At 48.2% G+C, this 286,133-nt stretch overlaps 6 protein-coding genes, 1 long non-coding RNA gene and 1 pseudogene across 17 annotated transcripts in view; 4 read left to right on the top strand and 4 right to left on the bottom strand.

Annotated features, from left to right (window-relative positions):
* Positions 1 to 88,225, top strand: part of NOL4L (nucleolar protein 4 like) — a 128,954-nt gene extending 40,729 nt beyond the window's left edge. The window contains exons 2-12 of one of the 7 annotated variants that reach the window (XR_004034031.3): positions 10,532 to 10,687; positions 16,632 to 16,743; positions 25,470 to 25,579; positions 58,965 to 59,106; positions 75,049 to 75,317; positions 77,685 to 77,870; positions 77,950 to 78,141; positions 78,345 to 78,467; positions 78,906 to 79,107; positions 83,610 to 84,174; positions 84,279 to 88,225. Coding sequence is in view for 6 of the 7 variants with exons in the window: in XM_030830927.3 (XP_030686787.1) it covers positions 10,532 to 10,687; positions 16,632 to 16,743; positions 25,470 to 25,579; positions 58,965 to 59,106; positions 75,049 to 75,317; positions 77,685 to 77,870; positions 77,950 to 78,141; positions 78,345 to 78,467; positions 78,906 to 79,107; positions 83,610 to 83,830 (1,713 nt within the window). In the remaining variant the exon portion in view is untranslated. Of the gene's footprint in view, positions 1 to 10,531; positions 10,688 to 16,631; positions 16,744 to 25,469; positions 25,580 to 50,508; positions 50,635 to 55,099; positions 55,145 to 58,296; positions 58,415 to 58,542; positions 58,672 to 58,964; positions 59,107 to 75,048; positions 75,318 to 77,684; positions 77,871 to 77,949; positions 78,142 to 78,344; positions 78,468 to 78,905; positions 79,108 to 83,609 lie in introns of those variants that run through there. The other 6 variants (XM_030830928.3, XM_030830927.3, XM_030830929.2 and 3 more) reach the window with 6 other exon arrangements.
* On the bottom strand, positions 32,696 to 33,165 carry LOC115839343 (large ribosomal subunit protein uL23 pseudogene; annotated as a pseudogene).
* Positions 88,226 to 93,008: 4,783 nt separating the features above from the next.
* ASXL1 (ASXL transcriptional regulator 1) lies at positions 93,009 to 159,315 on the bottom strand. Of its 2 annotated transcripts, XM_030830932.2 has the most exons (12): positions 159,200 to 159,315; positions 153,278 to 153,360; positions 150,844 to 150,952; positions 103,256 to 103,376; positions 103,082 to 103,179; positions 102,414 to 102,507; positions 101,803 to 101,955; positions 100,427 to 100,590; positions 100,235 to 100,331; positions 98,623 to 98,728; positions 97,704 to 98,337; positions 93,009 to 96,965 (listed from the first exon to the last, which is right to left on the bottom strand). In XM_030830932.2, exons 1-12 carry the CDS (start codon positions 159,254 to 159,256, stop codon positions 94,047 to 94,049), a joined length of 4,635 nt encoding a protein of 1,544 aa, XP_030686792.1. In that variant the 5' UTR covers positions 159,257 to 159,315; the 3' UTR covers positions 93,009 to 94,046. The 2 variants fall into 2 exon arrangements, with proteins under 2 accessions (XP_030686792.1, XP_060140793.1); XM_060284810.1 differs by lacking the exon at positions 101,803 to 101,955.
* A 570-nt stretch (positions 159,316 to 159,885) lies between these two features.
* On the top strand, positions 159,886 to 176,177 carry LOC115839345 (uncharacterized). The gene is made up of 4 exons (XR_011376750.1): positions 159,886 to 159,962; positions 165,091 to 165,154; positions 171,118 to 171,216; positions 172,901 to 176,177. It is a non-coding gene; the product is annotated as an uncharacterized lncRNA (long non-coding RNA).
* A 1,571-nt stretch (positions 176,178 to 177,748) lies between these two features.
* Positions 177,749 to 215,678, bottom strand: KIF3B (kinesin family member 3B). Of its 3 annotated transcripts, none has more exons than XM_030830937.2 (9): positions 215,546 to 215,678; positions 193,332 to 194,801; positions 190,053 to 190,154; positions 189,707 to 189,829; positions 189,480 to 189,598; positions 185,111 to 185,224; positions 184,315 to 184,420; positions 181,825 to 182,003; positions 177,749 to 181,264 (listed from the first exon to the last, which is right to left on the bottom strand). In XM_030830937.2, exons 2-9 carry the CDS (start codon positions 194,733 to 194,735, stop codon positions 181,168 to 181,170), a joined length of 2,244 nt encoding a protein of 747 aa, XP_030686797.1. In that variant the 5' UTR covers positions 194,736 to 194,801; positions 215,546 to 215,678; the 3' UTR covers positions 177,749 to 181,167. The 3 variants fall into 3 exon arrangements, with proteins under 3 accessions (XP_030686797.1, XP_060140667.1, XP_060140668.1); XM_060284684.2 differs by lacking the exon at positions 215,546 to 215,678 and adding an exon at positions 214,502 to 214,628; XM_060284685.2 differs by lacking the exon at positions 215,546 to 215,678 and adding an exon at positions 214,225 to 214,335.
* A 24,411-nt stretch (positions 215,679 to 240,089) lies between these two features.
* On the bottom strand, positions 240,090 to 265,069 carry POFUT1 (protein O-fucosyltransferase 1). The gene is made up of 7 exons (XM_030830942.2): positions 264,870 to 265,069; positions 263,094 to 263,215; positions 259,479 to 259,661; positions 258,208 to 258,320; positions 248,834 to 249,026; positions 247,137 to 247,379; positions 240,090 to 244,348 (listed from the first exon to the last, which is right to left on the bottom strand). The coding sequence occupies exons 1-7, from the start codon at positions 265,000 to 265,002 to the stop codon at positions 244,160 to 244,162; spliced, it is 1,176 nt and encodes a 391-aa protein (XP_030686802.1). The 5' UTR covers positions 265,003 to 265,069; the 3' UTR covers positions 240,090 to 244,159.
* Positions 265,070 to 265,207: 138 nt separating this feature from the next.
* Positions 265,208 to 279,217, top strand: PLAGL2 (PLAG1 like zinc finger 2). Of its 2 annotated transcripts, XM_030830939.2 has the most exons (3): positions 265,208 to 265,303; positions 270,540 to 270,912; positions 274,063 to 279,217. In XM_030830939.2, exons 2-3 carry the CDS (start codon positions 270,653 to 270,655, stop codon positions 275,291 to 275,293), a joined length of 1,491 nt encoding a protein of 496 aa, XP_030686799.1. In that variant the 5' UTR covers positions 265,208 to 265,303; positions 270,540 to 270,652; the 3' UTR covers positions 275,294 to 279,217. The 2 variants fall into 2 exon arrangements, with proteins under 2 accessions (XP_030686799.1, XP_030686800.1); XM_030830940.2 differs by lacking the exon at positions 270,540 to 270,912 and having other exon boundaries at positions 265,237 to 265,303.
* Positions 279,218 to 281,102: 1,885 nt separating this feature from the next.
* LOC115839349 (putative testis-specific Y-encoded-like protein 3) lies at positions 281,103 to 285,584 on the top strand. Its single transcript, XM_060285095.1, has one exon. The coding sequence runs from the start codon at positions 281,388 to 281,390 to the stop codon at positions 282,450 to 282,452; it is 1,065 nt and encodes a 354-aa protein (XP_060141078.1). The 5' UTR covers positions 281,103 to 281,387; the 3' UTR covers positions 282,453 to 285,584.
* The last annotated feature ends 549 nt before the right edge of the window (positions 285,585 to 286,133 follow it).

The raw sequence follows: 286,133 nt of genomic DNA, 5'->3' as shown, positions 1-286,133 counted from the left end.
TTGGTTTGCATGTCGTTTGCACATTACTCAGTTCACGTCAGAAGGTACGAACATCTCCCTTTCCCGGAGAGGGCTGCTGGGCCCCCCTGCCCTCCTCCAGACAGCAAAAATGCCAGCCGGCTAGACAGGGAGCTGCGCCCTGGCCTCTGACAGCACCCGCCTGCTGCCACCTCCCCCATTCCCTCCTGGAGCCAAATTTAGGCAGCTCTGCTACTGAGAGATGCGGAGAGCGGAGGCAGGAAATGGTGAGGTTGGAGACAGCCCGGCCTTGGCCCAGGCAGGGTGGGGCAACCCCAGGGGTGCCCCGTCCCTAAAGCCCTTGGCCCAATGCCCCCCCCACTCCTCCTCCCACAGGAATGTGGGCCTGGTTGGGGAACGCTGGGTTCTCAGCTGCAGCCCAGGGTGCTGGCTCCCCTGGCCATGAGGGAGGAGGGAGAGATGGAGGGAGGGAGGAGGTCATGGCCGGGGCAGTGGGGAAGGGATCAGATAGCCTCCTCCTGCCCCAGACACCCGCCGCCACTGGGGACGGGAGCCCGCTCTGCTTCTCAGCACTTCCTGCCCCTCCTTGGCGTGCCCCCCCAGACCTGACTGTGGGGTGGGGGGCAGGAGCCATAGCTGGGCCTGCGGGGACTGAACTCCCCGCCAAAGGCTCCACGAGGCCATCTCCTCCTTGGGCTAGCCTTTCACCTTGGTGGTCTTGGTTCCCCTACCTGGGAAATGGGGAGGCTGGCCTACAATGATTTCTGAGTGGCTACCCTCACTGAGAGCCACGGTTTCTGGGAGGTCTGGCAGAAATTAGGGACGTGGCAGTGGCTTTAGGCCTAGGAACTTCTATTTCTCAGGTATGGCTAAGAGAGGCAGCTCCTTACTGATGCTGGGACAGGATGTGGGTGGGCTGAAGGGTGAAAGGAGAGGGCCTGGGCTGGAATACAGACACCAGGAACCTGGGGGTGGAGTTAATAGTGCCGGTAGCTGACAGCATGGATCCTGGGGTCTGAGTGCCTGGGTTTGAATCCAGCTCTTCCACTCTGTTCTCCATGCCTGTGGACAAGTCCCTTCCATTTTCTGTGCCTCAGTTTCCTCATCTATAAGATGGGGGTAATAATTCTCCCAGGGCTGCTGGGAAAGTGAAATGAGGCAGTGAATGCTTGGCACACATTAAGTGCACCACGATGCCAGCCACCAGCGTGATTGTTTTGTCTCCCTGGGCGGTTGGGAGGCCCCTGGAGCTATAACGGATGTGGACGCGATGGGGAGGTGCTGCAGCTTGGTGGTTAAATGGGCATCGGGATGGGAGTTCAAGTCTGCGTGACCCTGGGCAAATGGCCACACCCCGCTGCGCCCTGGGCGGGGAACAGCAGAGGCGCCTACCGCAGAGGGTCTGTGAGGATTACACAGATCAGGCTTGGCACGGCGCCTGGCACATAGCGGGCGCTCCCTGAAGGAGAGCTGGGCAGATCGAATGGTACCGCCCCGCACAAAGGACAGGTGGGCAGCGTCCCAGGAGGGCGGGGAGCGGAGCAGGTGCGCGGAGAGTGGGGAGGCGGGGTCGAAAAAGGGGGAACGCAGGGGCCGGCGGGCGGGCGCGCGCGCGCAGCAGGTGCGTGTCGAGTGGGCGGGGCCCCGCGCAGGCGGGGTCTCCAGGTGAGCGGGAGCGCGCCTCGAGGCCGGAGACTGGGGGAGGCGCGCCGCCCCGGCCCACCCGCCGGAAAGCGTCCCTGTGTCTTTAACGTCCTCCTCCCCGCGTTCCTCCCGCCCCCCCCCGCCCCCTTTGTGCGCCCCCCCAGCCGGGCTGCAGCCGCGGAGCCGTCCCCCCTGCACTGACAGCTGGTATCTAATTACTGTGTGAGAATGGAAAGTCAGGCTGTCCCAGCTCCGGGGAGAGGGGATTAACGTCTCCTGCAGAATACACTTCCTCTGGTGGGTTGCCATGGTTACTCTCATTACCTGCCTGCCCGCGAGGAGCCCGCGCGAGCCGCTCCAGCAGGCCCTCCGAACCCGGGCCTAGCGCGCGCGCTCCTCCCGGCCCCTCCTCGCCGAGGCGCACGCGCGTGCGCCGTGGGGGGAGCGCGAGCAGCCTCAACCCCGTCCCCCAGCTCCCCGCCGGAGCAGCTGTCAGTGGCGCGCGCGGCTCGGCCAGTCCCAGCGCGCGCTGTCAACAGTCATTAGCGCGGGCCTTTCCCCTCCCCCTCCAGCCCCTCCTCCTCCCTCCAAGTCTAGGGTGGGGCCCGCACCTGGGGCCCCGCTCGTTAGCGCGCCCCGGCCGCCCGCCGCGGCCCCGAAGGGACCCGCCCGCTGGGTCTGCTTGGCTCAGGGCCGCCCCCTTCCGCCTCACCCCCACCTCAGCGACCCCACTCCCCTGCCCTTGGCCGCGGCGCTCGAGGGAGGCGGGTGCCCAGAATCCTGGAGCGCGCCCCTCCATAGTAGCGGTGACCGCGGTTATTTATGGATATCTCGCCCAGGGTGGGGGCTATTTGTGCATCCTTTGGGTTCCCACAACCTTCCTGTGAGGTGGCGAAAGGCACTGCGCGTATCGTGTCATCTCTGCACAGGAGGAAACTGAGGCCCAGGGTCAGGGCTCATTGTCCTCAGGCCTGTGACTTAACCTTAGAGCACCTGCGCCCTCCTGGCACGCCCAGGCCAGAATTCCTATCCTCCAGGCCCTACCCTATCCTGCTTGAGAGTGCCTTAGCTACTCCCTCCCTCCATCCCTTAAACCAGGGTCATTGCGCCAAGAGGGGGACACGTTGGCCCGCTACACCCCTTTCTCTTCCCACTCCTTCCCCGTTCACCCTTTCCAGACATCCCACAGTTAACAAAACCAAAAAGAAAAAAAAAGGAAAAAGAAAAACATTCAGAGCTGCTTGAAGGGTGGCATCCCTCAAAGGTAGTGCTGTTGTTTGGGGGCTGATCCACAGCACCTTGCCCTGTGGCCCCGGCGTGTGCATTTCGGTCCCCGGCGTGATTTGAAAGAAGATGGAGGTTCAGCGAAGCAGAAAGGAAGCCTTGGAATATATGAGGCCTGTTCCAGATGGCAGGTGCGATGCGGTGGCGGCTCTGCACTAACAGTTGGAGATTGTGCACAGGGGTGGAGAAGAGGCAACATTAGGTCCTCCACGCCTTGTTTTTGTATTTATTTATTTATGCGGGGGGAGGTCTCATCCCTCCGCCCCATCCAGGCCTACAGAGCTCAGTGCAACCATGGGTCCGAAAATTCTGCTGTGAATCTTTATCTTGGAGTTTTCTGCTTTTGGTTTTGGTTTCCAGTCTGCAGTAAGCAGTGTTCGTAATGTAGAGAAATTCAAATACTGTCCTTGTCCCATTAAAGTAACGGCCCCTCTCAGTCATCTGAGTGCCCTTTACAAACTGTGACTGGCTTCTCTTGGAGATTCTGAGGAAAGAATTTCTGGATATTTGGGTGACGGTCTTCATTCTGGTTTTCTGTTCTTTTCGTTCTCTCCATTTAGTTTGCTTTTTAAATTTCATCTCCACCATTTTCCTTTCCCTCTGAGGACCCTTTGCAGGAAGCTGACTTCTCCCCTTGGGTCTTCTTTCAGCCCTACCAGTAGTTGGAATGAGACTTAGTGGGAACTCCCCCAAAACTGCTACCCCCATTTCCAAAACCTTGGTCCCGCCTGAATTGATTAAAGTGTGGTTTGGGGCACGGGAGGAATGGCCACAGTTCCAGAAGTTGGGAGGAACACGCAGCTAATAGCGTTTGCCGTAGCTTTTGCCTGTAATCTGGCTGGCCCTGATGGGATGGGCAGCGTCTTCACACGTGTCTGTGCAATTAACCTCCTGAAGTCCTGGGCTCCCAAACAAGTGGTAGCCAAAGGTGTGTTTCCCCAGGGGTGGGTTCTGCTCACTGACTTTCTCCTCTGACAGCAACCTCGTTGATTTTTTTTTGAAATAAATTTATTTATTTTTGGCTGCATTGGGTCTTTGTTGCCATGCGCGGGCTTTCTGTAGTTGCAGCGAGCGGGGGCTACTCTTCATTGTGGTGCGTGTGCTTCTCATTGCGGTGGCCTCTCCCGTTGAGGAGCACAGGCTCCAGGCGCACGGGCTTCAGTAGTTGCAGCACGTGGGCTCACTAGTTGTGGCACACGGGCTCAGTAGTTGTGGCTCTCGGGCTCCAGAGTGCAGGCTCAGTAGTTGTGGCACATGGGCTTTGCTGCTCCGAGGCATGTGGGATCCTCCCAGACCAGGGCTCGAACCCGTGTCTCCTGCATTGGCAGGCGGATTCTTAACCACTGTGCCACCAGGGAAGCTCGTTGATTTTTACTCTTTGTCGAGAGCTGCACCAAAAGGGCTCATCCTAAGGACTGATTGCATGGTTTCTTCCTCTACCTTAGGAACCCAATTGAGAAATGTCCCCACTGTTTAGCCTCATTCTCTTAATCATGGACACTTCGTTGCTGGAAGGCATATGCCACTACTATAGTGATGGTGGTGCACTAAACGGCACCCCGGTGGCCTGAAACGGTGAGCCCGCTTTGTTAAGTGTATAACTTATTACCAGCAAGTGACTTTGAAGTTCCAGTGGAGATGACAGAACTGCAATCCATTAGCAATTGGACCTCACCTGCCATCAAGGGCAGGAGTCCGTTTAATTGGCTTAGTGGGAAGACGGGCAAAACTCAGTCAGATTCAGGAGCTCACCTGAGAGGTGACTCCCAACAACAGCCCGCGAGGCCACCCAGGCAGGGGCCTGGGAAGACATGCTCATCTCTCTCCTAGGTTTGCAGCCCTGGGCACAGCAGTCCCCTTTGTGCCGAGCATTCAGATCATTTGAGGAAACTGAGGAAGCCAGAAAAAGACCCGTCAAGGGATGACCTGCTTAAGTATTAATTAATTTTGCCAGGGAGGACTTAAAAATCAGATGTCAGGACGCTGGGCACTCCCGCTCTTTCTATCCATTAGCCACATTAAGCCTCTGGGTAGGTGTTTTGAATTCATACTAATGTTGTCCAATGAGATTCTTTTCTTCCCACCATTAGGAAAATGGGCTTTCACTGGAGAAGAAAGTATTAATATATTAGGCCTGGCAGCACGGAACATGTTTATTCTTTTTTTAAAAAAATATTTATTTGGCCGTGCCACCTGCGGGATCTTCGTTGTGGCATGCGGAATTTTTAGTTGCGGCATGCGGGATCTAGTTCCCTGACCGGGGATCGAACTCGGGCCCCCTGCACTGGTAACATGGAGTCTTAACCACTGGACCACCAGGGAAGTCCCAGAACATGTTTATATTCATTATCCAATGCCAGTTTCCTTACTAGTTACCTCCCTGTCTCAATCACAGAGACATTCTAATCAGCAGTTCCCCAAATCTGTCATGCATTAGAATCAACTGGGGGGGTCTATTAAAATCCTCAGAGTGTCAGATTTGGTAGGTCTGAGGTGGAACCTGAGAATTGCGTTTCTAACAAGTTCACAGGTGATGCCTAGGGGCCACACTTTGCGAACCATTGTTATAAATATTCTGAAAGACCAGCCTTGCTTAAGTAGACATTTGGTGGTTTCCTCAATGACTTGCAACCTGGTCTTTAGTTTGGAACCCAGATGGGCTGGTTTTAAGGAAGATGGTAATAACCAAGAAAGTTTGTAGCTCCATGAATTTTTTTTTTTTTTTTGGCTGTGTTGGGTCTGTTGCTGCGCGCTGACTTTCTTTAGTTGTGGCAAGCAGGGGCTACTCTTCGTTGCGGTGTGCAGACTTCTCATTGCTGTGGCTTCTCTTGTCGCGGAGCACGGGCTGTAGGCAAGCGGGCTCTGGAGCGCAGGCTCAGTAGTTGCGGTGCACGGGCTTAGTTGCTCCACGGCACGTGGGATCTTCCCAGACCAGGGCTCGAACCTGTATCGCCTGCATTGACAGGCAGATTCTTAACCTCTGCGCCACCAGGGAAGTTCCGCTCCATGAATTTTTAACAACTATTGCCATGTCTGGTTTTGTTGGCCCAAGTCTGGCTGGCTGTTTTGGAGTTAGCTGTTTCAAAAGGATGTAGTAAGTTACCATGGCAATATTCTTCCCCACACAGGAAGGCCCCAGAGGTCGGTCCTGCATAACTGACCACGTGTTTTTTTTGTTTGTTTGTTTTTTTGCGATTCGCAGGCCTCTCACTGTTGTGGCCTCTCCCGTTGCGGAGCACAGGCTCCGGACGCGCAGGCTTAGCGGCCATGGCTCACGGGCCCAGCCGCTCCGCGGCATGTGGGATTTTCCCGGACCGGGGCACGAACCCGTGTCCCCTGCATCGGCAGGCGGACTCTCAACCACTGCGCCACCAGGGAAGCCCTGACCATGTGTTTTTCATGGCTTTTCCCATGCGGTGCTGCTGGGTTCCATTCCATCACTCCTGGTTGGCGTTCCCAGGAAGTGGGGAATAGCCAAGAGGCTCCAGCCCCACTCTTTATCCAGCCTGTAGATGAAGTGAGCTTCCTTTGTCAACCCAGGGCCCAGCTTGCTTAGGGCTGTGGATCAGACTAAGCTAACTTGGGTACAAAGCAGAGGTGGTTGGCAGAGGCATCCCAAGGCTATGCGGAAGGTGCTGTCCACTCCCTAATTAGCAGCTCAAGCGTTGTAGTACTGCGTCTGGATTCTCGGCTAGGAAAGGCATGTCTTTCCTGCAGCATTTAGCATGAAAGTTATTACCTCTGTGGATGCAGGGCATGGCAGAGCTGTCTGCGGCACGTGACTGCCGTGCGATCCCTTTGTTCTCATCCCAGGGTTCTCCTTGAAGGCCACACAGATATCCTGGTGTTCCACCCTCAGGGTGTAGTACACATGGTGTCCAGGTGGCCACAGCTCACCAGAGGACAGTTCAAGGTGTGGCTCTGCAGACCTTGTGTGGTTTGAATTCTGGTTGCTACGGGCCCTCTCCTTTCCCGTGTACATCTCTGCAGTTGAGATAGACTGATTACAGGACCCAGGTTTGAACAGCACAGGAGATGACAATCCATTTTTTTTTTTTTTTTTTTTTTTGCGGTACGCGGGCCTCTCACTTCTGTGGCCTCTCCCGCTGTGGAGCACGGGCTCCGGACGCGCAGGCTCAGCGGCCATGGCTCACGGGCCCAGCCGCTCCGCGGCATGTGGGATCTTCCTGGACCGGGGCACGAACCCGTGTCCCCTGCATCGGCAGGCGGACTCTCAACCACTGCGCCACCAGGGAAGCCCCGACAATCCATTTTTAAACAGGGAGCATCCCTGAATAGTTTCTCTGGGTTAATTTTATGGTCACGTTGGGCCAGGTACAAAGCTGTTGGTTACCCGCGCCTGCCTGTGAATGGAGGTGGGAGGCTGGGACCGAGGCAGGTCAGGCACTGGGCAGTGTGTTTTGCTGTTTAATCTGAGTTCGTTAGTTACACCTTGACTTTAGGAAAGCTTATTCCAAGTATTTGTGACAGCCTTATTAGCATGTTATTTTGCATAAGATTCTGCATCTCTTCTGATGGTGGTTATTACCTCGGGGGACCCCTGTAACCTGAATGGATCTATGTGGCAGATGCCTGACTTACGTTCTTACCTGAGCCTTGGAACATCCAACTAGGACTTTTTAGGTTCATTTTACAGGTGAGAGGAAACTGAGTTGTTGTTTTTTTTTTAATTAATTAATTAATTTATTTTTGGTTGCATTGGGTTTTCGTTGCCGTGCACAGGCTTTCTCTAGTTGCAGCTGTGCACAGGCTTTCTCTAGTTGCAGTGAGCGGGGGCTACTCTTAGTTGCGGCACGTGGGCTTCTCACTGCGGTGGCTTCTCTCGTTGCGGAGCATGGGCTCTAGGCGTGCAGGCTTCAGTAGTTGTGGCATGCAGGCTTCAGTAGTTGTGGCTTGCAGGCTCTAGAGTGCTCAGTAGTTGTGGTGCACAGGCTTAGTTGCTCCATGGCATGTGGGATCTTCCCGGACCAGGGCTCGAACCTGTGTCCCCTGCATTGGCAGGTGGATTCTTAACCACTGCGCCACCAGGGAAGCCCAGGAAACTGAGTTTTAAGACGTGAAGAAATGACCTGTCCAAGGTCACCAAGCTGGTGAGGGGGCACTTTCCATCTCACCTATCTAAAATATTATCTTTCATCAGATTGTCTTTTTTCTCTCTTCCTTCTCATCAAATTTTATCAACTTTTTCCAGAAGTATCTGTGTTCTGGCCTGAAACAATTTTATGAGCAGAGAGGTCTATTCACTTGTAAGCAGCGAAACCCATCATTATGCCTCTGGGACTCAGATTATTGAAATCTGGAACTACCCACCCCATTATACTTTTAAAAAATATGCCTTTTAAAATTAAGTTTAACAGACACACAGAAAAGTACACAAATTGTAAGTGTTCAGATCAATGGCTTTTTATAAACTGAACCCACCCCCGCTCAAGAAATAGAAACCCAGTTGTATTTTCATTCTTAAGTTTCTTTTGTTTGTTGTTGTCCATGTGAACCTCTGGTTAGCAGTGTATTGTAACTGACCTGTCATAATATTTCTCCCATGCATCTCTGTCACGGCAGTATTTGAAGATCTCCAAAATGCTGGTAGTTACAAGTCAGCTAATGAATTAGTCACTGATGAGCCCAGGACTTCAGAGGGGGACTTCAGATACCCTCAAGACGGAGATAACAGTAACTTCTGAGAGGGTTTAAGAATAGCAGTCATGGAATTTTACAGCTCATCTCATAAGTGAAGCTCAGGGAGGTTGAAGAGTTTGCCTACGATCTCACAGCAAGCAGTCAGGACCAGCAAGCTGCTCTTCCTACACAGGCGCGCGAACACACACACACACACACACACACACACACACACACACACACACACACACACACACACACACACACACACACACACACACAGAGGTACCTGCTGAGAAGTCCCCATTGCAGTGGATGCAGGGCCAGTGAGGTCACCACCCAGGGTCGTCACTCATGGACGCTGCCCACTAGCCCTAGTGTTTGGTCCCTACGTCCCAGATGCCCTTCCTTTCCACCTGCTCTCAAGTGGGCCACTGGCAAAGAGATAGCCCTGCTATCCTATCATGGCACGTTGAGAAAATTGCTGGATAAAAGCAAACCCTGCCTGTGCCCAGAATGTATTGTGAGTGAGTGTCCCATTCAGCGTGCCCTCGATTCTCCCTGGACGACAAAGACCAAAGTCCTGAGCCGGCTCTGACCCTTACCAGCCACCATCCCACAGGCAGGTCCTGACCCTAACGGTCTCCCAGGCTTGTCGCGATGTTCAGCCCCGCCCTGGCTGGGGGAAGCTTGGCAATGGGCAAAGCACTTCTTAATGACAATATTTACCCAGCAGTTTCTGGGGCCAGGCTTGGTGCTAAGTGCCGCGCATACATTTCACTTACTCCTCTCTGCAGCTTATGGGAAAGGTGCTTCCGCTATGCCCAGCCTCTAGGTGAAGGACCTGAGGCTCAGAAAAGCAAAATACCTGCTCAGGGTCACACAGCCACGTCAATGATGGGGCCCCATTGCAACTGGAGAAGTGTGTGTCTAAACTACCCTGCCTGGCTGCCGCTTACAACCACCCAGTCATTCAGCAGCTGTTTATTGAGCCTACTGTGTGCCAGGCATTGTGCTCTGTGCTGGGGAGACAGCTGTGAGCCCCCAGAAGAACACCCCCTTTCCCCCTCCAGAGAGCCAACATTCTTGAGTGGGATCCTTTGGGGAAGAATGCTATTGGAGATGTGTGTTTTGAGCACTCTTGGAGAAGAGCCTGCCTCCTTTTTCCCAGATTCCCCTCCCAAACACTGCTTGCTCTTCCTCTTTGAAACCCCCGGGGCCCTCCAAGGCTCCACTCTGGGAGATGGTGGCTGAAAGCCCAGTGTCCCTGAGATCCTGGCACTCCTTTTTGGGGCCAGCTGACGGCACTCGTGCCAGCCCAGTAAGAGGCTCGGGGGGTCCACGGTCACCCCACTCCTGTGGCCCTGCCACCTCCACGTGGCCTTGTGTCTGTCATTCTCTACGTCTCCACACACAAAGAGCCCGGGTGCCGTTGCCGGCGCTCAGCTGCTGGAGTGGGGAGGTGGGCAGCGGTGAAAAGCTTTTCTGAAATGCCAGGGCGAGGCAGGAGTCACCCAGGTGATCCGAGCCGTTTCCCTGGGACCCTAGCCCCCGACCACAGCGAAAGGTGACTGCTAATTGGGGAGCTCTCGATGGAGCCGCATCTAGTTAGCACCGCCCCCCTCCCCAGAGGCTTCCAGGATGGTCTTGGCACAGTGTGTGATTCGAAAGCTCCCTTCTGAGCCTGGCACAATCTGTCTGAAATTGTGAACATGGTGGCTCTTGGTTTTTTAATTTGTTGTTTTTCTCTGCCCATTGTTTCTGGCAGATTTAGTAGCAGCAGCCACCCTTGACTCTGGAAGCCCCCTCCCTGCGGCCCTCTCAGCAGGCTCCTGTCCCCCAGCCCCCCAGACCTACCGTCGGAGGCCTTACGGGGTCAGCGAGCAGCGGTGTCCCTGCCCCTGACCCACTGCCCAGCCACAGGGCCCAGCTCTCACCCTGCCATCATCCCTGACACTAACACAGCTTGTCCACCCTGTCGCAGGGGGCAGATGGCCTGTCGGAGCCGGAGGGCATCTCTCTGAAGCGGGTCGCTGTGGTGGAAGATTTCTTTGACATCATCTACTCGATGCATGTGGAGAGCTCAGCGGAGCCAGGCAAAGCCCCCAAGCACGCTGGGCAGAAGAAAACCTACCGAGCGGTGAGATTTCTGTCTCTTTGCCTCTGCTGGCAGCCCCAGGCCTTGGCAGGAGGCCATGGGATCCGCACATGTTGGGCAGGGGGGTGGGGCAGGGAGCTGAGGCGTGATGAAACAGCCTTTGGGGACCCAGGGGGGCACAGGGCAAGGGCATGGCAGCCAGAGATGGCTCATGGGGCGAGGGGGCGGGCTCTGTGGTCTGAGCACAAAGGAGAAGCAGGTTGAAGGGAGTGAGAGGGAGGGAAGGAGAGGGATGAGGGAAGGAGGAAAGCCCTCCTCTTCCTGGTTTCTGCTTCACTCCATCCCCCCAGCCCCAGCCTGGGGCCGCAGTTGGGGGTGGGGTGGCTAGATAATAATAATCATCAGAGCAAATGCTTCCATGGCATTTACTGTGTGCCAGGCCTGTCCTGAATACTCCTATGTGTGAGTTCATTCAGCCCCCTACGACCCTGTGAAGTCAGTGCTGGAAGTTCCCCAGGGGAAGTCTGAGGACCTGGGCCCCACCCTCTAGGAAAGCACAGTTCGATTGGGGTGGGGAGGCTGAGAGCAAAACCAAGATACGAGAAACAGAAATGTGTCCAAGACTAGCTTCGAGGGAACAAGAACCCAGGTACGCCTGGTCGTTCAGCAAAGGCCCCTCCAGACACCAACTTTCAGTGCTAAGCCAGGGGGACTTCATGGAGAAGGTGGCAGGTGAGCTAGCAATCTAAACTTTGGGTAGACAGAAGAGAGCAGAGGCGGCAACCTAGGGTGGGAAACATCACACACCGGGCAGTGGAGGGGATGGTGGCCGGAGCAGGAGGGGCCTGCCTGGGTTCTGGTCCTGCCCCCCGCCATTGACCCCCATTGCCATGGCTCATGCCCAGCTCTGAACCACTTGTCTGGCACCCACCACTGAACCAGTAAAGCCAAGCACTTGATGTTCATTCAAGCCTCACAGCAGTCCTGTGACAGAGGTGCTGTGGCCCATTTCACAGTTGAGGAAACTGAGACCCAGAGAGGTAGGCTACCGCTCTAAGGTCACACAGCACTTAAGTGGCAGTCAGCTCTGCGTTGACTTTCTCTCTGGCTTCCTAGAGACCTGCCCCTCTGTGATGGGGCTACCTCACCCAAAGCGGATGCGAACCCTCCAAGTTCTTTTATAAATATCCTTGGAGTGCAGCGGAGGTGGCCTGTATAAGTCTATAGTTTCCCCATATGGCCTGATTTTTTTAAAAAAAATCCAATAATCTGGTTTGTCCTTGTCCTCAGAAGATGGCCTTTGCTCTAAATGAGTCTTAAGGATGGACCCGCATGACAAGGACCTCAGAGAGATGAGGGGTCGGGCTGAGGGAAGCAGGAGATGATTGTCCTATCTGCCCCGACCTCTACTGCTTCTCAGCACTTGTGCGTTGGGCAACGGCTTGTGGGAAGGGAGTTCTGAGGGTATTTCCACCGGAGGGTCATAAATGGAGGGAGGGATACCCGAGCTGGGACCTGTGTGGGCCCCTTGGTACTGATGCAACCCCGCACACTTCTCAGCGTTGAATTTGCCTTGCTGGGAGCCGGCACGTGCCAGGCTCTGCGCTCAGCACGTCCCCTGCACCAGCTCTCTGAGCCATCACACGGATGAAGCAGGTGCTGCTGTACCCCCATTTTACAGATGAGGAAAGCGAGGCTCAGAGAGATGAATAAACCTGCCTTGAGGTCATCCAGCTGATGTTCAGAGCCAGGCAGCTGTCCCAGAGCCCACACCCTGAGCACCACACATGCCACCTCTCTACAAACCTCCTATGGCCAGCTAGTGGGGTCCACTGACTTGCTTGTACCAACCAGACCTCATGATTTCCCTGGTCCCCTGGGTGCCCAGCCCCCAGTCTCGCCCTCGGGCACTTCCTGGGTGTTTACGAAGGCTGGGGTCTTCGAGCTCTGTGCTGCGGAGAGGGCGGGGCTGGCTGCACCCGCCAGGCTCTGCGTCTCTGGGCCAAGCGGACGTCCAGCCCTTGGCTCTGCGCTTCCTGGCTTCTCGTCCATATGCCCGCCGCGTGCCCCACTTCCCGCTGCCCAGCCTGGAGCTGGCACATGACTGGCAGCGAGCCAGCTGGGCTGCGTGCAGAGCTGGAATTTCAGCAGCAGGGCCAGGGCTGAGGGAGCAGGCCAGGCCCTCCTGCAGTGGGTGTGAGGCCGGGGGGCCGCCGTACCCCCTTCCTCCCCTGTGTGCCTCCTCTCCCTTCCCCCCTCTTCTCCATCTGTCACCCTTCTCATTGCCACCCTTTTCCTTTTGGGGGGATGGGGCGGTGCCCGCATGCTTTTGTCCTCCTCTTTTCACCTGCTCCCATTTTCCTCAGCCCAAGCCTAGCTCTTCAGCCCCATCCATGCCTGTGGAAAGAGACCCGCCCCCGCCCCCAAAGGAAACTCCGTGCTGCTGGGTGCAGAGAGGCACAGCCTGGCGCTGCGGGCTTTGCGTCAGGCCCTTCGGAGGGGTTTTTGGACCTGCCTGTGTGTGCTTTACCAAACGTGAATCCTGGGACTGCCTTGCTGTCTCTGGGGACACCTGGGACCTTCCAGATTCTTACAGGCCTGGGGTGCCTGAGGGAGCCGGAGCCTGGAAGGGAGATGGGCAGGCTTGTTCAGGGCATGAAAGGAGGCGCATTCTTCAGTGGGCAAAGGACTTTCTAGGGATCAGAGAGGGCAGGTAATGAGCTTTTCTGAAACTGGAGGTCTCTGAGCCAGGGGTGGATGGCTGTTTACGACGGACAATACAGGGGAGTCCCATCTTGGGCAAGAAGCCCCTGCCTTACTTTGCCTCTGACGCAGCGTGACCTGAGGTCCAGAGGATCCCGGGGAGTCGTGCCAAGGCAGGGGTGTGGGTTCTACAAAGTTCGCTGAAGCCACATAGAGGACTGGTCCTTCTTCAAGGGGCATTTCTGGTGTCTGCACCCATCTGAATTAGGGTGATCCCCTTTGCTTCCTTCCTCTTTCCCAGGGTGCTAGTAGGCTAGATCGGGTTCTGGAGTCCTGATCTGGCTGCCCAGACCACTTCGGAGCTGGGGCCAGATGTGGTCAGCAGCTGCTGCAGGCCCACCACGTGCTAATCCACCCGCAGGGCAGAAGGAGGATCTTGTAAAGTGGTGCAAATCCCCCCAATTGGCCTCATCTGTCTTTGTTGACCTCTGAGTTGGGGACCGAAAATGGGGCCTTGCAAGTCAGCAACTCTGCAAATAGCTTCTGCTCTCCCTGCCAGCGAAATCTCACTCAGTTTTTACTACTAAGAAAAATGTAAAAGGCACATTCATTTATGTGTTTCAGTGTCCAGGCAGGAGGCCTGAGCGTGAGGCAACAGACAGTCCAGGGGCTCCAAGGGCAGCTGGGTGGGGACAGGGGTCCTGGAGCTTCCCCTCTTAAGTGCAACAGCTCCATCTTTATCTGTGTCATGTTTTGGGCTTCAGGATAAGAGTCTATTTCCAGAACACTGTCTGTAGCTCTAAAACTATCTGAAAACCACCATCCTACTGACCAGGGCATCAGCTGGGATGGTCCTCCTTGTTTCAGCTCATCCTGTGGGTCCTGTGGCCTTGGGCATCCGTGCAGTCAAACAAATGGAGGTCCCATTTCTCATGTGGACAAGGCAGGAGCATGAACCAAAAGATGCCCACAGGAGGTCGAAGCCCCAGTGGGGGAAGGCATCGTCCTCCATTCGGGTCCCTGCAGCAGCGTGGAGCTGGACTCTGCACTTTACTGGCTCCCCGGGGAGCGCTTAGCGAGGCTGCAGACATTCCAGCCACGCAGGGCAGGGCTTCCCTCCCGGGCCCTCGGAGAGCTCCAAGGACTTCTTACCCACCCGCCTTTGGTCCAGCCCACCTGCCCATCCATGGGACCCAGGGCCAGAAGGCGTGTGCCCGGTGCGCCACCTCCCTGTGGCACTCCGGCCAGCCTTTGCATACTGCTGGGTCCCTGCCAAGGCCGGGAGAGCTGGGGCTGCCACTCCGGCCCCTGGGTAGGACGCTCTCTCGTAACTGTCCCTGTGCCCGCAGTGGGCCAGGCGGCAAGCAGGGCCTCTGCCTATGCCACAGGCAGCCCTCAGCAGAGCAGCCCACCCAGGAGGCTCTCCCTGAGCCCTGCAGAAACTCTGTCTCTGCCCAGCGGCCGGTGAGCTCCGGGTAGTAAAGTAGGGCTTCTTTCCCCATGGTGTCACCCTTCCTTTCCCAGCAGACTGCAACCCTCCTCCTCCACGCCCTCACCTCAGCTCTTCTGGGGCCTGACCAGAGAGGCCACACCTCGGGCACCTAGGAGGTCGTCTGCTGGCCCAACTGAGCCTTGGCCCTCTGCTTGGCACAGCGGGCATCCTCCCCTCTTGCCCGTTGACTCCTGCAGCCGTCAGCCCCTCAGCAGGACCCATCCCTCCCGACCCCGCAGGCCCAAGAGGGACCTGCCACCCCTAAGACTACCAGGCAGCCCCTGGCCGGGGATGAAGATGTCCACATGCGTGGCAGGAGAGCCCCCGTGCCTCGGCCCTCACGCCCTCCCATCCACCAGCTCCAATCAGAGAGCAGGGCTTTGCCCTTGTCCCTGACCTCCAGAGGAAGGCAATCAGACAGGGAATTTGGAAGGGAGATAACTCATCAAGGAGCCTGCCTGCTCCGCAGAGCATCAAATCAGCTGAGAAATAACAATTGTGTCACCAAGATCAACTCTGCATTTGTAGCCGGCCACCAGGCAGGAGCGGCCCCTGGAGCTCCGCAGGCAGCACAGCCTAAGCTGGTCCTCTGACGGCCTGGCCGCAGCCGGGGGGGCCCCCTGGCACCCCCCCAACCCCATCCACTCTGCCTCACCCCGCCCTGCTTCCTAGCCACCACAGAGATGGGCCTGGGCACGTGTCCACCCCGCAGGAGCAGACCAGGTGCGTCCTGGAGAGCAGCCCCTCCTACTGTGGGCTGACCAGCACCCTTGGCCAACTTTCCCGACTGGGCTGCGGCGAGAACGGCGGAATGCTAGGGTGGTGCTGCCCCTTAGTGGAGAGGAGCGGAAGGGCCTGGGCTCTGGGAAACGTGAAAACCAGCAACTGGGCAGCCACCGGCCTCAGCCAGGAAACCCGGGTCCAAGAGGTCCCTCTGGGCCCCTCAGGCAGCCAAACCAGGACCAGTGGGTTTCTCAAAACCCAGAACAAGAGGAGAGGACTGAGCTTCTGGGCCCACACCCCGCTCTTCCCCACTCCCCCACCCAGTCTCTTTCTTGTGTCGCCTCCCATCTCTTTCAGCTTCCCTCCCACACTGCTTAGTCTTTCTCCCTAGCTAGGGGAGGCCCCCTGGAGACAGCTATGGGGCGTGACCTGGAGCTTGGGTTCTAGTCTGGCATTGCTCTAAGGAGCTGTGTGATCTTGGGCGAATTGGTTCACCTCTCTGGGCCTCATAAACTCACCTGGAACAAGGGGGTCCCTAAGAGTCTGTCCAATTTGAAAAATCGAACCGCTTGGCATCAGCCTTTCACAGCTCTCTTGATCTGTGAGTAGATCAAGGAATAGCTTGTAGAGCTTCGGGTTCCATTTATAGGCCCGGAGCCGGTCGCTTTGTAAGTGAGGCTCAGTTTCTTCATCTCGAATTGTGGAAGTTGTCTCCTCCTACCCTAGACCAATGTTTATCAAGTCATTTTTCAGTAGTAGCAATGATATGCTGAGAGGACTATTCCCAACTTATGAGAACATAGGTTAAAGACTAGATGATGTTTCATTGTTTTGCTCATTCAATTTTTAAGCTTCTTTAATTGAAAAATTTACAACTGCTGGTATTCTGCAAAAGTACTGACTCATTTCCATGGCTGAGACTCTAGGACATCTGCTCCTTGCTCCTCAAATCCCTGCCCTTCCTGGCAAGGGCAAAGTGCCTGCCACCAAAGCACAGCCCTTGGTGAACCGGTGACCAAGCCACCTCCCCACGGGTCCATGTAACAGCAAACCTCCTCTCTCTCCCAGATCGCCGAGACCTACGCCTTCCTTCCGCGAGAGGCTGTGACCCGGTTCCTGATGAGCTGCACAGAGTGTCAGAAGAGGATGCACTTTAATTCCAACGGCCTGGAGCCCAAAGGTAGGGGAGGAGGTGGGCGTGCTGGAGGCTCAGGGGAGGCTCTGCGGGGAGGGGCTCTCCCCCAGAAGGGCCTGCCCTTTGCTGGCACGGACAGAAAAGTGCATGGCCAGCAGTTGTCACAATTCCCAGAGGCCAGTGTGGGTCCATGGAGCTGCCCAGAGAGCCTCATTTTAGGTTTGTTTTTTTTAAAACTTTTTTTTAAATGTCAAGTTTCACTTAAACACCAATAGCGCATTCCTACTGCCCTTCAAGACTCTCCTCTCCCACCGAGGTCCCAGACGGAAATGGCCACCTCGCCCCGTCCCCTAAGCTCTGCAGTACTCGCCTCCCAGATCTCACCCCAGGCGGCGTGCACGTGGATCTGGTCTCGCTGACCCGACTGTGCACTCTCTGAGGACAGGAGCACACCCCCCACTGCGTGCACCCGCCTACCCTATAGCCACCCACCTGCCATTAGCAGGCCTCCCTAAGTATTTGTCCCCTGCCCCCCACCCCCAGTGCACCCCCAGGAGATCTGTGGGGATTCGTTAGAATTGAAAATGCCCAGAGTACTTGTGACCAGCCGAAGGTGGTCCCTTAGACCGACATCCAAGCTCTCCAGCTCTGCCCTGCCCAGTGAGATCCCCGCTTCAGTCTCCCACAGCCTCTACCCGAACATCCCAGAGGCCTCCAGTAAGTCTGGGCCATCTGTTCGCAGGTGGCTTTGGCCTAGCGAGACAGGCCGTTATGTTTAACTCAGCACTGAGACATGATGCCCCGGTGGGTGACTTATCAGGGCTTCTAGGCATCAGGCCCGCAAAGGTTGCTGAGGTCGGTGGGCATTTGCCTGAGGATGGGAACAGACTCGGAATGAAGGGTGAGCCATTTACTCAGGTGGTGCCCAAGTGGCATCCACCAAATACGTGGAAAAACCAACAACGAGGCCCGACGACAGCAAAGGAATTGGAGCACAGGTGTCGAGTGAGGTTGTCCTCCTGGTTGGTAGTCCCCGATACGACTTCGGACAGCAGCCACCTCACCAGACCCAGAGGCTTTCCTGTCCTTGGGGGCCATTAGGCCGTGGCCACTTCACTGAGCTCATTGGATGACCACTAAAGTATGAGGGACAGGAATTAATCTAGTTAATCCCTCATAAGTGCTGCGTTCCTGGTTTAAGAGCAGGGGCTCCAGGGCCGCACTGGGTGGGTTTGGATCCCGGCTCTGCCGCTCAGCAGCCATGTGTTCTGAGCAAGTGACTTCACCTCTGTGAGCCTCAGTTTCCTCATCTGTGAAATGGAGTTAACAATGGCACCTATCTGGTGGCGGGGGGGCAGGATTCTGATGAAATATGAGAATTAATCCCTGTACCTGGCACAGGGCTCCCATGCAGGAGGAGTGAGCCATGGCTGTGGCAGTTACTGTGATAACGTGTGGGGCCTGAGTGAGGCCCCTGCCCCACGTGGCCTGGCCCCCGCTGAGCAGCTGCAACCCCTGCGCCAAGACAGCACTTGGTACCTGCCAGTGGGCCAGGAGGCTTTCCCTGCTGCATTCCCCACCCTGCCCGGGTCTGGGTCCCAGGGACGCGGGCCCTGGTGGTGGCTGCTTGGTCCCTGCCCGCCCATCCGCCTGTCCCCTCCAGCGCTGGCCTAATCGTTTCCATAGCAACTGGCAGAGTCAGACACAGAACCTGGGGGAAACAAAGGCAGGCCAAGAGGGGCTGTGTTTCTGGGCTGCTCTGGGGCGTCTGCAGGCTCTATTCTGCTCCCTTCTCCACGCTGGTGTGGAGGACATCCTCACGTCCCTGACTCCCCAGTAGAGGCAGCAAGGTCTCCGGGGGAGGGAGGGGGGACCAAGGGAGGGGGAGAGGCCGAGAGCACACGCCCCAGCTTCATGGGTCCTGTGCTGGAGCCTCTCTGTCCAGGGGCTTGCGCCAGCGAGACAGAGGGCAGGCAGAGTAAGGCTGCGCCGTGCCCATCCTTGCCTGTCCTCGGGCAGAGTGCCACTTCCCTGTCCCCAGGAGTGGAGCTTCCCGTGCAGGGAGAGGAGGAGATGCTGAGGGAGCAGGAGACTGTGTGGCCTCAGTGTCTCAGAAAGTGGGCTTGGGGTCTGGCAGGCCTGGGTGTGTCGCCCCGCTCCCTGCTGTGTGTCCCTCAGCAGGTTCAGGGACCTCTCTGAACATCAGCTGCTCATAACAGCCCCTGTGATCCTGTGAGGGCTCTGTCCCTGTTTACAGCTAAGGAAAGGAGGCACAGAGAGGTGGTAGGGTGAAATCACTTGTCCGAGGTCCCCAGAAGGCAGGAGAACTTACCTTCCCATCAACAAATGGGAGTAATGCTTCCCTCTCTGTTTTTTTGTCCACGCCACGCAGCTTGCAGGATCTTAGTTCCCCAATCCCCAGGGATTGAACCCAGACCCATGGCAGTGAAAGCCCAAGTCCTAAACACTGGACCACCAGGGAATTCCCCCGTCTCGGTTTTCATGAGGATGCAATTGAATTAAACGAGCCCATTCTGCCAGGCGCCTGGTGCCGTGGGTGCCTAGGGAGCATCAGCCTGTCCCCCACCCTACCGCCGTGTTGTTGTACCACCCAGGCACAAGGCTGCCAATGTCCAGGTGTCCCACGGGGAGATGCACGGTCAGTCACCCACCCAGGTGAGCACCCTGGGTCCACAACCTGGCCGCTGGGCAAAAGGGAAGGGTTTGGTTTCTGGAGGCTGCCAGTGGAGAGCCTTAGAGGCTGAAAGGCTCCCCTGTCTGCTTGATGGCCAGAGGCACTAGTGCCTGGACCACCCTCACCAGCTGGCAGGTTCTCTCTTCTCCTGCCCCAGCTGAGAGCCTGGAGATCCTGTCTCCGCCTGCCATGCTGGCCTCTCTGGATGTGGTCAGCTGCTCCGACCACTCTTTCATAGGCACCCCTGCTCTGCCAGCCTTCCCTCCTCCCTCGCCCGCCCTCCGGGAAATCAGAGCCTGCCCCAAGGCCCAGAGGCAGGCCCCAGGTTCCTGTCCCAGGAAGGTGGGGCCGGAGGGAGACAGGGAACAGGATGGAACCTTCTCGAGGGGCTGCTGGGAGGATGCCTCGCTTCCTGGCCTCATGTTATAAAGAAAGAAAGGAAGCAAAGCAGCCTCCCCTGCTCAGTGGTTTGTCCCGGCACGGGGGGGGGGGGGGGCGGGGTGGGGGGGTAGGGGGCTGGACAGCCCTGTGCCCTCCCCCAGCGCCAGAAGCACGAACAAAGGAGGCTGCCGGGGATCAGGAAGTCCGAGGATGGGAGATTCCAGGGCTTGCCGGCTCCACTCTCCTCTTCCACCAGCCCCTGAGTCTGGACTGGAGGAGGCAGAGATGAGAAGTGGGTGTGCCCTGGGCCCAGCTCTGGCTGCAGGGGTGAGGGGCCTCGGGGGCACGTTTCACGTTTCTTTGATGTGATGAAATACCATTTGCATGGCTGCAGACTAGGAGTTAGCAGTGGGCAATGCCAGTCACCTACCGAAGGGTCCCTTCCTCAGCGAGAGCCATCCACGCAGGTGGCAGCGCCTTTGCAGCCGGGCCCAGATTCCTCTGTGGTTTCCAACCCCCTCCCTGCCTGGCCCCTCCAGATCCCCTCTTCCTGTCCTGCCCCATGTGACCCCATCCCGGCTCATTCCTCTGCCCTTGCAGTCTCTCCTGTGCTGGCCTGTCCTCTCTCGGCTCTCATACTCACTCGTTATACGACCTGGGGAGGTTGTGTAGCCTCCCCACGTGTGGCTGCCTCATCTGTAAAGTGGGGTTATTAACACGAGCACCCACCCCACGGAGTCCTTGGGAGCACCACGCGAGAGGGTCTGCGTGGCGCTCTGGCAGGGCTCAGTGGCTGTCATCTGAGTGATTGAACGGAAGTCCTGTTGAGATCCCCCCTCCACAAGGCTGCCTGGAGCTCCTTCACAGCCCTGTAGCTCTTCCTCCTTGGAGCGCTAATGGACTCGCCATCAGTCCTGCCCTGCTGAGCACAGGCACCGTCCCTACGCCCTTCCCCCCACCGTCCCCACCCTGAACGCACACACATCAGTGCTCCTTGAAGACTTGCTGACCTATTGATTCCCTTCCCTGGGAGAGAGGTCTTTTCATCTGAGCCAGCCCCAGGCCTGGCTTCTCTAGTTCCAAATCTGAGCCCCATGGCAGGCTGGCCGCTCTCGAGGCTCCTCTGTGCCAGGCCTTCATCGTGCACACGTCCTTCAACCCCCAGCTCTGACCCCGAGAGGTCTCACCCTGGCATCCAGCAGCTACAGCTGTCTCTGGACGGAGGAGTTCTTCCATCCTGTAGGGGGAAACTCATGAGAATTGCCACCTTGTGTTCCACCTGGAGGATCCGGGCCGCCACCTCCGCTGGAATTTGCGTTGATTGGCAAATGTCACTGGAGCCCAGCTGTGATCAGCTCTCGGCTTGGCCCTGGGAGAACCTCTACATCGCTGGTTATTTTCAAGGCCTGTAAAACTAGGACTAGTGCTTGGGCTGGTTTCAGTTTTTCTTGGCAAAAAGGTGTCGAAACATTTCTTTGTGTGGTTTCTCTGCTTCTCTCACCAACAACCTACTGGGTTATTTCAGCTCCGTGACCCTTCCTAGCTCCTAACTCACCCGTGGTCTCAGGTTACTTGTAGTGGCTCAGGCGTGGCCACTGTATTTGTTGACCACAGCGGGGACCTGGCCTGCCCATCAGAGCCCAGGGAAGCCACTTCTTCCTTGTTCGTGTGTCCACCTTAGCTCATCCCCCATCCCGCCGCGAGCACCGGACTCCACGGCGCCCCCACTGGCCCTGCTCCTTAGCTCTTTCCTAGTAAGCTGTTCATCTTCGTGTGTGGCACTTACCACCCCTGGAACCATTTGGCTTCCCACTGCCGAAAACCCTGCCTGCCTGTCTTCTTGCTGTGGTGTGGCCGAGCTCTGGCCTCCCACAGCCAGCTCCCTGGCATGTTCCCTCACCTGGAACGTGTCCCACCCACCAAGGTCCCGCCTCCCCGACAGAACCCTCACTTCCGGAACTGCAGATGCAAGCATTTCACTGCACACCGATCTCGGATGGATTCGTGTGTGTGCCCGGGATGTCCCTGCTTCCCCAGACGAGGGCATCCGGCCTCCTCTTCCCGAGCTCTCCTGGCTCACCTCCGGGCCCTGGAAGCAGTTTCTGATCGGTGGACCTGCTGTGGAGGGAACAGGCCAAGGAAGACCCCTTCTCCCACCCCCCAAGAGTGCCTTCCCAGCCATTGTGGGTTTTCTCCTAAACCTAGCTATACCTGGCTTTTTTAACGTTACCTTTTCGTAAGTAGTCATGGCTTTCAGGCAGGACACGGGTGACCATCCATAAAGGAACACAGTGTCCGGCCTCCATGGACAACCAAACACAGAGCGTCGCCATGGCAGCCGACGAAGTCTTCATTTGAGTCTCTGACCGGCGACCCTTAGGGTGGGGGTCCCTTCTCATCTACCATGTTGTCCAGCAGCTTTTCAGCAGACAACCACGTCTTTGAGGAAATGAAATGGAAACGGCAGAGTCCTCCATCTGAAGACCCACATTCCAAACCAGGAACCACGGCTCTCTTGAGTGACATCATCTCAATGTGGCTGCAGTGTCTGCCTCACGTATTGTATCCAACCTCATGGAGCTGCGGAGGCCAGGTCCCAGCACGCCCCTGGGTTGAAAGAGGTCACGTCTGGGTTGATGGTGGGGCAGCAAGAAGAAGAGGACCCAAGGTCACAAAAGTGCATTTTAGTTTCCCCACAGCACTGGGCATCTGTGTCAGAGGGGCCAGTGTGCACTGGTGTTAGAGAACTCCTCTGCCACAGACCAAGAGGAAATCCCTTAAGAAAAAGAAAGGTTTGGCCCATTCCAAGCCAGTTTCTGAGACATTCTATTAGTGACATTTACCTCCTCCTGGACAAACAGAAATTCTGCGTAAGACACATTAGCTTTAAAAAGCAAAACAAGGAATTCCCTGGTGGTCCAGTGGTTAGGACTCACCGCTTTCACTGAGGGGGACTGGGTTTGATCCCTGGTCAGGGAGCTAAAATCCCACAAGTCGCATGGCACGGCCCAAAGGCAAAAAAAAAAAAAAAAGCAAAACAAAGCTCTGCATTTTTATGAAACTTGATAAGAAGTGTTATTCAAGCTGTACAGTCACCAGAAGGACACCATCCCAAGACGCATGGACCCTGTTTTCTGCAGGGCTGTTCCTGTCTGCGCCAAGTAGGAACTGCCCGCTGCCCTTTGGGTAGTTTCTCCCCCTAGTTTGCAGGGGCCTTTTTTCTTACCTTTTTTTTTTTTTTATGTACATCCATCCTTATTGGTGTTTTTTTTTTTTTTTAGTACACCTTTATTGGTTTTTTTAAATACATCTTTATTGGGTTTTTTTTTTGCCTTTTTTCTTTTTTGTGACAAACTATTTACAACACAAGACGCGCCATTTTAATAATTTTTAAGTGTACAACTCAGTGTTAGTACAGCCACACGACTGGGCAGTCATCACCACTGTCTGTTTCCAAAACATTTGCATCACGCCAAACAGAAACTGTGGACCCGTGAAGCAGTAACTTCCCATTCTCAGACACCCGTCCCCGGAAACCTCTCTTCTACTTTCTTTCTTTTTTTAAAATTTATTTATTTATTTATTTTTGGCTGCGTTGTGTCTTCATTGCTGCGAACTGGCTTTCTCTAGTTGTGGCAAGCGGGGACTACACTTTGTTGCGGTGCACGGGCTTCTCATTGCGGTGGCTTCCCTTGTTGTGGAGCACTGGCTCTAGGCACGCGGGCTCAGTAGTTGTGGCTCGCAGGCCCTAGAGCGCAGGCTCAGTAGTTGTGGCGCAGGCTTCGTTGCTCTGCGGCATGTGGGATCTTCCTGGACCAGGGATCGAACCCGTGTCCCCTGCATTGGCAGACGGATTCTCAACCACTGCGCCACCAGGGAAGCCCTCTTCTACTTTCTGTCTCTGTGAATGTGCCTGTTCTAGATGTTCCATCCACGTGGAATCACAAAGTATTTGTCCTGTGGCGTCTGGCTTCTCTCCCTCAGCAGAGCGTTTTCAAGGTTGCAGGGGCCTGTCTGGCCTGGGCTCTGGCTCTGGAGCGGCAGATTCTGCAAATCCCTGCCTCTCTCCACCTCAGTCCTGTCACCCGCTCCCGTCCAGCGCATCTCCTGGGCGCGGTGCTTGTGGTGACGTGCAGGCTTTGGCCTGTCTGGAAGTCGTTCCCACTTCTCGCACCACTCAAACCCCAGCCCATGAACCAGGGGGGACATGGGTCAAAGGCCTGGCACCCTTGGAGACGGGGGGAAGAGGCAACCAGAGAACAGGTAACCAAGACTATTCCCTGGACGGAGGGTGAAGCCAGGTCAAGCGACTAAGTGACGAAATGAGGCCCCGCTTCGTGTGACGGGTCCCAGCGGGTGACTCCAGGGTTTCGAGCTTGGTCACAGCAGGAGACATCTGAAGGGGAAGCTGGACTGGAGAGAGACGTGATGGGCTCCCTTCGAATCATGCTTTTCGTCTTCTTGACTTATTCCTGTGCCACTGCAGTCTCTCCTAAATGGTACCCACCGTGGCACCCAAGATGCAGAACACAACGGCTGGGCAGTGTCCACTGCAGGAGCCTTTGCAGAAGGCAGCATGGCCAGACATTTCAAGAGTTTCCGAGTATTCCTACCCTTTGACCCACAAATTCCATGTCTTGGAGTCTGGTCTAAAAAGGAAACGATCATAAATACAGACCAGTATTCCTGCACAAGGATGTCCCCTGCAGTGTTTATAGTAACCCCCAATAGCAAACAACCTAAGTAATCAATCATAAGGGAATGACTTAAGGAAAATAGGATAAAATAGTACAGGGCTATAAAAATTATACTTGCAAAGCAAAACGAGATTTTTGATGGTGGGGGAAGTGCCTATGAGAAAATGTTAAGCAAAAAAAAATTTTTTTAAGCAGACTGTAATTCTCTGTATGCATTGTGATATCAAGTATATAAAAAAGAGAAATCACAGGGAAAAAATAAACAAGCATATGCCAAGCTTCTTGGTGCAATTATGGTTTTTAAAATTTTTCTTTACATCTTTCCACACTTTGCAAATGCTCTACAAAAGGGATATGCGTTACTTTGATGTTCAGGACAAGAAAGCAATAAATGGGAGGAACAATGCTCCTCTCTGTGTGATGAAAGAGGAACTAGAATTTGGGCATACTGGAGGCCTGGCCCAGACCTACAAGTGATGTGGTCCCTGACGGTGCTTTGGGGGGGATATGGTGGGGGTTGGGGGACGGGGTGGGACAGTGTGGCACGTGAGCTGGCTTAGGCCAGCACTGGAAACTTAAATGACTTCAGGGGCCTGGCAGGCATCATCGTTGAGTGAAAGTGTGCAGTGCAATAGGGAGGGGTGGGGACTGTGGCAAAATGGAGCCCTCACACTCTGTCTAAAAGGAGCGGCTGCTGCTCAGCTGCAGTGGGTGTCTGCCACGTGGGAGTGCGGGCCCTGTGCGGCCAGACCTTCCATTTCTCAAAGGAGTCAGAAATTCCTGGTTTTCAAAGGTGAACTCTCTCACTAAACACTGGCACTTAAGTGTCATGCAGTCCACATCCACGGGCCAGGCACGGCGGGCGAGCCCCCAGTCAGCGATCTCCGGCCTCCCCTCCCTCCTCCTCAGTCCCTGTGTTGGGTCCCCCACATGGGTGCCAGGCTGCTGGTGGCCCACAGCACAGGCTGAAAGGGGCTTCCTTTTCTTCTTTCCGCCAGAAAACGAGCCTCCCTCTCCTCTGGTCTCCGGGATTATCGATTACAACATGCCCCTCACCTCTACGTACCTGAAGCAGATGAAGTTGCGTGTGATGAATTCCCAGGAGCAGGTAAGGCGTCCGCCCCCTTCACCCCCCCTGGAGGCGCCCTGACTTGCCTGGATATGGTCGATCCTTTCCGAGACCTGTGTAAACACACTGGAAATCAAAGAGGCCCTTATCTGGTTATCTGGGCCATGCAGTCCAGGCTGAGAGGGGAGGGAGGGAATGTGTTCCTAGTTAGAGGGTCTGCCGGGTCTTCAGTGAAACTTTCCTTCAGGGCAGGGGCGAGGAAGGGGGTGGGTAAGAGCTGCCCACCTTGGCCCTTGGGTTGTTCTCTCTCTGCTCTGCCCTTTGTCTGCTACATCACTCGGCTCCTTTCCCCCGAGAGAGGGGGGCCCTTGCTGCCTGCCTGTGGCTTCTGTCACCCTTGGGGCCCAGACAGGCCAAGAAGATGGGCCTTGGAGGGTGGCCTGGGTGACATAAGGCCCTGGGCTCCCCCTCCCCGGCTGTCTAAGACTCCCCAGCTGTGGATTGCCCAGGGCTGTCAGGCACCATGGAAACAGGTTATGAAAAGAAAACCCCTCCTGCCTGCCTCTCTACACAGCCCACCTTCTAGCCCTTTGCAAGGCAAGTAGCCTGACTGTCTTTCAGAGAAGGACTAGGTGATTGCCACCCCCTCCCTCCGCCGCTGCCCAGAAAACTAGAGTAATGATGTCTTAACCTCTCGCTTCAAGTTTTTTCATCTGTTGTGACACATGAACCTACTGTATCTTCGAGGCCTGCCAAGGGGAATGGGTTCTTTCTCCTCCGTTGAAAGTCTGACTTCAGCCCTGGGTGCATTCCGTCCTGGGTATGGCTGGTCTCCTTGACAACCTGAGCCTGTGTCCACCCAGGGGATGATGGCTCTGCAGTCAGCTCCGAGGTGATGTTACAGGACGCGCTCAGGTGGCATCTGGGGCTGTGGCACCCAGTTTGAGGATCTGAGCTGGTTGGCTTGAGTTCTGCATTCCCCCGAGGAGGAGGCATGGTGTGCCCTCCCATCCTTACAGCCTCCAAAGGTCAAATGAAGTAAGCTTGGCTCTGGGTAGTAGAGCCGTCTGTGTCTCTTGCGTCTTTTCATCTGAGATGGGCTGTTCTATGATGGTTGCATCCCTAAGAAACTTCATGTACTCACAAACAATGTCAGTGGGGAAAATGGTGTTGGATTTTCAACTCACAGTGGTAACGTTGTTTTTGTGCAGGAATGCCAGTTATAAGGGTGTTGTTTTGTTAATAGTTATAAAATCTAAACACCACCACTCAGGGTGAAGAGCAGGGGCACTCGAACAGCCAAACAGCCGGAGTACAGCCCCACGGCTCTTTCTTTTCTACAAAATGGCGCTCCATCCAGCTCACCACCAGAACCAGCAGTGGTCAGCGTAGCCCACTCTGTGATCCCTCATTAATGGATTCTGTTACGTTTCATTTGGTATACAAATTCCTACTGTCTGTGGGGCATTAAGACTGTAGGTTAGGTACATTAGCAAGGATTCAGTCATTCAACAAATATTTATGAAGCCCCACTCCGTGAGCCAGGCTCTGGGGATGAGCAAAGACAGTACCATTCCTAGCTCTCCTTATGATCTAGGGGGAGACAGACACTAATGAAAAATTACGCACAAATGGTAATAAGGCACCACGGTGCAGCTGTGACGAGTGCCAGGCAGGAGACTCATGGTGCCATGAGTACTTAGATGGACACGGTGCGGGGACTGAGGCAGGGGTCAAGAAGGTTTGCCTCAGAAGGGGGTGCTTGAGCTGAGATCAAGATCTGAAGGGAGGAGAGCTCCAGGCTGAGGAAACAGCTTGTGCAAAGGCCCTGTGGCTCGAGGGAGGACAGCACCAGTGAGAATTTGTGAGGCTGGTGTGGCTGGTGCGGGGAGTGTGAGGAGTTCTGTAGCCAAAGGAAAGTGGGAGAAGCACAGTGTTGGGCATATAAGCACTTGCCGCGCATCTGTGAGTGAACGGAAGTTCATGTAACAAGATGGATAAGTTGCCCTGGTGAGGTTCAGGCTACTCCCAAAGGGAGGGAGAACTGTGGGATGTGTTTGTCCCCAGGATGCTGTGGCTGGGACTGAGGCTGAGATTGGGGTGGCCTCCGTGGACAGTGGAGTTGGCTGTGTCTTCCTTGCCTCCATTTCTGGTTTCCCAGATGGGGATCATCTGAACATTCCCGTGGTCGGGGATAAAGGCTCAGACCCTCCTTGCACACACCTGGCAGGAGAAGTGGCACCCCACCTCGTGCCTGGGGCCCTTCAGCTGTCAGTCTCCCACACTCCACACACTGCAGTGAGCGCTCAAGGCCTCAGCCTCTCAGCCAGCACCGTTAGCCCGGTTCCATAGCCAGGCGCGTGGCAAACAAGAAGTCGCATTGCTCACTAGTTTATTTATCTGCAGCAGCAAGGAAGGGCCAAGGGCCCAGATGTCTTTGATTCTTCAGCTTGGGTTGGAACTGAAAGTACATATACTTGAATTGGTAGCTTCTTTCCTGTAGTGCAGTCAGAGCAGGACTGGGTGAATGGCTCCCTGTCCCAACGCAGCCACAGGGCTACCTCTGCTGCCGTCAAACCCCACGTCCCAAGACAAGGCTCTGAAAGTAGTTTCATTCCCTGCAGCATCCCTGCGACCCCGAAAGGCTTGCCAACAGAAGACACCTGTAGTGTCTACAAATCACTCATGCAGGCTACGCGGAAAACAAACCCAAATCTAAAGTAACGGGATAAATGATATTTTATTAATGCTGAGCAAAGCTCTACATCTAAAAACTCTGGGTGAGAAAAATCTAAGAATTCATTTTTTTCCAGCATTAGATATCCAGGAGACACTATACTAGTGAGGCAGGTAGAACATGTTCCCCTCACTTGGCTTTGAGCAGACGACGAACAGACAGTGTGCCTGTGAACTGGACAGAACCATGTTACCTTTTGTCCAGTTGTGTTGGGTTAATGTGCTGAGAAATGGGTCTTTCTCCACAGAGGACATTAGTTAATATGAAAATCTAATAATAATGTTCACACGAACAAAAAAGATTCTTGACATCTGATCCAGTGTAGCAAATATTTATGGTGTCCTCAACATGCAAGACATTTAGGGGTCAGACTCCACCCTCCAGGAGCTCCACCCTAAGACACAAGACCCCGCAGGAGCTGTCATTGCGGTGGCCACATTGAGCTGAAAATAGGCGAGTGTAGCCTGATAAAAATTTTTTTTTCCGCCTTACTTGGGAAAACAGTCATAAAGATATAAAACTGAAATCGCATTTAGTTATACTGACGATTAATACATTTTCTCGTAGGAGGGAGGGTGTGAAGATTTCATGAGATGTGGACTGTCTCAGAGAATGTTCCAAAGCATTCTCTGATAAGATGGGGTCCTAGGGAGGGGTGCAGGCCGAGCTCATAGGGCCAGAGGCGGCCAGCGAGTGCACCCCCAGCCGCTGATGTTTCAAATCCCCTCTCAGGGCCGTGTGCGAGACGCACCAAGAGGAATGTGAGGGTCTCGTCTCCACGCAGCCGCTGATTTGTTTTCTGTCTCATTTTATTTTCTTTCATACTTTTAGTTACACAAATACACATGGCCTCAGTTGCCAAAACGCAAAAGCATGGTGACAAACGTCACCATCATCTCACCACACAGATCACTGTGGATATTTCGGTGTCCAGCCCTCCAGACTATTGAATAGAAAAGGGAATTACCCTGTCTGCACCATTTTACAACCCGCTTTGCTTTTCTGATGCTGATTTTCCATCCTATTCAGTCTCCTTACCCTCTGGGCCCTGTTGTTCCCACCTACCAGATAAGCTGATTGTATAATTTCCTGTCATTCACTCCTTTCTCACCCGTACCTACCCATCCACCCATCCACCCGTCCATCCATCCATCCATCCATCCATCCTGCACTTGAACTGGCATGGTTCCAGGCGCTGAGGAGACTAGTGAACAGAGTCTCTGCCCTGCTGGCTCTCAGAGTTCAGTGAGAGAAAGGAAAACCGAAATCAACGCTGTGGGGTCTGTAGGAAGAGCTTAGAGGAGGAACAGAGGAGGGACGGCCAGTGGGCAGGGCGGATGCTGTTTCAGCACTTTACACACCTCGCCCCTCGCCCTCACAGCTCAGCAGGGTCACGTTGTCATCCTTGCCTTACAGGTTCGTAGCTGAGGCTCAGAAAGGTTCCGTACTTGCTCAAGGTCACACAGCCACTAACGTGAGCTGAAACTCAGACCTCTTGCGTCCAAACCTGTGCGCTTGCCACGGCCGCGAGCCCTGCTTCTCCCTGTACTTCCTGGATGAGGGTGTGCTCTTCAGAATCGGAGGCGGTGTGCCACCTGGGTACTGAATGCCAGATCGCCGGCACGGCTGGTGGAGAGAAAATGTCCTTGGCAGAGACGCTGGCAGGGCAGAGAGCTTTCTTTGGCTTGGGAACTGGGAGCCGCCTTAAGCATATAATGCTTAAGGAAATACGGGAGGAGGGATTTGGTAGGGGGCTGGGGTGGGGGAGAGGTCGCCCCCTACCTCGTGAACGCTCAGTTACCTGCAGGGGTGCGTGGATAAGTTGACAGCCGCGTTACGGGCGATGTGATCCTGATCTTTCCTGAGATCGCAGTGTTTGAACCAAGACCCTGTTGTTGTAGAAATCAGATCCAGATCCGAAGGAGGAAGACAAATCATCTGTGTTCCTTCCCTGACACCTACTTGCATTTTATAGTAGCGGAGGCTGAGACCCAGGGCGGCTCAGCAACTTTCCCAGGGCAGCCCCGGCTCAGGCTTTTCCGGTGCCCACCGCCCCTCCACCAGCCCCTTGCTCTTTCCGGAGCGGGAGGGCTGTCGGCACCTTCCTTCGCCTCCCACCTCCAGTGTCTCCAGTTCTTGGAGCAGCACTAATGTCCCGCTAATGGTTTTAATGGTTCTCCCGGCAGCGTGTGAAGTGGTGCGCTGCCCCATTGTTTAAACCCACGTGACGGAGCCTCTCGATTCCTTAACGTCTGCCTCCCTCTCCTCGGCAGCTCTCGCCTGGCCCTGAGTTTTCCCTGGATCCTGGAGGCTGGGGGAGGAGGGCAGGCTTCCCCCCTCCCCCACACACAAGTGGGGCCTGCAGGGTGGGGGTGGGGGGGTCTCCAGGCCAGCGGGAAGCAGCACTGTTCTCAGCCAGGACTCCAGCCCGCCCACCAGAGACCCTGGAGTCCGGCTGACGGTACCAGTTCTGGCGGCTACCGGCTGTGTGACTCCGCGCAAACCGTTTCACCCCTCCGTGCTCCTCTTTCCTCACGTTACTTGAGAATAATAACAATACAGCCGCCTCACTGAGTTATTCCAAGAGTTGAATGACACAAAGCAGCCATAGTGCTTAGCACCGTGCCGGACACCTCAGAAGCACAGAGGAAATCTCAGTGACCTCTGCTATTGTTGGTGGTAATGTTATTATGCAGCCTCGGTTTAATAGACACAGTGAATGACCTTGTCCGAGAGAGCAGCGCCACAAAGATGAGTAAGACAGCGTAGCTGGTCTCAAGGAGCTCTTCTTAGTAGAGGGGACAAGACAGCAGCCAGGGAACTGTGATCCAAGACAAGAAAACAGAAACAAGAGGGGACCAGGAGCCTGCCAGGCGGTTCAGGGGACACTCGCTTATTTGAAAATGAGATTTGGACCAGCAAAGAGGGCCCAGGTGAGGGAAGCTGAGGGGTAACAGCTCTAGGAGAACCTGGGCTGGGGAAGAACAGAGCCAGTTTGGGAAAAGGAGGAGAAGGAAGAAGAGGCGGTGGAGGGGACTCAGAGCATGCACCTCTTGCAAGCAAGGCCACGAGAGAGCCCTTTCCTCAGTCAGCACTCGGGAGCCAGGCAAGGATTTGGGGCAGGAAATGAGCACATTCCAAGTGTGAAACTTTCTCAGGCTTGCATCTTCCTTAGAGGAGAAGGAAACAAGTCCACTCTGAAAAGCTCTCCACATTCACTTTTTTCTTTTTTTTTTTTTTTTTTGCGGTACGCGGGCCTCTCACTGTTGCGGCCTCTCCCGCTGCGGAGCACAGGCTCCGGACGCGCAGGCTCAGCGGCCATGGCTCACGGGCCCAGCCGCTCCGTGGCATGTGGGATCCTCCCGAACCGGGGCACGAACCCGTGTCCCCTGCATCGGCAGGCGGACTCTCAACCACTGCGCCACCAGGGAAGCCCCACTTTTTTCTTAATTGTGGTAAAATATGTGTAAAATTTTCCATTTTTAAGTGTACAGTTCAGTGGCATTAAGTACATTCACAGTGTTGTGCAATCATTACCACTATTTCCAAAAGTTTTTCATCACCCCAAACCGAAACTTTGTAACCATTAAGCAATAATTCCCCATTCCCCCCACCTCCAGCCCCTGGTGACCACTGTTTTACTTTCTGTCTCTATAAATTGGACCATCTAGCTACCTCATATAAGTGGAATCACATATTTGTCCCTCTGTGTCTGGCTTATTTCACTCAGCATGTTTCCAGGGTTCATCCACGTTGTAGCATGTGTCAAAACTGCATTCCTCTTTATGGCTGGATAATATTCCATTGTATGGATAGACGGCATTGTTTTTATCCATTCGTCCGTTGATGGACATTTGAGTTGTTTCCACTTTTTGGCTAGCCACATTCACTTTTTAATATTTTAGACCAGGTTATGGGATAGGGAGGGATTAAAACAGGGATCTGCTCCTTCTCTCTCTGAGTCCTTACCCCTCTTTGTGGCTTGCTTTTCTCATGGACATTCTCAACCTCCTTCCTGCTCAAAAGGGCCCCCCAAAATGGGCAGACCTAAAGAGGAAGCACAGTTGATGGGTTACAGTGAGAGCCTGTCACTTACTTAAACAGTGCCTGACTCACAGGACTTTTACCTGTGGAGAACCTGTGAGTACTGACTCTGACACCCAGATTTAAGAGCTTGATAGCAATGGTAATCTCCTCCTTCCCCTTCCTCAGGCTGCCCTGAAGCCCAGGCAAGGTGTGAGCTCAGGGGAGAAATAGCAGAATGGAAACTTTGCCATGTCCAAGGATTTAATGGTCTCTGAAGGAAGCAGCAGTTCTGATGTGTGTGTGTGTGTGTGTGTGTGTGTGTATGTGTGTGTGTGTGTGTGTGTTTTAATAGTGAAAACTTTTATATTTAGAATTAGCCAGCTGGACTCAGTTTAGAGGATCCCAATTTTGTTGGCAACATCCAAAGCATCATAGTCGGGGCCAGCTGAAGACAGGGCTTCTTCTCTCCATCAGGCCTGATCAGGGTGTTGACCTTGGTCACACCAGTGTCATAGAGCTTCTTCACAGCCTGTTTAATGTGGTACTTATTGGCCTTGACATCCACAATGAACACAAGTGTGTTGTTATCCTCTATCTTCTTCATGGCTATCTTGGTGGTGAGGGGAAACTTGATGATGGCATAGTGGTCAAGCTTGTTTCTCCTAGGGGTGCTCTTCTGAGGCTATTTGGGCTGCCTCCTGAGCTGCAGTATTTTGGGCCATCAGAAGGTGGGTGACGTCTAGATTTTCTTTTTTCTGTGGCTATGCGTGACTTTCAACACTGCTTTCTTGGCCTTCAAAGCCTTTCCCTTGGCTTCGGCTTTGGGAGGGGCAGGGACTTCCTTCTTTGCCTTTGGTGCCATCACCGTGAAAAGGCCAATGTGTTCTTGAAAATTAAACAGTAATCTTCATGGAATAGAAACAGAATGTAGAACTTCTAAATGACTAGAGAACAATAAAAAAACCAAAGAAAACTTGATCAGTCCAGCAAGAGTAATTAAAAGAGGGAATAAAAGAAGAAGTAACCAAAAAGAGATATAATAAATGGAAAAGATAGGTAAACTAACAGGAACAAGATGAAACACTAGTAAATCACAATAAACATAAATGGGTTAAATTCCACTACAAAGAGTGAAAAAGGCTCAGATGAGGTTTTTTAATGATAAAATCCATTTGGTATTTATAAAAGACTTTTCAGATGACACAAAAAGGAAGATTAAAACATAAGAAAGAGAGGGCAGCGCTATTGGTGTCAAACAAGTTCAAGGCAAACATGTTCAAGGCAAAAAAAGCATTAAATAGGGCAAAGTGAGATATTTTGTTGATCAAAAGCACAGTTTCCCAGTAAGGTTTCAGAACCTCTTGACTTTGGAGGTCTACCCTTGGGGAGGTTGAGGGCTCTTGACCTCAGCAGTCTGCCCTGAAGGGGCGTCAAGGAGGGCAGTAGGTCTTATGAACATAAAGAGTAACTTGGACTTCACTGTGGGAGGCAGCATCTTTCTTTCTTCCCTCCTTCCTTCCTTCCTTCCTTCCTTCCTTTCTTTCCATCTTTCTTTCTTTCCCAAACGCTCATGTTTTATCCCTTTTTCTTGTGAGGATCTTTTATAATCCCAGCATGTAAGCAAAATGTAAATATACTCTGGGCCTTTACTGGTCCCTGTACGTATCAGGGGAGTAGAAGGGGCAAAGGGTGGAGGCAGCACCTTTCTTTCACATCCCTCAGCATCTACCCATCATCAGTCTCTTCACCTTTGCAATTTTTGCTACTATCTTTCTGTAGCTACTTCTCTAAACCAGTATTTGTACTTTGAGCATCAGCGTTTGCTCTCTGGAAATGTGCATGGAGCAATATGAGGGGCGGACTCCATGGAACTTGTGAGAATGTGCGGTCTGCAGCCTTAGCTGCCTGAATTTTAGTCCCTCTCCTCCTCTCCCCACTGGGCTCACCCATTGAGGTCTGCTGGGGCCACTTTCTCAGTTCCCAGCCGCCTTCCCTTCTTTCCAAGTCCAGGCCTTCCTGGTCCTCTGCTGGCTTCCTTCTCACATTCCATTTCTTGCCTCCCTCCACTCAGACACCCCCCACAGGCCTCTGGGATCAGCCCGCCTTATGTAGCTGAGTGAAGGGGGCCCAGCTTGCCTCCATGAGAGCCCAAGAAAGGCCTGAAATGCCACTGGCCCCATTATCAAGATCTGAGAAGCTGTAGCACAAACCTTTTCCCATCTCAGTAAATCCCTGGCACTGTAGAAGGTTTGTACTGTGATAAGAAAAACAAAAAGCCACTGAAATACTGACCTTGACCGAGGCTGCTGTTTGGATTTCTCCAGGCAAAGAATGATTCTTGGCACATTTCTGCTGTGAGAAGATGTGCAGGTGGGGTAGCTGATCTCAGGTCCTGCCCTGTGCCCCTCAGGCCCCCCCGCATCACCCCAGGGCAGCTAACCCTCAGAAACAGCTTCTCAAGTGTTCATCTTTTTTGTTTATTTGTATTCATTTTTATTTTTATCAATAAAAAATACATGTCTTAGAAGTCATATAGAAAAACAGCAGATCCTGTCCCAGCCTCCCCACTTCAATTTCTACCCTTCAGAGACAGCCTCCATTCTTTCTTATCTTTTAGCTGTCTCTTCTGGTATTTATCTCCTATTTCTACATAACATGTGCTCATGCTGCTAGTTCTTGATTTTTCAGTTTGGGCTGTTTTGGTTATTGTTGTTTAATTTCCTGCTGGAGGAGATAAGTATGTACACTATTACACCCTCTCATAAACACATGTATTATTTCTCCTTCTTCCATCCCTCAGTATTATTTGTACCTCCCTATTTAGGTAAATTATTATATTTCTATTATAATGGCTGTATAGGTTATTCATAGCTGAGCCAATCAGCACACTGTGATTACATTTTCTTTCTTTTGATTCCCCAGAGTTAGCCATTGCCTCTTTTTTTCCAGCCTTAGCCCTCCATCTTTTGAGCTTGCTTATGGTGTGTGTGTGTGTGTGTGTGTCATTTTTATTTTTATGTACTCAGATTTATCAGCTTTTTCTTTAATAGCTTCTGCATTTGAGTCTTAAGAAAAACCTAACTCCACTCTGGCTCCGTGTTCTCTTTTAGTATTTTCATGTTTTTAGAACAGTTTTAGATTTAGAGAAAAATTGAGAAGCTAGTGCAGAATTCCCACATTATCCACCCCCACACAGTTTTCCCTATTTTTTTTTTTTTTTTTGTGGTACGCGGGCCTCTCACTGTTGTGGCCTCTCCCGTTGCGGAGCACAGGATCCGGAAGCGCAGGCTCAGCGGCCATGGCTCACGGGCCCAGCCGCTCCGCGGCATGTGGGATCTTCCTGGACCAGGGCACCCACCCGTGTCCCCTGCATTAGCAGGAGGACTCTCAACCACTGCGCCACCAGGGAAGCCCATCCCCTATTATTAATATCTTACATTAGTATGATACATTTGTTACAATTAGTGAACCAATACTGATACATTATTAACTAAAGTTTATATATTATTTAGATTTCCTTAGTTTTTACCTAATGTCCTTTTTCTGTTCCACAACCCTATCTGGGATACACTATTAACATTTACTTGTCACATCTCCTTAGGCTCCTCTTGGCTGTGATAGTTTCTCAGCCTTTTCTTGGTTTCGATGACCTTGATAGTTTTAAAGCATACTGGTCAAGTATTTTGTAGAATTTTGGAATTTCTCTGATGTTTTTCTCAATATAAAACTGGGCTTATGGGTTATTAGGAGGAAGACCACAGACACAGTGCCATTTAAAAAAAAATTTATTGAAGTATAGTTGGTTTACAATGTTGTGTTTAATTTCAGCAGACTCAGTTATACATATACACACACATATATATATTCTTTTCATATTCTTTTCCATTATGGTTTGTCACAGGATATTGAATATAGTTCCCTGTGCTATACAGTAGGACCTTGTTGTTTACCCATCCTGTATACAGTAGTTTGCCTCTGCCAATGCCCAGCTCAGAGTGCCATTTTTACCACATCGTATCAAGTGTACCTACTGTCACCATGACTCATGACCGTTGATGTTGCCTTGGCCACACCGGCTGACATAATGTTTGTCAGGTGTCATCACTGTACACTTTGGAAGGAAGTCACCATGTGCAGCCCACACCTAAGCAGTGGGGTCTATAATTTCCCTCCTTGAGGGTAGAGTGTCTACATACATTATTTGGAATTCTTTTGCATGGGAGGTTTGTCTCTCCTTCCTCATTTATAAATCTATTCACTCATTTACTTAAATGGCTATTTATTCTATACTTGGGGTTAACTCAGTACTGCTGTATCTATTTTGATGCTCCAACTGTTCCGGCTTTGGCCACCGGGAGCTCTTTCAGCCGGCTCCTGTGCTCTTTTGACATACCCCCATTGAAGTTTTTTGTTGGTTTGTTTTTTGAAGGATTTTATTTTGTTTTAGTGTTTCTTTACTACAAGATGCTCCAGGCTCATCTTGTATATATTCTACCCCAATCCTAGAATCAGCCATATCTTCCTCATATTATAGAATCATATGAAAAACCAAGATCTGGGCACTAAGTGTACTCATTGCTACTGGGGTGTCCTTTCTTTTAGACCCTCTCAGATGACAGAGCAAAAACATATACGTGTTTTCATTTTTCATATTTGATCTTTGATCCATTTGGAGCTCATCCTAGTATATTCTAAGATACAGGTCCTGCTTTACCCTTTTGTGTCAACATCATTTATTAAGGAATCTATTTTCTTCCCACTGATCTGAGATGCCACCTTTATAATTTACTAAATTTCCATCTGAAACAGAGTGTACTTCTGTTCAGTCCACGGTTGCTTTGTCTGTTCATGTACCAGCTACACACTGTTTTAAGTATTGAGACTAATATGTCTTAATCTCTAATACATGTAATTAATGTATCTTACTACGTAGCAGGAATGGTTCCCCTCCTTGTTGTCCTTATTTTTTAAAGTTTCCTTGGCTTGAAAAAAGAAGTATTTGAAAAAAAAAAAGTTTAATGCCTTAAAAAATTTCATACTCCATTCCTGGTGAGGGAAAGATACTGAGGCACCATTGATCCATCCACGTGAACATGAAGCTGAAACACTTTGAGTGCAGGCCTTTCTGTTCGCCCAGCAGACCGGGTGGGCCATGAGCCAGGAGCATCACACTTCCGTGCTGGAATCTGGGGGCTATAAATATTGACAGCCCAGCGTTCCCATCCTCCTAAAGATGGTGACAGGCAAAATGGGGCATCGCTAAAACTTGAGACGGAAAGTTTTCTGGGAAACCTCTTTTTTTTTTTTTTGTGGTACGCGGGCCTCTCACTGCTGTGGCCTCTCCCGTTGCGGAGCACAGGCTCCGGACGCGCAGGCTCAGAGGCCATGGCTCACGGGCCCAGCTGCTCCGCGGCATGTGGGATCTTCCCGGCCTGGGACACGAACCTGCGTCCCCTGCATCGGTAGGCGGACTCTCAACCACTGCGCCACCAGGGTAGCCAGAAACCTCTTTTTTGAGAAGACAAAAAGGGAAGTGAAAAACCCGTTGTCAAACATCTTTCTTACAGGGCATTGTTTTAGTGGTCAATGTATTTCACTGACAGTCCTCGGTGCTTTGAAGAAACTTGCTACAGTTTCCAAATACTTGAAGAAAATGAGCATTACGGCTGTTTTCGCCAGGGCAGCCTGGGTTCAGAGATGTCCGTGTCTCTCTTCTTTCCTCCTGCTTCCCTGAAGCTGTGTGGGAAAGAAGCAGAAAACGACCAACATCCTGTCTCCAAAGCCAGTTGCCTGATGCAGTTAGTAGATACCCCAAACCTAAACAACTCATTGTCCCCGTCCGCTCCAAAAGTCTCAGCCCCCTTCCAGGCTACCAAATCCACCCCCATGCTTGCAAGGATGCTGACGCAGCCTTTCAGCTTCATTATCTGGGGGGGGAAATGCATGCAGTGCCCATAATTTACTGGTGCAGGCAGGAGAGCTGCCTGGTGCCCGGAGCAGAATCCTGCATGTGGGGCTGGCCTGAAGATGCTTTATCTGTGTCAAGGGAAAAGGCGGGGGCAAGGTCAGGAGCCGCTACCTGGGCCTCCGTCCATGGGAGCAGCTCTGTCTTCTCAGACCTCTGACTGTGAACCGCCCCTCAAGGCACCCAGGTAGCTGACTCCCTGCTCTGTCTCTAAGGACCAAACAAGAAAGGAGGTGTCTCTCCCCAGCTGGGCCAGGAAGGAGCAGCTCAAACCAGATGGTCACTGAACCAATGGCCGACCTTGTGCCCCACCCCGCTCCGACTCTGGGTCCAGCCTGACTGAGACCCAGAGGGGCCTTGTTGTCTCATGGCCACGTCCTGTTGTTGTTCTTAACAATGGAACTCCTGACCCCAGTTCTTGGATATCCCCCAGTTCGAGGGGGATATCTTGGGCAGGGCGCTTGCTCCCGCCCTCCCTGTTTTTTGTCGCATGTTTTTGAGGGCGAAGCCCCTGGTGGCTTTGTGGAGACTTCTGCTCAAGGCACCGCAATGCGGGCTGCTTGGCTCGGGGTGGGTGGGGGGTGGGGGTGGGGGGGCGAGCATTTATGGGTTGTGGCTTTTCCACAGCTTCTTGACTCCCCCGACCTTGGCAGCCTGATGGCTCCTTCTTCTCAGGTGGGGCCCAGACGGGTCCCGGCCCCCAGCAAAGAGCTGCTCCAGGAGACCTGACCCCACTTGGTGGCTGGGTGGGCCAGGGCTTTGTAACCAGACCTGGAAAATGCAGGAGGGGTTCAGACGCTTCAGCAGCTGATGTCTGGAGATCAATTAGAGATAATGGCTCTGGGTGGACTCGAAGAAGCATGGCCAGGATTTTTCTTGGTTGTGATTACCTCATTAACCGGCCTTTTTCTTTTTCTTTTCTTTTTTTTTTTTTTTTGAGGGTAGCACAGCAGTGTCACACTGTTTGTGCTGCCTGCCTTGTTTTACTCATACGGGGACCAGGCATCGACCCACGGGGGGCTGGGAGCTCCCCAACCTCCACTCAGACGGAGGAGGCAAAGGCCCACACTTCTGCTCACAGCCTTCCGGACCCTTGCCCTCCCTGCGACCCTCTGTGTGTATAGTTTTTAAAAAATCTCCTCCTTCATTCATTCAACAATCATTTAAGTTCCTTCAACGTCCCAGACGCTGTTCTGAGACAGACAAGGAGCCCGCTCTCTGGGAGTTCACAGGCCATAGAGATGATAAACAAGACAAGAAAGAAAAAAAGATATGCAAAAGTGAGATGCTTAGGGCGGAGAATTAAAATAGAGACCATCGATAGACTGCGCCTCTGGGTGAGAAGGCCTCTCTGAAAAGATGGCATCCAGGCTGAGACCCAATTGATAGGAGGTGGCCCGCTCTATAGAGGAAAGGCTTTCCAGGTGGAGCAGACAGTGAGTGCAAAGGCCCTAGGCTGGGAACAGCAAGGGGACTAGGACAGGGGAGTGAGGGGCAGATGTGCTTGGGAGAAGCCCGAGCAGCCTGCAGAGGACGGTGCTCTCTCGCCCACCTGTCGTGTGCACGTGGAACCTCAAGGCGCACCTTCCTCTTCCAGAGGAGGGCAGGGGCTTAACTGGAGGTGACAGCAAGTGGAGATGAGCGGCCAAGAGAGCCCATCGACTCCGACCCTAGGTGTGGCCCTGCCCCGCACCAGCTGCCTAACTTTCACTTCTCCAAGCTGCAGCTTCCCTGTTATTGGAACAGCACGTTTGGGCCAGACTTCAGTGGTTTTCAAAATTTGTTTTTGGACAGAGGAACCCCTTTCTTCAAGGAAACTCTTCTGGGGAGGAAGTTAGTATGTCAAGGGTCAGCAGGAGGCAGGCATGTCGCTGGGAAAGGGGCCCAGAGCTCTGCCCACCTGCCCTTCCTGCCCCCAGCCAGCCCACCTCCAGCCTTCAGCAGTAAATAACAGGGCCTGGATAGCCCTGAGCTTCAGGCTGGGGTGCTGCAGTCAGGCGGGAGAGGGGCTCAGCCCAGCATGACCACAGGCAGCCCGGCCCCAGGCTGGCCGCTCCCCTCTCTCCTGCAGCTTCCTCCTCAGTAGACGTGAGTGACAGAGCCTATGCCTTGCCAGCCCCATGGTTGCTGGGAGGCTTGGATGTTTGGAACAGCTCCAAGTGCCTCAAGAAAAAATAGGATAGAAACAGAAGATCCTCTTTACCTGGAACACTGCTGTGGCTCGGGAAGTGCCCGGGCACACCTGTGCAGAGCCTGGCACCTTTCCCTCTGCAGAGTCCTCCCCCACCCTGCACCGCAGTAGCCACAGCAGGTGCCCTGACACAACCCCCCTCCTCAGTCTCTTTAAGGAGCTGACACTCTAGGGAAAAGGCCACATGGGTCTGGGGTCCTTACTGTCCAGTCCATCCGTAAACAGGAGCCCTGTGAATCAGAGAGGGATGCTTTTGACTACAGGTCTAAAAACCCAGCCGGCTCTATAAGAAAACATGAAGGTTTTCTATACCTGAAATAGGAAGAGTGGTGGCGCAGCTGTTGGTGTTGATGTCAGCCATGTTAGGTTGGTGTCTCTGTGATGTTATTGACCTTTTCCTCACACTTGCAAGTTGGCTGCTATTGCTCCAGCCATCTTGTCCACATTCAGGGTGAGAGGAAGATGGGAAGGGGAGGCGTAAGCTTAGTCCAGCAAAGCAAAAGCTTTCCCAGAGAGTTGCCAATACACTTTTGTTAACATCTCATTGGTCAGGGTCACATGGCCACTTCCAGCTGCGGGGGTGCAGGTGTGGGGCGGGGGCTGGGAAAGAAAAAATTTCACTTCCCACCTTCTGTAGTTCAGACAAGGGAGAGAGAAATGTTGAGTCTAGCTATCAGGTAAGTTAGTCCACAGTGTCTGCCATGGCCTGGGCACCATCATTTGAGCTTGACAATGCCTTTGGGTGTTAAGTTGCCACAGGCTTGGGCAGGGGGAAGAATAGTAAGGGAGGGGCTTCCCTGGCCATCCAGTGGTTAAAAGTTCGCCTTCCAATGCAGGGGCTGCAGGTCCGACCCCTGGTCGTGGAGCTAAGATCTCATATGCCTCACAACCAAAAAACCAACATGTAAAACAGAAGCGATATTGTACCAAGTTCAATAAAGTCTTTAAAAAATGGTCCACATCAAAAGAAAAAAAAGAATAGTGAGGAAAGGAAACAGAGTGGAAGCAGGGAGGAAGGGAAGAGAGGAGGGCGTGGCAGGGAGGGGAGCAGGAACCATCTTTCGAGGCCTTCTGTGTGCTGGGTCCCTTACAGACAACATGGGGAAACTGAGGCTCGGTGTCAGAGAGCTCAGGTAACTCACCCAAAGTGCGTGAGAGGCAGAGCCTGTTCCCTCCCACGTTAACGCTGCTATTTCCCAACGGATGGGTGGGGAGGTGGGGGGGAGAAGGGAAGGGAGAAAGAAAGTGATGGTGAGGTTAGGGCCAGGCCAAGGCCCCTGCACCAGCAGCTTCATGGGCACAGGCCTGGGTCTGCTTATCTCACCACCACAGTCCCTCACCTGGGTCAGGCCTTGGCACACAGTAGGGGCTCAAGAAATGTTTGTTGACTGATGTCTGTATCATTAATTACTTATCTTTCACATCATCATCATTAACAATAACTAGGGTTTGGGCAGGTGTTCTGTGTCAGGCATCAGTCCAGCGCCCTGCAGGCATCCCTGCATTTAAGCACACAGCAGTCTTCAGAAACAAGCTTCTATTATTGTGCCCCCATTTCAGAGATGAAAAAACTGAGGCTTGGAGAAGTTAAGTCTCCTGCCTGAGATCACACTGAGGAAGGGCCTGAATGCAAGCAAAACATGTCCCCTGCTCTACCCCCACCTTAGATGCTGACCGTCAAACACAGGACGCCAGCCACCAGCAAGGCCTCTGTGCAGCAACTCTGGCCCCAAAGCCTGGGCTGCTACCCGTCCCCCCACACAACCCCCACCTGCAGCCTCCGGCACGGAGGGACCACCTGCCCCAGTTTCCCAGCGTCTCGCTCAGCTCGCAGAGGGGCCCTGCCTCTCCTCCAATCACCTGCTGAGGAGCAGCCGGAGTTGCCTCCCAGGAGACTCCCAGGCCCAGCCGCCCTCAGGGGCTGCACGGAGAAGCTGGGGTTCCAGGCAGGGGCTGACCACCTCGGAGCAGCCTCAACCCCGGGGGAAACCTCTGCCCACCCAGCCCCAGACTCGCTCTAGAGGGTTCCTCTCTCTGCTCTGCTGGAGGTCGGTGAAGCACAGTGCCCCGCGGTACGTCTCAGCAGCCCCACCTGGGCAGGGCCCACCATGCACCCTGGAGACCAGCTCACCCTGCTTCAAACCCCAGCACGTCCACTAGCTTTTGGCTCTGTGACTGTGGGCATGTCCCCTGGTCTCTGAGCTGTTGGGGGACTCGATGGGTCATTTAATCTCCCTCCCACAGCCACTATCTTCGTGTGCAAAGTGGTAGTTAAATCACCCTTGTTATTTGGCTGGTCAAATAAGGTAACATATCCTACCACCCAGCACGGGTGCCTGGTAGTGTATGGGTCGCCATAATGGATTACACCAAGCTCTAAGCTGCTCAGCTATGGTAACTGGCCTCAGCTTTTTTTCCCTTTTTCATACTTTTATGGAAGTATGACACGCATACAGAAAAGAACACGTATCATTAAGTGGACGGCTCAGTAAAGTTTTACAAACTGAATCCACCTCTTGTGACCAATTCTCACATCAAAAAACAGAACTTTGTCAGCACCACAAAGACCCTTTGAGCCCCCACTCTGGTCACTAACCTTTGGCAAGGGTGACCACTCTCCTGACCACAGATTGCTTCTGCCTGTTCTACTGTGGCCTGTGTGTGCTCTTTTGCCCACAAGCATGAGTTCGTGAGAGTCCTTGAGTTGGGGCCTGCACCACTAGCTTGTTCCTTTCCATTGCTGAGCAGTATTCCACAGTGTAGCTGTACCACCACCATCCATTCTCCGCTGATGGACACTTGGTAGTGTCCAGGCCGGGGCCGCTGTGAATAGGGCAGCTATGACCATCTTGGCGTGTTTGGGGACCATCTGTACTCGTTTTTGTTGTGTGCACCCCCAGGAGCAGTAGTGCCAGGTTGCAGCTGGCCTTGGCTTTTTGGCCAAGCCTCTCCAAAGGTGCCAGGAAAGAAGGGAGAGAGGAGGTAGGTGCCCTCTCTGGGGAGCTCCAAAGTGTGGTCTGCATTAAGGGGGGTGTGCTTAATTCAGAGCTCTGTTGCAGACATCAGGGCTGTGCTGGGCAGTGGGCAGGATGGGGTCCTGAGTGATGCAGTGGTAGGTCCCTACTGTGTGCAGGATGCTACCGGGGACTCTGCCACCTGAGACCCTGTCCCAGCCCCTGAGAGCTCATGGTCCAGTTGGGGAGATGAGGTATAGCCGAGGAAATGGGAAGTACTACAAGTGCATTAAGTGATATAAGACTGACGGAGACCTGCCACCAGAGCCAGCTGGGTGGTCTGTGAGATTGACGCTCTGAGTTCAGAGGGGCCTAGATCCGGCAGGGGTGGAGGATGTCTTTGTTAATGGCCCAGAGTATATTTCTACCTAGTGAACGCCCATGCATTCTTCAATGCCCAACTTAAATGTCACCTCCTCAGTGGAGCCCTCCAGGATCCACTATGTCCTTCTCACATAACTAGGCACTTCCTTCCTAGCAGGTCCCACAACTGTCAAGTACAAACCGAATATATATCCTGTGACTAAAACCTTTGTGGTCATTTGATTAATCTCTCTCTCTCCTGCTGGCCTGCAGGCTACAGGTGGGAAGACCTGTATCTGTGTTGTTCATTGTTGTGTCACCCATACTAATCATGGTGCCTGGCATGTGGTAGGGGGTCTATACATATTTGTGGAAAACACGTGTGTCTGGAAGCATGCATGATCAAAGGCTTGAAGGGGGTCACACATGGGCAGTTGAGGGACAGCAGTTGTGAGCCTGAAGCAGAGTTCACAGTTTGGAACAGAAGGCTGTAAGGCCAGCAGGGCTGTGGAAGCCCTTAAACACCGGGCCAGAGAGCTCTAACTTGATTCTGCCCGTGACTGGGAGCCATTGAAGGTTTTGGAGTAAGAGAGATTAATTGATGACATTTTAAAGCAACACATTTCTGAAAAGGCAATTGATGAAGTTGTAATTTTTACCTTTTGTCATGGTTGTTAGGAAAGTGTATTTCTACAAGTCAGACTCTTAGTGATACGCATCATGGGAAATTTATCTGAATAGAGAAGGAGTGAGGAAACGGCATGGGACAGTTTCTCCTAGATTTCAACAAAGGTGTCAAACCAACTATGAGGTTGCAGCCAGTTGGGCAAAAATCAGTGAAGGTGAAGAATAAATGGATAAGCTGAGTTACTACCCAACCTGCAGATCAGGTATTTTGAATCCAGGCATGTGTGAAGCCCTGGAACTTCTGTCCCCGCTCTTCTTCCTACCGAGATGCCCTCTCCACTTGCCACCTGTCACATTCCTCCTGCCTTCTTTGGTTCAGAGTAGATGTCACCTCTTCCAGGAACCACCCCCCAACAGCCCCTCAGTCAGAAACGCGCCCCCCCCCCCCACCGTTTGCCATAATTGTGCTGCACCTAGAGCCTTCCCTGCTGTGGCAAGAGTTTGTCTTTATTATGCTGCGGGCAGGGACAGTTCATGGCAGGTAGAGGTGAGTGCTGGCCCTACCAGATATTAAAATATATTCCAGAGCCATGCTATTGGGACAGGAATGGACAGATCAGTAGAATAGGCAATTCCAAAAATAAGGGGAAATTAGTATACTATAAAGACGGCACTTCCAATCAGTGGATAAAGATGAGTTATTTAAAAGATGGTATTGGGGGCTTCCCTGGTGGCGCAGTGGTTAAGAATCCGCCTGCCAATGCAGGGGACACGGGTTTGAGCCTTGGTCCGGGAAGATCCCACGTGCCGCAGAGCAACTAAGCCCGTGCGCCACACCTACTGAGCCTGCGACCTAGAGCCCGCAAGCCACAACTGCTGAGCCTGCGTGCCACAACTGCTGAATCCTGCACACCTAGAGCCCGTGCTCCACAACAAGAGAAGCCACTGCAATGAGAAGCCCGCACACCATAATGAAGAGCAGCCCCCATGAGTAGCAACGAAGACCCAACACAGCCAAAAAAAAAAAAAAAAAAGATGGCATTGGGACAACTAGGATAGGCATTAAAAAACAAAATAAGCTAGATCTTCACCTCACTTCTTATATGGAGAGAAATTATAGATAGAATGAAGATTTAACTCTAATGAAGCTATAAATGCTCTAGAAGAAAATATGGGTGAATTACATTTATAATTTTAGAGTGGAAAAAGAAAAACCTTTGTTTTGACGTGAAATCCTAAAGCCCTAAAGGAAAAAAAAACCTAATGAGCCAATATAAAAAAAAAAAAAGTAAAATTTTCATATGGCAAAAAATCCCATCATAAATAAAAAGACAACAAAAGGAAAACATGTTTGCAAAATACATGACAAAAGATGAATTCCCTTCCTTTCTAAACAGTTCTCACCAAAAAAACAAACCACCAACTCAAGTAAAGGGCAAAGAATATGAATAGATTGTTTAAAAAAAGGAAAAGAATTACAAATGACCAATAAACACACGATACACATAAATATAGGCTCACATTCCCAAATGAAGAGGGCAGAGAGACACCATTTTTCACTTCTCAGATTGACAGAGATAAAGGAGGTTGCTAGTACTAAGCGCTGACAAGTGTGTAGTGAAATGACAACTACCAGATGCTGCTGGCTGCTGAGGAAACTGGTACAGCGTTTGTGGAGAGGGTTCTGACCAGCACTGTGAAAATGTAGACTCCTGATGAGGACGATAAAAGCTACCATTTACCGAGTACTCCCTCTGGGGAAAAGAGCAAGCTGTATTTTATGACCTAAGCTCAGAAGTCATAGAGCCTCATTTCCACAGCCCTATCCATTGTGCCAGGGGACCGAGGGTGTGACACCAGGAGGGGGAAGGATCATCGGGAGAGCTGGGAGGCCGGACACCACAGTTTCTGATGTCAAAGGGGACATTTTGGTGTCAAATACATTAAACACACTATCTTATTATCTGCTTTGTAGATGAGGAAACTGGTGCCCAAGGACACTTGTTTGGTGTCAGAGCCAGAACTGGAACCAGTCCCATTTGACTAGACTCTAGTCCACCTCCTCAGTGGTCTCCCGGATGCCACTCCTGCTTCCTTATAATTTCATCTCCTCTGATCTAAAAACATAATTTAGATGGCATGATTTCCTTGCTCTTAGAATAAAATCCACACACCTCACGGTGGTGTACAAGGCTCTGAGTGCTTGGCCCTGCATGCCCTCTCACCCCTACCTCCTCCCACCCTCCCCCACGCTGTAAATACACTGGTAGCTTTCAAGTCCTCAAACATGCCGAGTCCCTTCTCACCTCAGGGCCTTTGCACCAGCTGTGTCCTCTGCCTGCAAGACTGTGACCCCAAGTCTTCACCCAGCTGTCAGCTTCTAGCATCCTGGGGTCAGAGCACATGTGGGCTTACTCCTGAGAGGGGCCTTCCCTGACCACTCAGCCCAGAGCCCACCTGATCTCCACCCTCAACCCCTGTCTCCCCTCCACCCCTCACCGCCCCCATCCTCTGCGTCTCCTTCACCCCATCACCACCTCACTCTTTGTCTCTGGGATCCAACCAAGATTCAAACTTTGCATTTCATTGTTTTTTCTCATTAGTCTCGTGATTAAAAGAACAGTCCAACTAATGACAGTGAATCTTTTGAAGTGTCCGGGATACTTGTGTTATGGAGTCTCTCTTTCAGTATTTCTTGTCTGGTTGTTTCTTCATGATCAGATTCAGGTTAAGCATTTTGGAGGGGAGGACTTGACATGGGGAGAACATAACATAGGTAATGCTATGTTCTCTCACTGCATCCCTTCAGGAAGTAAGCACATCGTGTCAGGTGGTTCTACTTCGGGGTCTGCTGCATTTGATCACTTGATTGGGGGGTGTCTACCAGTCTCTCCATGGTGCAGGTACGTGTGCCTTTTATCATTAATAAGTAATTTGTAGGGATAATTTTTTTTTTTTTTTTTATGCTTTGAGATGCTTGAATAGCATCTGTTCTGGTCACACTAAGATCCTGTTATTCCGAATCACAACCTCTGGTTCCCATGGCCAGGTCCCTGCTCACGGAGCGCGCTCATTTCGTATGGGAATCCGCCTGGACGGGGTTGCTGTTTAAGAAGCTCCGCAGAGCAAATGCCCTGCTAATTTTGCCATTTACAAAGGCACCCACTGTTTGCAGAGCCTGGAGGGGACATGAAGGCAGTACCGCCCCCTTAAGCAGACTAGAGCAGCCCTTCTCTGTCATGGTCTCCCACCAGCTTGGGGCTGGAAGAAGAGACACATCACTGGGAGAATTAGTGGTCAAGAAACTAGGTTATGCCATTCCTTGTTGGGACCCATGCTGTGGCCACTTTAAGGAGATGCGCAAAGACACAGAGAGCAACCTACACAAGGTTACTCAAGGAGTGGCAGCTCCTGCAGGAATTAAGGAGCCAGGAGATTTCTGCAGGCTTCAGCACACATGAAAACTCACCTAATTCGCCGTGCTACTAAACAGCCAGGCTTCTCCAGGGCTCCCAACCGCTTCCTGTGTATCGAGTGAGGCTGGGGCTGTTTTATCTCAGGGATGGTAAATGAGTTCACATTTCATGCCTAGAGAAAATCACTGCTCTGCCCTCCTGGCGTACTAGCTCTTTCTCTTATTAGTCAGAGAAGAGGTGGCTTATCTGGGTTCAATTCCACCTTTGAACATCAGCTGGATCTGGCTTTATATTTCAAGCCCAGATGTCCACCACCGCTGTGAAATAGTGACTCAGGCCAGGAGAAGTCAGAGGTCTCTAGAAATGTGGTGGGAAGAGATGGGAAATCCTGGGCCTGAATTATCTCATTTTCAGAGTGAGGAAGGACAGTTCCCATGTTGGAAACACCCATATTTCCCTGTATGAACTGAAGATTCGTGGCCACTAATTAATTCTAAAAATCATTATTGGTGTGTGGCCGTTCAGACAATGAAGTTTCCAAACTGTCCCCCACCACAAAGGATGAGAAAGAAAGATCTCATAGAGAAAAGTGGGAAGAGTGAATTGGTTTGAAAACACATTTGATTTTAGGGATAAAAGGTGCTAATGAGTAACATGCTTAGAGCCTCCTTTAAAAACAAAGTGTGACTTTTATATTGACAGTAAAATCTTTAGCGTGTGCAGAAGGAAGTCGGTGTGCTGTTAATCTGATGTGTTGTCATCTTTTTATTTTTCTAATGGGTGAATACTGAGCCCTGAACCTGCGGTGTTGTATTTCCAACTCGTACCTGTAGAGGGAGCCTTGTTTACCTCGGATTGTTCACAATGCAAAGCTTTCAGTGGAAGAAAGAAAAAGGCTTTTTACAGAAAAAAAGTTGGAGGGTTAAAGGCAGTCTGTTTCAAAATTGCAAACAATCGCGGTGGCTGTCTCGTTTTCTCTTCTTTGCTGGTTTCACTGTGAATGAATTGTAGCGTAAAGTCAGTAGAAATTGCCCCTCCTCTTTGGATGCGACCAGAGGAACCAGGTGGTGGGATCGTTATTGGTTTGTTTTGTTTTGTTTTTTGGCCATTTCCTCACAGAATTCCACGAGGGCAGCTCTCCATCCCCGTTAAAGCACAAGATTTTCTGAAGGCTGATATGTTGGAGGGTGTGGATTTGGGGAGGCGAGAATCCGCCCTGACCAATCTTCTCTGTCGGGGGCTAATTCTGTCGGGGTACGAGCGTGTTATGTTTCAGGCTGAGTCTGAGGCTGCTCAGAGGTCCAGGGTCCCCCACCACCGCGACGCCCGGTGCCGTCTTCTCCTGCACCCCAGGTGGATGAGGTCTGACTGCGCGGAGCACTGCGTCTCTGATCCGCGTGGGTCCTTCCCCTACTGCGATTCTGTGTCTGTGGACAGTGCGCGCCCGGGTCTGGGATGGAGCAGCATTTCTTGATGTTATCCTATGACTTTACAGCTGTATCTTGTGCGTCTTAAGGAGCCCGAACTGTGTGGTCTAGAGGAGCACAATGTCCGGCGGGAGGTGGGGTGGGGAGAGAGCCGGGAGCAGGCCGGCGGCGGGCGCTGGAGATGGTTGAAATGTTTGGGTCTGACAGGTGAGCGCAGCCGGACTCTTCGGCGCCCGCCAGTGGGAAGAAGGGGAGCAGGGGAGGGTGTAAACTAAGTGGTGGGAAAGAGACAAAGGAAGAGTGAAGAGGCGAGATGGTGCGGAATAGAGGAGGGGGAGGGGAGGGGGCAGCGAATGGGCAGCAAGCCGAGGAGCCCGAGCTTGAACTTGATCGAGAAAAGGGGGGGCCCAGAGTGGGGGGGCGGCACAGAGCCGACCACGTGCCTGTCTTTCCCAGAGCTGGGTCTTGCTCTGACCGCCGGGGGGCCCAGCCCTCTGGCCCAGCAGCCCCGCCCAGTGAGGACCCAAGTCCCCGGGGAACCAGAAGACGCGCAGGGGTCGAGGGCTGTCCGAAGGCCCCAGGGTGCCGGGAGTTCCTAATAGTGCCCGAGCCACTTTCTTTGGGCCAAGTGTCTCCTCTTCTGGTCTGAACGCGGAGAGCCGACCGGGCGCCCCCCAACCCCCACCCCGGACTCGAAGACTGAGTCCTCCGCGAGCAAGGGGCGGGCACAGACCCCACCGCCTTCTTTCCCGGGCTCAGACCCCGGCAAGAATCTTCCTCCAAGCGCTTCCCCCTTAAGAGAGCTCTCCCCACAGAGAGCGCGGCGGCGCGTCCAGCGCGCCCTCATCCCTCCCCCCGTACCTGGCCCAGCACCCGCTCCTTCCTCCTCCTCTCCCCACCCCCCGCCTCTCCCTCCTTTCTCCTCTCTCTGGGTGCCTCCTTTTCCTCTCTCCCCCTCCCCCAGTGCCCACTCCTCCCTCCCGCCCGCCCGCCCGCCCCTCCACCTCCTCCTCCTGCTGCCCCTCCTACTCTCCCAGCGTGCGCCCTCCCAGTGCTCCCCTCCCCCCGGCTCCCGCCCCGTGCCGGGTCCCGCCCCCCTCCCCCGCCTCCCCTTGCCCGGTGCCCCCCTCCCCCTTCCTCCCTCCCGGCCGCGGCGCCGCCGCCGCCGCTGCCGCCGCCGCCGCCGCCGCCGCCGCTCGCCTGGGCCCTCCCCCTGGCCACCCCCGCCCCCGGGCCGGGCAGTGACGCGCCGCGGCGGTGCCAGTCCCTCTCCCCGGGCGGCCGCGGCGGCAGCAGCAGCAGCAGCTGGAGCTGTAGGGCTGTCACCGCCGCCCGCCCCGCTCACTCGCCGAGCCCGACCGTCTGTCTCCGCCTCGCCTCCCGCCCAGGTACGGAGTCCGGCCCGGATCCCCGCGATCGGGCCGTTTCCGGGCCCCCGGCCGCCGCCCCCCTTCTCTTGCTGCTGCCGCCGGCCGTTGAGCTGCGGTTAGGGGGGCGGGAAGCTGGGGGGGTTCCGGGGAGGGGGACGCGGGGGAGCTTCCTGCACCGGGGCTGAGGAGGGGGGCGCGCGGAAGCGGCTGCGCCCTAGGCGGAGTGGGCTGGGGCGGGGGGCGGGTGAGTGTGACCGAATGGGGTGGGGGCCGTGAAGCCTGCACTCTGGGGGCCGCGGGCTGCTCGAGAGGTGTGCCCGGCCCCGAGTGCCGGGGGCCGCCGGGCGCACCCCACTCCCGGGCCGTGCGCGCCGCCGGTCCTGGGGGGCGGTGATTGTGTGCGCCGCGCCGCGGTATTGTGCTGCGGCCACACGGTTTGCAGCGGGCTCGGCACCGCGTCCCGGTGAGGAAGGCGTTCGCAGGCGGCGGGGTGGGGGTCAGGCTCGGGTTGCCGCCACCGCGGCCGTAGCGAGAAGGGAAGTGGACTGTTTGGAGATGTGAGGACGGGAAGCGTAGAGTGGCAGGGAGGGGCTCCCTGCCTCGGCGCGGGGAGTTGAGACGAGGTTTGCAGAGTTGAGCCCACTTCGGCAGGCCCCCGCCCTTCCCCGGAGCGGACCTGATGCCCCTGGCAAGTGTTCGGTCGGAGCGGAAGCTGGAGGCGTCGGCGGCCCCTGTCGCAGGGGCATTCCTTACTGACGGGGGCACATGGGGCGGGGGCAGCTGGCCAGAGTGAGGGCGCGCGCCCGGGTTAAGTTGGATTTACACCTCCGTCCGCCGCTCTCCGCTTCTCCAAGGCTGGACACTTTTTCCGGCGGCGGGGTGGGGGAGTGCCATTCGCGTTCTTATTCCAGCAGCTCAGGTTCAGAAGTGACCCCCCTCCCCACCCCCCAATCCCACCTGGAGCTGCGTTTGCCCGAGTCCGCTCGTCCCTAGCGGGCCGCGCTTCCTGGGGGAAGTTCTCACTAAGCCTCGCTAATTAGCATTATTCCTGGAGAAAGGTTAAGGTTAGAGCGTCCTTTTCCTTATCGGGAGGCCCACCCCCCTCCTCCCCATTCCCTTCTTCCTCCCTCCTCCCCAAGAGCACAAAAGCACAAAAAGAAAGTGTGAAGAGGCACTGATCAATGGAGAAGCCACAAACCTATTAATTCAAATGGAACCTTTTTTCCCCCCCTCTAAAACATTGATTTTTCTTTCTGTCTGCTCTGAGGGGAGATTAATAACCTCCTGATTTCACCTGAAATGGTGTTTGGACTCTGTGATTTCCTCCTCTTTCTGAGAAGGATTGTGGCTTGAAATAGATCCTCCCTTGAGATAAAGCCCTACTTATCCCAGAATCAGCTGGAAACCCCAGCCTGGGCCCCTGTCCTACGAGGTGGGGGGCATGGGGAGAGGGCTGTGGGGCTCTCACAGCTCCTCAGGAGAGAGTCCTGACCAGGGGCCCTTTCTTGCCTTGCCCCCTGCTTCTGGATTTCAGGTCATTCTGGGAGAAAGACCCATTTAGGGCCCAGGCCCCAGTGGTAGTTTAGCCCCCAGATAGTAAATTACCCCTATATTGGAAAACCATTAGGGCCTCAGTGTGTCCATGAATGAATAATATCAAGCTTAATTTAACTCCATCTCAAGGTGGGCTTGTCCTGGAGAGTCAGGGTTTGAGACAGCACCTCCTCCCACATCCTTGCACCATGGCTGGGTGCCAAGACCCCATTCAGCACCTTCCTGAGGAACAGCGGGAACAGAGCACCCAGGGCCTTCCTCCCAGCTGGAAAGGCCGATTTGGGGAAGCTTTTGTGGCCTCCGTCACCCTGGGGCCATGTGGAGCTGAACTGCCCCTGAGTTGCTCAAGAACTTTTTTGACTTGTCTGGGCCCTTTTCTTGGAAGGAAACTCCTGCAGGGGATTAGTGCAGAGTGATTTCTCTCCAGCCCTCTTTTTGGCTGGAAGAACCCTGTCTACTGAAGCTCATCTCTCCAGCCTCCCTTTTAAAGAGACCCCTGTTCAAGGCAGGGCCTGGGGTATCAGTGAGGCCCTCGTGGTGAGGAGTGCTGGGAAGACAGCCAGTTGCCTTTGCTTGGGAAACAAAAGCCCATTTTACACTCAATACACTAGTAGGAAGGTGTTGAAAATGCTCACCCCAGCATCCAGGCACCCATGACAGCAAAGACAACAGAGCGTCCCTGTGTAGATGCGAACATGTTTCTGACGGACGCTGTGTGCATATGTGTGTGTGTGTGTGTGTGTGCACGTGTGTGTGTGTGGGGGGGCTACCTAGAATGTGCTAGGTGATCAGCTGTATCAGCCCTCCCCACTTCCCATTTCCCAGATGAGCCTGTATGCTTGTACGACTAGGAAGCAGAGGAGGTACGCTGGCAGGAAGGAGTGGAATTGCGCGGGAGTGTCCCCGGGAGGCTGGCCTCCTCCCCTGGTGGCCAGGTGGGCTTGGGAAGGAGCATGAGCTGCAGCCTTGGGGCCCCGCAGCTCCCAGGAGCTGTGGCTCCGACCACCCTACGATTTCATTTGTGCTGTTCCTTCCCAACAGGGATTTGAACCCTTGTTGCCTTGGATCCTGGAGGGTTTTCGTCTTCCATTAATAAGCCATCTGATGAACTGAAGTGGTTAAGTTGGGGTCAAATGCGGTTCAGTACCTCCTTGGCATGCTCAGAAGGCTGTGTGTGTAATGCTCGCTGACATGGAGACAAGGGGGGGAATTGCCTCGCGCTGAAGAATTTCCAGGGCCTGGAAGGGGCCTGCAGGTGTTCCTGAAGGAGGTGCTCACTTTCTCCGTCTTGGTGCCCGCCTGCTTGGGTTAGGGCCGGTGCCAGGGCAACTGCCTTGAGCCTGGTGGTCTTTCTGGCAGGAGCTTCAGCTTCTCATCAAAAAGACCCCAAGGGCTGGACAGAGAGGGGCTCTGTTTCCTGCCTGGCCCATGCCTGCCTTCTGCCCCTCCTCTGAAACACACACCCAAGAAGGCTCCTGGTCAGGGCTTACGGCTCACAACTGTGCTAAATTCACAGCAAATCCTCCTCCTTTTCTCTCTCAAAGCAAGTGGTAGAGATAGAGTTACAGCTCTGAGGAAAGGCCTGGAAAATGTTGTGGAGGCAAAGCCCAGGATCCCTGTCCTGGAGGATGCAAATGGCTCAACTTCAGAGGCACCAGGAACCCAGTTCCCGAGAAAGTGACCCCAGTTGTAAAATAATCAGGTTACTGATAGCACCTGCCCCTGGTTACGTGCCATGGATACAGGTGCGTTTCCACCATTTCCCCTCTGGTCTCCCATTTTCTCCTCCTCCTGGGCTGAGCCGTGCTTGGTACTATTGCTTGCAGAGGAGGAAGGGCCTCCGAACCTGGGTGGAGAGAAACTGAACCTGCCCGTGAATTTTGGACCACAGATAAGAGCAGGGAGGGTTTGGTCGGCTCCTCTCCTTCTGCCCAGAGTCAGGGCTGCCAGATTGGGGTGTGTCCCAGGGGCTGTCTGGGTGCTGTCTGCCTGCCCCCTCTCCCTGCCCCAACTCTTGTGTTCCCTTTTCAGAAGAACATTTGACCTGATCGCCCTGTGACCCGCAAGTGGCTCAGGTCCTTTGGTGCCTAATAAATGATGGACTTTTGTCAACAGGTGGGCAAGGCTGCAGGCTTCAGGGTGTCCGAAGGTAAGGTGAGAGGAGCCGGGGGTACTGGCTGGCCAGTCACGTGGGGTCTAGGGAGAGGGGACCTGGAAGTAATGGATTGTACACACTCTTATTTTCTAATGTAAGTTTCATTGAAGTTTGTTTAAAGAAAGAGAAATTAGTAGGCTGAGTTCCCTTGAGATTCCAGAGGGAAAAACAAGCAGTGCCCGACTTATGACCTCTGGGCCTGGCCCTTCATAGCCTGCGCTGGCATCTCCCGCAGGTCCTCAGGCCCGGCTGTGCCCCCCTCTGCTCATCGTTGATGGGCTCTGAACTGTGTACTGGCAATTGCCTGTGTAATTGGGCTGCTCCTGGAGCCTGGGCTCAGTGTGAGCCGGTGAGGTTACAGTCTGCCCTCTGCAGCTGGGAGCTCTGCTGTAGCAGGTGGGTGGCAGAGGGGGCTTGGGAAACCTTCTGTCCCAGGTCAGCCCTGGAAGTGAGGGTGTGGGAGCTAATTTTGATTGGAACTTAAGAGTTTGGCAGGTTTTTAAAGTTAGGTTTAATAAGTTTGATTTCTCACTTAGAAAATTGCTGTATCAGTGGTGTCAGAAGCTTAGCTAGAACCATCACCCACAAAACAGGGATTCGTGTGGCAGAACCCTGGGGGTTGTAGGAACCCTCGCTGGGGAGAGCTGGATGGTCGGTAGATAACTGGAGAGGGGGTTCCCCAGCCCCCTTCTTTCTCTGCGCTTACAAGTGGGTCAGAATTTTTCTCTGTTCTTCCCTAAATAACAGGGCCCTGGAGGAAAGGAGCCCTGCCACAGTCTTGGTGCCCCTAACGTAACACCAGCACACAGTAGATGCTCTGTAAGTGCGCGTCGACTCATTGACGAGAGTGAGCTGGGTGTGGGTATGGGTGTAAATACAGCTTCGTCTCCCACGGAGTTTCCTTTGGGTCTCGTCCTGAGACACTTTGTTGTTAAGGAATCTGATTCTTCCGATTGAAGGGAGGAAGTGTGGTGAGGGGGCCCCTCGGTGTGGGGGACTGTCATGTGGGCTCTGGGCACAGACAGCCTGGGTTCAGATCCCAGCTCTGCCACTAGCTACGGTGCCCTTGGGCTGAGGCAGGTCTCCAAGGGGCGGGCGCCAGATCTGGAGATAGGCCTTACACGGGTGCCTGCTTTCTCTGCGGGGCTGTTGCGAGGAAATCTCATAACACCCCTGCCGCAGAGCCCTTCATGTGTGGGCACTGGGTGCTCTTCATTATCGGGCGATTGCAACTCAATGTAAAATTTAGCCCACCTGTGCCCCGTTTGGCCTGTCAGGGCAGGGAGAAGTGGAGGGGGGCCATTTTGGTGGATAGTTAAGTGATCTGAGCCAGAGAAACCTGAGGCTCTGCATGGGGGCGCCTGGCAGCTGCAGGGGGGGATGCGGCACGGCAGCCAGGGTCCAGGTTTCATATGGTCTCCATTCAGGAGCTGTGTTCAGTGGGTCCACGTCCCTGATTGTCAAACTGTTGCCGCGTCCTCATTAAACACCAGTATCATGCCAGGCAATTCAGCCAATTTGACTGGTCTCGCTGGCCTTGTCCAGAGAGCGTAGAGCCTGGTCCCCGCTCTTGGGAGGACTTAAGGTTTTCTTGGGGAAAGAGAGGGCGGAGAGCCACCGTGCCGCCTGCTGCAGCTGAGTTCTGTGCCTGCCTAAGTGCCAGGGCTGATGGTACCGGCAGGCAGAGGGTGTAAGGAAAGGAACGATGGAGACTGGGCTGGAGTTGATGGAGCCAGGGGGACGGACGTGCGTTTGGAGTTTGGGTTGTGGGGCACCGAGGCAGTGCGGGCGTTCCAGGTGAGGGGCAGGAAGGAGGGTGCTTCTGGGCCTCCAGGACCGCCCACCTGTGGCTCTGCCACTTGTTAGCTCGTGACCTTGGGCAGGTGCCTTCACCCCCTGGAGCCTCAGCCTCCTCATCTGTAGAATGGGGCTGATAACTGCACCTACCCAGCGGGCCTGTGGCGCACTTGGCACCTGATAAACATGGGCTTCTGTTGTTTCTGGTTTTTTTTTTTTTTTGGTTTTTTGCGGTACGCGGGCCTCTCACCGCTGTGGCCTCTCCTGTTGCGGAGCACAGGCTCCGGACGCTCCGGCCCAGCGGCCACGGCTCACGGGCCCAGCCGCTCCGCGCCATGTGGGATCTTCCCGGACCGGGGCACGAACCCGTGTCCCCTGCATCGGCAGGCGGACTCTCAACCACTGCGCCACCAGGGAAGCCCTGTCGTTACTGTTTTAAACGCTGCCAGGTGGGGCTAGAATGTGGGAGCCTTCAGCGCTGCAGCCAGCAGCTCGGACTTTTTCTTGCTCCTCAGTGAGAACCTGTGTGTTTAGCGGAACACTCCTTCTCTGAGCTGAAGATGGCTGCCCAAGATGACGTGCCCCGCATGGCTCCGCTGCCCACCGCTCACCCATCCCCCGGCCACTGTGGCCTCCGGGCTGCTTGCTGGAAGCCACCAGCACGTGCTGGTGCGTGGTGCACTCCCTACGTGGACCACCCCCTCTCCAGCAACCTCCCTCACTTCTGCAGGCCTCTGCTCTGATTGTCCCCTGACCAGTGAGGCTCCTCTTGGCCACCCTGGCAAACACAGTCCTGCAGGTCCCTCTTCCTCTTCTTCTACTTTATTCTGCTTTATTTTGTAGCCCTCGTCGCCCCTGATATTATGAGTTTTTCTGCTGATTGTCCATCGCCCCCACTGGGCAGTGAGCACTGGGAAGGCCAGGAGTTGTCCACAGCTGAATTTTCCAGCACCTAGAAAGGTGTTGGGCACATAGTAGGTGTTCAGTAAATACTTGTTGAGTAAACGGACGGAGCATTTTGAATAGATGTTACTCCCAGATGTGAACAGAATACTTGGTCCTTTAAACCATGAGTGTTTCGACAATACCCAAGAGCCAGGAGAGGGCCTTCCTGCTTCAGCAGGGACTTCAGGTCATACCCTGAGCACAGTGACCCCTGGGCAGCCAGGAAGGAGCCAGGGCCCCAAGCGAGGATGGCCCAGTTCCTGGCTCCCAGAACCTGTATGGCCCTACCCCTCCAAGGGTCCTTCTCCCCACCTGCCCGCCACCCCTCGCTCTGGGTCCTGTCCTGTTAGCGTAGGGAGAGTCTTGTTGCCCTTTGTGCAGAGAGAACCTTTTGAACGTGTGTCTCTCCCTCCTCCCTCCGGGTGTGAGAACACAGTCTGAGTGAGTGTGTGAGTGAGCGTCCTTGTGTATGAGGAGCAGGGCGGCCCGTGGGAGGGAAGCAGAGTGCGTGCGTGTGTGGGGAGAGGGCACGAGAGCACATGTGGTCCCCGTCCCCTGAGGCTCTGGGCGTGCTGCGTGGGGACCCCTGAGCTGGGCGGAGCTGGCGTTCTGGCCGGGCTTGAGTCCTCCTGATTCAGCCGCAGAGGGTGCACACTCGTGCTGCACAGAAGCTATAAATTCCAGGAAACTCCCTGCCAGCCGGGCCGGTGGGGGAGGGAGTGAGGATAATCCAGGCTGGTTCCCCAGCACTTGGAGAGCAGATGTGTCTGCCTCGGACAGCAGCAGAAGAAAGTTCAAACCGAAGTGTGTTTGCTCGCTGTAAAAGAGACCTCTGTGAGGGGCCCCTGGAGGGAGGCCTTTGGGGGGTAGTGCTCTGCCAGAGGTCCTTACTGGGGGCCCACAGAGGCCACTGTATCTTGCTGGGGAAGGGGAAGGGGCAAAGCCAGAGCTCCAGGGTGTGGGAGCCGCTGGGTCATCTTTCTTGGTTTTGCAGCCAGCTCCCAAGCACAGTTGCTTGCCGCCCCTGAAAGAGGCTGGGCCAGGAGGAGGTGGGGTCCCTTCCCACTGGAGGGCTGGGTTGAAGGGGCCCCGCCCCGGGGGTTCCCGGATGACTGGCCAAGGGCTCACTGAAGCCAGCGAGGGGAGAGGAGGCAGGCGTGGTCCTCTCCAGCAGGCCCTCCGGCTGTTTGGAAGGCCCTGGCGGCCCCCCAGGCCCTTGAGCCGAACCCCCTTTGCGGTCTGATCCGAACCCTCGCCTGCCCCACCCCCTTCCTTCTCTATACTTCTGGGGCTGGCCTTTTCAGCTCTGGAAGCCGCCCAAGAGCATATCTTTGAAGCACAGCAAAGGTTAGGAAGGAGGAAGACAGAAATGTCCTCTGGGCTGGGGGAGTGGGAGACAGGAATTCCATGCATGCTCCACGGGAGTCGGGAAGCAGGCGTGGTGAGCGCGATCAGCCTGGCCTCGGTGGTGCCCGGCTTGTCCTGCTGCCCACTTCTGCTCGCCTGGCCCTGCGTGGAGCGAGCCCTCGTCGCCGGGCTGTGGGCAGGGAGTGGGGAGCAGTGGCCCTTGTTTACAGCGGTTGCTTCAGCCTTGGCTCACAGGGGTAAGAGCCAGGCCCTGCGATCCGCCCCTACAGGATGCGAAACCTCGTAATTGTCTTCAATTACAGACAGCGCCGGCCCTCAGCCCCGGCTTCCGACAGGAACCAGAGCCCGAGCCACTTCCATGGGAGGGTAGGGGGAGCAACCCAGCCCCCACTGCAAGGTTTGGGGGCGCCCTACGGCCTTTGGGGGCACCTCCAAACGCCCACGGGCCTTGGGGTTCTCCCAGAATGCTGCCGAGGGGCTGCAGAGAGCCCGTCCCTGTTGAACGCCCACCTTCTTTGTCCCTGATCAGGATGAAACTTCTGTGAGCAGTGAAGATTTTGATATGAACGACTCCACATGGATGTCAGCTGACCCACACCTGGCCTCCAGCCTGAGTCCCAGCCAGGAGGAGAGGATGCGGAGCCCGCAGAACCTCCACAGCCAAGAGGACGGTGAGTGTCCCTTTGTGGCTGGTGGGGGAGGGGCTGTGTCCCCGCCTGCAGGGTCCTAGGAATCCGGGGGGGGGGTAGGGGGGGCAGGGGTAGAATCTGGGCTGGAGCCTCTGGGGGCGGCTGGGCCCAGGCTGACAGCTGCCCCCAGTGTTCTCAGCGTCTCCACAGGCCCCACTGCCCCAGCCCCTAGTTCCGGGGAGAACAGTTGTTCCTCCCAAAGGTGAAGGGCTCAGAGCTCTTCGGGGATAGGCAGCCTGATGGTGTCCTCCCTGTTTGCTCTGATGCTCACGGGCTGGTGGGATATGGATTTTGAAGTTATCACGGTTCAGGTCTGGGAAGGTTAACAGTGTGCCTGACCCGGACCAGTCCAGCTGCCCAGTAACGAAAACAAGAGCTGGGCTTCTGTGGCCTGGATGTGAGGCTACAGGACAGGGTCCCTTCCCTTCCCCTGGTCAGCGAGCAGGCAGTGCGCTTGTCCACGTGTGTGCCCAGGCCCTTGGGATGAGAGGTGGTCTGGTGAGGAGCTGTCACCCGCCAGGGCCTGCCAGCCAGCCTTCTCTTGCCTCTCTTGGAACACAGGCTCCTTTCTTGGGGTAGGAGCGCTGGGGTCAGAGTTAGACCCCAGAGGTCCACTCTGGTGCTCCCACGCTGAGCCCCGGGGCTGGGCTCTGGGACTCCGGTGTCTGCCTCAGTTAGATGCATTTGTGGGCGTGGGGTGGCACCTGTAGTCACAGCGTCCCGGGCGGGCCGGGCTCTGCTCTCCCAGAGGAGGTGCTTGGGGGTGGGGGATGAGCTGGAGAGAACTGGGGTGTAGAGCTGCAATTAGGAGGGGTCGAAGGTCGGGGCCTGGAATGTGGGCGGGAGGTGCAGGGTTAAAAAGGGGTGTAATGTTAACTCTGTGGAACGGGCTAGCCTTAAAGAGTAAATAAGGAGTAGGAGCCTTGCAGTTTGGGTCAAAGTTCGTCTCCATGGCGGAACCCGCGTGCCTGCCTCCCCACAGCCCTCCCAGGCCTGAATCCGGCTTTGTCTGGGAGGAGACCCAGCCCGGAGGCCACTGGGGGTGGCTGCGCCTGGGTCTGGGGAGCCCAGGGTGTGGTTCTGTGAGGAGTGGGGTTCGAGGCTGCTGGGAAAGAAAAGGCTTTTGTCCCTTGACGCTACATGAGGTCAGCAGGACCCCCTTGTGCTGCGAGCCTCCCAGACCAATTCCGCCTTCCAGCTCCAGCGTTCCCGCGGGTGGGGAGCGGGGCAGGGGCAGCGCATGCTGTCGGGGGGCTCTGGGGCCCGGACGTGCCCAGCAGCTGACCTCCCGCCTCATCTGAGCTGATTGAGGGCCACAGCCAAAGGCCACACCAAGGGCCACACCAGCAAAGCTCAGCCCAAGGCTGTCGGTTACACCTTCCCAGGAAGGATCCAGAGCATTTATTTTTAAAAACCCCAGAGTAGTAGGACTGAATGGGCGCCCTAGTCCCCCAACTCATTCTCAGAAAACTCGTGTTATTGTTGCTTACAGCCACCCTTTGGCGGGGGGCGGGGTGGGGGGTGTCTCAGCTCTGTCAGAGACACTTTCCAGGGAGATGTGGTGATATGGGGGGGCCTCCAGGATCAGGTAGCAGAAGGGAGTGTTTCTGTGGGGTTTACAGGGCTTCCCCAGCCACGGAGGCTAATGGGGTCAGTGTGTCCCGCAGCCCGTCCTGCAGGAGCCAGGTGGCGGCGCCAACCCGGGTGTGTGTCGTCACACGTGTCCCCCACCCCTCCGGCCGCCCAGGTCCCTCCTGACTGGGTGCTGGGGCCGAGGCAGGCTGGCCCGCTGACGGGACGAGGGTGTTTATGAGGGCAGGCAGCCAGAGCTGGAGACAGGGAGGATGGTGTTGACCACGATACCATCGATTTAATTATTTCATCAGAGGCTGTGTCTGGAGGCTGTGGGTTGACGTGCTGGCCAGAGGCCGACCCAGACCCAGTGCAGGGGGTCGCAGGCTTTGAGAGACCGGCTGGCTTGGTCTCTGCTGCCCTTCTGGTCCTAGATCTGGTGGTGACTCCCGTGTCTGTCCAGACCAGTGGGCTCCCAAAGCTGGGCGCAGACCCGGCCTGGAGTCCTTGGCCAGCCCTCCAGCCCTCCCTCTGCAGGTGCCTGCAGTGTAGACGTGAGCTGAGATCCCACTCCCATCAGTGAATCGGTGGGAGACCGTTGGGGGCTTCAGGGTGTTCTCATGTCCCCTGTTGTTAAAGAAGGACTGGGCAGGGACAGGCCAGGCAGGGGCTCTGTGTGCGTCCAGGCACAGCCCTCCATGGTCTCCACTCCTTGCTCCTGTGCCTTCATCCAGAAGCTTCCCCAACGCCACCGACCCCCAGGACGGCTTGGCGCTCGGTCTCTGGCCCTCGGTCCTGCCTCGGGGGTCCTCAGTCTGAGGCCCCCACTGTGAGCTCCGCAAGGGGCAGACCACGTGGATCTCGCCCTCTGCTGTCCCCGGTGACTCTGCACGCCTGGCACGTCATAGGGGCCTGCTGAATGTTTGTTGCCCGAATGAATAAAGGAGCGAACACTTATTGAGGCCTACCCCCGAGCGCACCCTCCAGAGGGGATAGAGGTCTGCCCCCGCCAAGTCGGCTCCTTTGTTCCCGAGGATACCCCCCAGTCTGAGCACCTGGGTCTTTTCCTTTAGCCAGAAAGTGTGGGGACTCCCAAGGCCATGCCAGGGAGCAGCAGCCCACCCCTGCTGCTCAGGGATACAGCCAGAGCATTTCAAGAAACCAGGCAGTTTGCACAGATTCACACCTGTTGGTGGATGTGAATCGGGGGCCCTCCTCTTCCTCCAGCACCTCCTCCTCCCTCCCCCTTTTTCAAATTTTAGCAAAGGCAGGTAAGGGCTGGGCCTTGGCAGGGCAGGTCCCGTGGCTGAGACCAGGAATGAACCAGGCCAGTTCTCACTCCTGGGAGCTTGTCTGAGGTTCAGCAGCTGTGGGAGTGTGCTCGCCACGAACACAAACGCGGCTGTGCTTCTGTCCCCGAGCCTGCCACTGCCTGCGAGGCCTCGCTTCAGGTCTCTTTCACGGGCCCCGTTCCTGGCTTCTTGAAATCCCAGCATCGGCTGCTTCGGCCGGGGAGCCCCGTGGTGCTTCTTCACTGGCGGCTGGAGCTGCTGCGGGTGAGCACAGGGCTCTTGTCCCGTCTCAGGGGAGGGAACTGTTGATCAGTGAGAGAACTTGGGTGATCTGGCCAGAGTCGGGAGGGGTTGCCAAGGCTGCTGCCCTCCTCTGTCCTCTTTGGCAGGCGTCGAGGTCGTGTGTGAGGTTCCCCGGAAGATGGGCACGGGAGCCTGGGAACCAGAGGAGCCTGTCCCCCCAAACTCAGAGCACTACCTTCTCTGAGTCGTGATCCAGGGCTGAGTGATCCAGGCTGTTCCCACCACTGCCTGCAGTCCACGTACAGCCAGGTCCCCTCCAGACCCTCCACTAAGCTCCAGCTGAGGCTTTGGGCTTTCTTTTGAGTCCACACAGAGCCCTGGTCTCATCACAGGTGCCTGGAAAAACACCCAGGAGCTGCATTTAGGGGGTGGAGAGGAGGACAGTTGGAAGAAGCCAACTGTGGAGACTCCGTCCAGAGACACGGTGGTCTGGCATTGACTTAGGACCAAACGGCACATCCCTCTGTAGTTATGCCCCGTCAGTGGGATTATCTGTTTGATGACCGTCTCTTCCCCAGTGACCGACTGAGCACCCTGAGAGCCAGTTCCCTGGTGCCCAGCATAGCACCTGGCACAGAGCAAGTGAGGGGGAGTGTCTGTTAAATGAGTAAGCGAAAGAGGGCCCAGGCCGGGCAGGTGAGCCAGCAGGCTGCTGGATGTCAGATGCATGGCCAGGCCAGGGCCCTCTCCTTCCATTTCCCCTTGATGTGCTTCACCAGGCCTCTTGCTCTGCCTCTTCCTGAGCGGAAAATGTGAGGCCTGGCCTCCAGAAGGGATGCGGGGGGTGGGGAGTGGACATTATTCACCTTCCGGGCAGACAGGAAGTCACCGCCAGGGCAGAACCGGGGGTCCTGCTTCTGTCTTCCTGCAGGGCCGTTGGGGTTTGCTGGGCAGGAGCTGTGGGGCATCTGGGGGGCCTCTTGTTTGTGCCTCTCAGATGGGAGGCTCCTCCAGCCTTGGGCCTCTGGGACCCACTGGACCTCGGAGCTTCCCTCCCTCCAGGGACATGGTGCCGGCGCTTTCTGCCTGCAGACTGGACGTCTGGAGTCTCTCCTCCAGTGGCCATCACCACGTCTTGAGGCTGGACCAAGGCGCTGAGGGTCCTGGCTTAAGCCTTTGGTTCTTTCAGGGCTCTCCACCAGTCTTGTCACATGAATATCAAGCCCTGTGGCCTGGGAGGATGTTAACCCCTCACCCCTTCAAGGAACCTGCAGGAGAGGGACAGGCACACAGAACGTGGGACCCCCGCCAGGTTGTAAGCTTTCTGAGGGCAGGAGATGTGTCTTCGAAGAAACGTATCTTATTTTTTACCTTATTTCACAAGTATTACATTCATTGTAGAAAACAGAAAAAAAACAGGAGCAAAAAAAAAAAAAAAATGACAAAGTTACCAATGTTACCAGTGCTGTTTTTCTTAGTCTTTTCTGTGTATATAATCGAAGTCGTTTCCTTTAAAAAAAAAAAAAAAAAAGGTGGGGGGGAGGGATCGTGTAGTGTTGGACCCACGTTTTTTCCCACATGGTGTCTCGTCTCTCCCCATCGCTGATACGGCATTTTTAAAGGTTGTCTGGTCACCCCAGTGACTGGAGGTCCCATTCCTGAGCCCACTGTTTGCTCAGCTCTGCGCTGGTGGCAGGTTGGCTGCGACCCTGTGAGCTCAGAGCTGTGACTAGGCCTGACGTGCAGAGGGAGAGGGAGAGGTAACGTGCCCGGACTCCAAGTGGCCACAAGGGTGTCTCTGACTCCAGAGCCTATGTTTGGGCCACTCATGGGGAAGGACATCCCAGCCCCCACTTTTCTGTTGTCACAAACAGTGCGGCACGGAGCAGCCTCGGGGCCGAGTGTCCTCTTCTGGGCTTTATCCCCAGTCCTCAGCTCAGAGCAGGTGCCCGGCAAACGGCTCTTGAGAAGCTGGTGGCAGAGACGGGGGACCAGCGGAAGCCTCTCGGAGGAGGCTGCGTTGTGATGTCGCAGGCAGGTGTCAACAGCCTGGGAAGCTTGGGCAGAACGTCAGGAGGAGGCTGGGAAGGGAGGGAGATGCTGCATGCCAGCGTTGGGGATTTCCTGGGTCACATGTCTCCAGAAGCTCCTTGTGGCCCCAAGCTTCAGCCAGGAGAGAGGGCCCAGGCCAGGCGAGAGGCTGGCACGCAGGGGATCCGGGAGGAAGGAGAGAGGTGAAGCCGCCTCTGTGGGCCCAGGGTCTCTCCCGGACTCGGCCCCCTGCCGGCAGCCCCTGGCACCTTGCCGTGGCTCTCCCGAGCAGGTCCTGGCCTGCCCTGGTCCTGCAGTGGGGTCTTAAGCAAGTTGTTCACCTCTGATCCCTGGCTGCTGTCTGGAGCGTGGCCTGCGTGACTGCAGCCATTAATCCTGGTGTGTCTCAGGAGCCCTTTGTGAGGAGACCAAGGCTTCCTGCCTCCTGACTCTTGCCGCCCTTGGGTGTGGCGCTCCACTACCCAGACACGCAAACTGGGCAGCAGCAGGGGCGGTCACCTGGGGAGCAGGTGTGTGACTTGCTTGCCCAGGGCTCGGTATTTACAGCAGTGCCGCCTCCCCTGTCCTCACCCACCTGGGCCGGTCTCCACGGAGGGTGGGTCTGCAGGAGGAGTGTGCCCTAACCCCAGCCACGGTGAGCCAGCCCAGGCTAGATTCTGCCTCTGCGGCCTGTCTGCTGTGTGGCCTGGGGCCAGTCCCTCCCCGTCACTGGATGGCGGGGTGAGGACTGGACAGTGTGTGGACAGGGAAGGCTGGTGACCGGAGAGGGGATCGTTTCCTCTCAGGTGGCCAGGCAGCTGCAGGAGCCTCTGCTGATGAGCCGGAGGCTGGGGTCCGTGGCCGACTGGCACTCACAGGCTGAGGGGGCTGTAGGTGGGTCAGGAGTCCGCCTCACTTTACCCCATCCACCCGACCCTTCACTGCCCCATGCGGTCCAGTCCTGTCTCCTCATCCATCCAGGTCTTTCTTGATCCCTTCTGCCCACTGCGCCCTGTGGGGTTCTGACCACGGCTTTCTTTAAAAGCTCGCGGCTTGGGCACCCACAGCTTGCTCTAGCATCTCCTGAGTTCCTGTCCCACTCACCACCCATGTGTGCCAGGGCCTGTTGGGGGACCTTACATCTCCCAGGATCCTGCTCTCTAATCTGCAAACCCCAGACCCGTCCAGGCTCCCTCACTGATGGGCAGCCCCACGGGCAGCTGCAAGTTAGCTCTTCTGTCCAAGGAGAAGGCGCCCGGGCAGCAGCTTAGCTCCTGTGTGCTGGCCACTGTGCCGGGCACTGAGGATGCCACGGGAGTGTTCCCGGCCGGGGATGGAAGCTGCTTGTGCAAGGGGAGAGCCGAGAGGCTGTACTGCGAGCGGGGTTGGGGCCAGGCCAGGCAGGCTCGGAGACGATCGCCCGCATTACCCGAGCCGCGGCCACTTCTCGTGTTCTGTGCGCATGGTACCCACCCTCCCACGGGCCCACCCCTGCGGTTGGAGCAGCTGTCTCCCCAGCCGGGGCCCCAAGGCTTCACAGCCTGCTGCAGCCTGCTCACTGTGGACCCAGCCCTCGTCGTTGGGCATCCTCCTTGGTCACTGTCACATGTGGGGGGACTGTGGCCCCTTCACAGTGGCCTCCCTGGGATGGCTTCCTGCAGTGGGCTTTTAAACTGAGCCTCCTCTCCCCCACGCCTGGTCTGGTCCTGACTCCACGTTTCTCAGGTGAGACTGGAAGCTGTGTCTGGGCCTTATTTTCTGGCTACAGGTCACATACTTCCTCCTTCTAGAGCAGGAGCTATTTGCTCCAATTCAAGGCTCCGAACATCCACACCGGATGGAGAGAGGCAGTGGCGGCGGCGGCCTCCTGCCCCCGCCCCCCAACCCCAGAACTAGGGCCCAAGCCCTTCCGGGGATTGGCCGTGGGCCACCCTGCCAGGCCCGGGTCACAGGAAAGTGTCCATCATCAGCTGGGCTGCAGGCGGCACAGACAATGCTGGGCTGTCCTGGCCTCCTGCCGCTGCGGGGTAAGGGAGGCTGGGAGACAGCACCGAGAGATCCCTTTATCCCCGGAGCAGGCCAGGCCTGCACAGCCCTGGCCTTGTGCAGGCTGCCAGGGTCTTAGGCCCTCACAGGCCCCCAGACGCATAGGGGCATAGGGCAGGACACGCTCCAGGGCCCTAGAGGTAAAGTTCACCTGCTGAGAAAGGGAGAGGGAGATCCCCCCCGACACCTGGAAGATTCGCCTAGGCCTGCTGAGCCATCGGGGTGTCAGAGCCCTGCTCCCCCCGCCCCCCTCCCCAGCCCAGGACACGTGGAAACCCAGCAGCCTCTTGCCCCTCTGTGGAGGCAGGCCTGCTGTGCTGGAGAGGAGGCCGGGGGAGGGGTGTGTCGGAGAGGCTTCGCCACCGGAGCCTGTCCACAGGCCACGTTCCCAGGAACCAGGAAGTGACCGGGGCCACGCTGGCTTGATCACTCTGACCTAAGGGCTGGGATGCACCGAACCCAGACGGGCTTCCTAGCCGTCTGGCAGAAGGCCTGCCAGGCCCTCAGAAGCCACACGCACAAGCACACAGGCTCTGGGGCTAGGGCCCGGCCCCATGAATCATTCACACATGCTTGCCCGAAGCGGCTCTTTTCGCTCATTTGTTTTGGGGTTGGGTTGAGGGGGTGCAGGGGACATCTCAGCTAGAGAGTTGCACACTGAATTAGCATTGAGGGCTCACTGCCTGTGTTTGGCCTTGAGGGTGGGGCCAGGGAGACTGTCGGGCCTGGGAAGACAAAGACCCAGGCAGTCCATATTGGGAGTGTCTTCCCCCGGGGCACATTGGGCCAGGATATGTTGGGGAGGGCCGGCAGAAAGTGGGACAGTGGCAGGGGTGGGGGCTGTCCCATAGTACAGATGGGCAGATGGAGGCCAAAAGAGGAAAGAGCATGAGGGGTGGGTGCTTTGGGGAATCAGGCACTGGGGCTCATCTGTGCTCTTCCATGCACACTGTGAGACAGCCGATGACTTCCCTCTGGGATCTTCTGGTTCCTTCCTGATGTCTGTTCCGGGGGGTGGTTGTGCAAATCAGGCACGATGAGTCTGCCTGGCGCCTGCCACATACTTGGTGTCCACCCCCACCGAAGGCGGCGCCTGCCCCCAGTGCCCCGCCACCAGCCCTGCTCAGGCCACCTGCCCCAAGACCCCAACTCTCATCTGCAACTTGGACACCTCTCTAGGGGCTGAGACCCCAGGGTCCCTGCACTGAGCAAAATGATTTCAGTTTTAGAGGGAAGTCACAAAAATCTGGGTCTGTGCTAACGTGGGAGCCACAGACCGCTATTGAAAAGGGCTCGTGCAAATTGAGGTGTACCGTGTAAAATACACACTGAGTTTCAAAGGCTTTGTATGAAAAAAGGATGTAAGGTATCTCACATTTAACACGGAATTAATTATTAGTTGAAATGATCATATTTTGGATATATTGGGTTAAATAAAGTAGTTTATTAAAATTCATTCCACTTGTTTTTTACGTTTTTTAATGTGGCTGCTAGAAAACTGACAATTCCGTAGGTGGCTCGCGTTACGTTTCTGTTGGACAGCGCCGCTCTGGACTCTGAGGGCTCAGGTGTTGATGCCACCTTCAGGAACGAGTCATAAAAGTGCAGGAAGGTGGATGCTGTGGAGTAGAGGTGCTGGGGGTGTTGGGGGCAGGAGTGGAGCTGGGATGGGGAGCAGGGGCCGGGCCAGGCCTTGGGAGCCACAGGGATGGAGCGGGGTGGCGCTCAGGAGGGGCAGCTAGGCGGGCAGCGGGGTCCAAAGGCAGACTGTGGGGCAGATGCCCGGCGTGGCCCCACCGCCCAGGATGGTGGGGTCCCAGTGACGCCGCCTCACCCAACTCCTCGGTGTCCCCCGTTTGACCCCAGGGCCCTCTTCCGGGAGGAAGAGCCGGGTAAGCCTGCCAGGAGCCGGGTGCTCCTGGGAACTAGGCATCATGTCAACACAGCCTGGCCACTGGCCTTTGTCAGAGCGGAGGCCAGCCCTGGCGAAGCGCGCACCCCAAATTCAGCGCAGAGTCAGGGCCCCCGGACTGCAGCCCGAAGCCACGTGGCAGGGGGGAGGCGGGGCTGGCTCTTCCACATCCTGGGGGCCGCCGGGCCGCGGTGGGGCTGCGGCTCCAGCGCTCTCCCCTCCCCGCCTCCTCCGGGCTGTGTCCTGTGTGTGTGAATTATCGACGCCCCCTCCTCTCCCCTGCCTGGAAGCCCGCCAGGAGGGGGCGCTTCCTGCGGCAGCCCAGCCGCACCTCTGGCCACAGCGGGCAGCCTGAGGTGGGCACTCTGGGCTGGTGGGGCCCGGCCTGTGGTCCCAGGGCCGGTGGACCTTCGCGCTCTTGCCCAGCCCTTCTCGGGAGCCTGTGAGGGTCGCCCCTGGGAGAGGGCGCCACCGGCTGTGGCCCCAGAGCCTGGTGTGGCGATTGGCGGCTCGCACAGAGCCGGGCTTGTGCGGACTGCGGGGTGCTGGCGCCCACATAAGGGCATTGTTTGCCGAGGTAAAAGGGGTTTTTGTCTCCTTCTGGAGACTGGACAGAAGGAGGAACAATTTCCCCCATTCATCACTAATTCCCCCATTTGAATAGCAGTGCATTGCCCCACGTTACATAGATGGGCACGCAGTCCTCCCCTGCCCATAGGCATTCCGGGCACAGGTGGTGGGCCCTGCGTCCTGCCCAGACCGGGGAGCTGCCCTTCGCCGGAGCCAGGGAGGCCTGGTTTTGTGGAAATGCTTGGGAGGGGTGCATTCCCGCCGCTTCCCTGTGGCCCCGCACTGCACTTGTCCCTGTCACTGCAGTCACAGGCTGGGGGCCGTCCTGTCCTGCTGGCATTGTTCGGGGCTCTGGCTGGCCGGCCGTGGGTGGGGTGCCCACCCTGGAGGGGCCTCCTGGCACGGCTGCACAGATAAGGACCAGGTGGAGACAAGAGGGTCACTTCCAGCTCCGTGTCCCGTGCCTGGAGGCCTGCACCCCCGGCAGGCCCAACTCCTGCACTCCGTGTACTGGGCCCTTGGTGCCCATGGGGCCAGCTGGGTTCTTTCACAGGATCATAAAGTGTCAGAGCCCAAGAGGGCGTCAGCGGCAACTCCCTAGACTGCAGATAAGAGGAGCCAGGGAGGCAGGCTGTGCCCAAGGTCGGGAGACGGCGAGGCCGCGCACCTGCTCCCCCAGCCCTGCTCCTCGGGCAAGGGTTTGCGTGCGTGACTCCCTTAAGTCACATTTTTTTGGAGAGGGTCGGGAGGAGGAGAGAACTAGGAATGGATCAGAGCCCAGCGTGCCCCAGCCTGGGATGTTGATGTTTCTCCCTCTTTCTTCTTTGCCCACACGGTGACAGGCAGGTCTCTGGGCCAGGGCTGTGCCGGGCGCTGGGGGAGGGCGGGCCCTGCAGCCAGCCCCTCCTGGGGTTGGGGTGGCCCACAGTGAGGAGAGGGCCAGTGGAGGCTGCATTCCCTCGGGCGCTCCCGGGGGCAGGACCGTGGATTACTCAGAGACCAAACCAGGCACACGTGATGCAACCTGCCTCCGGCCAGCTTTAGCGGTTGAGGAAATCATTGACTCCTGTAACCAGAAAGTCTAGGGCCTCCTTTGGCTTTTGGGCACGGACGGATTTAGGGGGGATTTGTCTGTGCCAGCTTGTCAGCCCTGCCTTCCGGGTGAGGGCCTCCCTGCTGAGTGGGCTCAGCGGCCCCTGTGGTGAGGGGAGGGTACTTCTCCCCAGTTGTTCCTGCAAAAGCCCCTGGACTGACTTTCATGGGTCGAGCTTGGTCACATGCCCACCAGGGATCGCTGTGATGGGCTGTGCTGACTGGCCGGGCCTGGGACACATGCTCACCCTGGAAGACTCGGGGTGCCCTCACCAGAGGAAGGGGTGTGGTTTCTGGAGAGGCAGGAACGATCCGGGGCAGCTTACCGGGGCGCTGGGCACAGACCATAGACATAATATGTGAGAAGGTGATAAACACTCTGAAAAAAACGGGTAAAGGGGTCAGTGTGTCAGAGTGGGGGCAGGGAGGTCTTACTGGGAAGGTGACCTTTCAGCAAAGCCCTGGAGGGAAGGGAACTCACAGTGTCCCGAGAAGAGGGAACAAGGGCAGAGGCCAGGGCACACAGCCAGAGCGGGTGACAGCGGGGGTGGGGGGCTGCCAGCAGGGCCCAGTGGGCCTGGGGAGAGTTTGGCTTCAACTTGGGGGTTTGAACTCAGTCCGTGGACTGGGGCCGGGTCATCACCACTGCCTCGGGGGCCTCTGGACAGATGCAGCCGCTGCCTCGGGGCCTCTGGACAGATGCAGCTGCTTTTCTTCTCCTCAGCAGCCCTCTGCCCTGCTTTGGTCAGGGGGCTTCAGCCCTTGCCCCAGGGCTTTCTCAGCATTTTCCTTGGAGGCTTCTCCCAGAAAGCCTGCCCTGCCTCCCACCTGCCTAGCAGCCACCCTAGCTCCACCCTCCCTGGGGTGAGACCCGCAGCGGGTGGTCCAGAACTGGGGCCTCGATGGCCGCTGCAGTCAGAGGGGGCTTCCCAGAGGAGGAAGGGGTTGCAGGGGGAGGTGGGGGGACAGGAGGGGCGAGAAACTCCAAGGCTCTCTCCAGAGCCCAGCGTCCTCTAGAACCTTATGTTTGGTTTTTTGCTCCCTAGAGCGTGAGCTCCAGGACAGTGACCACCCCCATCTTTTCACCTCAGTGTCCCCAGTGCCCCACACAGGCCTGACACCCAGTAAGTGTTCGAGAAAGGAAGGGACGAGGGCAGGAACAGCATCTTCCCGGCCCTGTCCCTCTCCCACCTCCCTTTACCGTGCCCACCTCAGATTTGGCACCGAGCTGGGCTCCACGGGGCCCCCGGAAGCCCACAGTCCAGCCTGGAAAAGCCACGCTCGGGAAGTATGTGCGTTACGAAGTGAGAAGGCCTGGGCGGGGGCAGGGAATCGGGGTGCTTTGTGCCGGGTGCTGTCTACTGACATGGCACCCACTTTGAAAGGAGGCGAAGGGGTGTCTTCAAGGATACACAGCCCCGCTGCATTCTGCCTAAAGCCCATGGCCTCCCTCGTCGGCTGGAAGTGGACCCCAGGTTGCAGGCAGCCCATGAGCAGGTTAAGGGCGGCATGTTGGGGGCGGGGGGAGGCACTTGTGACTCACCTATGCCCCAGAGGAGGGCTCTGTGTGTGTCACTGGGTCTCCCTGACCCCAGATGCAGAGTGGAGGCGCGAGAGGCTTGGCCCGTGGATACATGCGGCGGCAGCAAATGGAGCTTGTAAACTGGAGCCCGCTGGCCTACTCAAGGACTTTTGCTTTGCTTTGTTTTGGGGGAATTTTTTGTGGTGAAAAATTTTGTAAAACATAAAATTTGCCATTTAACCATTTTTAAGTGTACAACGCGGCAGCGGTACATTGACGATGTTGTGCAACCAGCACACGTTATTTCCAAAACAGAGTTTTCATTACTCTAAACAGAAACTCTGTAACCATTAAGCAATAACTCCCCATTCCGCCCTCCCCCAGTCCCTGGTGTCCCCTCATATACTTTCAGTCCCTCTGAACATGACTGTTCTAGATATTGCATGTAAGTGTCCTCATTCAGTATCCGTCCTGTTGCTTCTGACTTATTTCACTTAGCGTAACGTTTCCACAGTTCATCCATGTTATAGCATGTATCAGAGTTTCATTACTTTTTATGGCTGAATAGTATTTCATTGCATAGATAGACCACGTTTTGTTTGTCCGTTTGTCCAGTAAGGTTTTTCAGAATGTGAACAATGTAAGTCAGTCACCAGTATTTAAAAATCTGGACATTTACATAATGGTGCATATTTCCAGTTTCTTCTAAAAACTTGGAATGCACAGCTACAGGAGGTCAGGGCTCCTGGCCTCTTGGGTCTCATCTGCCCAGCCACTTCCCCTATCAGACTGAGGCGGCATCTGCCTACTCGGAGGGGCCGTGCCACCATTGGAGCCAGTGCCTGAGGTGCACAGCCCTGGGGTGAGGGTGTTGGCAGCTCAAGAGTCTGGGCCAGCACCCTGGGCTCCTGAGCTGGAGGGCCCTGGGAACACACACACGCACCCGTGCACACACTCACACCCACGTGCGTGTGTCCTCACAGCACCTGAGCCTCCTTCATGCTCATGCCTGGAGATGCACAGGGCAAGAGGGTCCATCCTCCCTGGAGGGAATCTGGCCGGGAGGCAGGCAGTCAGGGTGCCACCTCTGGGCCCGTTCCTGGTGTGATGCTGCAGGAGGCCGTCGGCCTGACGCCCGTGCTGAGCATAGTGACAGTTGGCTCTCTCTGTGCTTGGTGTGGTGCCCATTGACCCTCCTAGTAACCCCTCCTTCCAGAGGAGGAAGACAAGGCCCTCTGAGGTCAAGCAAGTGGCCTTTTGGGGGTGGTGCCAGGATGTGAAGTCACACGTGCAAGGTGAGCTGAGAATGGGCACCGGCCAGAGCTCAGAGGAGCTCAGACAGTTGGCCAGGATGGGTGTCAATCCTTGCCCTTCAGCTCCTTGACCCTGGCAGAGACTTCTGAATCCCGGGTTCTGGGGCTTCTCTGGCAACGGGCCCAGCCCTGGTGGGGAGGTCGGCAGCTCTCAGGACTGACCCTGAGCCGCTGAAGGAGGCATGAAGTATCCCTCGGAAGGATGGGTACCAGGCTGGGCTCGGAGCTCTTGAGTACCTCCTTCCTAGGGACAGCGGAGGAAGGAGGCCTGCTCTGAGAAGGTAGCATTGAGCCAGGTCTTGAAGGTGGACTGACATTTACTGAGCTGGAAGCAACACGGCAGGCAGGCAGCAGAGCCCAAGCAGAGGCCTGGAGGTGTGAGGCTTCAGAAGTGGCCCAGGATAGTGGGACCTGGGCTGGGGGAGGCTGCAGAGATCATGGGACCAAGAACACACCCGGCACTCTTGCCGACTCTTCTTGGGCAGGCTGTGGGGAGCAGGAAGGTTAGGGAACAGGGGAGTGATCATTAGACTGGTGCTGGGAAAGGGTGGGGTGACCGAGGGGAGCTGGGGTGCTGAAGGGGGAGGTCGGCCAAGGAGGCTGGATGGGGTGGGGCTGGGTTGGATGTGGTTTGGCAAGTTGGTGGCCCATTCACTCTCTGTGTGTTTCAGTAATGTGCGTCTGTCCCCCCAGGAGGGCTGGCATCTGGGTCATAGTCACTACTTTGTTTCTCAGCCTGGGACAGAGCCAGCACGCAGTAGGTGCTCAGTAAATACTACTCACTCTACAAATATCTAGGTTGGTCGCTGGAGACACTGCCAGAAGAAAACCAGACCCATCTGTGATTGAGGAGGAGGGGATGGGCAGTGAGGTTCCAGAGGTAGCAGGGCGGCTAGCCTGGGGACTGTGGGATGTAGCTGAGCAAGGCGGGGGGGATCTTTGGGGTGGCTTTAAGTAGAGCCTGGAGCTGCCCTGCAGGAGGATGGAGAGAGCAGTGACTGCCCAGAGGAAGAGGGGCAGAAGGAGGGGCATCCTGGCCCAGGGGACCTGCGGCAGCCGAGGGGGAGGGGTGCCATGGCGCGAAGGCCTTTCCCATCCCCCTCTGCCCTGGGCCCTGGCTGCTTGATGGGCAGCCCGGCCCCGCCCCTGGGCAGCCGGGAGGCCAGTGATTGGTTGGCGAGCTAGAGCCGCTTGGTCACCATGGGGACGCTCGGAGGTGCGCGTGCCCAGTGCCCAGCACCAGGAACTAAATCTTCATAATCTGCCGGCTGGGAGGGTGGGGGTGGGGTCGTGCGCGACCCTGGCCTGGGGGAGGGGGTGGCCTGGGAGGCGGTCAGGGCTCACAGTGGCCGCCCCTCCCCCACCCACTCAGGTTACAGGTGCAGAGCCGCTTGGGCACCTGGGCGCCACCAGGAACCACGCGGTACTCACCTGACAGTGACCGCGGGAGCTTGAGCGTAGCTTGGGCCTCTGCCTTCTCAGCTGATCAAGCAGGAGGCTGGGGCAGGGTGGGGAAAAGGGGCCTGGAATTTATCTGAAGTGTCTAACCCCCTAGTTAAAAGTTTGTCCTCCTAGGTCCCCCAGCAATGCCACGCTGTCTGCAGCAGGGGGCGCCCTCCACAGGGCTTTGTTGGGCTGTCACTTCAGGAAAGCAGGGATGGCCCAGGAGGTGCCAGGGATGCACCCGCAGCCCTGGCTCTGGGTGTTCAGTGCCATGTGGCCGTGCACCAAGGGCAGATCTCTGTCTGCACAGGCTTGGCCTGGGCGTTTTTGCTGGAGGGAGTGACTAAGGGGCAGGGGTGTCACAGTGGAGCCAACCTTCCTCAGGCAGAGGATGGAGAAGTTCGAGGGTCTGCTGTGGGGAAGGGGTCCTGTGGGGAGAGGGTGTAAAGGGGCAAGGCAGTGGTGAGCTGGAGGAAGAGGGGTGCACTGGCCAGGCCCCATGCAGCCCCTGGCGTGTCCGAGGACCTCTGGACCTGCGGCAGGCAGGTCACACTTGAGGCTGCAGCCACTCACTCCCTGGCCCCCGAAGCTGGATAAGGCTTTTGTGGGGTGGAGGGCAGGAGGCATGCTCCATGGCCGCTCCGCCCTGATGGCCCCAGTTTCTGGCAGAGGGACCCTGCCCCCACCTCAGGCTGGGGCAAGGCTAGCCTCTTGGCGCCCCCAGCGGGGACGGCAGCGCTCACTCACCTCCTGCCCAGGGATGCTCGCGAGGACGGCACAGGGCAAGTACCCCCTGTGGCTGCCGTGGCCACGTACCTGGGTGGAGGGGGGGTCTTAGGGGCCAGTGGGTGCTGCGGTGGAGCCTCACACCCAGGCCTCTCGTTTCAGACGACTCCTCCTCCGAGAGCGGCAGCGGCAATGGCTCCTCCACCCTGAACCCGTCCACCTCGAGCAGCACACAGGGAGACCCCGCCTTCCCCGAGATGAATGGCAACGGCACCGTGGCCCCCGTGGACTTCACCGCCACCGCCGAGGATCAGCCCATCAACCTGTGCGACAAGCTCCCGCAGGGCTCGGCGCTCGGCACGCCCTCCTACCCCTCCGACGCCGATGGACTGCGGAGCCGCGTCAAGTACGGGGTGAAGACCACCCCCGAGGTGTGTGGGGCTGCGGGCTGCTGGCCCGCCGGAGCTGGGAGCCTCTGCCGCGCCCGTACACGGCAGGGCTGTGCGGGGCTGACGTGAAATCACGCGTACTGGGGTTGTGACACCAAGTCAGGGTGGTAGCCGTGGCTGCTCTGCTATCATTGTCCTGGGGAGGCTCTGGAACGGGAGACCGCTCAGTTGACCTCGAGCAAGCCCTCACTTCTCTCAGCCTCCACCCCCATCTGTGAAGTGGGGTTGTTGGCCTCTGCCTTGGTGGACGTGGTGGGTGACGTGTGGCCTGGCCCCCTCTGCCTCCAAAACAGTCTGCTGTGAGGAGCAGCAGCAAGTGGGCTGCATTCAGCACAGAGGCCCAAGGCCTCATGTTTTCTCGCTACTCTGCATGCCTGTCCCCATTCTACAGATGGTGCAGAAAAAAGGTGAGGCCTTTGTTTGTGGCCCCAGGGATGTGGATGTGTGAAACTCAATAGACCAGGCTAATGGGGGGCGGACAGGTGCCCCACCGTTTGGCGCTCCCCTACCCCTCCCCTGTTGCTTCCGAAAGCCACCTCCGGGCCACGGAGGTCTTCTGCAGCAGTGCAGTGCGGCACCGGCGGCGGGAGCTCTCCCGGGGAGTGTTTTCTTCTGCCCGGGCTAGGGGGGCCAGAGGTGCCTTCTCAGAGCCCTACACTCCTGGGCTGCAGCTACTGGCCCCTGCACAGGTTCCTTCCCCTCCCAGGGCCTGTTTTCTCTTCTGCAGAGGGTGTGGGGTGGGTGCCAGTGCTGGCTTCCAGTGACGTGTCTCGTGGGAAGGTTCTGTACAAATGAACGGTGTTCAGTCGTCGCTGTGTGTCTGAGCCCAGGCTGAGGGACAGGTACTGGTCAAAGCACTGTCTTCCCTTCTTTGACTGGGTCCCAGGGGCAGGCACAGCTGCTGCCTCGGCAGGCAGAGAGCCAGAGGGGTTGAGTTTGCCACCGTGGTCTCAGGCCACATGTGTGGACCACGGAAGTGAGACGGGAGCACGAGTGCCACCGATAGTTCTTCTGTCTCCTCTGACGCTGGCAGAGGATTGGCCAAAGAGCACCTGGGAATGTGACTTGCCCAAGGCGCCTTTGACCCTCCGTCGCGAGTCTGACACAGCCCACTGGGAGCCAGAGGACCTGGGTGTCCTTTCCCCTTCAGAGTCTATGTGTGGATCAAGAGATGGGCATGGGGCCAGGGACCCTGGGAGGGCTGACCCCGGTGGGTGTGGTCACATGGAGGCTGGTGGTGGCAGCTACCGTGGGACAGGGCACCAATCAGTGTCTGTCTTTGTACGTTTGTCAGCAAGAGCTGTATGCCGTCTGGGCCACTACGTGGCCACGTTGCAGGGTGTGATCTGCGGCTGTTGGTTTCCTGGGCCTGACTGCCTACTAGATGCCCGCCTCCTTGAGGGCAGGGACTGTGTCTCCAGGACACTGCTAGTCAGGGTACCACTGAGTGAAGTCAGGACTGGACAAAGCCGCAGACTTTCTAAAAGGCAAATGACAGTGGTCCTCAGGGAGCCTTCCCAGAGCACGTGCAGCAGGGGGCAGGAGACCGGATGGGAACTGAGCAGTAAAGGATGAAGAGGATGGAAAAAGCAGAGAGGAGAGTGGGGAAGTGCATTCCCAGGAGAGCTGGGGAAGGGTCTTGCTCCAAGAGGGGCTCAGGGGGTGGGTCCCTTCTCTACTGCAGGACAAGGGGCTGTGCCTGGTTCCCAGTGGGCTGTGCCTGGTTCCCTCTCCCCTTTCTACACACGCTCTGCATCAGGGCTCACGGTGACTTCCAGGGGTGGCGGCAGACAGGAGAAGCCCAGCCTGGGAGCTGCGGGGATGCCCTTTTGCCTGATGGGCCTGTCTCTTTGGCTGGTTCTTTCCCAGCCCATCTGTTCCTCATCCCCGACAGACAGCACACTCACTGCTTTTGTGACAGCTCGGTTGTCAGCTCAGGGTTGCAGCCCCTTGGAGACCAGGGAGGGAAACCCCGAAGCCAGAACAGATCTTGGCACAAGCAGGAGAGGCTGGCTGGTGGCGGGAAGGAGCCCTTTCTGTGTTTGCCTTTCCCTCGTGCGATGAGGCACATCCTGGCGTGGGCACTACTGCCGAGTAAACCACTGTCCCCTCCACTGAACTCCTCTGGGGCGCCAGGCTTCTGCATGTGTGGTTGTGGGCAGTCCCTCCTACGGCCGCCCAGGGAGGGGCGGCAGCATCGCTGGCCCCGTGTCACAGGGGAAAGGAGCAGAAGGAGAGTGACTTGCTCAGGGCCTTGCAGTGTGGCTCACGTGGCATCTGGGTGTGCTCGCCGCGCCTGCCCGCACGCTCACCGCGGCCTGACCCTCTGCCCCCCCCGCCCTCTCTCAGTCCCCCCCCTACAGCTCAGGGAGCTATGACTCCATCAAAACCGAGGTCAGTGGCTGCCCTGAGGACCTGACGGTGGGCCGGGCCCCCACAGCAGATGACGACGACGATGACCACGACGACCATGAGGACAATGACAAGATGAATGACTCCGAGGGCATGGACCCTGAGCGCCTCAAGGCCTTCAACGTGAGCGCCCGCCCGGGAGGGCTGGCTGGGGCGGGGGCTCAGCCAGGCCAGCCCTTCCCACAGCCTGTGTCTCCTGCAGATGTTTGTGCGTCTCTTTGTGGACGAGAACCTGGACCGCATGGTGCCCATCTCCAAGCAGCCCAAGGAGAAGATCCAGGCCATCATCGAGTCCTGCAGCCGGCAGTTCCCTGAGTTCCAGGAGCGGGCCCGCAAGCGCATCCGCACGTACCTCAAGTCCTGCCGGCGCATGAAGAAGAACGGCATGGAGATGGTGAGCCCCAGGCCCACCAGTCCCAGGCTCCCCGCACCCTCCCGGCCTCCTGGGCGCTTTTCCCACAGCCCTCCTAATACCCCTGGAAGCAGGCATTGTGGCCCCTCGTTCACAGAGGAGCCCAAAGCCCAGTGCCACCCTGCCCACCTCTAGGGCAGGGTCCCTGTGCCCTAACACTGGCTCCATCCCCATTCCGCCTGCAGACCAGACCCACACCTCCCCACCTGACCTCGGCCATGGCAGAAAACATCCTGGCAGCTGCCTGTGAGAGCGAGACGAGAAAAGCAGCCAAAAGGATGCGCCTGGAGATCTACCCGTCCTCTCAGGTGCCTGCTCGCCGCCAGCCACTGGGAGGGTGTCCTCAGCCATGCTGCAGATACTGCCACGGCCCCCGGGTGCAGAGGGAGCAGGGAGGGCGTCCTCAGAGGGGAGATGGAGATGCTGGGGGGAGGGGGGCGGCGGGGGGGAGTCAGAGGAGCCCAGACACAAAGGCCTTGCAGACCTAGGAAGGGAGTCTGGACTTCATCCCGAGCCCTGAGAGTGTCTTCAGCTGGGCAGGAACAGATGAAATCTGCCCTGAAGATAGATGAGCACATGGGGGGCTGGGGGAGGCCCTGGGCAAGGCAGCCAGGGGGAGAGGCAGAGTCCTGCAGGTGCCGCGCCGGGTCCCGGCAAATCTGGGGCCACCACCCACCCCCGTCCAGGGACCGTGGTCAGGGCTTGCTGCCCCTGTGGTTCCCCAGCGCCTCCCTCCCGCTCTGCAGGACGAGCCCATAGCCCTGGACAAGCAGCACTCCCGGGACTCCGCAGCCATCCCCCACTCCACCTACTCACTGCCAGCCTCCTCCTACTCCCAGGACCCTGTGTACGTCAACGGTGGCCTGAACTACAGTTACCGTGGTTACGGGGCCTTGGGCAGCAACCTGCAGCCCCCTGCCTCCCTCCAAACAGGAAATCACAGTAATGGTGAGTGTGGGACACCAGGCTCTGCGGCTCCCTGACCAGCTGCCTTGGGAAGGGGGCGGGGCAGGCGAGGAAGCAGCAGAGGCGGCCGGGAAAGTGACTCCTTCCTGGCACAGGGACCCTCCCCATCTCATAATCTTAGCCAGTCCTTAGCTTGGAAGGCAAGGTTAACAGGAACAGCGTTCCACTCCTTTCTTGCCTCCCCGGAGGCTTGCTGGGCCTCTCCCTGGTCCCCTGCCGCTGCCCCACACCCCCTCCACGGGCCACTGTGTGCAGTCCCAGCTAAGGCCCCGCTCTTCACCTGAGTTGAGCCCCTCCACACCCTCGTCTCACCCAAAATGACCAAGTCTCAGTGAGACAGTCGCTGGCCCAGCTCTTGCAGAGTTGATGGCAGAGCCAGGATTTGGTCCCAGGCAGGTCACCTCCCTCTCCAGGCCACCGCTTAGGACCTCACTTGTGAGATGAAGGTTCTTCTCTTTAAAAGCATTTCTTAGTTTTTTAAAAAAAATTATGTATTTTATTTATTTTTGGCTGCATTGGGTCTTCGTTGCTGTGCGCGGGCTTTCTCTAGTTGCGGCGAGTGGGGGCTACTCTTCGTTGCGGTACAGTGCGCGGGCTTCTCGTTGCAGTGGCTTCTCTTGTTGCGGAGCACGGGCTCTAGGCGCGCGGGCTTCAGTAGTTGTGGCACACGGGCTCAGTAGTTATGGTTCACGGCTCTAGAGCGCAGGCTCAGTAGTTGTGGCACACGGGCTTAGTTGCTCCGCGGCATGTGGGATCTTCCTGGACCAGGGCTCGAACCCGTGTCCCCTGCATTGGCAGGCAGATTCTTAACCGCTGTGCCACCAGGGAAGCCCCGAGATGAAGGTTCTTTCACTTAGGAGCAGGGTCCCAGCCCTTTCTGCTGCACTGTGGGGCCCCATCTAGGTCACCTGGGGCAGTGGTTAGCCGTCTGTCCCCCAACTCTAACCCCAGGAGCTGGTGATCCCCTAGGTGCCCCCTGTAACTCTGCCCAGGTGACTCTGATGCAGACGGAACACAGGCCAATATTGGAGAAACAGTCCCCAAAAGATACAAACCTCCCAATGGAGCTAGGTGCTGCCCTGAGTGCGGACCTCAGGCCCTGTCACACTGAGGCCTGGGTGGCCGGTGCGGCAGGGGAAGAGCGGGTTCCCCCGGTGAAGGGCAGCCTGGCGGCCTCCGGGAGCTGGCGGGGTCAGGTAGGGGTGATCCCAGGGCCTCTTGAGCCAGGTATCTGGATATAGTTCTGTGTGCATCGGGAGCCACAGATAGGCTTTAACCAAAGGAGGCTATGAATGTGCTGTCTGCCCTTGTGGTGAGATTTTAACGGGGAGGACAGGAGGCAGAAGCAGTGTGCTTCGGGGGTCGTTCAGAGGCGAGAGGAGAGGATGGGGGTGACAGCAAGTTGCCGCTTGACGAGTAGGTTAGAGGAAGGTGCCGCCCGCAGGCCAGGGAATTCTGGTTCTAGGTCTTGGCTGAGAATTCCTCTCAGGCCCTTGTCCTTGGCCACGGGAGACCCCTTACTGTTCCTGGGCAGCGATGGAGGCGGCTGGTCCCTACCCATGGCAGAAAGCCCAGACACCCTCGCTCACCTTGCCCCCCACCACCGGCAAGTACATGCGGGTCCCTGGAAGATTCCTGCCTGGGCTTAACTTCTCATCCTTTCCTAATGCCTCTTAACCTAAAATAAGAGGCTGCCTGGCCCTAATCCCTGAGGCTGAGGCCAGAGTGGCCAGCTGCAGCAGGGGTGAAATGGCTGTCCCAGGCGGGCTGCTTTCCTTCCAGGAAGGAGCCTATCTGACAGCCCTGCTGAGTGGGGACCCTGGTAGAGCGGGTCTGGAGACAGGTGTGGGGCAGGAAGTTAGAGGCCCCCCTGTTGCGCACGGGGAGAGACGTTCCCAGGGGGCAGGTGATGGTGATAGGCCCCCACCTGGTACCACACAGCAGGGCCTGTCTCGGGCCGCAGCTGCCAGGGCTGCTCCGGCCTCTCTTGAGGGCCAGGCCTGCCTCCCTCCCGCCCTGTTCACACTTGCCAGAGAGGCTTCAAGAAAGGCCACTAGCTCTGCCCCTGTACCTCAGTCTCCCTGGTTCCTTAGAGGTGGGTGGTGAGGTCACAGAGGCCGAGATCTGCTCGCTGACCTCCTGCCTGGGGCAGTGGCGTCCTGTGAGCACTGGGTTTGGGTCCAGCAGTTGGAAGAACACCACGGGCAGTCCCAGTCCCAGTACCTTCCCAGCAGCAGCCCTTAAACGAGGGTTCAGTCCATTTGGCACCTTGGTTGGGCAGTCGTGTTGGTAGCTCAGAGTTCCTCACTTAGATCGTGGGTGGATCCAGGTCAGCCCAGATAGACTCAGGCTCTGCCTGTTTTACCCGGGGTGCTGGGCAACTCGCACCCGCTCTGGCCCCTCTAGCAACCACCTGGCCACCTGAGTGTCTGCCTGTAACCAGAGCCCTGGGGGAAGAGACGGAAGGCCTGCTCCGAGCATGGGAGTGAAGAGGACAAGGCTTGGGGGCGGAGTGAGGAAAGAGAGGAAGCCCAGGGCCGGCTCACACCCATGTGGCAGGCGGCTCCGGCCTTCCTCTGCCATCCCCAGCCAGTGTCTGGAGGGGACCAAACCCTGCAGCAGCCGGGAGCCAGCGCAGGCACCCCTGCCTGCTCCCAGACTATCCCAGCAGCACCCACGTGGGGGTCAGCCGCCTGCTTGGCTGCAGTTCCCAGCAGTTCACAGCCCCAGTCCTTCCTCCTGTGTTTCATTTTAACGGACTTCCCTCGACCCTCAGTTCCAAGGATGTTCCTTAGCAGGCCAGTTCCCAGGACCTCCTGCTTGACGTCCCTGTTCTCTGATAAGAGAAGAAATAACCCCACGTGACAGACTGTCCCATCTAGATTCCAACTTCCTTCCCCAGCTTCCTTTTAGCAGTAGTCGAGTTTCCATAATTTCTCCCAAGATGTTACTTCTGGTCTATATGTCTCCAGTGACAAGGGCTTGTCCATCTCTGTAGCAGCATAAAAACTATAGGGAGTTCCCTGGTGGCCTAGTGGTTAGGATTCTGGGCTCTCACTGCTGTGGCCCGGGTTCAGCGCCTGGTCAGGGAACTGAGATCCTGCAAGACTCATGGTGCGGCCAAAAAAAAAAAAAGCTGCTGCCACTGTAGGTGCAATAATGATTCAAACTGGCTTTCAGAGCCGGTGGGGTGGTGGGGAGCTGGCTGGTAACTGAGAACTGCCTCACACACCCTTGTACGATGATCTCTGCTTATGGGGGTTGGGGGCTGGGCAGGGCACAGAAGGCCTCCCAAGCAAGCTTCCGCCCCCACACCGCCAGATCCTCTCCTTTGGCGGTTTTCTTGCTGAACACCTCGAAAGAATGCTCAAATTCCGGGAGCTTCTGTGTCTCCTGGAAGCCCTTTCCCAGTGGGCCTCCGTAGGCCGAGCCGCACCGAGGGGTTCACCGGCGTGGCTCAGCCCAGAACAGTCTCCTTGTGCTGTAGCTGAGGGCCGGGGCCCAGGGAAGTTAGGAATCACCCACGGCGGGGTCCGGGCTCGCTGACTGCAGAGCCACAGCGCACCCCATATAGCCGTTTGGGAAAGGTGGAGAGGAGACCAGGCCTGGTGGCCCCAGCACACACCCCCAGTGTGTTTCGGTAAGACTGCAGGCTCCCTCTTTGTTGCCACCGTTCAAGGGCAAAGGGGAGGTGATTTCTCCAGAGGGCCCCTCTGGGTCCTGTCTGACCTTCCGACCTTCACACACCTACCCCACGCTCTCCCGTCCCACCAGCATTAATCTTCCACCTCGCTTGGGCACAAGAGAACTTCTCAAAGGCAAGGGGCTTCGAGGTGCTGCAGCCCATCAGGAGGAGGCTCAGCCCCCAGCGCCTCCCTCCACCTGCCCCTCCAGCCGCTCCCGGCAGGGCGCGCTCCATCTGGCCGCTCCAGCCCCAGCCTCTTTCCCAGGCCCAAGCAGGGCAGCCCAGGGCAGCCAGCCTCTTTCTTGGTCTTCCCCTGCGGCAGCGGTTGAGAAACCCCTTCCTTGTCTCACGAGGCGCACACATGGGTGCTCCTTTTCCTGGCCTTCTGGGGCTCCAACTCTGGACTCCGTCCAGGGCTTTCCGCACCCTGTCCCCCTCGGGGGCGTCGGACCCCCACCTACCGGCAGTGTCTTAGCCGCCCCCTTCCCCGCCAGCTCGAGGCCGCCTCCTCCCCCGGAGCCCAGAGCCCAGAGCACGGAGACCTGCCTGACTGTCCTCAGAGAGCAGCCGAGGTGCGATGAGTGCCAGGGAGCTGGGCTCAGAGTGCTGCCCGGCCCGAGGCCAAAGCCTCCCCCCGACCCCAACGCAGGATCATCCTCGGGCTTAACAGAGAAGCCCACGTCTTGTCTGCAGGCCCCCTTCTAAGCACTGGGGTACAACCGTGGAGACAGACGAGGGCCTTGGGCCCCCACGATAGGGGAAAGGGTGCCCCTCCTCACCCTGGCTCCCCTCCTCACAGGGCCCACGGACCTCAGCATGAAAGGCGGGGCCTCCAACACCTCCACCACGCCCACGCCCACGCCCTCCAGCAACAGCACCAGCCGGACCATGCCCACCGCCCAGCTCAGCCCCACCGAGATCAGTGCCGTGCGGCAGCTCATCGCCGGCTACCGGGAGTCCGCCGCCTTCCTGCTGCGCTCAGCAGATGAACTGGAAAACCTCATTTTACAGCAGAACTGACCCAGCAGCACGTGGAGTGCACTACCCTAGGGAAGGAGGCTCTCCCAGCCCCGGACCGGCTTCCCGCCTCACCAGTTGGTACCTTTTGTTTTTTGAAAGAGGTGGATGCAGAAGAGCTGTTTCTAGCCACACTCCAAGCGCCTGAGACTCTGGGCACAAGGACACTTTTTTTTGGAATCTCACCACACGGGTGCTCTGACCTGCTTGGAAGAGGCCAACGGGGCAGCTTTGGAAGGGCTGGGGCTCCCCTGACAAGGCGCTGGGGCCGCAGCTGTATTTAGAATCATCTTCGTGGACCCTGATGTTAGAATCCCACCCCCAGATAATTACCTTTCAAGTCTTAGGTGAGCAGAATTGCATATTTATTGAGAAAAACAAAGTGGACCCTTTCTTCCTCTCCCCTTAGTAATTTATTTTTCTGAAAATGGATTCTTTTGTGTTTGTACAGATTGCCAGTCTGTGTCTGTCTGATCAGAAGGATGTATCCCTGTGACCTAACATTCCATATCACTACACTGGCGCGGGCTGGGGGCCGGCAGGGCTGGGGGCAGCGGGGGCGCCGGGCTGGCTGTCCCTCTGAGCGCCCAGCCCCGCCAAGCAGGAGGACCTCACCCACACCCACTACAGAGCAAAGACAAACAAAAGCGGCTCCCCCTCCCCCATCCCACAGACGCCCCAGTCACACGGTCACCCGTATTCTACCTCACACTCCAGCGTGGGCTTTTCCAGGATGTGCCCTGAGCCTGTTCTGAATGGCTGTCTCCCACCTCCCCCACCCAGTGTGTCTGCCTGGGAGGTAAGTCCAGAGGGGAGGCCAGGAGCTGGATGGAGCCCAGGGAGGAGCCCCTGGCCCCAGCGCTTGACAGGACAGAGTGCTGGGGCACAGGCAGCCGGTCAGCTGGGCCCTTGCCCTCACCCTGCCCCCAGGGAGCCAGGTCTGAACACTTCTCCGCACAGGCCCTGGCCCCTCGGACAGGGCCCCCGACCCCACCCCCCTCATTGCTGCAGGGTGCGCCCCTGGCTGTCAGGAAAGGTGGACCACAGCTCCTGTCCCCTGCCCCCGTGGCTGGAGTAAAGGGGCCATCAGCAGAAGTGGAGAAGCCACCTGGGTTCTCCTAGGACCAGCCCTTCTGCAGGGGCCAGTCCTGGAAGAAACCCATAATCCCTGGAGTGTGAAAAAGGGCAAAAAGAAAAGGCTGGCCTGGTTTCCTTCCTCCCCGATAGGCACTTCCTCTTGCTCAGTGCAATACCTACCAGTGCTGCTAAAACCAGGGATTTGCCCAGACCTCACAAGGCCCACAGGGCCTCTCCATGCGACACTCCGTAGCCATGACAGCAGCCCTCTGCTGCCTGCCCCTGCCCGGAGCTGGCAGAAGCCCTCTGTTGCCTTTCCGCCCTCAGAGCAAAGAGGTCCCATGGGAGCCAGGGCCGAGGGGACCCTAGGGTCGAGAGCCGCTCGACCCCAAAGCAGGCACCCCCCCCTTCCCAAACCAGCTTTTCTGCAGCCAACTGCCTCCTGGCACTGGCAGACCACCCTCAGGAGGGGTGGTGAGGGGGCCCCAGCGTGGATGCCTCCCCCTCCTCGGATCCGCGACTGAGCTACGGGCCCCCGATCCAGAAAGTCTGAAGGGCAGGGGGTCCTGCCCCCTGCTTGCTTCCAGCCCCGAGAGGTTGAGGGTGGCCTTTGCTCTCCCAAGTGGCCTCCAGCACCCCATGCAGCCACACCACCTCTGCCTTCCATCTGACCAGTCCCCAGGCTCCAGCCAGGGCCGGGACGCCGAGACCCGCCGTCAGCACAGCACAAGCTCCAGTGCCCGAGGCCGCTCCCACCCCCCCAGCGTCCACACGTCCCGCCCCCATCTGCTCAGTACTACTCGCGGACGTTTGAATTTGTGTAAATATTTATTTTTGTGTGTGAACAATACTACAAAAAGTAATCAGTAGATCTTTTGCAAAATGTTACCCCAGGCAATTTGTGAAAATCTTAATGTTGAAAACTGGCACAGACAATCGCCGCCTTAGAATTCTCGACATCAACTGCTTCACATGTCATTTCTCCTCCCGGAGGCAGTACCCAAGCCAGGCACAAACGGTTAGCTTTTCTGAACGCACAGGAGTGAGAAAGACTGGGGAAGGGGCTTCCGCCACCACCCGCACAAGGGATTAGATCTGAAGCTCAGTATAAGCTCCAGTGTGAAGTCGTGTTTTTCTGAGTCAAGCTTGTCCTAACTAACAGACCACCTTCAGCGGCCTTAGCACCGCGATAATAAGAGTGTAGGTTCAGTGTGCTTCAAAGAGAAAGGAAGCAAATGATGATGATAGTGGTCAAGGTCCACTGGGGCTCCCAGAGCCCCTCCAGGACAGTGGATCCCGTCACGTTGACCCCACCTCTTGGGTGGGCTCCTTCCTAGTGAATCCCTCGTGACGGCCGAATCAGGAGCAAGTTACTGTGTGGAAACAGGATTCCATTAGCTAGTTCAGTCAGGGAACTTGTTCAGTTTTGCTTTTGTTTTAAAAGATGCAGCGTCAACCCCATCCCTCTCGTCCTGACTTGAAGAAGCACCAAGGAGCTGGCTCTGCTGAACCCAGCTCGCTGCTGTCCCCGTCCACCCCAGGGACTGCTTCTCCTAAAGGGAGCGTCCAAAGCCCTGCCCCACAGCCAGTGCTTACGGAGGGCCTCAGGGCACAAATTGATCATTCGGGATCCTACTTTTAAGAGGTAATGCAAGAATAGAATGTATCAGTTCCAGAGTCTTTGCAGGGGGCTAACTAATCCCACAAGGTTGGAATCAGAGGAGAAATGGGAATTTGGTCTTAGGGGTGGGTCATCGGGTAGACCAGTGAGAGTACAACCCATCTAAAACTCATTTTGCCGTCACCACTCAGTTTATACCCAAGGACAGTGTTGAGGGGGAGGGGGACCGGCAGGGGGTTGGAAAGTTTTAGAAGATTTCAAACCAACAGGTGGAACCCAGCCATCCCTATTCCCAAGGGCCACTTATGACTCCAGGGGTGGTTATAGGATTAATTACCAGTTCATATTCAAAATGCTGCTTTGAACTCAGAGGGTTGATACTTTTAATTTGTAATTTTTTGTAAAACTTTTTACAAGATAGTAAAGTATTTCACCAGAATACCAGTTTCAATCCGTCCATGGTCTGATTTTTATATAATTTAGTGGTGCTTTAGAAACTTTGTTTTTGTTGTTTATGAGCTAAACAGCTCAGTCCTTTTTCGCCTGTATCTACCTAAGACCAATGTGAACCTTTGTATTTTTGCTCCTAATTTTGGACTCAGTGAAAGTGTACTGTTTACATGTACAGATGCCCCGGTCCCTGTGTGTCCTGCAAGACTCGCTCCTGAGGAGGAAGGTGCACCTCAAAGCTCATCTGCTTAGCAAAGCCACAAAACGAAAACCTCTCACTTTTTACCTATGTTTCCACCTAAAAACAAAAACAAAAAACCTACACCACACAGAACTCAGATTTGCTGAAAAATACTTTTCTAAGCTCAGAAAAATCTCCATGCGGCAGATGGCCCATATGCCTGTGTCATATGGTCCATTTAGGAGCAGGGCTCAGAAGGGAGACTTCCTACCGGCTGCAGGTGGGACACTGACTGCGTGGACTCATGAAAAGTGAAAGTAGGACTTGGCTGCAGAGCCGGGGGTGGATATAGCTCTTCTCCTGACAGCCTGGGAATGGGAAGGTCACGTTGACTCATGGGAGCTTCAGGGTCAAGCCACCCAAGATTTAGGGACAACCCGAGAGGTTTCCAATCCCCTGGCATAATGTAGACATGTTGGGGAAGAGCGCAAGTTCCTTACCTGAGATGAGTTTTAAGACTTACCAATGCAGATGGTATGAGCATTTCTTCAGGGTCCCCTGGAGGCAGCTCATTCATGAGGCATCACCTCTGGGGAGGGGCAGGGGGCTCCGGACAGTAAGCAGATGGCACGAACTTTTAAAGATGACTCTTTATTACTTAATCAATGGCTTCACCTCTAAATTATATTTTTACAGATATGCACCTATGCAACTTAACGTGGCTCTTCTAAGCAGGTGAGGACTTCCTCCTCAATGCTCTATAAAAATTATTTGTGTTCTATATAGTGAGTTTTTCCAGTAAATGTGGCTTAATATTTTAATTCTTAGAATGTGTCTTCTCTATGTGATGCAACTAAATTCTGTTTTGTTTGTGGAATGACTAGCACAGGCCAACTCCCTCTCCCCTCACTTAACAAAAGACCAATGAGCTGTTAATCGAGCTGTTATCTCCATGGTATTACTTGCTAAATGCACTGATTTCATAAGTATGTGGAATCCTTTTTCTTTTGAATCTGTATATCATATATAAGACTGAATCTACTTAATAAACACTGAATAACAAACTGAATGCTTTATTTCCACTGTGTCCTCTCAACAGCAGCACTGCCAGCCAGTTCTGTTCCCTCCAACTCTAGTTTGGCACTGAGACACCATTCTACCAGTAGATTCCACCTTTTTTTTTTTTTTATTTATATACTTACTATTTTTGGCTGCGTTGGGTCTTTGTTGCTGCCCACGGGCTTTCTCTGGTTGCAGCGAGCAGGGGCTACTCTTCGATGTGGCGCACAGGCTTCTCACTGTGGTGGCTTCTCTTGTCACGGAGCACAGGATCTAGGCACGCGGGCTTCAGTAGTTGTGGCTCGTGGGCTCCAGAGCACAGGCTCAGTAGTCGTGGCGCATGGGCTTAGTTGCTCTGTGGCATGTGGGATCTTCCTGGACCAGGGATCGAACCCCGTGTCTCCTGCATTGGCAGGCAGATTCTTAACCACTGCACCACCAGGGAAGTCCCAGATTCCACCTTTTCCTAGCCAATAAGCTAGCACACAGAAGGTCCTTAGTAGATTTTCTTGAACACATGAACTTGTCACTTTTTTTGGCGCCTCACCCTTCAGAAAGGGAAGGAAATGGACCTTTCCTGGTTCTCGTCAGGTGCTCAGCACAGGCACACATCATTTTGAAATCTCACCGTTGCCTTCCCAGGGAGGTGCTCTGGCCCCGCTTACAGATGAGAAAGAGGGCACGCCGGGTGCACACCTCGCCTGGATTCAGCCAGCGCCCAAGCAAGGTCTTAAATGCAGCTGTTTCCCGGCAAATCGCCCTCTTTCCACTCCCGTCCGCCCAGGGCGCAGCTCTTCTGAGACTGAAACCAAACTCAGGCGGCTGGGAAAACCGAGGAAACACCATCCCTGGTCCTGAACCGTCAGGACTTGACACTCCATTCAACCCAACACCTGGGATCCCCTTGAAGGAAACAAAAGGGCTGCTTTTTTTTTTTTCAAAGACGTTTACTTGTGTGCAGACTTTTTTTCATCCTGCATTCAATTTAGGTTAAACTTTGAGGAAAACTTTCAGGAATGTGACTGGGGCCAAACCTGATTATCAGGAGTTTAAAATCAATTCTGAGTTAAAAGCATAAATGTAATTAACAATTGCTTGTATATACACACACCCCCACATACTATGTGGCAGTCGTTAAACGTTTTTTTTGTAATGGCAGAAGAATCTTTTTTTGAAATGAAATTCTGTGCAGTAGCCAAATATATAAAACAGGTAAAGGGAGATGGGCCAACAGTTTGAAGACGCTGCCCCGTGGGAGTCTATATACCCTGGGGCTGAGATTTGTAAAAAGAGGAGCAGGTAGTCAAAGCACAAGGTGACACTTCATCTCAGATGCAGGTAGGGACCCAGAGCAGCAAGTCCTCAGTGATGCCATGACAGTGCCTGTCCCACCAAAACTACCACTGCTGAGAGTCACCGAAGGACCACAAACTCCCCCACCTGGGACAACACAGCCAGAGCCTGGGCCCACGGCACACGGTCCGCGCTGGCCCAATGGAAAGCACTCACCTCCAGCTGAAGCCGCAGCCAGCCGCGGGGACACTGGGATCCAAGGAGGAAGCGCTTGTGGACAGAGAAGGGCTGCTTGGTCCCGGCCCAGCTTCTTTAAATGGAGCTCCAGACCACCGGTGTTAAGTGTAGAGGACGACATCAAAGGGGACGCCCCCATGGAACAGTCAGATCAAGGCTACTCAGTGACCCAGCAGGCGAAGCTCAGCTTACTTGGTGAGGAGGGGAGACCGTGCCTGTAACGCACTTTTAAATCTAAATGCACTAGTGAAGGTCAGTAGCTACAGACTGTAGGATAATCCTTTGCAAAGTCCTCTCTCCCCTCTTTTGTATAAACCCAGATTTTATTAGGTTTATTATCAGTCAGGGGGTTCTTCAGTGAGGGGCTCCAGCTGCCGGCGGGGCGGAGGGGGTCTCTTAAACCGTCTGAAATAATACAACTTGTGTGTGCATGTGCACGTTCCTGCGGGGAGAGGGTCCAGAGCTCCCACTGGACTCTCAAAGGAGCCCGTGTTCCCAGAAAAGTTAAGAATCATTGCACTGACAGCTGTATTTTTCTTACTGTCATCCTTACAGAGCTTCCGTCTATACCTTTTGGTTGTTAGAGATGCTCATTCCAGGTTTTCAAAATGATGCACAAAGAGGAAGAAGCACAAGGCACTGTCACCATTTGGTTTCAAGTATTAACCTCCAGGGTCACAGAGCCTACCCTCTCCATCACTTCAAATGGCGCGCGCACACACACACACACACACACACACACACACACACACACACGGCAACACAGCCCGTGCCGCCTTCTCTCAGGGCACAGGGCAGGCAGACGCTTTGGGCTTTGGTCCCCGAGGCCGGAGGGACGTGGCTACTCTGTTGAGTGTAAACACACACACACACACACACACACACACGCATCCCTCTCAAGCAGGGTCTGACTTCCTCATGAGCAGGTAGAACATGAAACAAACGGGTGACACTGTGCCTGGCCAGTAAGACAGCACTTTCCAGATTCTGAAACAGCAGATTTCCTTGTCCTTTGGACCATGAGTAAAATCAGCCTCTCCTGCCAAGTACTCAGTCTCTACACCCAGGACTATGCACTCAACTGTAGCGAGGGGCTGAAAGGCAGATATCCACTCAGCTCGCACCAGCCCTCAGCGCGCCACACGGGCCCCCCTCTCCACGGCTCCTCCCTGGGGTGAGGGTCAAGCAGACGCCAGGAGCCTCTCCTGTCTCGGTCCCACGCGAGCTAACAGGATGGGGTACTTCCTATGTGCCGCACACTATGACTTTATGCAGTAGCAACTCTCAGCCCAAATCAGTGATGAGAAAGTTGCCAGGGGCTTAGTGACTTACCCCAACCACTGAGCTGGCAAGCGGCCAGGCCCCCACTCTCACCCAGCGCACGTTCCACCTCCCTGCTGAGATGCAGTTGGCAGTCAGGTCCCAGCCCCGGCTTCCAACACATTCTAAGCTCCTGCAGAAGTAATTGGGCAAACAGATTCCATGACATGAAGGCACACGTACACATCACCACCACCAGGCAGTTACCCAGGCACCACAAAGCCACCTGACCACGACTCCTCTACCCGCACCTCGATCAAATCGCAGCACCGCAAAACGACAGCTTGCACTGCCCCAACACATGTTCCAACGCACGTAAAATCTACTTTCTCCAGTTCACGGGAAACAAATTAATTAATCTTTAAAGTCAAGCCCTGCAGTCTGTCATCCACTGAGGCTCGTCAACCAGCGTCAGACCCCATTTCGGGCAGGCCCCTCCCTCACTGCTGCTGGTCACCCTCCCGCAAGACCCTCTGCCAGGAGGACTCTCTCAGGCAACCTCAGTCTCAGCAAGGCGGTTGGGATGAGCAGCTGTGGAGGGACGGCATAGTTCACGGCTTCGATTCTCAGGCGAAAAGGACCCCCACCGTTTTCATGAGATTTTGCTTCCAGTCCACATGGTGGATAAATGGGTAAGTTCGCCACGTCATGCTCAGTCTGATGAAGACCAGCAACACTGACAAGTCGCACCTTTGGGACCAACGTCTCAAAAGAACTCCACACATGAGGGACTTCCCTGGCGGTGCAGTGGTTAAGACCCCAGGGGGTGTGGGTTCGATCCCTGGTCAGGGAGTTAGGGTCCCATAAGCCTTGCGGCCAAAAAACCAAAACATGAAACAGAAACAATACTGTAACAAAATTCAATAAAGACTTTAAAAAATGGTCTATATCAAACAAAACAAAAAACTCCACAGACTAGAAAATCAGCTCCAGCGCTGAGGTGAAGTGAGCCAGGGTCTGCCTCCCAACCCAACCTTCCTCCCAGCCCAGCAGGGCGGCCGCAGAAGATGACCGAGACCACACGTGCAGGTTGTACAGGTTTATTTTTCCAAGACCACAGAGACATACAAGAGCAGTGCTTTCCCTGGCGGACCAGTTTCCAACTGTCCCCTAGGGTGACCCCAAAGGTCACAGCAGAAGGAGGAAGAGGGTCAAACACGCTTGTGCCTCTGCTCCCTGTCTTTGGTAAACAGACTCTTGAAGTTGACAACCTGGACTTGGCCAATACTGCATTTAAATCACCACCACATCTTTGCCAACTTCCCACTCATGCTTCAGATGACAGAAATGCCACAATGGATGAAAAGTGGGGGAAAGAAAAGACCTTTCGGATGAAATGAGACTTGCTGAAGTCATACCAATTTTACAGCTCACACAGACGCACTCACACAGGGAGACCTAAGTTCAACAAGGAAGATGCTCAACTCACAAGTCGAAGAACAAGAAATAAGGCAGGAAGCAGGGTGAGGTGGCACAGCTATGGAGACATCTACTTGCTGGAAACGTGTTGGGAGAGAGGATGGCAGCTGGCATAGCTGTTTCTTCCTTAACCTGCTGTCAAAAGTATGTCCAGTGGAGTCCTGTGGCCCCAGGAAAGCGTGCTCCCAGGTACTGCTGACAGGTGGGGAGCCCGGAGCCAGGTCCAGAAGGCCCACCTGGGGGCTGCCCAGGTCACTCACCCTTGAATCCAGAAGCACTTGACACTGGTGGTGGTGATTTGTCACACGTGGCGGCGAGCCGCCAGTGAAGGTCGGAGGAGAAGCGATGAGGAGCAAGACGCATTCGCCCAGCAGCGAGCAGCCGGGCTGCCCGTGGCTCTGCAAGTGCAGCAGGTCCACCGGCTGACCGGTGACAGGGCACCGGGCCAACTGGCAGGTCCCAAATCAATCACTCCACCCCTCACGTCGGGCAGCACAGCACGCAGTGGCTCTGACACAGGTGGAGAGAAGTCAATGACACCACTTTAATGCAATGATGCCGAAGACGTAAAATAAGGGAGAGTCGTTCGTGTTCTCTGTACAATACATCCATTTACAGAATCGGCCAGTACTGTGTACAACATATAAATACATGATAAAACATTAGAGGTGCAGAGAGCATACTTACAGAAGCCAGAAGTTCACTTTATACATCCAAGGATAAAGAGTTAAAAATATAAAAATAAGAAAAACACACTGCTTTGAAATGTAAAATGACTTTCACATACACAGGTGTGTGGAGATGCCCACTCCCACAGAGTCCAAAGTGACGGAGAGGGTGTCGAGCAGACAAATTCACCTGCCAAACGTCTGGACACCTGACTTATGAGGAGGAAAGACAATCCTATGCCCGACCATTGTCCAAGCAGGTCTATTCAAGGTCCCGAAAGCTCCCGTGGGCCAGTGGATTATTCGGAGACAGCCAAGTCCCAAACTGGCTTCAGCAACAGAACCAAAGGTCAAACTGGCTCCACCAACTGGCAAATGACTGTGACCCTGAGGTCAGCAGGTTCTGAAGCCCCCTGGTGGGCACTGCTGGGAGTTGCTTTAACCCTGTGCTGGCTTCTTCCCCATCAACTCCCAGAGCAACAGCGGGAGGAAAGACGGCAGGGAGGGGGCAGTGGAAGACTGACATTTCTACTCAGTTCGGGTAGGTTAGTCCCCTTGGTGGAGAACACAACCTTCTTGCTTCAGCTTCAAGTCCCTCTGAGTCTCAAGGAGGCTCCCCACGCCGCACCAGGCTCTGTCTGTGTGACAAGAGCTCGGGCTGGCCGGCCAGCCTTGGGCAGCCCAGCAACCTGCCCTGCAGGAAACCCTTCCAGCAAAACCAGAAGGCCGACAAGTGGCCGAGGGGCTTTAGCACTACAGATTTTAGGGACAGGCAAGAGAACTCTTGCCTAGAGACAGTCTATTTTATCAATGATATTCTGTATACAGATTTAAGATCCATCATTATCAAAATACACACACTAAATATACAACTTTTCCCATGGCCATAATTTATTATCTCACCACAAGGCACAATACACAGAGCTTTGAGGGTCCAATACAGTCATCGTGACAGAACGCACCACAGCCCTGGCACATGATCATGGCTTTCAGGCTGCACGCACACTGGAGTGAGATGCTTTCCACCGTGCTGCTGTCGGTGAACATCTGCAAGGAAAGTGATGCGCTGTGGCTTGCACCAAAGTTTGCTTTGTGGCTCAGCTGCACCACACTTCCGGCAAGGCCTTTGGCAAAGGTGGGGGAGCCAGAGGAATAATTAAAGCTGGTGGAACTTAGCTGGAGTTTGGAAAGCTTCCCATAAAATGCCTGTTTGATGTTGAGCTGGGAGGGGATGGAAGAAGGCTCTAGAGGCTGGCTGAGCCCTTTCCCAGGCTCTCGGGGTAATTTCCAGAAGGGCAAATCAAGGACAAAGGGGATCCCTTGCAAGTGATCCACCAGCTCCCGAGGACCAGGCCCCGCGACATTTCTGTTCTCTGCATTCGCCTTGGGAGGCCCCCCACCAAAAGTCTTCTCGCTCTTGATGCTGCCAACAGAGGCAGGCGGTGGCTTTGGAGCCCAGTCTTCCCTGGCAGTCTGTACCCCACCAGACACAGAGTTTTTGCTTGGCCCCAACTTCCTGCTGGGAAAATCGGGAGGGGCATCAGCAGGCAGAGGCGTTGGCTCCACAGGCCGGGGGCACTGAAGGGCTGCAGCCTCGTTTTTGGAGCCAAAGAGCTTCTTCCCTTGGCCTCCAGCACTGTTCTGATCACCCAGGGCCCGACCTGCCTGATCGGGACCCGAGGAGACCACAACTGGAGATGAGAAACAAGGGGCTCTCGAGGTAGTGAGATTTCCCGGACTCGTGCCTGGGGCAGCACTTGAATTACTGCACTGGGACAGGTCACCAACTTCCTTCTGATCTTCAAAACTAAAGGGAGAGAACTGCTCTTTGGAATCCACTTCTACTTTCCCAGAGGCAGCCATTGGATTTGTCACTGGATATAGGGAGCCTAAACTCAGGGCGTGCTTGGAAATCTTTGGGGGCGCTCCAGGAGCCTGGGCGGCCTCCAGCCTGGCGAGGCCGGTGCTTGCTTCACGGCTCTCAGGTAGAAGAGACTCCTTCGAAGCTCTTAAAGAACTGGGACTGCTACTGCCAACCTCACAACTGCTTTCCGCAGGGTCTTGCAAAGATCCCACATGCAGGGAGCCGTCATGGCTCGGCTCTGTCGTCAGTGGGAGTCGTGGGGATTCAGGTTTGCTGCCACCGCGGGCTGGACGAAGAACCTTCTCTAGGGGCAAGCTGCCCTGCAGCAACTGCATCACGAGGGGGTTAGTAGCCTCCACCGAGGACGCAAGCCTGCCCAGGGACACAGGCCTCGGCTGGTACTCGGTACTGGCCAGTAACAGGGAGTCCGGGATCTTTTGGGGAACCGCACATACTCGAGACACCCAGCTCTGTGGAGCAACCATCCCGTCTGTCCTTGTGACCAGACTCAGGTCACCGTTCACCTTGGAGAGTGAGGTGGAGCGGTTCCAAGCGTGTTTCTCACCCTGCTCCACCGCTGAGGATCTCTTCGGCACTGCAGCTTCACTAGGCTCGGCCTCAATGCTGTCCTCAGAGAAGTGGCCTTCAAAGTCAGAGGCTGTGTCCGTGGACTCGCTGTGAGGACTCAGCACTTCAGAGTCTCCACTGATTTTCAGCTTTCCACCTTCCAGCTGTCTGCAGTCGTGGCCGGTGCTCGCAACGCACCCCGGAGATGGCACTGTCCAGAGTGAAGCCGAGCTGTCGGGGGGATCCAGACCCTCCTCAGCAGTCAACCCCCCAGGTGACGCTGGAATGAGGGGAGCAGCTTTCTCCCACTCCTCTCCAACCTGCGGCTCAACAGATGGGACGTCTTCTCTGGAGTCGGGTTCAGGCTGTCCCACTGCCTTGTCATTTGACAGGCCAGGCATCCAAGGAGCAGCACCAGCAGAGACGGGAGCCTCGGTTTTCAAGTTTTCTTGTCTAGTAGCACTTTCCCTCGTGGGTGGGCCCGAGCCACCAAGTCCTGATTCGTCATCAAATGGTCTGTCCTGCAGGGAACCGGCCAATGATGGTTCAGGGATGGGACTGGGGGTCACATTCACAGGATCCTTCACGGTGGGATTACTGTCACTGTCTAGAGCCTGGCCAGTTCCTTCTTCTAATCCAACATCCCCTGCTAGAGCCTGAACAGGACTGCTCTCCAGGGGGATGGTGGGTCCTCGCTCCTCATTACCCCTTTCCCAGGAAGTGGTACCAGACCCACATTCAGTTCTACCTCCCAGATGCAATGCAGGCTGCTCAACTAATCGCTCAGGTGCCGGGGTTTTGGAGGGCAGTGGGAGTAAGGCCTGGTGTGGCTGGTCCCCAGTGGGAGCAATGGGAAGTCGGGAAGCATCTTCCAGCCCGCTTCTGAGGCCATCTGGAACCCTCTGTCGTGGGTAGCTCTTCTCCTTTCTGGGAGAAGCCAGGTCCTCTCTCCTGGCTCTGGACACGGCACTTCCAGGATGGACATGCTCCCCATTTAGAGGACAAGGCGGCAGTAGTTGTGTTCGCTGTAGATCTGACGCACACTCTCCAGGGGTACCTGGGGCTCCCCTGGGCTCAGGGTGGCCACAGGCCTCACCACCATCACCACTGCCGATGCCTCTGCCACCTCCCTCATCGGTGGCCCTGCCGCCACCTCCACCCGGGCCACCCCCCCCTCCGATGGCAGTGGTGGCCGCCTCTCGATGGCAGTGGTGGCCTCTCGCCCCTCGGACCTGCAGAGCACGGGCTTTAATGTCTGCAAGGGTCCTGGTGCCAGTCCAGCCCCGGCAGGAGGACTCCGTGATGGGGACGATGCGGGGGCATATCTGGTAAGTGGGCTGACCTTTAACCACCCAGGGTGGTTTGATACGTGAAAGTTGAATCTGCAAGAGAAAAGTAAGAAAACAGTTTTAATTGACTGAGCACTCTGACCTAGGAACTGTAAAGCTAAATCGTGACCCTAGTGGCCTAGAGAATCCAATCATTTTCCTTAAAAATGAAATAATCGGGCTTCCCTGGCGGCGCAGTGGTTGAGAGTCCGCCTGCCGATGCAGGGGACAGGGGTTCATGCCCCGGTTCGGGAAGATCCCACATGCCGCAGAGTGGCTGGGCCTGTGAGCCATGGCCGCTGAGCCTGCGCATCCGGAGCCTGTGCTCCACAACGGGAGATGCCACAACAGTGAGGGGCCCGCGTACCGCAAAAAAAAAAAAAAAAAGAAATAATCATGGTAAAATGGCTGTCCAAGACACCACACCATTCTGAGAAGATTCTGCTCAAGGGCTGTTATATGCCACACTTCTAAATTTAATTTCTGGTGGGACTGTGTAAGTCACTACACAAAAAATCTACCACCACCTAATAAAAGATTTTAAAACCCCAAAGGATTATGACCTCCAGAGATAACTTCAACAGAGTGAACAACCAAGTGAGGAAGAAAAGAACCTTATCCCCCTGATACTCAAGTCAGTCTCAAGAACGCCTCTCGTACAGCGAGCTCTACACTCCCACATAATTAACACAAGGGCCCGGGGGCCTTCTGTCCCTGCAAAGGAGCCCCACTAATCTCCCGTCCTTCAAAGGGGCCTGGGCTCAGGGCAGCCAGTATCAAACAGCCTCCTACCCGGATGGGCGGGACTTTGGGCTCCTCTTTGGTGGGCTGTGGCTTTTCGGTGTGAACACTTTCAATTGTGTTACGAAAGGACTGACGATCTTCAAGCCGGGGCTTCTTTTCGGGAAAGGACGCAGAGGCCGCCTGCTCAAAGGATTTCCTCTTCTGATCCTTGGGTTCCTGATCCACAGTCTCCTGAGGCAAGCTGGGAATTCTGTCTGGAGACGTGGAGACACGTGCCAGGTCGTCTGGATTGGGCTGGATCCGGGAAGCCACAGTTTCCACCGGGAATTCGGAACTCTCTGGGTTGGGTGCAGCGGAGGATGTGCCAGGCAGGTGGGGACCGCCCACCCCTGCTGCATCGGTCTTAGCCTCCCCATCCTTGTACAGGGGGATGTCTGGTGCCACAGACTGTGTGTCTTTAGCAACCTCTGCTTGTTCTGGCTCCTGTTTTTTGTACAGATTCCTTCGGGCTCTGGTTCGGAGATCTGGCCGAGAGCGTTTCTTGAAATGCCCATCTCGCTGCCGGGTGGCCGGGCCACGCTGCGGTCGTGTTGATTCTCCCGAGACACGCAAGTCACTCTTGATTTCAACCTCCTCCTGGCCCACATTCTGCTGCAATGACTCTTCTTTGCTTAAACCCAACCTGCAAACCAAACTCACATTATCAGTTACAGGGCAGAGAGGGCACATCCACTATGAATAATATACACCCAAATATTAGATCTCTCAGAACAAAATAAATCTGCATGGTATGTAACACTAACCATAGAAAAACCTATGTTAGCTTCCCCATGAATGGCATTAAGCTAAATAAGAGTCACTGCAATCTCCACATTCCTGGGTGACACAGCAGTATGCATGGCTTTGAGAACACCTGCCTCTGTCCCCCCAGAAACCACACTAGGACTCACAGCACCAAGGGCCTTACTTCTGTCCATAGTAGTCTTCGAAGAACTTTTCTTTCCATTGTTCCACCTTCTTTTCCTTCTCCATTTCCTGTCGTATCCTGACTTGCATCTCATGAGTGAATTCGCCTAGAGAGAAACAAAACTCTTCAAGTGATGCATTAAAGATATTAAGGTCTGTCTTAGGAAACGCCAAATCTTGCAGTTCTACCATGTCAGGAGTTTTCAAAATAACACGTGACTTTGGTGAGCTTGGAAATCATTTTTTTAACCCTCACTATCTTCCTCACGCTGGCTCCCATCTCCCCCAGAGGAACTCTCACATGGTGCTCTTATTCAGGACAGAACTAACACACCTATTATAAGGGAAATTTATCCTTCCCTCGGGTAATCAGTCCTTCAACAGCAAACACCACATTGATCAGAACAAAAACAAACAAGAGAATTGTTCTTACTCCATGCGCAGAAAAAAGTTAACACAGCAGGCTCAGACAGGCCTGCTGACAAGGTGGGCCCCTGGCTGACATCTTGGACCTTGGATTTCAGGAGGGTCCCCACCCCATAACTGACAGGGAATGGCTCACTGTGCCTGAACAGCTGAAGCAAACCAGATGGTTTATGGTGAACACCTGCTTTCCTTTGGGGAATCTGGAATTTGGGTCTGGGTCAGACAGAGGCTTCCTACATGATCAGCTCCCAGTAAAAACCACAGGCACCAAGTCCTTGACGAGCTTCCCGGCAGACTACACTTGTGACTACGTGCGGTCACAACTCCTTGCTGAGGGAACTGAGCACATCCTGTGGGACGCCACCGGGAGAGGATCTCAGAAGTGTGCACCTGGTTTCCCTGGACTACACCCCAGACGTCTTTTCCCTTTTTGCTAATTTTGTTCTGTATTCTTTCACCAAAATAAACTACAGCCATGAGTACAACTACATGCTGAGTCCTGTGAGTCCTCCTAGCAAATCATCGAACCTGGAGGGGAGTCTTGGGGACCTCCCAGTGCACTTCCCACGTAGCTTCCCCACAAAATTGAATTACGAGAAGCTAACAATCACTCCAAGTGGCAACATCTAAAAAGACAGAGCACCTGGTGGAACTTACCGAGTAGGTCAATGCCATGCTTACTGGAAAGAATAGGAGTTTATAGTTTTAATGATGAAGAGGCAATGCAGATGAATATATACACACAAAATAGTGAAAGCCCAAATACTCTTGTACCTTCTTTAGAGCTACGGGGCATATTAACATCCACCACGTCTATTAGAGGAAAACCTGCCTTATACTAAAGAATACCCCTTGGAAAAAAAAGAAAAAGGGGCTTCCCTGGTGGCGCAGTGGTTGAGAGTCCGCCTGCCGATGCGAGGGACACGGGTTCGTGCCCCGGTCCAGGAAGATCCCACATGCCATGGAGTGGCTGGGCCCGTGAGCCATGGCCGCTGAGCCTGCACGTCTGGAGCCTGTGCTCCACAGCGGGAGAGGCCACAACAGTGAGAGGCCCGCGTACCGCCAAAAAAAAAAAAAAAAGACTTGAAAAATGCGTATTTGGGTTTTGGGTTTTAAAAACCAGGAGACAAGTGACACCACACGTGGCAGGCACCTTTCAAGCCGCTGGGACGAGAACGTTTACTCACCATCAGCCAGGCGTTCCCGCCAGCTCTGAGCCGCGTGGGTGAAAAACTCGTTGTTCAGTGCACTGCTGCTGAGACGCAACAGGCCATCGGTCCCCACCTGGAAGGATCAAGGCAAAAAAAAACAATAAAGAAACTTAGAAAGAGAACAGAAGCTAGCCCAGAGAAAGCAAAGAGGAAGCCGCCCACATGTACCTGTCTGTCCACTTCGGGCAGGAGGAAGAGGAGCTGCTGCTGGAAGTGGGACGGCAGGGCATGGAAGGTACGAGAGTTGATGAGGGCCCGGAGGTTGGTGTTGACGAGAATGGACCCAGGCGTCTCAAAATCTATCTCTTCCCCTCTGTTGCGCTTCATTTGACCTGTGATTTTTCAAGCAGTAGGAAGCAAAATGTAGATTTTCAGCTTCTTAAACCAAAAAAGCAAATGCCAACTGAGGGAAAACTTTGGTGGCAGCACCCAAGCTACCCAGAACTTATCTGCACACAATGAGCTCAATCATCCAGTCTACCCTAACCTATCAGCTACCATCAAACCTAAGAGAACACTTGGGCTTGCATCGTCTCAGACAAGACTCAGTAGCATGCTGTGTCACAGCCTGAAGGGACACTCTTCCCACAGAAAACCAGGCAAGGGGCAGGCTCTGAGCTTCCCTCCAAAGCTGGAGAACAGGCTCCACAAAGCCAATGGGAGAAACGATGGAAGTCTAAAAGTGAATCCGGTTAGCGTCCTACAGAAAAATCTGCAGAAGTCTTCTGTGAATGGGCTGGAGAGGTCTGACCTCCAGGCAGAAAGGTGCTAAGGGTTGTTTAAAGCCCACTGCAATGTCAATACCTCTCACAAAAGCTTCAGCAAATGGAACAGAGACCTGTGAGGCTTTAAGATTCAGCAAGGCTGATGAGCTGGAGAGGCTACAAGACAGCAAACCTAGCTGCCACTTGGGTGATGGTTTATTCTAATTTTCAGAAGCCAAGGTTAGTCTTCTTAATGATTTCAAGTGGCCCATCTACAAAAACCCAGCATGGGGGCTTTGAGAAATAAATCCGGAAATAGCAAATGGCATACTAGCCTTGCAAATAGCCCTACTGCGGGTGGGAGGTGCACACTACTGAACTTGTCTGCATAGCCCATATTCAACATAGGCTTCCACCCCATATACTAACTAGGTTATAAAAAAGGGCATCTGACAGAGACTGCAGACGTTGAGAACAAACTTGGCAGGATGCTACCGAAGAAAGAAAACAAATGTTGGAATTCTTCACTGAGACACTCAGAAGCAATTTTCACTCACTTGAGCACTCACTAAGCAGTATCAAGGCAGGCACAGGCTAGGCCCTTACAGGGACATACAAGGAGCAATGTGGCACCATCTCTGCCCACAGGGAGTTCTCTCAGTCTAGCAGAGAAAAATCTGTATGTGACATAACCAAAATACAAGGTAAAAACCAACAAAAATAGAGGGCCACCTGCGAAGTAAAAATAAACTGTAAAGGAGTGGAGTAGAAGACATCATCTTCTCTCTAGGCCTGCAGGGGCCCCCTTTCAGGCAGAGAAATGAGTGCCAAGCCACCTACCTGTGGCCGGCTTCCGGAAGCCTCTCAGGAGCGGGGCAGGGTCCCGGGCGACCTCGGCCTGGCCACGAATAGCAGCGCTGCCCAGGGCCAGAGAGCCACTGCTGCTGCTGGACGGGCTGCCGCTCTCGCCATCGGCGTGGCGGCCTGAGAACCCTGAAGGCACAGCATTCCACCGGTCAAAAGCATCACACGCCGCGCCCACGGCTCTCAGACAAGCTTACTTCTCCCAGCTCTCCCTGACATGCTGCCAGCAATACTGGTGCTTCCATGGCCCAGCCTTGGGCCGTCAGAGATCACCACCTCCTGGTCTGGCTTTAAATTATCACGTAAGAATGCCAAACCGCCATCTTGGTTTGCACTGTGTCTTTTACAAAGCACCTGCACACGCCTTCACAGGACCCTCACAACTGCCCTGGGAGGCCAGGGGAAGGGCGCCCAGCAGAGCCCATGCCGGAAGCTAGGTCGGGTCTCACCGCCACGGCGTGCTGACTGCCAGAGGACGGCTCCTGACTCTACTGGCACAGCACTACCTAGGCCAAGAGCTGCTGCCAGAGGGAGGCAGGTCCCCAGGCCCTGAGGAAGAAGCATCACAATCACGAGTTTACACATACCTGATGCAGATTCCACGTGGGCCCCGTTTACCTTCAGAGGAGTCAGGACAACTCGAGGCAGCATCACCCCGGTCTTCTTCTTCTGCTTGTTTGCCTATTTTCCCAGAGGGGATACAAAGGGAGCCTGAGTCACCTGCAGGCCACAACAGCTGTCCCTCTCGACCACGTCTCCCTCGCTGTCTTGTAAAACAGAGTTAGTGTTCAACCAGCACGGGCAGGTAATGCCAATAATAGCAACGACTCATTCTACTGAGCCAGGTGCTGGCCACTGTGCCAAGCATCACCCCACACTGAAAAGAATGTGTTGCTCTCCCCACTTTACAGGCAAGGAATTTGCCCAAAGCTAGTGAGTGGCAGGGCTGCAATTCAAACTGATGACTCCCAAGCTCATGTTCTCCCCACTCTGTTATACTTCTCCCTGAATGTTCCCAGGTTTTTCATAAATACAAACAAAATTATCCACCCATGGTAAAGAGAAAAAACAAATTGCTCTGCTCTCAGATCTACTACCCACTTTTCCTATGGCCCGCTTTTAAATGGTACTAACAGGTGGAGACCAAGGTGATTTTCTCCACTCTTCAACACGCTCAGTTAACTACAGGAGTAAGAGTCCTGTCGTGTGCCTGCCTCACTTTTCCATCCAGCCTAGTCACCAACTCTCCCCCCACCTGTGAGGAAGCTCTGTAGCTGTCCCTGGGATTGGAATGAGGCCGACTCTGAGATTCGGTAGAACAGGAAGCATTAGAAGATGTTTCATCGAGAGAAACTGTAAGAGAGGGAAATAAAGGTTAGACCCTAGCGACTGCTTGTGGCTCTTCACCCATCTTGTCAAGGACACTTACCATCATTTTCACCACTCACAGTGCTGGCTTCATTAGACCCACAGCTCTCCACATCAGCTGTGTCCTCTGGCTCCTCTCCCTCCACTGCAGCCGGACTGCGAGACCACTGCAGGGCATCCTTCTGTGACAGCAAGGCACAACTCAGGTGAGCAAAACCCTACAAATCCTACAAGCACAGCAGTCATTCCTCTATGTGTACTGCTTTTGGAGAAGAGGGATTTAGAATATTGATTAAATTCCTATCCCTTTCTAATTGACCTCTTTTTCTCAGAAAGTTCTTCTCATACGTACATTAAGAAAGTTAGAGGGACTTCCCTGGTGGGGCAGTGGTTCAGAATCCACCTGCCAATGCGGGGGACACGGGTTTGATCCCTGGTCCAGGAGGACCCCACATGCCGCGGAGCGACTGAGCCCGTGTGCCACAACTACTGAGCCCACGTGCCTAGAGCCTGTGCTCCACAACAAGAGAAGGCATCGCAAAATGAGAAGCCCACGCACCACAACGAAGAGTAGCCCCCGCTCGCCACAACTAGAGAAAACCCATGTGCAGCAATGAAGACCCAATGCAGCCAAAAATAAATTAAAAAGTTAGATATAATTTTGCATCTAATTATTCATTAAACATTTATGGGGTGCCTCCTATAAACTACACCATGCTAGTTCCAAGCGGTGGGTGGGGTGGGAATAAGGAGGGGAATCAGGGCCCTGCCTTCAAGGAGCTCAAATGAGTAGAGGACAAAGTCAAATCTATAACAATACAAAGCACAGTGATGGAAGGATAGAGAGAAAACTGTAGCAGCCCAGAACAGGGAACATCTAACTCACTGAGCTGGAGAACAGGGCATGGAGGTACAGAAGGGGGATAAGGATCAGGGAGGTAGGGTTTCCAAGGAGATGTGTTGCTTGAGCTCAGTTTTAAAAGAAGTCAGTTAATAGGCAGATGAGTTGCCAGTGGGGAGGGAGAGGGAGTCCTAGGTAATGTGATGAGCGAATGTGGAAGAACATTCCAAATTCAAAGAAACCATAGACTTCAGGAGGTGTGTGGGAAACTGGATACGTGAGGAGGATAGAGAGACAGGAAGAGGGCTGATGATAATCACGGCACTGTGCTGAGGGATTAAGACTGATTTTTTTTAGAGTCTGAAGGATATGAATCAGGAGAATGATCTGAGTTTTAGGAATTTCATTCTGTTAACCATGGGAAGTCTGGAGGCAGAAGAAGAGTTAGATTATGACAGAAATCTATTGAAAAGGATAAAGATCTAAACTAAAGTAAGAGAGTGGGAACAAGGCTAGAGTGTAGAGGAGAGTTCCACTCCAAATTTCATCTCCTAACAAATACTCCTTCTAACAGTCTCTGTCGTGGAGTCTCAAAATGAAACTCTACCCATCCCCAAGGAAAACTTAGGAGCTACCTTGAAACCAGGAAGGAGTATGAATGAATACTGGGGATGGAGAGAGGAGGAGCAGATATAGATTGGGGTGGGGATGTCTTCTTTGAGTAAAAGTGTGTGAAAAAGAGTAGGTAAAATCATGATTCTATCACTTAAAAATATGCCAGAAATTTACAAGGAAAATCCACAAAATTCTAACTCATCAATTCCATGGATTCCTTGTAGCCTCCCCTTATCTGAGGGGTTTTTTTCACTTTCCACAATCAACCATGGTTGAAAAATATTAAATGGAAAGTAGCAGAAATAAACAACCCATTGGTTTCAAATTGCATGCTGTTCTGAGTACTGTGCTAAAGTCTCACACTGTCCAGCTCCGACCTACCTGGGACGTGGGTCATTTGTTTGTCCAGCGTAGCCCACCCATTAGTCACTGAGTGGCCATCTCAGTTATCAGATCGACTGTCATGGTATCACAGCACTTGTGTTCAAGAAACTCTTCACTTTACTTAATAATGGCCCCAAAGGCAAGCGTAGTGGTGCTGGCACTTCTCGCTCTGCCTGATTTATACTTTCTTAGTGTACCTAATACATAAATTAAACTTCATCATAGGTATGTATGTGTAGGTAAAAACATAGCATATATAGAGTTAGGTACTATCCACAGTTTCAGGCATCCACTTGAGGTCCTGGAACATATTCCCCCACAGACAACGGAGGACTACTGTCTTAAGTCTTCATCAGTTTATTTGCATTAATTTAAGCCAACATCAAGCTGACTTAAGTTAATAAAAAAGAAAATGGTTTTTTATATCTTTCTCTCTTTTCCCTACCAACCATAAATGCTCCTCACAGGATCAAAAGCTAAAGAATATTTTTAGTATTAATCTTGTAATTAGGCTTACTGACTGCCATGTTCTTGGAACAATGCAACAAATTTATTCCCTGAATCATACAGGCAAACTAAGACAAAATACTCATTTAATGAAGAAAAGAGGTCTATTACATTGTCAAAACTGACCCCAAAACTCCAGTTCTGGCAAGAGTGTGGGAAAATCACATATACACTGTTGGTGAGAGTGAAAATGGTATAAAAAGGTTTATACACAGCCAGTGGTAAAGTAAACTGTAAGCAAAACTCTAAAAACTGTATATACCTTTTAACCCAACACTTGTAAGACTCACCCAGGACATTATCTTAAAAAGGAGAAAATCAATCGATTGAACTACATTAAAATTAATATCCTCTGTTCAGCAAATGATACCATTAATAGAGTAAAAAGGGCAAGCTACCTACAGAGTTGAAGATGAGATCTGCAATTCATATAACCAATAAAGAACTTGTATCTAGACTGCATAAATCAATAAGAAAAAGGCAACCCAGGGACTTCCCTGGCAGTCCAGTGGTTAGGACTCTGCTTCCACTGAAGGGGGCACGGGTTTGATCCCTAGCCCAGGAACTAAGATCCCACATGCCACGCAGCACAGCAAAAAAAAAGAGAAAAAGGCAACCAGTAAGAAAAATAGGCAGACCTGTATTAGGCACTGTACCAAAGAGGATGTCCAGATGGCCAACATTCACACGGAAAGGTATTTAACCTCAATAAAGTAAGGAAGACACAAAACAATGCAAATTAAAACCACAATGAGATGACATCACATCCACAAGAATGGCTAAAATTAAAGTTTAACAATACCAAGTAGTGCTAATGAGGATGTGGAACAGGGAACAGGTACACTGAAAATGGATCCAGGCATTTAAGAATGTGGTTTGGCATTATCTGCTACACTTGAAGATACAAACATCCTATGACCCAGCAATGTCAGTCCTAGGTTTGGATTCCCTAGGGAAATACATGCATGTACACATCCAGATGTTCGTGACAGCGTCATTTGTAACTTCGGCTATAAACAAAGTGCCCATCAGTAGAATCACTACATGGATTGACTGATGTATTTATTGATCAATACTCAATAAATAGATATTATACAATAATAAAAAAAGAACGAACTACAGCTACTCACAACAACATGGATGAACTGTATTGTGCTTATGCAGGAGACTGTCCTTGGATCAATGTATACCCTTTGTGTCCTTTCCCTTATTTTTTTAAATTGAGGTACAATTTACAAAGAGTGAAATGTATACTATCTGATTAGTTTTGACAAATGTGTATCAAGGGACTTCCCTGGTGGCGCAGTGGTTAAGAATCCGCCTACCAACTCAGGGGACACGGGTTCGAGCCCTGGTCCGGGAAGATCAATCCCACATGCCGTGGAGCAACTAAGCCCGTGCGCCACAACTACTGAGCCTGCGCTCTAGAACCTTCAAGACACAACTACTGAGCCCACATGCCACAACTACTGAAGCCCACGCGCCTTGAGCCCGTGCTCCGCAACAAGAGAAGCCACCGCAATTAGAAGCCCGTGTACTGCAACAAAGAGTAGCCCCCACTCACTGCAACTAGAGAAAGCCCACACACAATGACAAAGACCCAATGCAGTCAAAAATAAATAAATAAATTTATTTTATTTTATTTTTAAATTTAATTTTATTTATTTTTGGCTGCATTGGGTCTTTGTTGCTACACACAGGCTTTCTCTAGTTGCGGCGAGCGGGGGCTACTCTTTGTTGCAGTGTGCGTGGGCTTCTCATTGCCGTGGCTTCTCGTTGCGGAGCATGGGCTCTACGTGTGTGGGCTTCAGTAGTTGTGGCATGCGGGCTCAGTAGTTGTGGCTCACAGGCTTAGTTGCTCCGCGGCATGTGGGATCTCCCCGGAGGAGGGCCCGAATCCATGTCCTCTACATTGGCAGGCGGATTCTTAACCACTGCGCCACCAGGGAAGCCCAATAAATTTATTTCTAAAAATTCATACCAAGATATAGAACATACCCAACACTCCTAAAAGTCCCCTTGTGCCCCTTTCTAGTCAATCCCCACTCTACACAGCCCCTCCCACCCCACAGAGACAATGGTTGTTCCAATTTCTACCACCAAAAATCAGTTTTGCCTATTTTTGTTCTACATGTAAATGCAATCATACAGTAGGTACTCTCTTTTGTCTGGCTTGTTTTGCTCAGTCTCATGTCTGAGAGTCATCCATGCTGCTGCATACATCAGTAGATCATTACTTGTTATTACAGAGTAGCATTCATATGCAACCATTTGTTTATCTATTCTCCTGTTGAGGGCATTTGGGGTATTTCCAAATTTGGGCTATTATGAACAAAGCTACTCTGAACATTCTTGTACACAGCTTTTATCGACATGTTTTCATTTTTCCTGAGTAAATATCTAAGAATAGAACAAGGGGGGTATAGGATGGATGAATGTTGAACTTTATTTAAAAAAAAAAAAAAGCCAAAGATGTACACTTCCAACAACACTGTATGAGAGTTCCAGGTGCTCCACATCCTCACCAACATTTGGTGGTATCAGTCTTATTTTAGCCATTCTAATGCAGTGAGTACCTCACTGTGGCTTTAATTTTCATTTTCCTGATGACTAAAGATATTAAGCGCATTTTTATGTGCTTACTGGACATTTTCATATCTTCCTTTTCTGAAGTTGTTTGTTCAAGTGTTTTTATTTGTTAAAAAAAAAAAAAAAGGGAATTCCCTGGCGGTCCAGTGGTTAGGACTCGGCACTCCACTGCAGGGGTCACAGATTCGATCTCTGGTTGGGGAACTAAGATCCTGAAAGCTGCATGGCCAAAAAACCCAAAAAAAAGAAAAGAAAAAAAGAGTTACTTGTCTTTTTTTATTATAGCTATTCTGAATCATTTTTTATTTTGATAATGGGCATGTATTACCTTTACAAACAAATACATTTTGAACACCTTTATTTGGAAATAATTTCAAATTTAAAGAAAAGCTGTAAGAATAAAAATAGTACAAAGAACACCTGCCGTATAATTTTTACCCGTGTTCACCTATTAACACAAATAAATGTTTCAAAAATACGTAAAATATATTAGTTTGGCAAGGCAACTGGCAAAGAGGCTAGTGATGGGGAAAAAAGCAACCAGCATTAATAAATAAACCCAGATACAATATTTTCCCGTAAGTCAAATGTTTTTTTGTTTGTTTGTTTTTGTGGTATGCGGGCCTCTCACTGTTGTGGCCTCTCCCGTTGTGGAGCACAGGCTCCAGAAGCGCAGGCTCAGAGGCCATGGCTCACGGGCCCAGCCGCTCCGCGGCATGTGGGATCTTCCCGGACCAGGGCACGAACCCGTGTCCCCTGCATCGGCAGGCGGACTCTCAACCACTGTGCCACCAGGGAAGCCCAAGTCAAATGTTTTAAAAAATAAAATGCACTGTAAATACAAGAAGCCCCAAACATGAATAAAATGGAACTCTAAAATTTAAACCGATGAAGTTTTAAACCACCCAGGATTAGGTTCACAACTAAAAAACGATAAGCAAATTTCAGGTATGCCTTTGCTTTCTTTATGGGTCTGACAAACCTGTCCTCAACAAGAAATCTGTACTCTCTTAGAGAAGGCTGATCTGAGGGTTGTTTAATGTGTATTATCAAAAACTAAGAACGTACTGACCATTCAACAGTATATTAGAGTTCCTAACCAATGCATAAGAAAAAGAAACAAGAAGGAATTAGAAGAAACCAGAGTGTCGTTATTCCAGACAAGTATAATTATCCACATTGAAGATGCAAGGGATTCCGACCTAGTAAGAAATTCAGCAAGGCTGTAAGATTCAAAATCACATTAAAAACGCAAGCGATCCTAACATCAGCATAATACCAGCAATTAGAAAATGTAATTTATAACAAAGAATATGTTACTCTGAGATAAAGCTCAAAAAGAAACAATCATTTTATGAAGAAAACAAAACTTTATCAAGAAAGGTTTAAAACTTAGTAAACGGAGAGCTACACCATGTTCTTGATTAGGAAGACTCAACACTGTAAAGATGTCAACTCTTCTCAAATTGACTTGTAGGTTCAATGAAATTGCAATAAAACACTCAACCAGATTTTTTTTTTTTTTTTTGGTAGAACTTGACTGTACAGGGACAAGCAATGAGCCGCAAATAAGCCAAGACACTCCTGAAGAAGAACAAGATGAGATGCTCTGCTTTATTTTATTTTATTTTTTAATAAAGCTCTAGTAATGAAATGAGTAGATTAGCAGTTGCTAGGGGGAGGGGAGAATAGGAAATGACTGCTAAAGGGTATGGGGTTTCTTTTAAGGGTAATGAAAATGTTCTAGAATTATATAATGGTGATAGTTGCATAAGTTTATGAATATACTAAAAGCCACCGAATTGTACACTTTAAATGGGTAAACTATATGGTCTGTGAGTTACATCCCAAAAAACCTGGATAAAAATTTGCTTACTAAATTTGACAGCTCTGAAAACATGAAAGAATCTAATCAAAATTTATAAAAACCACATAAAACCCATTAAAGTGTATAGAACGTTTATAGATCGAAAGTTAAAATTCATTTTTAGACAATGGTCCGTTATTATGTTTTAACTTTGTTATGTGAATCCTAAAGAAAGATTAAAACTTGTAAAGCAACCTCTGTGTATGCTTGAGAAAAGGCTTTATCCTTTTTAAAAATACTTAACGTAAAAAAAGTTCTTTGAATTTGAAATCCATTTGCATTATCAGAAGCAATTTCAATATTACAGCTGTCAAAGAAAAGACCCGTTATTTAAAAAATGAACACATTCTTGGAATACAGTTTAAAGACAAGAAATTGTCTGAGATCTCATTAATGACTAAAAAGTAGATTCCATCAACCAGAAAAATTCTCATTTTGTGATGTGCCACCCACATCTGCAAACAAAGTTTCTAGCTGATGGTGACCATAGGCCCATGATTCCTCCTCTGAAACCCCTGGGTCTAGATGTGTTTTAGAACTTAGGATTTCTTGAATTTTACAAATGGCAATATATCATATTAACACCACCAGCAACCCATAATCAAACACAGTAATATTTTTTGAATTAACATAATGTACATACCAGGTGAAATAAATAGGTTTAAAGTGTCCTTCTCAGTCTAGATCAGAGATTTGCCACCAAATGAGTTTAAGCAAGTCAAGTTTTACTGCCAAGTGAGTTAGGAATAAATTTTGTCAGTTCTCAAAATATTTCAGATTTCCGTATTGTTAATAAGGGGTTACTGGACCATTAAAAAAGCACATGCTTCTTGATAAAATTTTTGAAAAGATTTGGAAGTTTTATAATTCAACTTTTCTCATCACAGGTGTAACACATAAAGAAAATGTAATGAAATATTTTTGAGCCCACACAGCACCTCCAAATCACCTCCATTTTACCCATTAAAAGATAGGGAAGTATCTCCTAGAAAAATTTCACACATTTGCATATGAAGACTACAAAAGTAAAAGGATGATTATTGCAGCAATTTTACTATTGTAGTTTGTAATAATGAAAAACTGGAAAACTTGTGAAAAACCTAAATGTACACAACAGGGACTGGATAAATAAAAAGATATATTGATATGATGCACAATTAAACAGCAGGTAAAAGGAATAAAAAAATACATCTATATAAACAAACCACACATTTTTCATGGACACATATGAGTAAGAAGGATGCACATTAAATTGATGACAGTAGTTGGTTGCTACTGGGAAGGAACAAGGGCCATAGGCCTGGATGGCATATACAAGGGTAGGGTTTGGTGTGGAAGTCAAAGGCATTTCTCACTTTCTCTGCACAAAGGCTGCAGCTTCCATTTAAACATGGCGAAATGAACACACACAGCTCTCTGCAAACTCCTGAAGCCTCATTTAGAATGGCTGCATTTTAAAAAGTACAAATGCACAAAGAGAAAGAGGGAAGAAAAAGCAGTAGATGAGGACTATCAATAAAATTCTAGAAGATGAATAACAGGAAGACAAGTGATGACTCAGCAGGGGAAAGAAAACCAAAGTCTAAGACTGCAGAGGGAAAAGCCACAAAGAGCAAGCCAGTTCTACTGTAAAACCCCCAAGGGGGCAGGGATTAAGAGGTACCAGGAACAACTGCAGACAGAGGTGAGGCACGGGAATGAAAATAGAAGTGGCTGGAAGTCCGAACAAGAAGTCAGACCCTTCAGATCTCCTCTCTGTCCCCAAACAGTCAAGCAATACCCTTCTCCAGCTTCAGAAGAAAACAGGAGATTTATATTCTGACTGGACTAAACCAGAGAGGTTCTGGAATAGAAGACACCAGTTCAAGGAGTGGGGAGAGACTGAGGTGCCACACTCCATAAACAGAAGCATTAAGTCAAAGACCATATACAAAACGGTGACACCATTAACTCTCTCCCCCAGCTACGGCTCCCAAAGCTCCCCAAACAGTGGCAGCCCTACAGCCCCAGCCTACTCTCAGCTACCTGGCAAGAGACGGGAGGATCTCTCTTCCTGCAAAAAGTGCCCAACCTAAAAAAATACACCTTCAAAGTACAGATAATTGGGAGATTCCAAAAAAATATCCAGGTCCTCACTCTACCACAGTCAACAAGCAGTGCCCACAAGCACAGAATCTGTCAGTTCTCACCATAAATGACCTATCAACGACCACCAGATAAGTAAGCACTACTGCTATATGAAGGACAGCAACCAAAATAACAAAGGAGGAACTGAAAGGAAACAGAAATAATGAAGATCTCACAGCAAATGTCCTCCAAGAGACAGTCCAAAAACAAGTACAAAATGCTATTTTTAAAAAATAAAGGAACATCAGAGAACATGAGCAATGTGCTAGTAATTAAAAATAATACCCCCCCCCAAAATCAGCAATAACCACCAATAGGCTATTTCTCAGAGAAGTGACTCGAAAGAAAAAGAGAACAGGCTGCTGCATCAAGAAAAGTCCCACATACAACAAACAAAAGTTCCAGAAAGAGAAAACCGAAAAAGACAGGAAGTTTTCCCAAAATTAAGACCTGAGTTTCCAGGTTTAATAAGGCAAAATGCCCAGCACAGTGAATGAAAAAAGACCCATTCTGCAACACCTCACCATGAAATTTGAGAATACAGGATTGAAAAAGAGATCCTAAAATCTTTTAATCAGAGAGAACACATTACATGACAAAGAAGTCAGAATGGCATCACACGTCTCAAGAGCAGTTTTAGAGAATGTACTAAAATAACATCTTTTGGAATTCTGAGTCAAACCCATAATCCAGTATGGAACACAGAACAAAGACATGTAAGGTCTCAAAATAATTTACCTCCTATGCACCTGTTCTCAGGAAGCAACTAGAGAATGTGTTACATAAATAAACAACACCTGCACGAAGTATAGGAAAGAGAGGCTATAACACAGGAGAAAGGTGATGAGAATTCTAAGGTGAGAATGAAAGGAACTCCCAGGAAAACAGCTATATGCATGTCAGACAGGGTAACCAACTTGCCCCAGGTGTGTCTGGGACTTTCCTCATTTTAGCACCGAAAGTCCTGCACCCCAGGAAATTCCTCAATCCTAGGCAAACCAGGATGGTTGCCCACCCGATAAATAGTCCATACTGGGAACCGGAATAAGGACAGCAATAGGACCAACCTTTAGAAAGAAGAACAAAACCATTGTGTCTGACCATATCAAGAGGACTTTTATAGCTAGTAATAGCATTAGGCTTCATCTTTTCTGTTTGTAATCCATGTTGTTTTTTATTCCTCATCTTTATCATTTTACTTTTGAAGTAAATGTGAACTATAACATGGTTATAAAAGTCACAATTATCTAAAGGGTTACACTCAGAGAATCGACACTGCCCCCCTTTATCCCTTTCTTCCTCCCCCAACTCCCCAGCTTTCCAATCCATTCCTACCCATCCCCTGGTTAGGTAACCAATCTCATTAGTTTCCAGCTTATTTCTCTTGTGTTTCTTTTTACACAAATGATAATATATACACCTAATTTCCCCTTCATCCTTAGACAAAAAAATGGCACACTATATATAGCAAAGTGCAAAATACTTTTTTCAATTAACAATGTATCCTGGGACTTCCCTGGCAGTCTAGCGGTTAAGACTCCACGCTTCCAATGCAGGGGGCGTGGTTTCGATCTCAGGTAGAACTAAGATCCCACATGCCGTGAGGCACAGCCAAAAAAAAAAAAGTATCCTGAAAATAACTCTTTCATTTTATAGATATTCTTCCTCATTCTCTTCTCAGCTGCATAATACTCCACGATGCAGATGTACCGAACTTTATTTATGCAATTACTTCTCCACATGCCGGCATTTAGATGTCTTTTTGATATTTTACAAATAGAAATGCCACTGCCTTGAATAACTTTGTGAATCTGTGCTTTTATATTACTGAAGGTGTATCTTCAGAATAAATTCTTAAAGTGGAAAATGATGGGTCAAAAGGTAGATGTAAATGTAATTTTGTTAACAGCCAAATTCCCCTCAAAAAAAACTTGCTCTGATTTGTGTTCCTAACAGCAAAGTATGACATGCCTGTTTTCCCACAGCCTTGAAAAGAGAAAATATACTGTGATACTTTAAAAAATTTTTGCTTTATGTATTCAAATAACACAACCACACTGAAAGGGGGGCAGGGGTGGATTTAACCCAAGTAGCAACTCCATTTTTTTTTTCCTTTTTAAAATATTTATTTATTTATTTGGCTGCACTGGGTCTTAGTTGTGATATGCGAACTCTTAGTTGCGGCATGCGTGCAGGACCTAGTTCCCTAACCAGGGATCGAACCCAGGTCCCCTGCATTGAGAGCACGGAGTCTTAGCCACTGGACCACCAGGGAAGTCCCTCAAGTAGCAGTTTTTAAACACAGTATTTTAACTATGTACACTTGCGCTAAAGAAATAAATGAACTATAAACAAATATTGAGCTCTAGTTAGATTTTTCATAGGAGAATAGGTTGGCAATTCTTAAAGTATTAAATGTTTATTCTAGACCTGAGCAAATAACTAGATACAAAGTAGATAAAGTAGGGAGCCAAACCTAAACGTAAGAGCCAAATATATACAGCTTCTATAGAAGAAAATGTAATAAAATATTCATTGGAAAGGAAAGATTTCTAAAAACACTAACTATATACTTTCATTAAATTTTTTAAATGGACTTTCTCAAAATTGAAAATTTCTAATTAAAGACAGCTTAATATAAATGAAAAGGCGGGGACTTCCCTGGCAGTCCAGTGGTTAGGACTTGGTGCTTTCATTGCTGTGGCCCTGCGTTTGATCCCTGGTAGGGGAACTAAGATCCCGAAAGCCACGTGGCACGGTCAAAAAAAAAAGAAAGATCTTAAAAAAAAAAAAAAAATTGAAAAGGCAGCCTACAGATTGGTAAAAATATCTGCAATACATATATCTGACAAAGGACTTGAATCCAGGGTATATTTTTTTTAAAATCTACAAATGGAAACCAAAATGACTATACTTCAATTTAAAAATAAAAGGGGAAGGGCTGTTATTTTCTTCCTCCCATTAGGTGTGTGTACGAGAAATGTGGGGAAAGGAGCCCCAGTGGCCAAGAGTAGGATGTTAGAGCCTGAGTGGGGAACAGAGGGTATTCACATTTGAGTGCAGCATGGTGTGGGAATGAGAGCTAAAAAAGGGTGAAATTCCCAAACAAGGAATGACAAGGGGCAGAGTATCAAAGCCCAAGTTGGGTGAGGACGGCGCTTATACGAGATGGCAGCCTGGTGCAGGGGATCAGAGTCTGAGCAGGCGAGGCCATCATCCATGGGGGCCAACCTAGCAGAGGGTGTTGGAATTCAAGAGGCGTCAAGAGGGCATCTTCATGAGGGAAAGGCAGCAACACTGATGGGAGAGATTAGTTATATAAGAGAGTGGGAAAATTAAACAAGTAAATATATTAAGAGATACGCTAGATATATAGAGATAACAGGAAAAATAGGAGTTGGATTTCTTACTGCTGGAGAAATGAGTTACAAATATGGAAATGGAGGGATTTCCCTGGTGGTCCAGTGGGTACGACTCTGTGCTCCCAATGCAGGGAGCCCGGATTCGATACCCAGTTGGGAAACTAGATCCCGCATGCATGACGCAACTAACAGTTCGCATGCTGCAACTAAAAAGTCCTCACGCCACAACTAAAAATCCCGCATGCCTCAATGAAGATCCCTCGTGCCACAACTAAGACCCAGCACAGCCAAAATAAATAAATAAAAATAAATGAATGCTAAAAAAAATATGGAGGACTTCCCTGGTGGCACAGTGGTTAAGAATCTGCCTGCCAATGCAGGGGACACGGGTTTGAGCCCTGGTCCGGGAAGATTACCACACGCTGTGGAGCAACTAAGCCTGTGTGCCACAACTACTGAGCCTGCGCTCTAGAGCCTGTGAGCCACAACTACTGAAGCCCGCTCGCCTACAGCCCATGCTCTGCAACAAGAGAAGCCACCGCAATGAGAAGCCCACGTACCACAACAAAGAGTAGCCCCCACTCGCTGCAGCTAGAGAAAGCCTGTGTGCAGCAACGAAGACCCAACGCAGCCAAAAATAAATAAATAAATAGATTTTTTTAAATGTTTAATTAAAAAATTTTTTTTAAATATGGAAAGGCAGAAAAGTAGAATGAACCCTCTGGGCTTACATTAGAATTTGTGTTATTAGTGTAAACTTATGGTTTTCAATATATTTAGATAAAACTACACATAAATATAGATATAAGGGCATGTATGTATATAAGTGCATATATGTATATGTATGTAAATACACTCAAATGTTCCTTAGCTGCTTCTCACTGAGAGGAACTGGGATCAGCAACACCCCAATAACATCAAGCATATCTAAAACCTAGATCCTGGCTTCTAAATGCCACTACACATTAAAAGAACCAGGGCTCTGTGGAGAAATGCTAATAATAAGGGCTAAGGCAGGGAAATTACACAGTGAGCCTAGATCATCTTTTGCCAGAAAGAAGACAGAACTCCAGGAATGATGGGAATATGTCAAAGGGACACATAAGTCATACTGACAAAATTCCCACCAGCCAAATCAGGGACAATTTGAACATCTAAATAAGTAATAATAACAGATTATAACACACTGAGTAAAACAGAAAACCATGATTTCATATCGATATATAAACAACCCAAAATTTAGAAGAAAGGGATATCACAGAGCTTAAAAGCCCCTCCCACAAAACAGTTATTAAAAGGGGGGAAAAGAGGAGTTTTACAGTGATGAAGTCTGGCAGATGCTCCTTAACCAAGTGATAAAAGTAGACAGCATTAGTAACAGGACAAGTAGAAATAATGAGCCAACTGACAAGATGCACTAAGAAGCATCACTTCTCTGCTAATACCTGACACAGATGCATAACTTGAATCGAATCATGAGAAAACCTAAGAAAACCCAAAATGAACATTTTATGAAGTAACTATGAAATAATCTTCAAAAGAGTCAAGGTCATGAAAGTCAAGGAAAGACGAAGGAACTGTTCCGGACTGAAGGAGACCAACTCCTTATACCAACTACATACAACATGTAATTCTGCCTTTTTTTTTTTTTTCTATTTTGGCCGCATCACACAGCATGTTTGGATTGTTACCAGTTTGGGGCTCTTAGTTCCCCCACCAGGGATTGTACCCACACCTTCTGCATTGGAAGCACAGAGTCTTAACCACTGGACCACCAGGGAAGTCCCACAACATGTAATTCTGAACCAGATCCTTTAGGCATAAAGGATATTACAGGGACAATTAACAAAACTTACATGGAATCGGAAGATTAGATGGCAAAAATGACTCAATGTAATTTTCTGAATTTGATACATGTATTATGGAAATGTAGCAGATGTCCTTAATTGTAACACATATACACTAAAGTATTAAGGTATTGTAACAAGGCCCTAAAATGGTTCAGGAAAAGAGATCTTTTTTGCATTGTATTTAAGACTTTTCTGAAAGTTTAATCACTGTTAAAAACTAAATATAAATTATTTTTTAAATGGGCAAAACACTTTAGTAGACAATTCACATACGAAGATGATACAAATGGCCAATAAGTACATGAGAAGGTACTCATCATCATTTATCATGAGAAATATCAATTAAAACAATGAGATATGTATAAAAAAAGCAACCATGTATTTATTAAAGCTGGATAATTTTTAACAAAATTCAATACACATTCATGATAAAAACTTTCAGCAAACTAGGAATAGAACTTCCTCAACTCAATGAAGAGCATATACAAAATATCTACAGCTAACATCATAGTAATAGTAAAAGACTGAATGTTTTCCCACTAAGATTGAGAAGAAGGCAAGGATGTCCACACTCACCTCTCCTATTCAACACAATCCCTGAAATCCTAGCCTGTGAAATCAGTCAAGAAAAGGAAATAAAAGGCACATACAACAGAAAGAACATGTGAAATTGGTCCTATTCATGGATAACATGATAATCTACATAGAAAATCCCAAGTCATCTAAAGGAAAAACTCCTAGAACAAGTGAGTTTATCACATTCATAGGACAGAGGTCAACATAAAAAAAAAAAAAAAAATCAGTACTATCTATATGCTAGCAATCAACAATTAGAAACCAAAAGTAAAAACACAATACCATTTACAATAGCTTGTCCAAAAATTAAATATTAAGGTATAGATCTAACAAAACATGTATAGACTCTGTATGCTAAAAACCAAAAACTGCTGATGAAAATACCAAAAACAATCTAAGTAAATGAAAAGTCATACCACCCATAAACTGGAAGACTCAACATAGTTAAGATGTCAATTCTCCCCAAACTGATCTACTGGTTTAATGTATTTACTACTAAAATCTCAACAAAGTATTTTGCAGATATAGTTAAGACAGTTCCATATGGAAAGGCAAAGTTATTATAATAGGTAAAACAATTCTGAAAAAGAATAAAGTTGGAGGAAGCACATCACCTAATTTTACAACTTATCATATGGGTATACAACAGTAATCAAGATAACATGGTACTGACAGAGGAAAAGCCGTATAGGTTAATGGAAGAGAGACCAAAAGCAGAACCTTTTAAAAATATGGCCAACTGATTTTTTACAGAGGTGTAAAAGCAATTTAAATGGTGTTGGAACAACTGGCCATCCAGAGGCAAAAAAAGAAAAAGCCTTAACATAACCTTACACCTAATTAAAAAATTAACTCAAAAGAAACTGTAGACCTAAATGTAAAATATAAAACTTTTAGAAGAAAATATAAGGAAAAAATTTTCTATCATCTAGAGTTAGGCAAAGAGTTCTTAAGACATGATGCACAGAAACACAAAAACAGATCTATAAATTTTAAAAACTGATAAATTAGACTTCATCAAGATTCAAAACCTTTCCTCTGTAAAAGACACTCCTAAAAACATGAAAAGATAAGCCATACACTGGGAGAAAATATTTGCAAGTCACATATCCAACAAATTATCTAGAACACTTTACAGTCAACAATAAGAAAACAATCCAATTAGAAATTGGACAAAAGACATGAACATAAACTGCACCAAAAAAAAGATATTCAGATGCAACATAAGGGAAGAAATTCAGCATAATTAGCCATAAGGGAAATGCAAATTAAAGGCCATATGAGATTCTACTATGAATGGATAAAAGGAAAAATACCAACAATATCAAGTGCTAATGAGAAAGCAGAACAACTCACACATACATTGCTAGTGAGAACAAAAAATGGTACTACCAATCTGGAAAAGTGTGGCAGTCTCCTATAGAGTTAAACACGTATGTAGCAGCACAGGGAGGTCAGCTCAGTGCTCTGTGATGACCTAGATGGGTGGGATGGGGTGGGGGAGGTCCAAGACTGAGGAGAGGTACGTATACATATAGCTGATTCACTCCACTGTAGAGCAGAAACTAACACAACACTGTAAAAAGCAATTATACTCCAATTAAAAAAAAATAATAAAATAAACTGATGAGAACAATGAACACACACACACACACACACACACACACACACACACACACACACACACACAGCATATGACCCGGCAATTACACTCATAGATTTATCCCAAAGAAATAAAAATGTTTTCACACTGCAACCTGCATGCAAATTTTCACAGTAGTTTTATTTGTAACAGACCCAAACTGGTAACAATCCAAATGTTCTTCAGTATAAGAATGACTAAACAACCTATGATATGTCCATAAAGTGGAGTACTATCAAACAATAAAATGGAAGGGTGGATATACACAACAACTTCGGTAAACCTCAGGTGTTATGCTGAGTGAAAAAGCCAATCTCAGAAGGCTTTCTGTATGATTCTATTCCATTCTGGAAAAGATAAAATTATACTAAGGCCATCCTAGACATCAAGTATATTAGTTTTCTACTGTTGTATAACAAACTGTCACAAACTTAGTAGTTTAAAACAACACACATTTATTATCTCAATTTTCAGGGGTAAGGAATCTGGGCATGGTTTAGCTGGGTTCTCTGTTCAGGGGCTCATAAGTTTCAAATCGAGGTGTCAACCAAGCTTTTTTTTCTGGAGCTCAGTGTCCTTTTCCAAGATCATGTGCTTATTGGCAGAAAATTTCTTGTGGTGCAGAGTTAAGGTCACCTTCTTGCTGGCTGTCATCTGGATCTTTCACTCAGCTCCTAGGGACCTCTGCAGTTCTTGCCGTGTGGCCCTCTCACAATATAGCAGCTTACTTCTCCCATCTCTGACCTCCAGGTCCTCTTTTAAAGGGCTTCCCTGATTGGGTCAGGCCAATTCAAGATAATAGCTCTTTGAGGTAACTGACTAGAGATCTTAAATGCATCTATAAACTCTCTTCACCTTTGCCATATCCTATTGGTGAGAAGCCAACTGCACATCTCACTCCCATGCCCAAGAGATTATAGAAAGGCATCAATTATTAGGATCTTTTTTTTTTGGCCGTGCCATGCAGCATGCAGGATCTTAGTTCCCCCACCAGGGCTCGAACCCACTCCCCCTGAAGTGGAATCACAGGCTTAACCACTGGACCACCAGGGAAGTCCTAGGATCATTTTAGAAGTCTGCGTAACATATCCAGCCTCCAGCCATCCCTCCAGCTGACCACAGATACATGAAAGACCAAGCCCAGATAATCGGATAATCTGAACCAGACCAAACCAGAAACACAGCCCATTCAACCAATTCTCCCAAGGAACTGAGTTAAAGCACCACATTTGGGGATGACCTGTTACACAGCAAAGCTAACTGATACAAAATGCTATAATATTTAAACATACAGAATAATCAGGAGGTGCTCAAGGATCAGGCAGAGATGTGTCTATCGATGGGGCCAGTAATTGCCAAAATAAAATGTACATACACACATATTTTTAACATCTTTTTTTTTTTTTGGCCACACCACGTGGCTTGTGTGATCCTAGTTCCCCAAACAGGGACTGAACCCATGCCCTCAACAGTGAAAGCACAGAGTACTAACCACTGGACCACCAGGGAATTCCCCACATATATTTTTAATCCGAAGACAGAACACGAAATTAAGCTTTACCCATTTAGTATATGGAATGACACAGCTGCTCTTTCTCAATTCCTACATCACTCCTACATCATATTCAGTATTCTGAAATTCTTTTCAGCATGTTTCACATGCATAGTTAGGTAGATTAACAGACTTTATATCTAATTTTAACCAGGCTTACTAACATTACCATAAAGAAAAGGCAGTTTTGAGGTAATACTGTTAATGCAAGTACAAGGGACACTAAGAAAACAGAAGAGCTGACAATTTTATAGCAAGTATATAAACTCTTCATCAGGTATATTACACGATAAAGTCAACAACAAGCAAATCATGCGCAAAAAAGATGTTAGCCCAAACATTCAAAATGAGATAAGACTAGTTGAAACATACCTTCTGCCATTTAATAATTTCACTCTAATGTTAACTATTTATTTTCAAAATATAGTGTAATTTTAAAATACTTTAAAATTTGTTTTAGGGTGTATTTCACAATGGACATATTATAAAAGAACATATGCTTACGTCTAATAGTACATATATATGATGTATAAATAAACAAATATAAACATATACACACTGAGGATGTGAACTCAGTATTTTTTTAAAATTACTATTGGGGAAATAATAAAAAAAAGTGAATCCCACTGCTGTAGGCACTGAAAAGAAGTGCAGTGGCATTATCAGAGTTGTACTTTAGAATCATTCCAACAGTAATTGGAACACCACATTAGAGATGGAAAGAGTCTGAAAACTAGAGCACTAATTAAGAGACGAATGCAATAGTTAGGCCAGGGGTAATTATTGCCTGAGTAAGAATATTAGAACTGTAAGGAAAAAGACAGTTATGAGTATGAAGGAAGAATGAATGAAAAGAACACATATAAGCCATTTTTGTAAAAGAAAGAAAAGGAAATCTGAAAACATATATCGGTGTATCTTTATAAAAATAAACACAGGAAGGATAAACTCCACCTAACACAGCTTAAAAGCAAGACCCCAAGGGATACATTTCCAAGTAACTTTACCTGCATTTCAGAACAAAGCTCAAAAATATTAACATGGGGACTACCCTGGTGGAGCAGTGGTTAAGAATCTGCCTGCCAATGCAGGGGTCACGGGTTCAAGCCCTGGTCCGGCAAGATTCCACATGCTGTAGAGCAACTAAGCCCGTGCGCCACAACTACTGAGTCTGTGCTCTAGAGCCCATGAGCCACAACTACTGAAGTCCGCACGCGCCTACAGCCCATGTTCCACAACAAGAGAAGCCACCACAATGAGAAGCCTGTGCACTGCAAGGAAGAGTAGCCCCTGCTCATCACAACTGGAGAAAGCCTGTGTGCATCAACGAAGACCCAACGCAGCCAAAAATAAATAAAACTTAAAAATATATATTAACATGAATACAAAAATATCCAGGACCCGAAGTTAAATTCACGTATGGTAACCAATAAAAAAATTATTAAGAATACAAACCAGAGAAATTTAACCCATAATGACAAGAAAAATAAATAGAAACAGACCCAAAAATGACACATGGTAGGACTACTGAAGACTCGACAAAAAGTTATTACAAGCAAACCTTGGAGATACTGTGAGTTTGGGTTCAGTTCCAGACCACTGCAATAAAGTGATTATCGCAATAAAGCAAATCACACCAAGTTTTTGGTTTCCCAATGCATGTAAGTTATGTTTACACTACACTGTAGTCTATTAAGTGAAAGATAGTGCTATGTCTAAAAAAACAATGTGCATACCTTAATTTTAAAAAGCTTTATTGGACTTCCCTGGTGGCACAGTGGTTAGGAATCTGCCTACCAATGCAGGGGGACATGGGTTCGATCCCTGGTCCAGGAGGATCCCGCACGCCTCGGAGCAACTGAGCCCACGTGCCATAGCTGCTGAGCCTGCGGTCTGGAGCCCGCGAGACACAACTGCTGAGCCTGCATGCAACAACTGCTGAGGCCCGCACGCCTGGGGCCATTGCGGTGAGAGGCTCACGCACCACAGCGGGGAGTGGCCCCTGCTTGCCCCCACAGCAACGAAGACCCGGCGCAGCCAAAAATAATTAATTTAAGAAAATTGTTTAAAAAATAAATAAATAAAAATTAAAAAGCTTCATTGCTAAAAAATGCTAACCATCACCTAAGCCTTCATTGAGTCATGATCTTTTTGCTGGTGGAGGGTCTCACCTCAATGCTGATGGCTACTGACTGGTCAGGATGGTGGCTGTTGAAGACTGGGGTGGCCGTTGCAATTTCTTAAAATAAGACAATAAAATAAAATATGCCACATCAAATGACTCTTTCATGAATAATTTCTCCATAGCAGGTATGCTATTTGACAGCATTTTACCCACAGTAGAACTTCTTTCAAAATTGGAGTTTGTCCTCTCAAACCCTGCCACTGCTTTATCAACGAAGTTTATGTAATATTCTGAATCCTTTGTTGTCATTTCAACAATCTTCACAGCATCTTTTCCAGGAGTAGACTCCACCTCAAGAAACCACTTTCTCTGTTCATCCACAAGAAGCAACTCTTCATCTGTTCCACTTTTATCATGAGACTGAAGCAATTCAATCCCATCTTCAGGCTCCACTTGTAATTCTAGCTGTCTTGCTATTTCCACCACGTCTGCAGTTTCTTCCTCCTCTAGACTCTTGAACCCTTCAAATTCATTCATGAGGGCTGGAATCAACTTCTTCCAAACTCCTGTTAATGTCGATATTTTGACCTCTTCCCATGAATCACGAATGTTCTTGATGGCATCTAGAATGGTGGGTCCTTCCCAGAAGGTTTGCAATTTAAAGTTGCCAGGATCCATTAGAGGAATAACTACCTATGGCAGCTATAGCCTTATAAAATGTATTCCTTAAATAATAAGATTTAAAAGTTGAAATGACTCCTTCATCCATGGCTACAGAATGGATGTTAGGTTAGCGGGCATGAAAACACTAATCATGTTCTACGTCTCCATCAGACCTCTTGGGTGACCAGGTGCATTGTCAATAAGCAGGAATATTTTGAAAGGAATCTTTTTTTCTGAGCAGTAGGTCTCAACAGTGGATTTAAAGTATTCAGTAAACCATGTTATAAACAGATGTGCTGTCATCCAGGCTTTGTTGTTCCATTTCTAGAGCACAGGCAGAGTAGATTTAGCCTAATTTTTTAGGGCCCCAGGATTTTTGGAATGGTAAATGAGCACTGGTTTCAACTTAAAATCACTAGCTGCATTAGCCCCTAACGAGAGCTTGTCCTTTGAAGCTGGGTTTTGACTTTTCCTTTCTAGCTATGAAAGTCCTAGTTGGTGTCTTCTTCCAATCGAAGGTTGTTCTGTCTACACTGAAAATCTGTTGTTTACTGTAGCCATCTTCATTACTTATCTTAGCTAGATTTTCTGGATAACCTGCTACAGGTTCTACATCAGCACTTGCTGCTTTACCTTGCACTTTGATGTTACAGAGATGGGCTTCTCTTCTTAAACATCATCAACCAACTTCTGCTAGCTTCAGACTTCTCTTCTGCAGCTACCTCACCTCTCTCAGCCTTCACAGAATTAAAGAGAGTTGGGCTTTGCTCTGGATAAGGCTTTGGCTTAAAGGAAAGTTGCGGCTAGTTTAATCTTCTATCCAGACCACTCAGACTTTCTTCACATCAGCAATAAGGCTGTTTTGCTTTCTTATCATTCCTCTGTTCACTGAGGTAGCACTTTTAATTTCCTTCAAGAACTTTTCTTTTACATTCACAACTTGGCTAATTATTTGGCACAAGAGGTCTAGTTTTTGGGCTATCTTGGGCTTTGATGTGCCTTCCTCACTAAGCTTAATCATTTTTAGCTTTTGACTTAAAATGAGAAACATGAGACTTTTTCTTTCACTTGAACACTTAGAGGTCATTGTAGGATTACTAACTGGCCTAATTTCAATATTATAATGTCTCAGGGAATAGGGAGACACAAGGAGAAGGAAAGAGATGGGGGAACAACTAGTCAGTGGAACAGTCAGAACACACACAACACTTATCAATTAAGTTTGCTGTCTTATATGGGCACAGTTCATGGCACCCCAAAACAATTACAATAGTGATATCAAAGATCACTGATCACTACAACAAACATAATAACAGCAATGAGAAAGTTTAACATATTGTGAGAATTACCAAAATGTGACACAGAGACATGATGTGAGCAAATGCTGTTGAAAAATGATGCCAACAGACTTGCTTGACGCAGGGTTGTCATAAAACTTCAATTTGTTTAAAAAAAAAGAAAAGCAACTTCTGCAAAGGACAATAAAGCAAAGCGCAAGGTATGCCTCTATAACTGTATTTCATGTGTTGAACACTGAGCACATTAAGCAGAGACATGTAAGACATAAACAACACCCAAAGGGACCTAACACTACAGAAAAAAAGATCAGTGACCATGAAGATGTACCAACAGAAACTACCCAGAACAAATAAAAGTAAAAAGACTGGAAAAAATATGAATAGCACATCAATAAGTTTGGGAACAACCTCAAGTGGCCAAACATATATGTAATTATAGTCCCGAAAGGTGGAAGGGAGATATAAGAGAAAAATATTTGAAGAAATGATGGCAGAATATTTATCAAATTTGATCCGAGAAACGTAACAAAACCCAGGCAACAAGAAACATGAAACAAACCACATTAAGGCACATCATAATGAAACTGCTGAAAGGCAGTGATGAAAAGAAAATCTTGGGAATTCCCTGGTGGTCCAGTGGTTAGGACTCCATGCTTTCACTGCTGTGGGCCTGGGTTCCATCCCTGGTCAGGGAACTAAGATCCCTGCTAGCTGCACCACACAGTCAGAAAAAAAAAAAAGAAAGAAAAAAGAGAAATCTTAAAATTAACAAAAAGGAGGAGAAAAGAACATAACTTACTTAGGAACAAAGATTACAGTAACAGCAGACATCTGATCAAGAATAATACAAGCCAGAAACAGTGGAGCAAGATCTTTAAAGTACAGAAAGAAAAAACTTATCAACCTAGAATTCTGTACCAAATGAAAATATCCTTTAGGAAAGAAGGAGAAATAATTTTTCAGACACACAAATGCTTTAAAATACCAACACCAGCAGACCAGCACTACAAGAAATATTAAAGAAAGTCATTCTGGCAGAATGAAAATAATACCAGATAGACAATGACAAGTACCAGACATGGAAAACATGTAGGTAAAAATGACTTTTTCTTATTTTTTAAATCTCTCAAAAAGATTCTCAAAAAGACTGTTTAAATGAAAAATAATAACAATGTACTATGGAGTTTATAACATCTGTGGAACTGAAGTGTATGACAACAGCAGCACAAAGACTGGGGGGTGGTGGTGAGTGAAAGTATACTGCTATAAGGTTCTTAAATACAGGTAAAGTGGTATAATATTACTTGAAGGCAAACTGTGATGTTAAATATCTATACGATAAGTACTAATGTAACCACTAAAACAAAATTTAAAAGTTCAGGGATTTCCCTGGTGGCACAGTGGTTAAGAATCTGCCTGCCAATTCAGGGAACACAGGTTCGATCCTTGGTCTGGGAAGATCCCACATGCCTCGGAGCAACTAAGCCCGTGCGCCACAGCTACTGAGCCTGCACTCTAGAGCCTGCGAGCCACAACTACTGAATCCCACGAGCCTAGAGCCCATGCTCTGCAACGAGAAGCCTGCACACCACAATGAAGAGCAGCCACCAATCACCGCAGCTAGAGAGAGCCTGCGTGCAGCAACGAAGACCCAATGCAGCCAAAAATAAATAAATTATTTTTTTAAAAAAAAGTTCAACTAAGAGACAAAGGGGAATTTAAAATATATATTTTTAAAATCTGTAATGAAAAGAAGGCATAAAAAGAAGAAAAAAAGGAACAAAGAAGAGATGGCACAAACAGAAAACAACTAACAAGATGGTAGATTTAAACTCTATAATGTCAGTAATCACACTAAATGTAAATGGTCTACACATCCCAACAAAAAGGCAGAGAAAAACTGGATAAAAGCAAGACACAATTATATGATGCCTGCAAAAACAAACAAACCAAAATACCCACCTGAAATACAAAGACACAGGCTATACTACCCAAAGTAATCTACAGATTCAATGCAATCCCTATCAAATCACCAATGGCATTTTTCACACAACTAGAACAAAAAATCTTAAAATCTGTATGGAGACACAAAAGACCCCAAACAGCCAAAGCAATCTTGAGGAACAAAAATGGAGCTAGCGGAATCAGGCTTCCTGACTTCAGACTGTACCACAAAGCTACAGTAATCAAGATAGTATGCTACTGGCACAAAAACAGACATACAGATCAATGGAACAGGATAGAAAGCCAGAGATAAACCCACGCACCTCCTTTGTCACCTAATCTATGACAGAGGAGATCGGAATATACAATGGAGCAAAGATAGCCTCTTCAATAAGTGGTGCCGGGAAACCATGTGAAAGAATGAAATCAAAACACTCGCTAACACCATACTCAAAAATAAACTCAAAATGGATTAAAGACCTAAATGTAAGGCCAGACACTATCAAACTCTTAGAGGAAAACATAGGTAGAACACTTTTTGACATAAATCGCAGCAAGATCTTTTTTGATCCACCTCCTAGAGTAATGAGAATAAAAACAAAAATAAACAAATGGGACCTAATGAAACTTAAAAGGTTTTGCACAACAAAGGAAACCATAAACAAGACGCAAACACAACCCTCAGAATGGGAGAAAATATTTGCAAACGAAGCAACTGACAAAGGATTAATCTCCAAAATATACAAACAGCTCATGCAGCTCAATATCAAAAAAGCAAACAACCCAATCAAAAAAATGGGTGGAAGACCTAAATAGACATTTCTCCAAAGAAGACATAAAGATGGCCAACAAACACATGGAAAGAGGCTCAACATCACTAATTATTAGAGAAAAGCAAATGAAAACTACAATGAGGTATCACCTCACACCGGTCAAAATGGCCATCATCAAAAAATCTACAAACAATAAATGCTGGAGAGGGTGTGGAGAAAAGGGAACCCTCATGCATTGTTGGTGGGAATATAAATTGATACAGCCACTATGGAGAACAGTATGGAAATTCCTTAAAAATCTAAAAATAGAACTACTGTCTGACCCAGCAACCCACTACTGGGCACATACCCAGAGAAAACCATAATTCAAAAAGACACATGCACCCCAATGTTCACTGCAGCACTATTTAAAATAGCCAGGACATGGAAGCAGCCTATATGTCCATCGACAGAGAAATGGACAAAGAAGATGCGGTACATATATACAATGGAATATTACTCAGCCATAAAAAAGAACGAGATTGGGTCATATACAGAGACATGGATGGACCTAGAGACTGTCATAGAGTGAAGTAAGTCAGAAAGAGAAAAACAAATATCATACATTAACTCATATATGTGGAATCTGAAACAATTGGTGTAGATCATCTTCTTTACAAAGCAGAAATAGAGACACAGATGTAAAGAACAAATGTATGGATACCAAGGGGGAAGGGGGGGATGGAATGAATTGAGAGATTGGGATTGACATATATACACCATTGATACTATGTATAAAATAGATAACTAATGAGAACCTACTGTATAGCACAGGGAACTCTACTCAATGCTCTGTGGTGACCTAAATGAGAAGGAAATTCAAAAAAGAAGGGACATATATATGTATAGCTGATTCACTTTGCTGTACAGTATAAACTAACACAATATTGTAAAGCAACTATACTTCAATTAAAAAAAAGAGAAACAAACAAAAATATATGTATTTAATTATTCCTATTACCTCTCCAAAAAAACTTTTAAGTGGTATAACTTTTTATATCAAAATAGTTTCTGGTTTTCTAACTGTATTATTCATTCTACAATAAATTATTGTCTAACTATAAAAAAAGGAAAAAATATATACTGTGCAAACACTAATCCAAGGAAAGCAGGAGTGGGTATATTATTATGAGATAAAGTAGATTTGGGGGCAAAGAATATTAGCAGGGCTAAAGATGATCATTTCAAAATGACAGAGGAGTCAGTTATCAAGAGGAACCTAAATGTTTCTGTACCTTTTAAAGTGAATTTTTAAATACATGAAGTAAAAACTGATAAAACTAAAAGAAACACACAAATCCACAATTAGAGATTTCAACATCCCCTCCCTATATATAGTTATAACTGCTAGAATAAGTTGATAGAAAATCAGTAAGAATATATGTAGATTTGAAAAATGCTATCCACCAACAAGCTAATCAACATTTACAGAACACACCACCTCACAACAGCAGAATACACATTGTTTTCAAGTACACATGGAACATTTACACAGACAGACTGTATCCTGGGCCAAAAAACAAGCCTCAATAAATTTAAAAGGGTTCAAATCATATAAGGTACGTTCTCTTATCACAACAGAATTACATTAAAAATCAAAAACAGAAAGATCTCTGGATATTCCCCAAATACACAGAAACTAAATATCAACTTCCAAATAACCAAAATTTTAAAGAAGCAACAGAAAAATCAGAAAGATATTTTGAACTGAATAAAAACAAAAACACATCCAATTTTGTTGTATAGATTAAATGCTTAACTTGGAAAAGAGGAAAGGTCTCAAATAAATACCTCAGCTTCCCTCATGAGAAAAATGGGAAGGAGAAAGGAGCAAATTAAACCCAAATCAAGCGTAAGAAAGAAAATAATAAAAACAAGAGCAGAGATCGACGAAACAGAAAACAGAAAAACAACAGTCGAAGAAACCAAAACCTGATTCTTGAGATAATTACTAAAACTAATGAAACACCAGCCAGACTAATAAGGTAAAGACAGAAAACACAAATTACCAATATCAGGAAGAGATCAGTGACATTATTACAGATTCTACAAATATTAAAAGGATAATAAAGAAATATTATGAATATCCTTATGAAAGTAATTTTGACAAGTTGGATGAAATGGACAAAAACTACTAAAACTCACCCAGGAAGACATAGATAACCTTAACAGCTCTGTATCTATAGAAGAAATTGAATTTATAATTAAAAATCTCCAAGTTCAGGGCTTCCCTGGTGGCGCAGTGGTTGAGAGTCCGCCTGCCGATGCAGGGGACACGGGTTCGTGCCCCAGTCTGGGAAGATCCCACATGCCGCGGAGTGGCTGGGCCCGTAAGCCATGACCGCTGAGCCTGCGCGTCCGGAGCCTGTGCTCCGCAACGGGAGAGGCCACAACAGTGAGAGGCCCGCGTACCGCAAAACAAACAAACAAACAAACAAACAAACAAAAAATCTCCAAGTTCAGATGGCTCCATAGGTGAACTCTATTTAAGGAAGAAATGATACCAATTCTATTAAATCTCTTTGAGAAAAATCTAAAAGGAAAAGATAGTTCCCAATTGCTATAGTCAGAATGTGTCCCCCACACCCCCTTCCAAATTCAAACGTTGGAATCCTTACGCCCAATGTGATAGTGTTAGAAGGTGGGACTTTGAATGGTCATGAGGTGGATTATTAGTGGACTCATGAATGGGGTTACTTATAAAAGAGATCCCACAGAGCTCCCTGGCCCCTTCAACCATGTGAGGGTACAATAAGAAGTCTGCAACTCAGGGGATTTCCCAGTGATTAAGACCCTGTGCTTCCAGTGCAGCGGGGCACAGGTTCAATCCCTGGTTGGAGAACTAAGATCCCGCAAGCTGCGTGGCATGGCCAAAAAGAAAAAAAGAAGTCTGCAACTCAGAAGAGGGCCCTCACCCTACCATGCTGGCACCCTGATCTTCTAGCTTCTGAAACGGTGAGAAATAAATCTCTGTTGTTTATAAACTACCCAGTCTGTGGTATTTTGTTATAACAACCCAAACAAAGACACTAATTCATTCTGTAAGAACAGCACTACTCTCACGTGAAAAGAAAACTACAGTCCAATACACATCATGAACACAGATGCAAATATTTCCATTGCTAACAAATATTAAATGTTAACAATAGATGAATCTGGGTGTATGGAATAAGGATGTTTTTGTTCTATTTATTTTATCCTTGCCATTTTTCTGTGAGTTGAGAATTATTTCCAAATAAAAAAGTTTTTTTTAAAAGTAACAACACATGAAAATACTGTTAGCCCAGTTCCTGGAACAAATTAACAGCTCAATAAATGCTGACTATAATATAATCACCTACTTCAACCCCTCATATTATATTTTTTATTTTTTTATAAATTTATTTATTTTATTTTTGGCTGCGTTGGGTCTTTGTTGCTGTGCACGGGCTTGTGGCGAGTGGGGGCTATTCTTCATTGCGGTGCACGGGTTTCTCATTGTGGTGGCTTCTCTTGTTGCAGAGCACAGGCTCTAGGCATGCGGGCTTCAGTAGTTGTGGCACGTGGGCTCAGTCATCGTGGCTCGCGGGCTCCAGAGCACAGGCTCAGTAGTTGTGGCGCATGGGCTTAGTTGCTCCGCAGCATGTGGAATCTTCCCGGACCAGGGATTGAACCTGTGTCCCCTGCATTGGCAGGCAGGTTCTTAACCACTGTGCCACCAGGGAAGTCCCCAACCCTCATATTATAGATGACGAAACTGAGGCTCAAAGAATATAAGTAATTTATCCAACATCCTATTAAGTTAATGACTAAAAGTCCAGTCTCTAGAATCAGCCTTTCCCCTACTCCCTGACCACCACAGACAAAATTTCCTAATGACTCACTAACTTGTTTAAAACAGAACAAAAACGGGAAATACGTTTCTGGTTCTTTTCCTAGTTATGTCCTAATATGCCTAAAGGAAAAATATCCTGACCACACACAAACAGCCACAAACAGGTTTTGAGTCTGGGTTACTGAGAAGACAGTGAGGGCGCAGACAGAAACAGGAAACATAACAGAAGGATGACTTGGGATGTCAGTAAGAGGACACTAGATGAAGAGAAAGGTGAATCTGTGATACCGGTGGAATCTTTGCATGGAAATGTCCTTTTGGGCGTGCAGATCTGGAGTTCTTGAATTACAGACAGAAACCTGGGCATCTGCCCATTCAGCTGTGATAGCTGGAGATTAGATCACTAGGGACTTCCCTGGCAGACCAGTGTTAGGACTCCATGCTTCTATAGCAGGGAGCGTGGGTTTGATCCCTGGTCGGAGAACTAAGATCCCACATGCCGCGTGGCATGGAGCAGATCACTAAAAGAAAAGTTGTGGTCTATCCCAAGATATATCTAAATTCAGAAAACAACACTGGGCCACTCCAGCAATTCTTTCCCATAAGAACAGCTGATGAGAAAGAACTGTGCTACAACTCAAGGCAATCAAACGCACTCTGATCAATCAAACTATAAAGGGCCCATTAATGATGTCAACTGATACATCCTTGCAGTCTGACACCGTGCTTTGTGTAGCACCATTCTGACAGAACTCAGAAACTTCTATGTTTTAGTGAGTTACACCTGTTTTACAGGATGTAACTGCAAGTGAGCAAATGTGTCACGGATCTTCCAGTGAATATGGCAGACAGGCCTGACACAGCAACACTCGTTTCCCAATCCAAATACACAGAAAAACTGTGCAAAATATAACACATACACATAGGCAAGCCCAAAAGCAAGAAAGGGAAATTCCCTGATGCTAGAAACAAGCTACAAGGCCAAATAACTCATAGGGCTACTAAAACCAGACACAGGGCTTAGGGCTTAGGACAGGTGTTTTAATGCCTGAAAGAAACTAAGAGACAAGAAATTGAAAATGAGTCAAATGCATAAAATACCAAAAGCCACAAAAGAACTAAACAGGAATATCATGAACTCCCATTCCCAGTCCATGAAAAAGAAGTATGCCATATGCCAGAAGTCAAGAGGTGAAAAAGTCACCTCTGAGAAAATGAAACCCCATTATCACAAGTATGAGTTCCAAAAATCACTGTACCCAAGCAGTCCAGGAACGCCAAGCCAAGACATTAGCCTAACCACAGGAATCACACTACAGACACCTGTCAGGTTCAGCAGAAGCTCCAAACTTTCTTACAGGGACACCTCCACAACTTGACTCACATAAAAAAACAAATCCCAAAGATGATAGACCTATAAGTCAAAATTAAAAACTATATAAAGAGGGCTTCCCTGGTGGCGCAGTGGTTAAGAATCCACCTGCCAATGCAGGGGACACGGGCTCAAGCCCTGGTCCGGGAAGATCCCACATGCAGTGGAGCAACTAAGCCTGTGTGCCACAACTACTGAGCCTGCGCTCTAGAGCCCGCGAGCACAGCTACTGAGCCCACGTGCCACAACTACTGAAGCCTGCGTGCCTAGAGCCTGTGCTCTGCAACAAGAGAAGCCACGGCAATGAGAAGCCCGCGCACTGCAACGAAGGGTAGCCCCCACTCGCCGCAACTAGAGAAAGCCTGCGCGCAGCAACAAAGACCCAACACGCCATAAATAAATAAATAAAAATTATTAAAAAAAAAAAAACTATATAAAGAAATGAGTCCTCAAAGACAGGAAGGATTTTCAGCAGACACAACAAATAGGCAAACTCAGGCCTCCAGATCTAAGTAAAATAGAATAAAGAGGCTTTTAAATAATTATTATTTTTTAAATGCACAGAAAGAAAATTAGAAAGAAAAACCACAAGACAAGAACAGGATAGAATGAGAATACACAAATTTCAAAAAGAATCAGGTAAAAAATCTAGAAATAAAAATGTGACTCTAAAGCTGAATGCTCAGTCAAAACTAAAGAATTAGTAAACTGTATTCTTGATCTGAAATAATCTCACAGAACGTAGCACAAAAAGATAGAGATGGAAAATATGAAAGTATGGAAGACAGAATGAGAAGTTTTAACATGGTGAAGCATCAATAAATATCAACAACAGAAGAGGAAGCAAGAAAGATTATATTCAAAGACATACCGACCAAAATTGAACACATGAGTTTTCAGATTGCCAGGGTAAATTACTCAAATATACACTACAGCAAAACTGCAGAACAATAAAGACAAGCAAAAAGTAGTAAAAGCAACCAAAAGAAAAGAATGATTATAACTAGCAACGGACACCAGACTTCTCAAATGCAACAATGGATGCCAGAAACAAGGGAATGACATCTTCCTATGAGGGAAAATAACAGTTAACTACAAATCAGTACACAAGTAAAATGCCATCTAAGAGTAAAAACAAAGAGGCCTTAAGATACAGAAAGGTAGCTTATACTTACAGATCCAAATTGGAAGTGCTAGATAAATGATGTACATTAATACAAAAGAAAGGAAACATAGAATGAAGGAATGGGATGCAAGAAGCAATGGTAAACCAATAAATTTGGAATATCTCAACATAAATACTAACTTTTAAACATTTTTTAATGCCTGTCTTTGAGAGAGCTAAAAGTAAGGTGGAAATAGAGAAGAGCATGGGAGAGATGAAACACTGAGAATTAAAACACTTGAAAATGCAATTATCGTTTATGAGGAAAGACAGATATTCAGTTTAGGCTGTAAGTATTCAGCCTAAACTGAAAAACGTAAAGGTAACGTATATGATAGAAAGAGAATAAATAACTTCCAAGCCAGCAGAGGGTACAAAAGAGGAATTTTAAAAGCGAGTTCAGACTGCAACATGGATGAACCCTGAAGACATTATGCTAAGTGAAATAAGCCAGTCACAAAAGGATAAATACTGTATGATTCCACTTATATGAGGTACTAGAGTAGGTCAAAGTCACAGAGACAGAAAGTAGATAGAATACTAATACAGAAAATAGACAAGTAAAAAAAATATACTGTTAAAGCACAGCTAAAACACTTAAAACCCTGACCATAATATTAAGCCAGAAGTCTCAACAGAATCCAAAACACACATACCACTTCTTTGACACTGATTTAATAAAATGGATAAAATGGGAGGAAACACAATAAATATATTTGGAAACTTACAAAAAAAGTTTTAATTCATGAATTAAGTAAGATTTCATAATAGAAATCTCAAAATATTTAGAACTGGAGAAATATGTTAAAAGTACACATGTCGAAACCTGTGGCGCCAGGTACACCAAAAGGGTACACAGAGTAGATACACTCCTTCTCATTCTATCTGGGTTAAAGGACCAGTTTTGGTTTCATCCCCCAACCCATCAAAGACCAATATGTGGTCCTACTGCACAGGACTAGTCCACGTGACTCACTGTGCAAGCCTGAAAACACCCAAGCTGATCTATACACTGTTCTAGAGTGGGGATGAGTCCACCAAGCATACTCAGGTGTTGTGGCAATGTCAAATTGCAATAAAAGTTTCTAAACATTCCAAATTTCTGTACTTAGCTCATCACAGATAGGAACAATAGTTCACAAACTGAGAGCAGTCTGTGGATCACACTTTGCTTATTTTTGACAATGGTAAATCCACAAAATACAATGCTAAACATCTGTCAAGAGGAACAATGAATAGCTCTGTAATATGGCCATGTGATCTCCTGGACAAACGGTCAAGTAAAAAAAATAAAGTGGGGAAAAGTGTGTAATGATGCCATTCTAAAAAAGGAGGATACAAATACAAATATGTTGTTTATATTTCTGAAAAGGAAGGAAAATAACAAAAAATAAATAAAATGCTTACCCACAGGGAAAAGAAGCAGGTAAAGGAGATTGGAAAGGAGACAGAATTCATTAAATGAACATTGTGCTGTGTACTGAACCATACATAAATACTTTACATCATTATAAAGCAAAATTAAAATTTATAAATGCAATCTCTAAAAGTAGGTAAAACTAATAAACCAAACTGTGTATCAAGCTGATGGCATAACCACACACAAATGAATTATTTCAAGTGATTTTTAAATTGCAGTGATGTGTTAAATCCCTAGCAAAATATACCTAAGGCCAACAACAACAAGAAAAACCCTTTAGAGTATTCATATTGGTGGTGGTAGTGCTGGTATTGTTATTCTGAGATTATTGGAAAAAGCAAATGAGTAATTATGTGGTTTCACTGGGAACCAGAATTTCCACATAAGAAAGGAGATATACATGTGAAACTGAAAAAGGTCAAGCAAAAAACCTATAGTCTTGAATTTGAATTGGAATTATCAACAAGAACTCATGAAACAGTTTATCTTAAAACACACACACACACACACACACACACACACACACACACATATGGGGCATCTCAAGCAGAGCACAGCAGTTTCCTGAGCTGAGACAAGAATCAAAGTTCTGGTTGGCTAAAATGGCTTGAGGTTGCACAACAGAATTCCAGAGAGAAGGAAGCTTTGCAGAAAAATCTGCATAGGGTCTCTGCATATGTGTACGGTGAAATTCCATCAGGCTGGGCAATGAATGGCTGAGTAATTCCCAGAGGTAATTCCACCAAACAGAAGGCCTAGAGACTTAGGAGTTACCAACTAGTCAGAGTGGAGGGACATTGTTAACCATTGGAGGCATCTGGTAGAGACCCCAGAAGGGAAGTATCTTAGTAGGAGAGTTAAATCATCCTTAGAGAAAAGGCTACTCTGACCTGCCCTAACAAAGCTTAAAAAACAAGCCTCAAAGGGAGTAAACTAATCCAAAGGGAGTAACCTAATGACTTGCCAAAATAAAGCCCAACACTCTTGAAAGGAAGATAGACTGTAGCACTGAACATTGTAAAATTCACATTGTCAGCATCCAAACAAAAACTATTAGATACGCCAAGAAGGAGGAAAATATGACTCACAAGCAGAAGAGTCAACAGCAAAAGACCCAGAAATGACAGAGATGGAATTAGTAGACAAAGACTTAAAACAGCTACCATAAATGCATGCACTATGATCAAGGATTAAAAGAATGAACACAATGAGAAAAAAGGAAGATATAAAATAAGAAAAAAAAGGAATTTCTAATGATGAAAAATACATTATCGGTAATGAAAAATCCACTGGATCAGATTAAAAGCAAATTAGATACTGCAGGAGAAAAGATCAGTAGCAACAGAAAGTATTCAAAATGAAGCACAGAAACAAAAGATTGTAAAAATTAACAGAGCATCAGTGACCTGTGGTATAATATAAAGTGGTCAAACACACATGTCCTTCCAGAAGAAACAGGACGACAGGAAAAAAAAATTAAAGAAAAAATGGCTGAAAATATTTCAAATCTGACCCACAGATCTGAAAAGTTCACCATGGTACCTCATAATCAAATTGTCAAAACCTATAATACAGAGAAAAATCTTCAAAGCTGCAACAGAAAAAAGAGGGACACATATAAGAATTACCACAAACTTTTCATCAGAAACTATGCAAACCAGAAAACAAAGGATTGGCATCTTTAAAATGCCGGGGGTGGGGGTGGGAACCTTTAAATGTATCTAGATAAAATAGCCTTCAAGGCAAAATAAAGACGTTGTCACACGAGGAAAAGCTGAGAGAATCTGTCACAGCATATCTGCACCACAGTACTGTTAAAGTTCTTCAGAAGGAAGGAAAACAGTAACAAATGGAAACCTGGAGCTCCACAAAGAAATGAAGAATACTAGAAATGGTAAATATGTGGGTAAAATAAGACTTTTCCCCCCATTTTTAAATTTCTTTATAAGAATTGTTTAAAGCAAAAGTAGTAATGCTTTGTGACATGTATAACCTATATAGAAGTAGAATGTATGAAAAGAATAGCACAAAGACTAGGAGGGGGTAAATGGAAGAACAGCATCACAAGGATGCTACATTTTATGTGAAATGTATAATACTATTTAAAGGTAGTCTGTGAGAAGTTAAAGATGCATTTTGTAAATAATAAAGCAACCTCTGGGGAAAAAACAGATATAGTTAATAAGCTAACAGTGATGATAAAAGGGAATATTAAAAATACTCAATCCAGGGGTAAGGTGGTGGGGGGAGGGATAAATTAGGAATTTGGGATTAACAGATACACACTACTATATATAAAATAGATAAACAAGGGTCTACTGCATAGCACAGGGAACTATATTCATTATCTTGTAATAACCTATAATGGAAAAGAATCTGAAAAAGAATAGATATATATGTATATATATATAGCTGAATCACTTTGCTGTACACCTGAAACACTGTAAATCAACTATGCGTCTATTAAAAAATTTTAATAAATAAATGTCTCAAAGAAATATGAATAAAAAATAAAAATACTCAATCCAAAAGAAGGCAGGAAAAGAAAAGAAGGAAAATAGGACAAAGAGAAAACAAAGAGCTAGATGGAAGACTTAATCCAACCTTATCAATAATTACACGAAATGTACATGGTCCAAGCATCCTAATTAAAAGGTAGAAATTATTAGACTGGATAAAAATAAGTAAGATCCAACTAAAAATATAAAGAAACATGAAAGACATAGACAGGGTAACAGCAAAAGGATGGAAAAATATACCATGCAAAAACTAACTATAGGGCTTCCCTGGTAGCGCAGTGGTTGAGAGTCCGCCTGCCGATGCAGGGGACACGGGTTCGTGCCCTGGTCCGGGGGGATCCCACATGCCATGGAGCGGCTGGGCCCATGAGCCATGGCCGCTGAGCCTGCGCATCCGGAGCCTGTGCTCCGCAACGGGAGAGGCCACAGCAGTGAGAGGCCCGCGTACCGCCAAAAAAAAAAAAAAAAAACTAATTACAAGACAGCTGGATGGGCTATATCAATAACAAAATAGACTTCAGGAAAAAAATAATACTGCCGGGGGAAAAAAGAAAAAATTTTACTAAAGAACAAAAAACTTGAATGTAAGATTATACAGCCACTTTGGAAAACAGGTTGGTTGTTTCTTAGAAAAGTAAACAGTAATTACAACACAACTCAGCGATTCCACTCCTAGGCATCTACCCAAGAGGAATTAAAACGTTTATCACAAGACTTGTCTACAAATATTCATAGCACTACTCTTAGTAGTCCAAAGAAGAAAACAATCCAAACGTCCATCAGCTGAGGAATGGATAAGCAAAACATGGTAGATCCATACAATGGGATATTATTCAGCACTGAAAAGGAACAAATTATTGATATACAGTAGTCCCCCCTTATCCATGGGGAATATGTTCCAACACCCCCAGTGGAAGCCTGAAACCGAGATAGTACCGAACTCTCTCTATATATATACTACGTTTTTTCCTATACATACACACCAATGATAAAGTTTATAAGTTAGGCACAGTAAGAGATTAACAACAATAATAATAAAATAGAACTATAGTAAGAGTTATGTAGATGTGGTCTCTGTCTCAAAATTATCTTACTGTACTCTACTCACCCTTCTTATTGTGATGATATGAGATGAAAAAAGCCTACATGATGAGATGAAGTGAGGTGAATGATGTAGGCATTGTGACGTAGTGTTAGGCCACTATTGACCTTCTTCAAGAGGAAGATCATCTGCTTCAGGTAATCCTAGATCACTGAGCCATGACAACATCAGTGGTTGGGTGCCAGGAGGAGATGATGTCGATGGTTGGTGATCACAGGCGGGACAGCACAGGATGGCTCAAGATTTCACCACACTACTCAGTACAGTGTGCAATTTAATACTTATGAATTGTTGACTTCTGGAATTTTCCAGTTAGTATTTTCAGACTGCAGTTGACCACCAGTTACTGAAACTGCAGAAAGTGAAACCTCGGGTAAGGGGGAACTATACTGTACATTACAAGATAGCTAAATCTCAGACACCTCACACTAAGCGAAGGAAGCCAGACTCAAAAGGCTACATAATGTATAAATCAATTTACATGACATTGTGGAAAAGGCATAACTGCAAGGATAGAAAACAAATCAATAGCTGGCCAGGAGCTGGGGTCGGGAGAGGAACTGACTACAAAAAAGCAAGGGGGTAGTTTCTGGGGTGATGGAACTGTTCTATATCTTAATTATGGTGGCAGTTACACATCTGTATGTCTGTCAAAACTCAAAGGACTAAAAAAAAACAAAAAACAAAAAACTCAAAGGACTATAACCGGAAAAGGGTGAATTTTACTGTATATAAATATAAAACTGAATTTTTAGGGGAGGGAGAAGCATGTTTTAGCAAAAGCATTTACTGGAGCAACTGCATTCAAGACACGTATGGCATACCTTTAAATAGCACTGTTAAAATGCCAAATAAAATGTCAACACAAATGTGAACTAAAAAAAAAATGAATTTTTTAAAAAAACTCATAGAGCTGTACACTAGTACACTGTACACTAATACATCAAAATGGGTGAATTTTACTGTAGGTAAATGATACCGTATTTTAAAAACTGAACAAAGATACTAATTTACACCCACAATACTCAGGCTGTGGAACAGCAGGAATTCTCATGTACTACGAAAGCAATGTAAATTCATACGATTACTTTACAAATTCATACGATTACATACGAAAAACAGCTGTACTACCTAGTCATGATGATTAGGTGCAAAACCTCCTGGTCAGTCCCATTCCTAGCAATGTACACACCCTAGAGAAGCTACCGAACACATGCGCCAAGAGACGTACAAGAGTATTCAACGCAGCAGTGTTTGTTACAGTGAGAACTAGAAACAACCCAAATGCACACCAAGAGCAGAATGGACAAAGAAATCACGGAATATTCACACCATAAGACAGCATATAGCAGAAAATATGATGTATTTCAATTAAATGCACCAACACACATCAAGCTCAGAAATGATAAGCACAAAGCAGCAAGTGAGAGAAAAATACATACAACGTGATTCCATTCACATAAAGATATTTTTAAAGCATGTTCAGCAATATATACACATGTGGATAAACCTGGAAATAAAAGCAAGGTAATGATTAATATGAAAATTAGAACAGTGGTTATCTTCCACAGGGAGAGAAAGGGATATGCGCAGAGGTTTCAAAGAGTGCAGAGGATGTTCTGTTCTTGAGCTGGCTGGTGGATACAGTGTGCAGTTTATTTCTCAGTTATTATTATCTAAAATAACAAAATTTGCATATATTCTCTTTTGTATAGTTTATATATTTCACAATTTTTAAAAGTTAAAAACAACATATTCTCAAAGTAAGACACATCACACCCAGTAGCCTTCATAGGCATGTTCTACCAAAAAAACCCAAATAATCTCTGTCTTAAAGAGACTACTGCAAAAATCAATGGAGGGAAAACAGCACAGCTTGTTTTAATACCAAAACATGGCAAGGTTTGAAATCAAAATATCAGATCGGTCACTTATGAACACAGATGTAAGAATCCTAAATAAATTATTCATACTCTAAATCCAACGATGTGTTATTTAAAAGAAAACCATGTCAAAGTGACATTTATCCTAGGAATACAAGGATGCTTGAGCACTGGAAAAAATTCTACTGAACTAATTCACTATATTACCAAATTAAAAGAAATAAACTATGATTCATTTACTCACACAAATACTGAGTACCTACTTTTTCCTAGGGGCTGAAGAGACGGCATTAACTAAAATTAAAAACTCCTCTCTTAGAGGACTAGTTCTAGTCAAAGGAGACATACAATAACAATAAGCAAAACATATATAATATGGTATATCACACAGTGATAAATACCAAGAAAAAAAACGTAAGGCAGGGAACAGGGGGACTGGGAGAGCTATGCGGTGTGGAGGCATCAGGGTGCAATTCGAGCACAGACTTGAACGAGGTGGGGGAGCGAGGCATGAAGGTGTTTGGGGGAAAGCACTGCAGACAGCTGAAGCAGCACAGGCAAAATCCTGGAGACGAATAGCGATTGCATGTTAAAGGATCACCAAAGAAGCCACTGTGTTTGTCAAGCAGAGTGAACAAGGGGAGAGAGTAAGAGGAAGAGAGATGGGAGTGAGGGTGGGACGAAGATGGCGAAAGGGCACTGCAAGGATTTTGGCCTTTACCCTGAGTGAAGCGGGGTGGGAGGAATGACACAGTCTGACTGAACTTTTTTTTTTTTTTTTTGCGGTACGCGGGCCTCTCACTGCTGTGGTCTCTCCCATTGTGGAGCACAGGCTCCGGACGCGCAGGCTCAGTGGCCATGGCTCACGGGCCCAGCCGCTCAGCGGCATGTGGGATCTTCCCGGACCGGGGCACGAACCCGTGTCCCCTGCATCGGCAGGTGGACTCTCAACCACTGCGCCACCAGGGAAGCCCCTCTATGAGCTTTTAAAAAAATTTCCTGGCTCCAGTGTTGAGGAGGGTGGCAAGAGCAAAGTAAGGAGACCAGTTAGGAAGCTATTACAGTAATCTAGGAGATACTGAAAAGACCCAAGCAGATTCATCCCCTAAATTCCAGACAGGCTCAGAACTTAAACCAGGTACATGGCAGACAAGGATGAGGTATGGAATTGAGAACATGGGAATTGCTAAGTCTACATTAGGAGGAGATGGGCATCCCTACTCCAGTACCATACATCTAAGTGACAACCAGCACCTACTGCTGCAGGAGACAAGTGAAGCCACAAAACTACAATAAACTGAAGTTCCCGCTAATATTTAAGAGTCAAGAATAGCCCTCAACCAAAAATCATCAGACATTTGAGTAAGACATGCGGAGTGCAAAAAGACCCACACTAAAGCATATAATCATGGAAATAAGATCCTAAAAGTTTTCAGGGAGAGGCAATAGAAAAAAGAAGGCAGGCAAACACAGAATCTCAGGAATCAATACGGCACTAGATTTCAAAGGCAACACTGGACATTACTTTTTCTTTCTTTTGAGAAAACAAAGCTTACACTTTGGAGGTTTTCAAACACTCCATTCCCTGAAAAAGAGATCCTGATAAACATTCTGTACTACATGTTTCAATTTTAATACTAACAATTACTATTCTGAACCAATTCTACTGTTTGGCATAGAGAACTGCTACCAATCAAGTCATAACAACCTCCTTCTATGCTTTTTCCACTGCATTTATCTAACAAACATTTTTAAGCACCTACTATGAGAGATGCTGAGGATATAGCCCAGAACAAAATAATACAGATTCTCTGCCCTAAGACCTGGTCAGGAGAGACATCAAACAATCATCCAAATAATTATATAATTATAAAGTTGTAAGTGAAAAGAAGTAAAGTTCAGGGCACAACAGGAAAACCCAATTTAGAGAGAAGGCTCCTCTAAGGGACTGAGATTTAAGTTGATACTCATTAAGTTGAGCCAGGCAGAAGTGGAGAGAAGAGAGTTCCAAATAGAAGACCCTAAAACTGGAAAGAGCTTAAGGAATTCAAAGAACTGAAAGAAGGGCAGTGTGGCTGAGCAAGGTTTGGATTTTTTGGTAAACACCATAGGAAACCACAGACTTGAATCAAGTAGAGATGTGTCATGATCAAATTGTTTTTTAAAAAACCCCTCTGGCTGCTTTGTGGATTACAAAAGAGCAAACTGGATTCTAAGGAGGCAAAAGTGAAAGCAAGTAGACCAGGCAGGAGCTATTTCAGTAGCTAGCGTACAAGGATAACTTAGACTAAGGTGGCAGTGGAAATGCAGACAAAAAAAAATAAGGAGTTTTAAAAGAATTGTCAGGAGTTAATTTACCAAAGAAAAGCTGGCATAAAGAGCCAAAGAGAAAACTAAAACAAAAGGATTACCTGACTGGAAAAGCACACATTTCAAAGCCCATCTAGTACAACTGAATCGAAGAAGACAGCATCTTCCAGAAGAAAATAGACATCTTTTTTGGCTCCCTGTTCTTCTCCTGCCTCATGATGCACAAAGAATTTGAAGTCATTCTTTCAGAACCTTGAGTATGCATCTCACATATTTGAGAGCCAACTCATTTGGGAGAAACTTAGAATATCCTGACCTGTCCTCCGTCTGTTAAATACCAACCTCTCAAATAACCAAAAACATGACTTCATACCATTTACTTAAACTCTCTCAGGCTGTTTCCCCCATTAGTACAGGAGTAGGAAACACATTTATGTTTCAAGAGACCAACGTGAGCAGTACGATGCCTGTCTGGAATATAGTTAGCACTCGATTAAGCATCAGTTTCATCTTTTCTACCAGATTATGTAAACTAGAATAAGAAGCAACTTTCTGACACTAAACAAGTTCCTCAAACAACCCTCCCCAAAAGTCTGATATGAAGGATTGAGAAGAGATCAAACGCAGTTTTCATACTGGCTGACCACAGAAAAGTTTAAGCATTTTTTCACACAGTCCCAAGGAAGCCTGAAGTACATACAAGCTCCTCATTTTCCTAGAACCCTGATGCTTTAAAATAACACTTAAAAAATGTTTATAACCTTTTTGTTAAAATATATATATACTGCTTTAGAAACCTTGAAATTATCATCCTGCCCACCCCTCTGAGCTATAAAAAATAATTCCAGTGGTAGTGCTTTCCAAACCTCTGTCCCCTGACCTTTATCATTTACCACTTCATTCTTACAGGGCTTTGAACTTCTGGAGGTAGCAGGACAAAAGGCTGCTCACCTCTTAGGCAAACCAGAGTCTAACCAGGGCTCCATTAACAATCAAGTTCTCTTTTCTCCCTGAGCTTGCTGAATATCCTGTCAGACAACAGAATACCCCATTTTTCAAAGGTGGATCCAGGCGGCCCTTGAGAATTACTCCAATAAGGAAACTTTTACCAAATGACGGGTCAAAGCCTCCATCAAGACCAAATTACTGCTACCACTAACCAGAGTAAATGGTACTGCTCTACTAAGTAGGCCTTCTATGCAGTACAGAGTGGGAAAGGGTTTGTAATAAAACAGTCAGCCTCCAGTAAATACCAAATGCATCACAAAAGAACAGGAAAGAAAAATATCCAGGGCCGACTTACTTTTCACACAAAATAGTCTAGATGCTAAAATGTGAGCACAGGAAGGATCTTCACTGAATTTTCACTCTAGGAGGTTTTCAACAGAGCTCCTGGGTCTGGGAAAGATGCCTTGGGTGCTTGGAGAATGGGATAGGGATGGCAGAATCCACGACAGATGGAGAAGCGGGGTCTTCATGCTTGTTTCAACCAGAGCAGTTTCACAGTCATCTACATCATGCAGCTCCATTTCATGATATGAAAGGTTTTACATCTGAAGTATTTAAATGACCAATCTATTTCAACTTCTCAGTGTTAGAGACAAAGAAGTATAAATGGAGATATTCCATAGGACCTGAGGCACTATGCTGGACCCCAGACCTCAAGTTGACTCCAGTGCTCTTACTACCACCATATACCACTCACTCTGGTACAGAAAAGAATGACCACGATCAGAAATGCCAATATGATTAATGCAGAGGGCAGAAATTCAAACCAACCGCCCATAACTGAAGAGTACAAATCTAAGGACATGAAAAGCTACTTTTGCTTAACAATTATAAGAATTTTCATTACGAGAATAAAACTAACATTCTGAGAAGTATCAAGGCACTCATAAGACGCTTTAAAAAGATGAAGTAACCAAAGATCCTAAAACCTGAAGAAAAACTCTTTATTCTGAATTGGCATAATGAAAAGAAATCAAACTCAAAAGGTAGGGCCGTGGGTTCTAGTCCCAACTTGGCCAAATGCATTTGTTGCAAGGACACACGGTCATGGGTAAACCTAATCTGTTAGAAGTTCAGTTTTCTACCTGCAAAATGCAAATGAACCGGATGATTTGAGAGCCCCTTCCACACTAAAATTCTAGAATTCTACGCACTAAAAAGATCATATATTTGATAAAGCTAACACAGACTATAAAAGACATCATCTAAAAACGTCACTACCATTTTATATGAAAGAAATTCTTTTTTCTAACAAAGATGATGACCAAAGTTCAAAACTAAAAAGAATAACATGATACCTAAAAGATACCTAAAACATTCAAACTGTTTCGAATGGCTCAGTTTCTGCCTTCAGCAATTAGAAGAACCACATTATGGCCACAGCCTGGGAAAGACTTCTTTCTTTTTTTTCTTTTTTGCCACACCACGCATGGCATGTGGGATCTTAGTTCCCCAACTAGGGATCAAACCCACGCCCCCTGCACTGGAAGCGTGGAGTTTCACCACTGGACCACTGGGGAAGTCCCAAGATTTATTTCTAGTGTCAGCAGATTCTTTCACAGATTAACGTAGAATTGCTCTAAAGAGAGCAAGAAAAAAAAAAAAGGGTTCTTAGAAGTTGCCTTGCTGAGAAGAAAAAATAACCCAGAATATGCATATTCTATAATAAAACATATAAAAGAAAGGTAGACTACAAGGAGAACTAGTTGGCTTAAGATATTGATGATGCTATCTTCTACTTTTCATTCAGCCAATATTTATTACATTATGTACTATTTGCCAGACACAGGAGATACAGTGAAAACCAAGTCCCTGCACTGACATTCAAGTGGAGGGAGGCTAATGATAACCAAGTAACCAAACAAACAAGGTAGGACTGTGAAACAACCAAAACCCTCATAATGTTGTGGAATTGGAACTACCGTTAGAGAAAGCCTCACTGAGAAGGTACTTCTGGACTAACAAACAAATGACAAGAAGTTACCCCAGAGCTTTCCAGACATAGGGGCTAGCAAGTGCAAGGGCTCTGAGGTGGACACAAGTTTGGGGCCTTTGAGAAACAGAGTAAATGAAGGCCAGGGTGGCTGAAGTATAATGACCAAGGAGAAGGTGCCAGGAGAGATCAAAGAGGTAGGCAAGGGCCACGCAGGACAGTGGATGATATGACTTGCATTTTTAGAAGCCCACTTTGCTTGATGCGTACCTATCAAAAATCAAAATGGATTCTGGTCCTGTCCTGCCTCGCAAATGACAGACTCTATGATTTGACTGTATGGAAGTCTCCTCAGTATTTAATGGTAATATAAATAGTTCTGGAATCACTGCAAGTGTGGAGTTGTATATGAAAAACTTAATTGTAGATCTATAAATAACATTGTGAAACTGCAAAAATTACCTCCTTCTCGTCCTCCATTTGCTTTTCTTTTATTTGCAAACAGTGAATTTTAATGGATGGATACTTTAAGTGTAGTCATTTATTTTTTTACCAAGAAGATCTTTTAATACTTTAAAAATATATATTCTACATACTAAAAAGATTCAACTGGACTTGTTAGTTGAATTAAAGGACCCCCCTAAGGCTGAGCCCTCTATCACTACATAAGGTATAATAAAGTGCAAATGGCCATGACACTTTGACTTGAGCATCATTCCACAATAAAACTGAACAATGTTCAGATGACTGCAGTCATGACTGACAGTGAGTGCTGCAATGACAACTCACAACCCAGGTTAAACTCACCAATGACACAAACACCTAGTCACAAAAGCAAAGTAGTTCAGCATGACAGTCATAAAAATGTAGAACACTACAAAGGAGCTCTCACTGGTTTTACAAGGATGGGAAATTCCAAGTGTAAAAAACAATATAAATCCCACCTCTAACCAGGCAATGATGTACACTGACAGCTGACTTCAGGAAAAGCTTAAGAAAAGCAACTCAAAACAAGAATTCAAAGCATGGATAGATTTCACCTCTCCCACACATCCCTGAGTACTAATTCTAAGGCCTGATGCAAGCATCTACATATAGTGTCAAATGTACCATCGCATTACCCAGAACAACTTTTATCAGAGAAGGAACCCTGTGGCATGCCCCCAAAGACTCCAGCTTATCAGTAAAGCTTTGGTAACCATAGATAAGTCCACACAAATGTATTCAGAACTGAAAAAACTCCTCTTTTCAACTAAGTAGTGAAACCACATGGTTTCTGACGTTGATGGCCCACTAGAAGAGATTTCCAGGCAGTGTGGAGAAAAATACCAAGCCATTCTGCACATGCTTCTCCTTAACACATAAGAAACAGACCAAAAAAATGCCACAGGACTTCTCTGGTGGTGCAGTGGTTAAGAACCCACCTGCCAATGCAGGGGACGAGGGTTCGAGCCCTGGTCCGGGAAGATCCCACACGCCGCAGAACTAAGCCCACGCGCCACAACTACTGAAGCCTGCGTGCCTAGAGCCTGCAAGCCACAACTACTGAGCCTGCACTCTAGAGCCCATGAGCCACAACAAGAGAAGCCACCAAAATGAGAAGCCCGCGCACCACAACGAAGAGTAGCCCCCGCTCGCCACAACTAGAGAAAGCCTGCATGCAGCAACGAAGACCCAACGCAGCCAAAAATAAAGAAAGAATATTTTTAGAACTAGAAAAAAACTGAATATGGACTATATATTATATACTACTGTATCATTAAGTTTCTTGACTATGACAATGGTATTGTGGTTATGTAGGACAATGTCCTTGCTCCTAAGACATACATTCTAAGATATGTAAGGGTGAAGTACCAGTACTAGTTGAACACTTTTAAATGGTTCTGGGAAAAAAAGCATATATATGTAGAGAGGGATAAAGCAAATGTGGCAAACTTGTAACAATTAGGAAGAAAGCAAGATAGGTGGGGTGTTCAGTGTAGTACTCCAATTTTTCTGTAGGTTTGAAATTTCTTCAAATGAGGATAAGAAAGGAAAAAATGCACCACCTTGTACTTTATTCAGCAGACCTGGGTCCTCGGGTGATGAGGATAGGATGGTAATCAGCTGGTTCAGATTTTTGGTATCCTTTCTTATCCATTCCCAAATAACAATAAAGTAAATGCCTGCACAACTTCTGGAAGATAGTGTGGTGATAATGAGGCAATTAATAAGACTAATCGACACTTCAAACTCTCAAGGAGCCCGGGGAGGGGCGGGGGCAGTGGTGGAGAATAAGGTGTGCCTGTATGTATCAATGCCATCATGGCAAATATATTAACTGAATACAACAAGCAGTAAAGCTATAAGGAAATTATAATCCAATTTTTTCAAATATTATTAATATAAATTATCATTTAGGTTACAAATCGCAGAATTTATGGGCTACCTTCACTTTCCCTGCTGCATTTTACTTTCTGTTGCATTTGCACATATCGGTTTCTAACAGGTCAAAATGTTAAAAGAGACACGCACGGATAGCACGCACGGATGATCAACCAAGCTAAAAGTCTACCAGGGACTTCCCTGGTAGCGCAGTGGTTAAGAATTTGCCTGCCAATGCAGGAGACACGGGTTCGAGCCCTGGTCCAGGAAGATCCCACATGCTGCGGAGCAACTAAGCCTGTGTGCCACAACTGAGCCTGCGCTCTAGAACCCACAAGCCACAACTACTGAAGCCCATGTGCCTAGAGCCCGTGCTCCGCAACAAGAGAAGCCACTGCAACGAGAAGCCCGCGCACCGTACTGCAACGAAGAGTAGCCCCACTCACCGCAACTAGAGAAAGCCCACATGCAGCAACGAAGACCCAATGCAGCCAAAATAATAAGTAAATAAATTTATTTTTAAAAAAATTTATTAAACATGGACTATGCCAAGAATTCTGCCCAGAGCCAAATTACAAGGACAAATGAAACTCAATTCCTATCCTTAAGGTATCCATAGAAATAGGTATTTCTTCTCCCTCTTAAAAGAGAAATGTTCCACTAACAGGCACATTTGTAACACATATAATACACACAACTATAACTATACATAATTACCTATAATTACAATATATTTAATAATATATAATAGAAAAATGCCATTAACAAGCAATTAAGGATAAGGAACCTAAAGGAATATCATAAAGGGTACCATTTATTAAGGACTGACTGTCAGAGATGCATACACCACCATAAAGAGGGGTTAAATCTGTCCCAGGTGACAAAGCTAAATTTTGAATTCAGGGCTCTGACTCTTCCAAGGCTCAGTTTCTGACATTACATTATGCTGCCTTTTAAAGTCTGAAATACTACAAATAAAAACAACATAGCACAGATATCTGAACATAAGATACATCTGATGTGTACTTAAAGATCAAGTTTTATGACCACAGGTTATATAGTTGGTATTTGTTCGAGTGTTTAATTTTTAATTAATTAAAGAAAACAAGTCTATCAAAAACAAAACTAAAAGAGAAAAGTCTGTTTATGGACTACTGCAATTTATAACGACATTTTGGAAGATTATAAGGATCAGCATCAAATTTTCAGTTTCTCACCATCAACAGGTTAACTATGTCTAAATTAGGAGTCAGCAAACTACACCCCCAAGCCAAATGTAGCCCACTGCTTCTTTTTATAAATAATGTCTTATTGGATCACACCCATGCCCATTCGTTTGTGCATTCTCTGTGGCTGTTTTCCTGCTTCAATGGCAGAGTTGAATAGTTACGATAGAGACAGTGTGGCCCACAAAACCTACAATATTTATTTTCTGGTCCTTTACAGAAAAAAATCTGCCAATCCCTGGTTTAAATGATGTATATCACAAATCATAGAAAAATAATTAGCTTGTTCATTTCAGCTCTATTTAAGCTTACGAACTGAACCTGATCTAAGTTCTCTTGCTTTGTAATTAGTGTCACTTGGTAAATGCTGAGTTTTTGAATTTCCACAAGTATTTTCACATTTCAGTTATTTTCCATAGACTAGGTCTTACTTGGCTGTCCAGTAATTTATCCTTCACATATTATTACAAACAAAACTATAATTAAGGCACATTTGCAATTACCCCCACACATACTTATCCCTCTATTGCATACAATCTGCAGATATAAACAAGGAAAAACTGAATACAGACACAATAGCTGATATGACTAAATAATTCCTAATACTCTGTTCACACCAGAACACCTCAATGCGCCATTTCAGAAAAACAGCATCAGCATCACCTGCCTGCCTATTAGAAATGCAAATTCATGGGCCACATTCCAGACCTACCAGTGATTCTTAGGAACACTAAAAGCTGAAGAACCACTGCACTAAAGTAAGAGTTTATATTACTTACCTTGAGTGTAAAAAGGCTGATTCGGCCAGGTAGTTTATAAAATAACCCCTCTCCTCCTCTTGAATTGGAATGTAGCATGGCATTAAGACATGCAAGAGGGGATGTCCCACTGTAAAAACATACAAGGATGGAAGGTGGTCATACAAATCAATATGTCTACTTACTCAAAGCTCTAATACCCTTTAACTCACTCTTAAATCAAGAAAAAGAGGAAGAAATATAAAAGAAAACATCCCATGACAAGAATTCTACTTTGAAAGTGGCAAAAGAGCAACAAATGAAATTCACATAAATCACACCCAGAGAGCTCTGGGATAAGACATGCTATCTGATATCTCCACTCCATACCTGACAATTCTTTAGTGCCTTTTGACAATATGAACCAAACTCTCAAGAAATTTAGAAACACTACACAATTTTTCAGGTACACTCAGGAGTTTTGAAAAAAAAATTACCCAATATTTTTATTTACCCAAAATATTTAAATTAAATTTTAATGTTAATTAAAAACAAAACCGAGTTTCCTAGCATCTGTATTCCAACCTGCGTATCATGCTCAGAAACTGCCACATAACATTTTCAACACAAAAACCACAGGATCACTGGTGCTGTCCCAAGAAAATTTTTTTTCCAGTTAACATTTTCTAATAAACACACAAAAGGAACAGTATTTTGTTTGCTTTTTCTCAGTTGGGAAGGGGGAAAGATGGGTTTTATTTTATATCTACCCAGGAGCAATCATTTAAATTTGAATATAAAAAGTCACATGGATTTAGTACCCAATAATGCTCAAACATTAAACCAAAAAAAGAGATAGCATATTAAGTTATATCATGGTCCCTGCTACAACAGTAGGTCGCAAAACAATGACAACTCATGTGAGTTAGCGACTACTTACTAAATCTTAAAACAGAAAAGCTATCAAAAATACAGACAAATGTCCATTATTAATATTAACTGAGTTTGGCGCTAGCATGTTAGTGCTAGGGTTCACCTGTGCACCTTCTCTTCCCTCTCCCCAGCATGTTAAATAAATATAAATATCTCAAGTAAAGCCTCTCAGCATTTTCAGAATTAGAGGCCCTAATTTATGCAGAGTGTTAAAAATAAATTCTGAGTCTAAAAAAGCCATTAAAAAAACCCTATTACTTATTCGGCTTTGGAACACACTGGATGCTAAAAAAAAAAAAAAAATTTCACGAAGAACCAATCTCTAAAAGAAACCTTGTGCAGAATCTGGAGTATCAAGTGGGTGTGCTAATGTCTCTGCTGCAGTGGGGAAAGGCATGCTGGCAGAGTCTTTCTTGAAACAGTGTGACTCCTACACACTATACCTCTGTCTACAAATCACAGAGCTGTTCACTCATCACGAGCCACCATGACTGCTTCATAATTCCTGTAAGAGCTAGAAGCAGAAACAAGTTAGGTTCTCAACTCCATCTGTCCCAAAGGGACTAATTTACCTTCTATAGGCACAGTGGTCCAACAGCAGTGCAGACAGCAGCATGATGGGAAATAGCACATAAAAACAAAACAAACAAACAAAAAAAACAATTATAACACTACACAGTGCATAGGTAGTATTTAAATGAATGTATCTAGACAATCCTGATCTTCCCTCCCCACAAAACGTCAGCTAGAGAATGTCTGAACTGACAACTGGAAAGTGAGGATCTTTCGATCCTAAAAGATCAATTTCAAGCAGCTAAAGCTTAACCAGCAGAATATATGCTGCCTGTTCTGAATCCCGAGAAGGAACTGTGCTGTGCTCTCCTCTTTCATTTTAATTTTAAAAAAGGTTGGGGTGAGGAGAGAAAGGATTCAGGACAGGCACTGATTTTTGTTTGTGCCTGCAATTCTTTCTGTGTTTCCAATCTGTTGCTTCTCTAGGAAAAATATATCACAGGATAAGAAAATCAAGGTCACCTCCAAATTTAGTATGCTCATATCATGAATGCCTAGAATCAGTAGGGGGAAAAAAAGCCAGTGGGTTTTATGGTGATTAGACCACCCTTCTTTGATCCTAAAACAAAGGACTTCAAAGATATGGTATAGAGAGAAGGGAAGTTTTAGACACGATGGAGCCTATCAGAGTCTGTCCCTTCTCTATCACTGAAACTTGCAAAACAGAGTACATGAGAAAATGTGCTGACTCCTTACACAAAAAAACAAGCTCCATGTCGAAATTATGGGAGAGCAAGGATAGGGAAAGCCATTGAACCTCTGATGAAAACAAATGAATGTTGAGCCACTCCCACCCTCCACCCAGAGGACACACAACATGGGAGACAGTTCCACACCACCACCGGACGTGTGTGTGTGTGTATGTATGTACACATATATGCACATGCGGACTTTCTCATATCACTGCCTGAGTGCAGGAAGACACGTGTCCTGTGAAACCCTGACATTAAGCAACAAGAGCCATACAAACCTCATTTCCTTTAGTCCTTCTGCCTCTATGACCTGCAGAATCTGTTTTGGTGTCATTGGAGCGTCTGAGTAGTTTTCTAGTACCTGAAGAAATATAAGTGTTCTGATTTCAGTGTGCAACTTCCATTTACATCCATCACTATATAACATGGGCTACAATTCTGCTATGAGGTACCGCTGCTGACAATTTAGTCTTTCCACAGACAAAATTACTTCTGAAACCAAATTACACATATATCTAACTAGTTGCTGAAAGTGACTGCAATTAGATGAAATATTCTAATTCTCAATTCTGAAAACACACAACCTCTTAGCATACATGTTATGATATGTGGGGCCTTAGCAACCTTGATTACCGCTTAACTTGATGCTGTTAATACGGCTAAACCACAGAATACATAGTTTTCTACGCAATAAATTATAAGACAGAAATGCATTTAGGGGCTTCCCTGGTGGCGCAGTGGCTGAGAGTCCGCCTGCCAATGCAGGGGACACGGGTTCGTGCCCCGGTCCAGGAAGATCCCACATGCCGCGGAGCGGCTGGGCCCGTGAGCCATGGCCGCTGAGCCTGTGCATCCGGAGCCCGTGCTCCGCAACGGGAGAGGCTGCAACAGTGAGAGGCCCGTGTACCGCAAAAAAAAAAAAAGAAATGCATTTAGATTTTCTTTCCCAAGGTACTTTGATTAGTATCCATATTTTTTTATCTTTTTTTGGGGGTGGGGGCCACACTTGCAGGATCTTAGTTCCCCAAACAGGGACTGAATCTGTGCCCTTGGCAGTGAAAGCACAGAGTCCTAACCACTGGACCACCAGGGAATTCCCAGTACCCACATTTTTTAAATGATGGCTTTTGTGCCACTGGGTTGTGAAATTCTGTTAACTGCCACAGTACATTTTGCCATTTGGCAACATGATGCTGTGATCCTATATGATTGGTGCAAGCAAACAATGAGAAATGGAACATTCCACTTATGTTAGCGACATCTATAACTAAGTCCTGGCAGTAAGGTCATAGTGAGCAACGAGAGCTCTCTCACTTGAAAAAGCTGAGTTGTTTTATAAATGTTATTCTCCTCAGGGAGGAAAAATGAGAGGCTGTCAATATCTCTGTACCATCTCTACCAGTGCAGCTGCTGAGGTTACTCCAAACCACACCAACATCTTGCAGTCATTTAACAACCCTAACAACGAAGTACTGTACTGCTCTGTCACAAGTAAAATGTACAGTCCCACAGGACTGCTGTGAAGGTTCTCTCTGTGGAAGAACATGAACCCTGAGCACTAAAGAAAGGCAAGTTTTGGAGCAGTAGCTGCTGAAATAAAACCTCTACCATGGTCCCATTCTTAGCCTCTCTCTGTTCAGTTTTTACATTCTCCTTGGGTGTCATTATCATCTCTCACAGTTTCAACTACTACCAAAATTCTGATAACTCCCAAATCTCTACCTCTAGCCTGGACTGCGGACTGCTTCCCAAGCTTCAGACTCCAAATACTCAGTTCTGTACTGGACGTCCCACATGCTCACCTACTCTAATTCATCCACCACCACCACCACCCCGCCTTCTAACATTCCTCTCGTTGGTCGGCAGCCTGTCTCATCACCTAATTCAGAAACCCAGGCATCACCCTTCACTCTCACCTGTCCCCCAGTTCCCAACCACCAGTTTCTGACCTAACCTGACACAATAGCCTTTCCGCTAATATCCCTGCAACCAGCCCCGCTTTCCTCAAATTCATTCGTACTCCACTGCCATCCTTCATTCAACAAATACGTGAAATACTCACTTTGTGCTAGGGACAATTCTAAAAATTCACCAGTAAAAAAAGACCAAATCCCCGTTTTTGCATAACTTACCCTGCTATATAGCCCCAGTCAGTCCAACAAAATAAACCTGCCCTAATCACTTTCCCAATTTAAAGTCCTTCAACAGCAACCTAATTATACACAGCGAAAGCTGAAGCTTCCAGAGAGACCACTAGTCCACTGGAAAAGCACAGGTTTTAGAACCAGACAGACCTGGTTCTAAGGAATTCAAATTCTGGTCTTCTAAACTTGGGCAAGTTACCTACCCACCCTAAGCCTAGGTTCCTTCGTTTGTGAAGGAAGGATACTGAGATCTTCCTCTCAGAGTTGTTGTACAGATTAGAGATAATGTACTGAGTGCCTACAGTGCCTGGCACCAAGTAGGTGTGTGCTGGCCTGGCGTACAAGGCCCTCACAATTTGATCTCTGCCTGTCTCTCCACAAACTTTATGTTCCAATAACTATGTGTAGTTCTACCCAGTTCCCACACTCTCCACCCTGCAAATAAACACACACACTCCTATTTTTTGTTACCAGCTCCTGCTTACGTCCTCTGTGACAGACCTAACTCCTACTCACCCTTCAAGATTCAGTTCGGAAAGCACCTTCCTCCAGGAAGCCTTCTCTGCTCTCTGCCAGACAGTTCAAATGTCTCTTTTCATTGCCCCATAGTTGCACAACACTGCTAATTTATCTTCCAAAGGACACTTGAGAGTAAAAGGAGGAGCTATTCATAATTATGCTTAGACAATAAGCAGGAACCAGGATGTCTATTACCATTCATACATCTATGACGGCACTGACCATGGCTGTAATGAAATTCTATTCACCTGTCTGGACCTTCTCCATCCCCAGAAAAACCGTAAGTTCCCCAAGGGCAAACCTTATCCATCTTTGTATTCCAAGAACCTAAGTGCCAAGTTAAGCAGTGTTGACTTGAACAAACCCACAATACAAGCTACTAATGTTCACTGCCACAGATATAACTTCTTTGATACTAATTGTGAGCTAAGCTAGTGAATTTTTGTATGGTAATTTTTTTTTTTTAAAGAAGCATGACTGAAAAATTAGCTACCAATTATTTAAACAGCAGTCAGGAAGAGCCTGAGAATCTAAGAGAGAGGAAACAAAATCTCTAAAGGGAAGTTACATCAAAAGATACAAAGTTTTCACTTTTATTAAAACTGTACATGCCTCCGGCTTTCAGTATAAGAACAATTCAGCAGTGTTCTATCCCTAGTCTGTCTTTCTAAAGCATACTTAAAAAAAAAAGTATCTCTTCTCCAACTTCAAAGGGAAAAAAATGTTTGATGTAAGAATGGTCAGTCATGAATCAAAGTGAAAGATAAAGCATGCAATGAAGAGTTTCTCAAAGCCAGGGAGAATCCATTTAAGGGCATTCAATCTAAAGGGAAATCCACTCAGCTATTTCTCCCAAACAAATTGTTCCTAACAAGTAGGAGGATTTACACCCACCCAACCCCCTAAAGTCTACCTCCTACATCTAGGAAAAACAAGACTACAAAATGTTTGAAAGAAGAATATCTACTTCTCAACAACATAATTAACAGCTGCAAAAATCAACCTCCTGGGGCTTACTACACTACTGAAATTGTCCAGAAGTCTCTTCTTTCCTACCAAAATAGTTTTAAAAGGGCTCCTGGTATCACTTTAGCCACCAATGTGAGCAAGGTTGGGAGCAATATGAAACTGCCCCCAAGCAAGTGCATCTGATCGCCACTGCAAGCACTCCAAATTCACCTGTCCAAAGAGTAATTAGATCTAATCTCCTGCCCTATCATTATAGCTCACTGGAGTCAAGGTTTTCTCTAGCCAGTGTTAAGCCTCACAAACTCTCCAGCACTTGGTTTGTTACAACAATTTTTTTTCCCCCAAATGAGGAGAGAACTCTAAAAGTTCCCCCTCGCTCACCAACTAGTCCCATCCAAAGGGACAGAAAATTCTAAACAAAAAACAATAAAAGACAGGCAAAACTACACACCATATACCCACAAGTCATCTTTCATGTGTTTAAGAGCACCAGAAGTAATTCCAAGTAGGACTTACTATTTTTTAATGAAGAACCATAGAAGTAAAAGAAGAGAAAGAACTTACTGGGATAATCTAGCATGAGTTGAGCCAATGATAAAACAGAAATAGCAACTTAGATACTGGAGTGCAGATCACCGTAAATTCAAGAGCCTAAAGAGGCTTAAGAGTGGACCCCAAATTCCTAGAGACTTTCAACTAGGAAGAGCCAACAAAGCTTTGAGACGAGCAGACTTTAGAATTCTGTCAAGACATAAATAACACAGGATTTAAAGGTACTTTCACCTACCTCTAACAAGTAAAACTCTGGCAAGCAAATTTCCTGTTGGTGCCCAGAGTCATAAACACCTGCAGAACAGAAACTCAGAGGAGAATTTCAATAAACAGACTCAACCTCCAGGAGAAAGAGAGCATGTCCTTTTGGCTCTCCTCTACTCTCCTTCAGGTAAAGCAACAATGGAGAAATCCTGAAACTACCAAGAGATCCTGAGAGCTGAACAAAGCTTCCAAATCTGACTGAACCTGAAAAAAGTATTTAGGTACTTCAAAATCTGCAAATTCCATATGCCAAACCAAAACAAATTAACTGAAGCACAAAACTTCAGCATACAAACTAATTGCTACTTCTGTTTCTTGGGCAACAAATGCCTGAGGAAGGGGATCAGGTACACCAGTTTAATTTCCCCTATAAACCAAACAGAGTTAGTTCTTTTAAGTCAATAACTGAGTTTTACAGGCTCCAAGAACGAAAAAGGTGTACCAAAGATTTGTAAAAACCTCCAACACATATTTGTCTTTTTTTGCACAACACCTTTGAGGCAGGAACCCTACTTCCCAATAAAATGAAAGATTAGAAGGTTGAGCTTCATTCATCATTAAAAGTGAATTACAGCAATTACATATAAACTACAGGGTGTCAAGAGACAAGTATACTATCTGCACCATAACCCTGCTTTGTGACAGTTATGAGGAAGTGACATCTCTGAGACAAGCATAACCTGTTACTACTGTCATCAGCAAGATTTTATAAGAACATGTCTCAAAGTGTCTTAGCTTTGTGGGTGCAAATCCAAAAGGAAGATATTTCACTTCCAAGTCCTCTGACACTTTGAGAACAGAAAATTCACAACCCCCATTACAAGGCAGCTTCAAATACTCAAATTACTCTCTCCTTTGCTAAGTCCTCAGTGAGCATTATCTTCAGAGACACTTGGTCTTTGCCCAACACTTCATGTATACATGCACCAGGACACTAAGGAAGAGAGAACACACGCATACATTCTTTGCAAAGTGTAGTTAGTTCTCTGCAGAGTGCCTGTTTCCAGTCTAGCTTGTGAAGTCCGGTCAGCAGAATCTCAGAACTGTGGTACGTGGGCCACCTGCTTTACAACCAACCCGAGAAGCTGGTTAAAATGAAGATATTCAAGCTCTACTCCAGAATCTCAGACTCCGTAGGTCTTAAGTAGGGCCCTAGGATGAGCATTCTTAACAACCTCCCCAGGTGTCCCCACAGGACACTAAAGTTTGAGAACCAAGGCTCAGGGTTCAAGCTGGGAGTAAGCATTTGCTTCCCTCCACACACCTGGTTTAGATTGCGAAAGCTCAAAATGCCACTCGCGTCCTTGAAACTGGGGGCTCTTTCCAACCCCTGGAGTCAAACGCACCACCCCATTGCCCACCAGGAAGCGAGGGAGGAGCTTCCGACCCTTCCCGGAAACCTAACTCCCCCGAGTGCATAAACGAAGCTTCCCCAGACCCCCTAGAAGCTGCCAAATAGTGGGGGAGGGGAGGCGGGGGCCCCGCCGCCCGGAGGGGGAGGAGCCGGCCTGCCAGCTCGACCCCTCCGCAGGAATTTAGAGGGGGGACGTGCAGAAAAAGGCGCCACCTCCGACCCGGCGGGGGACCTCTCCCCACCCAACGCCTTGGGGGATTGTCCCTTTCCAGTAGAAAGGGTGGCCCGCCCCCTCCTACAGTGGGCAGGGCTTCGCCCCTCCCCCCTCCCAGTGGGGGGTGCTCGGCAAGCCAACCCCCCACGCCCCCCATCGAGCCCCCCTCGGCGGCCCGCCTCACCAGGCGCGCGGCCTCTGCCCACGTGCGCTCCTTCTTCCTCTTCTGTTTGTCCTTCATCCTCCTCCTCCCCGGCGGCGGCGGCGGCGGCTCCACGCGGGACCTCCGGGCGGGGTGGGCTGGGGCGGCGGCGGCGGCGGCGGCGGCGGCGCGGGGCGGCGGCGGCGGGGGGCGCGTGGCGGCGGCGGCGCGCGAGAACTCGGGTGCGGCCGGGGAGAGGGGGCGGGCGCGCAGGGACCGGCTGGCGCTAGACCCGGCGCGAGGGCGGCGGTGGGGGAGGGGTGGCGGCTCCACGCGCCCGCGCTGCGTCAGTCGCCCGCGGCGGCGGCGGCGGCGGCGGCAGCGGCGAAGGAGAAGGAGGTAGCCCCGCGATCGCTAAGGAATGCGGCGGCTCCGCATAACCACGGGGTCAGAGGTCACGGCTCCGGCCTCCGCTTTCCCGCTCTACTGCGAGGCCAAGACCGGACTGGCGGCGGGGCGGGAAAGCGAGACGCGGCTTTCCCTTCGGCGCCCGGGTGTGTGCGTGTCTGCCGTGGGTGTGTGTGAGTGTGTGTGAAGAGTGAGGAGGGGGAGTGTGGGGTTTTTTTTTTTTTGAACAAAAACAAACCGAAAGGGCGGCTGGGAGTCGTAGTCCCGGCTGCCTCTCTGGCCTCCCCCGCTCCGGAAGAATATGGCTGAGTGAAACTCTTGGACCACACTTCCCAGCGTGCCCCGCGGCCCGTCTTTTCCGCCCTCCCCTCCCTTCCTCTGCCCCGCGCAGAGCTCGGTAAGGAAGGGGGCCGGACAGTCGTTCGGGAAAGGGGCTGGGCGGAGTCTCGCGAGGTGCGGGAACTGGCTGGGGGCCTGAGGCATTCTGGGAGGCGATGCTGGGAAGGGGCGGTGGCCCTGTGCCCCACTACCGTGAGCTGTGTTTAACCCCTTCGGCGCTTCTCGCCTTGGGGCCGCCACGCGGGTAAAGCGGGGGGGATCGAGAAGTGGTAGCTCGACTTCCAGCGCCCACTTTGTGCCTCTCTCCGCCTGAGCGGTTTTCACTGACACTTCTTGTAGGTAACAAGAGACAGGACTTTCCCTTTTGGTCCTCCCCTAAATGACTCACTGCCGCATAATCATGAGACAAAAAGATACTCATACCAGTAAAACGGTTATTTCACGATTGATGAACCTAGACAGTTCTCCATTTCCTCCTGTGCTTTCATGCCGCTATGTGTTTGCAGAAGCTTTATTTGCAGAAGCTGCACACGCAGCCTACAGCGTTCATGCCACCTGGTGAACTTGGTGATACGATTACGGGTTGTGTGAAGAACTTGGACTTTGGGGACATACTTACCAGAATGCACCTGAGGCCTTTTTAGAGGCAATATCCTGAAGGGAACACAGAACCTGGAGTCAAACGGACCTAGACCGGAATTCTGGCTAAGCCACTCCATGGCTATCAGCCTAATACCTCACAGCATTATTGAGATTAAAATCAACATAAAACACCTGGCAGGTTGGAAGAGGGTGTGAAGGGGGACCATGACATTAGGTCCATATAATGTGGCTCCTGACATATAGCAAGTGTTTAATAATTGGTACCAGCTGAGGGGCAGTGGGCACCGTACTTACCCTCTCTGAGCCTTGGTTGCAGAGCATGAAATGAAATGATGTTCAGAGTACCCAACACACAGGTTTTCTGTGCCTATTTGTTGAACCAGTCAACGTCCAGAAACATTCCTAGAATCAGTCCTAAACTGGATAGTGGCCACTTCTTTAAAATTAGGGAGGAAGGGTCAATGGCCACATTTGAAAGTTATCCCAGGGTGAGGAAGCATACCCTCCACTCACTGGTGTTAGCGCAGTGCTTAGGGAAGATCAACACGTGCTGCCAAAGCCTAACATCATGGAGTTCAGTGCTCCTGCTTCTAACACTCGTCACACAGAAGACTTGCACATCCAATAAACAAAACCCTGCAAAGTGAATAGACTGTAGAAGGTGAAATAGGCATGTTTTTTAAATCTTCTGTCCGCTTCTAACTTCACCCCTATAGGGGGAAAGGAAGAACCCCACCTCCACGACCAAAAAATTGTTTGACCTGATTTTTCACAAAGGGGTGGTGGTGGTGATGGTGGTTTAATCTACAGCAGACGCAGTGACCTTTGACAAGTCATTTGGCTTGTTTCAAATGTTTTCTTCTTGAGTAGCTTCATCCCCCTCTGACCTCCAAGGAGTCAACTACAGAAGATTAATTCTAAAATTTACATGTTTAGTACAGGCACTGTGGTTGGCAGAATAACGTCCTCCTCGCCCCCTCCCCCCCAAAAAATTAAAACTATCTATGCCCTAGTCCTTGGAACCTGTGAATATGTTACATTCCATGGCAAAAGGGACATTGCAGATGGAATTAAGGACCATAAAATAGGGAGATTATCCTGGATTATCAGGGTGGACCCAGTGTAATCACATGGACCCTTAAAAAGCAGAAGAGGAATGCAAAAGAGATGCTTTGGAGAGAAGAGGCAGGAGAAGAATCCGATTCGAAGCTTGAGAGGAACTCAACCCACTGTTGATGAAGGGGCCATGAGCCAGGGAACGTAGGCAGCCTTTAGAAGCTGAGAACAAGCCCTGTCAGCAAGTAATGGGACCTCAGTCCTGCGGCCTCATGGGACTGAGCTTTCACAACCTGACTGAGCTTGGAAGCAGGTTCTCCCCACCCCAACCCCGGAATCTGCAGAGAGGAGTCCAGTCCTACTAACACCTTGATTTTAGCTGTATCCAAGAACCAGCTAAGCCACACAGTCCAGACTTCTGACCCATAGAAAGTGTGAGACAGAAGGTTTTAAGCCACTAAATCTGGTAACTTTTTACAGTAGCAAAAGAAAGCTAATGTAGGCAGGCACCGTGGAAACGCCTTTAAGTTTTTCGGTCAATTCTGCCTGGCTGTCAGTTGGGTCAAGCCATGGGGGAATCCAGATGTGAATGTTCAAGGTCTCTGCCCTTGCAGGATCAAACGGAAACTAATGACAACATCATAGTTAAGTGGGAAAAGAGTATGTTCAGAGGACTATACAAGATGTGTGTTAGAAAATTGGCTTTAGTCACTAAACCTTAAATAGCTGTCATTTTTTAAGTTAATGACACTCATGAGTGTATTCTCTTGTCACAAGCACCAAAAACAAACCTATACCTTTTTTTGGTGTGTGTTTTTCTGTTTTTAATCACAGTGCTTTTATTACAGAATTTCTTTGAAGTCAACACAGGTGCCACAGGACAGTATAAGATAAACGGGACTGATATCCAACCCTGCCCTGTTTGGGGGTGAGTCAGTGTTTTCAAACTGCACAGTTATGAGCAAAGCACACATTCAGGAATCTGAATAACAAACACACCACCAGCAGACCCAAGCATTTCCAAAAAGACACATACACCCCTGGAACCTCACTATGAGATAATGTATTGCCACTGGCTTTGGACTTCAGCAGGCCTGGGTTTAAATCTTCTTGCAGTCATTCTCCAGCTGTGTGGTCTTGGTCAAGTTATGAAAACTCCCATTGACTCAGAGCCATCAATTTAGACAATGGGGTACATAAACTCAAAAGGTGGAATTGGGATTAAATGGGACCTTTGTGAAACACCTTGAACACAGTAGACTCACTAAAGGCCAGCTGTCTTTGCCACCGAGAAGGTTTAGAGTCTGAAGTGTAAAAAGTGTCTCATTTTTATACTTCAGTGAACCTTCAGTGAACCCTGAAACAGAGTTTGCCACACTAACGAATGTTCTCTCCCAGTGACTCTGTCCCCATTTTCAAATGAAGTTGAGGTTCAGAGAGGTCAAATTACCTCCCTCAGGTCCCAGTGAGATCACATCTGCTAAACTTCCAGCATAGCAGATGATCCACAAATGTGCACCTCTCCTGGTACCTCCCACATCTCATTTCCTTGTATGATTTCTGGTCTAATGTCTGCTCTTGTTAGCATCTTTTTGAGGTCATTATCACACCCCCAACATCTGGCACAGTCTTGGCACATGGTAGGCACTCAATCTGGATGACCTTACTCAATAATTACTTTATTGGACAAAGTCCCTAACTACAAATTTCCCATGGAATAAGCCCTATCCAGTATTTGGAACCTGCCCAGGCAGAATTGGTAAACAGTGAAGCATGATTCACCCAAACAGACCTATGCAAGTTGTAAAGATGCTTAGAGATGGAGACCTCCTCACCTCACTGTGGTCATTAGGCACAGAATCTGCCCACGTGATGGGCAGCCCTAACTCAGCTTACCTGCCATTCACCATCATTTAAATCCATTCCTGTTTTTTCAGTCTCCCATCAGGCTGAAAACGTGTTTAAATCCCATTTTACGCCACCAAAATGTTAATAATGGTTACTTCTGGCTTGTGAGACTACAGCCAATTTGGGGGGAGGGTGTTTCCTACAAAGTATTACTTTTTTTTTTTTTTTTTTTTTGTGGTACGCGGGCCTCTCACTGTTGTGGTCTCTCCCCTTGTGGAGCACAGCCTCCGGACGCGCAGGCTCAGCGGCCATGGCTCACGGGCCTAGCCGCTCCGCGGCATGTGGGATCTTCCCGGACCGGGGCACGAACCCGTGTCCCCTGCATCGGCAGGCGGACTCTCAACCACTGCGCCACCAGGGAAGCCCACATTATTTTAATTGAAAAAAATTATTTTTCATCTAAACCACAAAACAAAGTGCTTAGATTAAGGTGGCAGATATAATGTTTTTCACTTCTTTACACTTGTCTGTAGTTTCCAAATCTTCTAGAATGAGTATGTGCTACTCATACTCATTTGAGTATGATGAAAAAAATAAAGATTTTAATGCTTAACAGTATGAGAACACCTTTAATAATACTTCTTTTCATTTTACTTAAGAAGATTTGTGGGGGGCTTCCCGGGTGGCGCAGTGGTTGAGAGTCCGCCTGCCGATGCAGGGGACACGGGTTCGTGCCCCGGTCTGGGAAGATGGGCCCGTGAGCCATGGCCACTGAGCCTGCGTGTCCGGAGCCTGTGCTCCGCAACGGGAGAGGCCACAACAGTGAGAGGCCCGTGTACCGCAAAAAAAAAAAAAAAAAAAAAAGATTTGTGGTGTCCCCTCCCAAATGGCCTCAAAGGATGACCTGAGCTAGTTTTTACTAAAAGTATAGATAATAAAAGCCCTCTGCCTGATTCTTTAAGGTTTTCACGTGGAGATTTCAGGACCCCATTAAGGAGCCCATCCCAATTTTCAATATCTCTTAATACTAAAGAAATGTACTCATCTACCATAAATCTTTCTCATCTCCCATAAATCTTTCTCATCTCAATTTAAGACATTTCCTCTATTCCTTCTCTGTGAAGAAGGAAAAGAAACTTTAAAGTGCATTTAAACACCAAAATTTTAAGAGTGGTGCTAATTTGATGAAATTGGGTTGTTTCTTCATTTTCAAGTTTTTATACTGAAAACATTAACTTACACACTGCCTCAAGTGGCTTTTGTTCCCCCTCCTCTTTAATGATTGCTAATAACTGAATGTGAAGTTGAGGGTTTGAATAAATGGCTTTCACAGGCTTTAACTCTTGAATATCACAACCCACCATGTGAGCTGAGTAAGAAAATTGGCAGGGCCAGTAAAGCAAAGGAGCTTTCCCCAAGATCACACAATTAGTTGTTGTTGGAGTCGAGATTTAAACTTAAAACTCCTCATTCCAAATTCCTTCTAAGGCACTGTGGTAGCCAGCCTCCAAAATGCCCCCCCGCCCCCCCCCCATGATTCCCAGCCCTGACATTCATATCCTTTTTAGTCCCCTCCCACTTTGAATAGGGCTGAACTATGGAACCAATAGGATGTTTTGCAAATGACCATGTGTGGCTTCTGGGGCTAGGTCATAAAAGACACTGCCTTGTTCTCTTAGATCACAGGCTCTGGGGGAGGCCAGGCACCCTGTCGTGAGGACACTCAAGCAGCCATATGGAGAGGTGAGTAGCCCCAGACAAGCTTTCAGATGACTTCAGCCCTGGCTACCATCTTGAGAGATCAACCTCATAAGAGATCCAGAGCCAGAATCACCCAAATATGCTGCTCCTGGGAACCGTGTGAGATAATGTTTACTGTTTTAAGTCACTAAGTTCTCAGGTAATCTGTTACACAGCACTAGACAACTGAGAAAGACAGTGCCTCCCTTCTGCTTAGTTTGTACATTCTGTGAAAGCTGCTGAAAATCAAGGGACCCTCTTTCTGGACAAACTTTACTTACACCTATTTATACAAAATTCTTTAGAGCATTTCAGGGTGTGCCCAGACCCTCTGAAGCCAATATAGTAATGCTAGTAACAGTAGTACTCCCCCTTTTCTCAAAGTCTCAGAGAAATAAAACCACTTGTCCCAACTTGTGGAGCTACTATATGCCAGAGCCAGGATTGACACCCAAGTAACCTAACTTTGCACATACCTCACACTCTTTTTCACCTTGCTCCTATGATCCCGGAGCTCTAGGTTCAGAACCACTGCTCTAAGCTAAGTAATCCCATCCCTTCTCTAACTTCTGTATCCTTGCCCTTCAATTACAGAAGTTGCATTTCTTTACCCTATTTTAATTGCAGTTCCTAAGTTATCCACTGCGTCCTAGTTCCCACCAAAGAGACAAAGTCAAGGTCACTGACCCTGAGGGCGCCCTGGTCTAATGGGATCACAGACGTGGAAACAAATAACTATACACATTCTTAAGACCCACCATCAATTTTGGACAAGGATGAAGTAACAAACGCTGGGAAGGCAGACTTCACAGAGCTGGTGATTCCCTGGTTCTTGAAGGCCCAGAGGAAAGAGGAGTGGCTCAGGCGAGTTCTAGGTAGAAGTGACAGTGAGTATGATGGGGGAAGGGGATGACAGCCTCCACGTGTGCATGAAAGTACAAGTGTGTTCAGTTGGGGAGGGGTCAGCAGTCCAGTGGGGCAGGAGGACCCAAGGGCAGAAAGGTGGGCTGGGGCCTAGTAGGGGCATAAGGGAGGGACAGGAGGTAGATCTCCAGGCTGAGGAGTTTTGATTGCCTCCTGTAACTACCAGGAATCAACAGAACTCTGATTTGAGCTCAGATACTGGCTCTTACCCAACTCTGTGGTCCCAGACCCAACAGCACAGAGCCTGACACAGAGCAGATGCTCTTTGTTTGCTGAACGGATACGTTCAAGCAGGACTGGGTGCTAACACTGGTCTGCAGTGGAGGGGGAGCAAGACGGGTGCAGTCGCCCCAGACTCCTCCTTGAATATTTCTTCGGCAAGGCCTTCTGCTGCCCTATACTCACTAAGTCCTTTACACTCCCATAGCATCCAAAGCTTCCTTCAAAATGTAATGAGGAAAAATATAATTCACTCTTGACATTAATAATGACTTCCTCAATGTCTGCTCCCCAATTAGACTGTCAGCCAGATAAGGTCAGGAACTGTGGGCCTATTTACCATCCTGCCCTCTGTCCTAGAAGAGAGCCTCTTCTATCCCAGAAAACAGTAGTACAGCATGGGGCACCTTCTTTAATTGGCAATGATAAGTTAGTACTGATACAAGCCCTGTGCTGAGCCCTGGGGACTAACAGTCCAATTAGACACAGTTCCTGCATCATATAGATGGATTTCAAGTGATGGCAAGTCAATATGGGAGGTGCCCTAGTGATAGAAACCTGGGGTGCTCCTGGAGCTGAGGGAAGGGGATATCTCAAAGCTGACACTATGTAGAGGAGAAATTATTTCCCAAATCAGCAATTATAGGGCTTCCTTGGTGGTGCAGCAGTTGAGAGTCCGCCTGCCGATGCAGGGGACACGGGTTCGTGCCCCTGTCCAGGAAGATCCCACATGCCGTGGAGCTGCTGGGCCCATGAGCCATGGCCGCTGAGCCTGCGCTTCCAGAGCCTGTGCTCCACAACGGGAGAGGCCACAACAGCGAGAGGCCCGTGTACCGAAAAAAAAAAAAAAAATTAATGAGTAGATACAGAGAACAGACTGGTGGTTGCCAGAGGCGGGGCTGTGGACAAGATGGGTAAAGGTGGTCAAAGGTACAAACTTCCAGTTATAAAATAAGTCCTGGGGATGTAATGTACAGCGTGGTGACTATAGTTAATATTACTGTATTGTATATTTGAAAGTTGCTAAGAGAGTAGATCTTAAAAGTTCTCATCACAAGAAAAAAAATGTACAACTCCATATGGTGCTAGATGTTAACTAGACTTATTGTGGTGATCATTTTACAATATACACAAATACAGAATCAATATGTTGTACCCCCTAAACTAATATAATGTTATATGTCAATTATATCTCAATTTAAAAAAATGAATAACTTTCTTATGTACTAAGAAAGTCACATTCACAACAACAACAAAACTTACACCATCTGGAAATACAGTTAATATAAAATCACACATCTTATATAAAGAAAACTATAAACTCCACCAAGGAGCATAAAGTCTTGGACCGATAAAGAGCACAGCTTGCCTCAGGCTGGAAGACCCTATAACGTGGATATGCATTATCTCAAAATTAGCCTATCCAGTAAATGGCATCCCAATCAAGATCCCAGTGAGATTTTATTGTCAAAGTGATCCGAAAATTCAACTGGAAAAATAGATGCATCGTTTTCATAACAAAAAGACTGAACATTTACTGACAACTTGCCATGTGCCAGACTCTGGCCCAAGGACTTCCTATGCATCATTTCATCTCATCTTCACAAAAACGCTGTAAGGTAGATACGGTTACTATTAACTTTAAACAGATGAGGAAGCAGAGGTTCAGAGAGAAAAAAATAACTTGCCCAAGATTACACAGCTAGCAGGTGGCTGACCTGGGATTAAAGCTCAGGCTGGCTGAACGAACCCAAACTCTGCGAATTTAACCACTCCGCCATACTGCCAAAAGAAGTTTGAAGATGAATGAGTTGGGACTTGTTCTACCAGATACTAAAATGCATTAGGTAGCTACACCAACTAAAACAGTACAGTTTTGACAAAGGAACTGACAGACGTATTAAACTGAACAGAGTACAGAAATAGAGCCAAGTGTATAAGGAAAGGACGGAAGTCAATAAACGGAACAGGACCACTGGGTAGCCATTTGGAGAAAAATTAAGTTGGAGCTCCATCTCCCTCCCTAAGTCTAAATTCCACCTCTTAGATCAAAGATGTACATGTGATAAAAGAAACAATAAAAGCATTGGAAGAAAAAAACAAGGGAATGTTTTAATAATCCTGGAACCGGAAGACTTTCTAAGCATGTTATAAAAGTTTTTAAAAAATCCGTCCAGTAAAATCAAGTCAAGATTTGACTTTATAAACTTAAAACTTCATATGTGGCAATAAAATACCACACACAAGGTTAAAGACAACCAATGAAGTGGAGGAAGATATCTGTCACATACATGACAAAGAGTTAAAATTCCTAATAAACAGGGACTTCCCTGGTGGCACAGTGGTTAAGACTCCACGCTCCCAGTGCAGGGGGCCTGGGTTCGATCCCTGACCAGGAAACTAGATCCCACACGTGTGCCACAACTAAGGAGCCAGTGAGCTGCAACTAAGGAGCCTGCCTGCTGCAACTGGTATGGTGCAACCAAATAAATAAATATATTTTTTAAAAGCTTCCTAATAAACAAAGAGTTTTTAAAAGTCAATAGGAAACACCTGAATTAGAAAAATAGTCAAATAACAATGGCCTAAAAAGGCAATTAACAAAAGAAGGATCACAAACGGAAATAAATACTTGAAAATATTTTCCACCTCATTAGTAATACTGGAACTACAGATAGAAACAAAATTGAGACACCATTTTTCAAGAGAATTGAAATTTTTCAGACTGGCAAAGGTTAAAAAGATTGGCAGAACCTAGTGTTAACAAGGATATAGGGAAATGGGCATAATTTATGCACGGCCGGTGGGAGTGCAAATTCATATAGGCATTTTGGGAGGCAGTTTACCAATATGGGACAAAATTATAATGGGAAAACCCTTTGATCTAGTAATTCATTTATAGTGATTTATCCTAGGAAGGAAATTAAACAAGTGAACAATGATCTATATATAAGGTTGCTTTATACAGTATTGTATAAAACAAAATAATCTGAAAATGACTTCAATGACTATCTATAGCGTTAAATAAATTCTGGTATTCCATACAATAGATTACTAGGAAGCCATTTACTTATTTATTTATTTATTTATTTATTTATTTTTTCCTTCCTTTTCTTTCTGCGGCACGCAGGCCTCTCACTGTTGTGGCCTCCCCCGCCGCGGAGCACAGGCTCCGGACGCGCAGGCTCAGCGGCCACGGCTCACGGGCCCAGTTGCCCCGCGGCATGTGGGATCTTCCCGGACCGGGGCATGAAGCTGCGTCCCCTGCATCAGCAGACGGACTCCCAACCACTGCGCCACCAGGGAAGCCCCCTAGGAAGCCATTAGAATAATAATATAAATCCATATTTATTAACTGGACATATGTCCATAACATATTATTGAGTGAAAATAGGACAGGTGTGTACTATGGACCCATATATATTATGAAGGTCGAACTAAAAGAGTTTGCATAAAGAGATATCTAAAAAACTGGCTATCAGCTATAAGAAATAGAATTTCCAGTGATTTGTAATTACTTCTTTAAGTGTTTTTGTATTGTCTGAATGTTTTACCATCAGAATATATAATTTTTATAATCAGAATATTGAATAAAGCTTGCTATATTTTGATTTTGAAATAGCACTTAACACTTATTATACAACCTAGGAAATTTATATTATCACATTTATCATATATCAACATATATCAACCCTACAAGGAAGGTATTATTCATTCATTTTACAGGAAGGGACACAATCCAAGGCTCAGAAAGGTTAAGCAACTTGCAATGGAAGTATCAGGATTTGCACACAGCTCTGGCTGACACAAGAGCTCTTTCCATAATGCTGCACTGTTACTAATAATTAATAGTGCCATTAATATTTAATAATATATGCCTCTTATTGTATGCCTATGAAGTGACAGATCCTTGATGGATGTTTTCTTTCATCCTTCCAGCAACTCTTGAGAGCAGCGGGGTGGGTATTAACCCTCCTACCAAGGTGCAATAGCTTGCTTCGGGCAATAAGTGCTAACCCAGGTTTATCTAGCTCCAAAACCTCCCTGCTCCGTTTTGCCACATTTCCTGCTGATCTGGTAGAATACTGTCTTCACCTTGAGACATTGTTTGCCCCGAGGTCTTTGCTCTTCTACATGTCCTTGCATCTCCATCTTGTAACTCTTTGGATAGATTATAGTGCTTAAATAGAGATTATGTATTTGACCATAATGCAAATGTTTTCTTTTACCATGCAGTATTTAAACAAGAATGTCGTGAAGTCTTAGTTTATCTGCTAATTTTATCACTCAGCTCAGAAGCCTTGGGGTCTCCCTGGACAGACTAAAACCAAGGCAGCCAGGCTCCTACACAGTCTAGCCCAGAGTGCCCTGGGCTCCCTCCGTTCACACTCCTGACCACACCCCTCCTGGGTTTTTCAACAGAGAAGCCCCAGCATCCGGCAGCAGGACTGGCCCAAAGTGGCATTCAGTAAGTGCCAGCTGAAGGGAGGAAAAAAGAAAACTCTACCATGAGAGACAAAGATTTCAACCAGGCAACTCGAAAGGGGCCTTGGAGGCTGAGTGAAATTTAATTGAGCGGAGATGAGGGTAGGCTTAGATGAAGGCAACATGCTCGCAAAGTCACCTGGAGACCCACCTCCATGCAGTGCTGTCCAGCTTTACAAAGTGCTTTCATATAATAATCATAACAGCTACTGTTGACAGAATGCTCGCCACATGCCAGGCGCCAGGTGCTTTACACATCTTTCTTATTCATGTATTTTATTTATTATGATTATTATTGTCTTTATGATTAATATTTACTTTCTGTCTCTCTCCACTAGCTCCACACAAGCTCTAGGGGAGCAGATTTTTTTCCTGTTGTGTTCAAAACAGTACTTACTGCTGAATACATTACTGAATCCTCCACAGAGCTCCACAAGGTAAGGAGGACTTTTCATCCCCACTTTACAGATGAGCAACCTGAGGCTTAGAGGGGACAAGTGACTTTTCCAAAGGTAGAGATCCAACAAAAGGACAAGACTAAAAGTACATCCGTGGTCTCTCTCTCTCTCTCTCTCTCTCTCTCTCTCTCTCTCTCTCTCCATTACCTCTGCAACAGCCTGGATTCAGAAATGTCCATTTCCGGCCTTGACGTTGGGAGCCGCCACCTGCCTGCTCCTTACTTGACTAATAATGACAACCACTCATTGAGCAACACTGCCCACTCACTGAGTACTTGCTACAGGCCAGGCACTGTTCCCAGTGCTTCACACATTTTGACTCAGAGCAACTTAGGAAGTACTTGCTATGATGCCTTTCTGGTAGTTGAGGAATCTGAAGCCCCAGGGAGGTTAAAAAAACTTTGCAATAATCATACAACTAGTCAATGGTGAGTTCAGAATTCACAATCCAGCAGTCTGGGTCCAGTGCCCACGCGTTTCACCACTGCCCACGCTGCCTTCGTAAGATGGCAAAGCAGGAGTCAGAGCAGTGGGGGAGGGCTGGGATTTCTGGAGCACTTACTAAGGCCAAGGCCACTCGGCCTGGCCTGTTAGGCATGCTCTCCTGTATTCTTTTCACGTTCTCTTTCCAACCTCATAATCACCCTGTGAAGTTACAGATGAGGAAACGGGGAGTTCCCAGACCCTAAAAGCACCAGGCAGATGAGATAGAGAGTACATTAGTGGGTTGCCTAGGGCTGTGGGGTTGGGAGGAAATGGGGAGTGGCAGTCAATGGGTACTTTTGGGGGTGACGAAAATGTTTTAAAATTGGTGGTGGCGATGATTGCACAGCTAGGTGAATATACTAAAAAGCAATAAATTATACACTTTAATGGGCAAATTGTGTGGCAGGTGAATTATATCTTAATAAAGCCTTTTATCTTAAAAGCGGGCTGGGGGGCACATGGAAGGAAGTGGCAGAGGTGGAATTTTCACCAGCTTCAGATCAAAAACTTTGGAGCTACTGTTGCCTCTTCTTTTTCTCTCACCTCTCACATACAGTTATCAGCAATCAGCATGCATCTTAAGACATCTTACCACTTCTCTCCGCCGCTCCCACTGCCTGGTCCAAGCCACCACCTCTCCTCCCAACCACCACTCCCCTTCCAGGCGGCCTCCTTCCTCTCCCCTTGTTCCCTCTGCTCTGTTCTCACAGAGCAGCCAGAGGAATCCTTTTAACCATTCCTGTCGGATTTCCCTCTCTTACTCTCCACCTCTTTTGCTTAAAAGCCTCCAATGGTCTAAAAATAAAATTCACTTACAATTCAGCCTTGGTTCCCCACCACCTGTCGAACCACACTGCCTACTAGCCACACTTTGCTGTCCCCAAACACAGCCCCACCACCAGGCCTCTACACTGTGGTTCCATTTCCCTGCAATACTCTTCCTCCCAGTACCAGATACCTACACGCTTGCTCCCCAGTTTCACTCAGGCCTCTGCTCGAATAGAACCTGTCACCACCGCAGAGAAGCCCCGGCGGACCTCCCAACCTCCCAACCTAACCCAGCCACCACCCCCAGCTCTTCACTCTCTAACCCCTGCCCTGCCTTGCTGTCCTTCAGGGCACCTCTGACCACCTGACAGTCCATTCTTTTTTGTTACCCATCTGTCTCCCCCACTAGAATGTGCCAGCCCTGGGAGCAGGAGCTTCATCCTGGACCCCGAGGACTAGAGCGAGGCCCACAACATAGTAGGTACTCAAAAAAATGAAGACAGGAATCTGGTGCTAAAGCCCTGGCTCTTCTCACTGCCCCAGGACAACCAAGCAAAGACGACGGATCCCTGCATTGAACACACCCCTCACGGAAATCTGCGCCCCCCGCCCCCAAGCACGCTCTGAGCACCGGATCTGAGCCACTGATCACTTCGAATTGTACATATTTGTGAATGACGATACCTCCCTACCAGAATGGGAGCTCCGGAAGCCCTGAGCCATATGTAGCCCATGACATGTGGCACAGAGTTTGAACAGCATTATGTAAATCTTTTGTTCACTGGCCAAAGAAGATAAATTTCAAAACCAGTGGCAGAAGTTTAATTTCTCTGTTCCTAAACGTAGCAAAGGAACCACTTTCATTCTGCTACCCTGAAAAATGCCTCAGCCCCATTCCTAGGGAACCAAGCCACAGTCAACCCTTGGAATGCCTTGGGTTCTGAGCTGTGCCAGGGAAAGCTCCTTGCAGAATGGAATTTGCCAACCGAGCCCAGAAAACCTGTGTGAACAGCAGGCAAACTTAAAGCAGCACTTAGTGAAACTGCTTCCTGTTATCTCAGAGAGAAATAGTAGCATGAGAGGCTGGCTTAAGGAGAAAATGCTGGAGTGCAATAAATAGGGCTGGGCGTCACCCCCGCCCCCGATAAACACCCCCAAAAGCCTTCGAGGGCTGCCCCTCTAGCTACAGGCTGTGCCTTGGAGTTGAACCTCTTCTCACTCTCCACTCCCAGCACTCCAGGCCTCGGGTTCCCCAGCATGAGCCCCGTGTCTCGTTCATGCCGCTGCCTTCGTCTGGCATGTCCTTCCCTCCTCTCAGGCGAGTGAAACCCTACCCAATATTCAGGAGCACCGCTCAAATGCGGCCTCCTCTGTGAAGGCTTCCTCCACCTCTCCTGTCCTATCACTGCTTCCTCTGACAGAAAACACTCTGTCCTGAGCTGTGGGTGTCAGCACCGACCCAACTAGCTGATCCATCTAAGTGTCAAACCTAAGAAGACAACAGGACATGCCCTCAGGGAACTTATTGTCTAATTGGGGGAGACCAACGTAAAGAAATACATTCATCGCAAGTTGGGGAAAGGGCTAAGAAGGAAGCACGGTTTATTTAGTGAGAGACACCACACAGCCAGGTGGAGATGGGGGGAAACCAGAATGCGTGGTTGGGGAAGGCTTCTTGGAAGAGATGACATTAAACTGGTACCTGATCAATGAGTACGAGTGAGCCAAGCAAAGAGTGGAGAGAAATTTCCAGAGAGAGGGCACAGCACATGTGAAGGTGTCACGGCATGAAAGCGCTTGGCATAACCCAGAACCAAAAGGAGGCCCGGGAGCGCAGCGGGAGGAGAGGAGGCTGGCCTTCTCGGAGGTCCTAACCACTCTGAATCCCCGTCGTTCGGTGTTTTTGTCTCTCCCCGCCTCAGAAGGGCTGGAGAGCATTTCACTCCTCTCGGTCTCCAGTGCAGAGCAAGACACCTGGCACTCAACGAGCATTCAACAAGTTCCTGTGGGCTGCACTGTCCCCAGCCATGCGGGTGAGCCACTTCTCTCTCTGCCCGTTGCCCCGCCCCAAAAGCCAGTCCCCAGTCAGCTCGCCTAACCGAAGCACCGGGGACGGTTTACCACAGGCTGCTGATAGAAACAGAGGATGAAACAGGAGCAGCTGTGAGAGCTACAGTTACGTCCTTGATAAATGCCACCGACAACCCAGTTGGCAGATGTGACCACCGCATAGTCCTTGGAGACCAGATTCTCAGGGTAAAATTCAATCAGATGGCAACTCTAGTACAAAAGGACCTGCCAAAATCACGCGCCCCGAGACAAAATACCAGTGTGAAGTTCAAAACAGTTTCCAAGGTCAACTGTTTTTATTCACAGTACTGCTGCTGATGAAATGTATGCGTTTTTTCCCTCCACCCGATAATTAAGTCTGATTCTCCAGACACCAAGTGGGTGTCCTACAATTCAATTCAGTACTGACACTAACTCCCAGTATTTCAGGACTTGGTCCCACAAGACTGCCCCCACTTCAGATGCTAGTCCAAAGTCCCAGGTTGCCACTTGTACCTCTGACCAACCAGCTATAACTGTTGAGGGTTTCCACAGTCCTGTCCTCAGGTTAAATAATTACTAGAATGAATGGCTCACGGAACTCAGGAAAGCACTGTAGCTACTATTACCGGTTTACTATAAAGGATGCAACTCAGGAACACCCAAATGGAAGAAATGCATAGTGCAAGGTTGGGGGAAGAGCGCGGAGCCTCCCTGCCCTTTTCGGGCATGCCATCCTCCCAGCACCTTCGTGCGTTCGCCAACCTGGAAGCGCTCCAAACCCCCATCATTTAGGGGCTTTTATGGAGGTTCCATTAGGTAGGCACGATTGACTGAATTATTGACTATTGGTGATTAACTCAACCTACAGTTCCTCTCCCCTCCCTGGAGATCAGGAGGGAGATCAGGAAAGTTCCGACACTAATCACATGATCCGTTCCTCTGGCAACCAGCCTCCATCCTGAAGTTATCCATGGGTCATTTTATTAGCATAAGCTCAGGTATGGTTGAAAGGGGCTTGTTAGGAATACCAAAAGATACTCTTATCACTCAGGAAATTTCGAGAGTTGTAAAGTTTTGGGGGGATAAAGACCCTATATATTGCTTACTACATCACAGAAGGTTTGAGTAGTTTCTTGATTTTTTTTTTTTTTTTAAACAACCCGGAAGATGAGAAGACAACTTGGTGAGTCAGCAGGAATTTCCCAGTTGCCCTGTACCTCCCCTGATATATAGCCCCTGACCCACCCAGATTTCTGCCACTTTCAAGAACACACTCAGAATTCTTCAAATCACACTCTGAACCCTTGCTTTCTGGCTAATGAGTTTTGATCTGTTCTCAACCAATAATTATACAAGCTAAGCTAAGCTAACTCATTTTGGAAAGAAAGGGGGCTATAGGGACATTACACATAGTTTGAGGCCATCTTATGAAGAGTTAAGAATCATTTGCTTATAGGCCACCGTCTTCTCTGTGCTCTTCACATTTCTTGTTGGTATATATATTTTTAAAGTCCTCTACTAAATTCTATTCTATAGTAGTTCTCCATGCTTCCCCCTAGTGAGGGTAAAAAAGGACTGCAGATAACTTCCTGTGAAATTCTACTTGTCTGTTACATGAGGCCTTCACAAACGCTGTTCCCTCTTTTTTTTTTTTTTTTAAATAAATTTATTTATTTTTGGCTGTGTTGGGTCTTCGTTTCTGTGAGAGGGCTTCCTCTAGTTGCGGCGAGCGGGGACCACGCTTCATCGCGGTGCGCGGGCCTCTCACTGTCGCGGCCTTCTCTTGTTGCGGAGCACAGGCTCCAGACGCGCAGGCTCAGTAGTTGTGGCGCACGGGCTTAGTTGCTCCGCGGCATGCGGGATCTTCCCAGACCAGGGCTCGAACCCGCATCCCCTGCATTGGCAGGCAGATTCTCAACCACTGCGCCACCAGGGAAGCCCTGTTCCCTCTTTAAACAAATTCCCTTCCTTACTTTCTTGTCCAGATAACTCCTTGTCCTCTAAATCTCACTTTATGCCATTTCTCCAGAAAGCCCTTCCCTTCTTTACTCGCCCAATCCAAATTAGGCCCCTGTTACTCTCTCATAATGTCTTATAATATCACTTTACGGCATTTGTCATGATTTGTAATTCTACTTTTGTGTGCATTAGGTTACCATTTACCCTGCCTCCCTCCCCATTAAAGCACAAGCTCCATGCAGGCAGGGACCATGTTGCTCACATCTCTATATCCAGTGCCCAGAACAGCATGGCACATAGTAGGTACTCAATATGTATTTGTAAGTGATGAGCAGCTTTTCTACAGAGGCCTAGGGTTTTCTAAACATAATATGCCCAGTACTAGCTTCTAGTTTCTTAGGATACAAATTGTTCATGGTGTCTTCTGAACCATGGTCCTGTCACAGCAATAACCATATTTTGTTATTTTTTGGCCATACTGCGTGGCTTGTGGGCTCTTAGTTCCCCGACCAGGGATTGAACCCGGACCACGGCAGTGAAAGCATGGAGTCCTATTCACTGGACCACCAGGGAATTCCTAATAACCACATTTTCAAATGTCTGCTCTCATCCACATACTTGAGTACTTGTTGCTTTAAATGTAATGCTAATCCTCCACAATGGCCCTGCCAGGCGGGGATTATTGGCCCTATTTTACAGACAAGGACGCCAAGGTTCAGAGAGGTAAACTAAATTCCTCATAGTCACACAACTAGTAAGCAGAGGCACAACCAGGATTCAAGCCCAGCTCGGAGTCCACGGTCTGAGCTCCTTCTGCTGAGTCCCCACTCCACAGACAGGGTACGTGACCCCCAGGGGGACACGCCAGCAGGCCTGAGCATATGAGAAACCATGAGACCAACAAGTGACCCATTTCTGGTATTTTTTTTCTTGATGGTAAATAACATGAAATATTTCTGTGTTAAAAAAAGGTATATATTTTAAAGTATAATATGTAATAAATTTAAAGAAACATAAAAAACAAAACACAGAAATTAAAAGAAATTTCCTGCCTGTCTCAGGAACCTTCATGGAAAAACACGAGAAGCACTTGTCACTCTTTCTTCATTTCATGTCCCTTTACCTCATTGCTATGTTTTTAAAATGCCAACATTCCAACTCAACCTTCATTTTCCATTCCCACCCTCCTTTCACTAGAAAAATTCAAATGTTTAGAGAAATTGTCAGTGTGTCAGCCACAGGCAAGTCATTTTCAAAAATGTTAGTCATTTATGAGGACACCTTTTTGTAAGTACAATAAATCTGATTGATTTTTATTACACATCTTAGTTTAGAATCACTTTTACATTCCTAGACAAAGAGATGATACAAATAAATATGAGTTGTAAAATTAGAGCCCCAAGTATTGGCATATTCTTTGTCTAAAGGTAGCCAAAGAGAAGGTCAAGATCGATAGTAACTCCAAAGAGCCATAAAGCCCACTGCCTCCTGCCTGCCCCAGGATCACTCCCTTCATAAATAACCTCAAAAGCACTTCATTCAAGAAACAAGGGTGGGGAGAAGGGGGGCAGGTTTCTGAACAGTACAAGACAAAACCCTGCATGACAGACAATAGCCAGGCCCACTCTTCTTATCCAGGTCCCTCTGAGCATTCCGATTATGGCTTTCAGAGAATATTAATAGCCCCCTTTTCGTCCACTGATGGCGCTGAGACGGCCCAAGGCGTTGTTTGCAGTGAACCTCGACCTCAAGTGGGAAATGCGAGGCAGAACTGATATCCCACGTTAACAGGGAATCGACGCTTCTCAGAAACCTGGCAACGATTCTACATTCAGTGAAGGAGGACTTACAAGAGTCAGACAGAAGCGGGGCACGGCCCACGTCTGAGCTGCAGGACTCTCTTACGCCCTTGGTCGTGGAGGTGCGGGTGGTGAGATTCAAGCAGCATGCAGGCATTCGACGGAGGACAATCCAATATTAGGGTGGAGTCTTAAGAAAGTGCTTCATGCCTATGATTTGTGGCCTTGGGTTCTGAATCCAGGGGCCTGGGAGACATGGGATTTGAAATCTGAAGCCAGATACATTCCTACCAATCAGAGCAGAAGGGGGCCTCACTGAGGGGGGTTGCACACTCCGTCTCAAACTCCTTCTCTCAGATGAGCTGCTTAGATCCTGTTAGACTTGCTGCCAGACTTCATTAGCTGCTGCTGACTTGAAGGCCCTCAGATGGCTTGGAACATTCTAGCATGACTACAGACATGAAAACCAGGTCCCTCAGTCGACTTGGTAGGTCTACACATTAGGCTCAATTCAGAGCCCAAAGCAGCAGCTTTCCGGTGGCAGCAAGACATTCTACTGTCTACTCTATTCGAACACTTCTCGGATCCATTTTGAGAGAAGAAAAGCACCGGAGACTGCTCTGGGACGGGACGGCCTCACCTCCACCCAGGGGTTCTTCTACTTTGTTTCACAGACCACCAGATGAACACAGCCAAGTACAAGGCAAGCCTGTTTTCATAATCCTGCCTGTCAACTTGGCTTTCTTCTTTTGCCTTCTTAGAAAAGTTCTATGGTCACTCAATCACCTGTGGTCAGAATAGCCACCTCGAGACATCAGTATTCAGCTACAGTGTTATCTGCAATTTTCAATTCTCAGATTTGCCAAATGGATATGTTCAGCCTAGAGAATTCAGACTAGCTTCGAGGAAATGTGGTGCAAGAGAGAGGTGTAACCGGCAGGTCACCATCTGAGGCTACCCACCTCATTATCTGGTTTCTGTTCAAACAGGTAAATTCTTAGTAAATAATAAAGAAGCCGAGTTTGATCCCGAGAAAGATGAGGGATGCCTCCATTATGCTCTGGGAATTGCTGAAAAGGGCCCTGGGTTCAGAAAGAATGGTTATAAAAAGGAGACAAGCTGTCAGACGACAGAGCTCCATTTGTAGAGCACTAAGACATTGCACTTGGTACCTCCTCTTTCCCACGGGTTCTGATCCAGAAATGTGCCCTGGGAACTGAGCAGCTGAGTTAAAGTATAACTCAAGGCCCACCTGAGTCGCCACCTAACCGAGGCACCGTGCCAGCAAGGTGCGCCGGTGTGGCCGACTGGGGACGCATATTGTCCCCTCAGGCTTGGCTCGTGGACTCAGACACCAACGTGGGAGCTTCCAGCCTGGATTAATCATTCAACGGGCCTTTAATACAGACAAAGGCAACAACTGCACGGTAGCGTATTTCTAAAGTCGGGCAAGTTCTTGATCTCTCTCTCTCTCTTACAAACACACGCAGACACACTGGAAGCTTGTGCTTGCACACCCGCGCACATTTATGAGCTTCTCTTAGGGGGAAATGAGTAACATTCACCTAATGACCAACGTAAAATGAAGCTTTGAATTTCAATAATACAAAGAACTAAAACTTACAAACCAAACTAGTATATGTAAACGGAAATTCCTAACTCTCTCCTCTGAGCCTATGCGATCGCACAGCCACACCTCGCCACCACCTTTGGCTCTGCCTGAGAAGAGCCACAGTTCTAGGATTAGGTGAGTTTTCCGCTGAAGGCAGGCAGGATTCCTCTGCTTCCATCTGTTATGCCTTCCCTTGCCAATGCACCAAGCCTCTTGACTCTTGACCTGCCTGGTCACCCCAATGCTCTCTATGCAAATATGGAACAAAACGGGGGATGCAAAAGTGCCACTATGTGTCTCGTCCCCCCAGCTCTCGTCCCATCAGAGAAGGCAGAGCCAGCCTCCCTTCTCCCACACATCAGGCCCACTGCAGAGCATGCTCTGGAGGCAGAGGATGGGCCCAGGCAGGGATGCTCAGAGCATGCGTGCATGGGGAAAATGGTGACAAATGAAGAGTAAAGTGACACGGTGTATGGACATGGCATCAACTTACAGATTTATGTCTTTGACAAGATGGTCATGGTTTTGAGGTTTTCAAGAAGCTGTTTCCCTAAACTCTCCAAGGAGGCAAAGGGAATGTTATTTCTATTGCCTCTGACATTGAATCCTTCTGGAGCAGAAGTCGGTAGCTTCCTCGAAAAACATCTGCTCCTTCAGCAGATCCCAGAGGGAGATCCACTTCTTACTGAGGGGCATGGACCGTGCCCCTCAGAGGCTTGGCTCCAAATGAGATTTCTCATTTCTACCTACAAAAACAAGCACCTGTTCAAGTTCTAGGGCTTTCGCTTTCCAACCTCAGTATCATTTTATCCTGAGCCTCCAAAGACTTGGTCCTGCTAAGGTGACTCCTGATTCTGCCCTATTGTTCAACAAGAAGGGAGCCCAGTGTAAAGAACAGGCTAGAAAGGAGAGGGGAGAGGGTGGGAGGGCAAGGGAAGGGAGAGGAGAAGGAGGAAAGGGAGAAGGGAAGCAAGGTCTCTGGTCATTCTCTTGCTTTCCACTTCGGCTATCGCGCTTTACCTTACCCATGCATTTCTGAGATGCTAATTAAAGGACGGTTCCCAGAGGAGCTGAGTGCCAGATTATGACCAGCATGTTTCAACCAGATTAAGTTGGTTAATCTGCAAAGAGGCCATCGCTCCTCCCCAGCGGAATGGTTCTGAGTTTGGGCTCGAGTCCTCTCTGCGGGTTTTTGCTTGTCTCTTCTCTCAGAAGGCAAACGCTGTTTATACTCTGGGAGAGGAGGAAGTGGGTTTACTTTGGAACCAGCCCCCGAGACTGTGGATAAAGCTGAGATGCGGGGGTTCCTGAGGAAGAGGAGGAGGATCCCGACTTCCTTCCACTTTTAGGTCTGCAAAAGTCAAGCACATACGTACATTACACATCCCGTCTCTGACACAGATCAGATTCCTTTCCCATCAAATGCCATTACGTCTCAGGGTGGCCTTGCCTCAGTGGACTTTCAACTGTAAAACTACCAGAGACTGGCACAGCCTGCCCCTCTTCAATGGCCAACACAACCTGCCAACGGAGGAGTGAGATCTCAGGGGAGGGCCTCTGATTCTCAGCAATTGTTATTCCATTAAAATCATATTTTGACTGTCTTCTCCAAATTGGTAAAAAATACTAAGTTTGCAGGTAGAATTCACTCCTTTTTTGGTTTTTCACTCATTTTCCTTAAATTTCAAATCCTGAATTTAACAAGATAGAATTTCTAATTTAGCACCAAATTAAATCCTTGGTCATTTAAACTGAGGCTCAGAGCCTGGGTTGTGGATTCAGATAGACCTAGGTTAACTCGGGCTCTGCCACTTACTTCCACGATAAACAAGCACTTTTGCCACACTCTCCCCTCATTTGTCCTTGTTCAAACATGTTCTGTTCAAACAGAGGTCACCAAAAGCCACTCACCTGGCCTTGGGTTTCTTATTTGCAGTGCTTTCAAAGGATGATGCGTCCACCTGTATCTCATCTTCATCCTGCAGAGCTGCATCCAACGCGGCCTGGACTTTGGGGGCAATGGCGGGCCCCTCGTAGTCTCTGGTGGTCCGGCTGGGCATGTCCAGCTCCAGCAGCACGATGTTTTCTGCCTGCAGAAGCAGAGCCAAGACCAGCTAGGATGGCCTCCAGTCACACAAAGGGAGTTCAAGCAATCTAAACCCAAGAACAGAACCTCAAATTGCATGCTACTCAAAGCCTACCAAGGGCCCGCCCGGAAGAAGTGATGTAGTTTTATAACTTTCTTCCTGGTGCAGTTACAGATGATTTTTATTTTCTTCTCTATGCTCTTTATTTTCCTTTTTTTTTTTTTTTTTTTTTGCGGTACGTGGGCCTCTCACTGTTGTGGCCTCTCCCGTTGCTGAGCACAGGCTCCAGACGCGCAGGCTCAGCGGCCATGGCTCACGGGCCTAGCTGCTCCGCGGCATGTGGGATCCTCCCGAACCGGGGCACGAACCTGTGTCCCCTGCATTGGCAGGCGGACTCTCAACCACTGTGCCACCAGGGAAGCCTTACTTTCCTTTTTTTCTTTTGAAAAAAACAAAAAACAAAACCAATGAACATGTATTCTATCCTAAGGGGAATAATCAGGGGAAAAGAATAAATTAAGTAAAACCCATTTATTGCAGACAATGTGAAAATACAAAAAGATACGCAGGAGAAAATAGTAGTCACCAATAATCTCCCCACCTACGGCAGCTTTGATGAACTTTTTGGTTGCAGAGGGAAGGAGGCAGGTATGGTGTGTATATGTGGAGGGTGTGTGTGTGGCAGTATATGTGCTTATTACCACATTTTAAAAATCAGACTGGGCCCTGCCTCATAACTGGCCTTGGAGATAGATTCCCTCACTTGATATCCCGCAGTGGGCCTTTACCTAGCTCCTAAATACCAAGCTGAGTGTGAAGAGGGAAGAACACCCATGGTTCCACATCTTCCCCTCTAGCTCCTCCCACGCAGTGGAGTTCAAGCCCCAGGGCCCCAGAGGGGGCACGAGGGGCCCCAGCTGGGAGAAGGTGGGGGAAAGAATAGCGTGGCTCCACTGATCAATTTTACATGTTGAGATACTGCATAACATTTCTCTTAATGGAGCCGGTCCATTGCTAAAAATCATCTGAGAGCCACTGCTTTAAATTCCACCTTTAGATCAAGGTAAGCCACCTGGAAGCCCACATACTTGACTTGCAGGCTTTAAAATCATGTTTTTGGCTTAAGACATGAAATAACCGGCACTCTCTGAAACTGCCAGAAAAAAGTCTCTGAGGATTCTGTGTGACACATCACTCGTCCTCCACTACATAAAGCCTCACCTAATACATCTTTTTTGCTTTTGCTTTCTTTACGTAAAATAACTCAATGCCAGGAAGAACAGTGCCTGAGGAGCTAACTAATCCTAATCTGTTCTGCTCTGGCTGCTAACGGAGATTCAAAAACATTTAAAATTTTTTAAGTGAAAATCTTTCATTATAAACGTAATACAGGGAATTCCCTGGTGGTCCAGTGGTTAGGACTTGGTGCTTTCATTGCTGTGGTCCAGGTTCGATCCCTGGTGGGGGAACTAAGATTCCATAAGCCACAGAGTGTGGCCTAAATAGATAAATAAATAAAAGTCATACCAGTTCCCCACTGACAGTTAGAAAATACAGATAAGCAAAAAGAAGAAAATTTAAAATGAGTTCACTTCCATTAACCAGCGACAACCAGTTCACATTCTGATCTACTTTGCACCAGATTTTTCAATTCATATATACACTTCCAGTACCAATTGCTCTATAACTTAAAAACACATGTGTCTCCTGATTCATCCACTTACCAGCTACCAGACCTTTAAGCCACAGGACTGACCGAACAGAGTAGGTGAGAGGGCTCAATTAGAGAAAGCAGCAAAGTGCCGAGTACAGTGCCTGGCACACAGCAAGTGCGTATCAATAGAAGCCTGTACGGTATTTTTATTGTAAAATACGTTTGAGTCATTAAATAGTCATCAATTATGTCACTTCAAATAACTACTTGACTCACACACATTATGTTAAACGGAAGGACCGTCAGCTCTTTAACGCATTTCCATCTCCTGTTACTAGACGTCTACTTTCCTTCCCATCTGCCCGCAAGGCCATTCTAAAGCTCATTATTGGCTACGTGGACAGTATGTTTGGACTCTCCTCCTTCCCTCCTGATTTGCTAAATCTCATTCTCTTTTACCTTTTTATTTATTATCGTTTGTTATTTATTAATTATATTTATCTATTATTTGTTATAATTGTTATTATTAATATTACTGTCCTCAGATCCCTCTGGAAAGAGGATACAAACTGTGACTTTGCAGACTGGTGCCTAAGGGTTTACATAAATCTAATCTCTTCTAAGACAGAGGAGAGAGAAACGCGAGTACAATCTTCTCACCCTATATCGAGCCTCTGGACGAATCATCATGGACATTCTTGCGTGCTGGCTCAATGGTCTCTTGTATCCCACAGCTGACACTGGCCGCTTCATCATCTGTTGATTCCTGGAAATGGACTGTGGTGGTCAAAGCCCTGGCTGGAGTGTGTTCCACAGTCCCAGGATCGGTACTGTGGAACCAGCACTCAGAAAACTGAGCCTTCTTTAGCTAGAACCTGAAGCAAGAAACTCCCTGGACTGAAGGCTGACATGTAAACGGGGCAGGAGCTGCTTATATTTTCTGCTGGGGTGGCTTTCTGATTCAAATGTGAGCATCACGCATCTCTTAAGCTGGAAGGGCCCTGAGTCATCCTCCAGTTCTTAGACAGCGGGCACGAAGCCTAGCTGTAGACACTCTCCACCCCCGCAGCCTTAGCAGACATCTCCCATCTTCCAGTGGAATCCAGATGCAGACTGAGAATCCTTCTCCACATTGCCAGACTGACACGTAAGAGAACACCTATGTACCGCCCCTCCCTTGGCCCAGCAGTTTCACTTGACAGCTGGGGGAGCTGAAAAGCAGGAACTTGGGAAAGGTCATTAGTTCACTGTGCTAAAGTCTCCCAATTCCTAACACCATACTCATCACCAAACTTTTACCTCATGGACTTATGGCAGCCACAAAGACCTGCAATTGGTTCCAAGTTTAAATGGATCAAACTGTGTTCTTACCATACCTCTCTGGCCGAGCCCAGCTTATCAACATTCTTTCCCTCCTCCCCAACTTAAAGTCTACTTGAAGTCATTTGTGACTTACTCCAGTCTGGTTATAGGATGTAATTTCCAATGATCTTCCTCTTCATCAAAGAAGGATCTATTCATAATTTTACTTTTTTCTTCCAGAGGGATGAAGTTTTCTATAATAAGATGCCTGTAAGAGCACACATACATGGGTGAATAGATGGAGAAAGAATACGAATGAGGTGCTGGCTATCTGGTCCCACGTGAAGTAAGTAATAGGTAAGGGTCAAGTCACTCAGCAAACATTTACTGAGCAGGTACTATGGGCCTAGCATCATACAAAGAGCTGGTTTACAGACATGAATGACACTTGGTTCTGCCTGAGATAGACAAACACTCTTTGGTATGCTGACAGGTCTGTCCTAGGAATATGGAAAGGTCACTTACGCCCAAGGAGTAGCAGCTTGAGGAGGTGAAAGGACTAAAGAGGAAGGCAATGCCTGGGCTACACTGGAGTAAACACGTGCTAAGTGAAGTATTTGGGGAGGGCCACTGGTACTGCTAAGCCAGCTCGTTAACTTCCAAAATGCTGAAAACAGATTAGAAATTAAACTGCCTTCCTCCAATCCTAGGCATTGTTGCCCAAGGTGGAGAACTCCACATTCTAATCACCAGAACAAAGAGCAGAACCAGATGGATTTCAGTCCCTTAGACCCCTGAGAATGAAGACCATTCCTGAGAAGAGTCTCTGCACCCAGGGAACATGGCACCCAGGGAACATGGCAAACAATGAAACTGGAACCCACTGGGTTGTGTCTCTCCATGGTGATGACGATCTCCTGCCCCCTCTCTGTGTTCACTCTTTCAAAACCTCAGGACAGAACAATGCCAAAAGGGTGTTAACGTGGGAGAGACACAAAACAAACACCACAGAGGTGTAGGGTGCTATGAGAAACAGGCTGACTCGCTGTTTATTCAAAAGATATTAATTAGAGGGACTTCTCTGGTGGCTCAGTGGTTAAGAATCCGACTGCCAATGCAGGGGATACGGGTTCAAGCCCTGGTCCGGGAAGATCCCACATGCTGCAGAGCAACTAAGCCCGTGAGCCACAACTACTGAGCCTACGCTCTAGAGCCTGCAAGCCACAACTACTGAGCCCGTGCGCCACAACTACTGAAGCCCACGCACCTAGAGCCCATGCTCCGCAACGAGAGAAGCCACCGCAATGAGAAGCTCACACACCGCACCGAAGACTAGGCCCCGCTCCCCGCAATTAGAGAAAGCCTGAGAGCAGCAACAAACACCCAACACAGCCAAAAATATATATAATAATAATTTTAAAAAAAGATATTAATAAGAGACATAGCAATGAAAATGGCTTCCTTAAAGAAGAAAATATTTTGGAGAGAAGACATTTTCTCTTTATTTGATATTTAAGAAACTATTTTTTGTAACATATATATATATTTTTTTCTTTCTGACTTTAAAGGTCCTATTTATACATTAGAAAATGTAAGAAATACAATTACACATAATTTCACCACCCAGAGATACTCTTATTATTTTGGCATATTTTGTTCTGACCTTTTTTCTAGGTGTTCATGCCTAGAAAGAGGACTGACACATACATTTAATATTAAGGGCTCCTTTCCAAATTTAAAACTTAAACATTAAAAGAATCTCTTCGAAAAGTTCCTCTTTTTTTTTTTTTGACCACGCCTCGTGGCATGTAGGATCTTAGTGCCCCGACCAGGGATTGAATCTGTGTCCTCTGGAGTGGAAACGTGTAGTCTTAACCACTGCACCACCAGGGAAGTCGCCTGGAAAGTTCCTCTTTAAAGAAAACTTCGAGCAAATGTGGTGGAAGGACCGATATCAAAAAAACATCATTTTGCAAAACCCCTAATGAAATAATGCAGCCAAACAAAGATCATTGCTGGCTGAAACCATTAGCTCAGTGGTTCTCAAGGCAGGCTGCACATCAACAGCAGTTACAACATTTTAGCCGAACCTCATGAGAGATCAACGGTTCTCAAAGTGTGTTTACCAAACCAGCAGGAGCAACAGCTGGCACTTGTGAATGCAAATGCTCAGGCCCCACCCCAGACATACTGAATCAGATTCTCTGGGTGTGGGGCCCAGCAATCTGCATTTAACAAGCCCTTCGGATGATCTGGTGCCTGCTGAAAGTTTAAGGACCACTGCCCTAGACCGATGAAATTAGAATCTCTTAGCAGGGACCCAAGCATCACTATTTTTGAAAACTCCTCAGGTGATTTTGGTGCACATCCAAGGTTGAGCGCTCACTTCCAGTTACAGAGAAGTAAGGGAGATAGAGCCACAAGTTAAACGGCACTGTGAAGAAGCAGACTGACAAATCCAGAGCGTGGGATGTTTCTACAGGCTATCTGCCCTAGCCTTTTCATCAAGTCAACTATGAAAAAAAGTTTTTAACAGGAAAAAGGATTGCTCCAGATTAAAATAAGCTTAAGAGACATAATAACCAAATGCAATATGTGGTTCTTATGTAGATCTTAGTATTAATAAACCAAGAAAACCTGAATAGGGACAGGGTACAAGAGAAACAATGTTAATTTTGTTAGGTGGAAAGATATCATTACGTACGCAAAAATCTATTTTATTTCTTCTACACTACACTAGCAATAAACATTCTGAAAATAAAATTAAGGAAACAATTCCATATACAATAGCATCATAAAAATAAAATACTTAGGTATAAATCTAACAAAAGAGGTGTGAAGACTGCACTGAAAACTATAAACATTCTTGACAGAAATTAAAGAAGATTTACATAAATGTAAAGACATCCCATGTTCATGGATCAGAATACTTAATACTGTTAAGATGACAATACTCTCCAAATTGATCTATACAGTCAACACAGTCCCTATCAAAACCCCAGCTGGCTTTTTTTTTTTTGCAGAAATTGAAAAGCCCATCTTAAAGTTTATATGGAAATGTAAGGGACCCTGAATAGCCACAAAGAATCTTGAAAAAGAACAACAAAGTTGGAAGACTCACATTTCCTCATTTCAAAACTTACTGCAAAGTTACAGTAATCAAGACAGTGTGGTACTGGCGTAAGGACAGACATACAGCTCAATCGAACAATACTGAGAATTCAGAAATAAACCCTTACATTTATGGTCAACTGATTTTCAACAAGGGTGCAAAGACAATGAAAGAAGAGCCTTTGCAACAAATGGTGCTGGAACAACTGGACAGCCACATACAAAAGAATGCATTTGGAACCATACCTCAGACTTTACAAGAAATTAACTCAAAATGGATCGCAGACCTAAAGGTAAGACCTAAAACTGTAAGACTCTTGGATAACCTAAGAGAATTGCAAACCTAAGTCCACAATAAAACTTGTACACACATGTTCACAGCAGCATTATTCATTATAACTGAAAGGTAGGGACAACCCAAATGTCCATCAACTAATGAATGGAAGAAATGTGGAATATCCATACAATACCATATTGTTCAGCCATTAAAAAGAATGCAGTGCTAACATGCTACAACATGGATGACCCCTGAGAGCATGTTAATTGAAAGAAACCAGTCACAAAAGACCACATATTGTATAATTCCATTTATATGAAAGGTCGAGAATAGGCAAATTTATGGAGACAGAAAGTAGACCAGTAGTTATTAGGCTGGGGAACGCGGTAATGAGGAGTGACTGATAATTGGTACAGGGTTTCTTTGGGTGGGGGCGGGGGGCACACACAGATATTCTAAAATTAGATTGTGGTGATGACTTTACAACCCTGTAAATGTATTTTTTTTTAATGACTTGTAGGGGAGTTCCCTGGTGGCTCAGTGGGTAGGATTTCGGGCTTTCAGTGCCGGGGCCCAGGTTCAATCCCTAGTCAGGAAACTGAGATACTGCGAGCCACACGGCACGGCCAGAAAAACAAATGACTTGTATACTTTAAACAGGTGAATTGTATGGTATGTGAATTATATCTCAATAAAGCTTTTTTAAAGAAAAGCACTGTGGTCATGTATGTAGGTATATAGGAACGAGATAACATGAGGTAAGATTTGCTTTAAAATATTTTTATGAAAGATAGAAGACAAAAGATTGTTTATCATGGAATCTGGGTGATGGGTATTTGGCTGTTCATTATACCACTCAGAAAATTCTAGTTAAGAAAAGATTCCCTTTTATCAATAGATAGAAGCCTTCTTTAAAGGCAGGAAGGTAGAGTGGAAAGGAACTTGGAGATCATCTCAGTTAACAGATGGGACCCAGAGACAGAAAATAACTTTGTTTGGAATAAACAGAAGATAGACAAGGTGGCAGGAGATGGGGTGGAGAGAAGTAGGGCCCTGTCCTCAGGGGTGTGTTTCTGACTGAACACACAGCAAACCCAGCAAGTGCTAGGGGAGCCCTGGAAGGCCCAGACCTTACTTGAGTTTCAGCTCCCGGGTGAGCTCATTCTGTGTCTGTTCCAGCTCCTGCCGCTCCTTGATGTGCTCTTCTTGGAGGTCATGGATCTCTGCCTTCACTGCCTGAAGCTTGGAGAAGAGCTGGAACCGACAGGAGAGGCAGGTGAGAGGGGCAGCCCTCTAGACAACAGAGTTCTCCCTCTGCCCCAAGCCTCAAGGCACCTCTGCCTGGCCTCGTTCCTTTCATACCTTTTTGAGCTTCTTGGTCTTGATGTCCACCTCTTGCTGCAATGAGCTGTACGTCTCTTTCAGTTCCAAGGTCTCCTCGTCGCGGCTTTCCATCTGTTGCTGGATTTCTCTTTCTCGACGTTTCTGAGCAACATCACAAAATCACAAAATTGATCAGTGTGCCTAGAGACAAGGTCTATACAAGAATATGGGGCTGGGGGCTGCAAATCAGGGTCTCCCGCCAGGAAGGGGCTGACACACTTCAGTTCCGTTCCCTTTGAAGAGTCTAATACAAGAGATATTCGCTCTGTCGCATTAACACAACCTCACCCCACCCCATTCTCTCCAAAAAGGCATGAAAAGTTACCTGCTCTGCAATCTCCTGCCGTTTCTGCTCCAGGATTTTCTGCTGTTCGTTTGTATGATCTACTATATTTTTTCCTCCAACAAGCAGCTTACTCTCCATGGCCTTTGTGAGGAAAAAAGTAGAATCCATCTGATGAGTGGCCTCCCTCAGAACACAGCTCCTCACAGGGAAGCCCAGGAAAGCTAAAGAGCTCAGGACTGAGCCCAAGGGGATGAACTCTGGGGGAAAGTATAGCGTGCTCAGCTGTACCCTTCCCATCACGGGTGGGGCTGAGGCCGCTTCACTGGGGGCTTTATCTTGGAAACACTGAAGATACAGCTTCCCCAGACATACATGAATTGCAGGTTTCTTTTTAAAAAACACTGTTTGGGTTTGTTTGTACCAAGTATTTGACCCCACTAAGAACCTATGAAGCACCTCCTATGTGCTAGGTACTGAGGATGCAGCTGTAAATACCAATCACGAAGCTGAGAGTCCACTGAGGGCCACAGACAAGCAAGCGGCCTCTTACCCTATGGAGTCGGATCCCATCAGGAGGAAAAGACCGAGTAATAAGGGGAGAGGCACACTGGAGGGAGAGAATTCTGGCTTTTGGAGGGAGTCAGGGAAAGCTTCCTGTCTCAAGGAATTAGCTAAGAAAAAAAATTTTTTTCAGAGGGTAGGGTAGGGAGTGGTGATACATGAAGTTGGCAAAGCAATCAGGGGTCAATTCAAAAACCTCCAAGCCCTGTTAAGGGAGACTAAGCTTGACCCTGAGAACCGCAGGAACCACTGACGTGTCCTTTGAGCGTTAGGGTACAAAATCACACTTGTGTTTTAGAAACAAAACTCCCCTGCGACAGGAAGAATAACTGGAAAAGGGCAGGCTGGGTGGAAGGAGAGCAGACAGGAGGCAGTTTTAAGGGTCCAGGCCTGGGCTAGGGCAGTAGTGGTTGGGGAGAGCAAAGTGGATGGGTCCGAGAGAGGCAGCATTCAGAGGCTTACGGGAGAGGGGCAGCAGCTAGCAATGATAACCCTTCGGAGTCTGGCTAGACTGAGAAGAGGCAGGCAGGAGCGGGCTCTGGGTGGCCGCGGGCATCTCCGTGGAAATGTCCAGTAGGCAGAGGCCATCGGGCTGGGATATCAGGAGACAGCTCTGGGCTGGCTATACAGACTGCAAGGCTTCAGCATTTAGATGGTGGCTGAAGCCAGGGGAAGGATTTGCACCTGAAAAGCATGGAATCCAAAAACCCCACAACCTTGCTTTTAAGAAACTTATACCCCTGCTGCCATGTTTCAGGGAGCGCTTGAAATTTTCCTCTTCTCTCAAAACAAAGGGGCTGGACTGATTACTAACCCTCCCCTCACCACACACACCCTTCCGCCTCTAAAATTCTTTTGTCCTGTGATCTTACAGCATCCAGGGATGGAGAAAGACAGATGTAATGTCATTCTCCCATAAATAAAACTTATAAGAGGTACAGTGACCTTGAGGTGATGCTGAGTCTTGCCACACTAGGCTTCTGAGAGCTGCCCAAATATCCCAGGTTGTTTAGAGGGTCTAGGTGGTTCCTGGGCTTGAATAACAGATGTGATCTTAAAAACCAACATGGAGGGGCTTCCCTGGTGGCGCAGTGGTTGGGAGTCCGCCTGCCGATGCAGGGGACGCAGGTTTGTGCCCCAGTCCGGGAGGATCCTGCATGCCGCGGGGCAGCTGGGCCCGTGGCCCATGGCCGCTGGGCCTGCGCGTCCGCAGCCTGTGCTCCGTGGCGGGAGGGGCCACAGCAGTGAGAGGCCCGCGTACCGCAAAAAAAAAAAAACAGCATGGAAATCAAACATGGGTACACCCAGTTACACAAGTGCAGGAGTGAGGAGGGGTGAAGTAACATAATGGAATCCCATAGTAAGCCCCTCCCTGGAACACAGTTACCTCCTAATTGTGTTGTATGTGACTCCATTTTCACACCAGGTCTTGAAAGTCTTGGAAAGGACCCCTGCCTCTGAAGTAAAATAGGACCCAGCTCTGTGAAAGGGCTACTTCGATGCCACAGATAAAGTACAGCTTCATATGGTCGGGGAAGGGGAAGCAAGAAAGAGATCACTTGTGATTTTTAAATTAATAAACATAGATACATTTTAGAGTAGAAATTGAAGTTTGCACAAATTCCATAAGATAGAACTTCAAAGGAATTCTGGGTTGTGGTCAGGCAGCGGTCATCCTCAGATTTCCAGAGCTAGCTCTGCACTCTCTTCTGCCATTAAAGCCCTGTGGCAGCCCAGAGTCCAGGCACCTGATGGAATTGTACACTGTGGACAGAAAGAACACTCAAGGACACTCACAAGGGGTGCCTCCACGCTCTAGAATACAATTCAGCCACTGCCACACAGTGGTTGACCGCAAGGGAGCCTCTGGGCGGGGGGTGGTGATGGAACTGTTCTGCATCTTGCTTAATCAGAGACACAGCATATGAAAACCACAAGGAGAGACCAGTGTATATCTACCAGATATACAAAAAGTCAAGTCTGCTAATCACAAGTGTTGGTAAGGATGAGGAACAACCAGGACTCATACCCTTCTGGTAGAAGCTTCAATTCACAGGGCCACGTTAGAAAGTGACATGTCACTGTCTAGCGCAGTTGAAGCTACACAAACCCTAGGACCTGCTGGTGTCAGGCAAGAAACTCGCGCGCACACATGTTCTCCTGGAGCCAAGTACAAGGAATTCACGGCAAAAAAAAAAAAAAAAGAAACAGAAACAACCCACACTATCAGGAGAATGGAACACCACGGAATTCTCAGAACAATTATAAGGACTGAATCACAGCTTCAGGCATCAGTATGGATAACTCTCATTAACATAACATTTAGCAAATAAAAGGAAATCACAGTAGTGGGATTCCATTTATATAAAAGATAAAAATTATGTGAAACTAAAACTATCTTTTATGTAGAGATATATATACACATTTGGGAAAACTATAAAGAAAAGCAAGGAAAGAATAAACACCAAAACCAAGATAACAGTTACCTCTGAGCGGGCGGGGACACAAAGAGCTTGTAAAGCTACGGATGCTGTTCTGCTTCTCATACTGGGCCGGGGCGGGGGAGGGGGTACATGGGTGTTAGTCTTATTGCTGTCAAAGAAAAATTGTTTTTCTTCATCCAATTCAATTCAACAAATGTTCCTTGGACACTGGGTATCACCAACCCTAAAGAGACACCATCCTTCATATCATTTTTTTTGATAAAACAAGAAGGTTTGAAAGAAAAAAGACCACGCCTAAGGCAGGGTACAGTACCTTGATTTTGGCGCCCAGCATCTCGGCAGCATCCTTTTCCCGCCGCAGATCCTCCATCTTTTTCTCCTTCTCCTTCAGCAGCCTCATCTTCTCCTCTGCAACCAAGCTGTGGTCCTCTACAATGGCCCGCTTCTCGATCTCCAGTTTTTCTTGCTGTTCCCGCCAGTAATCATCCTTATCATCCCCTTCGTCCTCACCCTCTTCTCCCTCCTCCTCCTCCTCTTCCCCACCCCCACCCCCGCCCCCACCTTCCCTCCGCTTCTCTCGCCTCTTCCTTCTGCCAATGGACCGTTTTTCTAGCTGGGCCTTGAGCCGAGCAATCTCTTCCTGGAATTCTCGAAGGAGGGCATCCTTAGGGTCCTCATTGACCCTTGGCTTGTTCTTAATGTTCTTGGCACGGTTGGCGTATCTCAGAGTGGTTAGAGTCTCTTCTACGTTGTACGAGGCAGGCCCCACGTTGGCCACCATCACAGTTTTAGCATTGCCACCGAGAGAATCTTGGAGGAGCCTGGTAAGCTTTGAGTCCCGATATGGAATGTGAGTGCTTTTGCCGTCCACCAGGGCAGAGATGACGTTACCCAAGGCTGAAAGGGACAGGTTGATCTTGGTAGCTTCCTTCAATCTTTCCCCTTGCGCACCAGTCTTGGCCTGCCGTTCGCTGCCAGCAAGATCTACAAGGTTCAATTTCCCTACCCGGATATGGTTTTCGCCATCGAGGCCCACCTCACTGCACTCGATGGTGATGACAAAAATTGCATGCGAACGGGAACTGTGCTCATTCATGTTGGTAGCACCGACAGAACGGTTCTGGTTCCCCACATTCATCACGTGCTCTATTTCCTTCACGCTCTTGGTGACAAAGGAAGACAGGTCTTTCACGTACACTCCAGTGTCTGGCCTCTCCTTGAGCTCGAGCCTTTTGGTCTGATCCTTTGAGAGGAGATCTCGGATCTCCTCCTGGTAGATCTCTAAGTAAGAAGCCCTGACCAGGTACTGTTGATTCTGGGATCGAGAGATATGGGTGAAGATGTGATCAAAAGAGTTAGGGATGACCCCTCTTTTTTCAGGGTCACCCCGGACTCCTTCCATCGTGTAGGTTTTCCCAGTCCCAGTCTGTCCATAAGCAAAAATCGTCCCATTGAAACCCTGCAGGACGGAGTCCACCAGTGGTCGGAACGTCTCGTCGTAGAGTTCAAACTGCTTGGCGTTCCAGTCGTAGACGGCATCAAAGGTGAAGGTCTTGGGCATTTCATGGGCCACTCCCTTGGGGTTCTTCACCGACACCTGCCCCAGCTTCACGTCCACATCCACCACCTTGTCGTACGAAGCAGCCTTTTCCTTGCCATTCATGGGCCGACAGCGAACCACCACCCGGACTGACTCTGAGCTTTTCAACTTTGACATGATGAGCTCTGACCGGGTCGATCTTAAGGGCTATGAATCCAAAATGAGTCTCACAATGCTAGGGTCCTATAGGAAAAACAAAACAGAGTAAGCAAGGACAGTACAGCTGTCACTGGGGGCTGCTGAAAAGCACATGACACACCCAGGTCCCCTCCATGTTGCCAACCTTCCGACAGCTGCACTTAATAACTCCACTACATTGGATATTTCCTCATGGGATCTTAACCAGCTGCAGTGGGGAAAATAAAAGCACTAGTCCACCTACAGTGTTAACTTGCTTGTCCTCCCTTCAACTGATAGTTTATCTTATACTACAGGCTGAGGCAGCTGGAAACTTTATAAAAGCCTGGGTAATCTTACGTGCTGTGGAACTACTACAGCCTCTGCACAGAGCCATTCGGAACTATCAAAATGCACGTCCCTTTTGATCTAGCAGCTGTATTTCTAAGAATTTATCCTACAGATAGAAGGATATCTGTGTTGTGGCATCATCTGTGGTAGCAACAGATTTCAGGCAACCCCAATTCCCATCAAGAGGGGACTGATTAAATAAATTTAATATATTTAATATATACAAATCCTGGAATCCTGGGCAGTTACTAAAGAGAATGTGCTAACCTAAACGCAATCCTAAAAGAAGCTATGTTGTTAAGTGAAAAACGCAGATGAGGAACAACATGTATAGTACAGTTTACATATGCATGCTACAATGTAAATATACATGTAAAAGTGGTAACAGTGGCAGCCTCAGCAGGGGAACTATGGGCCCAGACAGTGTGTATAGTACAGTTTACATATGCATGCTACAATGTAAGTATACATGTAAAAGTGATAACAGTGGCAGACTCAGCAGGGGAACTATGGGCCCCCGATGACACTCAGAGGTCTAGAGAGAGGAAAATGACTTTTCACAATACAATTGTTTGTACTGTTTGAATTTCCTATCTTGTACTGATAATACTTTTCCATTCTAAAATCATCAACTATGGCTTGTGCAAAATGTATTCAAATAAACAAGGATGTGGGGTAATACATTACAAAGAAAGCACTTATCCAATCAATAAATTTAATACAATTTGAATGCAAATACGAAAATAGATGTTAAGAAATTTTTAAATAAAACCAAAAACAGAACTTCATTTGGTGCTGAAAAACTCAGGGAGCAGAAGCAAGTATGATTAAATGGGTCCTTTGGGGAGGGGTACGGAGCAAGCAGATCAGAGCAAAGCGGTATGTACGAGGACCTTAAACTCCCGAAAACCTCAGCGCAAGGGTTTTTAAAAAACAGGTAATTCACATGGTTCTTGACTCAAAAGGCCCTTTGGTGACAGGTCTCTCTCCTTTACCTGTTCTCCAGCCACCCAGTTCCCTGCTTACAAGGTGAGTGTTATTAGATTTTTATCCTCCTGAACTAGTTTATGCATAACAAGCAAATATGTATTAATACATACTTACCCTCTCCCTTTTTACACAAGTGTAGTATGTTATACACAGTAATATGCAGTGTCCTGCATCTTGCTTTTTTTCATTAGACAACCTATCTTGGAGTTTGTTCCCCTCAGTAAATGCAGAGCTGCCTTATTCTTTATGACAGCAGCAAACTATCCCTCTGTATGGAAGCACCATTATTTATTTAACCCCTACCCTAGCACTTAAGCTGTTTCTGATATGTTACTGTGAAAAACCTAGGACCACATCCTTTCATGTGTGGGAAAATCTATCTGTAAGGATAAATTTCTAGAAGCGCAATTGCTGGATCACAGGATATACACATTTGTAATTTTAGTAGCTACTTGAACAGTAATAACAGGATCCTTTTTAGTTGTGAGAATGACCTATTCTTTGCCAACAAAAGGTGGGAAAATGTGAAGCAGGGCTGGGCCGCTCTAGGTATATATGCTGCAAGTTAATAAATACAGAGTCAATATATTCCTCCGTTGGTCTTTCATAAAAACATTGTTCTGCTGCTAAGCGCATGGAAACATGAAAAGTTACTTTTCATACTTCTTCTAGTTGTTATATTAATAGAATAATGTTGTCTAGAATGCAGAACCAGAAGACCTCTTACCCTCTCGTCACCCATTTTCTGTAAAACCTGTAAAACAGGGGTAATTCTTCGTTTTGGATGCTTGTGAGACTAAAAGCCACTTACAAAGGTGGAAGTGCTTTGTGAACTAATATAAAGCTGGATTAAAATTAACTAATACAGTTTCATCCGAAACCCTTGTCAAAGGGTCATTCCAGAGATTACTAGTGAGCCCTAATTTTATGCATTAAAAAACAGAAAGGGGTGGGTGGGGAACGGGTCACTGGAGAGGATCAATTCTTTTACATTACATACCCGGGAGGAGGCCGAGCTGTCCAGCTTTTACCTATCAAAACACTGTGGCCCCAAGCCTGTTTAATAAAAAAAGCCTGCGGCAGGTTTTCTTGCAGATCTTGATGTTCAGATGCTTCTGTTACAGCTGCATATATTTTTAAGCTCTCCAAAACAATAAAAACAAAGGAATGACAATGACCTACAATAATCTTAAAAATCTTTTAAAAAGAAGTAATTCCCAAAGCCTGAGTCCCCTTAATTAAATCTCCTTGATTTGGAACACAGAACACCATTTCTTTTCTGAACTCACAGAGCTCGGCTGAGCTAGTCATGTACTACTGACATATTATTTCAGGAAGATGGACTAATTTAATTTCCTGCCACCAGGGCTTAAAATCTCGCTGTGGGTCCTCCTCAAAGGAGAAGGTTTTCTTGGAAGGATGCCCTGATTCTCTTTCTTTACTTTATTACCTTCCTTCTCCTTCTTCTGGTCAGTCTAATTACAGTGATAAATCTTTAAAGGAACTCACAACATTGCCAGGAAAGAAGGAACCACAGGTCAGCAGTTCAGCATTTTTGTCCTGAATACTTTTTCTGCTAGAACTTGTCATCTCGATGTTAACAACCACTATTTGAATGGCTACTACACGAGAAAAACTGAGTCTTCCCCTAACTTCATCTCTTTTGTCCGCTGAGGAAATCAGTTGCACATTTCTCATGGCAGCCACTCTCTTCCAGAATCTTTGAGGACTTCCCTGGTGGCGCAGTGGTTAAGAATCCACCTGCCAATGCAGTGGACACAGGTTTGAGCCCTGGTCCGGGAAGCAACATGCCACGGAGCAACTAAGCCCGTGCGCCACAACTACTGAGCCCACACACCTAGAGCCCGCGAGCCACAACTACTGAGCCCACGCACCTAGAGCCCCTACTCCACAACGGGAGAGGCCACCGCAACAACAAGCCCACGCACTGCAGTGAAGAGTAGCCCCCACTTGCTGCAACTGGAGAAGGCCTGCGTGCAGCAACAAAGACCCAACACAGCCAAAAATAAATAAATAATTTTATTAAAAAAAGAAACTTACATGATTGGATTCACGCTCTCTCACCCTTGCTAGCTGTCATGGAGTCCACCTCAAATTCTAGAACCAGGTGCAGACTGGATGCTTAGTAACTACTGGCTTCCTATAGAGATTCTAGAACAGAGGTCACAGACTGATCACATTCTACCTGCCCCCTCTGCCCCAACTAGAGAAAGCCCGCATGCAGCAACGAAGATGCAATGCAGCCAAAAATAAATAAATAAATTTAAAAAAAGAGAGCGGTGTTGTTAAAAACAAAAAACAAAACCCCAGCAATTCCACGTCTATATTTGTGTATGTCCTGGTGAAAAACCTTTGCACCTGTGCACAAGGAAACACAGACAAGGGTGCTTCCTGCAGCACTGTTAAAATAATAGAAAACTGGAAACAACCATCCATTTATAGAGGAACTGAAAAATAAAATATGGTATACTCACATTACAGATAGTATACTATTCAGCAGTTCAAAGTAATAAATTAGAGCAGGGGTCAGCAAATGACAGCCCACAGGCCAAATCCAGTCCATAGCCTGTTTTAGTAAATAAAGTTTTATTGGAACACAACCATACCCCTTTGTTTACATATCATCTATGGCTGCTTTAGCTATAAAATAGCACAGCTGAGGGCTTCCCTGGTGGCGCAGTGGTTGAGAGTCCACCTGCTGATGCAGGGGACACGGGTTCGTGCCCTGGTCCGGGAAGATCCCACATGCCGTGGAGCGGCTGGGCCCGTGAGCCATGGCCGCTGAGCGTGCGCGTCCGGAGCCTGTGCTCCGCAACGGGAGAGGCCACAACAGTGAGAGGCACGCGTACCGCAAGAAAAAAGAAAAAATAGCACAGCTGAGTAGCTGCAGCAGACAGTATGGCCCACAGAACATAAAATATTTACCACCTGATCTTTCACAAAAAAAGTGTGCCAACCCTGAACTAGAGTTATATATATTTACATGGCTAAATAAATAGGTTGAGTGGAAAAGCAAGCTGCAGAGTGATGATTATGACTAAAAACTTAGAAAACAATATGGTGCTCATGGATTTGCATTAATGTATACGTAAGTATTCCCCCAAATGGGTAGAAGGATATACAACAATTTATGATAGTGGCTGTCCAAGTTGGGCAGGGTGAAATGTTAAGAATGGGACAAGAAATGTGAAGAATTTTTCAATTTTATCTGTAATATTTTATCATTTCTCCTAAAAAAAGAAACAGGGAATGAGACTTGAAGCAAATAAGAGAAAATGTTAATAATTATCAATTCTGTTTCCTATATTTTTCTCTGAATGTTTAAGATTTCTCAAAAAAGAAAAGAAAAAAGAAAACCAGCAATTTCACATTGAAACAGAAAAACCAGATTTTCTGCTTCTCTGGAATAATGGGAATATCTGACAGCCCAGGCCCCAAGTGGCAGCAATGGGAACTGAGTGACGGCTGCCCCTCTAATGGGCCTGGCCACCCAATCCTCCCCAGCCCACACTCCCTACTGTCTCACACCCAGCATGCTCTGCTCATTTATACTGCCTGCCTGGCTCCTGTAGGCATCCCTGTCCATGACCAAATTCATGTATACATGATCTAATTGAGAAAGGCCTGCCATGTTAGTCCATCTCTTTTTTTTTCTTTTCAATATTTATTTATTTATTTGGATGTGCTGGGTCTTAGTTGTGGCACGAGGGATCTTTGTTGCGGCATGCATGTGGGATCTAGTTCCCTGACCAGGGATCAAACCCGGGCCCCCTGCATTGGGAGCGTGGAGTCTTAACCACTGGACCACCAGGGAAGTCCTAGTCCATCTTTTAAAATGACATTTACCAAGGCTCTGTAATGACATGGAATATGCTTAGAATAAATGAAAAAGCAGTTTACAAAATTGAATGCATGCAATCACAATTGTATAAAAATAAGATACACATCAAAACATTAATAGTGGTCCACTTTGTGTGATGGGACTACATATAGGTGATTTCCCCTGCTCCTTCGACATTTCTATATTTTTCAAATTTTCTGTAACAAGCATGTGGTATCTTCAAATGGGAAAAAATAAAGGTCTGGCAATTCACCAGAAACATCCCTGCAAGGAGGAGCAATGTGCGGTCACACAAAGCACATACTAATGCATCTTTAATCACTGCACTCCAATGCAACGTCCTCTAAGATCTGACCGAGCAACCACCTGCCAACTGCCTGGCCTAGAGCTCAAGGACTCAGAGTGTCTGAAAGGCAGCCCAAACTACGGATCACAGGGGCCATCAGGAAAGCAGCAACACTCAGGCAAGAAGATAAAAGTGACTCCCTATTAACCAGCCCAAACCAAGTCCCTGGGCAGGTTTCTCTAGGGGAAGCAGCTGTTTCTACTCCGTATCCAACTCATCACCATCAACACTACGTTCTTTCTCAACTGTTGCTAATTGTTTTGAAGTATCAGGACTCCTTGTCTGCAAACCCTGAACCAACAGCAAGAGAGCAATTCCAACTCTGGGTCTTTGGTTCCCATGACGGTCAGCTATCAAAATGTGAATTACACAATTTTCAGAACAAGATTATTCATCTCCAGTTGAAAAAATAACATCACTGTCTGGAGAACTTTTAAAAGGACATGGAATGTGTGTTGAGGGACTAGTCCTATATTTGCTTCTATTTACATAAAATATATCTGAAGGGATATGCAAGAGCCAGATAACAACACTGGCTGCCTGTAGGGAAAAGAGCTGGGTGGCTGAAGGCCAAGAGTATAAGGGAGGCTTTGCAGTGTATAATCCTTTTATACCTCTTGAATCATGTAAATATATTACCTAGTCAGAAAAATCAAATTAGGGGAGAAAAAAGATGGAAAAAATCTGTAAAATTAACTACATCCAGGTGTTAAAACTCATTTTTCTCTTTTCATCTATCCACCATGAATATAATGTAATAAAATGTTTTAACTGATGAACGAAGGGTCCTAGTTGTAAAACTATTTGTCTTAACTTCATGGTAAAGCTTCATAAAAGAGCTTCTATGAGGTCTACAGCAATGGAAATCCTTAACTTCCTAATGTCAATGTAGCATGTCACATAGCCTCAGCCATAAAAGGCATTCAGAGCAAACATGTCAAAATAACAGACTAATAAAATATATTCTGGGGACTTCCCTGGGGGTCCAGTGGTTTAGACTTCGCCTTCCAATGTAGGGGGTGTGGGTTCGATCCCTGGCTGGGGAGCTAAGATCCTACATGCCTCACAGCCAAAAAACCAAAACATAAAACAGAAGCAATACTGTAACAAATTCAATAAACACTTTAAAAATGGTCCACATCAAAAAATAAATAAAATATATTTATTTTAGTGTAATATAGTGTAATAACAGGCACTGTTTATAAACACAGGTCATCTGTTTTTTGTAAGCCAAACAGTTGTGTGAACGGTCTAAACACTTTCAAACTGTCTCTTACAGTACATATGAGAGCCACAGAATCTTAAACTGGCACATATTATTTGAGGGCATCTGAGCAGTCAATATCAAAACACTGAAACGCAATACTCAAAATGTAATACTCCCTTGAAACAGCAACTCCATTTCTTGGAACTATTTTAATGCCTTCAGTGAATAACTGAATACATGTGGAAGATGTATGTACACCTTTATGCTTATCTCAGCAGCACCTCTAACCACTTAAATACTCATTGATAAGGGATTGGTTAGATTATGACACATCTCTACAATGGGAAATTATGCAGTCATTAAGAATGGCAATATAGGGCTTCCCTGGTGGCGCAGTGGTTAAGAATCCGCCTGCCAATGCAGGGGACATGGGTTCGAGCCCTGGTTCAGGAAGATCCCACATGCCGCGGAGCAGCTAGATCCCACATGCCGCGGAGCAGCTAAGCCCGTGCGCCTAGAGCCTGTGCTCTGCAACAAAAGAAGCCACCACGATGAGAAGCCCACGCACCGCAACGACGAGTAGCCCCCGCTCACTGCAAGTAGAGAAAGCCCGCACGCAACAACGAAGACCCAACGCAGCCAAAAATAAAATAAATGAAATAAATAAACTTATTAAAAAAAAAAGAATGGCAATATACTTCTAAGTATTTACACATGGGAAGATGTTCATGACATTTTGTTGAGTGAAAAAAAGCGGCTACCAGGGACTTCTCTGGTGGTGCAGTGGTTAAGAATCTGCCTGCCAATGCAGGGTTCAATCCCTGGTCTGGGAAGATCCCACATGCCGCGAAGCAACTAAGCCCATGTGCCACAACTACTGAGCCTGCGCTCTAGAGCCTTCGAGCCACAACTACTGAGCCCGCATGACCCAACTACTGAAGCCTGCCTGCCCGGAGCCTGTGCTTTGCAACAAGAGAAGCCACTGCAATGAGAAGCCTGCACACCACAACAAAGAGAAGCCCCTGCTCGCTGCATCTAGAGAAAGCCCTCGCGCGGCAACGAAGACCCAACGCAGCCAAAAATAAATAAAATAAAATAAAATAAATTTATATTAAAAAAGCAGGCTACCAAACAGAAGACTTACTATGATGTGATTTATGTTTACATGTGTACATGCACAAGTGCAGAGAAAGTTGTGAATGAGACAGTGTAAAGTCATGATTCAAAGCATGAACTTTAGTATTCAACGCATCAGCATTTGAATTTCTGCTCTGCCACTTAGCTATAAAATCTTGAGAAAGTTACATTAAGTCATAGTTTCTTCTACAAAATGGGATTAATAACAACACCTACCATAAAGAACTGTTCTAAGGATTATTAAGTAAGCTAATAAATGTTAAATGGTTAGCCTAGTGCAAGATGTTTAATAAACACTCAAGAAAGGCAAACAATATTGATCTCTGGGGGGTGAGCTTGCAAGTGATTGTTTTTGCTTTCTTTGGCCTTCTTCACAGGTGCATGTATTTTGTTTCTTACAATCAAGCAGGGGGATGGCAATAAAGCTATTTTTTCTTTGGGGGAAAAAAGTCTAGTAACTTGGTTTCAGCTTACACATCTTAGGAAGACAGGCTACTTATCTGGAAAGAAACCTAGAAAGGTCAAGGATAAGAAACATGAACAACTAAACGCCTGCTCTGAATTCAAATTGGCGCCAAGCACTCCCTGTCACTTGATGACCCCAACAGGCTAACAAAGAAAGCATTTAACTGATAAGGGGGAAAAAGAGGCAAAGAAATCCTATTTTGCGAAACATTCATAACATACATTCATAAAAAATATATTCAGGGATCCCTGGTGGCTCAGTGGTTAAGCATCTGCCTGCCAATGCAGGGGACACAGGTTCGAGCCCTGATCCAGGAAGATCCCACATGCTGCGGAGCAACTAAGCCCGTGCGCCACAGCTACTGAGCCTGCACTCCAGAGCTTGAGCCACAACTACTGAGCCCAAGAGCCACAACTACTGAGCCCAGGTGCCACAACTACTGAAGCCCACGCACCTAGAGCCGGAGCTCTGCAACAAGAGAAGCCACCACAATGAGAAGCCAGCGCACCACAAGGGAGAGTAGCCCCCACTCGCCGCAACTAGGAAAAGCCCGTGCGCCGCAATGAAGACCAAACCCAGCCAAAAATAAATTTAAAAAATAAATAAATTTATTTAAAAATATATATATATATATTCAAGTCTAGAGGACACTAATTCAGAATCAATGTGGGTCTGGGGCTTTGCTGTATTCAATAGTCACAGCTCATAGTACATTAGGAACTTAATGTATATTCCTCTTCTAATCCTCAAAATCACCTTATGAGGAATAGTATTAGCCTTATTTTAAAAATAAGGATGGGAGGCTCAGAGAAATTAACTGGCTCAAGGTCACACAGCAATTAAATGGAACAGTCAGAATTCAAAACCAGGTTTGTCTTATTAAAAGACCCTAATTTAAACTTATTTTAAACACACAAACACACGCACATGCGTATACACATGTGTATTAATATATGAATAGATTAAAACAATTCAAGTTGTACATACAGTGAACAGGTAAATCTTCCCCCTACCCCTGGGGAGATACTCGAAGCATATGCAAGCATTAACGTATCTATATTGCTTCCCTACCTTGTTTTTTGTTTTTAAACTCAAGTTTAAGTATAGTATCACCATTCTCTATCTTACTTTGTAGATCTTGGGCCCCCCCACCCCACCCCCATCCCCACCTTTTAAGTAGCTGCCTAAATGCCATGGTACGGTTCTCTTATAATGTATTTGATTAGCCCCCTGCTGAGGGAACCTCTGATAGTTTCTGGTCTTTGCTAGTGCAAACAATGCTGCAGTGAATATCCTAAACATATACCTTTAGCTACACACGAGGGTCCTTCGTAGGAGTTATTCCTGGATGTGTAAACACTACACATGTTCCTTTTTGACAGAGGGCACCATCCTACCCACTTCCCAGGCTGTACCATTTATCCTCCCACCAACAGTGCACCGACTGCCCACACAACCCCAATGTCCGGGGCTCGTGCTCTGAACCACCACGAAGCTATGAAGCTGGAAGAACCTGCCTGTCAGGAACTTCTCATTCCATGTACTGATCCAGGAAAGAAATGAAACTGTTTCTCTGCTAAACATTTACACTCTGATGTCAGAGACTTAATCAACCAAATACAACATTTGGCCCTTGAGTAGGGCCCTTTTCTGGATCTTGATTCAAACACACCGATTGTTAAAAATGTATGAGACCATCAAGGAAATTTGAACATTAAGGAATGTTAAGGAATTATTGTTACATTTTTAGGTGTGGAAATGGTATTTTTTAAAGAAGGTTCTTACTCTTAGAGACACACACAAAAGCATTTTCGTATAAAGTTTTTTTTTAACATCTTTATTGGAGTATAATTGCTTTACATTGTTGTATTAGTTTCTGCTATATAACAAAGTGAATCAGCTGTATGTATACATATATCCCCATATCCCCTCCCTCTTGCATCTCCCTCCCACCCTCTCTGTCCCACCCCTCTAGGTGGTCATGAAGCACCGAGCTGATCTCCCTGTGCTATGCGGCTGCTTCCCACTAGCATATAAAGCTATATGCTGACTGGGACCAAAATAATCAGAGGTGAGGTGGGGTGGGATGAGTAAGAGGTTATAAGTGAGACGGAACTGCCATGTGCTGCTAACTGCTGGAGCTGGGTAATGGGTCCATGGTTCATTACACTATTCCATTTTTATGTATGCTTGAAAGTTTCCAAGATGGGGGGGGAAAAAAAAAAGATTGCCCTCTGACCAATGCCTTTTAACTTTTAAGAAAATTTTAATTGTGGTTAAAAAAACCCCACATAATATAAAATGTACCCTCTTAACCGTTTTTAAGTGTACAGTTCAGTAATGACAACGATATTCACATTGTTGTGTGACAGATCTCTAGAACTTTTTTATCTTGCTAAACTGAAACTCCATACCTATCAAATGGCAACTTCCCATTTCCCTGTCTCCTCAACCCCTGGAAACCACCATTCTACCTCAGGGTTCATCCATGTTGTGTAGCATGTGACAAGATCTCTTTTTTTTATAAGGCTAAATAACAACCTATTGTGTGTATATACCACATTATCTTTATCCATTGATCTGTCCACAGACATCTGGGCTACTAGCACCTCTCATCTACCGTGAGATCACAGGTGTACTCAATGACTTGTCCTTTTAATCAGACTGCCCTGCAGCTGGGTAGAGAGCCACAGCAAATTCTACATTTAAAAGAGGGAGGTGGCCTGGAATAACAAAAAAGAGATTCAGACACACCTGGGAATGAAACCCAGCCCAACCATTCCCAGCTCTGGGAGTCCAGGCAAGTTCCTTCAACCAGCTAAGCCTACATCCTCCTCTGCAAAATGGGACTACCACAAATGCCCTGCTCCTTGGGGCTGTGTGAGGATTAGAGGAGGACAAGCATGACAAGGCCTGGCCCACAAGAGGTGCTTCTGCCCTGACCCAATTTACAGGAGAAAAAAACCTGAGACTTGGAGAGAGAAGCAACATGGCAGACTGAGTTAATCAGCAGCAAAGTAAGCAGAAACCAGGGCTACCGGGCTCCAAAGTTCATGGCGTTTTTCCACACCAGCGTGTCCTAAATGTCAGTCATCTGATTGTCTCTTCACAATTTCTGCCATATCCACACACCACCTGTACCATTATTTAGTTAAGATTTTGCTTTAAATCTACTTTAACACTTTTTTTTTTTTTAATTTATTTTTTTGGCCATGCTGCACGGCTTGCAGGATCTCAGTTCCCTGACCAGGGACTGAAGCCAGGCGACAACAGTGAAAGCCCAGAATCCTAACAACTAGGCCACCAGGGAACTCCCAAATTTCTTTTTAACAGAAACTTCGTATGACTACCATGAATGGAAAACCAGTATCACTTGTTGTAAATAGAAGGTAACTGAAAATGAAGACAAACAACCATGTTACTAAATTCGAACTAGATACTGTAGCTTACCTAGGGCCAGAGGCCTGATCTCTCTTGGTTAGAAAGCCAGTAGAAGGGTGAGATAGGGAGGGTGGGAGGAAGGCTCAAGAGGGAGGGGATATGGGGAAATATGTATGCATATGGCTGATTCACTTTGTTGTCTAACAGAAACTAACACAGTATTGCGAAGCAATTATACTCCAATAAAGATGTATTAAAAAAAAAAGAAACTAAGAAAGCCAGTTTAGCACGTGTTAAGAAAGACAGGAACCAAACAAATACTCTCCTTGACATAGTCAAAAGAACCAAAAGAGTTTCAAAGGGAATAACTCTCACCGTGTCGTTCAACATAATTTAGGATGTTGTGTCTGAGTGTCAACTAAAATCTTCTGTTCCACCTGGTTTAGCTCCGGAATCTAAGGCAAATCAGAGTCCCGTTATCAAGATCCCTGGTGATTGGTGTGTACATGAATGTTGGAGAAGCTGCCCACATATGCTACCTTTATCGTAAACAGTTCCCAAAGTTGATCAAGCAGAATGTCCCATAAATCACAGAATTTGTTTCAGTAATGTAACGAGTTAAATACATTAAAAAAAATCCCCTGCCTAAAGTCCACCAGAACTGTCATGGTTCACTGTCCAATTCCATAATGACATGCTCTCACAGCTCATTCAGTGCACAAAACTGATCATGTACATACAATATTCCTGATTAATGTCACCAGCCAACAGTCTGTTCATAGAATGAAGGGTTTAAATGTTAAAGGCTCAGGTTCTGGGTCCTACTCATAGGGAATTCTGTATCAAAAAGAAAAACAGATTAAGAAGCAGCAGCAAAGAAGGCGACAAGAACTATGAAAAGATACCTTATGGCTTGTGAATTATACCTCAATAAAGCTTTTTTTTTTTGAAGATATTTTTAGGGTCCTAATCAAATTTTAAGAAGGAAAATGTACAGTTCTCCTTTTCAACTTTTTAAAGTTCTAACTTTCCGCAAACTAATTTATTTAGAATTGTTCTCTTATGAGGCTGAGAGGGAAGCAAAGATATTCACTACAGCACTATATGTGATTATAAAAAGCCAGAAACAACGTCAATGCCCAATGCTAGGGAAAGTTTACTAGCTCATAATTACTAAACATGGGAAAATGGTTATGAAATGTTACGTGAACATTTCCACATGCAAAATGGGAGATACACTTTGAGAGCAACTACCTAAAAAGATAGCTGTGCAAGTGGACAAACAAGTAAGCTGAAACTGAGTCAGGATACCCTTTGCACAGGTAATCCCTCTCCACCAAACTGCACTAATGTCTGCCTTTTCAACTGTATTTAGACACTACCTTGTTAAAAACATTATTTAAGGAGGCTGCCTTTATAATTAAAATTTTTTAACAATGAAAGGATCTAGTTTAAAGAAATCATCAGAAATGTAGACAAAAGTTTATGCAAAGAAAAAAAAAAGTTTATGCAAAGATAATCTTCAAGATGTTCTCTGTAGCATTATTCATAGCATTTAAGTATTGAAACCTGCCTAAATGACAACGACTGGGCAAACAGGTAAGAACTGCACATTCATGAGATAAAATACATTTAGGAATATATTTTCCTTTGGACAGTAAGATGTTTTAACAGTAGTTATTTCTGAGTGAATCTTATTTAATCTTTTCAGGGTTTTCCTCAATGGAAATTATTTTTATAATTTAAAAAAAATTCTATTAAAAAATGCTGGCAATTGAAGAAGTAAGGAGGGAAAAATACTATATATTTCTTAGGCTAGAATCTGACCTGCTATTGCAGACCGTGCAAAACCAGTAACTATTTCCACCAAGAACTATCTTCTTGCTGTTATCTTAAGTAACTTGAGCTGACATTTTGTCTTACCTGGATGGAATCTTTTATGATTTACTAGCTAGATTTCTTTGCTTAGGTTACTGAAATGTGTTATAAAATAATGGTTACTGCAGTCCCCTAAGCTGCTGGAGACAGTACTATGAGCTTTAGTTTCTGTGTAATTTATGTCACACACAAAAGCCCCAAAGCAAGCCCTTCCTGAAACCACTGCTGAAAGGGATGTTAAGAACCCCAGAGTGGGTAACAGCATGTCCAGTCTCAGCTCCCAGTAGTCTATTACAATCTCTATTTCACTTGGACTCACTTCCATTTATACACTATGTTCAAATATGACAAAATGCAACTGCTGCAAATATCTTGCCAAAAACTTAAAAATAAAACCACACCCACCACAATTATCACTGGTGCTCTCTAATGCAAACTATGATTTAAATAAATCAGCATACTAAAAAGATAGATCTGCCTGTGTGTGAAGAGCTCAGTGTCTGCTATCAGTGTGACAAAGCGAGGAGACACAACGTGTCACCAAGATTAACTGAAGTCTTAAACAAGAACATCCCAAGCTGCAATGCAGATGTGTGATGCTGATAAGATGAGCTGATTGCAATGATCTCTGACTGCCAAGAAACAGCTCTAAAAGCCCCACCCTGGAAGGCTGGGAGAAAGCCCTGCATGAAGTCACCAAGGAAGAGGAAAATATTACCCAACTCAAAGCTGTCTTTCAGGCAGCGCTGCAAGAGCCTTGGAAGATTATCCCACGTCCTTATTTTGCCTATACAGACACTGAGGGCCAGAGAGGCTGAGTTACTTGCCTTGGGTCACATAGCAAGTGGCAGAATTGCTATTAAAATTCATGTCTCCACCCAGATCCCACTGCCTTTTCACACCAGAATTTCCTGTGGTGGCACAGGCCTTGACCAAGAAATCTTTCTAAGACTGCAGAGATAAGGGATGTTGAAGGGAAAATAATGAGCCCACATGGCAGACAGGGAAAACTGAGGCTTGACAAAATTGAATCTTTTACAGATTAAAAAATGGGTAAAAATATTCTTTGGTGACAGAAGATAGGGTAGTGGTCACCCTTCTGGAGGGAGGTAAGGAAGGCTTCTGGAGTGCTGGTAATGTTCTATATCTTGATCTGGGTGGTGGTATCATGGGTGAGTTCATTTTATGAAAATTCAACAAACTATACAGTTACAATCATCTAATTTTTCTGCCTGTATCTTATCCTTCAATAAAAACATTACATTAAGAAAAGAAAAGAAAAAAAAACGGAATCTTTTGCAATTAGTCAGCAGTGGCATAGGGCTTTAGCCACCCTCTCCTCACGGGTGCAGATGTTATCACCAGAATCAAGAAACAGTTCAGGGCCGAATGACTCAGAATACAAGCTCTCAGTTCCTACCTGCTTCATGTTTCAGCCCTGAGTTAGAGCTAAGAAGGATGAGAGGTAGCCTATCTCACAAATCAGATTATCTATTTGTTGCCTATCAGTGAAGTAACTGACACCCATGGTTATGTTAAAATACCTCAAGGGTTTTTCCCCTGATTTCTTCAAACATTCTATGAAGTCAGTTTTCTTCATCAGCCTTTAAAGTTATTTACCCAGATACAGAAGAGAAAGAAAGGCTTTTGACAAGACGTCAGGGATGTACTGCCCACCTGAAAAACAGATGAACAAGTGAGTGGTAGGAAGAGCAATGGACTTGGAATCAGACCTGGGTAAGTTATTTGACTTTTCTGTGCCTCTACTTTCCTTTTCCGGAAAATGGGATTCATAACAGTCCTCATGTTACAGGGTTGCTGTGAGGACTAAATGAGACGACATGTGTAAAGTGCTGAAAACAGCACTTGGCTCAATAAATGTTAGGTATTTCTATTACAGGTAGACCTCGGAGATACTGCAGGTTTGGTGCCAGACCACCATAATAAAGCAAATCTTGCAATAAAGCAGGTCACACAAATTTTTTGGTTTCCCAGCACATATATAAGTAATGTTTACACTATACTGTAGTCTACTGAGTGTGCAAGAGTATTATGTCTAAAGAAACAGTGTACATTAATTAATGTACACTAATTAAAAAATACTTTATTGCTAAAAAATGCATCATCTGACAACGCAGAGTTGCCATAAACTTTCAAATTGTAAAAAAAAAAATGCAGTACTTGTGAACCACAGTAAAAAAAAGGTAAGCCTGTACTTTTATTATCACTATCTTTGGCAAGTCCTAGTTTTGCTACTTATTAACAAAGGAGTACATCTCAAGCTTTAATGTACTCAGGAAACACCCGGGGGTCTTGGTAAAATGCAGACTGGCTTATTATATCTAGACTTAGACTCTGCATTTCTAACAAGCTCTCAGGGCACATGGGTGCCTCAGTCATGCAGAACACACTTTGAGTGGCAAGGATCTACCGAACCCAGCACCTATCGGTGCTTCATATTACTGACCAAAATGAATGACCCCTCAGTAGCTCAATGCTTCATCTGTAAACTGGGGATAATACATATGCCATGTGATCTCAACTGACTGAACATTAGTACACAAGAATGCACAGGAAAGAGCGTTCTAAACTGCAAACAAAGCTACCCAAGCAGAGGTGGTAGGATTATCAGTCTTGCTATTCGCAATGTTGAATTTACAACATTGTGAAACCTAAATTTACAGGGGCAATAATTAGCATACGGTAAAAGAAGGCTCGAATTCCCTTGCTAGAATTCTAGCAAGAACACAACAGCTTCTCCAGGGATTCCCAAATCAAAAGCTCTGAAACTTTAGAAATGTCATTCGATGGCCAAGAAAGAACCACTTTGGCAGGGAGAGTGTGGCCATTTGAGGCACTAAGCTTCAAGAGTGATTCCATTCTCTCTCGCAGAGATGGCCAGCCTCCTCCCAGCTTTCATCAGCCAAGATCTCAAGTCAGGACAGCAATGCCAACAGCATGAGACAGATGGGCACTGCCCTGGCAGAGCCCACACCTGCCACTCCACTAGCTGGCAAAGAGCCAGACTTCGAGAAAAGCAGGGCTTCCGGATGTCCAAGGTGGAGGCTTCAAAAAGATGTACCTGGCTATCTTCCTGCAGTATAAGCAGGGATCTCCTCCCCAGAGGCTGTAAGTATGATGTTTACACCTGTGCCTCTCCTTCAAGGGTTCACAGGGAACCAGAGCTAATTCTTCCACACAGGGCACCTTACCAAAAAGTTCTCTCATCATTTTAGAGGCAGCTGGCACCATCAACATCTACCTAATTGAGCAGGCCAAACCCAAGAGACGCCTCCGATTCCTCTAGCCCTTCCCCTCAACCACCATCCTGCTGGCTTCACCTCCATGACACATCCCCAATCCATCCTCCTGTACCATCTCCACCGTCACCACCCTAGAAAGCCGCCATCACCTCTCACCTGGCCTCCTAACTACCCTCCTGCCTGCCATTCTTACACCCCTTAAAATTCACCGGCCACAGGGGCCAAAGTGATGGTTTTAAAAAACAAAAAACAGATCACATCACTCCCCTTCTTAAAGCCTTCAAAGCCTTCCCATTGCTTTTGGAATAAAGTCCCACCTCCTCACTCTAGTCCACAGGCCCTAGATGACTTGAGGCCTCACCCCCAGCCCAGCCCCCACTTGGCCATCTCACCATTCTCCCCTTCCCGCGCCCCAGCCCACCTGCTCCAGCTGCTCTGAGCCTTCTTTCAGTTCCCAGAACTTACTAAGCTTATTCCCACCTGAGAGCCTTTACTTTGCTGTTCCTTCTGCCATATTCTCAAATGTTTGGTCCCTTTCTGGCAGCAAGTCTCAGCAAAAATGTCACCCCCTCAGAGTGGCCTTCTCAGACCACCCAATTAATTGGCAGCATCCCCATGGGGAAGTCACTCTCCATCACATCACTGTTTTATTGTTTGCACAGTACTTATTTCCATCCAAGTGACCTTGTTCATTTATTGGTCTATTTTTCCACCGCTGCCACTAGAATGGAAGCTGCACGAGAGCAAGGACCTCACCTACCTCTCTACCATCACATCCCTAGGCTAGAACTGGGCCTGACACATACCAGGTGTTCAGCAAATGCTGAATGAATGAAACTGAGGCAGTAGAGGTAAAAGCACTGAACTTGGAGTCAGAACGCCTGGAGGTCAGTGTGAAATGGGCCACCTACCAGCAGCCTGGCCTCTCTTACCTCAGGTCTCTTGACTGTAAAATGGGAATCTCAATCTGCACCTTCCCTTCCTTGCAGGGTTACCGATAGACTAAGTGAGTGAAGACACGTTTAAGCATCTTTTTTTTTTTGCATTACGTGGGCCTCTCACTGTTGTGGCCTCTCCCGTTGCGGAGCACAGGCTCCGGGCGCGCAGGCTCAGCGGCCCTGGCTCACGGGCCCAGCCGCTCCGCGGCATGTGGGATCTTCCCGGACCGGGGCACGAACCCGTGTCCCCTGCATCGGCAGGCAAACTCTCAACCACTGCGCCACCAGGGAAGCCCTTAAGCATTTTTGTAAACCATTAAGACACCATAAAGAGAGCACTGTATTATTAGCCAGCATAAGAGAATGCTCTTTCTTAGGGACCCATAAATCAGTGGATGAAAGGACTTAGAGAGCAAGCCAAGGCTTCTAGCCCAGGCACCCAACAGAAGCATGAGGACACAAGAGATGCTTTACTCTGAGGAGGGCAAACACAAGATATGGATTCATTTAAAGACATCAAATTCATTTCAAATGCTAGTCATAGGGCTTCCCTGGTGGCGCGGTGGTTGGGAGTCCGCCTGCCGATGCAGGGGACATGGGTTCGTGTCCCGGTCCGGGAAGATCCCACATGCCGCAGAGCGGCTGGGCCCGTGAGTCATGGCCGCTGGGCCTGCGCGTCCGGAGCCTGTGCCCCGCAATGGGAGAGGCCACAGCAGTGAGAGGTCCGCGTACCGCAAAAAAAAAAAAAAAAAAAGCTAGTAATATGCAAATTAAGCTCTGAGGTCCTTGAAGAATGTGGAGTTGGGGCTGATCTCCACATGCCCCACTGTGCTTGGCATAAAGGGACTTAGTAAACATTTACTGAACTATGGGTCGGACTACCAAACCTGGTATCCTATCATCAGCTTTCATTTTTCTTTGCAACCCATTCTGGCATGGGATTACAGGTTCCTGGGGCAACTCTGTAATACTGACATTTATGACATTTATATAATACTATGACAGCTACTGTTTCATGCATGCAATGACCCTGTGAGGTTGACAGACCTGGTATCGTCAGCACATGCTTTAATTTATTCATTCACCAATCATAAATAGAATATAAAGTATAATACAGGTGCTATGTTAAGCCCAAATAACAATAATGTTTACCAAACATGCCAGGCACTTTACATGTATTAGGTGCAAATAAATCCTCATAACAGCTATATATAGTGGATACTATTATTATCTCCCTTTTACAAATGATGAAACTATAGCACAAAGAGGTGAAGTAAAATTACTCAGTGGCATGCAGCTTGGAAGTGGCAGAGTCAAGATTTGAACCCAGGCAGCCTGATTCCATGCTTTTAAACCACCAGCATGCAATCAGAATTGTACAATAGCACCAAAAGGGCCTACCAGCCAGCCTACTCCTCTCACTTTAAAGAGGAGGGGGCATGGGGACAGAAAAGCCCCTTGTAAACATTCCAACTTTGTTTTGAGGTCCCCACTTTGGATGGTATCTATTTAAATGAAGCTTTATGTAAGATCTTGTTTCCTTGCCAGTGGAAGAAAAGCCTCTAGCCAAAGCAGTCAGAAGGAACAAAAGAAGACCCTTGTGGCTTTGTAACAGCTACTGCTGAGAAATCAGAGATATCAGGGTACAGGGAAGAAAATACAGGATTTACCTGGAAATGTGTCCAGCTCCATCACTTAATAGGTATAAAATTCTTAGGCAAGTCATTCACTTTTCTTAGCCTCAGTTTCCTCATCTTCGAAATGGGGATGACATCACCACCTACCTGGCAAAGTCTATGTGAAGATTAAATGAGATAATATACCTGAAAAGTGCTCCTTAATCATATACAGTTGACCCTCAGTATTTGTAGGGGATTCCAGGAGCCCCCTTGGATACCAAAATCCACGGATGCTCAAGTCCATTATATATAAAGGTGAAGTACATACCTTCCTTGAAAAAAAAATCCACATCCACACAGTTCAAACCTGTGTTGCTCAAGGGCCAACCAGACTTGTAAATAGCTATTACTGTTTCAAGCACTTCTCAAAAGACATAAAGATAACTCTTTGTCTTCTGGAAGGGTCAACAAGGCCTAAGTAGAAAATAAAACCATAACCTCAAACAACTACAAGGACTTGACCCCAGGGTTTCCCCCACCAGGACTACTTTGCAGAAGTCCACACCACCTCCCTTTCTCTGGGCAGAATGGAGAAGTAAAACTGAGGGTGGGGGGGATGTCAACAGGGGGAGGAATATCCAATGAGCTGGTGAACTACACACCTAAATCCTACCTGTCTCAAAGTCAACTCCTCCAGGAAGCCTTACCCAAACCACCCTTCATGCCTCATAACAGCTTGCTGAGCACTTACTATGTGCCAAGCTACTTGACATACCCATCTTACTGGATTCCCACACTGGTTCATTAACGCATTTTACAGATAAAGAAAAGAAGGCTCAAGGAGATTAACTTGCCCAAGGCCACACAGTTACTAAGTGTAGATGCAAAGTCTCAAATTCAGACACTCGGACTTAAAGTTGGACTCTCGGTCCTTCTCCTCCCCATTTAGGGCACTTTCAACATACACCTCTCATAATCTTAACCACCCTGAGCAGCAAGTGATAGGACCCCATTGTGCAAAAAGGTCAACTGAGGCCAAGAGGGGAAGGGACTTGTCCAAGGTCACACAGCGAGCCAGGGGCAGCGTCGAGGTTTGGACCCCAAGCTTTCGCTTCCCCGCCTCCCTCCCGAGCTGGGTCCCAGACTCCGACCCCTCGCGGCCGGGTCTGGGGGTCGGGCCGCACCCCTGCCCGGGGGAGGAGGGGCGAGGTCGCCCGGACTGCCTGAAGATGTCCAGGAGGCAGGGCAGAAGATGCTCCCGCTCCCGGAGCAGCAAAGCCAGTCGGTGGTGCTGCCCCGGGCCTTCGGGAAGATCCCAGGCGGCGGAAAGATCGGCCCTGCCCGGCGGTCGTTCGCATCGTTGCCGACTCACCTGCAGCCCGAGCCGAACGCGGGCGGCGGCGGCAGCGGCGGCAGGAGCGGCTGCGAACCGTGGGCTCAGCCATTCCCCGCTGCCCCGGATGGGGAGAGACCGAGGCCGCTCACTTCCTTAGCAACCCGGCTCGGCGACCTACTTCCTTAGCAACCGGTGTCAATTTCAATAACTTTATTGAGACACGAGCGGCGGACCTGGAGAGCCGGGCGAGCCAGGCGGGGAAGGGCCGGGCCAGGTATTGGCGCTTAGTAGGTATCCAGCAGCCTGCGGTCCTTTCACCCATCTAAGGGGGTATGAGACGAGCGCGACATGGCCTGACAACCACCTGCTAGTATCTCGTGCCTCGGTTTCACCATCTGTAAAATGGAACGCACTGGCTTGGTTGCGCCATTTGACCTTTCCTAAAGCGCCTTCACATCTCAAATTGCTGAGATAGCTCCCATTTAGGGCCCACTCGGTCACTCAACCAAAAATTTAGGAATCATTTCTGTCCCTTCCCTCTCTTTCACTCCCCCCACCCGGCCCCCACATCCAATCGGTCACCATGTCCCTTAGAGTACTCCTCAAATATTTCTCCTATCCACCTTTCTTCATCTCCAGGGCCACCACATCAGGCCAGGCAGAGCTCCCCTCACCTCTAGCCTGCCTGCCTTCTCTGTGCTCTGCTTCTACTCTTTTGTCCAGCCCTGACCTGTCAATCTATTTTCCACAAGGTGGCCAAAATGATCATTTTAAAACATAAGACAGATCGTGTCACATTCTGCTTAACACCATTTAATGGACTCCCACTGCTTCTAAAGTCAAACCCAAAGCCCTTACTACTTTCTACAAAATCAATAAAACTCTGTTCCACCCCCATTGGCCTGGAAGGCCAGGTTCCATACCCGCTCCCCCCAAGAACTTGACCTGCTGTTACCCACTATGCAGAAGCTCCTGAGAGCAGGATCCCTTTATTCATGGTTACATCTGCCACTCTTGGTCCATAGTAGGTGCTCAATAAATATGTGTTGAATGAATGAATACCTGGGATGCTCTTCCCCACCCCCCAGCCCCTACTTTTGCCTAGTGTGGTAGATATTGCTACTTACTACCCCACATTTTTTTTCTGGCTCCTGAACACACAACTAGACTACATTTCCCAGCTTAACCTGTGGTTCAGACCAAGTTCTGGCCAATTCAATGTGAATATGTGCCATGCTCAGGCCTAGCCCATAAAAACTTCTCATATAATTGTTCATACTGTATCTGCTTTAATGTGAAGGACTTTAAAGGACTTTGCCTTAAAGTGAAGGACTCCAAGGCCCTAGGAGATGGCTGAGTTGCAAGATGGAAGGAATCTGGATCAATGAGACACCGCTTAGAGGACAGCTGTCCCAAACTGGACAAGAAAATAAACTTTTATTGGACTCTGCTGTTGAGACGAGGAGGCTTTTTGCTATAGCAGTTAGCTGGCCCCAACTAAGATACCTGACTTTGAATCATCCCTTGGGTCCTCATTTACTTCCCTTCACCTGTTAACCCACCCTACTTCCCTACCCAGCATTATTCAATATAGTTAAATCAATGAATCATGTTTACCCTATAATAACTACAAATTTTGTTTCTACTGAACCAAATAGTGTGTGTTTATGTTTATTTCTTCCACACCTTTTGGTATTTTTTGAGATTGATAATTACCTCGATTTTTTTTTCCATTTTCCTTAGTTTTCTTTGCAGCTATTATTTTTTTTTCTAAATGATCAACAAATCTTTCTGTCTTGAACTTCTCTTAGAAGTTGTATTTAATGGACTGAGCTTCTAATTTTCTCATTGTTTTTCTCTTATTTTCCCTCTTTTTGGCTTTCTTGTTCTACTCCCTGGGAGATTTCCTCAACCTTAGCATCCATTTCTTCTATGGAAAGATTCTGGGCTCACCTTTCAGTCATCAGTATTCCTCTCTGCAGACACTGGTCAAAACTTCCTCCTCCTGTTAAGTCAGTTAGTACTTCCCCTTCTGTCTCTGTCTGCCAAAAGTTTGCTGAAATCTCTGCACTGCTAATGTCTCCCTCCTGTTCTATCCACATTATGGGCTGCTACATTTTTTATTTCTTACTGTCATATAAGCAGGATTCAAGGAGAAAAAAATAAATACATGTCATGTATTCCAGGCCAATCAATACACCATGTTTAACTAGATGTCTTTATTACTTTAAATTTTAAAAAACAGGTACATAAAGGGGTATAAACAGCTAGTTCAGATAAAGGGTATAGAAAACATGGCTTTTAAACATATGAAAAGATGCTCTACTCACTCATATTAAAGGAAATGAAAATTGAAATAACGTTGAAATTTTTTTCACTTATCAGGAAGAAAAAAACTTTTATAAGGCACTGTTGATGAGAGTCTGGTCTTGATTCTGTCCTTAGTAAGCTGTATAAAACTGTGTAGATTAGTAGTAGTAGTGTAGATTTAGTAGAAGTGTAGGGCGATCAATTCATCCTTGTTTGCACAGAACTTGCCCTATTTTCGAATCAGTCAGAAGTCCCATCTCCCAAGAAAACCGTAGCTGGGCAAACCAGGATGGCTGGTCATCCTAGTATGGGAGGGTAACACTTTGATATATTAACCAGTATTTTTCCATTTTCCACCCAACTTAGACATTGAAGCATTTATTTCTCAAGGAAGAGTTGTTTCAGGAGAAAGATAGGGAAAGGACTTTCTGAGTTCCAAAATCCTGAAGAGGGGACTCAGGACATGGAGGAAGTCTTGACAAGTCAGAGCAGGGCTTCCAACCTCCAATTCTGGAGATTTGCTCATTTGAGTGAGAAGAGATATGGTGAGAATGCAACAGCGGGGAAAGAGGCCAGTGGGGCTGGGACAAGGGGTCCTGATATGGAGAGATCATGTGAACCACAGCAGAGACCCCTTCCCCCAGAGCAAACTCCAGCCTAGAAACGATCTGATCTAATTCCCGTGAGCGCCATTGTGTCGCTTCATTATAAGTAACAGTAAACAACCCTGGCTGATGATAGCAGAAACAATTTATTAAATGAGAAGTTCAAAAATCATCAGGAAATTTCTAGAAGTGTCCAGGAATGACAAGGCCAGGTCATGTGAGACCACATACTACTGAGCTAGTCTGGTGAGGATATCGGATGCCCAGTTTTCACCACAGACATCTGGCCTTGAGCACTGTCTCAGCATCATTCTCACCCACCTTCCCCATGAGGATTCCCTGCAGTCCCAGCTTCTTTGTAACCCAAGCTTTGATTGGTCAAGTCTGACTCATATGTCCATCTCATACCTGCAGTGGAAGCTATAAAGGCAAACATCTGGCTTTTTGGCTTCTATGGTGGGAGAAGACCCTGCCTTCATTTACAAAGTGAGAATTCCTTGAACGTAAGAAAAAGGGGTTCTGTTGTTAGGCAAGAAAAAAATCCCATTATAACCAGACATCCCTTTGCCAAGGAGCTCCATCCATCCTCCTTCTCCTCATTGTCACTCAGTGAGGACACCTCTCCTCAGCGGCAACCATGTCACCCAGTGGCCACCCAGCTGGAATGAGGCCCACTGTGTCGTGAAATTTTGCTCAGTCCCCATCTGATTTATCCTGTGAAGGCATCCATTTTAATGGCCAGGAGCATCACAAGTCCCCCGTGACAGAGGAGAGCACTGGATTCCTGGGGGTTTGGGGCAGAAGGGGAGTGAGGAAAGGAATCTGCCGGCACCTACCATGGGTGGGACAGAGCGGAGCCAGCTTGCAGTCTCCTCCCAAACCAGGAGAAAGACAAAACGCAGCCCAGAAACCCATGGATAATTTTATTTTGATCTCACCCAGGGAAGATAACTTCCGATGGACTCCCTACAGGGTTGACAAACGGCAGATGGCTGGCTCCCCATGCAAGAGTAAAATCGCCAAATTTCCTTTCTTCTCTGACATTCTAGAGCAGCGCTATCCAACAGATCTTTCCACAGTGATGGAAATAGTCTATATTTGATGGTGTCCAATACAGTAGCCATCAGCCATGTATGGCTGTTGAGTACTTGAGATGTGGCTGGTACTACCAAGGAATTGAATTTTATTTATTCAATTTGAATTCATTTAAGTTTACATGGCCACGAGTGGCTAGTGGCTACCATATTGGACAGCACAGCTCTGGGATGTGAAAAATGACAAGCATGACTGGGGGGTCCAGATGATTTTGGGTTTGCATCCCAGCTCCGTCCCTCACCAGACAGCTGAGTGACCCAGTGCAAGTCACATTATCTCTCTGGGACTCAGTTTCCTCATCAGCGAAATGGGGCTATTAATGCTACTGCTCAGGTTTATTGTGAGGATTAATGGAGATACAGAGTGGGACAGTGGTTGGCACTTAGTAGGTGCTCCAATAATGGTGAATCTCTTTCCCTCTTTTATTGGGTGAGGACCGTGGTGTCCTCCAGGAAAACAATAGTTGCAGTGTAAAGAGTCATACTGTTTAGGAGAGTTTGGTCTTGGAAATTTAATACCTATTGGGGAAGAGCCTTGGAAAGGGGTCGTGTAAAAAGACAGCAAAGGTAAGTGAAATGAGTCAGACAGAAAAAGACAAATACCATATAACCTCACTTATATGTGGATTCTAAAACAAACAAACAAAGAGCAAAACAAAACAAGAACCAAGCTCTGGATATAGAGAAAGGATTGGTGGCTGCCTGAGGCAGGGGGTGGGGAGGTGGATGAAATGGGTGAAGGGAGTTAAAAGGTACAAATTTCTAATTATACAATGAATAAGTCATGGTGATGTAATGTAGAGCATGGCGACTATAGTTACTAATTCTGTGTTGCATATTAGAAAGTGGCTACGAGAGTGGATCTTGAAAGTACTCATCACAAGAAAAACAATTTTGTAACTATACATGGTGGCAGATGTTAACTGGACTTATTGTGGTGATCATTTTGTAATGTATATAAATAGAGAATCATTACATTGCACATCTGAAATTCATATAATGTTATGTCAAGTATATCTCAGTGGAAAAAACAAACAGAGAGACTGCAAAGGGAATGATTTATTACAATGGAAGGAGGTGGCATCCCAGAGCCCGTTTCAGGAAGAAACGAGATACTGGGTTTGAACTGAGGCCAAGCACCTGAGACACACTTGATGGTCCTTGGTTGGCTGAGTGCCCAGGTTCAGTATGGATGAGATGCTGGGATCCGAGAGAGGCTCTAAGGGCTGAGAACCAAGCTAGTGCCTTCTAAATTCACATCTTGATGTTTTCTGAAGAAAGACAGACAGACGCTGGCTGCTAATTGCTTCCTCCTCAGGTACTTAACTGGCTGGACAACCTCAGTGAACCTAGTTCACTTTTCTGGACCTCATTTCCCTACTTGCCTCCTGCAGGGTTGCTATGAGAATTCCCCCAGAGGATGGGTGGGAAACTGCTTTCCCAACTGTAAAGCACAGTAAATGGTGGGGGATGAAGAACCAACAATGATGATTAAAATCTCAGAGCCAGAAGGAGGTCGTAGAAGCCTGATGACAGAACCAGTACTAGAATCGACGTCCCAGGATGGAGTTTTGTCTTGTATCTGTCCTCTGTGTTTAGCACAGTGGCTGGCACATGGCAGCACACAACACATGTATTTAAAAACATGTATTATCACCATTCACCTTTCAAATTGGCAGTTTTTTTTTTTTTTTTGCGGTACGCGGCCCTCTCACTGTTGTGGCGTCTCCCGTTGCGGAGCACAGGCTCCGGACGCGCAGGCTCAGCGGCCATGGCTCACGGGCCCAGCCGCTCAGCGGCATGTGGGATCTTCCCGGACCGGGGTACGAACCCGTGTCCCCTGCATCGGCAGGCGGACTCTCAACCACTGCGCCACCAGGGAAGCCCCAAATTGGCAGATTTTTAAAGCATAATACTAAGTGTTGGCAAGAAAGGAGAGAAGAGCACTTTATCCCACTGCTGATGGGATGAAATTGGCACAAATTGTAAGGAGAATTAACATGATGACTAAGAGCCATTTGAGTCAGCCCATACCACTTCTAGAAATCAATTCCGAGAAAATAATGAGAGATGCTCCTAAAGAAGTTCATCCCAGCTTCACTTACAACTGGGGACTATTATATCCAACATTAGGGGAATGGATAGATAAACTAAGATGTGTCAATAAGAGGGAATATTATGTTGCCATTGAAAATGTTTTTTGAAGAGCATCAAATGATATGTGGGAATGGTCCAGAAAATATAATGAGGGGAAAAGTAGAATATCTATATACATTAGGAAAACTTTTAATGCTCCATGGTGGTCATCAAGGCAATCAACAGAATGAAAAAGAAAACTTACAGAAAATATTTGCAAGCCATATATCTGATAAGGGGTTAATGTCCAGAACATATAAAGAACTCCTACAACTCAACAATAAAAGACAAATAACCCAATTAAAAATTGGGCAGGGACTTCCCTGGTGGCACAGTGGTTAAGAATCCACCTGCCAATGCAGGGGACACGGGTTCAATCCCTGGTCTGGGAAGATCCCACTGCCACGGAGCAACTAAGCCCATGCACTCTACTACTGAGCCTTCACTCTGGAGCCCATGCGCCGCAACTACTGAGCCCACGCGCCGCAACTACTGAAGTCCGTGTGCCTACGGCCTGTGCTCTGCAACAAGAGAAGCCACTGCAATGAGAAGCCCGTGCACCGAAACGAAGAGTAGCCCCTGCTCACCACACCTAGAGAAAGCCTGCACACAGCAATGAACACCCAACACAGTAAAAAATAGATAATAAAAAAAATAATTAAAAAATTTTTTAATTGGGCAAAGGACTTGAATAGACATTTCCTCAAAGAAGGTATACGAATGACCAACAGACACATGAAAAGATGCTCAATGTCACTAATCATTAGTGAAATGAAAATCAAGACCACAATTAAAGAATATAACAAGTGTTGGTCAAGATGTGGAGAAATTAGAATCCTTATGCATTGTTGGTGGAAATGTAAAATTGTGCAGCCTTTCTGGAAAACAGTATTGGGTTCCTCAAAAAATTAAAAATAGAATTAACGTATGATCCAGCAATTTCACTTTTGGATACTTACCCAAAAGAACTGAAAGCAGGGTCGCAAAGAGGTATTTGTACACCCACGTACATAGCAGCATTATTCACGATAGTCAAAAGGTGGAAGCACCCCAGGTGTCCATGGATGAATGAATGGATAAACAAAATACAGTATAAACATACAATAGAGGGGCTTCCCTGGTGGCGCAGTGGTTGGGAGTCCTCCTGCCAATACAGGAGACACAGGGTTGAGCTCTGGTCCAGGAAGATCCCACGTGCCGCGGAGCGACTAAGCCCATCCGCCGCAACTAATGAGCCCACGTGCCACAACCACTGATGCCCACGCCTAGAGCCCATGCTCCGCAACAAGAGAAGCCACCACAATAAGAAGCCCACATAACGCAAGGAAGAGTAGCCCCCGCTCACCACAACTAGAGAAAGCCCACACGTGGCAACAAAGACCCAACACAGCCAAAAATAGTAAATAAATAAATTAATTTTAAAAAACATACAATGGAATATTATTTAGCCTTAAAAAGGAAGGAAATTCTGATACATGCTACAACACGGATGAACCTTGAGAACATTATGCTAAGTGAAGTAAGCCAGTGCAAAAAGATAAGTACTGTATGATTCCACTTACACAAAGTAGTCAAAAATCATAGAACGGTGGTTGTCAGGGGCTGGTGAGAGGGGAGAATGGGGAGTTGTTTAATGGGCACATTAGAGTTTCAGTTTCGCAAGATGAAGAGTTCTGGAGACTGGCTGCATGATAACATGAATGTACTTAACACTACTGAACTGTATATTTAAAAGGGTTAAGATGGTAAATTTTATGTTATGTATATTTTAACCACAATTTTTTTAAAAAAGAAAAAAATAGTGGCCTTTGGCTCTTTTCATCCTACTCCACCCTTCCACGCAAGTTGTTTTCTTGTCCTTGCACTTGTCACCTTGTTGCAAGATGGTTGCTCCAGGCATCACATGCTTACGCCAGCATCTTGCGTGAGAAGAAGCAGGGGCAGAGGCTTCATCCCAATGAGACTCTGTCTTTCCATCCAGGCGGGGTGAGGCAGCAAACTCACCACCCATGTTTCCTGGTCAGGAGTGGGCCAAGCACACACTTCCAGCTGTGTCCAATAAAACTTTCTGCAGTGATGGAAATGTTCTATGTCTGTGCTGTCCAATACTGTAGCCACAGTCACGTGTGGCTTTTGAGGACTTGAAACGTGGCTAGTGCAGCTGAGGAACTACATGTTAGATTTTATTTTAAAAATTAAATAAATTAATTTGAATTTTAAAAGCCACATGTGGGCAATGGTAACCAAATTAGACAGTGCAGCAATACAAGCTAGAAGGGGGATAAGATGAGCATGAGTGGCCCAGAGCAGTCATGATTCCTCTCCCTGGAGAGGCTGAACCTTCTCTGAGATTAAGGCAACTCCATCACTACCTAAAAACAAAACTGGGGCTTCCCTGGTGGCGCAGTGGTTGGGAGTCTGCCTGCCAATGCAGGGGACGTGGGTTCGAGCCCTGGTCCGGGAAGATCCCACATGCCACAGAACAGTTGAGTCGCTGCGCCACAGCTGCTGAGCCTGTGCTCTGGAGCCAGCACTCCGCAACAGGGGAGGCCACCGCAATGAGAGGCCAGCGCACTGCAGCAGGGAGTGGCCCCTGCTCGCCTCAACTAGAGAAAGCCTGGGTGCAGCAGCGGAGACCCAGTGCAGCCAAAAATAAATTAAAAAAAAAAAAACCAGAGCCTTTAAAAAAAATAAAACAAAACTGAAGTTCTGTGAACAAGGGAGAAGGGTGTGTGTATTGAGCAGAAGACCAACAGTATCTGCTACAGGTATGCAACTCTGTCTGATCACACATTTGGTTTAGAAATACGTGTATGTGTGTGTGTGTGTGTGTGTGTGTGTGTGTGTGTGTGTGTGTGTGTGTAGGCATAGAAAAAGCTGGAGGGATACCCATCAAATATTTACAATGGTCATTACCTTTGGGTATTGGCATTATAGTTGATTCTTATTTTCTTTTTAACACCTTTTCATATTTTCTAAATTTTATGTAGTAAGCAGGAATTATATTTATTGTGAAAACTAAGTAGCTGCCATTACACACTTATTAGAATGGCCAAAATCCAGAACACTGACAACACCAAGTGCTGGTGAAGACAGGAAGCAGTGGGAGCTCTCACTCATTGCTGGTGGGAATGCAAAATGAATGGTGCAGCCACTTTGGAAGACAGTTTGGCAATTTTTTACAAAACTAAACATACTCTTACCATATGATCCAGCAATCATGCTCCTTGGTATTTATCCAAAGGAGCCGAAAAATTATGTCCACACAAACACCTGCACACGGATGTTTAAAGCAGCTTTATCAATAATTGCCCAAACTTGGAAGCCACCAAAATGTCCTTCAGTAGGTGAATGAATAAATAAACTGTGGAATATCCAGACAGTGGAATATTATTCAGTGCTAAAAAGAAATGCTCAGGACTTCCCTGGTGGTCCAATGGTTAAGAATCCGCCTACCAATGCAGGGGATGCAAGTTCGATCCCTGGTCAGAGAACTAAGATCCCACATGCCATGGAGCAACTAAGCCCGTGCACTCTGGAGCCTGCATGCCACAACTAGAGAGCCCGCACGCCGCAGCTACTAAGCCTGTGCACTGCAACAAACGATCCTGCCTGCTTCAACTAAGACCCCATGCAGCCAAATAAGTAAATATATATATATTTTTTTTTAATAAATAAATTTATTTATTTATTTTTGGCTGCATTGGGTCTTCGTTTCTGTGCGCGGGCTTTCTCTAGTTGCGGCGAGCAGGGGCTACTCTTTGTTGCAATGTGCGGGCTTCTCATTGCGGTGGCTTCTCTTGTTGCGGAGCATGGGTTCTAGGTGCGTGGGTTTCAGTAGTTGTGTTGCATGGGCTCAGTAGTTGTGGCTCATGGGCTCTAGAGCGCAGGCTCAGTAGTTGTGGTGCACGGGCTTAGTTGCTCCGCGGCATGTGAGATCTTCCCGGACCAGGGCTCAAACTCATGTCCCCTGCATTGGCAGGCAGATTCTTAACCACTGCACCACCAGGAAAGTCCCTAAATAAATATTTTTTTAAAAAGGAAAATGAAGTGCGCTATCAAGCCATGAAAAGACATGGAGGAAACTTAAATGTGTATTACTAGGTGAAAGAAGCCAATCTGAAAAGGTTACATAATGTATGATTCTAACTATGTGACATTCTGGAAAAGGCAAAAGTATGGAGACAGTAAAAAGATCAGTGGCTGCCAGAGGTTAGTGGGGAGGGATGAATACGTAGAGCACAGAGTATTTTTAAAGAAGTGAACATACTCTATTATGACACTATAATGGCAGATATATGTCATTATACATTGTCCAAAACCATAGAATGTACAAGAGAGAACCCTACTGTAAACTATGGGCTTTGGGCAATAATGACGTGTCCATGTAGTTCATCAGTTGTAACAAATGTACCACTCTGGTGAGGGATGTTGATGGGGACAGGAGACAACTTTGCTGTGAACCTAAAAGCCTGCTCTAAAAAAAAAAAGTCTTAAAAAATAAACAAACTAAGTAGCTGTTGTGGTCTTAAAGGATATCATTGGCAACCCACCATCCTGGCCCTGGTGATTACAGTTCCTCGGGTGGCCACCACTAGTATGGTCGTGAAGGTCTATCACTTCCCTTTCCCTCCCCTGAGCAGCAAGGCTATCTCTGGTGCCCTGGGAACAACCAGATTCAGGCTCTGCACAAAGATAGCATCCGACACAGGGGTGGGCAACCCATTAGAAAATCATTTACTGAAATGATTGCGGGCAGGGCATCACTTTAGGAGCAACGAGACACCTGAGAATGGCTAAGATGTAGCATCTGCACTGAGCTAGGATTCTGGAAGCAGGGGGAATCTTGGCTATACCAATTCTGTGTGACCTTGGATAACTTGCTTTCCCTCTCTGAGCCTCAGTTTCTTCATCTACAAATTGGGTGTGACTCCTGCTGTATGACCTTATAGAATTCCTGTGGGAGAGTTGATAATGAAGTGCTGTAGTGAAATGCTTCATTACTTAATGGCGCTATGGGAGAAGCAGGGTGATTATTCTAAAGGGCAACTGAAGACTCCATATGAGGATTGCGGAGTGGGGGTAAGGGGGAATCACCAGGTTTGGAGCCAGGCAGATCTGGGTTTGGATCTCAGCTCTGCCATTGATGGTCATGAGGCCTTGAACAAGACACTTGATTGCTCACAGCCAGTGAGTATCGAGCCCAAGGAGCATGGTGTGATATCAAAGTTCAGGAACCTGAGAGTCAGTCAGACCTGAATGCAAGACCCAACTCTGCCATTTATCAGCTACATGTGATCTTCTGGCTTTTCCCGAGGAGAGTCAGAAGTAAAAAAATTCAAAGGCACATTCTTGACCGGTAAGGAAAGTGGGATCAGGGGATGAAAAGAGAGGGAGCACATAGGTTAAGGAGGGAAACAGATAATCCACAGGTACAAGGTGGTGGCCTAAGGTAAGGAGACCAAGGGGAAGGGCACGGGACAGCTGAAAGGACATTTATGGAGCATTGAGTCAGGTACATCAATCCTTACAGTCCCCTATTATGAAGGTACTATTATCATCCCCACCTTACAGGTAGGAAAACTGGCCAAGGTTACATTTTTGTCCCATGAACGCAGAGCCCACACTCTTTCCTCTGCCTACAGCCAGGTGGCCCCAGCTCATCCCTGCACTTCTCTCAAGTTCTCTGCAAATATTGGGGATGTCTCTACGGCAGCAAGACTGAAAAATAGCCTATTTTCCTCCTCCCCCGCAACTCCCAGATTTGTGGAGAGGAGACACAGGCTCATGCTGATTTGAGATGAGGCCTGGGAAAGCACATTCAGCACATCACTGACTAGCAAACAGTGATGATTTTCGGTTATCCCTGTTCCTACATCTGCAGATCTGCCCTGCCCGTAACTCTCCAATGGCTCCCCTTCCCCCAGGCACATAGCTCCGAGGCTCCTCCCACCAACACGGACAACCTCATTGTTGGCCGTATTTCCCATGTTTCTCTGGCTAGGTTGCATAAACCCACTGGCCTCTCTGTACCTTTCTTCCAGAGGTCCTTCTCCCCTGTAATGCCCTCTCCCCTGGACCCCTCTTCCCATGCACACATGACAGATCTCTCTTCATATCTGTTCATCATCCCCGCCACCGCCCCAAAATAGGATCCTGCAAACTTCCTCTTTCAGCTGGGTTTTGTCTCAACCTTGCACGAAGGAAAATGCTGTATGTGCTGGCACCTAAGAGGAAAATGTGAACTGCGCATCTAACAATTAAAACCAAAGTCCCCCTTGAAAACCTTGGAAGTTACCTCAACCACCCTTATCAAAAATTACCTTCATAGGGACTTCCCTGGTGGTGCAGTGGTTAAGAATCCACCTGCCAATGCAAGGGACACGGGTTCGAGCCCTGGTCCGGGAAGTTCCCACATGCTGCGGAGCAACTAAGCCTGTGCGCCACAGCTACTGAGCCTGCGCTCTCGAGCCTGTGAGCCACAACTACTGAGCCTGCATGCTATAACTACTGAAGTCCGTGAGCCTAGAGCCTGTGCTCTGCAACAAGAGAAGCCACAGCAGTGAGAAGCCCATGCACTGCAACAAAGAGTAGCCCCTGCTCGCCGCAACCAGAGAAAGCCTGCGTGCAGCAACGAAGACCTAATGCAGCCAAATAAATAAAATAAATAAATAAATTTATAAAACAAACAAACAAAAAATTACCTTCATAGGCAGAGCTGCGAACAGTGCATGGAAGCCTGAGAGAGGCCCTCATAATAGTTTAGTTATTTATTGCATTTATTTAGCACTGCATATTTATTTATAAATATTTGTTTATTATTTATTATTTATAAATTCTTTATTTATTTATAGCTCTGCATTTATTGGGTGTTCCCTTATGCCAGGCACTGTGGTAAATACTTTACAGTTTATCTTTCTCTTCACACATCTATGTCTTTAAGAGGTGGGAACTATTATTATCTCCATTTTACAGGTGAGAACTGAGGCTTCAAACCATTACCCAGTAAGCGGCAGAGCCAGAGTCAGTCTGTTGTAATCCAGTTTCAAAGCCCATGACTTTGGTGTCTCTGGGCCCACAAACTGGTGAACTGTGGGAGCATCTGCCTGTAGTTGCATTTTATCTGGCCTGCTCCATGTTTTAAAAAATAGAGAATTAACTGCCGACATTTAAAGACTAGGAGATTTCTCATATCAGTTGGGATCTTCAGCTTCTCTTGAAATATCCAGGGAATTCCCTGGCGGTCCAGTGGTTAGCACTCCACGTTCTCACTGCCATGGCTCAGGTTCAATCCCCGGTCAGGGAACTAAGATCCCACAAGACATGCAGGGCGGCAAAAAAAAAAAAAAATAAGAAGAAAGAAATATACAAAGACTGGGCTCCCCTGGTGGCGCAGTGGTTGAGAGTCCACCTGCCGATGCAGGGGACATGGGTTCGTGCCCCGGTCCGGGAAGATCCCACATGCCGCTGAGCGGCTGGGCCCGTGAGCCATGGCCACTGAGCCTGCGCGTCCGGAGCCTGTGCTCTGCAATGGGAGAGGCCACAACAGTGAGCGGCCCGCGTACTGGAAAAAAAAAAAAAGAAATATACAAAGACTTGGCCACACTTGGCCTGGGTTCCCACATGGCAATAATTGGCTGGGAGGAGTAGCAACTGTCCCCCTTAATCAGGATGTGTGCATTCCACTTTGCCATATACTCGCCAGTCACCTGCAGACCTACCTCATTTATTTTCATTGCCTGCCTGGCCCTTGGAAGCATGTGAGTTTATACTCCTGGGTCCACACTCTCTGATAGCTGTAATTTCCTTGCAATGTAATGAGCTTCCCATCACTGGAGATGTGCAAACTGAGGCCAGCTGGCTGTTCGGTATGGGTGTTGGAAAGGGATTTCAAGAGGTAGTTGGAGAACTAGATCAGATAATGTATATAATCTCCTCCAGCCCTGCAATGCCAAATATTTACTTAAGACTTTGCAGCATATATTGTTAAGAACTAACTTCCCCCTTGGTCTCAACTTACTGTTTCAAACTTTCCTTCCCTTCACCTTGGTTTCTTGATCTATTTATATATTTCAATCATATGATTACGCTATATCAATTCTAGTAAGCTTCCTCAGATCCTTTTTGGAACAAGGCATGGGGAACAAACAAATCCAGACATAAATATTTACATAAAGGGCTTGGTTCCAGATACTGAAAAGAAAAAAAAGGAAAAAGAAAGGATTAAAAGTTGTAACAGCAAGTTATCTCAGTTTCACTGAGATGTTTGGGCTCAAGGAGATAAGGACCTAGGAGTCTGGGATGCAGCAGCTGTGAGCATGTGCCTAGGAGGTCCCAACCCACTATCTCAGGAAAGGCATCCTCAATGTTTTATTCTCCATTCTCTATTTAAAATAGATTTAAAATTTTTTTATTTATTTATTTTATTTTTGGCTGCATTGGGTCTTCGTTGCTGTGTGTGGGCTTTCTCTAGTTATGGCGAGCGCGGGCTACTCTTTGCTGCGGCATGCGGGCTTCTCACTGCGGTGGCTTCTCTTGTTGCGAAGCATGCGCTCTAGACACACAGGCTTCAGTAGTTGTGGCACTTGGGCTCAGTAGTTGTGGCTCGTGAGCTCTAGAGCGCAGGATCAGTAGTTGTGGCACACGGGCTTAGTTGCTCCGCAGCATGTGGGATCTTCCCGGACCAGGGCTCGAACCCGTGTCCCCTGCATTGGCAGGCAGATTCTTAACCACTGCACCACCAGGGAAGCTCTAAAACAGATTTTAAAATCATATAACTAATTGTGGCAGTTTAAAAAAATTACTTCAGTTTCCTTAACGTTCCTCCCATCAAGAGGGAGAATCTATGTCCTCTTTCCTTGAATCTGAGTAGGCTTGTGGATGATTTAAACAATACAGTGTGGCAAAGTGATGCTCGGTGACTTCTGAGACTGGGTCATAAAAAGACATGCAGCTTTGCCTGGTTCTCTTGGAATATCCTCTCTCCAAGAGATATTCCTCCTGCGACACAGCTTCCATGTTATGAGAAAGACCAAGCCACAGCGAGGGCCCATTTGTAGGTGTTCCAGTCAGTGGCCCTACCTGAAGCCAACATCCCAGCCATCCAAGCCCAGGCACCACAAATGTAGTCACTCCCAGCTGTTTTCGTCCCCCAACTTAGGCCCTTAGACTCCTTGGAGCAGAGACAAACCAATTCTGCTATGCCCTGTCCACATTCCCAACCCATAGAATCTGTGAGCAAAATAAAAGGATTATTATTTTACAACACTAAATTTGGGGTGCTTTGCTACATAGCAACAGAAAATTGGAACAGCAAACCCAACAAATGATTCAAACTATAAAGTAAACTATAGTGTAAAAATGGTAAGTTCCCTTTCACAACATTTCATTCCATCTCCCTTCCCAGAGATAACACTTTTAACAGCGTCAAATGTATCCTTCCAGACCTTTTTCTATACATTTACATATATATATATGAGATACGAATATGTACATTTTGTTTCTTTATTAAGTGCAATTACATGAAAAGGCAACTTGCTTTTTTTCTATTAATAATATATCTCAGTGATCTCTTTAAATTTACAAAAGAATTTGAATTGGTGATCTATTCACATACTGTGGTAGGCAGCGTGTAAGATGGCTCTCAATGACACCCACTGTATTCAAATCCTCGTGTAGTCCCTTCCCGCCCAGAACCAACAATGGCTTGTATGGTTAGAATAGGGTTAGAATAGGATATGGCAGAAATGTTGGTGTGCCACTTCTGAGGTTAGTTTTTTTTTGTTTTGTTTTTTGTTTTTGCGGTACGCGGGCCTCTCACTGCTGTGGCCTCTCCCGTCGCGGAGCACAGGCTCCGGACGCGCAGGCCCAGCGGCCATGGCTCACGGGCCCAGCCGCTCCGCGGCATGTGGGATCTTCCCGGACTGGGGCACGAACCCATGTCCCCTGCATCGGCAGGTGGACTCTCAACCACTGCGCCACCAGGGAAGCCCTGAGGTTAGTTTTTAAAAGGCACTGAAGCTTCCATCTTGATCTCTTGGATCTGGGGAAAACAGCTGTCACATCAGGAGCAGCCCTATGGAAATGCCTACGTGGGGAATAATTGAGACTTCCTGCCAATAGTCACCGGGGAACTGAGGCCTCCTGCCAATAGCCATGTGAGTGCACCATCTTGGAAGGAGACCCTTCAGCCCTAGTCGAGACTTCAGCTGACTACAGCCCAGGCTGACATCTTGACTATAACTTCATGAGAGACCCTGAGCCAGAACCACTCAGCTAAGCTGATTCCAGATTCCTGACGCTCAGAAACTGGGTGAAGTAATAAATGTTTGTTGTTTTTCAGCTGCTGAGTTTTAGGGTCATTTTTTCACACCAACAGATAACTAGTACAAGAGGTTTGAAATTTTTAAAAATAAGAAAGAGAATATAGCAAAAGCTCTTTGTCACTCCTACCTCTAAACACCTGGTCCCCTATCCTCTCCCAAATCCCCCAGCTAGCTTATAGAAAGCCCTTGGGAAGCATTAGATTTATTATCTGGGATACAGAAGCAGATATCTTCCTGGCTCCTCTTATAGATCATTTGACCCAAGAAAGGCTGCAGCAATCTGGCATTCCCTTTCAGCAGCTGTAAAATCATGCCCTTCTTTCTCCACAGGAACTGGGCCTTTTCAGCCTTGATGCCACCTTTCCCTGCCAAGGCCTCAGTCTCCCACGAGCGTCCCCACATCCTATCTCAGGTCTGGGGGTGGGGGATTCCCCTCCTTGCACACCAGTGGAAAACATTACCTGGCCTTGTTCTTCAACCCATAGAAATCAGAAATCAACCACTCACTTCCCAACATGTAGTCTTAGCCTAGTCCCTGGCCTTCTTGCTGAGGGGACCCACCCTTCATCTTGCCCCAGCCTGGCATCCTCACCCCAGACAGCCCAGTCTGCTCCCAAGATATTGCCCATGCTCATCCCTCTGCCCTGAATGCTCTGCCCCCAACCCACCCTTCTGAAAACAGCCACGTATCTTTGAGACTCAACCCAGGGGCCATCTGTGAAGCTTCCCCAAACATCCTCACACGCCTCCTTGCTTCCAACCTGGCCCCCACCCCCACCCCCGTCAGTCCATGGTCCACTTGACAGCCAGGAGGATGGGTGCAAAACCTGAGGTAGTGCTTACTTCCAGTGAGTTGGAGAAACAGTCTCCACCCTGCCTCTGCTGCTGAATGCAGCTCCAAACCCTGGACAGAAGATACTGAGCAGCTCTTGAGGGCTCAGAAAAGTCAGCAGTAGCAGGCAGATTGGGGAAGACCAGCAATCAAAGTACCACCAAACTGGCAGTGAGTTTACACTTTTGTTTCCCCTCTGTATTCCTTGGGCTCTCTCAATGCAGTTCCAAACCTAGAAGTGGACATCAGCATGACAGAGAGAGTGTCAGGAGAAACCCTCTAGTTCTAGCTCCAGAAACAGGAAAGAGGTCTCCTAACACTCAGAAAGACTGGCGGGGGGGTGGGGGGGAATTCCTATTTCCTTTCTTTTCTCCGTTTTCTTGTGTCCTAGTCCCCAGGCCATCCATGGCAGTGGAGATGGTGGCAGGTGCCTCCAGGAGCCTGAAACTATGAGGAAAGCGAAACTTCCTCTCTAACTGGAAGAGCTGTGTCCTGAGATGTTGGGATGAACCCCTACTGATTTTCAGTTGTTGGAAATGCACATCAGGGCCACGTAAATAAAGCCCCAGGGAGCCAGAGAGTCCCAGGGAGACAGCACTGAGGGAGGAGTTTGGGAAAGGGGCCCTGTAACGTTATCAATGGGCTTCTGGGCTCACCTGCTAGCTGCATATCAGTGGATCTAAACTAAACAGCGTACCACAGACTTTGAGAACTGAATCATGAGAGGCCGCTTCCTGAGCTCCAGACTGGCCCATGAGCAGCACGCAAACAGAGCAGATACACATAGCACCGCTGAGGGTTTGAAAACAGGATTGACACTGGAACTAAACCCACAGAAGGCAGGTGGAGCCGAACCCACTGTGCCAATTGCCTTCTAAGACAAACATATCGATATCTCCATGGGATTTTAGTGAGACCCATTGCTTGTAACATCATATTCAAAATGTCCAGGACAATTTACCTGCAATACAAAAAAGCAGGAAAGCCTCAACTCACATGGGAAAAGCCAATGAAAAGATGTCAACACCAAGATGTTGGAATGATCTGAAAAAGACCTTAAAGCAGCTGTTACAAAAATACTCCAAGGAGAGAATGGGGAGTATTTAATGGGTATGGTTTTAGTTTGGAAGGAAGAAAAAGTTCTGGAGACGGGTAAGTGGTGATGGTTGCACGACAATGTGAGTATACTTAACGCCCCTGAACAATACTTAAACGTGGTTAAAGTGGTAAATCTTATGTATGCTTTACCACAATCTTAAAAAAATACTCCATGTAGTAAGGATGAAGATTCTGGGCTTTCTCTAGCTTTTTCATAATAGATAATCTCCAATGGATATTTTAGAACTGAAACGTACAAAAACTGAAATTAAAGACTCAATGGATGGGCTAAACAGCAGAATGGAGATGGCACAGGAAAAAAAAAATCTGTGGACTTGAAGGCAGAGCAATTGAAATTACCCAATCTGAACAACAGAAAAAAAATAAACAGGGTCCATGAGACCTGTGGTACAATATCAAAAGGTCATCAGAGTAGCAGAAGGATGGGAGAAAGAGTACAGTGCATGAGTGTTTATAGCAGCTCTATTCATAATCCACACTTCCCAATTGGAAATAACCTCTTCAATGGATAAATCAATAAACAAACTGTGGTATAGCCATACAGAGCAATGCAGCTCAGCAATACAAAGAAATGAGCTATTAATACTTGCAGCAACCTAGATGAGTCTCAGCGGCATTATTCTGAGTGAAAGAAGCCCGTTTCAGAGGTTGATGTACTACTGTACGGTTCCTTTTATGACATTCTCAAAGACAAAACTATAGTGACACATCAGTGGTTACCACAGGTTAAGGGTGGGAAGAGTGTGTCACTACAAAGGGAAACAGGAGGGTTTTTTGAAAGGTGGTGGAACTGTTCTGCATCCTGTTTGTGGTGGTGGTTACGCAAATCTACACGTGTTAAAATTCGTAGAACTATACACCAAAAAGAAGTACATTTTACCGTATGCTAATTAAAATAAAACAAAATAAAACTTGTGGTAGTCAGTCTCAAGCTGGCTCACAGAGATCCTCACTGCCTTGTATTTATGCCCTTGTGTAGTCCCCTCTCACATTGAATAGGGCTGGCGGGTGGGACAAATAAAAATGGCAGAAGTGACAGTGTATGACTTCTGAAGCTGGGTCATAAAAGACACTGCAGCTTCTGTCTTGGTCTCTTGAGTCACTCACTCTGAGGGAAGGCAGCAACAATGCTGTGAGGACACCCAAACAAGCCTGTGGAAAGGAGCTGAGGCGTCCCATCAACAGCCAACCCCAACTCGCCAGCCACACAAGTGGGCCACCTTGGAGATGGAGCCTCCAGCCACAGTCAAGCCTTCAGATGAGTGCAGCCCTGGCCAATACTCACTGCAACCTCATGAGAGACCAGAACGGCTCAGCCAAGTTGCTCCCAAATTGCTGACCCACACAGAAGCGGTGAGAGAGAATATATGATTATTGATTATTGTTGCTTTAAGAGACTACATTTTGGGGGCTTCCCTGGTGGCGCAGTGGTTAAGAATCCGCCTGCCAATGCATGGGACATGGGTTCGAACCCTGGTCCCAAAAGATCCCACATGTTGCAGAGCAACTAAGCCCGTGCGCCACAACTACTGAGCCTGCACTGTAGAGCCCGCGAGCCACAACTACTGAAGCCCGTGTGCCACAACTACTGAAGCCCATGCACCTAGAGCCCATGCTCCGCAACAAGAGAAGCCACCACAATGAGAAGCCAGTGCACCGCAACAAAGAGTAGCCCCCACTCTCAGCAACTAGAGAAAACCTGCGTGCAGCAGTGAAGACCCAATGCAGCCAAAAATTAAATAAATTAATAAGTAAATAAATTTATTTTAAAAAAAGAGAGACTACGTTTTGGATTACTTGTTATATAGCACCAGGTAACTACAATCCCGAGATAAGAGTTCAGATCATGTCGCTCCCCTGCTCAAGATCTCCCAGTGGCTTCTCACCTCACTCACATAAAAACCAGAAGTGAGGTCCACTCTGATCTGGCCCGTGCCCCCCTCATACCTCACCCTCTTCCCCTCCTCTCTGTCCCTCAAACATGCCAGGCTTACCCCCACTCCAGGCCTTCTGCATTTGCTGTTCCTTCTGCCTGGAATGCTCTTCCCAGGTATCCACACACTCACCTCCTGAGGGTTTCCGCTGAAATGCCACCTGGACACAGAGGCCTTCTCTGACCACCTCAGCCACTCTCCTTCCCTTTACCCTATTTCATTCTCCTTCATGGTCTTCATCATCTCCTAACACTTTATATATTTTTTCCTTAGCTGTTTCTCCCCACTAGAAAGCAAGCTCCATGACAGGAGGGACTCAATTCATAACTCAATTCAATGGTTTAATTTCTATTCCCATTTTACAGATGAGGACACTGAGTCCCAGTGATTACGCACTAGATTAATGTTAGGGTAGGCTGTGCACCCAAGTCTTGGGACACCAAACCTAGTGCCTTTTCTATAGAATTACCCAATCCAAAGTCCTCATTTTCTAGTTGAAGTGGAAACAAGAGTTCAGAGAGGGCTGGGGACTTTCCTGCCACAAAGAAACAGTTCTCTGTACCCTCCCCTTGTATACAACTGGCTTACTCCTCAGAAGCTTAATCCCCCAGAGGCAGGAGCGGTTCTTTCCCGCCAGCCTATCTCCCAAGTGGGCTGAGTGCTCAGCTCCTGTTCGCTTACTGGCAATGTCTGGGAAAAGATGGTCTCACTGTGAGCTAACACAGCACTGAAATGCCAAGGAGACACGTAAAGGAAGTTTACAGCAGGTGGCGCCTGGCAGGGCTGCTGTAGCCCCAGTAAAGCTTAACCCCTGTATCTGGGGCCCTCGTAATAGTTGCAAAACATTTTCATGCACTTTGGAATCTCTCTGGCAGCCCCATGCCAGCTGTTCCTGGATGAAGAAACTGAGCCTCAGAAAGATGCTTTTGCAATTTCATGAAATAATAACACTGTTATCATCAAGCATCCATGATGTGCCAGGTACTATGGCAACAGTCGTTCCTTAAATTCTCACAATGACCCTACAAAGCAGGATGAAGATATACCACATATGGGTTTAACAAATTAGGGCACAAAGAGAGTAAATTTTGTCTTTATACTTTAGGACCTGACTTTAAAGTAAGATAGACTCAACTGAAGACATTATTTCCATTTGACAGATGCAAAAACTGAGGCTCAGATAGGCTAATAACTTGATTGAGTCACACATCAGTTAGTGGCTGAGTTGGGATTCAAACCCAAATCTCCTCGACTGTGTAGAGCCAGCACAATGCAGCACCAGGACAGAAATTAAAGTGTCTAGACCCAAGATAAGTGGCTTCTCCCTAAGCCACATGAAAAACCAGTGAAACCAGACAGTGTAGGGAACAGGCATTATGCCAGGGAGGGTGAATTGGCACAAGCTCTTTGGAGGGCAGTGTGGCCATGCCCATCGAAGTGACAAATGTACACACCCTTTTGACTCACCAATGCCACTGTCAGAAACCTATCCTACTGATGTATTTGCACATATGGGAAATGGCACCTGTTCCATGTTTTTCATTGTGGCTTTGTTCCTGATGGCCGAAAACATCAAACTTAAATGTCTCACAAAGGTTAAATACCCCTCCCCCGACAGCCCCATGGGTCTCATTCTGAGGGTCTGCGGGGCCTGGCATAAAGATAAGGCTGAGTGAGGGTCTCCTAAACTTCATCTTCATCATTCACACCATATCATTTACTTAATATTTTCTCTAAATCAAATCACTTTTTGTAACCTAAATAAATTACTTAAAAGGAAACTTTAAATCGCGTCTGTAATTGAAAACATACAAAATATCCAAAAAATAAATTTAGCAAAAGTGTTACTAAATTCTAGATAGCTAACTCTGACTCCAGGTCTGCTCTCTCTCTTACCAGGATGGATTGGCAGGTGGCAGAGGACTTAATGACCTGCTGGCACCAAACTGAGACTTTCTCTTCGGCATTGCTAGCAGGACTGAGAAAACGCTGAAAAGACAATTCTCTCCTTCTGCTAGTGCCCTGGGCCTCCTAAACCATCTTGTACACTGTTAAGAGGGGAAATAGCCCCCACGCTGCAGAGAATGGATGCGTCACCAGTTTTGTTTTAACAAATTTATTTATTTTTGGCTGCGTTGGGTCTTCGTGTGCACAGGTTTTCTCTAGCTGCGGCGAGCGGGGGCTACTCTTTGTTGCGGTGCGTGGGCTTATTGCGGTGGCTTCTCTTGTTGAGCAGCACGGGTTCTAGGCGTGCTGGCTTCAGTAGTTGTGGCACGTGGGCTCAGTAGTTGTGGCTCGTGGGCTCTAGAGCACAGGCTCAGTAGTTGTGGGGCACGGGCTTAGTTGCTCTGCGGCATGTGGGATCTTCCCGGACCAGGGCTCGAACCCACGTTCCCTGCATTGGCAGGCGGATTCTTAACCACTGCACCACCAGGAAAGTCCCAACCAGTTTTTTTTCGACGTGGATCTTCAAAGAGGGATGGGGTGTCCTCCAGGCTTCCTTCTGCCCCTTGGGTGGGCATCAGTTCCCACTTCTGCTGAGTCACTGCTTGTGGGGACGGAGGTAGTTTCTGGGAAATGCCTTTTGTTCTTCCCTTCCCGCTCTTTACCTGATTGGGCTTGGCATCCTGGGCTGATGATCCATAAAGGATTAGCTGTAAAAACAAACCAAACCTTCTCGTCCTTAAAGATGTTATTTCAGGGGCTTCCCTGGTGGCGCAGTGGTTGAGAGTCCACCTGCCGATGCAGGGGACACGGGTTCATGCTCCGGTCTGGGAGGATCCCACATGCCGCGGAGCGGCTGGGCCCGTGAGCCATGGCCGCTGAGCCTGCGCGTCCGGAGCCTGTGCTCCACAGCGGGAGAGGCCACAACAGTGAGAGGCCCGCGTACCGCAAAAAAAAAAAAAAAGATGTTATTTCAAGGGAAAGTTCCCAATCCTGAAATAAACCAGGTTTCAAGTAAGAATTTGAATTACTCCTGACAACATAATCCAGAGAGCAGGATTTGCCTTCAGGCTATGGGTTTTTTCTGTCAACCTCACTAAGGATAAAGAGAAAATTGAAGCAAGTGATCTTTATTTTCAGGCCAGGGAAAGATTATTATTATTGCTATTATTACCATTAAGCTTCCTTGAAGTGAACAGAATGTGGACATGAGAGCTCAGCTTTCTTCCGTCCTCTATCCCGTCTCACCTTCCTTGCCCCCTTCCTGTCCACTCCCTTCCATACTTTTGGAGGATCTATAAGGACAGCATTTTCCCAGCTTTGGTTCCTTTGAACACCAGTTTCTCCATTTCTGCCTCATCCACAACCCACCTCTACTGGTAGTTACTTAATTTTTAAAAAATGTAATTCCCATCATTTTGCTTATGTAAGTTTGGCCCCATCCTAAAACAATGAGATCCATTAACTGAAGGGCTTGACTATCTAGCTGTATATTTCCCCCAGTGCACAAAAAAGAGAAAAAAGTCAATGTTACAACACAAACTGAGCACTACTGGGCACCTTGCACAGCCACGCCGCTGACCACGCTTGGTGGAAACTTCGAGGAGTGCCAGAGAGGCACCTCAGTGAAGGCCCTCCATAAGTGCTTGCTGGCTGACCACAGTGCGCCATCCCCACAACCTTGTTATCAGTGGTGCTCAAACTTTAGCTGCTGGAGAGCTTGTTAAAAGATTCCTGGGCTGCATCCGCAGAGATTCTGATTCAGCAGGTCTGGGGTGGGGCCTAGGAGCCTGCATTTCTAGCAAGTTGTCCCAGATGATGTCGATGTTGCTGGTCCAAGGACCACAATTTAAGTAGGTCTTGGGCTACTGGGCATCACAATCACTTGTAGGTGCTTAAGATGCAGATTCTTGGGCACTGCACACACCAGACGTTGATTCCTCAGACCTGGGTGGGTGCCCGGAATCTGATATATCAACCAGCACTCCAAGGAGCCTCCAGAGACCACCATTATTAACACCTGGAACTCACAGGTGAGGTGGAGAGGTGAGTGACCCGCATCAAGGTCACTCTGCAAATCAGGGACAGCTCCTCCTCCCCGTTGCTTCGGCCCTAAACCTCAGAGCATTCTGGACTTCCCTCTTCTCTCCTAACCCCACTTCAGTGTGTCAGCAAACCCTATAGGCTCTTCCTTTGAAACATTCAGATTTTCTTGAAAAGTCTCCAGCACATGGACTTGGGAATGAGACAGTAAATGAAACAAGGCTGGTGAAACGTTGAGGATTGTTGAAACTGAGAGTTCATTTTATTACTCACAATTTTTATGTATATTTGAATTTTTTCAAAAAAAAGTTTTTATTTTTAAGTCTATCTAACAAATCCACTTCTGGGAATTTATCTTAATGAAAATTTTAGATATAGAAAAAGACTTACAAATAAAAATATTTTCCAAATAATAGCAGTGAAAAATTGGGAACATACTAAGTTCTCATAATAGGACAACAATAAGCTATGGGACACCCCTCAATGGAATTTTATATCATTAAAAACATTTATTCAGGCCATGTACCAACATGGAAAACATGATATACTATTAAGTGAAAACCAGGACATTAAATTGTAAATACTGCATGATTAAAACTATGCAAAGACTTATATCTTTAAAAAAGACTGAGATTTTTAAATGATTTTATACATGCAGAATCTGACCACTTCCCACCACCTCCAAGACAATAACCTTTGCCTAAGCCCCATTGTCTCTCTCGCCTGCATCCTTGTGACAGCCCCACATTGGTCGCCCTGCTGCTACCCTTCCTCCTTCCCATCTCTTCTCCACGTGGCAGCCAGAGAGGCCCTTCAAAAATGTAAATCAGGGTTTCCCTGGTGGCGAAGTGGTTAACAATCCGCCTGACAATGCAGGGAACACAGGTTCGAGCCCTGCTTGGGGAAGATCCCACATGCCGCGTAGCAACTAAGCCCATGTGCCACGACTACTGAGCCTGCGCGCCACAACTACTGAACCCTGGCACCACAACTACTGAAGCCCGCGTGCCTAGAGCCTGTGCTCCGCAACGAGAAGCCCGCGCACTGCAATGAAGAGCAGCTCCCGCTCGCCGCAACTAGAGAAAGCCCGCGTGCAGCAACGAAGACCCAATGCAGCCAAAAGAAAAAAAAATAACCAAAACTTCAAAAAAAAAAAAAAGTAAATCAGACCATGACCCTCCTCTGTTCAGATGCAACAGGGCTTCCCATCTCTCTCCAAATAAAAGCCAAGTCTTGACCTTACACTGCCCTCCAGGCTGTAGGATGGGTCACGTCACCTGCTCTCATCTACTCTGTTCCCTGCCTCGCTTCTGCCACTCCAGCCACACTGACCTCCTTGCTAGTTTTCAAACGCTCATTCCAGCTTCAGGACCTTTGCACATGCCGTTTCCTCTGCCGGGAAAGCGCTGCCTCCAGATCTCTGGATGAGTGCGCCCCTCCGCCCTCCACAGTAGCTCTTCAGAGAGGCCTTCCTGAGCTCATCTAAACCAGGACTACTCCCCATCTGCACCCACCACGCCCTTTATTTTTCTTTAAAGCACTTAATTAACACCTCCCACAGTACATTTGCTTATTATGTCTTCTACTTTATTAGAATGCAAATTCCTTGAGTACAAAGACTTTATGTCTGATCCTCTGCTGAATCCCTAGGACCTAGCAGAGAGCGTGGCACACAGTGGGTCAATAAACACCTGCTGAATGAAAGCATGTTGAATTAAGCAACCACCCAAGAGAACTGTAAGCTTCATGTGGGCTTTCTGTTTCTTGGGTGATCCCCCCTCCCTGAAAGCTCCTGGCAGTGGCAGACCCACGGCTGCAGCCCAATGGGGATAAAGGTGGCTGACCATTTCTCCATCCGAAGCCTCCACAGCATACAGCATAAAGTGTATCCTGTGAACTGGAGGAGCAGAGCATGCTGGCTAACAGCACTGACTTTTGGAGGTCAAATCCGGGCTGACCACTACTGGCTGTGTGGTCATGGGGAAACTGAGAATTTTCTGAGCATTAATTCTGCCCTGTGGGACTTCCCTGGGGGCTCAGTGGTTAAGAATCCGCCTGCCAATGCAGGGGACACGGGTTCTATCCCTGGTCCGGGAAGATCCCACATGCCGCAAAGCAACTAAGCCCATGCGCCACAACTATTGAAGCCCGCGCACCTAGAGCCTGTGCTCTTCAACAAGAGAAGCCACCGAAATTAGCAGCCTGCACACCGCAACGAAGAGTAGCCCCCGCTCGCCGCAACTAGAGAAAACCCACACGCAGCAATGAAGACCCAACGCAGCCAAAAATAATTAAAAAAAAAAATTCTGCCCTGCCCAGAAGTTCCTACTTCCCAGGGCTGAGGTGGGGGCTAAACCAGAGAATGTCCACAAAGCACTTAGCAAGCACAGGGCCTGGTGCCAAGGAGGCATGCAACGAGAGGCAGTCAAATTATCAACAGCCGTGTATTTGCCTTTGTCTGTTTCACGTTTACAACGGGCTCTTATACATGCTTTATGTGATTGGGGCTGTTCAACAACCCCGTCAGTTTTATCACCACTTTATAGGTGAGGAAACTGGGTCAAAGGAATAAAGTACTCGCCTACAAAACACACTGAATCTGACTGCAACTCCAGCACCCTCACCTCCAGAGACACGAGGATTTGGCCGGCCCATTAGAGCCCCAGACTCTAAGGCGTGTGCCTAGTGTGGGGCAGCAAATGACATCAGGCAGAAAGCCACAAGCCCCCAGCCGCCGGATGGAGGCAGGGGTTCCCTTGTCCCACAGTGAGGCTCGTGAACAAGTCTGAACAGATAAACCATCTCTCAGAGTCCACCCAGGATTTAAAACATTGCCCCCGGAGGGAAAATTCAAATGTCCTTTCTGTACAGTTTCTCCTGCTAAGAGTTGGGCGGCAGCTCTAAGCAGCGAATGCCACCTTTGGTGTTTGGTGCTTGTTGCCCTGCAGCCTCTGATTCAGTCTGCCATGGAAACAAAGCGTCTCTTCCCAAAGGTTACCCAAGGGGCACCGCTGCATGGAGCTCTGGGCCTGGCTCTCATCAATCTCCTCTACCTTACCAGGATTGACTGTGGCCTTCTGAGGGAGGCCAGATGGCGGGGAAGTGATCGGCAGGTGTTAGACGTGAATTTTAGAACCACAAGGCCAAAAAATCAGACTCTCAGGAGTCATGGATTTTTACAACGACAGCATCTGAGAGACAAAGAAACTTATGACTGTTAACACCTTAAGCCTCATGGGCTTGGCTGAGATTATACTGGATGACATGGGCAAAAAAACCTGGGAATCCAATGGCTCCTGGGAACTGAGCATCTTTGATCTGGTCAGAGGCTTAGTGAACACTCCCTTGTGAGAATATAGTCTGAGGGCTCCAGCTGCAGGAGGAAGGCTGGGAGGACAGGCCTTGGACAGCAGCTTAATGGCAAAATTCTACAACCAGGCCCCTTGGGACATGAGATCAGAAGAGGAGACTTCAGAAGCATCCTGCCAGGCCAGCAAGTCCTGGCCCTGGTGAGGTGTTATGAAACCCTGACGGTGCCAGGTTTGTGGCAGGCCACCAACTACCAAGAGACTTTGAGAGCAATACCATGATGGTCTGGCTTGACGGCAGGTGCTCCTTGCCGGGAATGCGCTGTGGGAGCAGCACTTAGCCGTCTTCGGGGTACTGACAGCACTGTGATCGATAACTTCTATTTGCATAGTGTGTACAATGGAGAAGAGTGTTTGTGCCCCAAACCCTGGCAATGGCCTAGGAAAGGGGGGCTGACAAATGGCTCTGGCCAGGCAGTGGGGATGAGTCTGAGGGCCACTTTGGGGGTCATCTGGAAAAGCGGTCAATACACCCACCCACCCCTGGCCTTATCCACATTCTGTTAAGGTCACTTCAGGTACCTACGTTAATGAACTTCACTGATTTTTTAAAATGAGGGAGAGTTCTAGGGGAGTCATGACCTTGTATCAAAACTATAAAAATCTCTCTCTATATATATAAAAAAATCTCTCCTAATACAGTTCAGCATCCCAGGCTGCTCAGAGCAGGGCAGACCAAAAGACAGATGTTGGACTGCTTTGCTGGTGTGAGAAATTCCCAGGAGAAGCAGCAGGGAGCACATGAGAAAGGGAGATGGTCTGGCTACTAGAAGCTTGGAAGTCCCGTGCCCTGGGAGATGGACTGTTTTCCTACTCTTCCAGGAAGTCCCTGGTACTTTTTTCTGTTCTCTGATCCTTGGGGATCAATCCTGGGAGCACCTCTGGCTGCCAGGCCTGGCTGGAGGGAACAACTCAGACAGGCGGTATGCTCCAGGTAGGATCAGAACTCATCCCGCAGCTGAGGGGGACTGTCCATGCCGAAGAAGGAGGACTGCCTCCCCTGGAGGTCCCGCTCCCGCTTCACGAAGGCAGTGAAGGAGGAGACACAGTTGCCAATAAAGTGGTCAGCTTGGCCGAGGATGTACAGGTCGATCTGGGCCACCTCAGGCTTCAGACTCACCACGTTCACCTGCAGGAGGAAGGGCAGGGTGTTTTAGCCAGGGTGCAGGCCTAAGTGGCCAGCTCAGCCAAGGCCTGCAGCCACCTGCCACCTTCCTTCCCTGTGCTGAAGTCACAGACAGACAAGGAAGCATACAGAGGATTAAAATGCAGGGTCGGGGCACCTGGGGGAAGTGCTGCCCAGCAGCTGCCTTAGCCCCTCAGCTGCAGACACACCACTCATTCACACTCTGCCTTTGCTTGTTGGTTCCCTCTGTCGGGAACGCCTTTTCCCATCCATCACAGTCCTGACCATACTCTCAAGGTTCAGCTCAAGGTCACCTGAGGGGCTTGGTTTCTCCCACCAAACCATGATCTGACCAAAGCGCACCCCACCCACTTGGTTCTGCTGCCTGGATGCCTCCAAGACTTAAGTCCTGTCCAATCTATCCCCGAGATATTCCCCAAAGGTGAACCCTTCTCTTGATGGATTACTACTCCCTGGCCAGTCACCATAATCTTTTCTCCTCCAGGTCTATTCACCAAATGAAAGTAGCCAAAGGAAACTTTTTCAGATTCCCCTACCCGCCTACTCCTCCGTCTACCCCAAGCTGAGCACCCTTAACTGGTGCCCTACTGCTCTTCAGATAAAGATGACAAATCTTGAATGTGGCCTATAAGGCCTGTTTAGCTGCCTCTCCACCCTGAGCTCCAGCCACTACACCAGTCTCCCTTCCACCTCAGGACCTTTGCACATGCTCTTTTGTCTGGCGTGCTTGTCTCTTTGCTCGGTTAACTCCTACTTAACTCTCACCCTGCAGCTCAAGTCACACCTCCTCGGGGAAGCCCTCCCTGGCTCCCCCATCTAGTCCAGGCTCCTCTGCTCTACACGCTCACAGAACCACGTTCTTTTACTTTGTAGTACACATCTCAGTTTGTAGCTTTCACTCCTTAGTGATTCTCTGGTTAACGTCTGTTTCCTGCACCTGACTGGGGCTGGGGCTGCATCAGTTTGCTTGTCGCTGCTGGCTGGGGTCTGCCTCAGTATGCATCTGTTGACTGGACAAGTGAGTGAATGAGCCTCCACACCCAAGCCTGGCCCTCTCTTGTGGCGTATCTTATAATTCTTTGCAAATCTCTTTTCCTGAGTTTAGACTGTGAGCCCTGGAAGGCAGCACCACATCTTATTTATCAGTATCACCGGCTCAGCACTGGCCCAGCTTAACAGATGAGCAAGTCTTAGTTCAAGAGGAAGGGTGGGCTGAGCCCATGGAGAAGGGGGCAGAGTGGTGGAGAAGGGCAAAAATAGTGGCACAGGAACAGGAAATAGAAAATGGCAAGAAGCTCAAGGTATAACAAACATACCAACTCTAGAAACTCACAAAAAAACTCCCTGGGACTCTCCAAATGGGGGTGTGGGCAGAGTTGGGGCTGAAAGTGCTTTGCTGTCACACAGAGATTTCTGATGTAACAAAAATCATCATCTTGCTATTTGGATGGCAGCATAAAAATAATAGCAGCTTAACCATGGCCAAAATCCCCTGAACAATTCCACCCACGCCCTGAAACTTACCCGCTCTGTGTCATGCCCACTAAAATGAGCCCCGAGACCTCCTGGGTAAATTCTATTCCTTTATGGGACTTTGGTTTTCTCAGTTATAAAACGCAGGGCTTGGGTTAGAGGCACTCCAAGGTCTCCCGGCTCTGATATTCTTCTATAAAGCGGGTGGGTGGGGACCAGAATGCTCTGACTCGGCACTTCCTCTACAAGCCGGTAAAAGAGAGAAAGGGAGCCCCTCGACATAAGCCAAGGGCACCCACTGCTAGAAAGCGGATGTCTGTCTTTTAAGGTCTGCACAAGCATTTAGGGCCTTCATTCACTCAAAAGTCTTATTGAATGTTCACTATTAACTCCGTCATTTTATCGATACCTACTTATTATCTATTCTTCACTCATACAGTAACAAGCCTGTTCTATTATTTACTCATATACTGAACACCTACTATTCACCACCTCTTTAATCATTTACTAAGCACAAAAGAGCCTTCCTTGTATTCATCAACCACCTACTTCTACTATCAATGACAGCTAACTTTATTCAGCACTTATTTTTTACTGGACCTGTTTTAATTTCTTTTTATTTGATCTTCACAATTACACTATGAGATGTAGGCACGACTCTCAGTCCCATTTTATTGACGAGGAAACAGAAGCACAGAGAGGTAAAGTAACTTGTGTGAGGCTGCACAGTGAGTAGAGCCCAAGTCCTCTGGCTCCAGAGTCCATGCTCTTAATCCCTCTGCTGCACTGGACCCCTTCCAAGGGCCCACTCTTTATGGCCTCATTCACCAAACATTTACCAAGTGTCTACCACGTGTCAGGCACTGTCCTAGACACTGAAATGGCAAGGCGGGGTCTCAGCCCTGGAGGAGGTCAAAGCAACAGGCTACACCCTGAGGAGTAGAACAGTGAGTCCACCTTGGATCCTGCCTTCAAGGAGTCGCAACTGGGAAGAAATAAGACCTGTTTCTACACTAGTCTCAGTCTAGAAGGTGTCTCAGGAGATGTGATAAAGTGCTGTGACAGCTCCCAGTAGGGATCCATTAGCGACAGAGTGGAGGGAAATCTGCGGAGCACCTGCGGAGGTGTCTGAGCTGGGGTTTAAAGAAGGGTAGGAACTGGAAGGGAACCTGATGTTCAAGTAAAAGCCTGGTGGTGGGAGGACGTGAAGCATGAGGTGGGAGCGGGCAGACCACCCTGGTGCTTCCTCTGATTCCCTTCCTGCTGCCCTCCCACCAGGCCCACGCCCCATGTGTACCTTCCCTTTGAAGAGCTGCTGGATCTCGGGTACATAACTCTCAGAGTCAGTGGCAATGTAGACCGACTGGGCGTTCAGCGCCGTCACCCAGAGCTTCAGGGTGCGCCTGATTTCCTTCAGGTCGGGGAGGCACATGGTCATGGTGAGCGGGGCGGCGGTGTGGCGGCTGTAGCCCACGCACTGCGGGGAGGCCATGAAGTGGGCGCCGGCGGTCCCGTCCTTCAGCATGGCGCACGCATTCTTCTGTGGGGTGGGTGGGGACAGAGCTAAAGACGGCCACCGCCCGCAACCCCAGAAGCAAGAGCCGGGAAGGGGAAAAAGGCAGGCAATACAGGAGGAGCGCAACTATTTTTTTTTTTTAAAGCATTGAGGGAAGAGGGAAATGCTTCAAAACAGTTAACGGTGGTTATTTCTGGGTAGTGGGATATTGGCTTTTCACAATTTTTGTTTCTTCGTATAACTGCACTATCTGGGACTTCCAGCAGAATTCTGAACTGTGGTGGTGACGATGGGCAGCCTTGTCTGATTTCTGACTTCAGTGGGAACACTTCTGATAGCTCCCAAGAAGTACGTGTTTGCTGTGGGTTTCGGAGAGATAGCCTTTATCAAGGTAAGGTGGGTCCCTTGTATTCCTGGTTGGTTAAGAGCTGTTTTTCTTCTTTTTTAAATCATAAATGACTGTTGACTTTTTATCAGGTGCTTTCTTGGCCTCCATTGAGATGATTATATGATTTTTCTTCTTTGGGTGTTAATATAGTGAATTTCCCTGCATTCCTGGGATGAATTTTACTTGTTTGTGTTGTATGTTCTTCAATGTGCTACTGGATTTTACTTGGTAATATATCTGTGCTCTTTATGAGAATGGGCTGTACTTTCCAGAGTTGACCTTATCTGAGTTTGGTATTAGCATTATGCTAGCTTTATAAAAAAAGAAAGCATCTTATATCTTCTTATGTTCTAGGGAAGCATAAATGGGAACTATCTGAAACCACTCACAAAATACTCTGGGCCTGGCTCCTTTACTTTGTGGAAGGGGGCAGGAAGGGGGGCAGGAAGGGAATCTAGTGGGTAAATGTGTGATTGCTTCCTCAAGTGACACTGAATGAATTGTGATCTACTTTCTATACTTTTCAGTATTTTTCAAGTTTTCAACGATGGGTATTTCTCACACACATACATATATATCTTCTTCTGTAAACTAAGGAGATTGTCTACATTACTCCAGTTATTTTCACAGGGAGGATAACCTGATGAGCTTTCTGCACATTTCAGCAGCTGCTAAACTTGGAGGATGACATCTTCATTTCTTGGGAGCCCCACCCAACCTCCAGAGCTTGTTTTTCAACAAGGAGTCTACTGGCTAAACACTGAACTGGGACAGAGGACTGTGGGCTATGGGGCTCTTTCTGGCTTGCTGTCTGACCCAGAGCCTAGCTTGATACCTCAGTTTATCCATCTGTGAAATGAGGATAAAAATGGCAACTGTTAAAATGAAAACTGTCAAGCAAGTGCTCTGGAGCTACATTTCTGACGTGTCTGCAGTGGGATCGTGGGGCACAGTCCCGTGAACTTGGCCAAGTGAGACCTCTCTACCCTGGCTAGGACGTGGTGCAGTGGGTTCAGTGTCCAACCCCCATAGGCATGGGCCCTGCTCAGAGATGTGTCCATCCCAGCCATGAGAGGAAGGGGGAAGTTACCCAGTCGGAGCCAATGCGCAGGTGGATGCCCACATAGGGTCGGATGAGGTGGGCACGGATCTGGGCCTCCCCTGTCCTCACCATCTCATCTGACCACACCATGTACTTTTGGAGCGGCCTATGCTCCTCCAAGACAGGGAACTGGGCCGGGGCCCCTGGCAGGGCAAGCACTGGATGTTCCTCTGGAGAAAATCTAGGCATGAGACAGAAGGAGAAGAAGTCAGACAGAGAGCGCACAGCGAGTCCAGCCGCCACCCCCATGGGAGAAAAGACGGCGTTGCACCATGCCCCAGAGACCCTGCGGAGGGGCCCCTGCAACATGCAAGAAGCACAAGAGGTTGTGAAACCCCAACGGGCTGATAAGAGACCTTGGCAGCGGCAAGAGGCACAGTATGCAATACTGTCCCGCCACATGGAATTTACAACTCTCTTTGATTGTTTAACAATTAAAAATTTACAGCAGAACCTGTAAATTTACACTCCAACCTTTTGTATGTCATGCTGGCTTCCAATCTGTAGTGCGGTAATTCACTCCAGGTTGGGGTGTCTAGACTGAGTCTTTGCCATTTTACCCACACAGTGGGATTGGGAAGTGCAGCTGCTGACAGGTCACACTCCCAGGGAATGTGTACGCTGGATGAGACCATTCACTCAACATTTAACACATTATCTATGGATTGCCTACTATGTGCTGCGGGCCAGGGGAGAATGAGACAGGCATGGTCCCTGCTCTCATGGAAAACACTAGAGGTCTGTAGATGCCCCCCACATACCCTGCCGAAAGCTCTCCCTCCCCCTTGTTCACAATGCACCTTGTAATTATTTTACCCCTGAGTCCAGAAAAGTCTGCTGGACTCAGGCTTCTGAAGTCAGTATCTCCGCGTGCCTAGAACAGTACATGGAAGAGCTCAGTAAAGATCTGTTGACTGAATAGAGTGAGGAGCAAACCTGTGTTCCCTCATTAGCTAAGCCCAGACTATATTCCAGCAACATGAAATGCCCCGCTCTTCCATAAGCTTGCAATGCACTTTCAAAGTACAGATCTCTGCAGACTTCTCCCCTCTACCTGGTATGCCTTCCCTCTGCCAGCCAAAATCCTTTTCCTGAAATTATGAAATAGGTACAGGCACTCGGGAAAAGTTTGGCAGCTTCTTATAAAACTAGACGTGCAATGACGATATGACCCACCAATGTACTCTTGGGCATTTAACCCAGAGAAATGGAAACCTATATTCACACATGAACCGGTATGCGAATGTTCACAGCAGCTTTCTTCGTAATAGTAAAAAACTGGAAACAACTCAGACGTCGTTTAACAAGTGACTGGTTAAACAAACTGCAGTACATCTACACCACAGAGCACTATTGCAGTAAGAAGGAACCAGCTACTGATACAGGGAACAACTGGGATGGATCTCAAGGGAATTATGCTGAGTGAAAAAAGTCTGCCTCAAAAGGTCACATACTGTATGATTTCGTTTATATAACATTTGTGAAATGACAAAGTTGAGAAAAAAGAAATGGAGATGGGATTAGTGGTTGCCAGGGGCTAGTGTGTGTGTGTGTGTGTGTGTGTGTGTGTGTGTGTGTGTGTGTGTGTGTGTGTGTGTGTGTGTGTGTGTGTGTGTGTGTGTGTTTAGGGAGGTGGGTGTGGTTATAAACTGGCCACACAAGAACCTTTGTGATGTTAGAACTGTTTGATATCTTAACTGTGGTGATGGATACACAAACATACACACGTGATAAAATTGAACAGAACTAAGTATACACACACACAGAAGTGAGTACAAGTAACACTGGGGAAATTTGAATAAGATGGATGGACTGTACCAATGTCAATATCCTGGTTGTGATACTGTGCTATAGCTTCGCAAAATGTTAACATTGGGGGAAACTGGGTAAAGGGTACATGGGATCTCTCTGTATTAATTCTTACAAGTGCTTGTGAACCTACAGTTATCTCAATAAAAATTTCAATCAAAATTTATTAAAAATTTCAGAGCATACAGGATAATACTGAAAATAATTTAACAGTCCACAGAGCTGTGACCCAAATTAGCAAATATTAACACTTTACTTTGTTTCAGATTTTAAAAAATATACACCTGAATAAAAGCTCTATCCTATGATCTCTTTTCCACTTCCTCCTCTTTCCAGAAGATACTGTGGTTTCATGCATGATTACACCTTACTATTTATATTAAAGGGTATTATTCTGTGTGCTCTTTACACAGTGCAATGGTAAAAGCATGGATGGTCGAGCCAGATGACCGTGCTCTAATGTTGACTATGCCACTTACTAACTAGGGCAGGTGACTTAACCATTCTGTGCCTCAGTTTCCTTATCTGTATAATAGAGCTGATAATAGTTCCCACTTCATAGGGCTGTTGAGATCAAATGGATTAATATAAGCACAGCATTTAGAACAGTGCTTGGCACGTAGAAAGCTCTCAGAAAATTCTCTCACCATCACCACCATCATCATCATCATATTGCATGTAACCTATTTCAACTTTTAAAAAATTCAACTCAGGGACTTCCCTGGTAGCGCAGTGGTTAAGAATCCGCCGACAGAGGTTCGATCCCTGGTCTGGGAAGATTCCACATGCCGCAGAGCAACTAAGCCCGTGCACCACAACTACTGAGCCTGCACTCTCGAGCCCGCGAGCCACAACTACTGAGCCTGTGTGCCACAACTACTGAAGATTGCATGCCTAGACCCCGTGCTCCGCAACAAAGAGAAGCCACTGCAGTGAGAAGCCTGCTCACCACGACGAAGAGTAGCCCCCACCTGCCACAACTAGAGAAAGCCTGCGCGCAGCAACGAAGATCCAATGCAGCCAAAAATAAAAAATAAAATAAATTTATTTTTAAAAAGTCAACTCTGTTTTAGAGATTTGGCCATGTTGATGGTGTGGGTCACGTGATCGTGTTAGTGTCTCTTGAAGGTTTCCATTTGCATGAATAAACTGCAGTTTACCTATCTAGTCCCCCCCTGCTGGTCAGTGAGGCTGTTTCCGATCTTTCCCCATACAACAGTGCTGCAATGTACATGCCACTCTTTCTTCACACCCAACCAAACACCTCGCTCCACAAACACCTTCCAAAGTTCCAAGACCAGTTGCCGCTCCCAAGCCTCAGCTCCTAGGAGAGGGCTCTGTACCACTTCTCCTTTGCTGCCTTCTGCACACTGATGTGCTCAATAACCACCTTCCCTGTCCACTGCCACGAGGGTAGGCCCCAAGCACTCTTGTTCACCATGATTCCCACACACACTGGTGCAAGGCCTGTGCCAGCTAAGCCACAGCAAGTGTTCATGGACAGCTTGGCTCTATCTAATCGTCTTGTCAGACTTTACATGTACATACATGTGACAGGCAATGTTCCAATTACTTTGTGTACATTAACTCACTCGATCCTCTTAAGAGCCCCGTGAGGTAAGTACTACCGTTAGTCTCACTTCACAGATGAGGAAATTGAGACACAGAAAGGTTAAGTAGCATGCTCCTGGTCACACAGCTAGGAACTGGTGGAGCAGGGATTTGAATCCAGGCAATCTCCTCCAGAACCTTTGCTCTTAACTACTATACCTCACTCCCAGCTCCCCCACCCAGTCAATAAGCACCTCAAAAGCCGAGTCTGTGGCTTATTCTTCTGATTCCCAGCCTAGACACAGGCCTCAACACATAGTAGGTACAATAAATATGTCAGTGAATGAATGAGAATTCAGGGATCTCACCAGAAAGACCAGATCAGGATGTCAGGGGTCAGAGGAAGAAGTGAATAGTAACTGAGTACCTACTATGGGCTAGGACCTCAGCTAAGCGACTTTCATAGGCCACCTTAAAGGGTTTCAAATGGAAAGCAAAGCTGTGATCTCCCAGGGGGCTGGAACATTAGGATAAAATCAGGATCTGTTCCCTCCTTGACCTCTTAGAAAGTACCTGCTGTTGACCTTTGGTGAATTCCAAATCTGGAATATGCAGCCCCTCCACATGGATCTGGATCAGCACATATAGCTGTCCCAATGCAACGTCAGCTCTGACGTGACAAGCAGGAAGAGGCCAAGACTGACGTGCTCGTTTGCTCCCAATGAGGGAGGAGAGTGTTGTTTGGAAAGAAAGTGGGGAATAAGGGTCTTGTTTGGGAAGAAAGCTTGACCAGGTCCATCTGTTCACATCCCTGATGGTTGACACTAAGTCAGGCCCTTAGCCTGGTCACTGTTCAGCTGAAGAAGGCACACTTTCCTGCTGCTGGGTGCAGTGAACCTCTGGGGTTCTTCACCACCACACTGACACTGCTGAGATCCCCCTACCAAGCTGGGGTTTCTCCATGCACAGCACCCACATGTGAGCCCAGGATACACCAGTGGATGGATACTATGCTGAGTGCAGAGGGTGCAGGGACATGAAAGAGGCAGAGTCTAGTTCTCAATGTCCCTGACATGAAGAACTACCTTTCCCTGCAGCTCTTTGCATGCCTGGCTTCTTCTCATCTTGCAGGTCTCCGCCCTGCCAATTAGATGTCACCTGTTTATGTCCTCCCAAGGAGGCTGCATCCTGGGAGAACGATAAGCCACGTGCTCAAACACCTGTTGCCTTCATGCCAAGAGAATGGTTCATAGCCTTCCAACAGTAAATGTGCAATAAATAATAAATGTCTGTTCAATTAAATCTCCATCAGGGTATTCACAGACTCAGAACCAGCAGAGCTGGAAAGATCCTCAGCGGGAAATCACTTAGTGGGGAGAAATAACTCTTATCCTCTTTTCCTAGAAGCCAGTTTTCAGCTGGACACACAGAAGCCCCAAAAAAGACATTTCTCAGTACTTCTTGTAGCTACATATGGCCACATGTCTAAGTACTGGCCAATGAGCTGGTGTAAGCAAGCTATAAGGAAGGCTCCTTAAAAAGGTGAGGATGTGCCCTTCTTCTGCCCCTTTTGTCCTTCCAGCTACCTGGGGCTTCATGAGTCATCTTGGCCCATGAGGTGACACTAAGGATAAAAGCCAGTACTGGGGGAATTCCTTGGTGGTCCAGTGGTTAGGATTCCACGCTTCCACTGCAGGGGGCAGGGGTTTGATTCCCGGTTGGGGAACTAAGATCCTGCATGCCGTGCAGTGTAGCCAAAAAAAAAAAAAAAAAAAAAGCCAGTACTGGGATGGCTAAGCAGAGATGGGAGCCTAATTCCTAGACACAAGGGAGCTGCCATGCAGCCCTGGGTTGCACAGCCCAGTCCTTTTACTTAAGAAAACAATGAACTTTTATCTTGCTAGTCTTCTGTTATTTGGGGTTTTCTGTTACATGTAGCTAAGTTAAACCTGGTGCACCCGGACCTGTGGCCACCAGCACTTCTAGCTGATATACAAGAGGGTTACTGGTTGAAGGCAGTGGGGGAGGGGAACCAAGCAGTTCCCACTTGGCCCCCGTTGCTGCCCCCACAGCACACAGCGCTTCTCCAGAACTCTAAAACTCAAAGAACAGTTTGAAAGTGACCGATCTTGCTCAATCCCTTCATTTTGTAGATAGAGCACTGTGGCCAGAGAAGGGAGGCAATCTGCAGTTACACAGGGAGCCAGGGAAGCGGCTGACCCTTTCTAATGCCATTCTCCCTACACCCACGCCCCTGCCCCCAAAGGACAATTGTCTACAGCAAGAAAGTGTCCACTATTTAAGAAAATGTTTAAAATACTTAAACTCTCAAAACTCACCCCTGCAAACACTCACAGGATTCTTATCAGACTGCTTCACCAGGGCCTACAAAGCCCTGCACAGTCTGACCCCTGCCCACTTCTCCAATCTCCTGTTCTATATGGCAGGTTAATTCAAGTCTCCTCCCATTGGGTGGGCTCTATGTCCCCTCCCAATAGCACTTGGCAGAGGTAACAGTGTCCTGGATGCCAGGCCCAGGCTTTAGGGGGCCAGCAGCTTCCACCTTCTGTCTCTTGGAGCACGCACTCCCTGGATGCACCCTCTCAGAATCCAGCTGCCACGTTGCCCGAAATCCAAGCCACACGGAGAGGTCAAGAGTATACATGCCAGCCGACTGCCTCAGGTGAGCTCCCAGACGACAGCCAGCACCACCAGCCAGCCATGAGTGAGCCCTCTTGGACATGCAGCCCAGTTGAGCCTTCAGATGACTCCAGTCCCAGCCGACAGCTGACTGTAGCCATGTGAGACCACAAGCAAGAAGTGCCCATCGACAGATGAATGGACATCCCACACACATACCCTACCCAATACACCCCATTGGCATGGAGTGGAATACACATATACACACCAGTTAACCATTTTTTGAAATCTCATGTTTTTACATGTTTAGAACGGATCTTGCCAATGATATTTATTTACTAACCTGATAAATATCAATTACTCCTCAGAAAAGATAGTTACTCAATTACAAACTATATGTAATAATTTCATTTTAAGTTAATATGTGTAGGTATACATTGTATATGTACATAAAAATACACCCATTTTGGAGGGTGGAAGTATACATATCAAAATTCTAATACTTTTTTGGAGGGGTGATGGGAGTATGAGTAAGTTTAATTTTCTTATTAAAAAAAAAAAAAACACCAAATGTGGTGGGTATTCCAAAGAGTATTCATCTTAAGAAATTAGATGTTTAACATGGATTGGAACTTTGTACAGTTGGGATTCCATAAAGAAAATGGAAAAACAAAAACCAAACCAAAGACCTACCAGCCACTCTGGTCTTTCTGCCCCTTGACCACACCAAGCTTGTCCTGCCTCAGAGCTTGCAGTGTCCCCGCCATGAATAATTACCTTTCCCTCCAGCTCTTGGCATGGCTGGCTCCTCATCCTTCAGATCTGTTATGGACTAAATGTTTGTGCCCCCGCCCCCGCCCCGCCCCCAATTCATATGTTGAAGCCCCAACTCCCAATGTGATAGTATTAGGAAGTGGGCCTTTTGGGGGCAGTTACATTTAGATGGTCATGAGGGTAGAGCCCTCGTGATGAGATTAGTGCCCTTATAAGAGACCAGAGAGCTTGCTCTCTCTCCAACATGTGAGGATACAGTAAGAGGCAGCAACTGCAAATCAAGGAGTCCTTACTAGAACCTGACCACGCTGGTACCGTGATCTCGGACATCCCAGCCTCCAAAAGCATGAGAAATAAATGTCTGTTGTTTAAGCCCCCTAGTCTGTGGTATTTTGTTATAGCAGTCCAAGCTGACAAAGACAAGGTCTTTGCCTGCCCATCACACATCACCTGCTTATGTCCCTCACAGCACTGTCTTCTGGGACTATCCTACGTAAAAATGTATTCACTGTCTCCCCTGTTAGAATCAGCTCCATCAGGGCAGGGGCCTTATCTGCTTTATTCTTGCCTGTCTCCCCAGCATCCACACCAGTGCTTGACACTCAGGCGGTGCTTCTTACATGTGTGTGGAAGGAAGGCAGCTGCCCAGGTGGTCCTAGCTCTCTCCAACTGCCTCCAGGGACCTCACCTTCCCCACTAGTCTTCCTTTCCCAAAAATTTGCTTGTGAGGCACAAGCTTCCCCAAGCCCTTACACAATTCCTACAACTCAATGATCTGAAGCAAGACCACGCGGCCATGAACAAGTGTTTCAGCAACATTGTCCGACTGATGCATCCATGCAACCCTGTCCCTTCTCTTCCAACCAGGACTGTGTGCTTTTTGGAATTTGCTCTTAGAGCTGCTTTTAGAGCTGGTGTCATGGTTTTTTTTCCCCCTGGCATTTTAGTGGCAAATCTCCATCCTTTGAGGACAGGTCTGCCGTCTGGCAATAGCTCTGGGTCATTCAGAGTTGAATGGGGAGAACCAAGCAGGTGATCAAATGGGAATCAACAATTCCCTATCTGGGATCAACAATGAGGGGGATTAGACTCTGCCAGGACTGAGTATCCTCAGTAGCTCATGAACTAGCTCTGAAGGCAAGTCCCAAATAGGAACTGGCAGCTATTAAAGGCACAGCTCTTTTCTCCACAGTGATGAAGAATGGGTGCTCTGAAGTCAGGCTGCCTGGATTCAAACCCCAGCTCTGCCACTTCAAGCTGCATGACCTTAGGGAAGTGACTTCACTTCTCTCTGTCTCAATTTCCTTACCTGTAAAGCGGAGACGACAGTAACACTTGTCCCCCAGACTCATGGAAGCATTAAATGAGCTATTACCTTAGAAGACTTAGGTAGTGAAGATTTAGAACAGCAACTGGCACAAGTAAGCACTAAATAAATATTAGTTCTTATTACCTATGAAAGCCTTACACACAGACCCCTGCTGCCCAGTCAATAGCTGCATTACCTTGGGCAAGTTATTTAGCCTTACTGAGCTCAGTTTCTTCACCTGTCAAATGGAAATTGATCATAGTACCCATTTCATGAAATTTCTCAAAGACTTAAATAAAATAAAGGATGTGAATAATAGTAACAGGTAACAGTGACTGGCCCTCTACTACGTGCCATGTGATTTACACACTTGGAGGCAGATACCATAGTGCTCCTTCCATTAAACCAAGGAGGAACCTCAGGCCAGACAGCTGGAGTGGCTCACTCAGGGGCATCTGAGAAAGAGGCAGGGCTGGGTCAGCGCTCAGGGCTGTCTTATCCTGAGCCTGTGCTCGTTCCTCTGCATCAGTCCATCTTTGGCTAACTAAATGCCAAGTGCTGGGACCTCACAAGAATTCATAAGCCCCTCACGGTTTCTAACCCAGGTCTGACATCTAAGCCCACGCTCTTTCTTGCCATACTACAGCATCAGGGGCAAATGTACTATGTTAGTGTCATCATTATATCTAGACTGTAGCCCGCTGAAGGCTGAGACCGGGTCTTCCTCATTTTTATGCATCACCTCTGGCCTTTGAGCACTACGTCTCATACGTGACGGCTGCTCTATAAATATTTCACAGCCTGTGCCTATGCCCTGCTAACCTAGTTTTTGTTCTTTAATAGGGCTTACTGGAGCACAATTAATAAAGCACATCCAATTACTATCAGGATGACATCATTTCTCCGTCTGCACCTGAAGCTGTTTTTCTCTAGAAGCAGCTTCCAATTTTCACCTTGTGAAGAGGAAGGTAACAGGGGAGTGATTCTCACGCCTAGAGGAGGAAATCGAGACTCATGTGACTGCACAATATTCTTTTTATGACATCCTTTATTGGCTGATAAACTCTTGCTCAACCTTGTGGCAGGTCAACGTCCCACCGTGTCAGGCGTTGAGATGGGAACAGATCACATAGGATCCCAAGTTCAACAGACAGAACAGCCGCACCTTTGGTCTCATACATCAGGGTGTGGTAGAGGGGAAGAGGGCCAGGAAGGTGCTGAATGCCCGTGGGCCCCCCACCTCTCCCCTAATCCCAGCAATGCTGCCCCCTCCACATACCTCTGGATCCACTGATCTTTGTAGGAGGCGCTGAAGGAAATGCCTGCAAAAAGCTCAGACCTGTTGAAACTCACATGAAACTGATCCCAAAATGGGCCAAAGGGGTTTCCTTCCTAGAGAAAGAGAGTGGGAAAAGGCTTACTGAGCAGGAGGGAAGGCCAGTTGGGGATGGGGCCAAGGGACTGTGGATGGGGGAACCCTGGGTGATTTGACTCAGGCTGAAATACTCTCACAGGATGGGCCAGTAGGAATATCACGTCGTAATTTCTGGGCTGGGTGCTGAGGAGGGCAGCTCGGCCTCCAGTCTGGTTTTCAGCAGGCAACGTTCACCACGATATCTGAAGGAGTCTTTCCTGCTCGTGTGCCATATGCCGCTGACCCTGCAGCACTGGTGGGGGTCTGGGGAGTAAGTCAACCTTGGATTTAGGACCATGGACTACGAGCTCCAAGAGACCTTCAAGACCTGGCTAATCCAATGCCCTTATTTTCAAGATGGAAACCAGGACCCAGACAAGACACTTGCTCAAGCTCACAGAGCAAGTGAGGGCAATGTTGGGGCTGTAAGCAAGGTCTCCCTTCTCAAATTTCACAGCTCCTCCAACCACCCTCCTCAGACTGTAGCATAAGCACTGAAACACATGTTGGGGACTGTCTTATTCCAAAAGTGCCAGAAATTTACAAACTTCTACTGATAAATATAACAGCTTTTCATTTATGTGCTGAGAGGCAAGAAAGTATACAAGTTAGGAGGGTGGATAATGGAGCCATATTACCACAACTTATTTGCTATTATGATTTTGGGCAAAATATTAAACCTCTCTTTGTTGCATTCGGTGTCCTCTCTATAAAATGGGGTATTAATAGTACTTTGCTCATGGAACAGTTTAAGGATTAAGTGGGATAATATGTGGAAAGCTCTTAACATGGTACTGGTGTGTAGTCAGTGCTATGTGAGTATTAGTGATTATTACTGATGTGGCACTTTACAGTTTACAAGCACTCTTACACCTGGCCCTCACTGATACTTTATGAGCAAGACACAGCAGGAACTGGTGTCTTTACTTTGTAGGCAGAAGTAAAGGCTCAGAGGAAGCAACGTCCTCTGCCCAAAGTGACACTGCTGACAAATGCCAGAAATGGGACTTAAATCTCCATCTTTCTATTCTAGGCCCTTCTGGTGCCTTCTCCCACACACTGCTATCGCACAGTGTCTCAGGGGCCTAGAGGACCTGGAACAGGCAGAAAGGGTCCCCCAGACCCACAGGACCCACCTTCATGGGGCATGTCTTCTTATCAGGGCTTCGCTGGGCTGCCACCTCAAAGCAGTATGCCACCCGCTTCTCAGGGGGCCAGTGAGTAGGTGCCAGCTTCTCCATGAAGTCCTCCAGGCTGATGACCCGATGGTAGGCCTGGAGGGGCTCCAGCTTGAAGTACTTCTGGTAGGACACATGGAGCTACAGGGAAAGTGGGGAAAAGGAGGGGGCGAGGGCCCCTCCTCAGTATCCTAGTGGCTGTTTCAAAGACATTCATTAAAACCATATACTCTAAGACCCAGACAGCTTGGACTACATGTCAATGAACAACTTTTGATAAAAGATACCACAGTTAGAACGGAGGCTGGGAGAAGACATCTGCAAACTAAAGAACAAACAGTAATACACCTCATATTCAAAAATGCCTGCTGATTTATAAGAAAAAAGACAAATGATGCAAGAGAAAACATGGGCAAAGGATAGGAGTGAGCAACTCACAGCAAAGGGAACCCAAATAGCCAACACACTCAAAAGATGTGCAAGCTCACGAGAATTAGGAGAAAGAAAATTACAATGACAACAAGACACCACTTCTTACCTGTGAGACCAGCAAAAATTTAAAAGCTTAACTCTAATTACTGGAAAAGATACGGCTGATAGTAGAAGTATACATTTTGGAACAACTACTTTGGAGTGTAACCCCTTACAAGCATCTAATAGGATTTTAAAGGTGCCCTCTACCTCTAGGTATTTGCCTTAGAGAATCCTGCCCTTCGTACCAAGAGATGGATAAAAGGATGCTCAGTGCCACAATGGAAGTAGTACAGGAAAAAACTTGGAAGGAGTCATACCAAGACACTAAATCCATGATAGTGGTTGCCTCTGGGGGGAGGGCCTAGAAGTTACCTCGAGCCAAGACACACAATCTTTTAACGACTTTATCTATAAACTTTTATTTCTTTTATTAACAAAAAGAAAACATGAAGCAAAGATGAGAAAATATTAATGATTATCATTTCTAGTGGTAGATACATGGACGGTGATTATAGTAATCTCTGTATTTTTCTAGACTTAAGAAAATTTCTTAGAACACCATGAAATAAAATTTAGACTTTATCCTATAGGTCAGAGTTCCCAAGCATGTTCCACTAGTTCAGGTGGGTAAAGGGTTCTGCAATAAAAAGGCTCCAGAAATAAACAGGCCTGGGAAATGCTATGTTAAGCAGGTTTCTTTATGACAGAACTCAGGGCCTTTAATATGCTAACATGCATTTTGAATCTCCAAATTTGGGGGGAATGAGGAATTGAGAACACAATTTCCCAAACTGACTTAACCACTGCACCATTCCTGCACGAGCCATTGATGTTCCAATGAACAGACTTCGAGAACCTTAATTATTAGCAACAAGGTCTTGCTGAAGGATTTTAAGCAGAAATAATGTGAGATCTGCTTCCTTGAAAGATCACTCTGGCGGCAGAAGAAAGAATGTACTGATGGTAAGATAAGAGGAAGGAGAGGAATTAGGAGGCTACTGCAATGGTCCTTTTACTTGTTCAAGTATTCATTCAACATGTATTTTTGTTTTGTTTTGTGTGCTTTGTTTTGTTTCAACATGTATTTTTGAGCATCTCCAAAAGTCCGAGAGATGGGGAAGCATGGACAGGTTAAAAAATGTAAAGGGAGGTGAAGTACAGAGTAAAGGGAAGCATTTAGGATGACTTCTAGGTTCCTGGCCCAGGTGAATGGAGGTGACATAAACTAGGGCTGGAAATATAGGTGGTTACACAGGTTTGAGGGGAAAGTTCTGGCTTTGTGAACTTCAGATTATCTGTGGGTCATCCAAATAGACCCAAAGGCAGAGGAGTTAGAAACACAAGGCCTGTGGTCAGAGGAGAGTCTGGGCCATAGGTAAATTTGGGAGGTACGTGGAGAAAAGTGAAAGCCCAAGAGTCAACAGAAACTTATAGCAAAGCAAATAATGGTAATAAAAGCAACTAATATTTACGGAGTGCTGGGTTAGTGCCAGGTGCTGTACTCATGATGTTTCATGGACTTATTCATCTAATTGTAAGAGGTAGGAATACAACCATCTCCAGTTTATTTATGAAGAAACCCAGGTGGACAGAATCTAGGTAACTCATCTTAAGTCACACAGCTAATAAGCAAACAGAAAGAGGAGACCCACCAACATTTAAACAGTGGGTGGGGAGAGAGGAGCCCCTGATGCAGCACAAAGAGGAAAATGTGGATAGGTTGGGCTGAAGCAGGAACAGGCTGTGTCTTGGAAGCCAGGGGAGTAGGAAGTTCAAGAAGCAGAGAGGCACATGGGGCCAGGTGCCACCGGGAGGTCAGTTAAGATAAAGACTGAGAAATGACTCCTGGATTTGGCAATTCTAAGGTCCTTAGTGGCCTCTGTGAGAACAGTCTCAGTGGGGAAGGGGAGCCCAACTGGGGTAGGCTGAGTAACCCATAGAAAACAAGAAGTGGAAACTCTGAAAGACTCCTAGCTGAGAAGGCAAGGTGAGAGAAGGCAAGCAAACCAGAGGGAGACCAACGGGCCAGGTCTAAACTATAACAGTGAGTACAAAAAGTCAGAGCATCAACAGCTCCCGGTTACTAAGGACTCCCTGCATCCTAAGCACTTTCAATGGATGGCTTCAGCTGATTCTAAGAGGGAGGCATTCCACAATCACTAACTCACTGAGGGAGGTAGCAACAACTATTACCAGCCTGTTTTAAAGATGAGGAAACTGAGGCACAAAGAGGTCACGTACCCTGCCCAGGCGATACGGCTAGTAAGTGGCCAAGCCAGACTATGATCTCAGGTACTCTGGCTTTTAAACTTTCTAAATACAGGCATGTGCAGGAAAAAATAAAACCTACGTTTTAGGCTGTAAGAATAAAGTACAGTGTTTTGTACATACTAAACATAATTTTTTGAAGTTTATTAAAAACTTTCAAAGTCAATTCACTAAATATTAATTTAGTTCCTACTGCCAGGCCCCTGGAGTTACATTGTGAACAATGACAGATACAGGACTGGTGGAAGACATAAAGAACATGCAAGAAATTACATGATGCTGGGCTTCCCATACTAAGGGACCCCTTGATGAGGTGAGAGGCAGTGCCGGAGCCAGACTGCTCCGGTTTGTGGCCCTGGACATGTTATTAACCAACTTGTGCCTCTGTTTCTCCTTCAGAACTGATAATAGCAACCATCACCTCTGACCAATGGGTGGGACCAAACAAGGCTGGAAATGGAGTCTGGAGGTTCAGGTCACAGGCTCAGGAGTCAGAGAGACATGGGCTTGAATTCCAGTCTACTACTCACAAGCTGTGTGAGCGTGGGTAGTTACCTAACCTCTCTAAACCCATTTCCTCATAGGGATGTGATGAGAAGGAAAAGAGCTAATCCTGATGCAGTGCTCAGAAACAGTGCCTGGCAGACAACAGGTGCTGGATAAATGTTAGCCAGTTAGCCAGGGAAGACAGTTCTGGCGGGGGGCGGGGTGGGGGGAGGTAGGGCAAACTCAGAGGGGTGGGAGGTAAAGCCTACAGAAAGACTTGGGGTCAAGCAGAGGTGAGCAGGATTAGGGAAAGGTGGACAAGGGTCAACAGCAGGAGGTACTCACATTGGTGAAAGGAGGCTTGTGATGCTGGTACTCAATCCAAGGAGGTACAGCCAGGGTGCGGTTCAACAGCTTTGCAAATGCCAGGGAGCCCAAGAAATGATCAGCCTGGTTCCCAAAGCGCCCTGGATGGTATATTGCAGGTGAAGTGAGGACTACGGCATCGAGGGCTTGGGGCATGCAAGGCTCAGAAAGGATGCAGAGCCAGGAGTGTGGAGGGCCAGGACACCAAGGAGAGCCAGGGGAGCTGGCAGCATGGGATCACGTCTGGACTCCTGGGTCTGACAGTCAAGGCCCTTCAGGCCCTGCCTCTTCTGCCTCAGCCACTCCAGGTTCTTTGCTGTTTCCCAAACATGCTCTACACTTCCCATCCCCAACCCATGCCTTTGCTCTTGCTGTTCCATCAGCCAGGAGTGACCTTCTACTTCTATTTCCTCCCATCTGCATGTGAAGGGGTAACTCCAATGCCTCACTCACTGGGATCCTTTCACTACCCCTCTGCCATATTCAGTTCCCCTCCTCTGCCTCCCACCTTGGATATGAGTTACTTGCGGTTCTTCACTCTTCCTAGAATATCCTTTCCCATTTCCCGGCCTTTGGCTGTTTCCTCAGCCTGTGAATGCCCCAGGTGCAAGGTCCCTGTCTGACTCTTTCTTTTATCCCCAGCATGGCATCCATTCATTCATTCCACAAAGACTGTTGAGAGGCCACAACGTGTCAGGCTCTCTGCTAGGTGCTGGGACACAGGAGTGAGCAAGAAGGACAAGGTCTCTGCCTTCAAGGCATTCACAGGCCAGGTAGGGGGACAGTAAACATATAAACAAATATACAGTGATAAATTTTGATAAGTTCAAAAATGAAGTGAAAAAAGTTTGGTGATGGAGAACAATGAGGAGGAGATTATTTGGGTTGAGGTCAGTGAAGTCTTTTCTGGTGACATTTAAGCTGTGGCCTGAGGATGGGAAGGAGTTGGTCTGGCACAAGACAAGGGGAGGGTGTTCCCCGGCAGAGGGACTAGCACAGGCTGCAGGACCTGAGTATGTGTAAGGAACAGAAAAGGGTAACTGTGCCTGCAGCTGGAGGGTCTGGGGAGAAGGGTGTGGTGGAGATGATGCGCAGAGGGCAACATCATCATGGTTAGGAGTGTGAAGGATTTTAAGAAGAAATAACTTTAACAGTGACGATCCACCACTCCCATTTAAATTGCACTCCTAAGCCAGCTTTTAGATTCTCCCTTACCCTGCTCTATTTTATTTTCCCATAGCACTCATCCATAAATATTATGCAGTTACTTATTTTTTATATTTATCTTTTATGGTCTGTCTTTCCCAACTAAAATGAAGGCTCTACAAGGGCCTGGAGCTTTCTGTCTTATCACCACCGTATCCCTGGAGCAGAGAACAGGCCTGGGCACACAGTAGGTGCCCTATAAATACGTGTTGAATGAATGAAAGAATCGCCCAGAGCCAGCGTTGGGTCAGTGCTATCAAGTCCTGCCCCACTAACTCCATTTACTGGACTCGGGGCTGGCTTAGGCCTTGCGCAAGACACATGGTAACCTCTCCCGGCCTCAGTTTTCTCATCTGCCAAACGGAAGGTTGGACACAGAGGTCCCTTCGGTGCCCTTGCAACTGGGGCAGAAAGGTGAGGAGCAGGCCCTGCCCCGCGCTGGAGTCCTTTCCTGGACCTGTCAAGGCGTCTCTGGGCGCCTCAGAGAAATTGCTTCTCCTCTCTGGGCCTCAGTTTCCCCATTTGGACAGAAGGCTCGGGAGGCCTTACCCATGCATGGGCAGTAGAGCAGGTAACCCGCCGGGTCCCAGGAGCCCACGGGCAGCCCCGGGAACGGCAGAAGCAGCAGCAGGAGAGACACACGCGGCGGTAGGGGCGACGATGCCCACGCGGCGGCTCCCATATTGGCCCCAGAGCCAGGGCGCTCCGCGGCTCGGAGGCGGGGAGGGAAGGAAGGGCGCGAGCGTCCGCCCCGCTCCCGTCAGCCCCCGCGCGCCGCCCGCGCGCCGCTCCGGCCGCTCTAGCCGGCGGGCAGGCGGGACCATAGAGAGCCCGCGGCACCGCCCCCTCCACGGGCAGAACGCCCGCTCGTGCGGCTCCCAGAATGCACCGCACAATGGCCCGACCGCCGCCACTACCGGGGCCTGAGCGGGCCTGGCGGAGCCCGAGCGCGGCCCGGCCCGCAGCGCGGGGCCCGGAGCGCGGTGAGTGTGGGCGAGGGCCCCGGGGGACGGCGGGGAGCGGGGCGGGAGGCAGTCTCGCTGCACCCGCGCGCCCGGCGCCCGGAGTGGCAGCGCCCCTCATCTCTGGCCCCTCAGCACGGTCGCCCACACCCCCGACCCGAGGCCCCCTCTGCGCCAGCCCGGCCCAGATAGGCCCCAGGGTGACGAAAACTTTCCCCGGACCCGATACCTGGGTCTGGGGGACCTGAAGAAACCCCGCTGGCCCCCTCCCTTCCGACACCTGGAGCCTCAGCCCTGGGGGGGGGGTCCCCAGTCCCGACCCCGCAGGCTCCCTGGAAACCCAGATAACGCGCTGCTGACCTTACCAGGGACCCGGGTCTGGGGGACGCCGATAAGCTGCACCTGCTCTCTCCTCTCAGACACGCCTACCCGGACCCACATAACCCCCTTTCCTGCTCCAAATAGTTCGCTCTTTCTCCTCTGTTTCATTTCCCAGAACCACATAACCCCTTTTGAGGCTTCCCCCAATTATTTGGTTCTGGGGAACCCAAATAATTTCTACCTATAGTTCCCTCCTCGGCGATCGTACTCCCAAACTCTAGACAGTTTCCACCCGGTACCATTTTGAGACTCTTGAAATTCAGGGAATTCGCTTTTATCTTCAGCCCCTTTAACCCTCCATCCCATGTAATCCATCCCCCACCCCCCACCGTCTCTCTTTCTTTGCGGAGGGTGGAGTGGGGGTCTCTTAGGGATCGAGATAACTTGCTCCTCCCTCCCTTCCATTCCTGAGACCTCCAGACTTCTTCCTGAATTTCTGTCCCTGGTCCGGCAGCCGTCTACCCCCCAGCCCTCCCAGCCCAGGGGCGTTTAACCTTTCCCCCCATGCAGTATGGTGGTCTAGAAACGAACCAGAAGACAGGCTATCCCCTGCAAATCCTGTCTTGGCCCCATCTCGGTGGGGGAAAGGGACTTGTAAGGTGCAAGATAAGGGGACGTCGGGTGTGGGGAGTTGGTACTTTCACCAGCAAGTGTTCCTGTGACCTGGCCTGTGTGTTTTCCCACCTGTCTGCCTGGGACTCTGAAAGAGTCTCGCCTGGGGTTGCTAACCCTACCGCCCAAGGTGAGGCCACGGGATTTGGGGGGGGGGTGTCTAATCAGGTTTCCTCTTGGTGAAAATGGGGCTGTTGTGAATTGCAGCCATTTGCTCAAGGCCTCCTTAGGAGTGGGAGGCAGCGGGAATCAGAGGAAATCATGAATCAAAAGGACTCCAAAAAGGGTCCATCTACACCGATAGAAGAACTAGCAGCCCCTGTTAATCCTGTTTGATGTCTCCTGGAATGATGCAAGTCATTGAGACGCTCCAGCCTCCCTGTAATTTAATTCTCCCCCCCACTCTGGAGTGTATGTGTGTTTGTGTGTGTGTTTTGGTGGCGGGGGGCAGCTATACCCATTTCCCGCTTTCCTTCTCACTGTTCTCCAGTCAATCAGTGTGTCTTTTGGATTTGTTTCTGATGCCCAGGTCAGGACCTGTTTTTTATCTCTAAGTCTATTTATAATTTCCCAGTTGCTATTTTGGGTTCTGCTTAAGGGAAGATTGTGTCCACTGCAAGGAAAGTTCCTGGGTGTGTTTCCTCCTCGGCAGGTGTTGAATTGAGTTCTTCAGATCCCCAAGTAGCTCTTGGGCAGCAGGGATAAAAGCTATTTTAGGGTAGTCACTGAAGTGGAGCTGTTAATCCTCTGTGGGTCTCTCTAGTTAAGAACACTTACAGATTAACCCTTTCCTTGGTGCAGGGGCGCTATTTCTCAACAGTTTTGGGGGGAGGTTTGAGAGAATTCAACTGTGGCAGCAGAAGGTGGGAACATGCAACTCTATACAAAGGCAAAGATAATAGCTGCCTTTTGTTGGGTACTTAGAGCAAGCCAAGCCCTGTGCTGAGTCCTTTGCATACCTGACTAAAATAATCTTTACAACAAGCCTGTGAGGTAAGTATTTTTAGTTTTACAGATGAGGAAACAGGCTAATAATGGAGAAAGAACGCAGTCTCTATAGAGATGATGTAACACCATAAAAACTATAGTTTCATCAGAGGGCAGCAGGCATCGTGGCACACAACAGAGGACAGACAGACGAGGAAGCGATTTGTCTCTTTTAAAGGCTTCCAAAGAGGGCCATACAGAGTTTTTAGCAAGCATTTGTATTTGGGGTATGGGGCCTTAATAACAGAGGAGATTCCTACAGTGAGGGAACTCTGGCCCAGGATATGGTGCTGGAGGAAGATAAAGTAAGGGGGACTGGCTCCGGGGGATGTGCTGAGGGTTAATTGTGAGGGAAAAGGGGAAGGCTGCATTCTGGGGAGATGTTGGGAAGGGAAGGAAACTCACTCTGAGGCCTGAGAAGACTCATCTAGGGAGGAAAAAAAAGTAGTACTATTCAGGCCCCGTGCGGAAAAGAGGGAGACACAGTTTAGACCTCAGAGACAGCACTGTTTGTATTTACACGTTTTATGTCAGACATTTCAAGAGTTTCACTGAATCTTCCATGAGGATTTTATAGGTAAGGAGAACAAATGTCTATTTTAGAAATTGAGGAAACTGAGGTTCAGAGAAACTACGTAACCTGCCCATGGTTTCACAGCCAGTAAGTGGCAGTCTTCTGATAGCAAGTCCAAGGTTCTTTCCACAATACCTCCCTCTTCATATCAGACTCCAGAAGGAATCTTAGGATGAAAATATACCGAGTTACACCAGTAACTGGGAGGGATTGATTGTGTTTGTTTTATGGGAACAGGTTCTGTCAGCTTCTGTAGTTGTTAAGGTTAGAGTATGAGACCAGAAGAGCAGCTTTGAAAGAGAAGCAGAATTTTTTCAGTTTTGCAGAGGAAGATGTCTGAAGGAATAGGCCTTCGGATAATGTGGGAGAGGCCCAGGAATCTTCCTGGATGAAAGGATTTTGCAGACAAGGGACAGAGGGAGAAAAACTAGATTTCCAGAAGGGTTCCTAAGGTAACACTAAAGCCATAGCCCCATTAAGTGCAAATCAAGGCAAGCACATGGCTGCTGCCTTCCTTCTTTGATTCTATCATTACAACCTTGAGAGCTCTTCTTAGCCACCATCAGCCTCTTTCCTAGAAGCCCATTACTCTTCCAGCAGCAGCATACTAAACTGCTGTGTCTTGTTTGTGCTTGTTCGGGAGAACAGATGAGGTGGACGTGTGGGAGGTGGGGGACATACTGTTCTCTTTCTGAGTTTGCGTGGAATTTCCAAAGCTAGGCTCCTCTCTCACATCAGCCAAAGTGATGTGACTTGCTTCCCTCTGGCTGCCATTCCCAACTTTCCAGAGGCTGAGGTGCATGATTTCACATATTGACGGGGGGTGGGGCAGAATTTGACTTTGAAGGTGGGGGAAATTCCCTTCAAACTAGATGTTCAAATTCGTGCTCGCTCACTACCCAATTCCAAGCTGCCTAGTAATCACTGGTATTATAAACAGGTAATTCCACCCTTTGGAAGAAGGAGGGGACTTAAACGATGAAAGCCAGACATCAGAGGCCTTTGAGGTTTATCGTGAAGCAGGCAAATATGCCATGATGACTCGAAGGCTCAAGTGGGACTAGTTTTTAGTGCTAACACGTGACTCACGCAAAATGCAGTCACCTTTGTGCAGATCTTTCTAGGCAAATCTCCACTCGTGATAGGGAGATGTTTATCATATTACATTGCAGTGTTTCTTCAACAAGAGGAATGGTTCCTGAACAGGACGTAGCTTATGTTAATGATGAGCAAAGCTCTCTCGGGCATAAACCCGCTGATCCCATCATCTCGTTCACCGCCAGCCTGTTGGTTGAATGGTCACTGTAAGCAGCAGGTGCTAATGAGCTGAGCAAGCATTCTTTGGCCCACAGCTAGTTTGTGCAATTGGAGCCCTCCCCAGATTCTCATGGACAATCCCCAGATACCCCTTTTGCTCCCTTCACATGGAAAAGCCTCATGACCAAATTTTGGCATGACCTCTTCAAAGGAAATCCCCCTGTTATAGCAAGTTGCATTGGGGTTGGTAATCTCGTGTGATGAGCTTGTGAGTGTGAATGTGGCTCTGTTGTCCCCCTTTTGAGAATCAGTATGGTAATGCCCTTTCTCTCTTCCTCTGAGTTGAGTCAGGAAAGAAGTTGTGTCACCTTTGCTCCCCCGCCCCACTCCACAACCCAGTAGAAAGCATCAGACTTCAAGATATTGGCTCCCCACTTTGGAACTCAGTTTAAACCAGAACTTCCTGAGCATGTTAGCCAATAAGAATCCACTTGCATTCAATGACTGATTTACTCATCTAAAAGAAAGTTGAAAGTCCTTTTCTAGGTGCTAGGTGTGTGGAGATGAAAGAGATGTGATCTGAACTCTCAAAGAATCAGAGTTTGGTGATGGCGTCTAAGTTCTAATGCAAATGTGTTACTTGCTCATAATGGAGACATGCACGTGTTCTATGAGGGTCTTTGGGACCCTCAGCACCACTCAACACCTTGCGTGTTCAGCGGACTTTGCTAAAGAAGTATGGTTTGGGCCCTGAGACCAAGAGACCCAGAGTGGTGGTTGAGGGCGGGACAGGACCAGTACTGGTTTAGTGGAAATGCTGAGTTTGCTGTTGCCTTCCTCAGACAGAACCTCTTGATGTTGATATGCTGCTAAGAAACACATCTGCTAAGGAACACATCTGGCGCAGGGGCTGACTCTCCAGGGTGTAAATTTCCTAAGTAATGGCTTCTTCTTTCTCCTCTGATGCCTTTTGGGCATTTTATTGCTCCTTAGCACCTCTATGGGGAGAATTGTAGAAAGTGAGGAGGAGGTAGGGTGAAGAGGAGGAGGAGGTGCTGCTATTTCTAAATTTAGTGGAAAGGCTGTCAAAGTGAAGCTAGAAGGGAAAGTCTGGAGTTTAGGGCTTTTACTTCCTCTGATTATCCTGTTTTCCTATTAGCCTAGGTGGTACTTGTAATAATAGTTACCACTAAGCACTAGGTGCCCAGCCTTCTGCTGAATGCTTTGTATTTATTATCTCATTTAATCCTCAAAAGATCCTTATGATGTAGGAGATTATTAAGCCCATTTTGTAAATGAGGGAACAGCTCAGGGAAGTAAGTAATTGGCTGAAAGTCACATGGCTTCTAAGTGGAAGGGCTGGGATGGAACGGGGATCTCTCTGCCTCCAGAGCCCATGTTTTCATGGTATTGGGCTCCCTAACACCAGGTGTTCTGATGTTTCAGGTGAAGAGATTGTTTTCTGAAGGCTGCGTTGGAGGCTGTGACAGAGCACAGAGCCCTGTGGAGCTGATGGGGAGGCTTTCTCAATAACATGGCCCTTCGCCATTAGCCTTGCCATGACCACATTTTTCACCAGCGTACCCCCCTGGATTCAAGATGCAAAGCAGGAGGAGGAAGTGGGCTGGAAACTAGTTCCCAGGCCTCGGGGCCGGGAGGCGGAGAGTCAAGTGAAGTGCCAATGTGAAATCTCGGGGACACCCTTCTCAAATGGGGAGAAGCTGAGGCCTCAGAGCCTCCCCCATCCAGAGCAGAGACCGTATAGCTGCCCTCAGCTGCACTGTGGCAAGGCGTTTGCCTCCAAGTACAAGCTGTATAGGTAGGTGATACTCCCATACTTCTTCCTGCCCTGAGGTTTCCAGAGGATAAAGCCAGAGAGACTCCACTGAGTGTGGGACTTTATCTGTGGCAGAAGAGTAGAGGTTAATTTGTCCCATAAGTGTACCCTGAATGTCAGCCGTTTGAGGTCACTCACTGAAAAATAATGGTGGTATTTTTTATTCAAACACTAGAATCTGATGGGTACAATATCAGGTAGCCACGAACAAACTAGATAGAATTTTTTTTTCAATACAGGTATACCTCATTGTATTGCACTTCACTTTATTGTACTTCTCAGATACTGCGATTTTTACAAATTGAAGGTTTGTGGCAACTCTCAGTCAAGAAAGTTGGACCAGTTTTCCAACAGCATTTGCTCACTTCATGTCTCTATGTCATGTTTTGGTAATTCTCACAAAAAAAGATTATAGTTTGCTGAAGGCTCAGATGATAGCTAGCATTTTTTAGCAATAAAGTATTTTTTAATTAAGTATATACATTGGTTTTTTAGACATAATGCTATTGCACACTTAATAGACCACAGTATAGTGTAAACATAACTTTTATATGCACTAGGAAACCAAAAAATTCATGTGACTCCTATTATTGTGATGTTCACTTTATCGCAGTGGTCTGGAACCAAACCTGCAATATCTCTGAGGTACGCCTGTGCTACTTTCCCCACCTGTGTCGGGTAATGGTCAGAATATTAGCCCCAAATTAGGAATCAGTTTTAGAAGTTAAGAAGGAAAAGGAGACCCTCAGGTCCAATCTGTAAATTTTAAAGTGCAGGCTCAGAGTGGAGAAGTAACTTACCCAAGGTCTATAGCTTCTTAGGTCCTGCAGTGCCTCTTCTACTGAACTAGCATGCCACTCAGATGATTACTTATGTCTCTGTAGAGTCCCTGGTGTCCTCTGGGTTGGAAGATTTCCTGAAACTTCTAAACCCAAGAACCCCTACTTAAAGTGAAATGGAATGTGAAAGCCCTGGTGTAAAGCAGATAATGACAGAGCAGCTTTGAAGGGAGGGGGGCCCGCTCGGACATAATTTTGATTTTATCCTTGCCTTTCCGTCAGAGGACCATGAACATGCCCTTTACCAATAATGTAGACTTCCCTGATGCACAGTCATTCATCTCTTGACTATTATTTATTGATCTCCTGCCACATACCAGGCACAGTGTTCAGTGATACGGACAGAATAGTGAGCCAGACAGATGGGGGTGCTGGCCCTCCTTGAGTTTACTGTCTAGTAGCAGGGACAGACAGTAAATGAGTAAATACAAGGACAAGATGACCACAGAAAGCCTCAGTTCCTTGTCTGGAAAACAGTTGATAGGAAGGAACTAAAACAGGTAACAGGGTAGCGTGTGGCCAGGATTGCCCTCATGACAGTTCTGTTGTCCTCAGGAATGCTTTGATTCTGTGTGCTCCTCTGTCTTAGGTGAATTCCAGTTGGGGCTGTCCTCTTAGACTTTCTTAGTGACAGTCTGAGTGTCAGTGGGAGGCTACAGGAAAGGTCCTGGGCCAGGAGACAGGAGCCTTGACTCCACCCTTAGTCACTGTATTTTAGGTGAATTACTAAACCTCTCTGGGCCTTTGTTTCCTCACCTTCAAAATGAGGGAAATAGACTGTGGATCACTCAGCATCTCCCTCTCATACGTTTTCATGCCAGTTGTGTCACAGGAGGTTAATAGTAACCCTCATAGGTGTGAGCATTCACACATAGCATGAGGGTAATGGGTACGATTGATAAGAATCACTGGGTGCTGTGCTAGAGACAGCAGTGGCATACCTAAGTGAACCTGGGTCTCAAGAAGGTCTGTGTTTAAATGCAGCCTCTGCCACTTACTGACTGGTGGGTGGGGCTGCCCTGTGCTTCAGCCTCTTAGGGAGAACAACGTTAATCACACATCTCACACAGGGCTTGCAAACCATGGGACTCCAAAGTCTTGCTGAGTTGATTCTGAATGTACTGTGGAGCTCTGGATTGCAGTTCCTGGATTCTGAGCTGCTTTCCAGACAGAAAGGAGCAGGAGCAAACCAAGGGACACTGAGGTGCCAGATCACTAAAAAAAAAGTTTTTAAATGTTGCTGCTGTGCTCGCTTCGGCAGCACATATGCTAAAATTAAATGTTGCTGCTTTGTGTGGCAAACAATTTAAATGGTACCAATGGACATGCAGTGAAAAATGAATTGTCACACTCAAAGCCACTGTTCTCCTCCCCAAAGGCAGTTTCTTGTATGTCCTTGTTGAGACATTCAAACGTGTATTCCCTTCCTTCTTTATTTTCACAGGGGATTGTATTACACACACTATACTGAACTTCCTTTTTTGACTTGGCTCCCTATATCTTCAGATATTGTTCCAGATCAGGAAGTTTAGATACATTTCATTTTCCCTTTATTGTGTCATTTAAATTTTTATAAATACACTTTTTTTTGCAAAGGAAATGCATTCAAAATTCAAAAGGTATATAATGAAAATTCTCCATCACACCCATAAAAGCTGCCCATTTCTTCTCCCCATAGGTAGCCAGTGTTGTCAGTTTCTTGTGTAGCCTTCCAGAAATATTTTAAGCTCATACAAGCAAACATACATATATCTTCCCTCTTTTCATATGTATAGTACCATTCCATAGGCACTATTCTGTCTCATGGGTTTTTTTGACTTAAGTGTATCTAGGAGCTTGTTACCTGTGGTACGTATAAAGCTGCCATTATTTTAAAAAGTTGAGTTGGGAATTCTCTGGTGGTCCAGTGGTTAGGACTCTGTGCTTTCACTGCTGAGGACCCAGGTTCGATCCCTGATCGGGGAACGAAGATCCCACAAGCCTCATGGCCAGAAAAAAAAAAAAAAGTTGAGTCATTTTATGGACATAGAATAACTTAATCAATTCCCTATTGATGGACATTTAGATTGTTCCTGATTTTTTGCCACTAAAATCAGTGCTGCAAAGAATAGCAGTACATGATTTTGCAGGTGGTCAGGGATATCTATAGAATACAGTTGGCGTGGTATTCCATTCCATTGCATGGCTGTACCATAGTTTTTGTGTCTGGTTGCCTGTTAGTGGACAACTCAGTTGTCTAGCCAGCCCTTGTGATCTCATTTCTTTCTCCTCTGTCCTCCATCCCTATCTCCAGGCACATGGCCACTCACTCAGCCCAGAAACCCCACCAGTGCATGTACTGTGATAAGATGTTTCACCGCAAGGATCATCTGCGGAACCACCTGCAGACCCATGACCCCAACAAAGAGGCCCTCCACTGTTCTGAGTGTGGTAAGAATTACAATACAAAGCTGGGCTACCGGCGCCACCTGGCCATGCATGCTGCCAGCAGTGGTGACCTCAGCTGCAAGGTGTGCCTGCAGACCTTCGAGAGTACCCAGGCCCTGCTAGAGCACCTGAAGGCCCACTCACGCCGGGTAGCAGGTGGCACCAAGGAGAAGAAGCACCCCTGTGACCACTGTGACCGGCGGTTCTATACTCGTAAGGATGTGCGGCGGCACCTGGTGGTCCACACAGGCCGGAAAGACTTCCTGTGCCAGTACTGTGCCCAGCGATTTGGCCGCAAAGACCACCTGACACGTCATGTCAAGAAGAGTCACTCGCAAGAGCTGCTCAAGATCAAGACAGAGCCAGTGGACATGTTAGGCCTACTCAGCTGCAGCTCCACAGTCAATGTGAAGGAAGAGCTGAGCCCTGTGCTGTGCATGGCCTCTCGGGACGTGATGGGGGCCAAGGCCTTCCCTGGCATGTTGCCCATGGGCATGTATGGTGCCCACATCCCTACCATGCCCAGTGCGGGCGTGCCACACTCCCTGGTGCACAACACGCTGCCCATGGGTATGAGCTACCCTCTGGAGTCCTCACCTATCTCTTCCCCAGCTCAGCTTCCTCCAAAATACCAGCTTGGATCTACCTCATACTTGCCCGACAAATTGCCCAAAGTGGAGGTGGATAGTTTTCTGGCGGAGCTTCCTGGAAGCCTGTCTCTCTCATCCGCTGAACCCCAGCCCGCCTCACCTCAGCCGGCGGCAGCTGCGGCCCTCCTAGATGAAGCACTGCTCACCAAGAGCCCCGCCAACCTCTCTGAGGCCCTCTGCGCTGCTAATGTGGACTTCTCCCACTTACTGGGCTTTCTTCCTCTCAACCTGCCCCCATGTAACCCACCCGGGGCCACAGGAGGCCTGGTCATGGGCTACTCCCAGGCCGAGGCGCAGCCCCTGCTCACCACTTTGCAAGCTCAGCCTCAAGATTCCCCGGGAGCTGGGGGACCGCTGAACTTTGGGCCTCTGCACTCCTTGCCTCCTGTCTTCACCTCTGGCCTGAGCACCACCACCCTGCCTCGTTTCCACCAGGCATTCCAGTAGCCCCAAGGAGGACCTCAGCTCAGTCTTGGCTCTGTCAGGGAGTCTCAGTATCTACCCCATATGCATCCCCCATGAAGGCAGCTGAGCTTTCAGAGCTGAGTTCAAAAAGAAAAATTTCAGTATCTGTATGGAGCACTTGGTTTGGGGGCTTGGGCTCCAGGATCAGTTCCAGGAGGAGCCTTGAGCCCCAACCCCATGAAAAGATTTCATACAATAGGACTTCAGGTATTTTTACTTTTTTTTTTTTTTAATCTGAATCGGGAGCCACACCTAGCCCTCTCCCTCTCCAAAGCATCAGAACCTCCTTCTCTTTGGAGAAGGGAGAGGTCTCGGAGACACAGAGGGTTTTACTTTGGATGACCTCGAGAGAAATAGCCCAAGAAGCCCGTCTTCTGGTCCCAGCCTGCAGACCCCACAGCAGTTGGTCAGGCCCTGCTGCAGCGGGTCCATTGCCTGCTTCCAACCAACAGGCAGGAGAGAGGGCCTCTGTTCTTCCCATCACCTCCATCCCTCCTGTCCTAGCACCTCCATTTTCAGTGTTTTCCAGCAACGGTACCGTTTACACAGTCGCCTCAGACACACCATTTCACCTCCCTTGCTGAGCTGTATAGCCTTAGAATGATTGCAGTGAACATTGTTTACACACCGTGAATCCATTCCCACCAGTCCATTCCAGTTGGCACCAGCCGGAACCATTTGGTACCTGGTGTTAACTGGAGCCCTGTTTACAAGGCGGAGTCGGGTCTCACTGACTTCTCTTCACTTGAGGTCATATTTTTCCCCTGTGGGGAAATAAACTGACTTTGGACTGCTTCAGTCTCTGCCATCTTCCATGACTGTGTCTGTTCCTGCCTTCGTCGGCAGAGTCCACAGGAGACAGGCAAGAAGATTGGAGCGGTTTTCTCACAGGTCTGCAATTCTGTTTTTCTCCAAGTACATCATGACCCCCTCATCCTCCTTTTGAACTGGAGAGGGGAAGAAATGAAAGGCATGCCCACTTCGATCACCTCCCGCCCCAATTCTCTAATCCCCACCCTGAATGTCATGAGCTTTTATCATTAGTCTTGGAATGAGGGACTCCGGTTCTAGGCTGGTGTGGATAGCAAAGGAGAGGGTGAGACCTCATTTGTCTCTCTCCTGTCTCTTTTCCAGGAAGTTGTGGAATTGTTGGAAGAAGAGTTTTCAGAAAGTTAGGACTGGGCAGATAGTTGAGTCCTAATCTCTGGGTGTACATCATTGCCTCCCATACCAAACTTTTTTCTTCTCTACAGTGTTCCTCCTCTCTCCCACTTTGCAGTCCCGTGGACTCAGGCCCACTGTGCCTAGGCTTCTCTGCTCTCCATCAAAGAACTTCCATCTTCCTTTTGTGGCCCCTCTCACTTTTGCCCCCAGTACTCAGCAAGTTTCTTGCAACAAATGATTAGTTCTTCTCTTCTGACTTGTGGGGCTCCCTGCCACAGCACAGCTCTTGCCCAGCTGAACCCCATCCCTGCTTCATCTCAGTTCTGCATGGGCTTCGCTCTTCCCACTCGTGGAAGGGAGGCAGCTCAGGGACCACCAGTGTGGGGCCCTCTTGAGACACTTCCACTCTGATTCAGAAACACACTCCTACCTCTTTACTGTTAACTCCTACAGATGCAGCCAGCAGTTTCTGGGCACTTCTCTCAGCAGGTGCCTCGTACTGGCTTCTCCACTAGGGTTTCAGGACAAACTACCGAGGAACTGCCTCAGCCTCTTCCCAGTCCTCCCCCCCTCCCCCTTCTGTCTAGAAATCACTTTGGTTTATCATCAGGAACTGAGCAGGTCCAAGACCCAGGCTTCTGCTTCAGCCCAGGCCAGTACTCTTCCTTTGAGGTGAAAGCCTTATAATGTAGCTCCCTGGCCCTTGATTGGAAGCAATGTGGAGTGAATAAGCATGTTTTAATTTAGGCAGGCTAGTTTGGGATACCTTTTTAAAAAAAAGACAAAACCAGATATAAAGGTGTCTGGCAAGATTAGAATCAGAGTAGGTGATTTGCTTCTAAAAATTAGTTTCAGTGAGTCCCAGGGACTAATTAAGGTTTACTTTTAAAAGCGTCCCCTTGGTACGCAGCCACCTCCTGCATGCTGTGCATGTTATTGGGACTCGTGTATAGGAAATGGTATGTGAGGATCCAAACAGGACTCTGCTGCCATTCTCCTTGTCGTCTCTGATCTTCATCACTAGACCCAGCAACCCTCACCCCTCCCTGCCACCTTCCCTGCATCTTTCGTTTACAGAGGCAAATGGGCCTCTGGCCACAGAATATAAAGTCTTGGGCTGTTAGAAGAGTCGCCTCCTCTTTGCTCTTTCCTGTCCCTTCCTTGAATACTCTCCCCCATTAGTGATGCTGGGAAACTCATAGGACAGGCAAAGCAACTATTTAAAACCTTGTAACTGGGGCCTTGCCCCTCCTCCCCTCACTTCTTCCTTCCGTCCTGTTCCTCTTTTCTTCTTCCTTCAATGTCCTTCCCACCCACAAGGAATTTTCCTATCACTGTGAACTTTGCTGGTGCAGAGGAACATTTGCCTTCACCTTTTTTTTTTTTTTTTTTGGACCATAGACACCCAGCCATTTCTTAAACCTCCCCAAAATTTAAAAAAAGAAAAAAGTCCATATTGGCCTGGTTGTTCAAAGGATAAGAATAGCTTTATCCTACTCAGTACCAAACCCACTTCAGTACCTTTACTGAGGCCATGAGAGCCTAGGGGTTTCTGCCCAGGACAGGAGCCACGGCATGTTGGCAGAGACCAAACGGGGACCAGGAAAAGGGGTGATGTTCCCTTCCCCCACCACCTCCAACCTCTGTCAGCATGAGCTGCCTTGAACAGTGGCAGGCAACTCCCCCTCTGCACAGTAGCTGGTCAGGGTTGAGTGCAGTCCTGGGGGCCAGGGGATAGCATGCCCAGTTGTGTCAGCTCAGAGGATCTGTGCACATCTTAGAGATGTGAGAGGTAGGGAAAGGAATAACAATGAGGTTTTTCCCCTCACCCTTTTACAATGGCATTTTGTTAATGGAAATCTGGGAAGCAGGTGTGATTACTTCTTTTGCTCGTAGATATTGTCCTAAGTTGAAATTCTCTCACTGCCCTAAACTTTCCCCTAGTAGCCCTTTAAGTCCCCACCCCCCTTCTTTTTGGTAGCTGTTTTCTCCACCCTCTCTCCACCTCCTCTTTATCTAGGAGCTGTTTTTAAGCACGATTTTTTTTTAACAGTTTATATTGTACAGGATCAATATTTTGCTTTTTAACAAGGATATTTATGTAATAAGAAACTTTGCCTTAGGCAGGTGTTGGCCAGAAAAGTCCAGATTCCTCTGGGACCCCACCCTGGCCTCTCCTGGAACTCTGAACCTGCTGTGGAAGGAATTGGCTGTAACCTCACCACTGGAGAGTAGGGTCTGTGGCGAGGGAAAGGGGTGTACTGGTGTGACAGGAGAAGGATCCACCATCATAATCTAGTGCCTCTATGGAGGGGTTTGGAAGAAGCATTCCAGTTCAGTTTCTTCGGGTGTGAGCTTCCTTCCTTAGCGGGTTCTCCCCATAGTGCACCTCTCCACCTCCTACTGTTTGGCACTAGAACTCCTGAAACACCACTTCTCATACACCTCCCTCCCTCCTTCCCAGTGGTCAAGGCTTTGGAGCCACTCTTTCGGAACGCCAGATTATTTAAAGAGAGAAAAATACAAGACAAAACCTTCTAGCACTTTGTAAACACAGTGAATAACCTCTTGGAGTATTTTTGGCTTTATATAAAACAAGGTTTTTAATTGTAAAATATAAGTGCCATTAGAAAATGCACAGGGCCTATCTTTGTTAAAGTAGATTTTTCAATGTTTTGCAGAATTACATTTTCAAAAAAAGTTTTTATAATGAAGTTGTTTATTAAAAACTTCTGAATGATGTGTTTGGAAGTTGTGAACCTGTTTGATTGGGAAGGGGTAGGAGAGAGCTTGAAGAAGAACTGGAATCCAGACATCTTTAGCATCCAAGGGGATGATGAGTATAGGGCAGACAGTAACAACCTTTCACATTAGCACCTACAAACTTTGCACTTTGATATTAAAGATCTTTGAGGTAAGTGGCATCATGCCACCACTTAATATTTTTGGGTGCAAGAGTCAGAAAAACCAAATTGGCTTAAATGGTGAAATTTCATGTCACTGAAAATGCCAGATGAAGTGCAGTCTTGAGGTTAATATTGATCCAGCAGCTCAAACATGGTTGGCCTTAGCATTCCTGTGTTTGCCCTATCTTGTGCAGTTGTGACTTCATCCTCCAGCCCTTCAAAATGGTTTGTCCCTTTATGTAGAAGAATGCTACCATAATTCCAGTCATTTTCACACAGTGCTGACCACAAATGGAGAGGGACCCTTTCTGGGAGAGAGGAGTCCTTTATTCACGTAAGCGTCTCCTGTCTCATTGGCCATGATGGCATTGTGTGCCATCCCAAAACCAGTCACTATAGGCCAGTGATGACAAGGCTGAGACAAGGGTTGGAGTAGTTTCTCAAAGGAAATTTGGGGTACTGTTAGGATGAAGAATGGATGCTGGTTGTCCAAGAAAAAAATGTCATCCATTGCCCAAGGCGCACAGCTGGTAAGTGACAGAGCTAGGACCTAACCTTGACCACACTCGTGCCTACCCATTTGGTTCAGACAGACTCTTGAAAGGCCATTATGGCTTCACCTGATGTTGCTTGGCCAGTCTCCAGTGAAGATAGTCATCACTATTCCGGGCCCCATCCTTTGTACTGAGATCCTCCTGTCCAGGGCTCAGACTGAGCTTGCCTTTCTGGGGTCTGGAGCCAGTGTTCATAGCCAAGCAGTGCAAATCACTGCAGAGACCAGCCCAAGAATTTATGGGACGTTAAGTAATGTGTGTAACAGGTGCTTTATGTACAAAGGCAGTGGGCTGGCTGTTCATCTCTTTGGCCTTCTGTTTACTTGACTAACTGTCCACCCCAGTGGGTTGGATCCCTGCTAGGGCCCCAAGAGAATCCACCTTGCCCTCTAGGGGATGCATACCCAGGAGTGGGTCTGGGGGCTCAAAGCTATCTTTTCCATTGGATGGGAGGAAGCTGAAGGCCTTCTGGAGGAGGTGGCAAGGACTTCCAGGTGAGCGGGTGGGGTATTGGGTGTATTGACCTCCATGGGCCACAAGTTTGGGAGCTGAGATCACAGGAGTGCAGGTGCACTTGCAGGATCAGGGCTGCGGGGGCTGGTCCATCCAGGCTCTTACTATCTGTGCACAGACCCTGCACTTCAGACTAGAGTTCACATTTGTGAAATGTCTGGAGCAGAGAAAGGGGTAGCCCCTAGGCCTAGGACGAGGTGAAGCCATGTCCACCCTTCAGCCTGTCAGCCCAGGAAGATCCAGCTCGTTCAGGGAAACCAGGCAGAGGCCCACTTGCTTCCTGGTTGGCAGCATTTGGGATCTTCCCTCGCCCTTAGATCCTTCTACTCAGACCTTGTTTCTGCCTTTCCCCACAAATATTTTGAGCACCTCTGTGTGCCTGACAATTACTATGCAAGTTTCAGTCTAGTCAGCCTCTGCAAAGGATACCTCTTGGGTCCTCTGCATATGCCTGAGTAATTTATCCTGTGAAAGCTGCCCCAAAGCCACAGTCGAGTGTGGGCATCAGCCGACTCCCACCTGTCCACCGCAGATGCGGGGAACAGTAATTGCCTGGCGTGGTGGCTCTGGGGTTGGGCCTGATCCTGGGCGCCTGCTCAGAGCTGTTCGCTGCTTGGTACACCCCTGCACTTCACCCCATTTCCACCGCCGACTCCCAGTTCTGTCTGGGCGCCCGCAGTCGCATCCCCACCGGGCAGCCCCCTGCCACTCCACCAGGCGCCTAGTCCCAAGACAGCCGGGGAACCCTTGCGAATCACATCCGTAAAAGCGTCGGGGCGCAAGGGGCGGGGCGAGCCCCGTAGGAGAAAATCGGGCCTCCCTGCCTACTACCCGCGGTCCCGCTGGGGTCGCTGCCAGCCCTCCAGCCGCCCCTCTCGCTGAACCCGCAGTATCGCCCGCGCGCCCCGAGCCCCTCCAGGCCAGAGGCTCCCGCAGGTGATGGCGGACGAGGGTGCGGGGGGCCTGGAAACCGCCGCGCGCCCGGTCACCGCGTCTGGGGCCCAAGAGGCTGGGGGACGCGGGTATCCCGACCCCGCAGCCCGCCCAGGGACCATCCTACCTTCCCCGGGGGGCCGGGAAGCGGCCTCCGCGGCCACTGGCCTGAGCCCAGAAAACGGCCTTTTCGGGGACGGGGGCCCAGAAACCTGTGGCGCAGAAGGGTGGGAGGCTCGGGCTGGAGCCGGCGGGAAGGCAGAGGAAGTGACGACTGGGGAGGGCGCCATCTTCATGGAGGAGGCGGAACGGGAGGTGGGGAAGCAGCCTGTGGGAGAGGAGATGGAGGTGGCCGAGAAGCTGGTCCGGGGGGAGAAGCTGGAGGTGGGAGCGGAGGCGCAGCAAGGCCCAGGGCCCCTGAACTTTGGTGGCCCAGTTGTGGACCCGCTGGAAGCCATCCAGTGGGAGCTGGAGGCCGTGAGTGCCCAGGCAGGCAGGGCCTACCTGCGGCTGGAGCGCAGGTTTGGGCGCATGCACCGGTTGCACCTAGCCCGAAGGAGCTTCATCATCCAGAATATTCCTGGCTTCCGGGTCACCACCTTCCTGAACCACCCGCAGCTGTCAGCCATGATCAGCCCCCGAGGCGAAGACATGCTCTGCTACCTGATGAATTTGGAAGTGAGGGAGCACAGGCACGCCAGGACGGGCTGCAAGTTCAAGTTCAGTTTTTGGAGCAACCCCTACTTCCGGAACAAGGTGATAGTGAAGAAGTATGAGTGCAGATCCTTAGGCCGGGTGGTGTCAATTGCAAGTCGCATTTGCTGGCACTGGGGCCAGGAACCTCCAACTCTGGTACACAGGAACCGGGACACCATCCACAGCTTCTTCAGCTGGTTCTCAAAGCACAGCCTCCCGGAGGCCGACAGGGTTGCCCAGATTATTAAAGAGGACCTGTGGCCCAACCCCCTGCAGTACTACCTGCTCTGGAATAGGCCCCACAGAGCCAGGCAAGACCTAGCAAGGTGGCCCACAGAGGCCCCTCCTAGGTCCTATGGGTTCCAGTCTGGCTAAGTCCTGCCCTGGGACCTGGCCCCTACACAAGACTCCTTTCTGCCTCCTGGGGACCTGGGCTTAGGCCAGCCATGGCACTCTGCTGTCTGCTTTCTGTTCCATGTACTCTGACCCCTTTGGACTTCAGTGGACTCAGCTCCGAGATTGTGGCCTTCATGGCCACGCTCTTCTGTTTCCATGTAGGCTCCATGCATCACATGACTGTCACATGCCACAGTGTCTACCCAAGCACCCAGTGCTGTGGACAGGTACTACCATCATCTTCATGGCCCTGGACCTGTCTTTGATCATGGCCTTCCACCCATTTTTTTTTTTTTTTTGCGGTACGCGGGCCTCTCACTGTTGTGGCCTCTCCCGTTGCGGAACACAGGCTCCGGACACGCAGGCTCAGTGGCCATGGCTCACAGACCCAGCCGCTCCGCAGCATGTGGGATCTTCCTGGACTGGGGCACGAACCCGCGTCCCCTGCATCAACAGGTGGACTCTCAACCACTGCGCCACCAGGGAAGCCCCACCACCCATTTTTTACATGGGCACCCACAGGTCATCACTAGGAGGACCAGTGCCTCTTTGAGGCCTACTCCTTCAAGGCCACAGCATGCCAGGCTTCATACTTATGCTGACCCCACACCTGTCTGTGGCAAGCTGAGTCTTGTCACCCAAGAGGAAGTGGGTGCATTTGGTCAGCCAGACTTGGACATTCCAGGACCTCAGGACCACAGGCCAGGCTAATGGACTGTTGGGCATCTAGCAGAATGGGCATGGGGTGAGGTCAAGGACATGAAGCAGTGGGCAGTGCATTCTTTGTGATCACACTGCTCTTCTTACCCCTGTGTTGGTCCTACCTCCCGACCTGCTACTGACTTTTGAAGGTCTGTGTCCTACCTGTGTCTGGTCATCGCCCTTCTCATGAGTTTCACCCAGGTTGCCAGCGACCTTGTTGCCTGCTCCCAGGTCTATAAGGACCTCAAGAACTGCCTGTGAACCCAGGTGGGCCACCTGCCAATGCACAAGAGCTCCCCAAACCCCAGGAACTCTGCCACGCTGGCATATCTGGGCATGCACTTAACGCAGGGGCAGTAATGGAGTCCCTTCCAGAAGCCTACCTTCCTGAGCTCCAGTCACTGGACTCACACAGAACCCAACTCCCCTCTCTCCACTTGTTTTTAGGCGGCCAGCTTGGGGGTGCTGGAGAGGGGGTGTTTCTGGTCGTGAGGCCTTTCTCCACCTGCCGAGATCTCACATGTTTGTTTTTATTTTCTTTAAAGTGATAGCTCAGAAACAAAATAACTGAAGAAGCAAGGTTTTTTACAGACAGCTGAGGAGACAGGCTTTCTTGTTGAATTTGCCTCTCCGATTGTCTCCAGAGAGGGAGGGTTGTCCTCTAGCTTGGCGGAGCTCTCTTTGCCCCCTCTGCTCCAGTGCCCTGTCCCCCTCAGCAACGGGGGACAGCACAGGGCCCCTGAGCAGAGACACCAGGAGCTCCGGGCCCGCAGGGATAGCACACTGTTTTGTTTCGTGCTGTGTTCTTGGAGACTAACTTTAGCTCCAACTCTACTTTCTTCTCCTTTCGCCGGGTCCAAACCCTCATGGGATCCTGTTAGTACAGGGGCTTAGCCGTGCCCCACTCCTGAGACCCCCTAAGACAGTTTTTTTGGGCTGTCTCCATCTCATTTTGGGGGAATGACCATACCCAGGTCCCTTCCCATGGAAGGGCTTCTGTTCTGCTCCCGAGGACCTGGGGAGACCTTAACACAAAATAAAGGGGGGGGGCTGCTCTCGGCAGGGGCGTGCAAGAGAAGTTGGAGCCAGCTGGGAAGACAGGGATGGAGGAGGGCCTGCAAGGTGCAGGGAGGGGAGCCCCCGAATCTTCTTAACTTTTTTGATTCACCAACTGATCTTTTAATTTTTTAATATTTTTTTCCTTTTATTTTTTTAAATTTATTTTTATTTGATTATTCCAGTTTCTAAAAATTTTGATGGTCAACCCTATTGAGGAAATTTGTAGATTTTTTTAAACATCTTTATTGCAGTATAATTGCTTTACAATGGTGTGTTAGTTTCTGCTTTATAACAAAGTGAATCAGCTATACATACACGTATATCCCCCATATCCCCTCCCTCTTGTGCCTCCCTCCCACCCTCCCTATCCCACCCCTCTAGGTGGTCACAAAGCACCGAGCTGATCTCCCTGTGCTATGCAGCTGCTTCCCACTAGCTATCTAGTGGGATATATATGTCCATGCCACTCTCTCACTTCGTCCCAACTTACCATTCCCACTCCCCGTGTCCTCAAGTCCATTCTCTACGTCTGAGTGTAGATTTTTTTTTAAATTAATTTTTATTGGAGTGTGGTGGCTTTACGATGTTGTGTTAGCCTCCACTGCACAACAAAATGAATCAGCCATACACATACAGATATCCCCTCCCTTTTGGACTTCCCTCCCATTTAGGTTACCACAGTGCATTAGGTAAGAGTTCCCTGTGCTATACTGTATGTCCCCATCAGTTGTCTATTTTATACATAGTATCAATAATGTATATGTGCCAATCCCAGTCTCCCAGTTCCTCCCACCCCACCCCTTTCCCCCTTGGTATCCATACGTTTGTTCTCTACGTCTGTGTCTCTATTTCTGCTTTGCAGATAAGATCATCTATACCATTTTTCTAGATTCCACATATATGTGTTATACGATATTTGCTTTTCCCTTTCTGACTTACTTTACTCTGTATAACACTCTCTAGGTCCATCCATGACTCTACAAATGATCCATTTTTATTCCTTTTTATGGCTGAGTAATATTCCATTGTATATATGTACCACATCTTTATCCATTCCTCTGTTGATGGACATTTAGTTTGCTTCCATGCCCTGGCTATTGTAAATAGTGCTTCAGTGAACATTGGGATGCATGTGTTTTTCTGAATTATGGTTTTCTCTGGGTATATGCCCAGTGGTAGGACTGTTGGGTCATATAGTAGTTCTATTTTTAGTTCTTTAAGGAACCTCCATACTGTTCTCCATAGTGGCTGTATCAATTTACATTCCTGCCAACAGTGTATGAGGGTTCCCTTTTCTCCACACCCTCTCCAGCATTTATTGTTTGTAGGTTTTTTAAAATAAATTTTAATTAATTAATTTTTGGCTGCATTGGGTCTTCATTGCTATGTGCAGGCTTTCTCTAGTTGCAGCCAGCAGGGGCTACTCTTTGTTGTGGTGGGCGGGCTTCTCATTGCAGTGGCTTCTCTTGTTGCGGAGCATGGGCTTAGTTGCTCTGTGGCATGTGGGATCTTCCCAGACCAGGGCTGGAACCTGTGTCCCCTGCACTGGCAGGTAGATTCTTAACCACTGTGCCACCAGGGAAGCCCTGTTTGTAGGTTTTTTGATGATGGCTGTTCTGACCGGTGTGAGGTGATACCTCATTGTAGTTTTGATTTGCATTTCTCTAATAATTAGTGATGTTGAGCATCTTTTCATGTGTTTGTTAGGTCTTCTGCCCATTTTTTGATTGGGTGGTTTGCTTTTTTGATGTTGAGCTGCATGAGCTGCTTGTATATTTTGGAGTTTAATCCTTTGTCAGTTGCTTCGTTTGCAAATATTTTCTCCCATTCTGAGGGTTGTCTTTTCGTCTTGTTTATGGTTTCCTTTGCTGTGCAAAAGCTTTTAAGTTTCCCTAGGTC

This window comes from Globicephala melas, chromosome 15 (genome assembly GCF_963455315.2).
Source record: "Globicephala melas chromosome 15, mGloMel1.2, whole genome shotgun sequence".
Taxonomy (NCBI): domain Eukaryota; kingdom Metazoa; phylum Chordata; class Mammalia; order Artiodactyla; family Delphinidae; genus Globicephala; species Globicephala melas.
Note: the sequence above shows the minus strand (reverse complement) of the source record. Positions and strands in the feature narration are given on the sequence as shown.

What these genes read in the sequence shown, in the direction of transcription:
- POFUT1 (XM_030830942.2), bottom strand. Translation starts at nt 265,002, where the DNA reads ATGGGAGCCGCCGCGTGGGCATCGTCGCCCCTACCGCCGCGTGTGTCT. An exon ending in GCTCTACTGCCCATGCATGG is followed by an intron (nt 263,216 to 264,869) that starts GTAAGGCCTCCC and finishes TATACCATCCAG; the next exon opens with GGCGCTTTGGGAACCAGGCT. An exon ending in ACAAGCCTCCTTTCACCAAT is followed by an intron (nt 259,662 to 263,093) that starts GTGAGTACCTCC and finishes CTTTCCCTGTAG; the next exon opens with CTCCATGTGTCCTACCAGAA.
- ASXL1 (XM_030830932.2), bottom strand. Translation starts at nt 159,256, where the DNA reads ATGAAGGACAAACAGAAGAGGAAGAAGGAGCGCACGTGGGCAGAGGCC. An exon ending in TGTGAGTGGTGAAAATGATG is followed by an intron (nt 103,180 to 103,255) that starts GTAAGTGTCCTT and finishes CCTCTCTTACAG; the next exon opens with TTTCTCTCGATGAAACATCT. An exon ending in GCTACAGAGCTTCCTCACAG is followed by an intron (nt 102,508 to 103,081) that starts GTGGGGGGAGAG and finishes CTGGGAAAATAG; the next exon opens with GCAAACAAGCAGAAGAAGAA.
- LOC115839349 (XM_060285095.1), top strand. Translation starts at nt 281,388, where the DNA reads ATGGCGGACGAGGGTGCGGGGGGCCTGGAAACCGCCGCGCGCCCGGTC.
- PLAGL2 (XM_030830939.2), top strand. Translation starts at nt 270,653, where the DNA reads ATGACCACATTTTTCACCAGCGTACCCCCCTGGATTCAAGATGCAAAG. An exon ending in TCCAAGTACAAGCTGTATAG is followed by an intron (nt 270,913 to 274,062) that starts GTAGGTGATACT and finishes CCCTATCTCCAG; the next exon opens with GCACATGGCCACTCACTCAG.
- KIF3B (XM_030830937.2), bottom strand. Translation starts at nt 194,735, where the DNA reads ATGTCAAAGTTGAAAAGCTCAGAGTCAGTCCGGGTGGTGGTTCGCTGT. An exon ending in GGCAGGAGATTGCAGAGCAG is followed by an intron (nt 189,830 to 190,052) that starts GTAACTTTTCAT and finishes GATGTTGCTCAG; the next exon opens with AAACGTCGAGAAAGAGAAAT. An exon ending in AATAAGAAACCCAAGGCCAG is followed by an intron (nt 181,265 to 181,824) that starts GTGAGTGGCTTT and finishes TGACTTTTGCAG; the next exon opens with ACCTAAAAGTGGAAGGAAGT.